Genomic DNA, 284,692 nt, shown 5'->3' with positions numbered 1-284,692 from the left:
AAAATTTTATATTAAGTACCTCAATACCTAACGGCTTCCCAGCAGGAATGGGGAAAAGGCAGTTACAGAGGCTGAGGAAAAGGCTGAGGTTCTCAGTGCCTTCTTTGCCTCAGCTGTTCATGGCCAGTTGCTCTGCAGACACTCAGCCCCTTGCACTGGACAGCAGGAATGGGGAGCAGAACGAAGCCCCCATAAACCAGGGCACAATTTCCACTGTCCCAGTTTGCTCCAAGCCCCCTCCAACCTGGCCTTGGACACTTCCAGGCATCCAGGGGCAGCCACAACTTCTCTGGGCACCCTGTACCAGGGCCTCACCATCCTCACAGCCCGGAATTTCTCCCCAGTATCCCATCCAGCCCTGCCCTCTGGCAGTGGGAAGCCATTCCCCCTATCCTGTGCCTCCATGGCTTGTCTGGCTTGTCCCTCTCAGCTCTCCTGGAGCCCCTTTAGCCACTGGCAGGGGCTCTGAGCTCTCCCTGGAGCCTTCTCTTCTCCAGGTGAGCACCCCCAGCTCTCCCAGCCTGGCTCCAGAGCAGAGGGGTTCCAGCCCATGGAGCATCTCCATGGCCTCTCCTGGACTCACTCCAATAAATCCCCATCCCACCTATGTTGGGGCCCCCAGAGCTGTGCCAGGTGGCCTCTCACCAGAGCAGAGAGAGCAGAAGAATCACCTCCCTTGACCTGCTGATCACATGTCCTTTGATGCAGCCCAGGACATGGCTGGATGTCTGTCCTACAGTACATTTATTTGTTGTTCTGCTTCTCTCACTCACTCACCAGACCCTGTGCCCTGTCCATGCTAACCCTGACCTCTACTTGCACGTCTGCTGCCTCAGTAAGTCCTTTCTCTGTCACCCCGATGTGCTCCAGCCCTCTGCAACACTCACACAATCATCTGACAGGAGAAGTAAACAGAGCTTTGATGTGGGCTGGAAACTCACTCACTTTGCAACAAGGGCTTGGACTGTGTACTGGTGCTTCTACATTATTTCCCCAAATCCTTGCCGTATGAAAGGATTTCTTTTTATTGCTGAGCGTTTCTCCTGTCAAAACGTCTAAATATTCCTTACATTTCAAGATTATCAGGTCTGCACAGCACAGAGGCACTTCACTGTTCCATCTTGGGCTCCAGAAGTTAATAATATCAGCAATATGGAGCACATTCTTCCCAAAGTACTCTACAAATATGAAATAATTACTCACTGTGAGTCTGCTCATGGCAGAGAAATATTACTACTGTCTTTCAGCTGGGAAACTAGAGCAGAGGTTAAGACCCAAATCCTTCAGTATCTGAATCCCCATGAATTCAAATATAAGGATCTGTGAAGTCCAAATGTAAGAATCTGAAGTCCAGTGCCCCCCAAAATCAATAGAGAGGTGGGATAAACATGAATTTCTGGAGTTTAACTATGATTTTGGTCCAGCAAAAACTGCCTTGTGCTTGACCAAGTCCACGAAGTCTAAAGCAGGACTAACAGTCCAGTAGCAAACTCTCTTGTTTCCTTCCATGACTCAAATTTACCCTCTGTCATAACTACCAAGCACAGTGTGATGGAACTTATTTTAGGATGGTGCAGTGATGCCTTCAGATAACAGAAACAGCTTCTCCTTCTGAGCGGAGAAGGCTGACAGCAGGATTTTATCAGTTGTCTCAATTTGAAATAAATGAAAACTACATCTCTTCAGACAAAAAACACAATTTCCTCATTCTTTGCCCAAATTCCCCAGACTTTCTGATCGGTTCCAGCCATGCCATGGTCACAGTCCCTGCTTCCAAGAGAGGGAACTCACCCCAGCTGCCTCGGGTGACAGCGCTGAGCTGTCACCATCTGCTCTCAGGAAACACTGCCATGAGAGCTGGCCATGCCATAGCAGCCTCCTCACAAATCTGATGGAGAGACACAAATGTCCACAAATGGTGCAGCAGCTAATGGTGGCAGCCCTTGGAACCAAGATGGAAAATATTAGTGTAACAGCATGACGGGAATGGAAAACAAAAGAGAGCAAGCAGGATAAAACAGAGGCACAAAATTGCAATATGAACCTCAGTAAACGTGGGGATATTTTAGCCAATGATGCTATTATTAGCAATACACAGGCTTGTGATTGCCCAGGAGTTAACCCAGGCAGGCTCCCATGAAAAGCGTTATTATGAATTCCATGAGAAGTGGGGCAGAGCTGTGCCTACAGTTCAGCTTCTCTGACACTCCCCATTGTGTAAATCTGCCTTCAGTTGCCCAAATCTTTGCCAGCCTTAACCTCTTTTAGATGAAATGTCCCATGATGACTGTCTGCCTCAAGCTGGATTCTCTTGCTGCATTTCAGAAGAAAAAAAAAAAAAAAAAAGAGAGGATTCACATCTTTCTCAGAACAAAGAAAAGGCAAAATATTTTCTTTTGCCCACATAAAAAAGGATCTCACAACAATCTCATTGAGGAGATCTCACTTCAGTATGGTTTGTGCTTAAAATTTGACTGGGAGACTTCCACTGCTTTTGGGAATGAACTCTTGACTCTGTCTGGATTTGGTGAAGTTTTTTTAAAAATAGAGGGTTTAGAGTTTGTCCACAGCATCCTCTGAAAACTCTGTCTTCTGCACATAGCACACAGCTCCTCCCAGCTCCCATCAAGCAGGCAACCATGATCCCATCAGAACAAGCCAGGATAGAGCAGCCCCAGCTTTGGCCCTGGAGCAGCGCTTCCCAGGCTCCCAGCTCTTCCTCACAACATCCCAGCAGCACAGACCATGGAAACACAACCCTCTCTCTGGCAGAGATCAGCCAGAGCTGGCAGTAAGGAGCCAAAGGCAGGATTTTGGATCAGCGAGGCAGATGTTGGGGAATTGGGCTGGAAAAGAAGGAATTTTCAAGTGGAAGGAAAGGGAGAACTGTTAAGAAGACAGAGAGGAGCTTGGACACTCAGAAATTATCAGAATGTGCACATACATTCAGAGGCAGGCACGCACTCTTTGCCTCAGTGTGCACTGCACAGAGGGCTTGTTTTCTTTGAGTTTGTACTTTTTTGTGGCAGCAGCTGGAATCATGCAGTTGGAGACTGACTCTCTATTCAGGAGTACGACAGAGACAAATTAAAGTGACCAGAATAGCCCTAAATCAGGCTTTTTCTAACTTTGGCATACTTGGATTGGCACTTCCCTCAAGTAATTTTTGGGTGCATTCATCTACCCTGTAAAGGCAGCTCAGTGCATGTCCAGGCTCAGATCATCAGGAGGCCTCACTCAGCAGAGCCCACGTCCCCCAGGGATGGTGGGAGGGATGGGGTTTAGGCAGGAGAAAATGCCAGCAATGTTCACAAAGACACTGAAGTTAAAAGGCATTGCTGAAACGGAAAGAGCTTTGGGGTGAGGGGGTCACACAACAAATCCCCATTTGCTGTTCCCCAATTTCCAGCTAGAAATACCTGGCTCAGTGTTTGCCAGCTCAGAGCAAAACTTGCCATGGGATGCTGTTCCTTAAGGGTCACCCCTCAAACCTGGCACCATTTGCTGTATCACATGAGCAGGTGCTTTTGTGTCACCTACTGTAGGGCTCAGAGCTGTGCCACATCTGGATGAAAGTCCTTGCACCCTGGGGGGACCCCCAAGACCAGCTGTGATGAGGGAGAACATCTGGGTGCACATCACAGCTTCCCAATAAATAATATTCCCGTGTTTCCTTTCGTGGTCTGGCCCAGCATGGCTTTTACAGTACTATCAGGTTGCTTTTATGAGATTCACTCCTTACAATGGGAAGGTTTTTATTAGAAACACGCCTTCCTCTCTGTCATTTATGATAAATAATGTTTATTGATGTTCACTTCCTTCAGTGAAATAAAGTGTCAAACAGCACGTTGGTATTTGCCAATTTTCTTTTCACATTTCATGTTATCTGCTTTTTATGTTACATGCCTGATTAAAAATTTAAACATTGTCACCGTCAGTGCTAAAATACGTTGCCAGAGCATCTCTAATTATGCTTCCTTGTCTGCTCTGAGCGGGGACTGACATTTCTGGGTCAAGATCTGGTTGTTGATATGCAGCACGGGAAGTATCCGATAGCCACTTGCTGAAAAATAGCTCCTTCTCTCACACGGTGATGGTGCACAGTGCAGAGCAGGTACCAGGGGCAGGCTGCTCAGCCGTGCCAATTCCTGGCTCAGGAGGTGTTGTCTGCTCTCTGCACATCGTTTGGGATGGCAGCTGATTAACCCAGGACACAAAGTGCTAGAGGAGGAACTCTTCTCGTGGAGCTGTCCTGGCTGGAAAGGTGGGTGGGGGGCCCATCCTCCTTCTGCAACTCGTTGAATCCCAAACCTTTTTATCCTCCTGGACATGTTGGCTATGTGCTCCAGCAGCACGACATGCCAGGAATACCTGCTTTAGTGAGGTCTTGGGAAGCATTGTCCCCTTGCTGTTTGTTCACCTTTCTCCAGCAGATCTTTATTTTTCCAAGAGAAAGTGAAAATATAAAGTCGCCCTCAATTTTTTCTCCCTCTATAGACACATCCAAGCCAGCAGACACACTTCTATAAGGTTAGGAAACACTTTGGAATGAGCTTTTCAGCAAGAATTTTTTTAACCGTGCTGCATGTGTTTGTATTTTTAGCAGTTTGTTTTCTGAGTAGGTTTTGTGGCACAGCAGGAACCAAGGCTGGTCTGCAAAAACCCACCTGAGTGAGGAGCAGGGCATCTGACAACACAACTGACCTCCAGGAGGAGCCTTTGCACATCTGAAAATGCCACTGGTGCTATGCACTGGTGGAAATACGACTCTTAAATAAAAAAATCAAACGTTACAATGTTTGCTGCATTTGTTTGCAATGATAGCACGTTTCACATAGTTAAAACCAGACAGGTTTTCCAAGAGGTTCCATATTCAGGAAACTCAGCTTTTCTCCTTGGGAGTTGATGGTTGATGAACAGTTATGAAATGCAGCCATAATTTACTGTGGATGTTCAAATTAGTTAAAGGGTGGTGTTATATATGGCTCAATGTTTCATCAAGAGTGTCCTTATTTGACCCATTAAATGCACATTGAATGAAGACTGATATGTTCCGTGATATTGTAAAAATCCTTCCCTGTTTTTGCCAGAATTTTCTCGCATTGTTATTTGCTCTCAGAAATTACTGACATTTTCTCTTTGGAAAGAGGAAGAAAGCAAGAAAAACCTGAAATGAGGCTCCAAATTCGAAAGTAGCCATTGAAATTCTAGAGGCTTTCCTCAACTTCCCATCATTTTCTGAAAATGAATGAATTATTTTTGAATATCATTTTACATATAACACCCTTAATTTGTAACCAGCATTGATGTGTGCCTGACTGGCACAGAGGCATTAAAGGAAAAAAAGATATCTGGCTAAATGGAATTTGAAGAGTTTCAGGATTTAGCTCTAATGCACCTGGCTTTAAGTGCATAAAGCAAATCCCAATATCAGCAATACAGAGTCAAATCTGTGGCCTTAAGAGTAAAGAAATCCAAATATACAACGGGTTTCAGCAACAGGAGTGTAACACAGGTTGCATGGCATGGCTGGAGATGGAGCTGGGCACTGGCTGCCTTTGCAGCATCAAGCTCAAGGCATTTCTGGGAATCACATCCAAGACCCTGAGATCCGGCTCTGAACTCAAACCTGTTATCACTAATGAGGATGGGAGTCATTTTGCAAGAGCTGTAATAAACATTACAATAAACACAAAAAGAAAAGTGAGATTAGAAAACATGCAGTCTGTCACTGCATTAACAGAAAACCTATTTGTGCCATCTATTTGGGAAAAATTATTGAAGAACAGTTCATCCATGTGAAAATATTAGCACTGTAATTCTGTCAAGGTCAGTGAGACCTAGAGGTTTGCTGAGAAATCACCTTCATTTCACCAGGTAAATAAAGAACTCGTTTTTCAGAGGAGCCTATTGAAGAAGGCACTCCATAGCAACAGTTAAATTATGAATACAGCACATATGTTCCATATCATATCATTTACAGCACACTTTAGCATAGACATAATGCTTAGTAACAAACTACAATACCATTCACAAAATGCATTTAAATAGCATAATTTAGTTCATTAAATTCAGTCATTTACAGTAAATCAAAATTATCACAGGAATTGAAGAGAGTACACAGTTGTTTGTTTGAATAGTTAAGCTAGGGAAGTCAATTCCTTTTTGAAGGTCAAGGACACAGTTGTTTCCATTTTCTGTTGTAAAAAAGATACAGCCTGTGTCATAAGATAATTTAGTATCATCTGAATGTGATCAAGTCCTTTCCCCCTGCTTGCTCTGTATTATATAACTGGCATGCCTAAAATATATCTAAGTCAAGAAAATGCTTTATGTATAATGTTATCAAATTAGACTTCTTTTTCTTTTACGGACTGAATGGATGTGATTCTGGGCTTTGAAAAGGATTTAGTCTTGAAAATCTGCAGCCTACTACTTGGAAGCAAAGACGTGTGTTTTCCCCTAGTCCAGCCATCAATTGCTTGGCCTGTGGAAATATTATTATAAAAGAAAAGGGGATTTTTTGGAGCCTTTTTAAGCAATACTTTCTATTTTGCCATCAGAGGTGCAGCGTGTGTGTGTGTGTGTGGTGCTGGCAGGGCAGTGGGTACAGAAATGACTTTGCAGTACACACCAACTGCACAGGCAGCTCAGGAGGAGTCACCAAATCCCCCTGGGAATTCCTGAGGTTTAAACCCTCCTACAATTTCTTGGGCATCAAAGAGAGGAAGGTGAATTGAATTAGTCCCCACACTTAAAAAGCATGCTCCGTTTTTCACTCTGAATTTGCCAAACACCTTCTTGCACCTCCCTGATTGATACAGGTTGAAAAGGCCACGACAGAAGTTCTCTTGTCCTTGTAGAAACTTTTGGATTGTCATCAAGCCTTCCTACCCTGCTCTGGTTTTTGCTCAATAGAGTCCTTTACCCAGGAGCATGCTTTTCTCTTCCTTTAAGTAATTGCTGCCATCAGAACCACTTCCAGGAAGTGAGAGCCCTCTTCTAGGTCTTCTCTCCCTTGCAAAATTTGGTATGCAATGAAGACGGCTCTGTTGCATCCACGAGAATGAAATGCCGACTCTTTCCTGACCACCTGGAGGGGAAAATGAATAAGTTATGATTTCCCACCAATGGACTATCCAAGCACCTGAAAGTGCTAATTAATTAAGTCTCGTCACCCTGGTGAAAGAAGGGAGGGTTTGGATTGGGTGTTTTATTCACGATTGCACAGTCTGTGTGCATGAGTTTAGCTTTAACTGAGCTTTTCTGGGTGCCGGTTGCTGCCTGGCTGGAGCAGCACAGAGGATGCTCTCCACTTCCAACCCCTCGTCTTTTCAGAGCTGCCCTTTTCCCAGCCAAGCTCCACGGCAGGGCCGGGAATTGGGAAGTAGCAGCTGTCCTGGAGGGAGCAACACCTTCACCTGCCCCAAAGTGTTCGCTTGGAGCTTTCCCTCTCGCATGGAATACCTCGGGATGCCCTGGGAGCAGCAGCCGAGGGCTGCCCCTGTCTCGGTGGAGCTCTGGGAAACTCCGGGGAGAGGCTGGGAATAGCGAGGCAAGCAGCCAGCTCCGGACGGGGAGAGACAATTAAGGCCCAAACAAGAATGAATTATGGTGCAAATTGCTTGTTGACACTGGCGCAAAACAAAAGAGAGAGAGAAGGAGAAAATGTTCTTAAGACAAATAACCTTCTCCATCTTGCCGGGCACGGGGAGGAAATGCTCTGAGCAGGCACAAAGGACACAGATGGCAGCGTAAATCCTTTGTATCCCACACTGCCAGCACAGCTGTCCCGGGACTACCAGGGAACCGACCTCTTGCTGATCACCCTGGGCACTGAGGAGGCACTGAGAGGGCTCAGAGTAAAACTCCCAAAATTTGCAAAGGACAGAGCTGTGAGCCAAAGGCCAGTGCTGCAAAAATGTGTCTGGACACAGCTGGAACCTCCTCTCCTTGCCAGAGTCCCAGAGTCCAAACCTCCCAACCTTGTCTGGAGCCTCCAGGGAGGAGGGATGGACTGTGGAGTCACTGAGGATATTTCCCTCAGATCTTTTCAGCCAACATCTGGAAGGCCAGGCTGTTATCAGATTCTTACAGGCTGGAAAACTAAGCTTCAGACCTCTGCAGAGGAGGATGTCCCACCCCTGGAAGTGTCCAAGGCCAGGCTGGATGGGGATTGGAACATCATAGGACAGTGGCAGGTGTCCCTGACCATGGCAGAGGGTGGAACAAGATGGGATTTAAGGTCCTTTCCAACCCAAACCATCCTGGGATTCTGGAATTCTTTGAAACAAACTCAGTGGAGTCAGGGAAGGAAATTAAGCCAGTGCAGGGATTTGAGGAGTTGATGTTTGTCGGTGGCTTTCACCACAGCAGAGCAGAGCTCACCTGGAAAGGTGTGAGACTTTTTCACACACACAAAATCCATGCACACAACCACAGGCTCCGGCTAGGAACAAGCACATACAAAAGGAGTCTCCAATTGTTCCCATCTCCATCTGCACAGATATCAGACACTAAAGTCCCTGGAAAAGAAAGACACATTCCTTGTCTTACTCTGTGCACCTCCTTCAGGAAAACGTGGGATGTAACAGTTCAGGAAAAACAAAACTGTTGACCCAGAACTAATTTTAACCCTGATTTTAGTGCAAGAAAATTTGAGTTGATTACAACCCCTTCTTCCTCCTCTGGAATATTTCCTATATGGAAATATATGGAATATGTCCTATGTAGCATTCTTCTGAAATAGATTTAAATCATTTCACAGAAAAGGTGGGATGTTCTTTTATAGAAGTGGAAACTGAGGCACAAGGAGAAAACAGTTACTTGTTCCTGGTGAGCTGCAGCCCAGGGAAACTCCAGCTTGCAGCTTCAGCTAACTGGTCTGGAAATTGCACAAAATCATTAACTCATCCTTGAAAATTTTTCATGATAGATTGTAACTATTCAGTCTGTCATCTCCAGAGCCTGCCTCTCACAGGAATTATGACTATGTACCTGAGGGCTGCCACTATGGAATAGCAGAGGGATACATCACATCTGCTGCCAGGCAATCCTTAATGTGGCTGTGTTTGAGTGCTGCCGGCTGTTGTTGGGACTGGTACTTCCACTGCTCTTAACTCGAACACTTCAGTGTTAATTTGGCACCAAAACTGCATTTAAGGCTTCACAGTGGGCCTGGAAAGCAGCGAGCTCAGGAGGAAAAATTCCAGCCTCACTTTGAGGTAATTATAAATCTTTTCTCTCCCAGAATTTTGTCTTTCATTTCCACTTTGCATCTTTGGATGGGCTTCAGCCAGGCTTTGAGAGGAGGGGGGTCAGAGCTGAGCACTGACAAAGAGCCTCATTCACAGACCCCCAGCAGCCCCACTGGCGACTTCCCCCAGCACCCCGGAAGCAGCTACGCCGTGACAGGAGAAACTTGGACATCAGACACACTCCAGATCTCCCCCTGCAGCGATTATTTCCTGCTCACTCCATGTCTGCACTTCCAGGCACTGCACTGCCTCTGACACGGACTTGCAGACTCCTCTTGTCAAGCTTGGAGTCCTCAGGCAGAAGCCATCATGAGCCATCTGCCAGCACCACGCTGGCTAAGGTGTTATTATTTATTAAAAAGGCTTTGCTGCCTTCCAAAAAACTGTCTCTGATGAAGTTAAAGGACTCTGAGCCAACCTCAGCAGTGTTTCTTGGTGTGTATCAGCAGGGATGGTGAGCTCTGCTTGGGAGCTGAACACAAGGACTGCTTGCCTGTGCCTGGCACACTGGAATATTACATCCCAGAGGGTGAGGAGGGTTTGGGAGCAAAGAGCAGCTGGTGGGTGCCCTTGTCCCTGTAGAAGATCACCTATACATGCCCCTGTAGAGTCCCTGTCAGTGCCCCCATTATTGGGGACAGCCCAATCCCAGCCTTCTGCAAGTCTTTCGTGGGAAGGACCACTGTGGCAGCAGTGCTGGTGTGTGTTTGTAAAGCTGACAACAATTTGTCACATCTCACGAGGCCAAAGGAGCTCCAGCACAGGGGTGGTCCTCAGCAGGTGGCAGAGAGATTCCAGACCCCTAAAGTGAGGTGGCAACAGTGATGATGAAATATTTCCAACACTGAGATCTACAGCAGAATGAGAAGTGGTCTCCTGGCCAAAGCAAGACCCAAATCCCAGCCTGCTGCAAACACCACTACCTGCTCCTTGGAAAAGCAGGGACACCCACCCAGGGTGGGGCATGGACACTTCAGAGCTCTCAGCAAACGGCTCAAGCTCCCCAAATCCTTACAGTGAGAGGAAACCTCGCCCTCATGGTGATTCAAGACATCAAAGTCAGGTTCCCACTCTTAATTTCTCTCTGGTGGTGTTTCTCTTCCTCCCCATTGCTCGGATGGAAATGATGGAGCAGCTGCAGAGGAGAGCCAGATGGGAAGTGAGGAGCCAAAGCACCACCGTGGTGATGTCCCCACCAAACCGTGGGGACAAGGTGGCCATGGGTGACACGGGCAGCCCTGCTTGGGCAGGCACAGAGCTCTCTGCTCTCAGCCTGCCACAAATCAGCACCCAAACAAACGTTTCACGCAGCAATGAACCTGTTGAAGGCATAAATTAACTGCACAGCAAGGTTGTGCTTTGGGAATGTCTCCACCACGGCAAAAGGATCCACTGTAGGCAGCGATTAGGTTTATATTACAATGTGGCTTTTAAGGCTCACTGTGCTGAATAAAAATTTAGGCAATTAGCGCTCTTATTTCTTAGGAAGAACTGCTTGCTATCGTATATTAATACAGCTTTTGCTCAATTAAAATTGTTCCCAGTCAGCAAAAACAATTTCTGCACTGTAATGAAATAATGAAATAATTATATGCAAGGGAGGACTTCTGATCTTTTTAATTATTCTATTCTTCATTTTTAAAAGGGCTATTTCAAAACGCACTCTTATAATTGATTGCTATAAATCAGTCAGGAGCATTCTAAGGATCATAAATATTCTAACTTTTAAAAGACAAAGAAATGCTAAATATTCAATGAAATCCTTCAATATTCAGAAAATTTAATCTAGGGTAAAAGGATAGACTGCTCTTTTGAAAATAAAAAGTAAATTTGTTGTCCTGTGAAAAATGAAATATCTTGAATGTCAGTAACAGAAATGGAATTAACAAGAGATCTTTTTATTGTTTTTTAAGGTCATTAGGCTGTGAATTCTATAATTATGGAAATTGTCAGTCCAGTTCTGTGGAGTGTTTGCTCCCATCCATAAGGTATTGGAATGTTCAATCAGTCTCTCTCGTGGGAAAGTTAGGTCATAACTGTAAGTGTACCAGCAAAATTGAATTAAGCAAAGAGATTTCATTAGTATTTATAGCCAGAAGGCATCTGTAAAAGTACAGGGCAAAGAAGTTATGTGGAAGTCAAAGGAGGAAAAAAAAATGGGTTTCTGGTGACAAAGGCGAATCTGAAAGAGATATAAGTGTATAATGAATAAGAGCTATTGAGCGCTGCTCCAAGGAGGGAGTTGCAAAGATGTCAAATATTGATTTTCTTGTGTATGCCTTTGGACTACATATGTAATTGTTTGGATTTGCTGTCTTCATGATACAACAATATTTGTTGTTGAAGGTTAAAAAGCAGAGTGTGAAACAACCCAAAAAAAAGTCTGAAACGTGCTGGAGAATTACAATAATTCCAGCAGCGGGGTTGCAGGAGCAGAATCTGCACTTCTGAGCAAATAAACGCTTTTATGACAGGCAGTTTTGTGTTGGAAGTATCGCTCCTGGAGCTGCAGAAACACACACTGGGTGCAGGGCCATGGAACCATATTGCATTTATTGATTAGAAATATACAGTTTGCTTCTAATGGGTCTCTCCAAGTTTTCATACCGTGAAAATATTCTGAGGTCGGGTTTATACGTGCACAGTGTGGGGTGTGCTTTTGTACAGACAAATATAATCCTCATCTGTGAGTTGTTTACTGAGCGATGTCAGTGCCTCTCTGGGTCTTACTGCAGAACTGAGGATGGGTTTCCTGATGCTGATTAACATCTTAATGCAATAAACCTCTTGAAATGTTTTCATCCTGAAGAAACAAGTGCACAAATCACCTTCAGAATTATTCTCCTTTTTAATAGTGCTGCCATGGAAATTCTTGGTATTTCTACACAAGAGGGATTTGTGACTGTTTGGAGTGACATTTTCCACATGCAATCCTTGTGTTGACATCCAAGCAATCGAATCTTTGCTGGTAACTTTGTCCCTGATTCCAGAGGGATGTGGATTTCAACAGGAGAGAGGTCCTGGAGAACTAAAAGCAAAGGGTGTCCCTGAAAGTTGGAGGCAACCCAAATGTCAGAGCCCACCTAAATTATTCAGTCTCGTTTTAGGAGCTCAGGTTGGGAGGTAGGGTCTTTATTTTCAGAACCTGAGAGAGTCAGACAATCAGCTTATAAAACAAAGAATTGCCAGTGAGGAGCAGTTTGGAAAAAGCCCAAAACCCAGCCGTAAACAAGAACAGGAATGGAATCAAACTGCCTGCGAGCCACGGCTGTGATGAATGTGGTATCAGAGCTCCCTTTGCTCTCCATGGGGCTGCAAGTCCATCCTCATGTGTACAGAGAAAATCCTCAAGGACCCAGGGAAATTTGCAGTTCTCCTTAGCTTATTTAAACATAAAGGTCTCTCAGGGATGAAAATCACATCTTTCCCTAGTCCAGGGGTGTGACTCTCTGGTTCCTTCCTCGTTCTGTCCTGCTCAGGTACCGAGGCACCTCATCTTTCATCCAAGTCCCTGCTGCAGAGCCTTCCTCAGTCACCTCCTCCTCCTCAGCAGCACCTCTGTGTGCTGGAATTATGGGAGGGTCAGGAATTCAACTTCCTCCTGTGCAGTCAGGAAAGAAATCTGGAATATTTTGGCCTAACTCTCCCTCATCTGGAGCAGTTTTACTCTGCCCCTCGTGTGGTGTAATTCTATTTATTCCATTACCCACGACCATCACAGAGATAGGATTACAGCACAGAGAGATCAGGTGATTTTCCCAGGATTTTCCTAAGAAAACCAGGAATTGAAGTCAACAGCTCTGGTATCCAAACCTATACAAACTTCTCCAGGCTATGCTATAGTGTATTTCCCTAAATTGAACAGATAAGCCATAAGAACTCCTCTTGAGAACATCCCTTTCCTCCCTAGGAAACACTAACCAAAATTAAATGTGGATTTGTTAATCTTTGGTGAAAACACTTTCTAATAAGGCAACTTCATTCCGACGGAAAATAACATTTCCAAACCTGCTAAACTGGGAAACTGCTTGATTTTACAAACACCCCTAAGAGTTGAGGGCAGGACATGCCATCCCTTCTCCAGCCCCAAATCCTGCTGCCTGTTCTGCCCAGGAGGGAAGGGGCTGGAAGTTTTTGGAGCCCTGCTGTCAGAGTACAATGTTGCCTAAGCAAGCATTAAGAGATTATGGTAATAATAGGTGTGCTTACTGCAAATAAAAGGTTTCATTAATCAAGCCATACCGAGATAAACCTGTCAGTGGACAGAGGAAACTAGAAATCAAACGCTGTGAAAGTCCTGACAGATTGTTAAATAGAAACCCTTTAAAACTGAATTTAATTTACTGTGATATTACAGATATTTATGCATCAATAGGCAAGTGCAGATTGAGTTCGGAGGTCAGCTCTGGTGCTCGAAAAATAAACGCGCAGAATGAAACAGAAGGTGACAGTTACCTTTGTCAGAAATTACAGTTTATTAAACTAAATATGAAGCTCTCTCATCTGGTTCCTGTTAAGCACCCAGGCACAGGGGCTGGGGGGTAATTTACTGCAGTAGATTGGTGAGGGGATAATTATGGGATCACTCCCTCCCTTTTTTTTTTAGAGTTGGCTTTATAAACTTCAGCAGAAGAGACCAGGAGCAAACATTGCAGCACAGAAGCAGTCAGGTACCAAAGGGCAGTGAGCACAAAGACCTTTCAGCAGGATTATTCACGAGTTATGCCATTAAAACGCTGCTCTCCTGTCAGGCAGTGGGGTTTTTTTACTTCTACATTAGCATTTGTTGAATTAATTAATTTCTCCTCTTTTTTTTTTTTTTTTATGTTCTCCATTTTCAAATTCGTACCTTCCTCAGAATCGGGACACTCCTCTTCCTTCCCCTTCTTCCTCAGCTTCAGGAAATCAGATGAGAAATGTGAAAAAAACCCATGAATTTAAGGAGATTCCCGTCCAGGTAATTCTGGCAGCAAGTTGCACTGAGTTGTTTTTAAAAGGAGTTTCCATTCACTTGGGCAGGAGCCGCAGCTCAGCCTGTTTCACGTCGTTCTTTGCAGGAATAAAATCCCGTAGGTCGGTCACTGAAGTGTCATGGGCAGACAGAAAATAAAACATCATTCCTGTTCCCAGCAATTAGCAAATCCCACACAGACAGGCATCAATCTTTCCACCGCTGGATCCGTATCTGACGTTAACATTTGACTTAAACACAATGGTTACGTCGCCTGCGTGGTTTTATTTCAGATGACTGGAATTGGAAGGGAAAATTTGGACCTAATAATGAACCAGCTGAGCCAACAACAAGGCTGCTTGACCCTAGCAAGCACAGAGAGGAGTCCTTGAATAAAAGCAGTCCTAAGTGAAAATAAGTATGTCAGTGCCATACGAGATGAACATATTTATCTGCCAGACTTACGTGAGATCATATCTAAATACATGACTCCAAAACATATAAGTATATTACATTTCACACACATAAGAAACATGTAAATCATGCAGGACATGTTAGCCATAGCTATGCTGGACATATGTCCTTCCCAGAATGACAGCCTGAAAAACTCCTCTACCAACTCAGGGAAAAAGCCCTGTAAATAATCACTGCAATGGAAGCAATGCCATGAGTGAAGTTGTTCAGGATCCAGCACAACTTTAGGAGAAAATTGCCTTTTTTTGCATGCAAGAAGGAGTGCAGGACTGGGCTGTTAGTTATTAGAAGCCTAATTAATTAATGAATAAAAGCCAAAGCAGCAGGATAGTGTGACAAAGTCTCAGCCACGAGCCTCCTGTGGTCATCCTCTTTCCATGAGCAGCATTTGTCAAACATCCACCAGCCCCATTTTCCAGCCTGAAGCCACTCAGGAGCTGCCTTTGCTGCAGTACAGGAATGACCATTGCTCCAGGTCGAGGTTCACTAAGAAATGAAAATAAAAGAGCAAAATCTATCAGGAGAAAGGCAGGAAGGAAGATATTTCATATATATGAAGATGAGAATTTACCTTACAAATTTGAACACGACCTATGTGGAAAATGAAGCTCTAGTTCAGCGTTAGAATATTGTTAACCTGAAGCACATATTTAAGTCTCATTAATTTAGATGGTTTAAATGCTATGCACCTTTAGGCACCTGCAAGGGGCTCTGAGCTCTCCCTGGAGCTTTCCCTTCTCTTGGTGAGCGCCTCCAGCTCTTCCAGCCTGGCTCCAGCCCTGGAGCAGCTCCGGGGATCCCTCTGGACTTTATCCTGCAGCTCCACATCTGATGAAGATGGGGTCTCGCCATAAAGGAGTAGAGGGGGACAATCATCTTTGTCACAAGAACCACTAGAATGTGCCCTGAGCAATGATCTCAGCCAGGTTTTGAGGAGGAAAGCCACAAATTGGAAAGTTTTAAATAAAACCAAGGAGCCAGAAGGGGGCCTCTCATAGCCCTGGTGTGCAAGCCCTCGAAGTGGATGATTTGTGAGTATCACAGGGCCGTTTTCACCAGGAAAAATACAAGGAGCAGTAAAAAAACAAGAGCCACAATGGGTGTGAGTTTCCAGCAGAGCTACAAGACAGCCAAGTGTCGCCTTGTCCCCTTTCCATGGCCAAGGGCTGAGGCAGGGATCACTCCCCACCCCCAGGACCTGCCCCAAGCCCTGTGACACCATCCTGACCTCCTGCACCAGGAGCAAACTGGGAACACACCCAGCCCTGAGCAGGATTCAAACTCTTATCCCCAGGCAACACTTGCTGCTCCTTAGCAGAGAGCCGAGACAGCCCTCCACGTTTTATTTATTTAGATGAGTTTACAAAGCAATTAAGACATTTTGGCAAATGCTGAGGTGCAGATTTCCTCCCTTATGATAGATCATTCCTGGCTTTTTTTTTTTTTTCCCGTCTCCTTCTGGACAGATAAATGTTTCATGGTCCCACAGACATATTTTCTCTCTGCCCAGTTGCTCAGAATCCATTTTAAAAATGCCTGTTGAACTCTTCTGTCATGGAATATTTGAACAAAAGTCCCTAAATAAGCTTTATTTACAGGCTGCAAATGCTGCCTGACCAGCTCAACATGTTTCATCACCTCCTTAGCTGGAATTCCTCTTGGAATTTTTTCTTACCTGGGAAAAAGCAGGAAATCCAACAACAAGAAAAAAATAATAATACTGATGTGTTTTAGGGAATAAATACTTATTCTTCACATCCTTGGCTCTCAGTTGGAAATACCATCATTTAATGATTTTGGTCGAAGTTAAAACCCTCAGTGGTTTTATCTGTCCTGTCCTAGACAGGGGCTAAGTTGCCAACATGTGCTCCCAACATGGAAGTGCTGGAAAAGCTCATCCAGAAGCTTCTGAAATCAGTAGGGTTTTACAATGTGCCCTGGAAGGCATTAAAAGGCTTTCATAAAATGTTTAATAAAATACCACTAATAGGGTGAAGGATCTAAATGGAATTCACAGAAATGCCCTGATGAATGAAGCTGATGAAGCTTTGCAGGAGAAGGAAGCTGCAGCTCTCCTGGAAGTGTGTTGCCCCCCAACAAATTAAAAATAGATATTTTTTGGTCTTCAAAAGTAGATTTGGAAGGGGAAAAAAAAAAAAAAAGCAGGATTTTTTTTTTTTTTTTTCTTTCTGCAGCTGACGCTTCTGTTTCCAAGAAGTTTGTGGAGGTCACCAAGAGTTTTCATAGAAAAATTGTGATCATTTAATTCTGTGTTCGAAGGTGGAGGAGGAAAATGTTGGCCTGGCAGGTCAGGATGGCCCTTTGGTGACTGCCCATGCTCTTCCCTGAGGCAGGACTTGGAGGGGCTCGGCAAAGCGTATTTTCTTTAGCAAAAACAAGCAAGAAGTCCCCCAGAATGTGTTACAGCACTCCCCAGCCAAGGAGCTACCTGGTTTAGCAGGTGAAGAGGTGCTTGGGGAGTTTTTGATAGAGAGATTATGGACCTGATTACATTAATACCTAACGTGGGTTTTAACCTGCATTTTGGGTAAAATTCACCGCTCTGCAGAAGGCCCATAAAAGGCCTGTGCACCACTTAAGCTCCACCAAGGCCCCATTTTGGATGGAGCACGAGGAGCTGGGGTGATGCATGGGCCCCGTGCCTCGGGGTGGGCCCCATCCCTGATCCATCAATAATATTCCACGTGTTGGGGAAAAAATATTAGCGGAGTAATTTTATTAACAACGGCCATAACTCACCCGCTTGTCTTGGCGTGCTCAGTAAAGGGAATCCCGGGTGCTGTACACCAGCCAGAGGAGAGGCTCACGAAACTATCCTGCTGAAAACAAACAAAACAAGCCCTGGGAAAACTGGAGAGCGCTGCGCAGAGGGAGCTGGCTCCCATCGGTGTGCTGAGGAATAAAAGGAGATCGTGGATCAGCTCGTGGATCTCACGCCGTGGGGAATCTCACGGGAGAGTCCGGGAGTTAAGAGAGGGATTGCTTCAAGCTGAGAGGAGGGTTTGGGCCAACCCATGGAGAGCTCCCAGTTTTTCAGCAAAGGGATTTCCTCACAGCCCTGGAAATCCTCTTAGCGTCTTCGTTTGCATCTCGCTGGCCAAGGGAATAACTGAGAAAACAACCCTGCTGTGTCCTGCTCCCACCTCCTGCCTACCTGAGAAGTCGGTGTAAAAACACACAGGGACAGCGGTGTGAAAGGAGCTGCCGCTGCTGCCTCTCTGTGGATCCTCATTTTGAGTCGCGTCCCTTCTTTTTGTGTTGCATCCTCCCTTTTGAAGGCATGTCCCCACATTTGCTGCCAAACCGGCACCACTTGCACCATCCCTTTGGGCCCACATGAAGACATGAAGGAAAATCTACTCTGTTGATTTATTCAGACAAATAGGGGCATTTCCACATGAAATTCCCTCATTTCCACATAAAATCTTCTCTCCTGAGCCTATCCAGAGTGCTCTCTCCTTCCATAAAGGGAGGGTCTGAAGGAGCAAGGGTGGCCTAAGCACATCCCTTGCCAGAGCAGCCATTCCCGGGGGGATGAGCTGGGGGTGTCCGTGTGTCACCCCGATATTGCTGCTGTGCATGGAGCAGGGCTGGGGGCTCCCTGTGCCACCCTCCACAGCACCCTGGCCAGGGTCACCCCTTCCCACCCATCCCTGCCCTCCACCGATTCAAATCAACCCAATTCAAAAGATCTTTTTCTTTTTGCTCCAGTGTATTTATTACTCCTCACAGTACAGGAGCCTCCTCCAGGGGCAGGGTTGTGACAGAGCGTTTAGGGGATGAGTTTGAGGCCTTTTTGGAGATGGCTGGGGACATGAGCAGAGCCCTTCCAGGAATCAGCGCTGCTGGGTGCCAGGGCTGCGTGGGACTGCAGAGTGGGTGCAGGTGCTGGCAGCCAAAATTGGGGATAAATATCCATTTGTTCAGAGTGGGGATTTGCAAAATGAGAATCTGAAGAACAAACGAATTTTTGATTGAACGGCTGCCAAATGTTCGGGTGCTTTTAGCTTTTTGTTTTTCAAACCAGGTCTCAGCTAACTTTGCATCCCTCTTCCCCAAAAGGCAGCAGAGCTCCTCTGCTCACATAGCCTCCTTTCCCTAATAATAATTCTGTATTTTAACTCATTTGATTCATTTTGCTCTCTCCTTGCTTTGTAAAGCACCCAAATCTCCAACATGCACCAGGCTCCACTCTTGTGACCCTTTTGATTTTATTTTGTGGATCCCAAGAGGATACCCCGGGACACCTGAGCGCTGCTGCCTCAGGGATGTTTTCCTGCCTGTGTCGAGTCGGGGATGTCTCCGTGCGAGCCGAGCTGAGCCAGCACCTCTGGGTGCCCTCCCAATTGCACCCTGCCAGCACCTCTGGGTGCCCCTCCACCTGCACCCTGCCACTCCCAGGGGAGGGGACACACAGAGGAGCGACGACCAGCTCCAGGACGCGCCTTCAGGAAAACGAACCCCAAACTCACGGCGACTCGCGGTTTTGCACAAACGCGGCGTTGAGCTGCTGTTTAGATCGGGAGCAGGGAGAAGGAGCTCCGCAGGGGCGGTGGGAGGATGGACACGGTGCGGGGCTGAGCCGCTCCCCGGCCCCGACGGCGGGGGCTGCCCGGGGGAGCGTGTGCGGGCAGAGAAATGAATGAATAAACCGCACATACACCCGCATCCCTCCGAGGGGCCTCCGGGGGGGTCCGTACCTTTCCCCGCGGTCCCCCGGGACCAGGCAGGGCACCCCGGTACCTCTGCCCCGCTCGGAGGGGCGCTGAGGTGGGTGTATCGGGGGTATCTCCCAAAGGGCAAAAGGCTGCAGAACGTGGGAAAGCTGCGCCTGCTGAAAGCCAAGCTCAGAGGGAAAGGCAGCGCGCAAAGAGCGCGGGGACACGCGGGCCAGCCGGGGGAGGCGCAGGATCCGCGGGGCGCGGCTCCCCGTCCCTCGGGCAGCGCCGAGGCTGGCCAAGGGAGGGGATCCCCAAAGTTGCCTTCCCTGCGCGGCCGCGCACCTCGCACGGGGGAAAGTCCCGCGGCCGCGGAGCGCCGGCCGCCCCCAGCTTGGGTTTCCCTAAAGGCGAACTGGGGCTAAATAATGGATCGATCTAAAATTAACCGGAGGAATGGAAATGCTCTAAAAATAAGCCAGCAGCTGCCGTGGTCGCAGCCCCCCGCTCCCGTGGGGAAGGGGGAGCGGGGCCGGCCGGAGAAGGGGGCGCGGGCAGAGGCGGGCTGGCTGCGCGGGGCTGCGCCGAGCCATGGCCGCGGTATCCGCGGGCGCGGGGCCGCTCCGCACCTGGGCGCGGCCGGAGCCCCCACCCCCCCCAAAAAAAAACCTCCTCGCTGCTGGAACCCCGAGCGGGTTTTAATTTTTCTTTGTTATTTCTCTACGTTGAATTCTTTCTCCTTTTTTTGGGAAGCGGCGGGTCGCCTCCCCCGGCAGCAGCGGCCCCGGCTGGGGGCGGCCCCGGGGGCTGCGGGAACCGCGGGCGCGGAGCTGCGGGGCAGAGCCGGGCACGGAGCCGGCCCCGCGCCCGCGGAGAGCCCCACCGAGCACACACACACACTCACTCACACTCGCACACACCTCCTCCTCTTTCCTCCTTTTTGATCCACGCAGCGATCCCATATCCTCCCGGCTTGTCTCTTTTATTCTTTTGTACTGAGGCGCGTTGTCCTGGCCGGCAGTGTGAACGGGGGCTTTGTAAAACGGGACAGATAAAAATGAGCGACATCATATTGTTTGACAGAATGATCCAAAATGATAAAATGCCTTCTCCGGAGGGGGTGAAAATGGTGAATTCCTAAAAAACAAGAGCGTCGCTTCTCTCCTCAGCCTCCCTGCGCTGCTCGCCGTAGCCTAAAGGGATCTGCCGCCTGCACCAGCCCGGATCACGTCCAGCCACTCTTTTCATTGGGAAGTCTCTTTTTAAAAGCCTTCATTTATTTATTTTTAAATAAATAAAGAAGGGGGGAAGCGGCTTCGGGCTCGGGACCCCCCGTTCTCCTCGCGCCGAATGAAAAGCACAGTTTTCGAGAGAAAGGCTCGTTTTGATTAAATCTGACATGCTGCTGATAACTCCATGCTAATGTGAAATAATTAACATAATAGCCATAATTAAAAGCACGCTAACAATGCCATAAATTTATCACACAATTTTACTAGCTTTCTGCCCCTAACTGCTCTCTCATCGTTAATTAAACGTGTTGCCTTTTACAGAATGGATGTTTATACATTTCCAATACAAATAAATCCGAAACCGTTTTGGAAACATGACCAATTTCGTTTTACACTGAGGTCTGCCGGGTTTACTGGCGATTCATTACAATTAAAAAAAAGAAAAAAAAGAAAAAAAAAAAAGAAAAAAAAGAAAGAAAGAAAGAAAGAAAGAAAAATGAGAAAGAAAGAAAAGAAACCAAACACGTGCAAATAGAGGCCTAAAAATAGAGGGGAAAATTATACATATTTAATAATCTACATCTTCGGCGAAAAGCCCGGCTGAAGGGGGGTTCAGGCCCCGTTTCACCCCGTTTCGGCCCCGACCCCGGTCCTAGCGGTCGAGGGATGTCTGTGTGTCCCTGTCGTGTCCCCTCGCTTGGATGTGTTTATTTTACCGGGATTTCTCACCCGCAGCCCCTTTTCCTGCGAGCCCCTTTACCCCAGCACGTTTGTACCGAACGACAATGCTGGTTTAATCCAGGTCAGGGCAACGATTTATATAACTCATTAGTGAAAGTAATAGGCTTAAGGAGCTGAAAGGGGACACCTTTGGTTTCTCCTTCCTTTAAAACGATTACAGAAGCAGAAATTGCCCCAGCCCTGTCTTTCCTCCACAATCCCCCCCACCCCCGAGGCTCAGCCTCCGGATTTATTTTTAACTCGCTTCGCAGCCAGGATCTTGCTTTCCCATATTAGAATCAAATTGAGTTGTAATTAATTTCTCCCTCTCTATCATAACTTATTCCATCCTCCCTTTCCCCGTTGCTCTGCCGTGTCTCTATTTGACTCCGTATCGATCCGGACGATACAGTTTGTTTTTCTCCTGTTGCTAAATCTATCTGTCTATATGGGCGCCCACTTTCTATTTCTGGCCGTGTCATTATCGTGGGTTTCCACCTCCACGGGAGCCTCTTTAACTGTTTTATCTCTTCGCAGGACGCAGCTCCTGCTGCCCGCTCACCTTCAGCCCTTGAACTTCCATGGGTTATTCGGGGGAAACTTTCCTGATTTTTTTAGAAAAGCTTTTCTTCCGCTCTTAAGGGTAGGCTCCTTAATACTTTCCGAGGGGATGGGCTTCGAAGCGCTGCCCTGAACTTGAGCAGGTGAAGGCCCGCGGAGGGGCGCGGAGAGGCGCGGAGCGGGGCGGCCCCGCTCAGCCGGCAGCCGTGATTGAACACGGGCTCAGCACAATAGAGCCCTAATCGAGGGGAAACGTTTCTTTTCACGCTAAGCACCGTAATTAATAGTACGAATCAATTAATTTGACTTTTATTGTGCCGAAGAAAAGCGCAACAAATGGAACAGGGGGCTGAGGAGTTGGGGTTGTTCCTTTTTTTTTTTTTTTTTTTTTTTACCTGGGACAGCCTTTGCGGTGCGCCGGGTGACGGACAAGGCGGGTGCGTGTGTGTGGCTCTGTGACACCGTGTGACAGCGGGCGGTGCGCGGGTGCGGAGGTCACGGGCCGCGGACATCATGTGGGACACGCGGAAAAACGGGGGGACAGCGGCTCCGCGCCCTGCGGGAAGGTTCCCCCCGTGTTCCCCCCATCCTCATCGCGGGGCAGGGCCCGGCAGAGGCTCTGAGAGAGGCCGGGACAGCGATCATTCGGAGCCCCGCTGGATTTGGGGGAAAAGAATGGAATTGCTTTCCCTAAACCAGCGCCGCTCATAGGAAATCGTTAGCTCCTGGAGCGTTTTCCTAATTTAACTATATTTACCGAAAAGCGGACAACACGTGCGGGGAGTATAGGAGCAAAAGGGCTTCTGCGGGACGGATTAAAAAGCCAAAGGCCGAGAGCCACCGAGGGCCCGGGCGGGGGGTTCCGCAGCGGGGCAGGGCCGGGCCCCCTCCCGCCCCGCCGGGCGCCTTTCCCCGGGCCGGGGCTTACCTGGGGCCGCGGCAATACGGTCCTCACATTCACACACACTCCCTCATTTCCTACTTTTTCATATGCTAAGGCCCGCAATGATTAAGTCGTTAACACCTCTGGAAAGGAGAAAAAAAAAAAAAAAAAAAAAAAAAAAAAAAAAAAAAAAAAAAAAAAAAAAAAAAGAGATAGAGAAAAAAAGAAAAAAGGCAAAGAAAAAAAAATTAACCGGCTAAAAGGTTCTTTATTTATAGTTTCCCTTTGTTATTTTACTTCTTTTTTTATTTCTCCCCGCAACTAACCTAATAGATTAATCAATAGCTATTCTCTGATCTTCCGTTCCCAGCTGGTGCTGCTGCCGCCAGAAAAAAAAAATTAAAAGAAAAAAAAATATAGAAACCCACAGAAAAGTGGTTTCAAAGCCCAAACTCGGTGCTTTTAAGCGCTCTCGCGGCGGCGCATCCGCTGAGCCTGCGCTGCCGAGCTCCCCGTGAGCGGCGGCTCCGGGCCCGGCGCACCGGGAGCGGCAGCGGCGAGTCCCGGCCGCGGCGACATCCCCGCGGGGAGCGGAGGCTGCCGGTGCCGTCGGGGCCCGTCGGGGCGGGCGGAGCGGAGCCGCCGCCGCTCTTTGTTGACAGTCCATGAAACAACTCGAGTTTTGCATGACTTCACAGCGGGGCGCCTGACGTCAGGCGGTCACGTGGAGCCGCCTCCGAGTATATCTTTAACGGGAAAGTAATCTATCAGGCAGTCGGGACCGCCGCGCTGCCAAAGTGGCGAGCGAGGCCCCGCGACCCCCGGCCTCCTGCCCCCGCCCCGCCCGGCCGCCGGCAGCTCCGTCCCCTCCCTCTGCCGAGGGGGGGAAAAACAGAGGCCAAAAAAAAAAAAGCCGGACCGGAGGAGGAAAGAAGGAAGAGGAGAAAAAAAAAAAAAAAAAAACCAAAACCAAAAAAAAAGCAACGCAAAAAAGCCACCTAAGCCGGCGCGGAGGGCGGCGGAGCGGTGCGCGGCGCGGCCGCGGAGCGGAGCGGTGGAGCGGCGGCGGCCCGCGGAGCGGCCCCATGCGCGGCGCCCTCGGGCGCGCATCGCGGCGAGCGGGATCCGGCGGCGCCGCCTGAGCCCCGATGCCCGGCGGCGGGAGGTGACCGGGCGGCCAGCGCAGCCCCGCGGACGGGAGAGCAGCGGGCGCGGCCGCCCCATGCCCCGCGGGGACGGCGCCGCGGGGCGCAGCCGGGCCGCTCGGGTGTAGCCCCCGGGGCCGGTCGGAGGAGCGGCGGGAGCGGGGCGCGGGGGGAGCCCGGTGCGGGCGGGAGGCCCCTCCGCCGCCGCCGCCGCCGCGCCCCGTCCGCAGAGCGGGGATGACCCTGTCGGGCGGCGGCAGCGCCAGCGACATGTCCGGCCCCGCCGTCCCGGCGGCCGAGGATGTGGATATCGACGTGGTGGGAGAGGGAGACGACGGGCCGGGCAAGGACAGCGAGGGCGAGGCCGGCAGCCCCGCCGCCCTGCCGCGCCTGCCGCTGGACGAGGCGGCGGAGCTGGCGCTGCCCGCGGAGGCGGGAGCGGAGAGCGGCAGCAGCGGCAGCGGGAGCCCGGCCGGGGCGGCCCCCGGCGGCGCGGCCGAGGGCGGCAAGGGGGGCGGCGAGGAGGGGGCCAGCGGCGGCGGCGGCGGCGGCGGGGCGGCGGGGCAGAGCAAGCCCAAGAGCAGCCTGGTGAAGCCGCCCTACTCGTACATCGCCCTCATCACCATGGCCATCCTGCAGAGCCCGCAGAAGAAGCTGACGCTCAGCGGCATCTGCGAGTTCATCAGCAACCGCTTCCCCTACTACCGGGAGAAGTTCCCCGCCTGGCAGAACAGCATCCGCCACAACCTCTCCCTCAACGACTGCTTCGTCAAGATCCCCCGGGAGCCCGGCAACCCGGGCAAGGGCAACTACTGGACGCTGGACCCGCAGTCCGAGGACATGTTCGACAACGGCAGCTTCCTCCGCCGCAGGAAGCGCTTCAAGCGGCACCAGCAGGAGCACCTGCGGGACCAGACGGCGCTGATGATGCAGGGCTTCGGCGCTTACGGCCTGGCCGGACCCTACGGCCGCCCCTACGGGCTGCACCCGGGCGCCTACACGCACCCCGCGGCGGCCGCGGCCGCGCTGCAGTACCCCTACATCCCCCCGGTGGGGCCCATGCTGCCGCCCGCCGTGCCGCTGCTGCCGTCCAGCGAGCTCAGCCGCAAAGCCTTCAACTCGCAGCTCAGCCCCAGCCTCCAGCTGCAGCTCAACAGCCTGGGCGCCGCCGGCTCCATCGTCAAATCGGAGCCCAGCAGCCGCCCGTCCTTCAGCATCGAGAACATCATCGGCGTCCCCGCCGCCAGCTCGGCCGCCAGCGCACAGACTTTCCTGCGGCCGCCGGTCACCGTGCAGTCGGCGCTCATGGCCCACCAGCCGCTGGCGCTGGCCAGGACCACGGCGGCCATCGCGCCCATCCTCAGCGTGCCTACCAACATCATCGCGGGGCAGTTCCTGCAGCCCGCGGCCCCCGCCGCAGCCGTGCAGGCCAAGTGGCCGGCGCAGTAGCCCCGGGAGATAACCCCGGGCACAGCCCCGGGGAGCTCCGGCCGCCCCCTCGGGGCTCCCGGGCTCGGAGCAGCGGCGGGTACCGGCCGCTTGTACATATTTGTATCAAAAATCACTGACGTTGCTTTCGGGGTTTTTATTTTTCTAAAGAGGCGAAAATGACGGTCGCGATTAGGAGCTTGCGAACTTTCACTTTTTTTGAAGGTTCCGGCGCTCCCGAGCGGTTTTATCCGAAATAAACGAACAAACGAGGGAAAAAAAATTGTAATAATTTAAAAAAAAAAAGCGGGGGAAATTTTAAATATTAAACGAACGAACAGGGAAAAAAAAAAGACAGAATTTTGGAGAGAGAGAGAGAAAAAAAGGAGGAAAAACGCTGTCATTCTATTATAGAAGTCTGTTTATATATGAATGAATATATGTATTCTAAATGTTATCCCTTCGTGTTGTACACAACTTTGTAAATAAATTTTTAAAATGCTCTGCCCGTCTCGGTGTGAGGGGTGTTTTTGTGATCCCCCCCGGCCGCAGGACGGGGCTGCGCGGCCGCGGAGGTCGGAGAGGCGCTCGGGGCTCGGCCGCGGAGCTCTCCGGTTCTCCGCGGAGTTTTGGGTTCGGCCGGTGCCGGTTCGGGCGGGTTTCCCTCGGTCCCTCCCGCCGGTTCGGGATGCGCGGCCGCGCAGCGACAGCGCCCGGCCCCGCTCGTTCGCGGAGCGGCCGCCGCGGCGGGGCCGGTATCATCCTGATTTCTTCCAAATCCGACCTTCCCCGGCAGATCCGAGACTCCCGCTAGCGCGCCGTGATGTTTCCCTAAATATATTAATTTTTCTCGGCCTGATTTGGACGCTACAGCCCGGCGCTGCGGCAATCCCGGCCGGAATAGGTACGCTTTGGGTCTGCGGTCGGGGCTAATTATAAGGGAAATTATTTTAAATAAAACACCATGAGTCGATTTAATCAATGTTTACTATTTATTTTAGAAGGGGAAAAAATGAATATATATATATATATTGAGGCCGTGGCCGTGCGGTGTCCGAACTCGGCCCTTTCGTTTAGATCAGGGGAATAATCAGGGTTAAAGCAGCGGTTCTTCCCGCAGGAAGAGATCGGCCTTTCCCACTTAATTCCCAATAACTCAGCTTTAACGGCAGCTGCGAAAATTAAAAATAATATACATACACCTAATTATATATATGTGTTTTCGGAGCTAAAAAAAGGGGACAGTCAAAATAAAAAAAAAAAAAAAAGAATTAATATATAGCGTTATAATATTTAAAGCGGAGCATCGGGGGGTTGAGCCTGGTGAGATCTCGGTGTCTCCCGTGCACTTGACAGTATTGGGTGCTTTATTATCTCCCTCTTACAAAGTCGAATTTTTGTCACCTTGGAAAACCGTCGCGGATATTTTTTTTTTCTTTTTTCTTTTTTTTTCCTTTTCCGCTCAAATCATTCGTTGTCTTTGTTAGGAAAATCGGCGGCGTAAAACGCAGGCGGGATGCGGGATGCAGCAGGCTCGGCTGCGGGAGGAGCTGAACCAGTCGCTTATTCCCCCTCCAACAACCCCTCCGGGCAGCCGCGGATTTAAATTAAATATATAAATAAAAGTGTCCTTGCTTTCCTGGTAAGCAGTAAATATTATTTCTTCCTAAGTAAATATTTATACCTCGGCATACATAGACTAAAATAAACCGAGCAGCCCCGGTGATGAGATCGTTTGAACTTTATAAATAAGGACTCGCTAATCATGTGCCGGGGACAGGGAGAACCTGGAGGGAGCGGGGACACGCGGGGCCCCGCACGGGCACCCACGGCCCCGCGGAACCCCGCGGAGCGGAATGCGGCGGTGTCAGAGGGACGGGCCGCTTCACAGTTGTGTCTGGCTAATCGGTTTTACACAAACAGCAAATGGTGGGCGATTCGTGCGATCGAGGGGGGTTCTATATTTAGCCGATCCCCTGGGAAAAAAAGAAAGGAGCTTCTGCCCGGAGTCGCTGCGAGGCTCAAGAAGCTGCTGATCCAGGGCTTCCAGAGGACACCGGATAACAGGGGCTCATTCCATTCCCCAGCCTTTGTTACTTATAAAATTACTCGCTCATATTTCCCCACATAGCAGCGATGCCTCGGCTCGGCATCTGCGCGCCGGCGGCGGCGGCACCGGCAACTTTCCTGCCCGCTGCCTCCCTCCGGGAACCGCTTCTCCCTTCCGTAACCTCGGGCCTCTCTTTCCTCTGCCCCGCTTTCCCCTCCGCGGCCGAGGGCAGCGGCCCGCGGGACAAGCCTTTCCCGGGGAACGGGCGGCGTCGGCGGCTCCCGGGGCCGGGCAGCACCGGGAAGGCGCGGGGCTCGGGAAGAACCCCGCGATGAGCCCCTCATCCGGTCGCTACCTCCCCGAGGAGCCGCTGCCCGCAGCCGCGGGGCCGTGAGCAGCCGCGGGGCCGTGAGCGGCGGCGGGGCCGGGCGGGCAGGTGGAGGCTCCGGTGGCGGCGTGGCTGCAGTGGCGTACCGGGGCCTGCGGGGGGCGCGGCAGCTCCCGCTGAGCCCGCGGGGAACGGGCGCGCCCCCCCGGGGCCGGGAGCACCCCCGGGACCAGGAGCATCCCCCCCATCACCTGGATCTGGGAACACTCCCCGGAGCATCTGCGGGGACCGGGAGCGTCTCCGGGACCTCTCCCGGGGCCAGGAGCACCCTCGGAGCCGGGAACACCCCCGGGGCTGGAAGCAGCTCTGGAACCAGGAGTCTCCCGGGAATCCGGGAGTAATTCGAGGGATCGAGAGCACCCCCGGGGGTCGGGACGACACCGACCCGGGCGCGCTCTTGCAGCGGGCGGCACGACGGGGCGTTCCGGCGGGTCCCGCACAGCTACCGGGCCGGGATCGGGGGTCCAGAGGGTGTCAAAAGTCGGTCCCCAAATAGGGGAGGGTTTGCAGCCGGGACAGGAGCGGCTTTCCCGCAGCCGGACGGGGAGCGGCGGGCCGGGGACAGCCGGGAGCAGCACATCCCGGCCGAGTTCCCTCAGCCACGGGCCACAGGCAGACGGCACAAACTCTTTCCCTTGTTCTTTCCCTTCTTTTCCCTTCCACAAACTTGTCCGCCGCATATGGCAAAACTTGACACGGCCGGTGACAGATGCCCATTAGTATAAGTCGTGTCACGTCGGTCCCTGGGGTGTGTTGGAAGTAACTAGATCCGAAACACCGGGAAAATGACCCTCCCGCAGCCCCGAGAGTTCACCCAGAACCACCACCCGCCGCACCCTCCCCGACCCCGCTCCTTATTTATTCCAGTTAGGGCCCCGCCGCTCTCTCCGCCGGGGAAAGGATTTATACTAGGATCTGGAGACAGGATCTAGCCCTAATCCTGTAAACCACCACGCTGGTTGGAAAAGGGACGAGATGAGGCTCGTCAGGGCCATTCCCTCGGCCGGTGCGGGGCTCCCGGGGATCTCTCTGGTTTTTGCTGCGCGGCCGCGGGAGCTGCGCCCCCCTTTCCCCCCTCTCCCAAGGCCGCCTATTTATAGCATCCCTGCTCTCTCCCGGGCACAGAGCGGGCCTGAGAGTTTCGGGATAATGGGTGTTGAAAGGCTGCGGCGAGCGTTGGAAAGGCAGGAAAAGACCTTTCACGGTTATTTATAAACGTTGTATTTATCGCGCTTGTGGTTTTTATGTCAGTAACAGCCCCAGAGTTCGGGGTTTCCCCCCGCCTGCCCCCAGCAGTGTCCCCGGAGCGGGGTACCGATGGGACACTGCGGGAGGGCAGAACTGAGGCCGGGTTTGGCGGAGGGGACAGCGCCGGCAGCGCTCCGGGGGGCCCGGGGAGCGGCGTCCATCGGAGACCTTTCCTTCTCGGTCCGTCGCACCGGGAGGTGGCCGAGAGCAGGAAATCATCCACCGGCCACATCAGCCCCCTTGGGGACACGGGCAGCGCTTGGGGACGGCTCCGCTTTCCTCCGGGGTCACGGCTCGGGTCGGCGCCCGCGGTACCGGGGGATTTAACCCGCACCTCCGGCACTGCCCGGGCCCGGCACAAAGGGGGCAGCGCAGACATTTCTCTGTGGCATGAGCCACCCCTCACCTTTCCCGGGGCCCTCGGGGGTCTCCCACTCCGGGAGACACCGCGAGGATTTCTTTAGGGGAAGTGGGGATTTTCCCTCACCAGCGCGGGTGCGGGTCTGGGGGCAGTTCGCGGGGGAAGGGGGAATTCGATGGGATTTTATCTCTCGGGGCACCTCTCTGGTCTCTCCCTCGTGTCCGAGATGCTCTCGGGGCCTTTCCCCGCCTGCTCCGGGGAGACAGAAAACCAGCCAGGCCATTGCCGGGGGCACTTTATCGGTGTTAAAAAGAAGCGAGTGAGGAATCACAGCGAGCTCCACGCTCGGATTCCGCTGCCCATCCCCGCGGACAACCCTCGGAGCTCGGGCTTCCCTCGGGGCGGCGACTGATGCGCTCCATCCTCCGCCCGCAGCCGGGAGCAGCCGTGTCATCCACCCATCCCCGAGCCGGGGATCGCCGCCACCGGGCAAACACCCGCCAGCCAGTCTCCTGGAGAGGCAACACTTTCATTCCGGGGGCTTTTATGGAATACCGTGTCACCAGTCCTAAAACATTAAGCGTTATGTACTTAGAAGATACAGAGCAATAGGTATTACATCCACAGGAAGTATTTTAGTCAGTGAATGTTCAATGTAGCAGGTAGAGATGAACTTAGCACGTCTTCCAGACTGAACTGGGAACAGACTCTTCAGCCATAAAATGCACTTAACAGTCTATTTAATAGTGGCGAGGTCCTTGAAAATGCAATATCCATGCTAATCTTGCCTTTTTCTAAATCAGAAATGAAAAATAGGTCAGGAAGGTAGAACCTTCCCCTTCCATTTAAAATGTGACATTTAATCTATTTAAATAACTAAGTAAACTTTATTAATCCGGGATTTGGTAAGCAAGCTGATGAAGCAGGAACGGCGCGACTTTATTAAGACGGCGAAATGTGAGAGGGAGCGCCCTTGAACTCCAGGTGCGATAAAATCCCGCTTTTCACGAGGTTCAGCGAAATGGGAAAAGCCGGGACACACGAAACCCGCCCAACCTCTCCTCTCCAGGAAAGGATGGAATGTTCACCGAGGACTCGGAGCATCCCCCGGGCTGGGATCCACGAGGGAAACTCCGTGTCCCACAGCGCCCAGAGAACCGCAGGGATTCAAGAGAAAACCCCAAACCCTCAATCATTTATTATCACTTTATTAAGTGCCAATATTTCATGGGGGAAAAATAAAAATAAATCCATCTCCCTGCGGGCTCAGGTAGTGGTTTGTGACAGGTTTACTCCTGGTTTTGCTCACCAAAGGAGGATGAGATAGAGCCGAGGCTCCTGAGAGCTCAGAGCGGGGCTCGCAGCGCCCGGCTCTGTGCCCGCTAAATCCCGGGCGATATCCCGGGCTCGGGATAGTTCGGGAATCTGCACATTGGGAATCCGCAAACGCCTCCAGAGTTTGTTTCCCTGCTCGTTCCGGCACCGCGGCTCCGCTCAGAAACGAAATCCTGGAGGAGCTGGAACTTTTTATGGCCGCAAGCTCTTCCCCTTCCCGCCCGCTCTAGGAAACACTTTCTCATTATTCTGGCCGCATTTCACTCCGAATTTATGGAATACCCGCGGGATTTTTGCCTTGCCATCAAGCCGGGGTGGAGGAGAGGAGGCAGCGGAGCTCCGAAGCCTGCCGAGAACGCCAAGGGTTAAGAAAAGCAGTTTATCTGCTCATTATCGGCTTCTCTTTACTCCTGAGCACCGAAGCCGGCTCGTCTCCTACCCCGCGGTATCAATGCGTCCTGGATGCCTTTTCCAGTCATTGATCTGCTCAAAGTCACCGCGGAAACACAAGTGACAGAGACTCAATTCCAGGCGACCGCGCGCCCGACGCGGGTATTTAGAAAGCATTCAATAAAAAAGCTTTTTTCGCCGGGAGTGAATGATTTCACCTTGCAACAAAGAGCGCTGGGCTAATTGAAATAATGCACTTGGATGTGCGGCCCTGGGCTCCTGCTCCCCCGTCCCAGATAATAATCTCCGGGGGAAAATCCAAAAACTCCATTTTTTATTATTATTATTATTATTTTTTTTCTTTTTTGCGATAGGAGCCCACAGGCAACACGCAGAGGGATTTGGGGTTGGCTGAATTATCAGCGTTCCCCGGGAAATTCCGGGCATGGAGAATCTTAGAGGGGAGAGTAGAAGGAGAGGAGAGAGGTGATTGTTCCCCGGGGTTTTAGGCTGGGAATTCACTTTGCATCGCCGTGTTTCAGTGCCATAAAGCAGCTTCAGCAGGTGTAACTCTAAGGTAGTTTGTCTTTGAGGAATCTGTAGGGTTAGCCTTATTTTACACACTTGTCATTTCCAGACATCCTGTCAAAATCCTGGAATGGACACTCTTTACCTAACAGGAATAAAAATTATTGAGTATATCAGATTAGGCAAACTGTGTAAAATTTGATGGTCATCATTTGCCATTTTCCACAGGATTATGGCTGCAAACACCTTGGCAAGCCAGCAGAGAGGTGTGATTTTACCTTTATCTGTTTAAGACAGCTTTCAGTCTCTTCACACCATCCCACATGAGGCAACACCACAAGTGGCTGAAATCATGGCAGGTGTAAGAGAGACCAGGATGTCAAAAAAATTTGCACTCAGAAATGGTTGGGATAGTGGAAATCAGCATCCTGGACTGCAAAAACATTGAGGAAGAAAAGCCATCTCTAGTGTTACACAATAGTATATTCATAATGCTTATATACTTTAAAAATAATCTGCAGAGCTGGAAAAAAAATACAAATCACTTTGTTTTCCAATAATCTCTGTTTACTTGAGCGTTTCTATTGTAAGTGATCAGACATTTGTTTGTTGTAGCAGCTGTGTTTAAACCCATCCCAACTTTCAGCCCTAGGGTTCCAGTCCAAGCAGAGCACTGCTGCCAGCTCACCTGGCAGGTGTGAAACCCTCGGTACGTGGTGTTTGTTTTAATAATAATCAGTTTTCTCTTCAGTTTCATGTCCTGACCTCAGTCAGACACACAATCAGAAGAGAAGACCAGGTTGGATGGGGTTTGGAGCAGCCTGGGGGAGCGGAAGTTGGGAATGAGATGATCTTTGAGGTCTCTTTCAACCCAGACCATCCTGTGATTCTCTGATTTTTGTTATGCCCTGTGCTTTGTCAAGATCTCCAAGAGAATGAAAAGCTGTAAGACTGAAAGGTTTAAAAGTGAGGCCTGTGGTGCATCACAGAGAGATTCCAGAGTCTCCCTCGCTGAGGAGACTCAAGGCTGTCTGAACACAGCCCTGTGCCTGAGCAGGGAGGTGACACCAGATGATCCCACCCTGGTCCCTTCCAGCCTGACCCACCCTGGGATTCTGTGCTATTAGAATTATTATATTATTCTATGTTCTATATTATTATTATTATGAGCTTTACATACCCGTTGGTTCCTAGATATCGTCTCCAAGCTGTAAAGGCTGAGGAGCTGCTCCCCAGCTAACCGGCATGGTCAGAAAATGTGAATCCCAGACTGGTTTAAGATTGGAAGGGACCTTAAAGTCCATCCAGAGCACCCCTGCCATGAGCAGGGTCGCCGTCCACTATCCCAGGTTGCTCCAAGCCCTGTCCAGCCTGACCTGGGACACTTTTAAGGACCCAGGGGCAGCCACAGCTTCTGTGGGCACCCTGTGCCAGGGCCTGCCCACCCTCACAGCCAAGAATTCCTTCCCAACATCCTACCCAACCCTGCCCTCTAGCAGCGGGAACCGTTCCCCCTTTCCCCTGTCACTTATCCAGAGTCCCTCTCCAGCTCTCCCGGAGCCCCGTTGGGCACCGGACGGGGCTCGGAGACGCCCGTGGAGCGTTCCCCTCTCCCGGAGCTGAGGGCCGCGCTCCCCATCCCGGCCGCGGCCATGGCGGCGCCTCCCCGCGCCGCTCCCGCCTCCCGCCCCGCGCATGCGCACAGCGCACAGCGCGCCCGGAAGGCGCCGCGCGGGCGGAAGCGCGCGAGCCCGGCCCGAGAGAGAGCGCGGGCGGCGGGAGCCGGGACACCGGGATACCGGGATACCGAGCCGGGCTGAGGGAGCCGGGACACCGGGACACCGAGCGGGACACCGAGCCGGGCTGAGGGAGAGAGCGGCAGCGGCGGCTGAGCGGCTCCGGGCGGTGAGCGGGGTGTGTGGTGACCGGGAGGAGGGCGGTCAGGGGGCTGTGGGGTGAGCCGGCTGAGGGCGCTGAGGGCTTAAGGGGGGTGAGAGGCTGAGGGAGAACGGGCTGAGGGTGCTGGAAGGCTGAGGAGGAGTGGCCTAAGGGAGCTGAAAGGTTGAAGGAGAACGGGCTGAGGGTGAGTGGGATAAGGGGGCTGAAGGGCTGAGGAAGAGCGACCTGAGGGGCTGAGGGGGAGTGGGATAAGGGGGCCCAAAGGCTGAAGGAGAACGGGCTGAGGGGGCTGAAAGGCTGAAGGAGAACGGGCTGAGGGGGCTGAAAGGCTGAAGGAGAACGGGCTGAGGGGGCTGAAAGGCTGAAGGAGAACGGGCTGAGGAGGCTGAAAGGCTGAAGGAGAACAAGTGAGGGGGCTGAAAGGCTGAAGGAGAACGAGTGAGGGGGCTGGAAGGCTGACGGGGAGCCGGTCGAGGAGACCCAGCGGGCTGAGGGCAGCAGGGTCCGCCCGGGTGGGCTGGCAGCTCGGCCCCGGTGCTGGGGGCTCTGGGGGCTCTGAGGAGGCCGGGGCAGAGCGAGGTGTGAGAATAGAGCGTGATGTGAGGGATAAAGGCGCCTCCTGACCGGGGTTAGGGAAACAGCAGGGTTGTAGACAGGTATTGCTGCAACAAATTCAACTCTTCATTGGGTGTGTGCGTTCTCCAGCTGCTGAAATGTGTGCTGACATCTCGTATAAAGCAAGTTCCATTCAGGGCCGTGCGTCTATGGCTGAGCTCTGTCGGTTCCTTGGGCCGGGGGTGGATGTTTGTATTGATGTTACTTATCTGTTATATGTTATTTATCTGTTATTTATTCATCGTAGGCAGTGTGGAAGAATAGCACTTTTGGGGGCGTTTTTTTAGCTGTGATTTTCACCTCATGCTTACAGGTGGGATCTTGAGAGACCCTCAGGTGTTGCACATCCAGAGGAAGGTGGAAAGTTTGGGATTGGCCAAACTGGCTTTATCATCCCCTAAAAATGATTCCTTGTCTAACACTGTTACTAATAGGATACCAAGAATTAGGAGTTCTATGCTTTAGAATCTAATGAAAGTGTGGCTTTTTGTTATAGATAGTATAGGATAATTGTTAAAGGTGAAAAATAAATAAGACTATTTTAAGAGCCACTTTTAAGAGCAGAGAAAGAAACTCAATATCCCAGAAAACAATTGTTATTCCAAACGCGAGGAATGGCAAAAGTAAACAGAGCTGTGGGATTCTGTAGGTGAGGCTGGTGCTATGTAATAATTAAGAAGGTATAATTAATTAATGTTGTGGCGAGGTAGAAAAGAAGGACAGATGTATGTTTTATTTAGGTGAAAGTGCCTCCCCTGTGGCTTAGGCACAGGTGAAAACATGCAAATCTCAGTGTTCACCTTTCTACCTATAGATGGAGATCTGCTGCCACAGATTTATATTATTAATGAACTTCTTTTTTCCCCTTGGTGGTGGGTCACACCTTTCTGTGAAATATAAGTAAATATGGGTGGAGTTGGAGAAGAATAACCTAACCATGCCTGAGATGTTGCTTGTCTGTTACTAAAACAGCAGCTCTGTGCTTCTGCTGTGTGTGGGATTTTTGGTTTTGGTCAGTAACAAGTGTATAAAACTCACTTAGGTCAAATGGGGCCTTTTTCTGCAAGGGGAAGTCTGTGGCAGTTGTACCCTTCAGGACTGGAGCAGTTTTTTCCTCACTTTTTTCCTAGTTCTAAATTATTTTTTTTTTTGCTTCTGTAGGTTGAAGTTTGCATATTCTATGGTTAGTGGTTTGATTTTTAGGTGTTTTTTTTTTGCACAGGGCGACATAATAATTTTCCTGTTTCTTGATTCCTGAGTCTAATGCTCACAGCCTTCAACTTGACAGACCTGGCAATATTTCTGACATCTACTGCATCCTTAGTGTGGTGAAATAACTTTGCTGGGACACCAGCCCTGTTGCTTTTTGGAGGTAGAAAGATGTAGACTAGTATCTCCTGACACTGATTCACTTCTAAATAACTTTTATTTTGTCGAAACCAGCAGTGGGGTGCCTGTACCAGACTGAGGAGAGAAATAAGACTGGGACATTGAGTCACTTGTCAATGACCCAGTGAGTTATTCATGCAGGGATTGCTCAGGAGCCTGGCTGGGGCTGTGACAACGCTGCTGCTGTGTCCCCAGGTGGCTGCAGTGTCCCCAACGGCAGCCATGGAGAAGTGGAGCCTGATGACAATCTCGGTGCTGCTGGCGCTCACCGTGCGCTGGGCCGTGTCCCTGGGCTCCTACTCAGGTGAGGACAGGCCAGGGGGGAATCAAAATCCGTGCTATTTGTTGCTCATTTGTTTGATTGTTGGTTTTATAAAGTCACAAATAGGAAGCAGTGTGTTATGTCAACTGTTATGTTTTAGTTCCTCTTGATTTTCTTGAGAATTCCTTATTTTTTATTTAATTTTTTTTTTAAGTGTGCCATGATTAACATCACAGTTTGGAGGCAAATACTGGAAAAAACCACCAAAACTGGTTGTGGGTGGGATTTTTTTTTCTTTTTTGAGAGGTTTTTTTTTGTTTTGGGGTTTTTTTTTTTGTGTGGTGCTGATGATCATTAATATTTTAGGATCAATATCTGCCTGTTTTCCCCGGAGCCTTTATTTGCAGAATATTGCAGTCCACTTGTAACTTGGCCTCATGCTGTCTTTGAAATTCTGTAGCAGACATAACCTTATTATTTATGTTTTTTATTTAGTTTGTATTTGGCTAATCCTGGTGCTAATAAAGACAGTGCAGAGGTGACATGTAGTGAACAATGACTCTGTACCTCCTTGAGCTTGTTTACAGCAGGAGCCAGAGCTGCATTCTGGTAATGGATGAGTTTTTCTCCTCCCTGTGTCAGAAGGCTTGCAAAGAATTAGCAAGTTCCATTCCCACGCTTGGAATAAACTTGCACAAGGCTTACTCTCTGCAAATTTCAAAAAAAGATAAAAAAATGAACCAGTACTTTCAATCCTCATCAGCCCAAAGAATCACAAGTTAAATTCTACTCTGGTTTATTTGGGTAAGGGGGAGCCTCATCCCCTGAGTACTGGAGCTGCTCAGGAGCATTCTGCTGATCTTCAGCTGCCAATTCTGGGGTTTATTTACTTGAAGAATTTGCTTGAAGCTGAACTGCATTTCCAATTGTTTTGGTTTGAGTTTGCTTTTTCAAAATATCATTTCTGAGAGATCTGTAGGTGACTGAGGTTTTTACCCATCTCTAGGCATGAAACAGCCTGCCTGCAGGGATACACACTGAATTTCTCTTGCAGTGTAAGAGGATTTATTTAGAATTCCATTGCTAACTAGATTTTTCTGAGTTGATTTAATTTCAGACCAATCAAGATTGTGGAAGAGAGTCTAAAATAAAGCCTGAGCTAAAGTAACGATTTAAAAATCCTATTTCCTCCACAGTGCTGATATAACTGCTTTTGGAAAACCTGAATCTGATCCAGTCCAGCAAATTATTAAAGCTTAACTCTGAGCATTGGCTGGCTGTAAAAAGAGCTGTCAAACACATAAATCCACTGGGATTGTTTTTTTCTCTTTGACTTCCTGCAGTTGTGATAAACTTTTAATTCCACCCTCATTTACTCTGCACCCTTGGATCTCTGTCTCATTCCCACCCCGTTCCTTGCCATCAGCTTGCTTTTGGATCTGCCTCTGGAATGAAATGAAAAAACAGACTAATACCTGGTTTTGAAAAGCTATTATTAGTGATAACTTGAAGAATTATTGAGGAAAAAAATTGGTTTCTTAGGTTAATTCATAATTTTTAATGCATTGCCAACCCCTGCTAAATATAGGTATTGAGAGACAGCTTCAAACCCTTAAAAAGTCTGTTCCCAGGCTAACAATAAAACTGAATAAGATCACCACTTTTAAGGTATTTGTGAGCCTTTTAAAAGAAAATATTCCAATTCTATTAATTTTTAAATCAGTTTGTCTGTGTACTTGGTGCTTTCTGGAGATGGAAGCTGAATGTGCATTATCAAACTGACTGATCAGTAGTTGGCTTTTAATAATTCAACTTTTGGATTAAGATCTTTTGGTCATTCTGAAGCAAATAATTTTTTTTTTCATCCCTTTTTTTTCCCCCTAGGGATTGAGAAATTGATACACACACAAACACTCTAAAATCTGGGTAAATATCTATTTTGCATTTCAGTAATCCAATGGCAGATCTTTTGTTCCACTGGACTTACAGCTACAGAATTGACACTGATGAAACCCCAGTGACTTATTTGAGAAACTTGAAGCTGGATGTGTGAGAGTGGAGATAATCTTCCACCACCCAGGAAGAAATTAGCAGAGATAAGAGCTCCTTTCCACTTTGTGGGAATAAATTGCACATTGCTGAGCTGGTGGGATTCCCACAAACATAGATCATGGGTAAAACCAGAGATGGCTCTCCTAGATTTTAAAGAACCTCTTAAATCTCTGTCTGCCTCATGTCAATATTTCACTGGGAGCACAATCAGTCCAGTTTCTGTTCTCAATGATCAGGTTAATAAAGTAAATAAACTCTGGGAAGGTGCTTTGCAGGCTGCCATTATCACAGTTAGGCTTCCATTGAGGGGAATATTGGCATTGATAAAGCTTTTTTCCCCATGAAAATGACAAATAATAATATGATAGTGGTATTAATAATAAGGTACCATGACATGGCTGAAACACAAGTGAGAATATTGACAATTACCACATACCAAAGGAGTGCAGAATCTCTGTAACATGTCCATTAGGTGCATTTTCCTACTTCAGGGAAAGTACCACATTTTTCATCTACACTTGGAAATGATTTTTTTTGTCAGATGAGGAAGCAGTTCTTCACAGCAGAGTATCTTGATAAATGCTCATTGCAGAAATCTCCAGAAAGCCAAAAGAACACATAACTTCTTTTTTTTCCTCTCTCTCTTAGACTGCATGATGAGATCTCTATTTGCTCTCAATATAGAGGAATGGAGAATAAAACCAGTAATTAATATGCAACACATAACTGGAGGAAAGCAATCTATAAACCAAATAACATCCTGAATGCTGTGTCCTCTCTTTTTAGGAGCAGGAAAACCACCCATGTATGGAGACTACGAGGCTCAGAGGCACTGGCAAGAAATCACCTACAACTTACCTGTCAGGCAGTGGTAGGTGCTGCTTCCAAGGGAGACTGGGAGGAAATCCTGCTTTATTTGACACCTCTGAGTTCATTGTTGGCTCCCATGATCCATGGGATTGTTAAATCTGGGAATTCTGGATTCCACATTTATGGGTGAATGAAATCATTAAGTTGTTCGTACAGATCATGTAAAACAGGAGGAGAGTTATTCTAATTATTTTATTTATTTTTTGCATTATTCCTAATATTCTTTAGAGTAAAAATTTAGTCCATATAGGTGCTACAACTCAAACTGGAATATCCTGGAATTTCAGCAAGGCCAGGGGTGCTGTGTGTGTGTGGTGTAATTTTCCCCTGGCTGTCTGTTGGGGAACAGACTAATCTGACAAAATAGAAAATTAATTCCCTTGTGTTGTGTAAATACCTGTGAACTCTGCAGGTGGCTCTGTGCAGTGACCTCAGATCATCCTGTTGTTCCCAAATTATCATTTTTGTCCTTTTTTTTTTTTTTAATTCTGGGCTATCCAAACCCTGGCTGTGGCAGAGCTGGGGTAAGAGGTGTTGCACAATAATGGAATTGGCAGCTCTGCTCCACTGAACTCCTTAAAATCAGGAGTTACAGCAGCCAATATTCCCAGGCATTCCCAGGGGCCACATCAGCCTCTGCTGCAGGCTGGGTTTAGCTGAGGGGCTGCCAGGTGGGCACCCTGGGCTTGTGTTTGCTCTCTGCTTTTATACTTACTGTCATTTTATAGTTATAGTCGAAGGGGTTTTAGGGTTGGGTGTGCTCTGGGAATTAAATCTCTAATGCAGCAAAGTGGGTGTTTGGAAAAACACATCTTGGCTGATGTGTAAGAGACTGCATTCTAGAATTTAAATATTTGTAGTTTATATAATTCCTTCAAGTCTTGACAGCATTTACTAAAGGCTGCTTTAGGAACATCCTTTCTTATTCTACTGCTAATTAAAACTCTAAGAGCTTCCTTACTAAATATTACTGGCTATATGAGGGTTGTTTTTCTTTTTTTTTTTTAATTGAATACTTTATGGAAGGTAAGATGAAAAAATAAACCCCCCAAACTGGCAAGTTCCTGAAAGTCACAAACTGTGACATTCTGCGTGAAGAATCTGCTCTGCCCTGGCAGGAGCAATCTTGCACTGTAGGATGAGAGACAGAGATGCAACTCAAAGAAATATGATTTATCATGAGTTCAGAAGACACTTCAGGCAGCTCATAAAGAATTCAAGAAATATCATTTACTATAATAAATGTCAAAGATGGGCTGCATTTGAAGAGAGGAAGTGGAGAAGCCCCGTGGCAGTGGGGCAGGCAGGGAGATGTTTCACTGGGGGATGGAAAGGGGCTGCTCCTCATTCCTGCAGCTTTTCCTTGCACAAACCCCTCTGATCTCATTTTGAGGAGGTGACTTCAGTTTTACTGCTGCCACAGAAATCCTGACACAACATGATCCCCAATGGGAAAACCCTTTTCCTTCCTTTCACCTGGTCCACCTGGGTTTGCAGGTAGAACCAAGAGTTTCCCTCTCCACTGAAGTGACCTTTAGCAGCTTTTTTTTTTTTACAATCACAAGTGTGAGAACTCTGCAGCACTTCTTCTGTTATTTTCTTGCTGGAGACTTATTTAATGTGAAGCAAAATGAAGCAGATGTAGACGTTGCCACCTTCTATTTTTTATTTGGAATGCATTTAATATTCAGCCTTTTCTTGAGTCAAAACCAAGCTGGAAATGCAGTCTTATAATTGAATTTTATCCTGTTTTTTAGGTACTTCAATACAAGTGACAACAACCTGCTGTACTGGGGCCTTGATTACCCACCTCTCACTGCCTATCACAGTTTTGTGTGTGCCTACATGTAAGTTCAGGGGTTTAAATCCTGTGTTACATTTTTCTTTCTGGATATTCGGCTTTCCATACAAGCCACTGCTGTGTCTGGGATGCTCAGGGAAAAGTGCTGTAAGAACAGGAGGCATTGCCTGGGAAAACTCCTGTGTGTGCAGAGCCCAAGTGACATTTGATGAGTGGATATCATGTAAATAGAATTCTGTTATTGGAATACTTTTTCCACCAGGGCTTTGCTGCTGTTGGAATGAGACTTATGGAATAAGAATGTAGGTTAAAGTGCACAGGCACAGCTATGTGGGGCATCTATGTGAACTGTAAATGGTTTATATTTAATACTTGAGCATGAGAAGTATTTACAATTGTTTTTTTTAAAGTCCCTGGACCCAGACTGGAGGTGGTTATCTTGTCCTAATAAATATTGTATTCCATTTTTACTGTTTCCAAAGGTTTGGGGTTTTTTAATTGTGAACCAGTCTATAGTGTAAACTGATCCAGTGGTGAGGAAAAGCTTTCATTGATCACTATTGCTCTCTGAAATATTCCTTCTCATTCATCTTAATTCTTGGAATCTGCTCCTATGTGTGTCATCTTTATTGCTGCAAGGAGCGCAAAGGGAAATGAGAAGTGTCTGCATTTTGATGTGTCTGTACTTTGTTTTACAGTGCAAAGTTCATAAATCCTGATTGGGTTGCTCTGCACACGTCTCGGGGCTATGAGAGTCAGCCCCATAAGTTATTTATGCGTACAACAGGTAGGAAGATTGTATTTCCTTGGGATCATCCTGAACATTTGTCTTGCTTACTAATTCAGCATGTTTCATATGCAGCTTCTCTGTCTTTACTGCTTTATCCTCAGGTTTTAATTTGTGTGGCTTTGCAGGTCTGTTTCTGAGCCAAATTCCTGCATTGTTTTCTCTTCTGCCATCATTTGTGAAGCTGGTAAATATAAAATGTAGAAACAAGTTTTCAACCCAATTAATTCATTAGAAGCTCTAAAATACAACTACTCTTTGTAACCTACTTTTAGACCCCTAAAGACCTACTTCTTAATTTTGATAATATTCTTATTTTCCCTTCTATTCTGATAAACAGTCTTTTTATTTTTAGCTCAACTTGTTTCTTATTGTAAAATTATTTTACATGTAACCCGGCATTTACTGACTTTACTTCTGGAGGTATCAGAGATTTTCATTAGGAGCTGATCTCAAAGGCAGAGATATTTGGTATTATTACTGTGAGCAAAAAAGTAAAAACTTATTTTGCTGCTTGTATTCTAAATTTGTCTCACACCATTTGATTATTTTGAACTGCAAACAAAAGCAAGAGGAGATTTGTACCATAATTCAGCAGCTGCAGCAGTAGGACAGCAAACAATGAACCAATGAACTCCTGTTTCTTACTGTTTTCTTTCATTTGAAAAGTCCTTTGCTTTTTCTAACACAAAATGCTTTCTCATGGCAACAGCAGAATTTCTTGCTCATCAATAACTTTTCTGTACTTCACAAACCTCTCAGTCTGCTCTCTGGTAATTGATTGAATTGAAAAAAAAATAAAAATCACTAGTATTTAATTACCCTTGAAATGGTCTTTATTAATTTTGAAATCAACTCACTTGACACAACACTGATGGATCTGGAGAGCTGATAAACACTTTTTAACAGGGGCCATTAGAGTGCATTAAAATAATTCAGGGTGGTCAATGGCAGCTTTATTTTAAGCATCAGTGTATTTGTTTTGCTAACACCTTGGGTATATTTGTTTAGTTGTGGCTTAAGCTGGCAAAACAATTCATCCCTGGATAACTGAAGTATTTCAACATCTTCTTTCCCTCTTGGGGCCGCTGCACATTTGCTGAAAATGTGGTGGAAATCAAGGAAATCTGAGGTTTTCCTTGAGTTTTTAAGGCAACTCAGGATGAATTCACCTGCTGGACATACCCTGGGCAGGGAAACCTGCTGCCTCTGTTTTCTCCTTTCCTCTGACAAATCCCTGCTGGAGGCAGGTGATCAAAGCCAACTGTCTCCTTTCAGCCTCCTTCTCCCCATCCCTGGGAATTCACACAGAGATTGGGATCATCTGGAATTTCTTCTCTGTCCCCCAACCTGGCTGCAGGCAGGGCTGGTTTCTTTGGGGCATTCCCAAATGCCTGCCCTGCCTGTGGCATGTGAGGAACTAGAGAGTGACTGAGGCTGTGCCAGCAGCCAGGACAGCTGAACACGTGCAAGCAGCAGCTTTGAGACATCAGAAATGAGCCTCAGAAACATTAACAAGATCAAATTCTGTATATCTGCTTCTTTTTTGTCCTTTGAAGTGGAACTGCCCAGTTTATTTCTGATATTTTCATGTTTATTTGCCTGTGGGTTGTTTTTTTTTTCCTTGCCTCTTCCTTGTGGCAGGAGTCTAATGGAAAGTTAATCTTTATTTTTCAGTGTTCGTTGCTGATTTGCTGGTTTATATCCCTGCAGTTATTTTATATTGCTCCTCTTTGAAAGAAACATCTGCTAAAAAAAAGGCAAGTACCTGGTGTGTGTAAATTAAACAAAGAAAACACTGTTAGAAGAGACTAGAAATGTAACACTGAGTTAATTAACACCCAGAACACCCTGATGGCTTCCATGTAAAACTGATGGCAACCACTATAGCTCATCTTATAGGCTTTTCACTGAAAAACATCAAAAAAGACTGTATTTTATCTTACAGCAATTATTTTAATAACAAGATTTGCCATGATTTTATTACTTAAGTAGTAAAGCAAAAAAAAAAAATTGTGATGTGGCGTGGGGGGATTTAGGAATTGCTTTGTCTTGAACATTCCTTACAGTAGATTTTGGAATAAAAATGTGATTTTTGGAGTGGTTTAAGATGGGTGTAGGTGATCTTTGAGCTGTTGTTAAGGGCAGGCAATATTTGATATTTTCTCAAATCCTTATCCTCTTTTATACCTCAAAATACTCCTGACAGATGATTACTTGTAGAGAATAAGACTCCTATGTACAGGGTGCATCATGGAGGGGCACATTTTTGTACTGGAGAAGAAGTTCCTCTGTCTAATGTCTCATTTTAGACTCATTATTTTTCCCCTCTCTTTTTTCATGCTTTTTGACAGGTCTCCAGTGCTCTCTGCATCCTGCTTTACCCAGGCCTCATCCTTATTGACCACGGGCACTTCCAGTATCCTTATTCTGCATGGAAATGAATTCCTGTCCATGGAATAACTGTTCCTTGGTAGCTGAGCACAGGGTGACTTTTGTGTACAAACTCATCTTGGGGGCTCTGCCCACCCCAAACAGAGATATCAAAGGAAACTGGAAGTCTGAACCATATTGGAGATAAAAATTATTGATATTGGCACAAATCAATCCCACCATGAATATCATTCTTCCCGTGCCTCCAGCTCATCTCCCTGACAGTCAGTTCAGTGCAGGCAGCACCAGTGGGGCTGTGACAGGGAGGAGAGTGATGGGCTGTGCTCCTGTGATTTGTGTGTGCAGAGGGAATCCCCTTGCATCTCGCTGGGATGGCAGAGCAGTGGCAGGTGGGGCTGTGGGAAATGTTCAGCTCTGTAAAACCTCCCCTCCTGCCTTGGCTGCACAGCTCAGGGCTGGCTGCTCCACAGTGCTGCTGGACACCTTCACAGGGGCTTTTTGTTAATAACAACCCTGGGGTTGTACTGGTTTTGTACAGGAACAGGCAATGCTGTCAGTTCACCCCGTGCTGGAGGTGCAGCAGCTGCTGTGAGGGATTTCCAGATTGCAGGTTTCTGTGCCAGCCCTGCCACCCTCTGAGCTGCTCCAGCCAGGCAGGGATTTGTTTCCCTGAGCTGCTGCACCTCTGCACCATCAGGGCCTCTCTCAGCGTGAGTTTGCTGATGTGAAATCAATGAGGTGTCAAATACACCTGCTGATGTGGAGTGGGAAATGTGAGTGGGCTGAGGGCTCCGTGGGCAAGCTGGATGTGTTGTCACAGCTGCTTAGGCTGACAGAGGGAAAACAAAATATTGTGACATTTCTGACAATACAAGAAATTACAAGGGACTGTTTACAAGGGATGGAGTGATGGGACAGGAGGGAATGGCTTCCCACTGCCAGAGGGTGGGTTTGGATTGGATATTAGGGAGAAATTCCTCCTGGGAGCGTAGGCAAAGGTGCCCAGAGAAACTGGCTGCCTCTGGACCCCTGGAAGTGTCCAAGGCTGGGTTGGAGCAGCCTGGGACAGTGGAAAGTGTCCCTGCCATGGCAGGGGTGGCGCTGATGGGCTTTGAGGTCCCTTCCAATGCAAGTCATTCTGGGATTCTGCGTCTACTGGTTTATCCAAGTTAAAAAAACCAAACCAAAACAAAAACCACCATAAAACAAGTAAAAACCAAAGCTAATAAATACTTTGTTTCAGCTTAATAGTAAGTGTAGCTTAGTCTTCAAAAATCTCCTGAGCCTGGGAAGCTCCTAACAAAGTCACAATGCAGTAACATTGTTTTTAGCAACTATTACTCATTGTTTGAGGAGTAGCCGCTCAGGGAGCCGGTCATGGATGCGGGTGCCTTGTGTGTGGAACAGAATCACAAACCCCTCAGGAAGTCCTTGAACCAAATTATACATAATTTAAAGACTGACATATTTGAGTATTCTGCAGGTGTCTTGTGGGAGCTGGAAGGGGAAGTTTGTGAGAGTTTTATCATTACTCACATAAATACCAAGGAGAAAATGTTGCTTGTTGCAGAGAACTGTCACTGCCATCAAAAGCTGGATTGGCTGAGTACATGTCACATGTGTAATTAACACACAGAATTTGCCCTCAGATTTGCCTGGGCAAGCTCTGACTCAAACTTTGGAAATATAAAAATGACACTTTCAATGGAAGTAATTTTTTTTTTTATCTCTGAGGGCAACATGGTCACGACTGACATTGTGTTCTTGAAACTAACTTGACAAAACTCATTTTACAAGCTGCTTCTGCTTTCCCTCAGGGCATTAATTGCTGCCTTCCAGAAGTGAGATGTGTATCTTGTCCTTGACATAAAAAACCATATACAACTCAGTGAGCCTTGGCCTGGCCTTGTGGGCTGTCCTTTGTTTGTCCCATGACTGGGACCTCCTGGGCTCCGTGGCCTTCTGCTTGGCCTTAAATTACAAACAAATGGAGCTCTACCATTCCCTGCCCTTCTTTTGCTATTTACTTGGAAAGTGCTTCAAGAAGGGACTGAAAGGAAAGGGGTGAGTGGGTTTAAATTGTTTTATCTTCCTCAGGAATCAGCCTGGCACGGGGCATGGCATTGTCCTTGCGTGCAGGTGGGCATGGCTGGGTTCATTTCGGTGGGATGAGCAGTGTGGTGTGTTGCAGTGCTGCAGGTTTCTGCCCTGCACTGCTGTGCTGATGTGCTGTCCTGTTGCAGGTTGGTGCTCTTGGCCAAACTGGCAGGGACAGTGCTGTTGTCCTTCGCTGCCTGCTGGCTCCCGTTTGTCACCGACGTGGAACAAATCATGCAAGTACTCAGAAGACTCTTTCCCATTGACAGAGGCTTGTTTGAGGCATGCATGTTTTCTTCTCCCACCCACTGCCCTGTCCTGTATTCTTAGATCCCTGGAGAAACCTTCAGCCTGACCTTTAGGATTTCATGGGGGAGACACAGCGCGGGGCGAGTAACTCGAGACGGCTTCTTCAGCAGTCCTTTCTTGCCAGTTATTTAATCCAGTGTTTAACCCCAGCTCAGCTGGCATCTTCCAGGATATTATACCAGGAGACAACACTTATCCCATCATCAAACCCATGCTTCAATCCATACATTTTTCCATTGAAATAGATTCCGTGGTAATTGACAGTCAGAAGATGTAACCTTGAAAGTCAATGGCTTCAGACTCTTGGGTTCTGCTCCCCTCTTTTCAATGGGATTAATTATTTTTTAAAATAATTTTTAAATGATGTTTTAGATACAGCCTAGAACTTCCTTTTTGACTCACATTGGGCAGCTTCCATAATATTTTCCAGAAGTTTTTCACCACTTCTGCTTTTGGTTTTGCTCAGGCTGTGGACACGCCAATGCTGAAGGTGCTGAGCCTTAATCCAGTCACTCAGTTCCTCATTTACCCAATGGCAGTGCCACAGGAATTTGGGATGAAGGAAAGGGTTCTCATGTCCCAGGTCACAGGGAGTTGCTACTGTTTTAACTGGGGCACAAGTCAATATTTCACTTTATACAGCAGAGTCTCAATTTCAGGTTTAACCCAGAAAATGAAGCTTTGAATTTCCAGGTTTTCACAGGGATTAAAGCAAATTCTCACATAGTTTGATTAGTCTTAATTATTATTTTAATCCTTTTTAGATGTAGATACTATCAAAACTGGCACTTTTTGTCCCCCAAATGTAGGTGCTGACGTACCAAAGGCAGTGGAGGTGTTCTTAGTGTATTCTCTGCTAGCTTATTTAAAAAGCCCCAACAAACACCAAACAACCTCTCCAAAGCAGACACTCCCCAAAAAAACCACCAGTGACCCTTTTCCTTGAGAATTATTTGGAATTCGTAAAGGAATCATTTTTGCTCACCACACCTTTTATTCAGCACCAAGCTTTAAATGACAATAACCAACGAGTCTGAAAGAGCTGGAGGATTTTAGTCTAATATTAGCCCAAATATTTTCTGAGCTGCTCAGGGCAGTAACTTGCTGGATGCTGATGGAGATAAAACGAGAATTTGGCCACGTAAGCAACGCTCAGTAACTTGGCCTGGGGTGTGACAGGTTGTGTGCAGCTCCCATTTGTGTGCCAGTTCCCATTTGCAGCCTGGGAACACTTGCTGGTGGCTGGAAAATCAGCCTGGCTGGGAGGAGGAGGAGGTGGCTGCTGCTGCCAGGGCCGTGTTCCCCGGAATCTCCGGCAGATTCCCGGCTCAGTTGCTGCTGGGAGTTGTGTCTACACAGCTGTGCCTCCAGCAGCTGCCTGGGGATGAGTTTCACCAGCAGGAGAGCTGCAGTTACAAATTTAATTTTGAAAGTGATCCTAGCACAAGTGCTAATGTCTTTAGACTTCTTGATTTATTGGGGGTTAACTCTGTCAGTGCTAGCGAGCAGCGAGCAGGTACAGGAGGACATGTGCAGCACAGAGAAAGGATTCACATGGAGCAGGGTTTGCTCAGGGACACCTTCACAGCCTCCACAAAACGTCTGCTCTCATGGGTTCAGTTGTCATCTCTTGTGCTGAAGAGCTCCTTCTCACTTCCTTTGGAGCATGTTTTAATTTGGTCTCTTGAAACTTTCTGTTTTTGAAGAGCAGCGTCATCCCCAGTACATCTGAGAATGTGATGTACACCTGCAAGTGCTATTGGCACTCTCATGGTAGAAACCCAACAATCCCCACCTCCCAAGCCCCATTGTTCCCACAAACATGAGTGGAATTATTTATAATTATCACTGATTACCTTTTTATTTCCTTCCAGGATAAAGTAGCCAATATTTGGTGCAGTCTAAGTGTCCTTATAAAGATAAAGAATGTAATATCTCCTCGAACTCAGCTAAAACTCAGGTAAGACATAACTGCAGTGCCTTAGGTAGTTTTTTATCTGCAATATTTTTGCCAGAGGAGTAAATTGTGTTCTTTCCTATACTGTGTTTTTCTGCCAAGTCAGGAGGGAGAAATATTGGGAATATTTATGACTGGAAAATTCCCTATACTTGTTTATATAGTGATTTAAGCAGCTCGGTTAAAACCGAGTTAAAATTTGCAAATTCAAAGAATTCAAATCTCTTTCAACACTCTCAGAAGTCAGAGCTCCCAGTTCTCCTTGACTCAGTGAAGAATTCAGCTCTGGCTCTACAGAGTGGGGTGTTAATGGCTGCAGTCACTCGTGTATTAAAACTGTTTTTCTTCCCCAATCCTTTAGTTTTGCTGTAACATTCCTGAGCCTGCTCCCTGCCTGTATCAAGCTCACTGTCCAGCCTTCCCTGCGAGGGTTTAAATTTGCCTTGGTGAGTGTTTGCTTTTCACTGCTCCTTGTTTGGGATCCACCACAAGCACTGCAGGGCACAGAGGGTGGGAGCCATCAAAAGCTGAAGGAATTGCTTAAAAAGTGATTTACTTCCTCAAATCCAGGGCTCTGGCCTGTCCTTTAAACCCAGACTTGTTCCTTAAGCTCAGTTTTGTTTATTTAACTCGGTGTTTTTATTATCTTCCTCTGAAGAGCTTTTGGAAGATTCCACACACATTCAAACCTCATATAGAATTGGGATTTCTCTTTTTGTTTGGCTTCCAAAGTGCCAGTGTTTCTTCCTTCACTGGCTGCAAAATTCCATTAAAAATTCCCCAAATGGACATTGTGAGCTCATGAGTGGTTTGAAAATAAAATTATCCTATTTTCCAAAATGTTTGTCTTCTCTTAGTCACATCACTGAATTGAAGCACAGTGCCATGACTCCTGTGCAAAAACTGAGTTCTCCTTGAAATCCCAATTAGATGGAGCTGGGTCCTAAGTTTCAGGGTTACAGGATAATTTTTCTTTTTAATTTTATCACAACTAAAACCAATATTTATCCTAGGAACTGGTTGGTTTTACACGTTTTTATTTGGTGAGGGAATAAAAAGACAATTTGTTTACTTTTTCTCTTGGCTAGTCACGATGAGGAGCAAAATTTTATGTCCAAACTGGGGGTGATTCTTACCAGGAGTGGGATTTATCAGTCCCTGTGTGGGGGAATATTTGGATTCCTTGCTCTTGTCAGGGAAACTGAGCAAGAGTGAGGCTCTACCTGAAGGACTTTGTGACAAATTCTGGGTAAACTTCCAATCAAGGTGGTTTTGGTAGGCGAGGGTGGTCCCAGGAGCTGCTCTGGGTGTCTAGGGTTTGCACTGCAGGAAATGCAGCAGGGAATGAGGAATGCAGGAGGAAATGCAGCAGGGAATGAGAAAACTCAGCTGGTTTGGTGCTGCACACACCAAAGCACAGCTTTGCTCTGCAGTCACAGGCTGCCACATCTCTGCTCTCTCTCCCCTAAGGTCAGCTGTGCCTTGTCATTCTTCCTGTTCTCCTTCCAAGTCCATGAGAAGTCTATTCTTCTCGTGTCAGTGTAAGTAAATCATTTTTCTGTGGGTAAAATCTGATCTTTTCCTCGTCTCCTTATTGCATGCTGCTTTCACTTACCAATATATCAGATTTTAACAACTCTGCACATTTGCTTTTCTAAACCTCTTGTGAATGAAGGTGTGCAAGTACAGCCAGGCTGCTCTGCCCTTTCAGTGCTGGCTCTGGGGACAGTCACCAGCTGTTCCATGGGGATACCCTACATAGACTGGGAGTGCTGGTTGATTAGGGAATAGTTGATATCTCTTTTTATTCTTATTATTCTAGCCCAGTCTGCTTAGTCATAAATGAAATCCCCTTTATGGCCACGTGGTTTCTACTCGTGTCAACTTTCAGGTGAGTTGGAAACTGTTAATAAAGCTGGAGGAGGGACTGGGGACAAGGGGGCAGGGACAGGACCCAGGGAACGGTTCCCACTGCCAGAGGGAGGGATGGATGGGATACTGGGCGGGAACTGTTCCCTGAGAGGGTTCCCAGAGGAGCTGTGGCTGCCCGTGGATCCCTGGCGGTGCCGAAGGCCAGGCTGGAGCAGCCTGGGACAGTGAAAAGTGTCAGGGTTGGGACAGGGGGAGCTTTAAGATCTCTTCCAAGCCAGACCCGTCTGTGATTCCATGAGCGCTCTGTTGTGGCCGGTGTGGGTAAGGATTAACAGCTGTCCTGCCTTTCCCTCCCGCCCTGGGTGCCCCGGCCCCGCCCCAGCCTGCTGCCGCTGCTGCTCAAGGACGGGCTGCTGCTGCCCTACGCCGTGACCACGCCCGCCTTCCTGGCCGTGTGCCTGGCCTCCTTCTCCATCCTGGAGAAGACTTCAGCAGAGGACCTGCAGCTCAAGGCCTTTTCCCTTTCCCTCAAGGCTTATGTGTCCTGGTTTAAGTCCTTTCCCAGGATTGTCAGGAGCCTGGTAAGCAAATTTTGTTCCTTCACCTCTTACTTGCAGCTTGTCCCAGCACTGAAGTCACTGAAGCACTGAGGGGGTGCTGTGACTTTTTTGTGCCACACAGAAGAGCCCAGAGCAGCCAGCAGTGCAGTGGCAGCTGAGCTGTCTGAGGTGTTGCTCGTTCCTTGCCTTGCAGTTCCTGCTGTCCCTGTCCCTGATGGGAGCCCTGTCAGTGCTCAGTGCTGCAGCCCCTCCTCCACAGCGCCTCCCTGACCTCTTCCCCGTGGCCGTGGCCGTGCTTTCCTGCCTGCACTTCCTGCTCTTCCTGCTCTACTTTAACGTGCTGATACTCTGGGACTCCAAGAATAGAGGGCAGAAGAAAATCAGTTAATGAAGTTGAAGCTGCAGGACTGAGAGTGCTCAGTGAGAGGTGCCAGCACTGCCTGTGTGTGATGGACACACCTCGAGGAAAGCCAGGAAAAACCTTCTGTTTATTTAAACACAAAACAATCAAAGACTGTTTTAAAGGAGAAATATTTTGAAGAGCATTGGGAATGGGATTTGATTTGTTTTCTTTGGAAGTGTCATACTTTTGTTACCATTTGTAAACCTAAAATGCCTAATAAAGGACCAAATTTTGAATTAATGCTAAAATACTGAATTAGCAAAAGCAGCATGAAGTTTTCTCCTTTCCCAGCATAAAAAGCACAAGGAAGTAGTGCAGGTAAAGTTTAAACTCGTGCCTGGCAGCACTGAAGTTGTGCTGGATTGCCTCAGGACACAAACCTGGTTTGTGGCATCAGTCAGTGTCCCCCTTTGCTGGGGCTCAGCAGCTCTAAAACTGCTACAGCTCTCTTCAGCAGGACTGAAAAGCCAAAACTTTTGGTTCTACTGCAATAAAAGCTGAGGTGCTGCAGTGCAGTTTGAAAATGCCCAAACCCCTTATTAAATTGCACAGCAATTTGCAGATGTAAACTGAACTCAACTCTGCAATTTCTCCCTGGGCACAGCTCAGCCTCCAAAACCAATAATTCAGAGAATACAAATTGATTGAGTAATTATAAACATAACAAAGCATGGAGGAAGAAAATAAATCATAAAACAATTTAGGGTCATATAGTTTAATTAGGAGTCAGTCTTAGCCTTTTTTTTCCTGTATCTATATATAAATATAAAAGCAGGACCCCCTTGTTTAAAGGCTTCCCCTGTCACATTCCAGGCTGTCACTGCCCTCAGCCTCAGTGTGTGAATCAGCTGTTCTGGGAACTTCCAGCTGGGCCACTTCAGAGTCCTGGCCCTGCACTGTCCCACAAGCTCAGGGTGTATTTGTGCACTTTTTTCCAGGCTTATTTGTTGTGGAACAAATACCCCCCAGGCACCACTGCCCCCCTGGCAGCTCCGAGAGGATGGAAAAGGGGCTCTGGGGTAGGGACCAGAAGGATATTGGGGCTGAGCACAGCTCAGTTTCCCTACATTGTTCCCTGTAAACCAACAAAACTTCCACCTTTTCACAAGGATTTAGGATTTTCTGCCAGAGCTCTGCCCACAGCTCGGCCTTCCTGCAGGTGTGGCCTGAGGGGACTGAGGGTGTTGGGACACACAGTAGGAATCTTTGTCTCCAAGGCTGTGAAACCTCAAACCCACCGTGTTCCCCAAGGGAGGGCTGTAATGGGGCAGAAAATGGAGGTGGATGGAAGCAGGGGGAGCCCAGGGTGTCAGCAGGTCCAGGCCCACGCTGCCCCATACCCAAACATTAGTTTTGGGTGTTTCCTTTGTCCTTGAGGTGGCCTCGGGGGGTGATAAAGTGACAGTCACCCGATCCACCTTGTGTGGAACTGGAATTGGTTCTTAACGGCCCCAGCTGCTTCAGAGGCAAAAGCCCGGTACAGCGGGAGGTCAGACACAGAGAGTGCTGCAAGGCTGCGGCTGTGCAGCAGGAGCTCGCTGTGCAACTCCCTGTCCCTAAAAATGCCCAATTTAATAACTGCCAAGGGGGGAGCTCTGCCGTGCCTCCCTGCTGCCCATCATCACCTTTGCTGTTGGCTCCTGGACAAGTTCAGTGCTGCTCTTCCAGAACTGCTCGTTTAAACCAGCACAGTCAGTTCCAGGCTGTTCTCAGATCAGTAATTATTTCACTTCCAGCTCCAGAGGTTACAGGTTATGGAAACTGGCTGGTTCAGGTGCCCTCAGCCTACAAAGCTGGGGCACCTTACACACACAGCAACCCCCAGCTGAGAGCCTGACAGAGCAGGGAAATGGGAACAACTGACACAATCCCCTCCAACACTTCCCAACCTTCTCCCCAGTCTGACTGCACAGGCAGGGAAGGGAAAAAACATTTTTATTAACTGAAACCTCCCAAAGCTTGAGGGTGTGTGTGTGTTCAGCCACACCCTGAACACATTTATCGTGATGGTGTTCAGAATTTTAGTTGTAAAAATCAGTTTATTTGAGGACAGGACTTTGCAGTGCTAGAAAGGACATTCAAGAGTTTGTGTTTATGCTGGACTTTGAGAAGAACAAATCATTTTACTGCATTTTTTTCAGCCTAATTGCAAAGATTTGAGATGCAGGGGATTAACTCAGCCAGAGGGGTGAGGCTGAGGAGAAGGAAAGAGAAAAGCAGCTGGTTGGTTTATATAAAACAACTCTGCTCCTGCAGCATTAAATGCCAAAACTAAACTCAAATGTTGACCTAAGCAAAATGTTACCAGAGCCCTGTGTGTTAATGCTGGGTTAGAGGTTGAGGCTGGGGTTGACTTTAGAGGAACCCTCATGTGGATGACAAACCTGTCCCCAACCCTGGCAGCACCACCAGGGAAAGTGTTTGCAAACAACTAAAACACATCCAGGCCTGGAATAATGAATGCCTGGCACTGCAGAGCTCCCTCCAGCCTTGGAGCCCAGGCAGTGCTGCAGAATCCCTCCAGAAGCCACAGTTATTTCCCCACAGCACCAACCCCACGGGCACAGGGCTGCCCAGCACCCAGGGTGGATTATTGACATTGAGATTATCTGCTTGTGCACATTGTGAAGTTGAAATAGATGCCAGAAATGTTATCTGGACGTGCACCTGCCCGGCACAGCGAGCCCTCCCCAGCTGGGATTTGCTGGGGAGATTGGTTTACACTCAATTCTTCGCTCCTTTTAAGTCCAGTCCAGCAGATGGAGAAGTTTGGGTTGATGTGGAATGCATTTTTCACATAATGCCTGTGGGGAGATGAGGAATGACTAAAATAAATAGCAATTAGACGGCAGCAGCAGCATCGTTCATGGGATCTGGCTGGAGTTATGGATGTGGTGTCCAGTCAAACACACACAGAGCTCAGGGCAGGGCAGCAGCCCTCTGCCCAGAGCTGCAGGAACATTTTGGGATGTTTGAAGGAACAAGGACAAGCAACCAAAGGAGGAACAAACTGTTGAGGGGAAATGCTGCAACAAGGACAAGATGCCAAAGCAGCAAGGAGATGAGGAGAAAGAGCACAGGATGTTTTAGTGGGGGAGCAGAGTTCCTTGAGTTTCTTTGCCATGGTGCTCGATAAACCAGGAGCAAATCCCATGTGCAGAGAAAGAGCTGATTGCTCTCAGGCCCCTGCAGGACATCCCAGAGCTCTGTGCACATGCTTTACCCAGGGCCTGGTCACTGTGGCTGTGCCTCAGTGCTGGGCAAGGCTGGGAGCAGCTCCAGGGGCTCCTTCCTCCCGCCCAGGAGTGAGGCCAGGAATGCAGCCTGGATGTGCCCTGTGGACAAGGAAAACACAGAAACGTGGTATGTGATAAACAGGAGTGGTGTGGTGACAGAACTTGTGCAAATCCTGCCTCAAACATGAGTTCAATAAGTTGCTGTAGTGGTTAAAGCAGCCAACTCCCCTTTTCCTTCACACACAATCTCAGCAGGGATTTCAGAGCTGGTCCTGCACCTGTGGCTGCACCTGTGTTACATCATTGGCAGTGATGGCAAAGCACAACTGAATGTGCTACCAGAATGAGAAGCTGCTGCTGCTTTTTGCTATCAATAATGAAAGGATAAATAAGAATCCCCAGGGCTGTGCCAGCAGAGCCCAGTCAGGGATTGCAGCAGAGGAACAGCCATGCCTGGATCACCCACAGCCACCCTAGAGTCACCCAGAGCCATTCCTGGATCACCCACAGCCACCCAAGAGTCACCCAGAGCCATTCCTGGATTATCCACACCCATCCCAGAGTCACCCAGAGCCATTCCTGGATCACCCACAGCCATCTCTGGATCACCCACAGCCACCCCAGAGTCCCCCAGAGTCCCCCACACCTGAGCCCACAGCCAGGCAGGGTGAGCAGGTGGCTGGGCCAAGCCAAGGCAAAGTGTGCAAGGGCAGAAAGGAACTCAGGGAATGGGAACGTGTGGGGAAGGCTCTGGGAGCAGGTGCCTGTGAGTGCCAAGGCTGCCAAATGTCCCTGCAGCATGTGAGCAGCTCTGCTGGAGCAGCCCCAGGCCTGGTGGCTCTGGGGACTTTGATTCCCCCACCACGCAGGGCTGAAGGGAGAATTCACAATGATCTTGGGGATTTCCAGCAGCTGGAGCCTCTCAGCTGCACACAAACCCAGCTGGGAGGGCTCCAAAGCCCAGGGGCTACTGAGGCAGGGCCTCCTCAGCTCTCCCCAGCTGGCACACAGTGATCCCACAGGGATCTCACTCTGCCAGGGAGTGACTCCACACCAGCACCTGTCCCTGGGCTGACACTGTCACCTGGAGCTGGCCCTGACCAACCCCAGGCTCTGTCCTAAGCCAGGACACATAAAACAGAATCCAACCCACCTTGGCCTCAGGTACCACTTTCTAGCTTTATCCCTAATAAACATCATTTGTTTACACAAATTAACAACAAAAAACCCCACAACTGCTCACAACAGGAAACTGTCCAATCTTGTATGGCAAGTAACAGGAAAAAGATTCAATTAAAGCTGGTTTACTTGTGCTAAATGCAATTCCACAAAGGAAAGGGCTGATTTCCCTTTAACCACAGAGTGCAGCATTGGACTGTAAGGTGAGTAAAGAGCCAAACGTGCCCAGACCACAGTGCTGAGTTCTGCCCAGCACTCTGAGCTCTCCTGAAAAACAGAAGCTGCCCAGATTCTCAAAAAATGCCACAGACTCAGCTTTGTTTCCCAAACAAAGAATCCTGGAATGGTTTGGGTTGGAGGGGACCTTAAAGTCCACCCAATCCCACCTCTGTCATGGCAGGGACAACTTCCAGTGTCTCAGGGTGCTCCAGCCTGGCCTTGGACCCTTCCAGGGATCCAGGGGCAGCCACAGCTCCTCTGGGCACCTGTGCCAGGGCCTGCCCACCCTGCCAGGGAACAATTCCTGCCCAATGTCCCATCCAGCCCTGCCTCACCTCTGAGTGAGCTGTTCTTAACAGCCCCAACAACCCTCTCCTGTCCCTCAGGATTTTTCCATGCAGAGCTCCTGGGTAAGTTCAGCTCCACCAAACCAAAGGGAACACTGAGGAACTCCTGGGTGAGGCTGGCAGTGAACAGAGCAGCTGGAAAAGGGCTCAGGGGAGGGGCCCAGGAGGTGCAGAAGGGGTGGCTGCTGCAGACCCAGCCTTTTTTCTCCTCCGCTCCAATTTTCAGGTTCCCAGGGTCAGCAGAGGCTGGAGTCCCCCAGCCCTGCCCCAGAGCATTGGCAGAGCCATCCCTGCCCTTGGACACGGCCTCTCCCAGCCCTGCCCCACACAGGCACTAAAAGGGCTCAATCTTCCCAAGTTTCCTTTCCCCTCCAAGTTCCCCCATCATCCTCTCCCAACTTTGGCTGCTCTAAAACATTTACAGATCTAAAAAGCAGAGAGGAAAAAAAAAATGTTCACCTGTCGGGTGATATAAAACCAATCTTCTACTAAATGTGCCAGAATAATTTTTCTCCACCTCAACCACAGTTAAAACCTTCAGTCTATTCATTACTGTCTTTTTATAGTATTTTTATTTAATAAAACCTATTAAGACTACCATACAAATCTCTTTACTTATGCTTTTATCTTTTAACTGATCAATTTTTATATTGCTGACATCCCTTCTTCACCATTTGCTCATTTAAAAATTCATAGTATATGAGCTATGTCTCTGGAGAAAACGTCTATAAAATTTGTTACAGCTGGCAAATGTGTATGAGTCAGTGATAGCACATGACTAAATGCTTCACAGAAAATAAAATTTGTTTCTGTAGTAAGCAGAACTGTTTAAATGTTATTTATTTTTATGTTTCAAAGAAAATATATTGTGAAGTGCTGCATTGATTTAATACGCAGCAATGTCTGTGTACACGCTGTACCGGGGAAATTTATGAAACCTTTGCACAACTCCTTTAATTGAATTTTCCAAATCTCTCACCACACACAAATAATCAATATCTTCTGCAGAGAAAACCAGTCAGAATTATTACAGTCTTTCTTTTCAATTTTGTTGTCATCAGCACATACAGAGCACCTGGATATTTGTAATGTCTGGATAGCAAGTTATTTACACCCCTTAAACATATAATTGCTACTAAGTGAGTCCAAACTAATGTTTCTTTTCTTTTTTATTTAAAATAATTATATTCATGGGAGAAAGAAGTATTTATTCTCATGTAGGAGTTGCTACATGTTGGAAGAACTACAATTCTTTTGAATTTTTCATCAAGCTTAATACTCTAAACTAGATCCAGCAGAATTAAAAATTCATAGCTGTTGCATCTCTAAAAAGGCACATAGGAAAATAGAGTGTAAAAACAAGGGTGAAACCTGGGAATAAATAGGGCTGACACCTAAATCTAAAATGCAGGGTGACAGTTCTCTGTGTACTTGTCTGGGCCCTCCAGTCATATGTCTCATGTGCATTTCTGTATCTGCCACTGCAGTTAATGGCTTAATATTTCATCTGCATAGCCCAGGGTGTTCCATCACTGCAGAGCCTTGGAGCTGCCCCTTCTCCTTCCTTCCTTCCTTCCATCCCAAAACTCCTGGTGCTGCTGCAGCCACACCCCGGGCTCCTCCAGCCTGAGGCTGTTTGGAGAATTCAGGTGTGGGTACAAGGCAACAGCCCAAATCCTCCGGGGAAGGAGCAGTGGGGATGGAGCAGCGGGGAAGGAGCAGTGGGGAAGGAGCAGTGGGGATGGAGCAGTGGGGAAGGAGCAGAGGGGAAGGAGCAGTGGGGATGGAGCAGTGGGGATGGAGCAGTGGGGATGGAGCAGAGGGGAAGGAGCAGTGGGGAAGGAGCAGAGGGGAAGGAGCAGTGGGGATGGAGCAGAGGGGATGGAGCAGTGGGGATGGAGCAGAGGGGAAGGAGCAGTGGGGATGGAGCAGTGGGGAAGGAGCAGTGGGGATGGAGCAGTGGGGAAGGAGCAGTGGGGATGGAGCAGTGGGGATGGAGCAGTGGGGAAGGAGCAGTGGGGATGGAGCAGAGGGGAAGGAGCAGCGGGGATGGAGCAGTGGGGATGGAGCAGTGGGGATGGAGCAGAGGGGAAGGAGCAGTGGGGATGGAGCAGTGGGGATGGAGCAGAGGGGATGGAGCAGTGGGGATGGAGCAGTGGGGAAGGAGCAGAGGGGAAGGAGCAGTGGGGATGGAGCAGTGGGGAAGGAGCAGTGGGGATGGAGCAGTGGGGATGGAGCAGTGGGGATGGAGCAGAGGGGATGGAGCAGTGGGGATGGAGCAGAGGGGAAGGAGCAGTGGGGATGGAGCAGTGGGGAAGGAGCAGTGGGGATGGAGCAGTGGGGATGGAGCAGTGGGGATGGAGCAGAGGGGAAGGAGCAGTGGGGATGGAGCAGAGGGGAAGGAGCAGTGGGGATGGAGCAGTGGGGATGGAGCAGTGGGGATGGAGCAGTGGGGATGGAGCAGAGGGGAAGGAGCAGTGGGGATGGAGCAGTGGGGAAGGAGCAGAGGGGAAGGAGCAGCGGGGATGGAGCAGTGGGGATGGAGCAGTGGGGATGGAGCAGAGGGGAAGGAGCAGTGGGGATGGAGCAGTGGGGATGGAGCAGAGGGGATGGAGCAGTGGGGATGGAGCAGAGGGGAAGGAGCAGTGGGGATGGAGCAGTGGGGAAGGAGCAGTGGGGATGGAGCAGTGGGGATGGAGCAGTGGGGATGGAGCAGAGGGGAAGGAGCAGTGGGGATGGAGCAGTGGGGATGGAGCAGTGGGGATGGAGCAGTGGGGAAGGAGCAGTGGGGATGGAGCAGTGGGGAAGGAGCAGAGGGGAAGGAGCAGTGGGGAAGGAGCAGTGGGGATGGAGCAGTGGGGATGGAGCAGTGGGGATGGAGCAGTGGGGATGGAGCAGTGGGGAAGGAGCAGTGGGGATGGAGCAGAGGGGATGGAGCAGTGGGGAAGGAGCAGTGGGGAAGGAGCAGTGGGGAAGGAGCAGTGGGGATGGAGCAGTGGGGAGCCCCCCAGGTGCTGGGGCTGGCAGGAGAGAGGATTCCTCACTGTGCTGGGAAGGGCTCAGTGGGATCTGTTCCCTCTCCTCCACCGGCAGGGACTGCCATGGTCACAAACTCAAACCAACCATGAGGAGACAGGAATTCAAGTTCAGCCTGAGCAGCTTTTCATGCCAGGACACAAACTGGGGCAATGCCCACTCAGTGGGGAGCTGAGATCAGCCCTGGCCCAGGTGTGAGGCAGGAAAGCCTCGGGAGCACAGTCAGGGATATTCCTCCACAGGGAAGGGCAGATGAACAAGCTCAGATCCCTCCAGCATTACAATTTGTGCTCAGCCAGTTCCCAGCCTTGCTTTTCCCAGCAAAGGGATAATGGAATTTCTTCCCTGTGAGTAAATACAAAATCGGGCTGAGGAAAAGAAATGTGGTTTTTAGGTTAGGGTTTTACAGCCGGAAAAATCCACTGCTGTATTCCCCTTTTCCTCAGAAGAGCCCCAAGGAGGAGGAAGGAAAGGTGGGGCAGACACCCAAGTACATCTAAAGCTCAACAAACTTGTTACACTTTATTTGAGAATGATGTGAAAATAAACCCCCAGCAACCACCAGGGCCAGGTGGTTCAGTCTTAGGACACCCAAATTCCGAACTCAGACTGACACAAAAAGGGACAGATGATGGAATTCTGTATTTTTTACCTTTTTATCTGGTTTGAAGAGGAGCTCTGATTATTAAGGAGGTGTTTGTGTTTTGCAGTGGGTGTGAAATGGGATTTATATTTTACCACAAATGCAGTTTTCAAAACTGGACTGGCAGGTGAAAACTCGGAGGAGTTTTGGTTCCTGATCTCTCCAGCTTTGCTTTCCTCAGTGATTTCCAGTGGGGTGGGATAAAATCCATCCAGTTAACCCTGATCCAGTCTCTTGGAACGCCACCACTGCTGTCCCAAGAGCACAAACCTCAGGCACTTGTATTCACCCCACCATGAAAGCTGGGAATGCTCAGAACTCAGATGGGATCAGATTTGCCTCTGGGCTTGGCAGGATGGACAGCCCCACAGGAAAAAAAAAGTGGTTTTTGTTTCATCACAGCCTGGAAAGGGTTTTCCTCACCCCTGCAAGTATTTGATCTCTGAGACACTCATGGGCAGCAGCCATGGTTTGTGTTCAGGGTTTTGGGGAAGCAAAATGTCCCTGTCTTTTGTCACAACCAGCTGGAGCAGCTTCCCCTTTTAGAACCTTCACTCCTGGAATCTCCAAACCTAGGAAATCTTCCTTTAAAATGTGCACATCCCAACCCACACCTCCATTCTCAGCACATTCGGGACTCCCAGACACTGACTCGATTCATCTCTTGGCAGTTGTTTTACCATTTGCTTACTTTCTATTCAAAAACATTTTGTTTACTGCAAATTCAAGTCATGGGCAAACAACGATGCCCTTTTTCCATGCTGGTCACCCAAAATGATAAACTGAGCTCTGCACAACGCTGCCCATTGAGGCAGGAATGTTTTCTATGAAGTTGTTTTAAGAGGAGCTTGTTTGTGTAAAGTAAATAAATTTCATGCCTCACCATGTGACGATAATGTGACATTCCATCTGGGCCAAGGCACAGAACAGTCATAAGTTTTAAGCCTTGCCATAACTAATTAAAAATAATTATGAAAACCCACATCTGAAACTAAAAGGCAAAGGAAAACGTCTCCAGATGTTTCTCTTTGATCACAAACTTCTCTCCCTCTCCTGCTACCGCATTTTCAAGGCTGCAAAAATCGAATTTATTCTTTGTGAAAGCAAAGCTGACACTGGAACTTCATCAAAATCGGTCAGCTTCAACTCAGAATTGTCTTTCCCACTCTACCTTCACTGAACACCTCCCACCTAAGCGGCCTGGGCGTGGGTTTGGGGCTGGGGGAGCAGAGATGGGACTCTCAGGGTGTGTGTTTCAGCAGTGAGGGTTTCCCTGTGCCAGCCCAGCCCTGCCAGGCAGGAGCTGCAGCAGGAGGACACAGGGAGCTGTAAATCACCACCTGCACACTGCACAAATCAGCCCAATTCCTCCCCAAGTGCTGTCAACTCCTTTCCATTTGCAGCTAATCTGCTGCAGCCCAGCAAATCTCAGCTTGATCAATTTTCTGTCCTTTTAGAGAATTCCCCACAGCAGAGATGCCACCGCTGCTCCTGATTTTGGGGTTTGCTCTGCTTTCAGCCAGAAAGGGTGAAGATAGAAATATCAGAACATCCCTGGGGGATGCTTGTTGATTTTAACTGAGTGTGAGGGAATTAAACTGTCCTCTGTGTGTGTGTCCCCTTCCTTCCTGCCAAGGCACTGAAGTAGCTGGGGATGAAACCAGCTTCAAATATTTTCACAGCCCTGGTTATGAACAACCTCAGAGCCGGGATTTCACAGCCCCCTGGAGGAAGTGAAATACCCCACAAAATACACAGAGTGGAAAAGGTTTTGCTGTGAGATTGTGATACTGAAAACACACTGGGAGGGAGGAGGATGAGGAAGGACAAGGATTACTGGGATATACAAAAAGGTTTCTGGACCATGCCACAAGTGCAAGGCCAGGAATGATTCCTTCTCCTTGCACAGTCTCATGGAAAAATGCCAAATGCAATGAAAACAGCAGCAAATATTCAATTTACATCTGCAGACTATTCAGAAGAAACACATTTGATTATCACGGTTTTCATATCCTAAAGGTTACCCAACTTATTTCAAGTGAAAAGAACTGAAAAGAAACCAAGCAAAAGGAATCAAAACATCTGTTACCCAGGAGTTATGAAGAGTTTCTTACCTCGGGCAGGGACTTTGCCATGGTTTGCTTTCAACAGCTGCAGTTTTTCTGCTTGACTCACTAGTGAAGAAATAAATCCAAAATCAACAAATGTTGCCCCAGAGCTTTCAAAGAAAATAATACCTCTGCTGCCTCCTTCACTTCCAAAGCATTTCAAAGGAAAAAAACCCTCTTGCCTATGTAACTGTGCTCAAAAAAAAATTAACAAGAATTTTCCAAAATTAGAGAATTCTGTCAAGTTGTGCTTGCAAGCCTCATCCCACATTTTGTTCCCATTTTTCTTTCTTCTAGTGCTGAGGTGGTTCCTAATTCAGAAATGGGGGAAAGATGGTTTTTTTCCCCAAGGAGCTGCTGAAGGAAAGAGTGGACACAGGAGTGGCAGCAAGAGGTCTGAGCTGTCCTTTGGGCTGTCTGTCTGTCTGTCTGTCTGTCTGTCCCATGGAAACCCAGGCTGTCCCCAGGTAACTCCATCCTGCCCCAGAAAGGATCTGCAATTCCAGAGGGAACAGAGCACTGCATGCCCGTGCAGAAGGGAAATGAGATGAGTTTTGGAATACAAGTCAGAGAGGAAATGATAATTTAAACACCATTTAGCTTGTGAGGCATCAATTCTACTGTTTGGGAAGAAAAATTCTCTGGTACCTGTGGCTTTGCTGTCCACCTGTTCCCAGCTGCCAAAAGCAGCAGTCCAGGCACTCCAGGTTTGGTTTTGGGCTCCTTTGGAAAAGTATTCCAGCTGTGCCAGCTGTGAAGTGCCCTTAGCCCAACACAAGAAGCATCTGGAATGGCCATCATTCCAAGACACATGAATAGCGATTTTTAAAGCCTGGAAGTTTATATTCAGCCTAATCCTGCTGCCAGGCAAACAAACAAACAAACCAACTTCCTCGGAAGGGGAGAAGAAAGGCCAAGCAATCCAAGTGCAAACGTTTCTCCTAATCCCCACCTAAGTACCCACTAAGCATCTAACTATTTACTGACCATTTCCATAAGAAAAGGTGTTGCTTTTCCAGGTTTTCCCTCCCTAGCCTGCCTGGCTTTTATGTCCCTGCTTGGATGCACTGGAGGTGAATTTTTCCTGAGTCCTGGGGAGCCCCAGAGGGAACATCTGCAGCGATCCCTGGTAAATAAGATGAATAAATGTGCTGAACCCTCTCCTCACCCAGCTCCTGGGTTTTCTGCAGTTCAGCACTCAGGACACAGGACGAGTGTGAGACTCCCAGGATATTTTCCAGCTCTCTGCTGCCCTCCAAAGCCTGGAAAATAACAATTAAAATCGTTCTTCAATCCCATTCCAAATATCTACTCCATGTCTGCAACATACCAAAACCCATTTGGAAATTGTTCATAAGCTCTAAATTCTTCCTTTTCTAAATAAACATTGCAATTAAAATATTTTCAATTAGTATAATTATTTTTTTTAATAAAACCTCGTCCACATGAAATAAATCAACACAGTCCTCTGAGTACACTGAATTATTTCTCAGCTATTGATGTACAGCAATGAACCTCGTGCTAAATTTAGTCAGGAGACAAAACGAGGATAAAAGAGAGCAGTGATTTGCATTTTAACATGTATTGGACTATTAAATAATGATATTTTAGTGGTAAATTAAATGGTACAATCACTTCAACACAAAAGGATCTTTAATCTTCAAAGACATAAAAATCTATGCAGTTAATTCATATTTCGAGTTGTAAATAATAATTGAGAACTACTTCATATTGGTTTTATTTGTGTACAAATTAAAAACGGAGGACATGGAAATACAACTCTTCCAGTTTAAAAAATCCAACAAGTTTTGAGGTTTTTTGCATTTTCTGGATTTCCAAGTCCAACTTGCCTGGTTTCAAGTCTTTGATTTATTTCCCTACCCCTTCAAACTCAAACGTTGCATATAAAAATCCTAATTTTGCTTTCAAATCCTATATTAGAAGCAGTTTAAAAGACAAGTCAGTGTAAACCAGACCTTCAGGCTTGTCAGATTTTCTCTTAATTTCAGAATCCTGGGCAAGGAATTTCTCACTTGGGAATGCAGTTGCACGAACCTGTGTAAAAAAAAGATAAATCAATTCCAATTATCCCCATCCCCACTCACTGAAAATCCATTTTTGCAATGTTTCCCAGAGTTTTTTTCCTCATTGGAATGGGGGTGGACCCAGTTCAGCTGTGAGGATTTATATCAGTGTACTGGACAAGGTATTTTCCACCAGTAAAACTCAGTGTATGGAAGTTCACATGAATATTAAGTGTAGGTGTTGGTTTAGACACGTTTTTATTTGAATGGCACTGCTGGTCTCCTGCAAACCTTTTAAAAACATTCTGAATTATTGAATGCAAACATTTCCATGTCAATGAGGCCTCGAAGTACTCCAATTGTTGTATAATTCTGGGTTCCTGTCACTAAGAAATGAGGCTGGATGTGTTGACCAAGGGATTGACTGAATCACACAAAAAAGCCCTACTCCAATTAATCATTTTACAGTTTTTACACCGGTATAATGTTCATATTTTATTTTCCACTGTTTAAATGTCATCCAAACAATTCTGGGCAGCTCCATCACTTGGAAGAGACTATCCTACACTGTAGGAATTTCAGCCTAAGGATGAGGGAAAACATCCAGCAAAGGCCAAAAACCCCAGGAAACAAATCGTGAGTTCAAATGCAAGAACGAAAAGGAAGAACGACTTCAAACATAATATTTAGGTGAATAAACATCAGTTAAATTATTGTCTGCTGGTGAAAAAGAGAGGCAATCACAGCCCTGCACTCCTAAGAAAGTTGAAAGTGAAGCCACTTACACGTCGTGCTCTGTTTGAGGCTGCCCTCTCCTGGATAATCCGCTCTTGGGATCGCTCTGCTTGTTCCCGTCTCCTCCGAGGGGCACAGGGAAAAAGAGACACAAGAAAGATAAAAATCAGATGTGGAGTAGTTGAAACACCCGAAGAAGGTGTTGATGTGAACCCGGAGTGCTGAAACATCTTTTGGGAGGGGGAGAAAACCTCAAAGCTCACTTGGAAAGCAGGACTTGGAATAAACAACATTAAATTATTTATAATTTACACTTTTGGAATTGACCCCTGCCCAGTTTCTGGAAGACTTGGATTAAAGCATTAATATCTGGAAGAATATAATTAATATCTTAGAGTCATCCTGGCAGATATTTACTGTGTTTTTCCAGGAGCTTTTCATCCTATTAACTGCAGATTAACACAAGAGCATTATCCTGCAAATATTGCAGGGACTGAGCTGTGAAATTCCCATTTCCCTGTATAAAAACTGCCTGGCCCCAAGTCCATTTTCTGAACAACCACAAAGATACTGGGAATTGCTTCCAAAGGCTCCAAATGTGCTCTGCTGACAATATAATATTCCAGTCTGGCATATGATGGATGGGGCAGGATAAATGTGACCTCTGACCACAAAAGACTTCCTGAATTTCCATGACTTATCCAATTCCCACAGGAATCAGATCAGAACAAAAGCAGATTAAAATTTCAGCCTGTCTATCAATACTTGTGCCAGTAATAAAAAAGTCACATCTGACTATCAGAAATGATTTAATTGTGGCTGGAGTTGAAGACATCACTGAAACGTGGGGATTTAGTAAATTCACCTTTAAGTGAAAGATTTGGAATTTACCATGGGCTTAACAAATGTACAGATCCCAGACAGACCCTGTGGAATGAGGAGCTTTCCACATTTCACTGTAACAAATCTCCTTCCTGCCATCAGACTGGAAAAAAAGAGACCACACTCAGCATTAAACACTTTGATTTCTTCTTTTTAGATCTAAATTATTACATCCAAGTCTCAGCACTCAAGGGTAAATTAACTTTTAATTTTAATATTTTGTAAAACATTTAGAAACACTTCAGAATGACAAAGTGCTATAGAAGTTTAAGCTTTAATACAGTAGCTAAAAGTTAAGACCCTTGAAGATTTCATTTTAAATCTAAGTAGTCAACAGAACTTGGACTTAAATCAGTCATCAATTATCAAACAGGTCACGCTTTTAGACCAGTAGTGTGGATTTTTAGAAGGAAAGCAGGAATTGTGGTTTTAAATGGGCAACCTGGGATTTAATAATTACACACCACCATTTTGTTGCTCTATGAACACAGGAAATAAAATAGACTGACAGCAGGATAAAGAATTGGGATAAAATATAAAATCCTGGAGAGAAGCTCCATTTTTGCAGATCCATCAGGAGAGGACATGGTGCAATAGCTAAAATCTGCACCCAGAGAAATTTCCACCAGTGTTTGTTCCACTTTGCTTGGATTATTTTTACTCATCACAACTCATGAACATTGGTGAGCCCTCAATTATTGTACATAAATTCCAAAACCTCGGGGGCATCAAAAAGTCTTTTACCCAGCAAGAACCAGTGGCTGAAAATTAAAGCCAAATTCAAAATCAGAGAGGGGATTTTCTTCTTAATAATAACCAAACAAGGAATTCGCTAACAAGAGAAGTGATGCATTTATTACTATTATTATTATTGAGACCTAACCATCTTTTCTAGAGTTGTACTGCAAGGAAATCAAAGCTCCATAGGGAAAGATGACAAAAGGTTCCTCTGTGTTCTTCTTTTTAAAATAAAAAAGTTACACCAGGTGACCTGAGGGCTCCTCAACACTTCAAGAGGCCACAACCACAATATTTTTTATACAGCCATAAAAGGAGTTCAGTCATTGAAAATCTGCTTTTTGAGCCGCCAGAGTTAAAAGCTGTGACTGTGTAACTAAGTGAACGTTCATCCTAAAGTGAACTGGAAATAATACAATTATAATCTTACCAAGGTGTATTTTCTGAGAGCTGATGACACTCAGCCTTAATGTTAATTAAAAATTGCTTCACTCAGTTGTTTCACAAACAAGATTTAACGCTGAAAAAAATTCAAGCTTTAAGCCCCATCACCGGCTTTTGCAGAGATTCTTTGAGAGGAAAAAGAAATGAAATATAGATAGAAGTCCCTAAATCCAGGCAAAACACAGGGAAATGTTGCAGTAAGGAAGAAGGGATGCTCAGCTCACCCTGTGCTGGGGCTTTGCTGGGTTTTTCTGTCCTGCTGGGAGAGGAGAAGGGGCTGATCTGGCGAGTGCCTGTGGTGGGGGAGTACGAGCTCAGATTGTTCCTCTTGGCCTTCTGGGAGGTTCCACTAGGTGCCTGAAATGGAGAAAAACACACCCCCCAAAAAATAATCCAGAGGAATGTTGATAAAACCTCTCTGGATTTAACTACCTAATGTTTTTACCTAAGGAATTCTTGGGTTTATGTATTGCCATTGTGGAAGGCCCATGTTGAATGTTGTGGTGGGGTGATTTTGTGCTCATTGTCATTTGTCACTCCCTCTCCTCAATAAGATTAATTTGGCTTTAAAAGATAAAAAAAAATCCTTTCAAACACTTTGTCTCCCAGGTTCCATAAAGAAAAAAATATGTGTTTTCCAGGGATTTAGGTATTCTGGCATGATCACCTTGATGGTTAGTTTGGTTTTTTTTTAAAGCAGTCAAACCAAGTTATTATTTTTCTTCAGCAATGAGAATTTAAGGCACAAATAGTTTTAGATTTTAGTTGTATCAAAAGTTATTTCCTGTAATTTTTTTTAAATTGAAAAAATCCAAAGTGAGTCCCTTCAATCCAAAATTTCGTCTGTGGTTCAGGGTTTCAATATGTCTGATGATGGAAAAGGAACTATTTAATGATACTAAAAGAGAAGTTTTCAGAAGAACAAGTCTGCAGTGCTGAAATACAAACTGGGATTATCTGGGACATGCTGTAACATGGATGCTGAATTGGAAGGATTAGAAACTGGGATTTTCTGCACATTTCATGGACAGAAATAAAACAAAACATAACAAAACAAAAACAACCCAAACTTTTTTTACTTTACAACCCACAAGTGCTGGTCATCAGCAGTGGGATTTGCAGGAGATTTTAAAAGATTTAATTTGCTGTCCACTTGCCTCTGCCTAGTTTTAGTCTCAAATTCCTTAAATAATTTCACATCTCTCATTTATACTCTCATTGCAGCCCAGCAGCATTTAAACATCATCCCACCTGATGGGAATCCTCACTCTGTCTTGTCGCATTTGAGCAGGTTAAAGAAATGTTTTCAATCATCTTTAAATGCAATGTTAATTGAAGTATTAATGCAAATTTAGGGATTAACATGTTCTCAAATCTCCTTTTCAACAGGGAGAATTTCCACACATTTCCAAGTATTTTTTCTGCAGCTCACCCATTTCTAGATGTGGATAAGGTTATTCTTAAACAAAATTCCTTCAGCATTTAAAAGGACAGTTTTTATTTGTCAGTAAACTTTCTCTTCCAGGAAGAAGAATTTTACTCCAGTTATGCATTTTTTTAACAATATCATGCTAAGATTCCAAAAATCTAAAAACACTCATCCCTGATTTGGTTAGTTCATGAATATTTTGATCCATAGAATGAGGAACTCTTGATAAAACCAGGGAAGGAATGACAGAAACAGCAAAGATTAAACATCTATTTCACCCAAACCATGAGTTTAATACTTTCTGTTCCTTCCTTCTTTCTGTAAAGTTATTTATTTCATTTAAATCTTCGGCCTGCATCTGTTAGAGACACGATGTGAACTAAAAATCAGTGTAAAGCCACATCACTGCAAAGTTTCTATCACTCAGATGACAGAAAGAAAATTTCTTCAGCTTTTTTTGCTGCACAAGAACCTGACTGCAGGTAAGCCTGAAGTAATTATTTTTTATCTCATGGGAAGGGATGGCTTTGGGGCAGGAAAAGCATTCCATGGAATTTCAGCTGGACCACTCTGTTACTTCAGCCCAAGAAAGAGATGCAAAATCACAGTCACAGCTGCATTCTGGGCAGAGCAAGTTGGGTAATTGTACACTAAGCTGCTAATTAAATTGCTAATGACTTTTTTTTTTTTTTTTTTCAGTGCCACTGAGGTATTCTGCCACCTCTGTTGAAATTTTTTAAAAAAAAGTATTTAGAAATTTCTTTTAAATGGCCAATTTTTACCTTGCTCAATACCAGTGAGGCCTCCAGGAATGAGTGTTTTCAGAATTTTTTTTTTTTTTTGAGATTTATTGGGGGCTCGTTTGCTGACCAGCTCTTTCTCTCTGTACTTATCCAAAAATTCTCCTTCCTTTCCACCCTGCCATCCTCCTCCCCAGCTCCTGTGCACTGCTGGCTGCAGCAGGAGCCACTGTGGGAGAGAATAAAGTGACATATGTCACGACATGCTGGTGGCTGGGAGGAGGCTGGAGCTGCCTTCCCAACCAATAACAGCACCAGGACAATTTTATTTTTTATTGTGATAACTGTGGTGGAATTGATGGCAGCGTTAGGAGTTTATTGTTTCATTATGCCAGATTAGCTGAGGGAGGTAATTACAGCCCCTGCCACGAAAATGCCTTTAAATGTTTTCATTTCAATTTTTGCAGTTTCTAATATGCAGATGACGGCGTTATCATAATTCCATATTGTCACATGTACAATTACATGGCAGAAACGTTTGCTTCCCAGGATAATGGAGCTAATTTCTAATAAATGATTTCACCAAGGATCTTAACTCATTCAGCTCTTGGGTAAATAGTGATGGCAATAACAATATGCCCATTTTTCAAGTGATTCATGCAGATGTACATTACTTAACGCCAGGCAGTTCTGTGACAAATGAAATACAATCAATTTTACACTAATATTTGCAGCAGTAATTTTGTGCTTTAAGATTTGCCCAGGCAACATCCAATCTGTAACAACATAAAGGCAGCTAAAATGAAATGGATTGTTTATATCCACATTTATTTTTGCACACAGATATATATATATATACACACATATATATTTATACAGCCCAGATGGCTCCAGACACCAAAAAATACTTACATCTTTTCTAACAGGGTCCAAATTTAATGCTCTCTTAACCCTGCAAGAGAAAAATATGGACAGGTTTTATGGTCATGTAGACACAAAGACTTCTGTTAGTAACTGATAATATTAAAGACAGTTTCCTTTTCTGGCTTCACATTTACAGATGGCATCCAAGGCAAATCCATTCCCTGTACCACCAAGAATATTGCTTGTTTAGAAGGATAAAGTGTTTGCCTAAGAAAATCTGATTCTCCATTTTATACCAGAGATAAAATCAAGGCACTGAAGTGAAATCATGCTGAGTATTTATCTTTTCTCCAAGGCTATAAACACCAAACCCCCCTCCCCAGCAAAGCATTTCCATTCACATACCTTCCGAAATTCCAGAATTATTTTGCCACGAGGCGAAAAAATGTTAAAGACATTTAAGACACAGGTACAGGCAAGGTGAAAAAAGTACTTTTTTTTCCCATCATTTTAGCTCTTAACATGATTCAGTGCTACCAGACTATGACTTAACTGGGGAACAGATGCTCTATGTCTTTACAGGTCCCCAAACCATAAGAAAACGTTTGCTTCCCTTCTTCCCTCTCCTGATTCAGGAACATGCCAAAGCTCTCTCTGCAAAATCTGCTCCTCTGAACTGGATGCCCAGCTGTTAATGGCAACACTGGAAGAGGAAAGCTGAATATTTATAATACTTTATATGGTACAGCTGTCTGCTAAAGAGCAGTCATCAAAATTTTATTGAATGCAGGCGAAATGCTCCAAGGAAAGAAAGGTCAACATAAATTAAGACTATTTTTCCCAGAGACAACTGAAACTTTTTAAGCACGTTCTTAAATCTTAACAATAGTTTAAAGCCTGATGTAAAATGAGGAGAAAAAAAAAATCTTTGTAAGAACAGTTCCCAAGAAAGGTATATATTACATTGAATTAAACAAGGTTTGGAATATACATCATATTTCAAGAACTTGGTTCAGTTTTCATCTTGGCAAAAGAATGTTTTTGCCTTGTAAGGAATTTAGATGACCTCATTCCAAACATATCCTTTTCAAATTTATGTTGCTATTCCAAACCTGTAAATTAAAGGATTGGGAAAATAGAATGGAAGCACATCTTTGAGATGGAACTCAGGCAAGGGTCTTACATGAAAACTGTTTTACAGCTCTCTCTATTACAAAAAATGGGGAAAGAAATAACCTACCTTAAAAAAGCCAAGTAAACAGGTAACATTTAAATTAAAAAAAACCCTCTGAAATTCTGGCCAAAGGGCAGCCCAAGGTGTAACAGTTTGATGGAATTCTTTACAATGTATTTCTTTTTTAAAGAGAAGCCCATATAGCTCAAGGAATCCCGACTCCATTACAGATTCCAGCTCGTGGCAGCAGAGAAATATTCCATTTATTAATGCATCCACACTGCAAGGATGCTCTGGGGGCCAATGCATTTGCATGTCCCACTAAGGCATGTTCTGATGGAAGTTTTTATGACAGATGTCAAAAGAAGCTGAAAGCCAAAGGAAATCAGGAGCAGGATCACAGCTGGAGGATGAAATAAATGAGAAACTACATGAAAATCCTGCTAAGTTATAAACACTGAGAACATTTCTTAGGGGGAAAGTTGTGCACTGATCAAAGCCACGTTCTTTGAAGTCTGTCAAATATTGTGGACAGCACAGAGCCCAGATTTCTCTCTGCAAGCACCCTGAATTATGGGAGCAGAGATGGAGCCTCATTCCAAGCTCCTCAATGCTGGAAAGAACTGGAATATTGTATTAGAAAACAGAATTTTAGCTTTAGGAGGTCCACCTTGCCTTGTGTCACCCAACAGCCTGCCTTGCTTGGGGGCTTGTTTTTACTGTTTGTCTTTTCAACACCATAATGTGAGAAGTTAAATCAGAATTATCGGAAATTTATGCCCCAACTCTACACACAGACCCCTGGAACCAAATTCATCCCCACATCTCACATGAAAACCCTGATGGCTGAGCTGTCCTCTCTCAGATCTTCCAAAATAAGAACGTGGTGAAAAAACCAATATGTGCAAAGAAAAGTATTTTAGGAAACAACATGAAGAGCATCACTCTTAGTTTGGTTTATTTTTTTTTTATATGGCTCACTTTGACCATGGTGTAAAACCAAATGTCAGGGTGGAACAAGAAAAGGAGACAGAAAGATGAGGCACATGTGGTGAGAGTATTTCACATGAGTTTCCTGCCCCTCAATTAGCCTGACAAGGCTTAATTTATTTTCTTAACCATGCAGAGTATGATGGCACATATTTACAGTCACCTCTACAACCTGCAGTGATTATTTTGTGCCTAATATTTAACAGCTGAAAGAACTTTCTTTATTGATCTCCAGAAGCCCACGATGAGCAGCACTTACACGACTTGATTAATTACTTACTGCTTGATAAATTGCAAAATACAGGAGAAAAAAAACCGAGCAGGATTTATTCCCATTGGAGACAAAATGAAGAGAATACAGCTTGATGGAAAATGGGCATGAGGGGGTGTCATGCCCTGATCTCCACAGGCCTGCAATTCCTCCTCACATCTCTGCACCTCAGTGTGTGCAAATCTATAATTCAGTCACTGCTGGAATTGTAGTAAATCCTGTTCAATCACTTTATAAATATTAATTCAGTCAGTGATTAAGTGCTGCTAAACTCTTTTGCACCTGTATCTTTTTGTATCCATATCCTTGTCCCCGTGACCCTTTTTGCATGCCTGGTCTCTGTGTAAATCATTCTAAATTGATTCTAATCCCATTTTCCTGTGTGTGCTCTATCTGTGTATCCAGCAGCAGAGTGAACCTTGTGCTCAAACCCTGCTGAAGCCATAATTTCAGAAATTCATACCAAAACCTGTGGCTTTTTTGGCCAATCCCTTTAGTGGTGGCCAAGGGAGGGGTCAGAGGATGGAGCAGGCTTTGCCTGGTGGTGCCCATGATGTGATTGACGAGATGCAATGGGCAGAAAATGAGGAGGTTCCACCTGGACATGAGGAAGAACTTCTTTTCTCTACAGTGACTGAGAACAGATTGTCCAGAGAGTGTGGAGTGTCTCTCACTGGGATATTCCAGAGCTGCCTGGATTCCAGCCTGAGCCATGTGCAGGGGATGGCTCTCCTTGAGAATGCTGGACTGTGGTCCCTGAACCATCTTCTGATCCTTCTTTTTTCCCCCATCTCCCACACAACACCATGGGTGTTATCCACGGAATGTAGAGAAATACAGAATTAGAATCACTGGGACTGGAAGGGATTTCTGGAGATCAGCCACTCCAAACCCCCTTGCAGGCTCACCTGGAGCAGGAATGTCCCCAGAGAGGGAGAGAGGAAATGCTGCTTAAAGTTTGAGCTTTCATGCCTTTCAGGATCTGGAAAGGGGGAGCAGTTCTGAGCTCACATTCAGTGTCACTCAGCTCTGCATACAGTACGTAGGCAAAAAAAAAAAATCCTTTTCCTGCTGAAGATTAAGGACAATTTGAAAAGGTCCAAAAGCACAAACAAGGGTGGCTGAAGGGAGAAACAAGAAGGATGGGACTTCATAATCCGAAGATGTAATTGGACAATTAAACTCCAATAGGCAAATGGACCAAAACTTATAAAAGCATGAGGCCTCGTGACCGTTTGTCTATTTTGTGACCATTTAAAATTCATCTTGGGCACAGCCCTGGCCAGGCTCTTAGGACACACTGCCCAAAGCGTATCCTTTTAGGCCTTTTATTAAATATCTACTTTATTCTCTAGCTCTGCCCAGTCTCTGTGCCAGGTCAGCCTTCCCAAGGCCTCCATCACCGGGGCAGCTGTTCCAGAGCTCTGCCGCCCTCAATGTGCAGGAATTGTATATTGTATATATAATCTTGATGTTGAGGTGGAACTCGGTGTATTTTAATTTTACGGCCATTGCTCCTCGTCCTGTCGCTGGCACCTCTGACCAGGAGCCGCCCCCGACGCCTCAGAAAAGCCGAACACAGCGACTATCACCCACAGCATCACCGCGCACCCCGCCCGCAGCGCTGCCCCAGGGACCGGGGAACCACCACCGCCAGCACTTCCCGGCCTCTGTTTTCGTTCGGAAACAAATCCCGCCCCTCGGCAGCCGCTCCTCCTCTCCCCGGGCCCGCTCGGAGCGAGCTTTTCCCCTCACGGAACGCTCCCGGCAGCCGCAGCCCGCCGGGAGAAGCGCTGCCCTCACGGGAACCGACCCGCTGCCGGGGGGGGGACGGAGAGGAGAGAGGGAAGAGAACAGGGAAGGCAGAGGAGGGAGAAGAGGAGAGAGGGAGAAGAGGAAGTGGGAAGAGAGCGGACGGAGAGGGAGAAGAAAGGAGACGGAGAGCAAAGGATACGGAGAGCAAAGGAGAGGGAGAGCAGCGCTGTCCCGCTCCACAGACACCTACGACATCGCGGAGCCGCTCCCGCCGCCGGCCCTTCGGAGATCCCGCCGTGCTCCCGCCAAACGGCGCCGGCTGGAAACGGCGCTGAGGGCGGGCAGGGCCGGGCCCGGGCGGGGCCGGGGAGCCCGGCACGGCTGTGGGGCCGAGAGCGGAGCCCCGGGAACAAAGCCGAGATCACCGAGACCGAGAGCCCCAGGACCGAGACCGAGACCCTCGGGACCGAGAGAGGGCCCCGAGACGGAGGTCTTCGAGGTCGAGACCGAGAGTCCCGGGGCCGCGACCGAGATCACCGAGACCGAGAGCCCTGAGACCGAGAGGCCCGAGACCGAGAGCCCCGAGACCGAGAGCCCCGAGCCCGAGAGCCCCGAGACTGAGGCGGAGCCCGATCCCGGTGTGGGTGTGGGCCCGCCGGGTCCCGCTGTGCGCGGTAGGAGCCGGGGCCGGGGATGTTGGGGTGGCGGGTTCGGGTCGGCCAAAGGCGCCTCAGGAGTCCCTCAAGGGATGGCCGAGCAGGGCTGGTTCCCCTCAGGGCTGGAGAAAGGGCATTGTAATCTATCTATCTATCTGTCTATCTATCTATCTATCTATCTATCTATCTATCTATCTATCTATCTATCTATCTATCTATGTCTTTATCTATCTATCTATCTATCTGTCTATCTCTTTATTACGGTGGGTGGCGAATTTAGCCCTTGAAGCCCCCTGTGCCCACTGGGGAGGGAGGTGAGGCAGATCCATGCGGGAAAAGTTTCCTCCTTTCAGGTGGACGAGGCCGGAGCAGGGCAGAGCCTTCCCTGTGCCAGTGTGGGTTCTGTGTGGACACATGAAGGTCAGTGTCACCATGGAGGGTCAGCTTTGGCCATCAGGAGGAATTTCTTCACAAAAAGGGTGGTTAAATGTTGGCAGGGGCTGCCTGGGGGGGGTGGAGTGCCCGTCCCTGCAGGTGTCCAGAGAAGGACTGGACATGGCACGCAGTGCTCTGGGCTGAGAAAACAACACTGGGTTGGGTTGGAAGGGACCTTAAAACTCATCCAGTTCCACCCGTGGGCAAGGACACCTTCCACTGTGCCAGCTTGTCCTGTTCAGCCTGGCCTTGGACACTTCTAGGGATCCAGGGGCATCCACAGCTCCTCTGGGCACCCTGTGCCAGGGCCTGCCCACCCTCACAGGGAGGAATTTCCTCCCAGTCTCTAACCTAAACCTACTCTCTCTCTGTTTGGAAGCCTGGGCTGGATTGCTCCCCTCTGTCTATTTTTCTGAGATGTCATTTACCCAGTAACAATGTCCCAGCCTAAGCCATGGGGCTGCTGGCAGTGCTGTCACTAAAGCCATTGCTCACTGGATTTCCCAGCCATGGATTGGCAGCACTTCCCAGTCCACACAAGAAATATCTCAGTAATGGGAAGCCCAAAGAGCACGAACAAGAGTTCACATTTTCTAAACTGGTTATTGGAAAATTAACATTTATTCTTCTTCTCCTCCTTGCCTTTCCCCTCCACCAGTTCCATTCTGTGAGTGTAACACTGGTGCTTAATTATAGTGACACCAGTTTGCAGGAGCCAGGCTGTGCCAGGGGATCCCTGTGGGGTTCTGCTGGTGCCTGTGTAATATGAAAGTGTCAGGGTGTTACAAATTGGGTACTTCATCCTTGATAAGCGATGATTATCTGCCTTTCCCAAGTGTAAAAGACCTTTATAACTCAACAAGGTGCCAGTGATTGAGGCCTCCTGAGTAAAAATCCAATGACTCCTGAAGGGGACCCTGGGATGGTGTTGTCTTGTTGCTGAACTTGAGATATTCCATTTATTGTGCTGGAATATATTTCCTGGAGTCAACGTTGGGTAAAATAATACAAGAGGCTGTTAAAGCAACAGCACAACAGGATTTAGTGCCCCTCTGTGATGGCCTTCTAAAAACCTTAATCACCTCTGGTGGAAGCAGAAAGCTGCTGTCAGAGTCTGCTGATCATTGCTGAGCAAACAGCATTAGTTACTGCTTTGAGTTGTTTTAATAATTGAGAAAAAAAAATGTGTTTCTGGGTTTTTTTTCCATTCGTTTATAATTATATGGGCTTTGGACTTAAAAGGCCTGAGTTGCTCAAAGTTTTATGCACACTTATTTTTAAAGTTTATGCACGTTTATTTCTATTATTTATGTTTAGGTAACTCTAAGAAATGGAATTCTGGGCTTAACCTGGCTTATTTTTTTTTGAGATTAAGGATTCCAATTGTGAGCAATTTTATTATTATCCATATGTTTTCTTGAGTTATAAGAGTAAAAAGAGAAAACATGGATGGCAAAGCCTTGCTTCACAGGTGACACAAAAATGTGTTTTTGTGCTTTCAAAAATCAGGATTACATAGTATTTATGTAACACTTGTAATATGAAATGCCTGAAACTATGTAAAATACAATGAAATTAAACTTTTTACTGCCAGTGAAGGATAAACTGTGAATAATAAGTAGAGCTCAAACTCTTTCTGCTTGTGGATCTCATGGTGCTTACCTCTAATTGTAGATAATTATTCCCATCCCAGATTTAGAGAAATGAAAGGATATGACCTGGATGTTTGGATAATTGGGGCTTGTCAATGTTTCAGAGGACAGCCAGAGGCATTATTAACAAGTTACAAATTCTAACTGGAATTTCATCCCTCACAGGATGGCCAGCACTCCTGGGAATCAGAAAGCCACACACTCAGAAGATCCCCATGGGAAGAAATCCCAGCATGCAGAAGAAGCCATTTTTTACATGAACTGCAGAGCAGCTTATCTGACTGTCTTAAAAAGCAGCTTAGAAAATATTAAATCAAAAGAACAGCTCAGTTTAGGTAATGATTGGATCTTTTCCCCCTCTAACTCTTACATTGGTGATTGCAGTGGGCATAAAGTCAGTAACTGGTTTAAGGAATTTAAGGTTTGGATGCCTGGTGGAAGTGGGAATGCCAAACAGAGGCATTTTATTGTAGATTATTTTATTATGGATTTTATTTGTAAATCACCAGGAAGAAAAGTCTCAGTTCAGTTTAGAGTGGGGCATTGTCCTGGCACAGAAAACCACCATAACTGGTGTTCCATAAGAATTCTTACTCCTTATCTCAATTCCTCCTGAATTATATTTTCATAGACTGGAATCTCAAGGTCTCTCTTTTTTTTTTTTAATCCAGACTATATTTGTGAATAAGTGGTGGTGGAATTTTCAACAGAAAAAACCCCCAAATCTCTGCTTCAGCTGCATTAAATAAGGCTGTTGGTAGAAACTGAAAGCTGTGGGGCTTTGTTTTGAAAACTTCAGGAATTTCAAAGGGAAGTGAGAAAAATTTACCTGAAAAATGGAATTTGGTTTCTTAATAATATATTTTAGTGAGCAGGTGATGTAAGGACAGAGTAAGGTAAGACTGAGTAATAAATTAACTCAGTTTTGTAGCAGGTTTCACTACCAGATAAAATTTCTCAAGCAAATATACAATCCCAACTTTGCAACTTTGGAGTTGTAGGATTGTGTGCTCTGTTTGGGTGGTGATTTTTTTCTTTTAGAGCATTTTTGTTCTTTTTTACAAGGTTTTTCGTGGAAACCACCTCTGTAAAAGCTGAGTGCACTGATTGTAGCTTCTTTCAGAACATGAAATTCCACATATTAACAAGCCCATTCCTACAGCTTGTGACTTGGTGCTCTCCAGGCTTTCCCAGCTGCAATAAAAGGGCCTTTATGACATCCTAATGATAGTTTGGGATAATCTGGGTTTGAACAGAGGGGTGGTGTGAACAAATGTCATCTCACTAATAAATGCTTTGGCTTTCAGCTCTATCCATATGCCACTTGGCCACAGAGCAAGTGTTTGGGCATTTTGCTTTCAAGGTCAGCTTAGAGAGAGCAGTTAGCTGTTTTCACTCTCAATCCTTTCAGAGATATTTAAGACTTTATTTTAAAATTTGTAAGCATTGAGAGTTAAAGACTTATATTTCATCTTAAGTCAATTTTGGCATTTCTCAAGCGAGTGGTGCCAGTGTTTAAGCATCTTTTGCTTCATGAGGTTTGGCTGATATTCCAAACTCAAGTGCTCACTGAGAGATTGGCCCTGTGAAATTTTATTTGTAGGAGTTTTGCTTATCCCCAGATAGTAGCTTCATTTCTTGTCTGTTGTAATCTTACTGGAGTGATTTAGACCATAAAGAAATAGAAATAAAAGGTGCAGTCTGATTGAACTGGGTTGGGAGGTAGGTAAGGAATGGCAAGTGCTGATCTCCCTGTAGATATAAAATGAAGGGTTGTATATTTTAGGTCTATCTGTCAAATACAATCATGTGCTGCACTGACATTACAGGGCACTCTCCTATCCATGGAAACAAACCCACAGGGTCACTGCCCTTCCTTCCTGGCTGCCCTTGACACTGAAATCCCCAAACCAGTGCTCTGTGGCTGGGTGAAGATGTGAGCCCTGTGAGTTCTGCCTCCTCCAGCAGAGGTGGCAGGGCACAAATCTTTGTTTAGTGCTTGGCACAGAGGCAGGGATTAACAGCAGAGGTGCCTGGTTTGGGGTTTTTTTTGTTTATTTATTTGTTTGTTGGTTGGTTTGGTTTGCTGGGGACACAAGTCCCACTGAGCATTGTCACCGTGCCACCACCTCATTTCACAGCTGCTCCTCAGCAGTTCCCAGCACAGGCTGGGCACTGCTCAGCTGGCTCAAAACCAAATCCCAGCCCAGGTAGAGATGGAGGATCTCCTGTGCTTCCCTCCAAGATTATTTGGGAAGGTATAAAAACATCCCTCTCATCACAGATAGACTATGCATTTAAATTGAATTTCCTTTTAACCTAATACCTTCATCACGCCGAAAACTGAAAGGATGTTTTCACTAAAGACCTTGGAGAGGCAAAACAGGTCCAGCAGATTCATTTTGGGGAATGCCAGGTGTGACACCCATGGCACTGGTTAATGTGCTGTCATTTTTCCTGTCAAAGTCATGTTGTGTCATTTGAATTGATACATTCAAATATTGCAGGCACGACACAAAATATTCTCTCAGATAAATCCTACTCTAGATCTCAGTTCTGGGCAAAGGAAGTGCAAAGGTGATGTTGGTCTTAGTAAAAAACAATATATATATATATATAAGCAGACTAAAAATACATTTATATATTTATATATTTATTTATATAGTTATATATTTATATATTTAGATATAAATATATATTGTATATAAATATATAAAATGTATACTAGATAAAATATACAAACATATATTTATATATAATATATATTTATATATTATATAATTATACATTGTATATAAATATACAAAATATAATATAAACGATAGAAAACATGTTATATATTATATAATGTATATTATATAATATATGGAATTTATATATTATAGATAATATATAAATATATTTATATACAATATAAAGTATATACAAATTTTTATATTTATAAATTTTTATATATGCGTATATATATATAAAAATATTTATGCAGACTTAAAAATAATTTATTCTTGATATTAAGACACAACATATAGGCTGAATTTTACACTTGAGACTGCCTTTGAGTTCATGGATATTTTGATTAAGATCATAACCAAAACTGTCCTTCAGACCCACTTTTCTCCTTGGGGTGGTTTGGCTTTAAAAAATTCTGAGCATGGAAAGTGACTCAAGGATGTTTGGAGAAATCTCCTTTTCTCACAGCAGGGATATATATTTAATATTGTGGTTTATTGTTCAGTGCTTCAACAGGCTGGAAGAAATCCTTCTCAGAAGACCATGAACAAATACTGGACTTCACAAACAACTTCCCTGAATTTTGATGATTTTTGTGCTATTTTAAAAGTAGAAAAGCCAGCTACAAAAAATGAATTGCTCGAAGCATTTGGGAAAATGGACACAGATAAAGATGGATATATTTTACATGATGAACTTTGTAAAATTCTTACAACAGTGAGTATCACTAGAAACTTCATTATCCATCTTTAATTAGTAGAGATTTTGGAAATTAGATGGTACTGAGAGCTGGGATTCCCCATTTTATGGAAGATTTTCATGGTGTGTTTCCAGAAGACACCACAGAATTTCATAAACTGATAGAATTGATCTCTTTGATATTTAGTAGCATTGTAAAGACATAATTTTTAATGATTTTTGACCTCTGTTTCCATGATTCAAATCAAAAACTGTTGAAATCTATGGCAGGATAAGATTCTGAAAGAATATGAAAAGACTCTTCCTTTGCTTATAAAATTTGTGCTGTAGGTGAACAGGATTCTTGATTAGGAACCCAAACTGAGCTGGTTTTTCATTGCAGAGGGGTGATAAAATGACCTGGGAGGAAGTGAGCAGCATTACTAAACAAGCTGATTTTAACTGCAATGGCAAACTTGACTACAACAAGGTATGGCCAAGAGGGATTTTTGTTCTTGTGTTATATGAGCTTTAGTGATGACCTTACCCCAGGAGTCTGAATTTTGGGCTGAACAAACAACCCACAAAGATTTGTATATAAATATGGTTTCATGGGAGGAAAAACTGGGAAGAATCCTGTGTTAAAAATCAGTCTTCCAATGTCTAGAAAGGAAGAGTTGAAAGTCACAATTTTTGTTCAGTATTTGCACTTCCTTGTTGAATCATGGCTGCATTTTACTGTGACTTGAGTACAACCATCTCTTGAGGGGTTGTTTTGATTAATAAAAATGAAAATTATTTTGGGCTTAAAGGGGAAATGCATTCCATCTGCCGAGCTGTGCTTTCCTGTGCTAATGCTACACTTTACTCCACAAAACCTTTTGAGAAATGTAACTTGGGAAGTGAAATATTCTTTTTTGTTTTCGCCTCTGCAGTTCTGTGAGCTGTACCTGAGCACCAGTGAGCAATGCTGCAGAGCTGCCAGGGCCAGGCTGGACACTGACCCTCGACTGAGGCAGCAGCACTTTGGGAACCAAACTGCAAATTCCTCTGAAGGGATCACACTGCCAGTGTCCAAACCATCCCCCAGGCTCTCCAGGAAAACTGATCACAAACTGGCTAAAGGTAGTTCTGTTTCTTATATATTAGGTTTTCTTTCTGTTGGAGATGAAGCTCTGGCTCAATGAGCAGTTGAGTTTTTGTTTAATTTTTTTTCACAGATTAGTAAAGATTTTATTGATGAATAGAATTTCTACTGTGTCAGTAAAATCTCTTCAGATGGCTGCATCTGTGAAACTCTCAAATTCCTAAGGGTGGGTTTTGTTGACTTTCATGGACACAGTCCAGAGGGAAGAGAGAATATGAATGCTCAGGTGTTGCAATATAGGCAAATTATTTATTTCCTTTCTAGATCAGAGATGAAACCCTGAACATTTCTCAATAAGCTGTGTGCTTGTTTCAATTATTGAGGCAGCTTTTCAAGCACAACTAATGAGTTGTGGACAGTTTAATGTCCTTCCTGAAGTTACAAAGATACTTCAAAACCTTCCCAAACTGCAAAAACCCCACAGGGAACAGACTGCACATGCACCAAGTATGAAATTTTGGGATGTACTTGCTGCTGTTCCAAGTTGCTTCAAATCAAAGAGGTGCAAAAATGACCCAACAATGATGGAGGGAACTTCTCTGATGGACTTCTTGTCATCCAGTTTCCTTTGTGCTCCTAAATGCAAGGTTTAGGCTAAACAGCAATAATGTGATTGTGATTAAATATCTCTGTTTCTAGGTGACAGCAGAGCTCCTTCAAGGCCCTCATCAGCTCAGAGCAGCAAAGCTTCCACCTCCACCACTGTCACTGTGGCTGCCAGCAGCAGCAGGAGCACAAGGCTAATTATTGAGCCTGACACAATGAAGGTATCACATTGAAATGATGGTGTTTTTCCTCTAGGCACCTGTGTTATTGCATTGTAAAGAAGCTCAAAATCAGAGAAAAATGGTGTCTTATGTTTTATTAACACTTTGTCAAGGGCAGCTATAAACTACTGAGAGCTTTCTTGATGTGTATTATTATGAACATTTTTATATACTGTTGGTTTTGCTGACAACAAGTTATTGCAAATAATTTTTCAGGCGTGAAGGTTTAATAGAACAAAATGTGGGGTTTTTTTAATAAATGAAACCATTGTTGGAGAAAACAGTTAATGACTTCTTGAGAAATTTCAAATTGAATAATTTATTAGGTTGGTGAGAACTTTAAATGCTTAAGTAGTCTGAAAGATTGTGTATCATAAACCTTTGCATGAAAGGTAATTGGAAATAAATAACAGATCTGTGAGCATATTCAGTTTCTTGGGTATTGCTTGGTAAATAGATGCTGTAACCTGAAAATATTGATTTTTAGTTAGACTAATATGTCCTATCAGTATTTTCTTTTAAATAAATCACTCATTCAATATAAATTCCTGAGGGAGAGAGACAACAAAGTCACTTTGCTAAGTCAATATTTGTAGAGTGTTAATATTGATCTTTTTCCCTTTGTTTTCCCTTTCTTGACTGAACCTTTACTAGTTTCCTTTCAACTAGAAAATAATAGCTGTAAAAACATAAAACATTAACTGGGAACTGCTGGGATACATTAAAAATGTGCACCTGGAGAGTTCTGTATAAAAGGGAAAATATGGTTCTGACCACACAGTGTAACTGCTGCTGGAAAAGGGAACTGATTGTCCTCAGGAGCTGCATTTTTGTTTCAAATAACAACTCTGGATTTGTTATTGAACTCTGAAGTGCTTTCTGTCTTCCCCACTGACGTTTGTTCTATATTAAAATTTCAAAACATCATCTCCCAGGGGTTTTGTGCAGTCTGTTTAGGTAGCTGGGCCTCCATGCAATTTAACCTGCAATCTCACCTTGTTCAGACAAGTGATGTGGGCTGGAGAAAACCAGCACACACTTCCCCAAGACTGGATTCTTTTTTTTTATTATTTCTACAAGCCAGGAAAAAACTGACTGGGAAAAAAAAAAAGAAGTTGATTATTATTACTTGGCATCCTCCAAAAACTGAAATCAATCAGTAATATGGAAAGGTGGAAGTAGGTAGAACTTTTAATTTTTTTAAACTTCACTTTGCACAATGCAAGCTCTGCCAGAGTCAATGAGTAGATACCCAGGGATTTATTTGTGGTGTGAATCAGAATCCACCAGGCAAAAATTCCTTTTACTCATCTTCCATCCAAGAATTGTATTTTTTCTTTTTGCTGTTCACCTGTCTTTTTGTGTAAGTAAGACAATATTGCCCTCAGGATGTTGGAGCAACACCAACTTTCCATTTCTGACAGAGGAAAACAGTGAAAGTCAGAACTTGCTGAAATGCCTAAAATTAAAAAAATTCCTCTCAATCATTGTTTTTTATTAGGAATTATGCATCAATATGTGGATATTTTCAACATTAACTTAAATTTCAGTAACAGTGGCCAGCAGCAGGTAGTGCCTAACATTTCCTTCCAATTGACATTTCTAACACAAACATTTTCCACTTCAGCTCTTATTTACTTAACAACTTCTGTTCTGCTTTGAAGTGCCAGAGGAAAATCCAGTCAGAAAAATCCTCTTTTAGCTTCCCAGTTTTCCATCCCTGTTTGGAATTCGATAATTAAGGACTTCTAGCACCACCTCATGCTCTCTGCCAGAATAACAGCGTTTGATTTCCTAAAAGGAAAGGATAAGTTTTTTTTTGTCTAGCAGTTTTGGCAGGTATCAAGCTTGGAGCAAACAAGATGTTTTATTTCAGATGTGTCAAGTTTTAAGAAAAAAAAAATCCATCTTTAAAATTTCCTTTTAGATGAAGTCAGGAGTCATGGAAGTGTTGGAATAAACAGTTTAGGAACAGCAGTGGAAATGATCCAAGAGGCTGAACTCCAGGTTGGAATTCTGTCACTGATTTATGTTAATCCCAGCTCCCATTCTCCACTTTTTGACTGACACAACCCCAGCTGTTGCTCCATATTCAATTACAGCAACATTAAATCCATTAAATCCCAAGAATATTTTGTCTCTGATCACATTTTTTCCTAATTATTTTTTATGATTGGTCCCCTTTTTCCTTGTCCTGTCACTACAAATCCAGTTTCGTGGATGAAGGTGAGTAAAAAATTATTAGATGGATTTGTTAATTAGGTTTATTCTGCTCCAGAAAAGCTGGCCAGGGGTTGATCTCTGGGTCCATGGTCCAGAAATAGCTGCACTTCCATAGGGATTATCCCTAAAAACTTCTCCAGCCACAATGAAAAGATTATGGGAAATTATAGGAGGGGAGGGATATGGATAGCAATGCCTGCCAGGGATTGAACATCCCACTTCATTATTTTAAATAACTTAATTAACCTTTGTCTTTTCCACAGCCAATTTACTTTCAAAGTCTTTTAGAACTTCTTTAGCAAAACCTTAATTTTTTAAAAAAACTTCCAAACAACAACAGAAAAGGAGTTGCCAAATGGATAATATTTGTATTTCAGTTACTCCACCCTGTCAGCTGTTTGCAAATATAATTAGCAGAATCTTCGTGGCAATTTGAATTTAATTTTTAACTGTAGGAGCACTGGGGTAACCTCTGTGCTTTTCACAAGTGAAGTGAAGCAATCTTACTTTGCAAAAATTATCCACAAAAAGGACTATTTGAGATTATTTTTTAAAAAATAAAAATATATTGATGTTGTATCTTGTCTATTTTATACAGGGTTTATTAAATAATAATTTTAATCAATATTTTAGGGAAGGCACTTTTATCTTCATCCAAAAATGAAGAAAACATTTAATATTTTAATATTTTCTTGGTTTTCAGGAATGGCAATGGGCACAATCCAAAGGCTGCTTCTACCTGGAGGAAGATGGGGAAATCATCAGCCACAAGTACAGGCTGCACTTACCCCAAAGATCTGCAGTTTGTGTCACCATCAAACCCCTCAATATTCCCCAGGCAGGAGGTGAGTGTGCTTAAATTTCATTTTCTTCTTAAAAAGAGGTGATGGCTTGGAGATTTATCACAGGCCTTCATCCAGTTGCTGCATTGGAATTATTTTTTTTTTTCCCCAAGTAGAATATTCTCTTTTTAATCCCATAAACCAGGAGCTTTTAAATTGTTTTCAAGTCACTTGAGCTGGCTTTTTTTAAACAGATTTGTGTGGTGTGTAACCATTCCTTGATATTCTTGACCCTTAATAATAGAACTATTTAACACTAATTCTTAATGAGACAATTATTAATTATCTGTAAGATAATCACAAGGCTTGGAGCAATTTATCTGCTGGGCTTAAACAGGAAGAAAATCCCAATAGCATAGGATAGATTTTTTTTTCCATTTTTCATCAGCAGGGATCAATAAATCCCAGGGGAATATCTATTTTGAGATGCAAGGAAAGATAATTTGGGGCCTTTATTAAGCATTTTTTGGGGGGGATATTTTTCTTTTTAGGGAAATCTTGTCCCTGGTTGTCAGTGGATACAGCTTTGTTTATTCTGAAGGAAAGTGAAACCCAAGAGAATCTACAGCTTGTGAGCTTCACTGAACTCCAGAATGAAGAGGTTAGAGATTTTTGGTGTATTCCTATTTTAATAGTTATTTTTTAGTGGGTGTGTTAATGCTGGAGGGGGGAATTCCATGTGTTTGGAAGGAATTCCAGCTGTACCCTGAACTGTGAGTTGCTGGGTGTATTTACAGCTGCTCTGTCAAAACTCAGTTGAATTTCTGCACCTTCAAACGCAAAATTTGCAAGGCAAAATTTGTTTAAATTTGAACTTCATAATGCCCAGAATATTCTTTCTCTGTGGCAGAAATAAGAGAGCATTAACTTCTTCTCCCTTTTCTTCCCTCATCTCTCTCCTGTCCATTTTTCTAACTTTTATTTGAAGAGATTCACTGTTTTTTTATCTTTAAATAGACATCACACAACCAATTTATTTTTTTTAAGGAGAGAACCCCCCATTCCTAGTGTTTTCAAGTAATCAATAATCACTTTTGTCTGAATATTACTGGGCAACAAAGAAAAGCATCATTTGAGAAGCTCTCACCAACTCTTCTGTCTTCCTTTAAGAGCAGATGTTTGGCTGGAGAGGGGAGCTTGCAGCTGGGCTTTACTGGCTGCTCCCTTTCACAACTGGCTGCAGGCTCAGGAAGGTCAAAACCCAAATTTCTGGAGAAGCCAAACTTCTGTGGAGGGATGAAGATGGACAGCTGGCTCTCACTAAGGAATTCCGGTGAGTTTTAATCCAAATCATAGGAATAAAAATCTCTTTTTCCACCTAAAACGTGGCTTTTTAAAACCTGGATATTCCCAAAGTACTTTTTGCACAGAATAACCTCAGACTGAACAGTTCTTGGCAAGAAAGTAAACTTTATTTTTAAGAAAAAATAAAATAAAATCAGCCAGTCAAATGAAATGGAAGCCTTTGGAAACAGATTGGCCTTTTTCATCCCTCAGAGCTGCTTTGTTGGATATATTTGAAACAATTGATTTGGATGGGAATGGCCTCCTGAGTCTGGAGGAATACAACTTCTTTGAGCTGAGGACCAGTGGGGAGAAGTGTGATCAGGAAGCCTGGGCTGTGTGTAAGGGTAAGTTCATTACTGTACAGCTAATTAGGGCTATCAATTAACTCCCAAGCTAGATAGAACTGGGTATTCTGCACTAAGATATTGTTCTCTTCCTCCTTTCCTTTTTTTTTTTCCAGTCTCCTGTCCTTTGCTTTGCTTCATTCTGCTGTGTGTGCCACTGACCTTCTGCTGAGAACATTCTTCCCCTTCCTAATTGTTTTGTAGCTGCCCAAAACCTACAGGGTTTGTAATCCTGGATCATATGGGGAAGGAAAACTCACAGGTATTTGTTTAATCCATCTCCTTTGTGCACATTGGGCTGGTGCTGCTTTTTTATCTCACAAGGGGTGTAGAGGGACATTTAATTAGTGTGGATCTGAGGCTATAAATTGGTATCCAGAGTTTTTGTGGGTTGCCAGTGTCTCTTTTTAAAATATCCCTGTCATGTTTGACAGAGTTCCTTTGGAAACTGTGGCACATTGGCCAAAATACTTTAAATGTGGCAAGCCCTATTAATTATCTCTTCCCAAAACACTCTGAGGTATCAGAATTTTTCCCTAACTGATGGAAAGCTCCTACAAAAACACATTTCTAGAGCTGGATTTCTCCTCTGTGTTCATCCCTGGATGTGCTTTTCCACACTTGATGGCTTTGTCAGGGTGATACAAGCAAGGAGGGGTGGAAATGTGTGAATAAATAAGAGAGGAAAGAGGAGAAGCTGGGGAATGTTTCACCAGGTCATCAATCAGTGGAAGGGTTCACACAAATATCATCAATCTTGACACCAAAGTTCAAGCCATCCATTACAGCATCTGTAGCCCTGGATAGATTTATTAAATTGGTAATCTCTTTTTAATAATAGATAGTAAAGATTTAGCATTGTTATGAAGATGAGAAAACCATTTTTAAAAGTCCCTGCCACTAGGACATTTCAATTTTGTGTTTGCTGACATTAGAGTGGTGGATCTATGATATTCTCTCTAGATGGGGGGGTGTTAGGATTACTGGAATTTTACTGCTTTTTAGGAACTAAGTAAATCATTTCTGTATCAAGGACCTGAAGCATTTCAAGGTGCTGGCTCCAGCAGGCTTTCATTTCCCGTTCCTAAAATACCCCATTCTGCAAAGCTCAACCACAAACCTTCAGGGAAAAAAACAATCAATATGAACTCATTTTTTGTTTGGGAATCTCCCCTTTTTTTAGGGTTATTCAAGGAACCAGCTGTTTGTAGGCATTATCCCAAATCCACAGGGGAGCTCTGCAAACAGCACCTGCCTGGTCAAAGACATCCCTCCCCAAATAATCCTGGAAATCCTGAGGCTCTAAATTGGCTTTGACATCTTTTCAACCTTGTTAACAGGAGAGGGGTTTTGACTTTGGAAGGATGAAGGTGTTTGCAGACAGAGCAGATTTTTAAATGCTGTTTTTATTCCTTTCAAACAGAAAATTTTGAGATGAAGAAGAACGAACTAACGAGACAAGGATTTCTGGATTTGAATCTCATGGAAGCCAACGACAGGGACGGGGATCCTTGGGACCTTTGGGTCACTTTGTTGTCCCTGGGCTACAACAAAGCCTTAGAAATGACAGAGGTAGGAGAGAAAAATCACTGACACAGGGCAGAAATCACTGCCCATGGCACTGCTGCAACCTTTGTGTCTGCCACAAAGTGATTGCAGGAGGGCAGAGACCCTCTGCCACCCTCCAGAGCTTCCCCTGCCACTGGCATTGTCCTCATTCTTAGGGTGGCACTTGGATCTTTGGAAAAAGAACTTTTCCTTTGCTTTAGAGAAAGCCAGGGTGTTATGGGGTTATAGAGGAAGGAATTTTGGATTGTCTCTGTTAAAAGAATCCATGCAGCATGTTGGTGGGGAGTGATAGGAAAATTAGGATGGTAAACTGTGACCTGTCAGCAAATTTTGAGAAAACAAGACTTTTTCTCCTCAAAAATGTCAATTTTGTGGCCCAAACCACAATAGATTTTTTTTCCCCCACATGATTCAGAATTCCTCATTTCCAGACATAACTATTGCTGCTGTTGTTGCCTGTCACAACAGTGTCTGAAGAGGTTCAACATAAAATTTTAATGCTTCATTGAAATGTTTGGGTCCCACATTGTTTACTCTGCAGGGATTATTTCTGTGATGTTTCTGTGCACTTACAGATTTTATGATTTATTAATTTTTATATTCTGAAATACATATTGCATAGGTCTGATGTTAACAATTCTTTCTAAAGAAAAAGGATGAGAAAAAAATGAAAAATCAAAGCATTAAATATACAGATAATTAAATCATTTAATTCCCAGGAAAAGCAGATTTTTTAGGATCACAGACTGATAATATTATTTAACTCTGTTAAACAGGTCTTTGTAGTCAGTATATTAAATATATGAAGGCCTAAAAATAGTCAGTATGGGATTTATCAGTTGAAAATTTTGGGATGGTGCTGAGGGAATTAAAGATCAGCAGCTCCCTTTCCTCTGACTTGTGGTTGGCAGAGCTCCTGCAAGGCTGGTTTTCTGCATTTCAGCCACAAGAGAGAGCCCTCCTCCAAGAAAGAGCATTTTGGGGAGGTTTTTCTCCAGCCAGGAATTTCAGGAAGGTGTTTTGTGCCTCGTTCCAGCTGTGATTTCTGGCTCCAGCTTTTGCTTTCCACAGGACAGCACAGCTCTCAAACGCTTCAGTAATTATTCTAAAAATCTCCAGATGTAAACGCTTGTCTCTCACTTAACTCTTCAATTCCTTGATTTCAAACAATTGAAGATTGATGTTTGGGGAGCACTGAGGCAGAACTTGAGAAATCCTGGTGGATTCCAGCAGCCTTTAGAAAGGAATTGAGGTGCTGTCACCCAGTCTAAGGAAATACAAAGCCCTGGTTTGTTACACCAGGAGTAAAATGTAGCCAAGATGCTCCCAGAGCGTTCAATGCAACATTGCAGAGGTGTTAAATCCCTCTGGAGTGGCACAAACAGCAACAGTGTGACAGGTTTATTTCGGGCACTGGAATACATTCAGATTTCATCTTCATTCCTGGACATTTTGCTGTCCAAGGAAAGGTTTGCTGTGTTGAACTATGTCAGGTAAACTGGGAATGGCATCAAAAAAGCCAGTTGTCCTGGGTTTTTATTTGGTGTAAAAAATTGCTACAGATCAGAATTTATAATATTTAATATTATGGGAAATATTTCTATCTGGGTCATTCGAGTTCAAATATGAAAATACTTTGGAGCTGCGGGTGAAAATCTGAGGGGCAAAACTACAGCTTGAGTGTTGCTAAAACTCATCATCTTCACTGCAGGCCTGCCCCTTTGTCGTTGCCATGTGTGCAGAGAGGTGCAAACCCAGGATTAAAGCCATTTCTCTGGAGGCAGGGGGCCCCCAGCTCAGCAGGGCTGTCTGCAGGTCTGTGCTTAATAAAGGAGAGGCCAAAGTGCTGGATGGCTCTGAGAACATCTTCATCTACACCTACAGATCAGGCAGCAGGGTCACCTCTGTCATTGAAAATAAGGTATGGCCCAAAAAATCCATTTTAGACTTCGTGTTAATGTCTGGTGTTGTTCCTCCTCCTCCCTTGGGTCAGATTCGGGAATTGTTTGTCCTGAAATCAGGTTTTTGTGTCTGTTTCATTAAAAAACACTGCCTGATGTGCTCTTTGTGACTTCAGAAGAGCCTTAGTCAGTGTTCATGGAAGGGGCAGATTGTTATAATGAGACAAGCAGTTCTAACTGCCATACAGAAACTGAATATTTTTGTGTTCACAGCCCAATTTTTCAATATTTTGACACAATCTCATCACCATATGAGGAAACAAACACTAACAGCAGGAAATGCAATTAGAGCAGGAGCAAAGATCACGGCATTTACACCACTGAATATTTTCAGTGTCCATAAGAAAGTCAAAGAGCAGTGATTTTTAGGAGTGTGTTATGGCTGAGTTTTTACCTGATTATTCTTCCAGGTGTGCTTTATTAGTAATTCGAGCTGAAAGTTGTAAATCCAAGTAGAAGTGGCTGGTGAGATTTTAAACCTTTTTCCATAGATCACAATGAATGTTCTCTGTTCCCTTCATACCAGGAACTGTGAGTAAATAAACACAGCACAGTAAGATACTGAACTTCAGATGCTTTAAATCTGAAAAGATCACAGCAAGAAATATATTTTTAAATGCCCAGCCATGCAAAAGGGGGTGGCTTGGGGGGGACTAATATTAGGACTGGATGCTGAGGCTCCTGGAACTCTGGATTTGGCTTTGCACTTCGCCCTTTAGGGTGGATATTTTAGAGTTATTTATATGTTTGGGGATATGTCAGAGAAGGAGATCAGGGCTGCACTGAGACAACTGGATGTTCTCTGCTCCAGTTTATCTCTGCCCACTCTGTTTATACCACTTGGCTTTTGGTTTGCACATCTCCCCAGGCTGGGTGGGAATGCTGGAAGCTCCACGGGGGAATCTGGACAAGCTGAGGCCAGTGCTGTGAGCTCCAGCAAGGCCACCTTGTATCTTCACGAGCTTTTGTGTTGTTACAACGAGTCTTCCATGACTTTTGACCAGGGCTGTGGTGCTAAGGTAGATCTGAAACTGTTGCTCTTCAAAGAGTATCTGTTACTCTTCAAAGAGTATCTTCAGAGTATCCATAAAGTATTTCTATCCCTAAAACATTAAAGTCAAAGTCCAAGGAGTTGTGCAGTTGTTACGCAAAGAACAGACCTTAACCAGTAAAATCTAATGGTTCCTTCAATGTTTTTTCACCTGCAGTCTGAAAACAAAGTGATCATTCATGTCAACAATGAGCAGAGTAAGAACTGCCTAAACAACAGGGGACTGAAGGTTTTTGCTGTGGAAGTGGCTCCAAAATCCGTGATGGTAAGGGTTTTTTTTAATTGCTTAGTCTACTCTAGGGAAAAATCAGGTGACATCTTTATAGTTTCTTTTTGTAGGGCTTTTATCATGATAATGAACATGTGGACAGTGGCATCTTCTGACAAGAACAGATCAGATGCACTTTTTGATATTTCAGAGCTGATCATGCACTTGATGCATCCCTGTTTTCCTGTGCAGTTTGCTATAAAAATCTATAATCCAGTTGTTCATACCTGGGCCTGTTTCACTTGTCTATTCTATACATGCACCATTCACTAATGTTTTTAATACTCTTTTTCTAAGGCTGTATTTTGGGGTTTTTCACTTAGCAATTTTTAGTCCCACAAATTGATGCCTGTGAGAACAGCCCAAGCATGCAGTAATCAGAAAGAGAAACAAATGTATTGCAGCCCTTGTGCACACTGTGATTTGCTGGTGGTTAACTTCTGTTAAACTTGATTTAGGGATCATGTTTAACCATGACACAATCTGATTGCTGAGCCCTGCTGCAGAATTTGGTGACAATTCCAAATGAGGCTTCTGAGGGGTGGAATGTGATGGAAAATGCACTACAAACGCAGATCATGTTTGTCTTCGTTTATTTCTGAATAACCCTCTGGGTTTATTTTTCTAAAAGTCCACCCTCTTTGTTTAAAAGCAGAGACATCCAAGCTATTTTTATATTTCCCAGCTTCCCAGGGTGGTTTCATTCAACAGAGCAGTCCCATGACACAGGCAGGGCTGGGGCCTATTTCAATTGCTGCTGACACTTTAGATATCCATTGCCTCACTCTGTAAGGTGATTTTAAATTTGAATTTAGGCTTCATTCAGTATAAACTCTAGGCTCAGTCCTTATGGATATTTTGCTGTCAAATTCAAGAGTGATTTTGCTGTTAAATCCAGGAGGAATATTTGAATATCTGTCAGTGTAGATGATGAGTGTTCATCATTTAGTGACACAAGTACTGAGCATTTTGCTCACACAGCACATGAGGGGACAGCTCTGCAATACAGAGAACTCTCTTTCACCTCTGCTTTCTCTTGTGCCAGGTCTCCCAGCACGTGATGGCCCTGAATGAGCAGGAAGAGTGGATTTACAGCTGTGTGCACTCCCTTGTGTGTTAAACCTGCCAGTGCCAGGGCTGGGAGCAGCCACACTCAACCATCATTAGCTTTGGGCAGCTTTGAGACTATTTATATTGTCCTTCTCAAACAACTACAATGCATTTGTATGTCTTGATGATTTGGGGTGTGAAAACACTGAGGCACAATAAAAATTAGGGCTGTCCAGTAATCCAGCTGCCAGTTGTAATATAACTGTGCTTTATAAAGGATTGTTTCCCTGAAAATGTTCTTATTTTCCATACCATGGATTTTGTAATTCCATCACAGGCTGGAACTGCTTCACTGAGGAAAAACTTGGTGTAATGGGTTCCTAATTAAACATTCCTGTGGTTTTGATGTGAGAAGTATAAAGGGATGAGGCTCATTTTATTTTGTCACTTGATAAAGGGTTTGTTTCTTTACCTTTTTTTGATTTGGTTTTTTGTTTTGTTTTGTGTTTTGTGGGTTTTTTGTTTTTGTTTCTGTTTTTTTCATTTGCTGATCATCTTCATCTTACCCTTGTTCTGTAATTCTGCCTGATTTTATACTCTTTTATATAAAATAAAACTGCCTTTCCATATGCAATAAGGAAATAACATTATTTGAGAAAAATGAAGATTTGTCTTGGGCTCTTGACTGTTGACAGCAATTAATTATTCCCAGGGCAGCTGAAATAAAAAGAATGAAGTGCACTAAGTTTAGGTTGCAAATAAAAACCAGCTTTGAGGTACTAAAACCATTCAGCTTATTCTATTTTTCTGGCTCCTCTAAATATCTGTTAATGTGGAAAAAAAAATAAATAAGATGACCCCGGCCACTGGATGCTTAAAAAGTGTCGGAGTTTAAAATAGCCATTAAATGTTTGTGACCTCATGTGTGAGGGCAGCAAGCAGTGTGGCAAAGTTATTTTTATCTGCCCCAACTCCTGCTCTCTGCTGTTACTCATCTTACACTGGGCAAGTAAATGTCAATGACAAAATGAGAGCTGGGCTCTGATTTACACACCCAGGCAGGATTCCTGGTGAACTTTGAGTTTTCCATGTTTTTTTTTTTTCCTTAGCAAGTACCACGGGTATCGTTTCCATTTTCAGAACTGTCTAAAAGAAGTGGAGACCTCAAAAATATTTGGTGATTTTTAGCTCTGGCTGAGCTCTGCAAATGCTGCCTCAGGCAAGGTGTGGGTAAAGCAGAAATTCCCAGCTCCTTGTCTAAAAAGGAGTTGGGAAATAATGAGACACTGTGTGGAATAGACATTACAAAGTGAGTCCATTATTTACATTCTTTTTGTTTGTAAAATCAGCCGTTTTAGATGTGGCAGGAATTCATATGCAACTCTCTCTGCATTTTAGGAAAGGAAAGGTTAAAGCTGAAAGAAGGGCTTAGCTGAGAAATCACTGCACGTGAAGAGAGTTGGGTTTGCTGCAGGTAAAAAACATGGCACTGCACAGGGAACCTCATTTATTTTCTGATCCTCCTGCTGCTAGGAAGGGTTTAATTATCCAGTTTTTAAAGTGGGGACATTGTTAAATTCTCTGTGGCCCTGGAGGAGGTGAGATTAGAGATCTTGGTTGTATCTGCAGAGCCTTTTTCAGTTTGCTCCAAATCCAGGTACCACCAAGACAGAAAAATTCCAGCTTCTCTTTTTAAAGTTGAACACACGTACCAGCTAGAGAAAAAAAAAAATCTCTGTGAGATGAATTTGGGTTTCTCAAAAGAAAGATAGCACTCTGGAATGTTATCTTTCTTTAGAGAACTAGAGCTATAACAAAAATCAGCTTCTTCAAGGTTTTGCTAATGCTGACCTTCCCTGCCACTGTGGGGCTCCTGCTTCTGTCACTTGGGGTGGTCACTTGAGGCCAGGGCTTGTCTGTAAGGTCTGTGGGGACATCCTGCTGGTGGCCACAGGGACAGGAAGGGTCACCTGGGACATCTGCGGGGGCTCACCTGGAGAAAAGAAGCTCAGGGGGGACCTTGTGGCTCTGCACAACTCCCTGCCAGGAGGGGACAGCCGGGGGGATTTGGGATCTGCTCCCAGGGAACAGGGACAGGAGAAGAAAAAATGGCTTCAGGTCGTGCCAGGGAAGGTTTAGGTTGGACCTCAGGGAAAATTTCTTGATGGAAAGTGTCTGCTCCTGGCATAGTTGCCCAGGGCTGTGGTGGAATCCCCATCCCTGCATGGATTTAAAACCCGTGTGGATGTGGCACTTGGGGACACGGGTTAAGCAGTGACCTGGGCACTGCTGGGGAACGGCTGGACTTGAAAATCTTTAAAGCTCTTTCCTCAACCTAAACCATTCCCTGATTCCATGACAGCGCCTCGGATGGAGCAGAGCACTGGGACACGGAGGCGCTCGGCAGGACAAGAGAGGACAGGACTGGGCAGGAGAGGACAGAACAGGACAGGAGACAACAGGAAATGACAGAACAGGACGGGACAAGGGAGGACAGGACTGGGCAGGAGAGGACAGAAGAGGACAGGAGAGAACAGGAGGTGACAGAACAGGACGGGACAAGGGAGGACAGGCCAGCACACGGATGCTGTCGCCCGTGGGCCGGTACGTGCCTGCCGGGGAAGCGGGCGGTGCCTTTAAGGGGCGGTCGCGGGGCGGTGGCGGCGGCGGGGCCGGGGCCCCGCGGTCCCCTCCCGGCTCCCGGAACTCTCCCGCAGCCGGCCATGGTGCGGATCGTGACCGTGCAGACCAAGCCCTACGGCGACCAGAAGCCGGGCACCAGCGGGCTCCGCAAACGGGTCACTGTATTCCAGAGCAATGCCAACTACACGGAGAACTTCATCCAGAGCATTCTGGCCACCGTGCCGCCAGCCGAGCGCCAGGACGCCACGCTGGTGGTGGGAGGTGACGGCCGCTTCTACATGAGAGACGCCATCCAGCTGATCGTCCGCATCGCCGCCGCTAACGGGGTAAGCACCGAGCGCTGCGCGGCTCCGCGGTGCGCTCCCGGCCCGCTCCCAGCGCGGCCCCGGCCGAAATCGCTGCCGCAAATCGCTGGCGCTCGGCGTGTCCGAGGCGTGGAAGTAACGCGGGGAGTGACACGAGCTGACGGGGCTGCCGTGGGACAACTCGCGGTCCTGGCAGAAAAACCCCCCCGGCAGCCTCTCCCTCTGCCTGCCGGAGCGGGCGGACATTGGCCAGGGCGGAGGTATGGGAGCAAACACGACTTTGCTCTAATTCCTCCTTCTTCTTTCTGGCTGTGGTTGGGTTTTCCAGCTAAAACACGAGCCAGCGGCACGGTGAGGGAGCAGCGTTCCCTTCCACTGCGCTGGAATGTGCCTGGGGATTCCTCCGTGGGTTCGTCCTGCTCCTGTCACTCGGCGGCCCAAGGGAATCCCAGCGGGGAATGTGATGTTGGTGGGGAGAGGTGCTGAAGTCAAGCAAAGGGAAGCTTTTCCCTACATTTACTCCTTTCCAAAGGAAAAGGATTCTTCTGGGACACCAACACAAGCAGAAAACTTTCTTCCTCATGGGCCACAAAGGAGCGAGGGCTGAGGGTGTTGGTGCTTAGGGAAGAACCTCAGAGTTACCTGTTTCAAATTCCCAGGTGCCTCAATGTTTGTAAATATCTGACTTCTTAGGGGAAAAAATAGTAATTTGGGATTGCTGCCTTCTTAGGGCACAAAGAAGCAAATAACGGGCTTGGATTCTTTTTAAGCCATGTAGAAATCTGTCTTTTGTGATGTGTGGCAGCTGTTCAACTTCGATTCCATAGCCCAGCATCCCTGGCTGCTGTGTGCACCTCTGGAAGTGATGGGCAGAGCAGCCTTCCCTGATGGAAAAGCAGCAGTTCATTTATTTCTTCTGGCAGGAGGTTGGAGCTGGAATATGCAGCATTCCTGCCTGAGTGCACACACAGACAGGATCCCTGGGCATCACTGGCAATCAGCAGAGTGGGAAACTTGTTCCCTGGGATGAAACGTGACTTCGTGCAGGTTTTTGGATGTGCACCCGGGGCCTGGTGGGATGTGGGCAGCATTCCAAGCACCGACTTCTCCATGGTTTACACTCCAGCTCCATCCCAGAAGCAGAGGCCTGGGGTAGAGCCCTGCTGGGGTCTGAGGAGGTGTTTTGGGAAGCGTGGAGGGCCGGGAATGTCTGGGATCCTCCCCTGCATCGTGCAGTCACTCACGTAGGTGCAGAGCTGCCAGAACTGCAGCAGAGGCTCCCCAAGGGCTGCCCTTGCCGGCAGCAATTTGCCTCGAAGCACTTTGGCCACGTGAATTCCAAGTGCTTGGGACAGAATTGGCCCTAAAGTCAGAAAATGTTCCGGGAAAGGCGGGAAAAACGGGAGGTGGAGGAAGGAAACGTGTGGAAGAATATGTGGGTTAATAAATGAACAGCAGGTAAAGCCTGGATAAGTAACCAGAGGTACAGTGGGGTGAGCTGCAGGGGGCAGAGCCACTGGAAAGCTAATTACAGATATTTGCTACTTTTTAGCAGCTCTGGCCTAAATAAAGGCAGTGCAGGAACTCCATTGCCAAACTGGAGAGTAGCAAAACTCTCTGGTCCCAAGAAATGAGATGACTAAAACCAGAGGGTTCCTTTAGCATATGCAAAACATTAGTTTTAAATAAATTTTGATGTGTTTGCCTTGTTTTGGAGTGCTTGAGGGATGCTTGGTCTGTGGGGTTTCTCTGTAATTGCAAATATCAGTTCCCTGGTGGTTACCACAGAGTAGTTAAGTAACAGTCTCTGAAAATCCTCTTTCTTCATAGTAAATATGAAGTGACTGGAAGTTCCCTGCCCTTCAAAGAGAAGGATGGACAACCTCATTCATGGTAAGAAAGTGCCCTGCAGAACAGGGAGCAGCACATGGAAACTTGTTCCTGCAGCTGTGGATTTGTCCAAGTGCTGGGACTCGAACATCTCTTGATTCCAGCAGCCAGCTCTGGGGGGAAAACTCAGTGGCCTCATGCTGAGAAAAGCTGAGTAATACTAAACAAACTGCTGGAAAAGTGAATTTCTGGATGAAGAGGTGGTTGATGAATGCTTTAAAATCACGTGGTGTTAAGATCTGGTTGAATGGTGCTCTCCAGGCACAGGACAGACCTGAAGATCACAACTGATGATCTTTAGTTTTACAACATGAAAGGAAAGGATGCTAAAATTAGCTTGAATTTTGTCTCCACCTGGAATGGTTAATATGGAACTAAGTGTTTATTTTTAAGTAGCAACTACTCAGTTTGTAGTCATGAGATTAAGGGGTGTTTATCTTATTTTAAAGTTTGCATTTCTGTAAGTAAACTGAAATTGGGATTGTTTGCCACTCCCAGTTGGCATCCAGTGTAGCCTACCAGCTTTGTTTTGTCTGTGGGCCAGTTTTCCGTGATCTTATTCCCACACGGTGAGTCTGACTCTTTAATCACACAAATCAGATCTTCACAGGTCCTGTTGGAGCATCACTAGTCAGCAGAACTGTGGCTGTGCAATAATTTTTTTGTCAAAAATGACAGAAACTGTAAATCCAGGTGTGATGGTAGAAGCAGCACCAGGCTGATCCAGTGACATTGTCACCTGCTGTTCCCCAAATTTACTGTGCCCTTGGCTCCTTCCTAACTGGACACTTTTCCAAGTTGCCACACTCAGGCACGTTGCTGGAAGGTGTTTGGAGTGCCAGGCTGTGCCTTGCATGTTAAATAGTGCCTGCTTTTGTTTTATAGCTGCAGGACAAACAGGGCTTTTATTAAAAATGCTGTTCTCTCCCCCAGGAAGTTTGGGTTCCTGCCTTGGCTGCTTTAACCTTTTCCCCCCACTGAGTTACCCAAGGAAACCAAGTGTTCAAACCTGTTGCATTTATTTGTCACTGCTCTCCTTTTAGCTCCTTTTTAATTTGTGCTGCTCTGTCACAGCTCCCAGAGCAGTTCCCACTGAGCTCTTCCCTTTGAGTAAAAGCTCCTGGGATTAAAATCATCAAAATAAAGTGCTCATAAAGAAAGATCTTCCAAAAAAAGCAACCCCTGTGTACCAGGGTTAAATGTGGTGATCCTCCAGGCCAGTAGGAAAAACCTCAATTTCTGACTTCCTTATGTTACTGTTTTTCTCAGAGGCAGAAGGGGAAATTGAGATGTGATATCTAAAGTGAGGAAATCAATACCACTTGTAGCTATTTCCTGGCTGCAGATGATGTGGATTTTAGAAGACAGCAGCTGCAGCAGCTCTCACAGCCTCTTTTTACACCAGCTCAGGCTCTTTTTTTGCCTGTAAAGTTAATTGGCTTATGTCAGTTTACAGTGGAAGGTGATTAAGTGGTCAGGTTGTCCAGTTTCAGTGCCCCTTTGGAATTTTAAACTCTGCACTCCTGAAACTCCAGCTCAGAGCAAGAGCTAAGGTGCTTTGCAGTTAATCTCTGCAAATCCAGCAGGCAGAGTTGAAATTCATCCTACCAGGGGTTTAGCTGTAATCTCCTGGGACAATGACTCTGCATGAGCAGACACCTCAGCTGGGGCTGGGCTGGCAGGGCAGAAATGTCCCCTGCCCTTTGTCAGGGCAAAGTTTGGGGTAGGGAGCTGGGCTGCAGAGCTGCTCTCCACGTGCTATTCCAAATGTGAGCTCACCAGGATTGAGAAATGCATCCTGAAATGGGCAAAATATTGATTAATGCTTCAGATGAGGAGCTGAAATGTATTTTAGAAAAGAACAGAGATAGCTTAGACATCAATAAGAAGTTCAAAGAATTCTGAAGTCATGGAAGTGTAAGGTGTACACTTACAGTACATATTGATAGTACAAGTTACAGAGTAACAAAATAAACAGCAGATGGATGGGTAGAATACATCCAGTTATCCAGAAATAGGATAAATACATCCAGTTATCCAGAAAAACATAATTTCTGGATTTTAAAATACGTTTGTTGTAAGTGAAAATCAGGAAATTAAGCCTGAGCTGGGGCACCAGCCCTCAGAGAGGATCTGGTCTGAGTGTGGGAGATTCCAGTGGGAATGGGTGAGGTCTTTCTGTAGGGAAGGAATTCCTCCCTGTGAGGCTGCTGAGACCCTGGGACAGGTTTTCCAGGAAAGCTGTGGCTGTCCCTGGATCCCTGGAAATGTCTAAGGCCAGGCTGGACAGAGCTTGGAGCACCCTGGGATAGTGGAAGGTGGTTTTTGGGTTCAGATTTCCAAGAGCACCAAGAGCCAGGAGCTCTGTCTCAGCAGGCTGGGGCCAGAAATCCTGGAGCACTGAGGAAATCTGGAATCCCTCCCCTTTTCCCTGGTGCAAGGGCAGGAGAGCAGAGATAAAATACAGATTTGCTTTGAGGGGCTGACTCTAGAACAGAAAGTTTCCCGATCCTGGTGGATGGTGTGAGCTTCCCTGGGAAGGAAGGCTCAGCCCCTGCCAGTGGGACAAGCCTGGAGATGGGGATTCATTCCCAGCCCTGCCAGCCTGTTTCTGCCACCCAACTTTTCTCTTCAGCCGTGGTAGGAACAGAGCAGTCCCTTCATTCTGGAGTGATTCATATGTGACTGCACTTGTGCTGCTGAGATGGTGCCAAATATATCTTTCTTTCCCTCTGCAATCTCTACAGCAACTTCCAAACTCGGATTTTTAATCAATTCTCAATAGAAACAAAGCGTTTTGCAGTGGGAGCAGCACTCCTTGTATGCCCAACACTTGGAGTCTGTTTATTTTTCTTGGACTCCCTTTGTCCTGGCATTACCAAATGTCACTCCCAGCAGTGGCTGCCTGCGCCGGAGTCATCCCCGGCAGAAAGTGTCAGATTTTGGCAGCTGCTCCGTGGGGTTTTCCAGGGCTTTTGGCACCCTCTGATGGCCGATGTGCGGGGACAGAACCGGCCCTGGAGCTTTCCTGAGGGCAGGAGCTAAGGGAATGGTTTTCTGCCTTATAAAGGAGAGTCACAGATGAAATGTAAAGTGGTTTTACTCCATTTGTTGCCCGGGATTTCAGGCTGAGTGTCTTCCTGACTGAGCACAGAAAAGGAGCAGAAGGAGATGCATGTCACCGGCTGCTGGCTGTCAGAAATTCCTGCAAAGCTGGAAAAGGAATCTTTGCAGCTAAACACAGCCCCACAGAGGGGACATTGGCTTTATCTGCTCTCTGAACAGGGACAAAGACCTGGGAGAGGAATGGGAAGGGAAGGAGAGGAGGAGGGAGGAGAGGACACCTGGACCTTGGAGAAGCCTGACCCAAGGGTGGAGCAGGGGATGGGAACAGGGAATTACTGTTCAGTTTGGCCTTTCCATGGTGGGTTTTCCCCTACAATTATTTTTCTTGCCTGAATGCCTAAATATAAAATTGCAGCTTGGAGGAAGGCTGGTTTGTGTCAGAGTGAGGATGTGGGAGAGTCTGGCTCTAACCCTACCCCTTGTCCCAGGCCTGGGGAAGACTCCAGGTGAAGAAGGCTCCATCTCCCAAAAAAGATGGCACAGCTCACTCAGGGAGAGGGAATTAAGGGGATCACTCAGGGACCATGGAATTAAGCTAAAGGGAGGAGCTGTGGCTCTGCAATGTTTAATGAATTTAAGCCCTCTCAGAGCAGTCTTGTTTGTCCTTCTATCAACAGTTAATTAATAGTTTTACCTCTGTTCTTATGTGTGTGAAGTGCAGGACCATAAAAGGAGATCTGGGGCAGGAAATATCCCTGTCTGTGCCAGGCTGGCTGCTGGGAGAGGGAGATACCCTCACCAGCCTCCCCCTGCCATGGGAATCCAGGAAACAGAAGGAAAAGCTCAGAGCATTGGGGTGTTTCTGTAGCAAAGAGGGCACTCCAAACCGAATGCCAAAGGATTTTTTAGTGAGGAGTTGCCAGGAAGAGGACGATGATCTCTTTGTTTGCTGTGCCAGTGAGGCACATATCCAGCAGATTGTAGGGAAGCACTTCCAGCTGCAAGGCTGATTATGCACTGGCAGGGCTTACCTGGAGAGAAAGCTTCCAAAAACCAGTTCAGTCACCTTCCTCCAAACTCAGTAAAAACTGTTTGGGGTTTTTACCTTCCAGGAGGAGACCTGGGTGTTGTTATCCAGCTGTGGGGAGGGAGCAGATGGCCTGAGGGATCTGTAATGATCAATCACCCCAGCAAAGCCTCCCTTATCAAATGACCTTTCCCCAGTCCCTGCCCCAGTCCAAAGGTGCTCAGCACCCACCTTCAGTGATATTTTGCACCTCTGAATCCTCTGGCAGCAAACCCCTGCTGATCCTGGCTGGGGTGATCCCCAAGGCCTGAGCAGTCCTGGCTGGCCAGTAACTGGTGATTGAGTTTGTCCCAGACAGTGGGGAAGGTGTTACAGGAAAGCCCTGGAACTTTCCCAGGTGAGCATCCCAAGAGTGGGCTTGGTGTGGCCATCCTTGTCCCTGTGCCTTTTATACATTATTTTATATTTCATTTAATAGAGTGTGCTTCACTTTATGTGCATGAACATTGTTTATGCACATAAAGTGAAAAACCATCAGGTCATGAATGACCCTCCTCCCCTCCTGCTTAATTCAATTTAATTCCTCTGTCTACTCCACATGCACTGAATTACACACAAATTCCAACCCTCCACAGGCTTTTCCCTGACGGTAAATCCAAGTTCCTCCCGTGTGCAGTCAGAGGAGCTGCTGGGTGTCCTGTGCCCTCCTCCTGTCACTTAATGCCACGGCATTTCCCAGGGCAGCAAGAAGGGAAAGAGCTTGCTTAGGCCTTTTCCTGCCAGGTGAAATTTTGGGAGCTGGATTTTGGCTTCTGTGCCACTAGAGGGAAACCTGGGCCTTTGCATGGGAATAAAGAGCTGCAAGGTGCTGGAATAGTGTGGGTGGATAAAACACAACGCAGCTTTGCTGTATCCCAGGCAGTGTCACTGATGGAGTGAAAGATGTGTTGGTTCACACAAATTATCCAACTCCGTTTTAATGTGCTGATGGATAAATCAGGATCTTGGGGACGTGGGCAGTGGTGGCCTTGGCAGGGTTAGGGGTTTGTCTGGATTATCTCAGAGGGCTTTTCCAAACTTTATGGTCCTGTGATCGCCTTTGGAAGGAAATATATCAATAATTTGAGCAATGATAGGATCAACACCACAGGAAAGAGTCCCTGAGCACCTTCAGACCTGTCACAATTCAGCTGTGTGTACACATCTCCTTCTTCCTGCTTTTAATAGTGGGACAAACAGAGTCATGGCCAAGTGTCTGTTCTTTAATTGCTCCAGTAATATCTATAATATCTATCTATCTATGCAGCAGCTTGGGCAGAGGACTCCAAGTGTTGTTAAAGAGGCTTGGAGGAAAGGCTGATTTTAGAATCATGGAATGGTTTGGGTGGGAAGGGACCCTAAAGCCCATCCTGTTCCACCCCATGGGCAGGGACACCTCCCACTATCCCAGGCTGCTCCAAGCCCTGTCCAGCCTGGCCTTGGACACTTCCAGGGATGGGGAGTCCTCAGCCTTCCCTTCCTTCACTGACCTTCCCCATGCTTGGGAAGATGAGGCTTCACAGCAGTTTCCCGATATCTGAGTCTCTTCTGTTTGTGTTTTGGCTGTCCCACAATGAATAATGTTACAGGATGCAGTTTTCTCAAACATTTACTAGTTTTTTGTGGTTTTGTTCTGGGTGAGACTTGCTGGGGGTGTTCAGCTGAGGCTCCTGAGGTTTTCCAGCCAGAGGCTGACCGGCTGTTCCTGCTGGAAGCTCTCCCTGAGTTTGAGGGAGCCGTGGGAAGTCAGGTTGTCAGGGCAGGAGTCGCATGAGCAAACGGGAGGTAACAGATCTGTTCCCTTCCATTTTAAGAGTGACCTTTAACTCACCACACTTTGCAAAATAGCTCCAGCAGGATCCTGCTGGAAATTTGCCTCCAGAGCCCCAGTGTGTGGCCAGACCTGGCAGTGCCCTGCAGATCTGGGAAAACCCCAGAGCAGCCCAGCCCAGCCCAGCGTGCTCCCACCTCCCTGCCCCAGGGAGATCCACCCGGATTGACACTGCCGGGCTCCTTGGCATGGCTGGGAGCAGTGCCTGTGGCAACCAGGAGGTGACAGAGAGGACAGGGATCCTTTGCCAGCCTCGCAGGGAGGGAGAGCAACGTGGGACTGTGCGTTCTCCCTGACATTGATCCCCCACCGCAAGTGTGAGGACACGGCTTCGGTTACAGAAGGTGCAGGGAGCTATTTCTGGGTGTTCAACAGCTCCCCTGAACTCCTGCCTCGTAGGTGGGCCATTGCTGTGTCAAGGCTGGGGGTTTAATTTTTGGCATATTTGGCTTTTTTAAATGCATCTGTGTGAGGGAAGGACATGGAAGACGCTCCCCTGCCTCTGCTGACGGTGCCAACAGCTCCTTACAGCGACCAGAAACCGGGCACCAGCGGCCTGCGGAGGAAGACTTTTTACTTTGAATCCAAGCTGAACTATTTGCAGAATTTTATCCAGAGCATTTTTTTTTCCATAGACCTGAGGGATCGCCAAGGAGCCTCTCTGGTGGTTGGAGGTGATGGGAGGTACCTCAATAAGTCTGCAGTGGAACTGATTGTCCAAATGGCTGCTGCCAATGGGGTCGGTAAATGTTAAAACGGCTCAATTCCTGTGGGGTGTGGCTGAGAAATGCAGAAATCCATCAGAAATTAATTTAATTTCCCCAAAGGCTTTGTCCAACTGCTAACAGTGACGTTTTTAATGGCAGATCAGTTGGGGGGTGCAGGAATTACTGTTTTTTTGCTCTAAGTGTTGCAGTTGGGCAGAGAATACACGTGGAGAAAGGAGAATAAATTCTGCCTGGGGTTTGTGTGTTCTTGTTTGGTGCTTTGGCATGCCCCAAGCTCTTTGCACCTTGTAGATTTTTCAGTCTTTGTATGAGAATATAGACCCCTGGTACTCTTCAGAAATGAAGTAACAGGGACAGCCACCAGAGTGGCAAAGGAAAAGGAACAACCAGGTGTAAACTGTGGCTGTGGGATAAATACTCAGGGAGCCTTTGAAAATTGATCTGAGAGTCAGCAAGTGAGTGACAGCCTTTATAGGGAGCTCAGTTGTGCTGGAATTCTGTGTTTTGGAAGCAGAGCAAGAGGCTTGTGTGTTTGTGGTAGATCATGGTTCATGCAATGGGCTTTTACCTTTGTTTCCTTCTGCTTTTTAAGAAGATAAAGTTCTGTTCTCTCTCCTGGATCTCTATGGGCAGAGCAAACTTTGTGCAAAGGGACCTGACTTTAGGAATTTGTTTGACAAGAAGCCTAACTTGGACAATGTAATCAATAATGAGTGGGAAAATAGGAGGAGAGAATTTTATTCATTTAATTTTAAGATTCACCTATTTTCCATCTTGGTGGGGGGGACAAAATCTTCAGGCGTTGCAAATTAATGTCTTCCTTTGAAATCAGTGTATGGGCTGAGCAGAAGAGCTGGAAAATGTGCACAGAGCCAGGCTTGGAGTGCCTGACACCAGGACAGATCTGCTGGTGAGGGGGAGATAAGGCTCATCTTCACCAGCTCAGACTTTTCTCTCCAGCACTGGGCCCAGGTCTGCCTAAATAATGGGATTTAGGGGTTTTTGGGGGTATTTTCCATGGATTTTTCTCCTCTGTGGTGCTCAGGGTGTGGGACTGGAGCCTTGGGCTGCATCTCCTGCACAGAAAGGGCTGTAAGGGTGGGCTGAGGACACCATGGAGCTGCAGCCACCGACTTCCACAGCCTGGAAAAGCTGTTCCCAGTGTTCCTGAGGGGAGGAGGGGCTGCAGGAAGTCCGTGTGTGCATCCTAATGGGGCTTTCAGTAAAACCAGGCTGGAATTATTACCTGGATGGTTTTGAAGTGCTGTAACCCAAAGTTTCTGCACAAAGTGGGTCTGTCTGTTTCTAGAATTCCATGAAAGGTGTTTCTCCATCATTGCTGCCCGAGGTTTTCCTCATAAGAAATTCCATAGACTCTAAAAGGATTAAGTGTAAATCGTTGAGCACATTGTTACACTGAGCACCCTTCCCCAGTGCTTACCACAAAGGATTTAGCACTGGATGGGTGGCAGCTGAAAAATTCTGGAAGCCAAGGAGGACCCAAATCACAGAGCAGCACACGTGGGGATGAGTGTTTCTTCCTTTCCTTCCTTGCTGCAGTTCAGGTGTGCAGGGAGGGCAAGGACAGGGGATTTGGTGTGTTTATCCAGCTCTCCTGCAGCTGCTGCCTGCTTTGGCAGGGGAAATCCCTTGTTCTCCCTTCCTCTGCAGCATTCCTGGGCCACTGATGCTGCAGAATGTGACCTTCAAAGGGAAACTGGGGAGCAGGAGGGGAAGTTTGGAGAGGAGCTTCCTGGAGGTGAATTCTCAGGGAAACTGAAAAGGAGCAAGGTTTGGAGGCTGGAATAAAGCACAGGATAAAGTGTGTTTGAGAATGGGGAAAAAGCAAACCCTGTGGAGGTTGGGCTGCTTCAAATGAAACGTGAGGTGCAATAAATGAGTGATCAGTGTGTGCAGAGTCAGAGCTCCAATATGAACTGGTGTGGGCAGCTGGAGACAGAGACACTTTGGGTTTGTAAAGTGCTTTTTCCCATTTCTGCTGTTCTGTGCTGGAGGTGCAGCTCTGCCAGCAGCTGGGCTGTGACAGCTGGAGCAGGCAATAAGTGATGGGCAGCGAGGCTGGGGCTTAGCACCTGGCAGTGCCAGGGGACAGGAATCACAGCCATCCCATGCCCTTGGCTCAGCACCCACCACAGCTTGGGAATGCTCCTCTCCATTCCTCAGCTTGTGACTGAATGAAATCCCTCCTCCTTTCCCAGTCTGCTCTGGGTCTGACCCCTCGGTTGGTGGCAGAGGAGTCTGGTGTGGTTTAAATCCTGTCACCTCATTTGGGGGCTGTGGGAAGGAGTGTGCTCTTCCAGGGAATTCTGCGCCTCCTGCTTTATTGCCTGCATTCTAATGCTGGTATATTGCTCAGCACATTGCTCTGGATCCAATCTCAGTGATATCCCTGAATTTATGGGAAGGAGGTGTGCTGCCTGCTGCGAGGAACAATCTGCAGCTGCTCCCAGGATGTTCAAGTTCTGTGTTCTTTTGGCTTCTCTCTGCCCCATGGTGTGTTTGAAGACCACAGCCAGAGGGAATGCTGTTTTCTTATGGTGTTTAATGCCTGTGGAGAACTCAGCCCTTCAGTACATCCATGTGCAGCATTGTCATGGGTCTGGCTTTTTTTCTTGTGGAGGATTCCATGGCAAACTAAAAGAGACTTTTTTCTCTAAATGAACTGATGAAAGACAATTTTATAGGTGGTAATCTGACTAAGAGTTCCAAGTTTTGTCTTTATACATTGTCTCTGAGAAGGGAAAATAAGCTGTTGGGGGAGAGGGAAGTGTTTTGTAGGTTTTATTCTGATTCTGATTAATTTTTTTCTTTCTTGTAGTTTTGTTCATAAACCTGTCTTTATACCTTTTAAAGTTTGGAGCCTGCTTTGCTTCTCTCTTAGTCCTATCTCACAGCAGGAAAAGAGTAAATAGGGGTAAGAAAGAGTAAAGTAGGAGGCACTCAAACCACGACACTAATTTTGGGAATCAGGAATTGGCCAAGGTGAAGCCACTACAAGCATTCCTGGAGGAAAATGCCACAGCAGAGCGGGGTGGATGCACTGCAGGGCGCTCTGGCAGGAACAGGGCTGTGCTTTACCCATTGGCAGAGTTTTGGGTTTTAGGCTGGGGGCTGGGATTTGCCCTGACAGAGCTTTGCTGTGCTCCTGCCCTCCCAGATCGGGCGCCTGGTGATCGGGCAGAACGGGATCCTGTCCACGCCGGCCGTGTCCTGCATCATCCGCAAGATCAAAGCCATCGGCGGCATCATCCTGACGGCCAGCCACAACCCCGGCGGCCCCAACGGCGACTTCGGCATCAAATTCAACATCTCCAACGGAGGTCAGGCCTCCTAACCCCCTGCTTACAGTCCTCTTTGCTCCCCTGTGCCTGAGGTCAGCAGGAAAGGCACGGGAGACCAAAACTCCAGTTTGGTTTTGGTTGTTATGTCTCACACAGCGTGAGCTCGAACTTGCCAGTTAGAGAAAGGAGACAAAACAGAGTGCTTTTAACTTTTACTGAGGCTGTTTAAGAGATAATTACTCGATACTAAAGTGATACACTTATATTATTTACTTTTTTGATTTAATAATGACTACTCGAGGTTCCCAAGGCAGACCTCTTTCATTTAACTAGAGAAAACTTGCTGTAGGACACGAAAGAAAGGCTCCAAGTGTTTCAGAAGGCAAAGAGCATAGAAAAAAGGCTTTATTTTCTAATTCTTATTACCTTTAATAAGGTGTTCTGGTACAGATTTAGCATGATTGGTGAGTAGGAAAGACACCTCTCTAATGCCCCTGGTTAAACCAGAGAAACAGCAAAACGCCACCTGGAGAAAATTGTTTTGAGATAGGAGAGTTGTTTGCCAGGATTGTTTTCAGAAGAAACCTGTTTTCTTCTGTTTTTCAGAAGAAAAAGTGAGCAGCTGCTAGCAGGCTAAAATCTCTCAGACCCACAGAAAACTATTTACCTTCATGAAGAAGAAGGAAAAAGAAGGTGAAGAGGAGGAACTTAGACAACACTCTGAATTTTCTATCTTGGCCCACACACATTACTCTATACCAAAACTCCAAATCTAAGTTTTTCCACCCTGTGAGATCACACACCACCACTCAAACTACACCCATACAACTTCTGTGCTATTACACAATTTTGGAAGCCTGCTCTAAGGTCTCAAGTTAAATGCAGTGTTTGCCTGAGGGTCAGCACCTCTCAGCTCAGAAAACTTGAAATTTTCAGCCTCCAGGGTTCCGACACTCCCTGCTTTATTCTTGTGTAGGAATGGGTTAAAAAGCTGGCCTGTCATTTCTTATAAGTTCTTCTAAGAATTTGTAAGTTCCCATATGAAGCTGTTTTGAGAATGAGAAGTTCCTTTAACACAACAGTCTCTTCTGAGGGTGAAAAATAAGCACACTTGTAATAACAAGGGATTTGTCCCATAAAAATCAGTAAAGAAAATATGTAAACCATCTGAGAATAGATAGATTTAATAAGCAAGTAAAATACCTTTTACTAACCTTTTACTAATAACTTTTACTAATAAAATAATAAACAAGAAAACTATTAACCAATTAAAATTTACTCTCAAGTAAAAACTGTATAGAAAACAGCATGAGGCCATGATAAAAAGGTTTTTACCATGTCATTCTGTATGTCATAACTGTCTTTAAAACAACATTCTTATTATTACTACTACTATTATTATTATTAATTTTTTTAATTTTTTTTTTTTTTATTTATTTCTTGTGTCCACCCAAGAATCTAAATTTCTGTTCATAGCCCTGGAATCAGTGCCCTGAGCTGTGGTTTCCCTGATGGACCTGATCCCTTCAGTTTTCTCTGTGCTGTGTCTCAGGTTCTGTGGTGCCCAGGGGACAGCTCTGAGCTCACAGTCAGTGTCACTCAGCTCTGCACACAGCAGGGACACAAAACAAATCCTTCTCCTGCTGCACACCAAGGACAACTTTCAGCCCCAAAGCACAAACAAGGGTGGGCTGGAGGGAGGAACAAGGATGGGACCTCACAGCCTGGGGCTGGAATGGGACAATTCAACCCCAAGATGCAAATGGACCAAAACTGATCAAAGTGTGAGACCTTGTGACCAGTCAGGCATTTTTGTGCCCATTTTGATCCATTTTGGTCCATTTTGGGTCCACCTTGGGTGTAGCCCTGGTCAGGCTCTTGACCTTCTCAAGGTGTACCTTAAAGGCCTTTTAATAAATCTCCCCTTTATTCTCCCAGCTCTGTGCAGTCTCTGCTCCAGGCCAGCCTTCCCAAGGCATCATCCCCTCATTCCTCCTCTCCCAGCAGGGTATTCCCAGCCCAGGTCTTTGCTGTATTCCTGAAGTTCACTCCTCTTGCAGTTGGATCCTTTAACACCTTCCCCTTTGCCCATTTCATTTTGCAGGTCCTGCTCCTGAAGCCATCACGGATAAAATTTTCCAAATCAGCAAGAAAATTGAGGAATATGCAATCTGCCCAGATCTCCAGGTGGATTTGGGCACCATTGGGAAGCAGCAGTTTGACTTGGAGAACAAATTTAAACCATTTACAGGTAAAGAAATGTTCTCCCTCTTGGCAAGGGTGAGGAATTGTGGTGTTTCTGTGGCCATTCTGACCTCTCCTTCTCATCTGTTGCATAATCCCAGTGAGGACATTGCTCCTGGTGTTTGTTTATTTGCTGGTTTTGATTTATATAATTTTCTGTCCTGCAGAAGTTTTCTACTTCAGTATCAAAATCTTGATCCCTCAAACTTCCCTAAAATCAAAGTTTTTTTCTGCAAGGCAAACATGTACTTGAGAACAGAAAAATGCAGTTAAAGTGCATTTTCCTAATTAAAAATTACAGAGTTTAATCTTTCAAGTGATTTTTTCCACAGTTTCACATATAAAAGTTGTCCCTGTGAGTGGGAAAGTTGTTACATTTCACACGTGACTTTTTCAGTCAGCAGTGAAATATGAAAATAAATTTTAAAAATACTTTTGAAAAATACTGCAAGTATATTTTTTACCATCTCCTGGTGCTTATATTTAACAAAGAAATAAGTGAAAAGATAATAAAAGTTGGTATTTCTCTCAGCCCCCATTTCTTTGTAGTGGGAATTTTATGCTGTATTTTGGTTTTATGTTGGCTGCAAAGGTGAAACATTTTGAACTATTAAGTTCACACTTCCCATTGGCTTAGGTGGAGATTAAAGATCTGATTTTATATACATATTTTTAAATTTAAGCAAAGTGGGATTGAGCCCTCTTGAAGGAAGTCCAGGGAGCCTTAACTGGGAGCAGAGCTTGCCTTAAGGATTTTGTTGGTCCCTTTGTGACCTGATTAGCAGTGAGAGCCTGTAATTAAATCCCTAATTTAGCCCCACTATTCCTGTCCCTATTCTGATTCTCTGGGATGGTCAAGGGCTTTGTGCTGAGCCCTGTCCCTTGGCTCTGAGGACCCTCAGCACAGCAGCAGGACTTGGCCATCACAATTCCAGGCTGTGAGGGTTGATCCCTGTCTCCTTGTCTTTCCCAGTGGAAATTGTGGACTCTGTGGAGGCCTATGCCAGCATGCTGAGGAATATCTTTGACTTCAATGCCTTGAAGGAGCTGCTCTCAGGGAAGAACCAGCTCAAGATCCGCATCGATGCCATGCATGGGGGTAAGAAGGGCTGGCCTTGGGGCACCCCAAATGTCCTTGGGGATTTGTCACAGGAAGATTTTCTCTGGAATTTATATTGCAAGTTGGGGGGTTGGTTTGTGGCACACTGGATTTTTCTTTTTGGGAGCAAACTTCTCATGTCTTGTGTTATCTTGTTTTGTCAAGTGTTGTGTTTTGGGGGCTGGAATGAGCTGATCTTTAAGGTTGCTTCCAACCCAAACCATTCTAGGATTCAGTGAAATGTTCCATGCAATCCTGAAATGGTTTGGGTTGGGAGGGACCACAAACCTCATCCAGTTCCACCCCTGGCATGGATGGAGCTAGCCACCCAACCTTCCACCAGCCCAGTTTACCCCAAGCCTTGTCCAGCTTGGCCAGGGACACTTGCAGGGATGGGGTGGATTTTGTTGGGAGCTCCTAAACCACAAAGCACCTGAAGTGACCCAAAGTGAGCAGCCTGAGGTGGGTGGTGCCGTGGCTGGGCCAAACCTTCCTCTCTGTGTTTGCTGACACAGTTGTGGGCCCTTACGTGAAGAAGATCCTGTGTGAGGAGCTGGGAGCCCCAGCAAATTCAGCTGTGAACTGCACCCCCCTGGAGGACTTTGGGGGCCACCACCCTGACCCCAACCTGACCTATGCTGCCGACCTGGTGCAGACCATGAAGACGGGAGAGTACGACTTTGGAGCTGCCTTTGATGGAGATGGGGTAAAGGAGCTGCTCAGAATTCCCCTTCTTTCCCTCTAACCAGCCCTGGACACTGAGGTGCACCTTTTCCTTTTCTTCCCTCTGGAATCATGAATGAAGGGAACCACTCCCTGTTGTTTCCCACCACAGAAATTGGGTACTGTATTCAGTAACAACAAACTGCATTTAAATATCTTTAAAGCTGTGAAAAATCAGCAGGAAGGTGAAACACTCTAGAGCTGCTGCTGAGTAACTTCTTCCAAGCTCCGTGTTTATTTCAGAAAACCTCTGGGGGGAATTGCTGGCTCGATGGGCTGGGCAGGGAGCTGAGCTGTGCCTGTGCTGTCTCCCCCAGGACCGTAACATGATTTTGGGCAAGCACGGCTTCTTCGTCAACCCCTCGGACTCGGTGGCCGTCATCGCCGCCAACATCTTCAGCATCCCGTACTTCCAGCAGACTGGGGTGCGTGGGCTGGCCCGCAGCATGCCCACCAGCGGGGCCCTGGACAGGTAACACAACCCCTGGGGACAGGGGGCCCTGCCATGCCCCTTGAGCACAGTCACCAGGTTGGGAGAGACCTCCGAGATTATCAAACACAGCCCCGACACCTCAACTAGACCACAGCACTGAGTGCCACACCCAGGCTTTGTTTAAACACACCCAGGATGGCGACTGCACCACCTCCCCGGGCAGAACGTTCCAGTATTTCATCACCTGTTCCATAAAAACCTTTTTGCTAATATCCAACTTATATTTCCCTTGGCACAGCCTGAGGCTGTGTCCTCTCATTCTGCCTGGAGAAAGAGCCCAACCCCAGCTGAGCACAGCCACCTCTCAGGGAGTTGTAGAGTGATAAGGTCACCTCTGAGTCTCCTTTTCTCCAGCTAAACAACCCCAGCTCCCTCAGTCATTTTTCACAGGGTTTGTGCTCCCAGCCCCTCACCAGCCTCGTGGCCTCCTCGGGATGTGCTCAAGGGTACCAATGTCCTTCCTAAACTGAGATCCCAGAGCTGGACACAGCACTCAGTGTCCTTCCTTAACTGGGGGGCAAATCCTTTTCCTGGGATTTCACCTGGATCTGTCCTGTGTGTTTGGTCTGGTGAGAAGTGCAGCAATGAGGTTTAATGGATTAAAACCTGCCTTGGGACATGGCAGAGTTCGTCTCTTTCTCTTCTCTACAGATAAACCCAAACAAATGAGTCTCCCCACCCTTCTTTTCCTTAAATTTGGTAGTGACAAATATCAAATATCAGTGATAAATTAGATAGCTTTCTTGGTGAGATGCTTTGAGATCTGCAACTTAAAGTTGCTTTGAAGAGCTGTGTGTTTGTACCTGTGTAAATGCACATCCCACTCATCTCCCAGATTCACACTGGGGTGAAATAGAGGGATTGTACCAAGGCAGTGCCATGCCCTGCCTTCAGTGGGACCCCAGGAGAGCTGCTGATCCCATTTCCTCTGGGAGCACCAAGGGATGTGACTTAGCCTTCTTACCTTGGCAGGGTGGCCCAGGCTACAAAGATTGCTTTGTATGAGACTCCAACAGGCTGGAAGTTCTTTGGAAACTTGATGGATGCAAACAAACTGTCTCTGTGTGGAGAGGAAAGTTTTGGGACTGGTAAGTCAGCATTCCCAATATCACCCATGGTGGTGTTGTTCCTCCTCTTAGTTGTTTATTCTTTAGAGCTTGGGATTTATCTTTCATCTGCAGTTGTTAATACTTGTAAAATATCAAAAATACTTGGAGGAATTAGTGTGGAAATGAGCACAAAGGTTTTGTGAGGTAGGAGCTCCTTCTCCTCCAGTTCTCCAGGAAGGCACGTGGAGATAGGCAGGAAGTTTGGGGGCCTCTTTAGGAGCCTGGTCACTGAGTCTGTGGGGATTAAATGCAATGCTTAATGTATTTTTCAACTCTTGGTGGCCAGGAAAACCTTCTCAATGTTTTCATTGCTGGAAAGAAATACGGTTTGGAGCATGGAGTTTTATTAGGGAAGGTTTCAGGTCACTATTAAATCTCTGAGCTTAATAGGGCCCTCATTTTCCTGTTCTGAAAACAAGGTATGATTTATAAAGTTTAAATTAACACTTGCCTTTGAACAGTCTAAGTGAGTTACAGAGAGACAAAGTGAACATCACAAGGAATTTACTGGGGGTGTGCAGGGAAGTTGACAGGAGCAGGATTTGCTGCAGGTCAGAGCAGGGTGCTCAGGACAGGCAGGATTCCCAGGAGGTCTCTGCATTCCCTGAGCTCTCCCTGGCATCTCCCTGTGGTTTTGTGTCCTGCCTGTGGAAGTGGGACCTTTCCTGGGCCCTGAATCAGCACCTGGTTCCTGCACAAAGGTTGAGTTTATTCTGGTCTGAATTCTCCCTGAAATGTTGGTTTTTTCCTGTTCTGTAAGGATCTCTGGTGGGAAATGCAAGGCACAAGGTCCTGAAGGAATTTAGCTTGTGTGTGGGTGCCTTAAGTCCCCAAACACCTGGGGTGAAGTGCTTTGTGGAGCTGGGATGCACAGCTTGACAGGAAAGGACTACCCAGCTTTGCTGTGGCTGAGGAAATGGGATCTGGGGGAGAGCTGGTTGCTGTGGGGCTGAGCAGCCTCCAGGGGCAATATTTTTGCAGTCAGATTTTACTCTGACATGTGGGACTGGGATTTGGCTGTGGGTTGGAAGGAAAGGTGAATTTCAGAGAACCTGGTATCTCTGTAAGGAAATCTTGAAGTAAATAACGAGTAAAGAAAGATTCTGGAGTTTTGCCCTGAATGATTTCAGCATGTGCTGAGTTTATATCCTGGACCTTGGCTAATGAGAGCACACTGGTGCTTCAGGAGATAAATAAAACCAAATTCCTGGAGCTGCTGATGGGAGATGATCTCAAAGGAGCAGCTCCCCAAAACTGTTTCCACCTTTGTATGAGCAACAAGCTCAGTTTCTCTCCATCCCCCAGCAGGTAAGGGGCTGCCTCCCAAATCAAAGTGATTCCAGTGGCAGCAGGGGCTGAGACAGAGGTTTGGGATTTTGGCCAGGCAGCAGCACATCCAAGTGGGGGGAGCTGAAGCAGTCTGGGGGAACAGATTGGGAAAGGCTCCAGGAGAGTTGGACTCCCCTACAATGCAAAGGGGTTTGTGCACGTGGCAAATGCACTTAGGAAGGTAAAGGGAATGACAAGGGGTGAGGAGGCCTGATTGATAGGAAATTAATGAGTTGTTTGGAGCTGGACAGAGTGGGAGTGTTGAAGAGGAGAGAGGTGAAGGAGCAGCCAAAGGACCCAGTAAAAATTGAAACAAACTGTCAGGCAGTGGGACTGGAGTCCAGCAGCAATTAGAGTAATGGGACATGACAGAATTCCTGCTTGCTTCCTTGGGTATTTTATTCCAGCAATAAGCTGATACATCACATGGGACTGGTGTTTATTTAGCATTCCTCTCCATCACCTCTGCCCAGCTCTCTCTGCTGTGAGGGACTGTGGGGATAATTTATGGCCACATCCACAACAGTGGGTTTTGTGTAAAGTGACCCCTGCCCTGCCCCCAGCCCTTTCCCAGAGGATTCCCACTCTGGCACTCCTTCAGAGGGTGCCATGGCAGCTCTGCAGCGCTCCTGGGATTTCTTTAATACCTGTTTGGAGGTTTTCCAGACTGAGAAGGAGAAAACTTTGCAGCTGTGGGGCACAGGGTCAAACTGGCACACCAGAGGCACCAAGTGTGGGCTGGATGTGTTCTGGGCCACCTGATCCCATTTCATTTGGGGGCTGTGTAAGGTCCAGCACCTCTCAGGTTTCCAAGGGGTCAGTGCTGTGTGATCCCACTGTGCTTCCAGGGCAAGGCTGGGCTGCCTGCTCTCCTTGCAGTGCCAGCTTTGGGGGAATCCACAATGGGCACAAACTGAGGCCCAGGAAATTCCACCTCAGCATGAGAAAAAACTTCCTTAAAGATTGTCCAGAGAGGTGTGGAGTCTCCCTCAGGCAGTCAAAAATCTGGATGCAATCCTGGGCCCAGGGATGGCCCTGCTGGAGCAGGGAGGTTGGACCAAATGCCCCACTCTGGTCCCTTCCAACCTGACCCATTCTGGGATTCTGTGAATGCTCCTTTAGCCAAGAGAGGAGCTTTTCCAGCCCCCAGTGGGAGCAGGCTGAGGGTTCTCCTGCTCTCTGCAGCTGGATGGAGCCTCTCCTTGCCCCGCTGTTGCCAGCCCCATGGCTGCTGCTCCCTGCCCTGCTGCTCCTCTCCCCATCCTGGGGTGATTTTGGGGTTGTTTGGGTTCTGTTCCTCAGGAGGGCTGACATTCCCCTTGGTGCTGGGTCAGGAGATGATCCCAGGGTGCTCCTTGGCAGACAGGACACGACAGCTGCTGAGGAGTTGATGTTCTCCTTGTTGATGTTCTCCTTGTTGATGTTCTCCTTCCCAAGCTGCTCCTTTGCATTTGCTTTTTGTTTTTGATTTGATGTCTTTTTTACTGCACATTCCCCATTACTTCCTTGGGAACAGAGTTAAGGATGGGTGAACAGCCTGTATGTGTGTGTTAAAAGATGCTGAGTGTTTTATTTTGGGCTGGAGCTGATGAGATCCTGACCCATTTTAACGACGCCGCAGGGATGGAGCTCTGGAAATACTTCCCATTTGTGAGCTGTGCAGCTGCCAGGGGGCTGGGGGACAGGAGACGGGGTGGGGACTGTGGTGTGGGAGGAGTGGGAGCTGTGTCAGTGCTGTGGCTCCCCACAGGCTCCGACCACATCCGAGAGAAGGACGGGCTGTGGGCAGTGCTGGCCTGGCTCTCCATCCTGGCCGCCCGCAAGCAGAGCGTGGAGGACATCATGAAGGACCACTGGCAGAAGTATGGCAGGAACTTCTTCACCAGGTGGGGAGAGTGCTCCTGACCCCTCCCATTCCCTGTGCTGTGTCAGAGCAGAGCCCTGAGGCCACCGTGGGGCTGTTCCTGTGTCACTCCATTGCTGTTTGTCCTGCAGGAATTTAAAACTCCCCAAGCATTTCTGCCACGAAATGGGGATTCACCATAACCCTTCATGGTGTCCAGCTTTGGGTTATTTCTCCAGACACAAATCTGGTACCAAAGTCTGGACATATTCTATGTGCAAAACACCTTTTTTAAAATTCTTTTAATTGAGATTTTTTTTCCTTCAAGAGTCATTTTTGCCATGGGATCAATATTCTTGAGAGCCCACATCACAAATTAATTTGTGATAATATCTTCAGTGACAGCAGCATCTCATAGAATAGATGCCCAGCTCCATGGCTGTTATTTACCTGGTTGAGGTCCTGTCCAGTCCCCAAATACTCAGATTTAAGCTGCAGTAGACATGGAAGATGGCAAAGGAAGGAATGAGAACCAGCCTGCACACAAGCAGAGGTGGGAACACTGTGAAAGCATTAGGCAGAAATCTTTTAGCTTGGAAGATCTACGTGAAAATTCCATCTCAAATTGCCAAGTGAAAGAATTTGCCTTTCCTTTGTTGTTTTTTTTCTTTCCTCTCCCCACTCATCACAAAGCCAGCACACATCTGAGGCGTGGAAACCTGGGGAAAAATGCCAAAGTCTAGGATAAAAAAGCAGCCTTTTAGCACTGGAGGTATGTGTGCAGAGCACGCTGAGCATGGGGTAGGCAGGGAAAACAGAGCGGCACAAATCCCACAGGCAGCAGGAACACGGAGTCTGGGTCCTGGAGAGGGCTCCAGCCATCCTCTGCTGCCTCTCCTACCCGGGCAGGGACATCAAAGCTGGCACTGGATGTTTTCCTGGTGCAGTCACAGCTGCAGTTTGCTGTGGGGATGCACTGAGGGTGTTTGCAGTAACCATGAGGAGGCTGGTGGGCTGCTGTGGGCAGAACTGCAGGAAATTCTTGGCAATCAGTTGGATCTTGGCCCTGGCCCTCAGTCTGTGATACTTGATGTGAGACAGCACTTTGTGCTTTCATCTCCTGGCACCAAATGCCTGTGAAATGCTGTATCCCAAGGATCTATGTGGATGTAGGGCTGCACATGGATCCTTCTCTCTTTTCATAGAATCTCACACAGAGTTAGGTTGGGAGGGGCCTTAAAACTCATCCAGTGCCACCCCTGCCATGGGCAGAGACACTTTCCACTGCCCCAGGCTGCTCCAAGCCCTGTCCAACCTGGCCTTGGCCACTTCCAGGGATCCAGGACAGCTTCTCTGGACAATATGTTCTGGTGCTTTTATGTGCTTTTCCCACCTATCCTCCCCTCCACGACGAGAGCAGAAAACGCCCACAAGAGCTTGAGAAACACATCCCAAGCCCACCAAACCCCCTGCATCCTCCCCTCCCTAACCGCTGCGTGTGGTGCTGGCTGCAGGTACGACTACGAGGAGGTGGACGCAGATGCTGCCAACAAGATGATGAAGGATTTGGAGGCGCTGATGTTTGACCGTTCCTTCGTGGGGAAGCAGCTGTCAGCTGGGGACAAAGTGTACACAGTGGAGAAGGCTGACAACTTCGAGTACAACGACCCCGTGGATGGCAGCGTCTCCAGGAACCAGGTGGGCACAGGGCGTCCTCCATGCCCTGTCTCCATGGAGAGCAGAGGGGGAAATGGGTTACTGAGTAACTGAATCAATATGATGCCAACAGAAGCTGTTCATCGTTTACATCACATGGCAGATAGAGATTCTAGGTCTGCTGTCCACATGGGCATCTCTGGTTTGGCCAAGCTGCTTCTTCATGAGGCAGGCACACGTCCTTCAGGACATCCAATTGGCCAAGCATCCATCCTCACACTGTGCTTCCTCTGTTTAGGGTTTATATTTTTTGCAGACATTTTCTCAAGCTCTCTTCTTATTTTTGATCCTGTGGTTTTCTCAGTAACCTCGATCAATTCCTGAGAGCTCTAACAGCCAAACTGCCAAGTACTTTGATAATATCACTCACAACCAAATTAGCTGGTGCATCAGAATAGCCTGTTACACAGACACAGTGCTACAGTTGGGAATGCAGTGTCTTGTTCCAAGTTCTCCAGTGTGGGTTATCATGGACATGAATCCCTATGGGAGCGGGGAGAGGGTAACACAGCAGCCTTCTGTGGCTCCCTGAAGAGAAGGGACGGTGCAGATCAGGCTGGAAAACAGCTTGGCTAGCCACGAGCGCTGAGAGGAGGCTTTTCCCTGCCGTGTCCCCGAGCAGGGTTTGCGGCTCATCTTCTCCGACGGCTCCCGCATCATCTTCCGGCTGAGCGGCACGGGCAGCGCGGGCGCCACCGTGCGCCTCTACATCGACAGCTACGAGAAGGACGCTCAGAAGATCAACCAAGACCCGCAGGTGGGTGCTGCCCCTCTGCCCTGCCTTAGCCCTGCTTTGCTTGGAGCCGAGTGGATGTGCCAGGGATTTGGGGAGCCGGAGGTTGGGTGTCTTTCATGCCAGTATTAATAGGATTATTAAAAAAAAAAATTAAAAAAAATGTTCGGTGTGGAGCAAGTATTAATGGGAATCCCCTCACAGCTGCCTCTGCCACAGCATAGTTTTCCTGTCTGTGTTACCCCTGTGCCTGCTTAAAAAAAAAAATCAGTGAGATCACAAGATGCAGCTGTACATAAGGTGAGGCTGCCCAGTTCTGTACTGAGTGCAGTAAATGTTCTGCCATGTCATTTACAAATGCTGCTGAGCTCTTGCAGGCACTGGAGGAGGAAAAGAATCCTCCTCTTGTATTTAGGCTTAGCCTGGATATCAGGAAAGAGTTTTTCACCCAGAAGATGGCTGGACACTGAACGGGCTCCCCAGGGAATGGGCACAGCCCCAAGCCAGAGCTCCAGGACACTCCCAGGGACAGGGGAGGATTGTTGGGGTGTCTGTGCAGGGCCAGAGGTTGAACTCCATAATCCTCTGGGGATCCTTCCAACGCAGGATATTTTCTGATTCTGTATTCCCCAGCAAACCCTCTGTGGGCTCTTTGTGCCTAACTTACTGTGCCATAATTGACAAAAAGACTGAAAATCCCTCATTCTGGCAAGGGGCAAACTTAGGATTTACCTAAATCCTGTGCTGATGTGGAGTTTGGGATACAGCATAGGGAGATGGCAGCAGCCCCACTGGAACTTGGGATTTTCTCTGAGTAGTTCTGAGCCCTCTCTTTCCTCCCTGCAGGTGATGTTGGCACCTCTGATTTCCATTGCACTGAAACTTTCCCAGCTGCACGAGAGGACCGGCCGCTCGGGGCCCACCGTCATCACATAGAGCTGGAGTGTGCCCTGGGGCAGCCCAGCCCCTTCCCCTCTCAAATTGGCACTAAAAGAGGAATACTGATTTTTCTCCCTGTATTTAAGAACACTGTTTTGCTGCTAAGGATAGCCAATAAACCCCAGCCCTCAGCACCCCTCTGTCCCCTTTGCTGCCTCTCTTTGTCCCCAGCGCTGCCCTCGGGTTGGGTGTGTGGTGCTCCTTTACACAACTTTTGGGGCAGCACGTGGACTCCTGGCTTTTCCTTAAACAAAAGGCTCTAGAAATAACAGATACACTTAATTCTTCAATAATTCACAGGCTCTTTTTTACTGTCTTGGAAACTTTCCTGGGGAAGAAGCACAGATACTTTATCTCAGTTTGGATGAACTTGTTTGGTTGGATGTGAACACTAAGAGCCTTGAAATAATCAGATTTGCAGGCATTAAAGTGCAATATCTTATCCAAGGGCACAGAGAGGGTCACTTTGGAGACAGCTGTAGGTTGGTTTGATGTTAGGGCTGTATAGCTGCACCTTCCTGCCCTTTTCCTGGAAAAATTCACATTAGTGGGATGAGTTTAGGTCCTGTCCCCTCTTGGTTTGCTTGTCTTTGACACCCAAATCCTGCAATCCCCATGCCCCATCTCACCTTCTGCTCAGGGCAGAAACTTAGGCTGTGTCCCTGGGCAGGCCTGAGAGAGCATCTCTATTATCCAGGAATGTGGAACATTCCATCCTCCTCCAGACCTGCCAGCACCACTTCCAAGGGAGACTGGATGTGCTCACAAAAGGTCTTTTTATCTCACCTGTGCACAGGTGAGGGGTCTCTGCTGCTCCATCTGCACTGACAATTCTGCTGGGGGAGCCGCTCTGCTGTGGGGTGGATAAACCCCCTCAAAATGCAGACGCAAATAATCAAAAAGCTGAGGTAGGACCCAGGAAGAGCCTGAGGCTGGCAGAGCTGTGTTCTCCTGTGATTCTGTGCCTGCCCAGTGCTTCCCTTGGCAGGATTGTTCCAGAGGTTTCCCTCACTGCTGGCTGCAGGAGCTGGGATCAGTGGTGGGGGAAAAACAATCTGGCTGCTCTAATTTGCCTTTCAAGCATTGTGTGAACAAGAGACCCCGGAGTTTATGGTTGGCCTCTTGTTAAAGCAAGTCAGTCCTGGGTTCCTCCTAATGGATCTGGGAGTGTTTTTCAGTCAAACTGTGCTAAAAGCTGCTCTCTGCCCATTCTGGTGCTGTCTGGTGCTAACAGCTCGCTGGTGACATACAGCTTCCCCTTCCTGGGGCTCCCAACTTCTTTCAGCACCTTCAGAATGAGAGGCAAAGTTTCCTGTGCTCTCATGGCTTTATCTGAGCTCAGTTCCTCCAGCTGCTCCTTCCCACCACACTTAGGAGCTGCAAAGCAGAGCCCAAACTGTTCTCCCTGTGACAATTTGTGCTTGTGCAGCCCCTGCCTCTCTGGCTATTGGCATTTGGAGCTTTGTGCCATTTGTGCCATGGGGAAATGTTCTCACGACTCCCTGACAGGACCCTGGAACCAGGTGGGGATTGGACTCCTTTCCAACACCGGCAGCTCAGCCAGAGGAATTGGCACCATGGGAGGTTTAGGTTGGATATTCGGGAAGATTTCTTCCCGCAGAGGGCTGTCCAGCTTTGGCACAGCTGCCCAGGTCAGTGGTGAGTCCCCATCCCTGGAAGGGTTTCAAAGCCATGTGGATGTGGCACTTGGGGACGTGGTTTAGTGGTGGGATTTGCAGTGCTGGGGAACAGTCAGACTCCGTGGTCTGAGAAGGCTTTTCCGGCCTAAAGATTGTGTGATGCTGTGGCTGCTGGCCAGAGATCCCTCTGGGTGGATTTGCCTGGGTCACTGAGCAGGATGCAGCTCTTGGCAGCAGCCCTGACTGCACAGCACAGGCAGGGAAAGTGGCTGTGCTTCAGGACAGCTGCTGCAGCTCCAGGTATGGGAGACTCCCGAGGTTCTGACAGTCCTGATTTTCTCAGCAAATCCACTTTTACCCCGGGCTGGATCCTGGTGGATCCCTTCCAGGTCAGGGACAGTGCAGGACCAGGGGAGCACAGTCAGTCCATGCAGCACTGGATGAGCTGCCTTTGCCAAAGCTGTGGCCACAGAGGGGTTTGCAGAGACTCAGCCCCTCTGCAGATGGAGATTTGCATGAAAAATGACTCCTGCTCTTTCTCTGCCTCTCTCCAGGCCAAAGCTCAGGACTCCTGTCCCAGAGGAGCCCGATGAGATCCAGATGTCTCAGCTGTAACCTTTACGTAAGGCAGGATCTCATTTCTGGGCGCAGTTTGCACAGAGATGGAAACACATCCCAAGAGCTTCCAGGGAAGAACAGCCACAGCCCAGCCCAGAGCAGAGCCCAGCCCAGCCCCAAATTGTGCTCAGGAATCCCTTGTCCCAGCCTGGCTGGCTGTGCAGAGGTGCCATGGCCAGGAGTTGAGCTGGGTGAGTCCAGGGTGACTCCCAGCACAAGGGGGATGGTTGAATCCCTGTGCCTGAGGCACAAAAGCTCTGAAATCCTGGTTTTCTGGAGGATTTCCCACTCTGGAGATGGAGTGTGTCTCTCTAGATGGCAGCACTGGTTAAGAGTCTCTGGATCACCTCCGAGGCAGGGTCTTGCCACACCTCACTATGTTGTGACTCCATCAATAATCCTGGGATTCAGTCACAATTCCTGTGTTCCTGAAGCCTTGGTGAGTGCACAGGCTGCCAGCTGGTCCCTGAGGATGGGCTCCCATGCAGAAATATTGCCACAAACCACAGGTTTGAGACTACCTAAAACAGTTCAGGAAAACACTGCAAGTGCTGTTATTGATGGGGTAATTCCATGTGATAAAATCCAAAATCTAATCCCCAGATTTCCAGCATGTAGAGTTTTGGGCAAAACTTCCAGGTACCACTGAAAAAGAAGAGTTCTTTGGCATGTTCCCATCACAGCACTGACAGCTGAGCCCAGGTTCCAGTGGAGAAAGTGGCAGCAGGTGAACTAGAACAATTATTAAATGAAATCAAATCCCATTTGTTCCCCCAGTTTTCAGACACTGAACAGGGGTGTGGGACCATCAGCACATTCCAGTGTCTCTGCTTTTTCACCACCACCAGAAGAGTTTGTGTCATCCCTCCGTATTCCCTCACACTCCCCAGCTGTGAGAGGCTCTGGGAAGATCCCAGAAATTCTGGGACCAGAAAAAAGTAGGGCCAGGCTGAGGGCAAAGGCTGCAGGTGAAGGACCAGGTCAGGGAGGAGTGGTAAGAATGGCACAGGATCAGGATGTGAAGCAGTGGGGTGGAATATATGGAGAGTGGAAAGGATAAAAGCTCCAAAACAGAAAAAGGATTTGGTTTTACTGCCTTTGTTTGCACAGGCTGTGATTATGAGCCAGAATCCACAGGGATAAGAGCTCTATTCCCCATTGTGGGAAGTGGAAACAGGTCAGTGCTGACCCTGCTGCTCCCGGCACCCCACCTGCACTTCAGCTCTGTGAACTCTTCTCTGGGCTCAACGCTCAGCTCCACACGTACAGCTTGATTGCAGGGAACTAATTAAGTTTTAATTAGGATGAGGAATCCTGGTGAGGAGCAACAGCCCAGGTCTGAAATGCATCCAGACTCCTGGTGTGACAGAGTGTGAGAGCAGCCAAGGCCGCAGCTGTTGGGATGGATCTGAATGATGATGGGGATCAGATGCTCCCAGGGCTGCAGCCCCTCTGCCCTGACAGAGCTGGGAATGTTCACCTGGACAAGGGAAGGCTCCAGGGAGAGCTCTGAGCCCCTGGCAGGGCCTGAAAGGGGCTCCAGGAGAGCTGCAGAGGGACTGGGGACAGGGAATGGAGGGACAGGACACAGGGAATGGATCCCAGTGCCAGAGGGCAGGGCTGGATGGGAGATTGGGCAGGAATTGTTCCCTAGAAGGGTGGGTAGGCCCTGGCACAGGGTGCCCAGAGTAGCTGTGGCTGTCCCTGGATCCCTGGAAATATCCAAGGCCAGGCTGGATGAGGCTTGGAGCAGCCTGGGACAGTGGAAAGAGTCCCTGCCCATGGAACTGGATGAGCTTCAAGTGCCTTTTACCACAGCAAGGCAAAGGCTGGTGTAAAAATCCTGCCTGTGGCACATTCAATTTGCCGTAATTTTGACCTTTGTGGAAGCAGCCAGGACGAGCTGAACACTGGAGGAGTTATGGCTGCACTTCATGGCTATATTTGATATCATGGCATGGCTTAGAAAGACTTTGCACCAATTCAGGTCGATTGAGCTCCCTGCCCTCCTCTCTGAAAGGCACCTGGAAGGACTTTCCATGCCCTGCTGCCTCCAGGTGCCCCAGGGTGACTCTCAGAGGAGCTGCAGATCCCCTCGTTGGGGGATCCCCACAGTCCCTCCTCCGCTATTTCTCCCCCCTCCTCGCACCCAGAGCACAAAGGAAGGGGGGAAAAGGTGAGTTTCGGAAGGAATTAAAGGCCAAGCAAGCCCCATGTCAGAGCGAGCGAGTGTGCAAAGCTGTGAATCGCCTGACTCCGTGTTTATCCAGCGCTCCTGGGAGACTCCGGGGGGGGCTGCAGGGAAGTGGAGGAGTCGAGGGAGTTCCCAAGCGGAGCGCTGGGGTTGTTTCTGGCCCAAAATCCCCAGTCGTGTGTGTCCCCCCACCATGAAGCTCTCCGTGCTGGGAGAGCCCCGGGAATGCTCCAGCAGAGAGCACCGGGATGGTTGTTCCAAGGCAGCACCGAGGCTCAGCGCTGGCCACAGGGGGCTTTGCCTACTCCTGTCTGCAAAGAGCTTCTCTGGGTAAAAAACATGACACTGACACTTCAGATCCATCCTGCGCCAGTGCAGCCCAGAGATTAAAAGTGTTTTAATACTCTGTAATTACACTCAGCCTCAAAGGAGACGCTTTATGAGGCCATTAATCGGCTGCTCAGCTCCTACAAAAGGAAATAATGTGATTTTTAAACAGTGCTGGGGGTTAATTTGACTCAGTGGCAGTTTAGAGGTGTTTCTCTCTCTGCAAGAAGTTGCTGTGTCTCTGTTTGAGACTTTGATCACTTGGATGACAGAGGAGAAAAATACATAAATATGAATTTCAATGATGGTCCTGCTTAGTTTCAGATACCCATGACATTCAGGGTGAAGCACAGCCTTTTCCAAAGCAAAATGACAGCCTCAGCCATGTGCAGCTTAGGCTGAAGAAGTTAATTAGTACGTAGGTGTTATTTAAATAGCTAAATGGGACTTTATTGAAGTGCTAAAATGCATTTGGCCTAGTTCAGTGTCTTTTTCAGGAGTACCTGAGCTGCCTCCAGTTTCAAGAGGTCACTGGTTTTTAGCTTTCAGTGTCCTGATTAAATTGTTGCTATTGTATAAGTTGAATATTTAGGTTGCATGGAGAATAGAGAAATTGAATGTAAAATGAAGCCATTCATTTTTTTAATTTATTGCCAAGCAAAAATGTGCAACATGTGCAGGGCTGTTAATTAGTGTCTCCCTCCCAGCAGCAGGTGGGACAGGGCAGCTCCTGGCAGCATTTCAGGCATTCACTGTTGAGAATATTTATGGCAGAATGAACAAGGTAAGGCATTTTATTTTGCTGCTTTCTCAAAAAAAAAAAAAAAAAAAAAAAAAAAAAAAAAAAAAAAAAAAGGAAAAAGAGAGAGAGATGGGATAGATCAATTCAAATGAAACAGCAGCAAAAGGGAAATTAGCCATTTGTGGTTTCAGCTCCCTGGCTGCACTGGTGAGCCCTCCATCAAGGGAATCAAAGGCAGATTTTAAGCAGCTCTTGTATGTTATTGTATGTTTGAAGTGACTGTGAGAGATGTCTAGATGTCTTATAAAAAGCAGCTGAGCTGCATTGGTCAATTTTAGATAGAAGGATTGAAAAGCCACCGAGTAACTGAATGTCCTCAAGGATGTCTGTGAAGTTTATTGTGTGTAGGAGGAGGTTCAGAACTCACCTCAGCTCCTACTGATTGACAACTGGGCTGATGGAAACAGCAAACACCACTGGGGCTTCACAGGAATTGCTTTTTACATCCAGGGAAGTGCAGCAGATCCCTGTCACTGTGCACTAATTCCCCACAGTTGTGCACAGTGGTTTTAACTCAGTGCTTACACACTGGATTTTTATCCTACATTCACAAGTTTCTCCTCCTCTCCTTTTCCCCTTCTTTGTTTCCAGCCTCTCCTCCTTTTTGGCCTCCTTCACCATTTTCCACACTGCCACCTTCTCCATACACAGTATTTTTCTTCTCTAGATTTAATTTCTTTTCTGCAGTTCTGTGTGGGAACACAAAACATCCACAAGCTCCAGGATGGATGTCTGAGGAGTTACTGAATGATCAGGTGAAAAAGAAACCAGAGCTGGTAAAGGCAACTCAGAAATGAAATGTGTTGAGAAATGCAGGGAAAGAGGCTCCATCCTGAGTTAAACGATTAAACCTCAGCTTGTCCAGTTCCATGGCACAGCCACAACCCCGTGCACACCCTAAAGATCTTCTTAAAAGTTACTCCCTCAAAACAATATTTCAAATGTCTTTCAAAACCAAGCTGTCTTTGTTTTGACACCATTCTTTCTCCCTCCCCCCCCCCCAATAAAGATTCTTGTTATTTTAAATCTCTATAGAGTGGTGGCCAAACACAGAAGGCACAGATGCCAAATCCAGGGAGATGGAGATGATACAGGGAGGCTCAGGCTGCATTTCCTGAGAATTTTCTTAACAGCAAAGAGGCTTTGCTAGGAGTTATTTGATGGAATTTGCGCTGGGACGCTCTGGAAAAACTTCTTTAATTTTTATGCATTCAAAGCTCTGTAGATTTTTCACTTCAATTTGCTCCACAGCAACTGATCTAAACCTAAAGAACGTTTCAATCAACATCTTTTAGCACAAATGATCCACTGGAAACATTACAAAACACCAAGTATTCAGTTACATCCCGGGGTCCCATGGCTTTTATCCCACACACAATGAGATGGAGGAGGCCTGGAGCGGGCTGAGAGGTAAAGGTTAAATTATGGATATGTATTCAGACTTTTGAGGAGTCTGAGAAGCTGTCAGGCCCTGCAGCCCCTCTGCCATGAAAGGCTTGTCAGCACGTGTGTCCCCGAGCAGTGGGAGAGCCCGAGGAGCCGAGCACAGTGGCAGCAGCTGAAAGGCTGCAGAAGAATAGAACGAGCAGAGCTCTATAAACCCACTACAGCTCCTGTTTGTTCCTTTGGCACTGCAAAACCCACGCCAAAACAGAGGCCAACTGTTAACAGAGGCAAAGCCAACTTCATCTTTTGCGGGCTGACAAATGGTCATGTAAGTTACCAAATAACCCAAGACCTCGGGATTAAACTTCTCCAATTGTTTGCACATGATGCAACTTTAAATCTTTCTTTTGAACAGTATTAGATTTCCTTTCATTCCCATAAACTTCAGAAAAAGTTGACTGCTCTCACATTTCAGACTGTGACCCAGCTAACTTGCACTTTTCCCCTCTGCTAGTCTGGAGAACAGAATAATGAAATTCAGACAACAGTGACCAAATGTTGTTCCGTAGAACTTTCCTTTTACAAAACAGATGAATACTCCTGGGCTCCAAAACACTGCAGGGAACAAAACTTTCAAACCTTATGGAAATAAAATAGTGAGCCTGTGCAGTGACTTCATCTCCTTTATCAGATCAGAGCCATTTTCACTGGAATTGAAATGGATTTTTTAAAAAAACAACTCTAAATAGAGGAAAAAGAATTAAAAATCCCACTGAAGCCATTATTGAAATACTACTTTATTTAAAACCCCCACACCCATGTGAGGGAAAGGTAAATTTCACAGAGCTTTAGAGGCAGAAAATGTCTTCACCATCCTCATAATTGACATAATTCTTTCTTGCAGATAGAAGTGAGCTTTCATAACACAGGAAAATAAACATTTTAGCGTTTGTGATTCCCAAGGAGATAAGCAGCTGCACTGTGTGTGCTGTGACTGGGACAAAGGGCCACAGAGAGGGACCACAGCCACTCTTGGGGCTGGAATTTCTCCCTGGAGGTGCTGAACCCTCCGGGATCTCACTGAAACCCCACCAGGTCGGTGCCCTCAGCATCCTGCCAGACAAACCCCTGTATTTACACAGGGAGAAATCCCCACTGTGCTGCAGCTCTGCTGGGACTGCAGTCACTTCAGCCCACGGCAAATTCAGGCACCAGAGTCAAAATAAAAGGAGCCAAAATATATAAATCCAGCAGACGAGGTTTATGGGGGAACTAAACCAAACATTGGCCAGGAAGATTTAGAGCAGCCAAATGGTTCCAAGTGAACGGGGCACCTCAGCTCATGTTGGGGCACATCTCTGGGTTAGTGCTGGGCTAAACTCCTGCTGATAGCAATAAAAGTTTTACATGCAAAACGAGTGGAAAATACGAGATGTTAGATAGGACAGTACAAGCCTATAAAGCTGATAGATAAACCTGCTATCAGGCCTTTGCCAATCCCCCTCCAACTTCCAGGCAAATTCCACCTGTGGATCCCCGGTGTTTGTCTTAATTGGAGGTCTTAAAGGTGAATTGAAATGTTGTTGGAATAAAAACTTGTCTAAGATGCCAAATCCCTGTGTAGACTTGCAAGTAAATAAATTGTAAAGGCTGACTAGGAACCTTCTTATTAACCTGTCAAACCACCATCCCCGGAATCTCTTTTTCTCCTGCAAAAATTGTGATGTTCTCCTTCCTCTTATGATTGTTTTACTGCCTCACGTGCCTGGCCACAAAGATGGGAATGTTTAGGAAGGTGATGAAATCTCCTTGTTCATCCTAAAGATGCCGTGGTCCTTCCTGGCAGGAAGGGCTGGGGGGTGGTGGGAAGTGATGGATTGTGACATTTGGGTGTAATATTGGTTCAGGTCTCCAAACTATTTCCTTAGAAACCTTCTCTCTGAATCAGATTTTTTAAGGACTGGGTTGGTTGTTTCCTTTTGGAAGAAGCAAACAAACTCTGTGTGAGGAACTTGGAAGTTACGGAGCAATTTCGCCTGAAATTACCTGACATATTTTGCAAAAGGACAACTTGGTCCTGTCCAAACTGAGCTGCAAATCCACGTCCTTTTTTCCAGGCTCCTTTCTGGAGCCAATGAGAAAGATATTAAAATAATTGTAGTTTCCTTTGAGGATAACTACAAAGCTCAGCACCTGAAGTGTGAATGCTCAGCTTGGGTGAGGGTTTGGAATTGTTGCTGTCACAAACTTCTCTCACTGACTGCACCTTCAGTGAACAATTCCAAAGTGCCCAGCACAATGGATGTCAACTGTCATGAAAGGCTGGGGTGCCAGTTCAAAAAATAAAGTCACAACAACCACAAAACTAATGTGTAATAAGCGTGCCAACGTTTGCATATGTTATTAAATAGTTGCTGGTGTTTGCGTCCCATTGTCACCCTTCTTTTTACCAGAAGGATGACATTATGTGTGAGAGATCCCTATGGAATTCAGGGATGTAAAGAACAGAGTCCTGAGATATAAATATATGTATATTTATTTATATATATAAAATTCCAGTGTAATCCACACATGAAAGAATTGTGGTCTATTTCAAGGCTTTCCCTTTCATCTTTTCTGTAGTTTTCTGCCAATTTTCAAAGCGCTCCCAGAGCATGGACTGAACGAAATGATCTGAGCAAGGCTGGCCTGCAGCTCCTGATGCTCCCTGTGCCATTCCCCTGTCCCCACAGTGTTCCCTGACCCCACAGTTCTCCCTGTTCCCTGTCCCCACAGTGTTCCCTGTCCTCACAATGTTCCCTGTCCCCTGACCCCACAGTGTTCCTGTTCCCTGTCCCCACAGTGTTCCCTGTCCCCTGACCCCACAGTGTTCCCTGTCCCCACAGTGTTCCCTGTCCCCTGACCCCACAGTGCTCCTTGTCTGTGACCCCACAGTTCTCCCTGTTCCCTGTCCCCACAGTGTTCCCTGTCCCCACAGTGTTCCCTGTCCCCTGACCCCACAGTTCTCCCTGTCCCCTGACCCCACAGTGTTCCCTGTCCCCACAGTGTCCCCTGACCCCACAGTGCTCCTGTGGCTGCTGAGCCTTTGCTTTCCTCTCAAAGGAAAGGAAAATTCCCACCTGAGGAGACAGAGCTGTTCCAAAGACTGGCACAAACACACCTCTTGACCTGCTGCCTTCAGGATAAAACGATTTATTCTCATCTCTCCTGTCCCTTTTAAAGAAACACTTTATTTGTGCTGTACTTGCTTCTGGAACTCCACTGGGAAATAAAGCTGGCACCAAGTGGACAATGTTTTCACCTGAGTTAGAATTCCTTTCCTAAAGAACTCAGTGTAAGTTTTGTCTAAATCTTCCACCTTTAAATGTAGCAGCAATTGTTGTTTTCTACCTTATGATTTTAAAATGTGTGGTGAAATCAGATTTACACTGGGTCTTTCCATGGATGAACAGATTCTGGGAATCCAGGGGAGTTCTACCCTCACTGCCAGCTTCCACTCTGGAAGTCTGAACACGCTGGTGTAATTCCAGTTGAATTTCAAGGGGGCAAAGGATGATTGATGTGGCCTCAAATGGTGGAATCAAAAAATCTGGTATAGATTAATAGGAATATTAGTGAAAGCTGGAAAGGAAAACAAGGATTCTTTTCTAATGTGACATGATACTCAAGAACACACATTGTCAGTAACTACAAGTGTGTAATGTTTCTCTTTTATTTTGCTGTACTTCTGACACGATTCTCTGACAATGCTTTGCTTATCATCCTCTTGTGAGGTTTATTGTACTTACAAATCACTCCCAGACAGCTTCTTTGCTATCTTTTCATTAAAAAAAAAAAAAAAAAGAATAAAAAAGTTTTGCAAATAATACATTTTCCCTGCGGGACCTAATTCCACAAAGATATTGACTACAAGCCTGTCGTTGTTTTAAAATATATGGCCACGTATCAAATGGTTGATTCTTCTCCCCAGAGTCACCTTCTGAAACTTTATGTGTGCACTTAATCTCCCAAATATCCCGACACCAGGGAGGAGAAACTCAGTTTGTCCTCCCAAGCCAGTGCTTGTCCCAACCTGGAATTCTTTTTGCCATCAGATCACTGTGGATACTCATTTTGGGGTCTTTAGGGCTGTGTCCACTCCAGTTCCTTTGTTTAATATATTTTTAGCCCTTCCACTGTGGGATGACAGACTGCAGCATGTTAAAGCAGGGAGAATATTTGTATTGATTTCCAAATGCTGCAGATTGAGAGCAGATGTACCACGTATTCCCCAAACGTATGTTTTAACTTTCATTTATGTGCTGTGCTGAGCAGCCTGCGAGCCAGGAAGTGATTTATATCTGCTAATTGCATGCACTTTGGTAGATTTGCAGCTAAAAATAAGTGGTTTGTTTTTTAATTATAAATGATTTATCCTCTCACGCTGCATGGAGCTAAAACTTCGAAGCTAAATGAGAACTCGGAGAATCTGCATTTAGTTTTCTGCATCTGCCACGGGCTTTTTTTTTTCTCTTTAGTGGGTTATCCCTGTGCCCAGCTCAGAGGAATCTGGATCTCATGGACATCTTACTTCAGAGAGATGAAGGAAACCCTTTTGTGTTGCAGCTGAAGAGGTGTAGCAGCAGCTGCTGCCAAGAGCAATGGTTCAGTGCAGACCCTGCAGAAGGGTTCCCCTCACCTTTGCTGGATCCAACACTCCGCCAGCTGCGGGGAATCGGCGCCAGCCGCTGCTCCGGGGGAACATCGCTCCCATTCCCTCTCACCAGAGGGTTCATTGAATGGAATTGCCTGCGGGGACACAAGGAAACACAAGAGGTGTTTTCTCGCGGGCAGCTCGCTGTTAGATCAGTCAGAAGTAACCTGGAATGTCACTTCAGAGGTCAGGGCAGGCAAGCCCGGGCTGGTGCGGCAGCCCCGCAATCCCAGCTGCACGGCCTGGCCTTCCCGCTGCCACAGCCCCGGTATTCCCGGTATTCCCTGTCTCCAGGAGAAGCGTCAGGCCCCTGAGGGCACTCAGCGCTCTCAGTGAGTCCACCCAACCTGCCTGGGGCTCTCTAGGCTCGGCTCTGGCCCCTCGGAGTCTGTCCCTGCAGCGCCCCTGTGCCTGGGTATAGAGCCTGCTAGTGCACGGACTGACTTCCCTGCTTGCCCTCAGACCTGCCCCATTCCCTGCTTCCCCCCACTCCTGTCCCATTCCCTGCTTCCCCTCAGACCTGCCCCATTCCCTGCTTCCCCTCAGACCTGCCCCATTCCCTGCTTCCCCTCACTCCTGTCCCATTCCCTGCTTCCCCTCAGACCTGTCCCATTCCCTGCTTCCCCTCAGACCTGCCCCATTCCCTGCTTCACCTCAGACCTGTCCCATTCCCTGCTTCCCCTCAGACCTGTCCCATTCCCTGCTTGCCCTCAGACCTGTCCCATTCCCTGCTTACCCTCAGACCTGCCCCATTCCCTGCTTCCCCTCAGACCTGCCCCATTCCCTGCTTCCCCTCAGACCTGTCCCATTCTCTGCTTCCCCTCAGACCTGCCCCATTCCCTGCTTCCCCTCAGACCTGCCCCATTCTCTGCTTCCCCTCAGACCTGCCCCATTCCCTGCTTGCCCTCAGACCTGCCCCATTCCCTGCTTCACCTCACTCCTGCCCCATTCCCTGCTTGCCCTCAGGCCTGCCCCATTCTCTGCTTCCCCTCAGACCTGCCCCATTCCCTGCTTGCCCTCAGGCCTGCCCCATTCCCTGCTTCACCTCCCTCCTGTCTCATCCCTGTGGACCTGTCTCACCCCTGTGGGCCTGCCGGCAGCCACTGTCCTGTGTCCCAGAGCCAGAATGTCCCATATTGCTGGAGTGGCTCCTGAGGAACGGCCCCTGAGCTGTTGTTGATTCTCAGCCTGATCTCAGACCTGCCTCACCACCATGAACTCACCTGATGGTCCTGGCTGGAGCTGAGCCTGTTCACCTGCATTAGAGATGGTGCTTCAGGCACCTAAAGTGGCAGAAACTCGAGCACTCAGGTCCCAGCAGCGGACAGTCCCTTCATGTGTCACACCAGATCCTAAACCACATCAAGCTTGGCTCGCTTTGTCCATTCCATCCACGTTTGTTTATTGGTCAGTTTTCCCGAGAAGTGGATAATCTCTTGTCCTTTTGCAGGCTGGTGAGAGGAGGTACATGTGCGTGTTTGTATGTGTCAGGAGAAGGTGGTTCCAGACCTCAAACTCCTTCCCTAACACACTGCCAGATGTTTATCTGGGTTTCTTCCTCCTCTTGAAAGTCTATTAGTGTCTGACAAGAAATACAAGATTCATATGGCAGAAGAAAAGCCTAAGGGATCTGATCTAGCAGGAAGCGAGGAGGAAACTCCTTTAATCTTGTCCTTGTTTCCACTCTGCTTATGAGCTTTTTATTAAACAGTTGCTGACTTTTGAAATCCTAAACCTAATCTAAGCATCCCAGGAATGTGATCGCTCTTCTGGATGGAAAGTAGTTATCACTCCTAGGAGCTTCAACCAGCTTTGGCAGTGTCCTCCAACTCCAGCAAAAAGGGAACTCCAACCCTCCTGTCCAAAATCTCACTTTCCAATCACCAGAGAGAGGGAAAAGCATATTTGGGGTCTGGGCTGGTCGACAAGGTGGGGATTGATCACGGGTTGGACTTGATGGTCTTGGAGGTATTTTCCAAACTCAACACTTCTGTGATTCTGTGAAAAGTGTGTCCCGCCAAGTGCAGTAATCCCAGACTGCGGCCACTGGATGTGGAGCAGCCCCTCAGGAAGGGATGGAAACCTTTCCAGTGTGATGACCATGCACCGGAATGGATCGTTCAGAGAAGAGGCAGAGTCTGCCTGACTAGAGCTTTTCCAGAACCCTCCGGACACAATCCCGTGCCATGTGCAGGGGCTGTTGGAGAAGGGAAGGCTGGACCACATCTCCCGCAGCGCTCCCTTCCAACTCCATTCTGTGACTCCGTGTCCGCTCACTCGATAATCCCGCAGGGCGATTCTGCGGAAAGCAGGACAATCCCGCAGGGACCGACCCTCGGGAGGAGAAGCGATCCCCCCGTAGGGACTGACCCCGAGGAACGGAAGGCGATTCCCCTCACAGGGACCGACCCTCGGGAGGAGAAGGTGAATCCCCTCACAGGGACCGACCCTCGGGAGGAGAAGGCGATTCCCAGCAGGGACTGATACTCGGGAAGAGAAGGCGAATCCCCCCGTAGTGACTGACCCTCGGAAAGAGAAGCAATCCCCTCACAGGGACCGACCCTCGGGAGGAGAAGGCGAATCCCCTCACAGGGACCGACCCTCGGGAGGAGAAGGCGATTGCCCCCGCAGGGCCCGACCCCGAGGAAGGGAAGGCAATTCCCCTCACAGGGCCCGACCCGAGGAAGGGAAGCGCTCCCCCCTCAGCGCCCCCTCAGCGCCGCGCCAGGCCCGCCCCGGGCCGGCTCTGTGAGGGCGGGCGGCTCCTCGGCGCGGGGACAAAATGGCGGCTATGGCGGCGCGCTGCCCGCGCGGGGGCGCTGCGGGCCCGGGCAGCGCTGACAGCGGGCAGGGCTCGGGGCTCGGGGCTCGGGGCTGAGGGCGGCGGTGCCCGGCCCCGCTCCCTTCCCCGCCCGCGCCGCCTTCCCCGCCCGCCCGCCCGCCGGCACAGCGCGGGACGGAGCAGCGGCGGCCCCGCGGTGGATGCGGGAGCAGCGCCGGCTCAGGAATGCAGCAGCCGGGCGGCGCGGACGGGAGCCTCCCGCTGCTGCTGCCGCTGCTGCTGCTGCTGCGGACGGGCAGCCGAGCCGAGCCCGGGGACGCCACGCAAGGTAAGGGGGACGGTCCCGGGGTGAGAGGAGCCGGGCCGCCACCGAGGGGAGCCTCCCGGGAACTAGCTCGGGGTCTTATGCTCGGTCTGTTCTTTAATTGCTTCGTCAGGAAAAAAAAAAAAAAAAAAAAAAGAGAAAAAAGAAAAGCTCTTTCTAAGTGTTGGGCCAAGTGAGCGTTCCCCATTGCCAGGCGGTCCCGCTTTGCGGTCCGTGGCTGATGGTGCCCGCGGTGTGTTATCGCACACGGGACTGGTCCCTTGGAGCCGGCTCTCGGGGCTTTGCCATCTCACCCCCCGTGTGTCCCTCAAAAGCGTTTGTTGATTGATTTATTTATCTGTTCATTTCTTAAAACCGAAAGAATCTCCGTTCTGCTTTCAGCGAGTGGTATTTCTCCCCCGATCATTCTGCTTTATCAAGGGTTCTGATTCTCTCATTCCAGCTTTTTTTTTTTTTTTTTTTTTTTTTTTTTTTTTTTTTTTTTGCGAGGGATTTATGTGTGAAACTTCGCGCAGCTCAGGCATAAAGGGACCTTGGGGTTGGGATGGCTGGAATTGGGCAAGGACTGATTCCTTCAGGCCGAGTCAGTAAAAAGTGAGCAGTGTTTTTTGGACGCCTGCATGAGAATTTCGCTGAGAGTCGGACGTACGTGAGCTCCGGCTCCTCCAAAGCGTTCTGTGGTGGGTTCTTCAATCACAACCCACCTCTGAGAACTGCTGGTTGATCGCATGCCTGTCTTTAACGTTTTATAAGTTATTTAATAATATTATAATTTAAAATATTAGTATAAAAAGTGGGGGGAAAAAGTGGACGCGAAAGAGAGAAAGTTGATGAAAAAGCCAAATTTTAACCCAAATTCTAAATGTCGTGGGATAACTGCCTTTAAAAATGTGCTGGTAGCGAACAGATGTAACTCTCTTGTCATATCCCTGTGCCTGGATTTGTGCCGGTGTTCCAGCGTGTCCCTAAGGATGCCGTTCCTGTGTGTGAGGCAGTGGATCTGTTGGAATGACTTCCCCAGGTCCCAGGAGTCTCGTGGTGCAGATTCAATGGCTGGATGAGTTCTAGCTCGGGGTCGGAATTCTTCATGACATCTCAATGGGAAAATTTTCAGAAGTTGTTTTCTAAGGTCTCAAGGGAATGCTGTGTATGCTTAACAAATAGCTGCATTTTAAAAGGGGGAAAAAAGGCTATTTATCCCCTGTTTTTTTAGATAATTTCAAAGCTTTAGGGCAAGACGAGGATTTTTGTGCATGTTTCAAAGAGCCTAGAAGGGAAAAATAAAACTTCATTAGCATAAAGCAACTGATCACTTTGGGTCTGAAAGCATTTCTTATTTCCTGTGCATTCTGCTGGGAAGTACCTATCCGAGCATGGATTCATCTATATGTGAATATATTAATAGAGTCATTATTAGTCATTATATATTAACGCAGTCATTACACTACAGGCCATTAGTACAAGTTACACCAAGAGGGGTTTCAGGTCAGTAGAAGAAAGCAGGGTTTTTTTAATAGTGAGAACAGTAATTCACCAGAATTACCACCCCAGGGATGTGGTGGAATCCCAGTGACTGGAGGTTTCCAAGATGAGGCTGGATAATCTCAGCCCTTTCCCACAAAAGGCTGGACCAGGTGATGTTCCAGCCTGGACTGTGATCAGTGATCATGCACAGTTACTTTTCACAATAAAGTATTTCCTGTATTTTAAATAATATTATTGGCAAATGCTTACAGCATGGATTTATGGGCAGGTCAAGTGATTTATTTATTTTTTATGGATAGGCATCTGTCCCATGTCCAACCACCTACTAGGTTTTCCCCCAAACTAGGTCTTGTGGAAGAATAAGGGAACCTGAACATCCCAACACCAATTAAAAAGACACCAAACAAAGAAAAATCCTGTTCTAAAAAGTTGTACAGATTTCTTTAAGGTGACAGTCGTGGTTGGGTAAATAGAGTTTGCTCTATCAGAAACCCAGCCCAGACAGAACCTTCAGTCCTACCCTTTAACCCTGCCATTTTCAGAAAGAGAATGTGGACCACTGTCTCCTGCTGCTGCCTTTTTGTCCATGACCTTTCCTTGCAGGGAGCAAAACAACCCCAAAAAGCTTTCTACATTCACTGCCTTTAACCTGTGCTCTTCCCAAGGGCGCTCATGGGCTGGCCCGACTGTTCCAAATAAAAACACAAAGTTAATGTCAATTTAAGGAGCAGCTTCTCTCCAGCTTGGAGATATATATATATATATATATATTTTTTTTTTTTTTTCAATGTGTGGCTCTGGATATTCCCAGCTCAGCTCAATTATTGTTCTTCCAGACCACGGAACTTGGTGTTGAGTCACAGTGGAAGAAGTGTGAATGATAAAAAAAACCCCCATTTTAGAAGCATGGAGTAAACCCACAGATCTCTAGGTTGTGTTTTAGATTGTAGGGGTGCTGCTGGTTTCCTTGGAAGTTGTCAGATAAAGTTCCCCAGCTCTCGATTAGTCCCTGTGGTTAATTGTTTCATCCCTGGGTCACAGGCTGCTGCTTCAGCCCCAGTCCGGGAATGAGTTTAAAAACAAACAAAATGCTTTTGTTGCCTTAAGCCTCTAAGAGGATGAGGGTAGATGTCACTGTTTGAGGTTATAGCCTTGTATTTCTAGACAAAAGTGGCTTGAAGTAGCAGCAAATTATCTTCAGGACATCGTTTCTTTGTTTCTATAATGAACTTCTACTGAAACTGCTGTGTTAATTACGTCCTCGCAGGGATTTAAAGTGTTGCAAATGAGAGTTAGGCAGGAGAGTATTTTAAAGCTTGTGTGTATGGATTTAAACAGGCAAAGAGAAGGGGGGAAGAAAAGAGTTTCCCTGAGGTGTGACACTGGATCCCGCTCTTTGGAAACAGATGTAGAAATCCAGCAGTCTGCTGGGACTCCAAAGAGCACCACGGAGTTGAAAACTCTTTTTAAAAAATCTCTAACTAAATGCAGCTGCTTTACACACAGCGATTGTCTTGCGAGCCGGAAACGTGCAGAAAGTTAACTCAGACAAAAGAAAAAGTGTAAACCTTTCCTTCCCCGAGCCCTGGAGAAAACCAAACCAAACCAAACCAAGAGAACCAACAAACCCTTCAGTCCTCCTGAGCTGCAAATCCGATGTTGGCGCGGTTGTTGTGTGAAGTGTTGTGTCTCAAGGAGCAGTTTGGAGGTGTTTTTTGTCACCGGGGTGTTTTGTGCTGTGCTCTCCCCTTTGCCCGGGGTGTCCTGGTGATGGTTCTGCTCCTTCCCGGGGGAAATGGTTCCCTGGCACAGCTGGAGAGTCTCACACCCGGCCGGGCAGAGGTGGAGGTGTGATGCTGATCGCCCAGACAGGCTCCTCCGTATCCAAACAAGTAGCAAATCCAGTTATTTGACTGTTAAGATGCCGTCTTTGATCCAGGTTTCTGCTTTTAAAAATTAGCAAACCCCGTGCTGTGTCTTGAAATCAGCTCCCTAAAGCTGAGCTCAAAGAAATTGTGGGTGGTTTGGGGTTGGGGCAGCACCAAACAGCTGAATAATGAAGTGACTTTGTAGGGCTTTTCTTGTTTCTTTTTCATTGTAATCAAGGAGATATTGAAAGTCAATGAATCTGCACATTTATGAATGGACCAGCAGTGAAATGAATAAATGAGGGCTGTTGTCAGTGATTCCTTGTAAATAAAAGCAAAATACTGGTGTTAGCTGAAGGATACTTCTGCGGGTGTGTGTGTGTGTGTCTGTGTGTGTGTATGATTGCACTTTTACATCCTTTATGATGAAGTGCTTTAAAATTCCTGAAATTCTACATTTGGTGTAAAGTTTCATTTGGTCAGGTGCTGCAGAGGAAGTTACAATTTAATTATTTTTTTTGTCTGTTTACAAGCAAGGTCACTGCTGTCCTTGCCAGGAGAGTGGCATGTGAGAGGCTTGGAGATGTTTAATGTCATTTAATTGGGCTGGAACGACAGGATAGTCAGGGGGGGCTGTGAAGTTTGCCAAGGTGGAAAAACTGAATAATTTCAGCTTAAATATATGTATCACTAGCGTGTGATGTAATGACAAAGCTCTAAATATTACCCTGATTTAATAGTAAAATTCTTCGGAGTCCCCCAGGGAATATAATGTAAAATAAAAGAACTTGCCTATATTTGGACTCTAATGCACTGTGATATTGAAAATGGTGCTCTGCCAAAGTCAGGCAGCTTGGGGAAAAGAAGTAGCTGGAGAAAGGAACCCTTGAGTGAGGAAAGCAATAACCCAGGCTCCTCAGCCTGCTTCCATGCCAGCACCCTGGTGTGAGGAAGATTGCTTTCCAGCATCTCCTCCTGCAGTGGAGGCTCTGGAGTGCCACTGTTCCCAAGTCAATGTGCAGGGCAGTGATGGAAGTGAGTGCCTCATGGAGGGAATGCCATGGCTGGTGTCGCTGGCATGGACACGGGTTTGGAGGGTGATTATCAGGCAGGATTCCTGACAAAGTCCTGCCGAGTGCTCCAAGAGGAGCAGAAGGCCCAGCAGTGCCTGGAGGAGGCACTGACACGGATAAATGGGCTGTGGGGCCGGGGCTGTGTGTACAGAGCCGCCCTTTCTCTGCCGTTTCTCAACAAGTCATTAGTGGAGTCCACACCCAAGGCAGGAGCAGGAGAAAGCTCAGGTCAAGGCTGCTCTGTTGCTTCACTAATTTCTGTGGGGTTTTTGTGCTTCATGCCCTGTTCTAACCCCTTTGGAGAGCTGTGTGGACTCTGGTTTATCACAGAGGGTAAAGGACAGCAAGAAATGGTCTTGCAGGACAGATCTTGGATCACTGGTGTTGCTGGATGATGCTGTGTTCCTGTGGGCTGGAATGTGCCAATTTGGAGGTGCTGGTCCAGGCCTGGCTTCACCCACCTGGGCCCTGCTGAGATTTTCTGATCTGTTTGTCTTGTTACCAGTGACTCTGGGAAATGGCTGAGGCTGAGTCAGGGGAGGTTTAGGCTGGATATCAGGAAAAAGATTCTTCCCCCAGAGGGTGTTTGGGCACTGCCCAGCCTCCCCAGGGAATGGTCACAGCTCCAAGGCTGCCAGAGCTCCAGGAACATCTGGACAACGTTCTCAGGGACAGAGTGGGATTGGTGGGGTGTCCGTGCAGGGCCAGGAGCTGGACTGGATGATCCTTTGGGGTCCCTTCCAGCTCAGGCTTCTCTGATTCTATGATGTCACACTGGAGACAGGAATCCTGAGCTTATTTATTGTGCCCTGGGAATGTTTGAAGGCAAAGAAAATCTGTCTGCTTTTTGTGTCAGGGAAAGCTAAAAAAAATAGCAAATAAGGCAAGTCCCTGTGTGTACAGGCAGCCAGTGTCCCAAAGAGCTGGAGCAGAAGTGCTGGGAATTTTGTGCAGATGTTCCATGGTCTCTACAAGCCCTGCTGATGCTCTGGGCTGTGCAGAGATGTGCTTTCACTCACTCACAGATATTTGGGACTAGCTTTAAGTCAGGACTTCGCCATCCCAATGTGCACTGGGAAAGTTTCATCACTGGGTGAGTTCTTGAGAAAAGTTCGCGCAGGCTCTGGGGGAAGCCTGGATTTCATTAAAAGCTTTTTTTTCAAGCTGCTCAGGTCATATGCTGAAACTGATACGGCACAAGGGCTTCCTGTGACCTTCTGCTCCTTCCCTCCCAGGGCTGTCCCTGGTGTGTCTCCCTGTCCCGTTCCCAGATGCTCTGTCTGTCTGCACAGCCCTGAACATCATCTGCTCCAGGCAGATCCAGGAAGGAGCTGGAATGGTGGAGCTGGGAGCCAGAGCACAGCAGCAGGCCATGGGAAATGGAGAGATCAGAGATAAGCGAGGGAAAAATGCTTGACAGCTTTGTAACCTCCTCACACATTCCCTCCAGAGACAGGGAATGGAGCTGGGGATGCTTTTCCTGCCCTGGGAACTGGAGACTGGCTCTGGAAGGATATGCACTTTCCCTCCAGAGACTGGGAATGGAGCTGGGGATGCTTTTCTTACCCTGGGAACTGGAGATTGGCCCTGGAAGGATGTGCACTTCCACAGTCACAGTGTGAACACACCTCTGCAAAGCTGCTCTGGTGGCCCAATCCCCCCTGAAGGTGCTGAGCTGAGCTTTAAAGGATGGAGGCTGTAAAGGTGATGAGCTGCCTGAGGCTGTCCATGGTGTGGCTGGTCCATACAGAACACCATGGCTACTCCTGCAGAGTGAGAACATGTGCTGGAGAAGGAGGGATTGGGATCTGAGTGGCCTTAATTTCAAAATTCTTGAGGGCCTTTAGCTCTTCCCACGTTGACATCCACTCCTGTGGAACATTTAACGTGTAGAGGGGGTTTGTTCTCTCTCTGGATTCAGTTTCAGCCATTCTGTCCTCAAAGGTAAGTGTGACTGTGAACACACAGAGGTCTCTAGAAGACAGAAGCTTGGTCAGATGATAAAATAATAAAATCAATGTTAGAACTAAGATTAGATCTGGTTTTCCTCAAGTGAGTTCCTCTTTGCAAAACCTCTGTCATTTTTTCTCCTCATGGAGAGGAACCATCCTGGTTGTACAGGGAACGTCTCACCTGTGACACCTTTATGGAGTTAATGTACATCTGAGCCCTGTGCAGTCTGCACTGCATTTACAACAGCTCTTGCCTCTCCCAGTTTTTCCTGTAAGGGGTCAGTTATCATGGGTGAGCATCTCTTCTCCAAAATTAACTTGGCCTCAAATGAAAGGAAGTGTCTTTATAATTGTTTTGTTTACTCCGAAGTACTTGATGTGCTGTATAAGTAACAAGCGTTCTGTGCGTTTTCATTTGGAATTCTTTTTTGTGTATGTTAATTATTCCTTCCATATGTTTGGATTTCTCTTTATAAAAACACATTATCTCTCTGTGAATTGAATGAAACTCTGTAGCACGATGGAGACATCTCTTTTTCTCCAGAACGTGCTGAGTGGAGAGAGCAGCACGTTGAGCTCTGCTTTCAGTGAGTTTCACCTACAGTGACAAGAGGTCATTGAATTCCCAGCTGATTGTCAGGAAGATGGATTTATATCATTAAATGCTTTCAGGAGGCCAAGGAAGAGCTCGTGGTGGACCTTTGCTTCTGCCTGCTGGCATCTCTGAGGAGGCTGAAACACTTCATGCTCACCAGAGGATGTTTCTGAACCGAGGGCCCCTGACTTTTACATTCACTTTTCTTGGCAGCCTGACAGAGCCCAAGTCTGGCAACCTTTGTAAGTGAGATGCAACAAGCCTCGCTTATTTCTGCTATTGCTCTGTCACTGTGTTTTTAATTTACTGTAATTCAAGAACTGACACAATGCTGCAGTAAATAAATGGGCTGTGAACATTCTCATAGACCTTGGGCATCCAGCTCAGGGCAGGATTTAGCTTTTAATTAACACTGTCCATGAGATTTATTGTTAACATTGCATCCTTTTAAATAAGTCAATCTGAAGTTGATTAAGAGATAAATAATTGAAACCTGCTGTGGGATAACATGATGAATTCTAGTGGATGCAGCAGTGGAGCACCATTGGAGCTCCAGACCCCTTTTCTCCTGAGTTTTGGGTCATTCTCATAAGCTGGAGTTTGTCATTATATTTTCTGTGCAGGATTTGTTGCTCTGTGTTGAAAAAAAAAAAAAAAAAAAAGTGTTCTTCAGTATATTAAGAACAGAAGCATTTTACCTGTGTATCAACTGCATTCTTAGTACAGCAAAGAGCTTTAGGAAGGCCTTGGGACACCCTGGTAAAAACCCTTACAGGGTTTTTGCTCCTTTCAGCCCCCTCTGCTACATAAATTCTCCAAAAAGAGGCCCAGGCAAGGGAAGAGGCTGTAAAGGCATCCTCTCACTGTAGGGGAATCTTATTAGCAAAATTATGTTTCATCAGGGATTAAGAGAATATACTGACCTGATTTTCTTGTGTTAGATAGGGAGAGATGATATCTGTTTTGCCCTTTTCCTTTTGAGAGCCTGCTTGTAGAGTGTGATTTATGTTCTTGCATTCTCTGTTTGTGATTGGTCTTTTTAAAAATCCTAATGAGTATTTCTGTCTATCCGCCCCTGAGCAGCAGTAAAATGTTCACAAACTTGAGAGTATTTTATGTGCAGGACTTAAGACAATTTTCTCTTAAATTCTGTGATCTCCTGCTTGTCCCAGCAGCAAAAATGGTCCTGATATGAGGAGCTGTGTGACCAACCCCTCTCATTTCAGGCTGAAAAGCTCCAGGGAATGTCAGTATCAATATTTTATTGGTTGAGTTGCTCAGGGTGAGACAGTTTAGGTTGGGCATTTAGTGGACTGGGCCATCCCTTCCTGAACTGAACTGATTTCGCTGGGGAGCCAAATTTGACACTGATCACACTTTTGGCTCTGCTTTCAACATTTCTGTAGGTCCTAATGGTTCTGGGGGAGTTCTTTGCTCTGTCTTGAAAACTTCAAAAGTTGAGAGGTGGTACTGGGGGAAAGAGAAAAAGGAGGTTGATAGGTGGTACAGTGAATTTTCAGGGAATTTGTGCAATAAAAAAGGAGAGACCACCTGCAAACTGACAGGATTTTTGGGGAGCTGAACATTTAATGTTGCTCTGTTGTCTTTTATGGGGTGTGTTCAGTTCTCTCATCCAAGAGAGAAGACTCAGTCCTGTCCAGTTCTCTCACGCAAGGCCATTCTGAAGTCTCTGGGCTTGGAGCTCTTTTTGGTCTCTTATATTTATCGTGGAGAACCTCTGGTACATCCAACTTCAAAAATCCGAGGGGTAGCTCTAAGAGCAATGCCCTTTTCCAGAAAGTTTTGACAGAATGCAGCACCCAAGTCTTAACTGGGCTTGTTGTCTGTGTCAGTAAATGAGTGAAGCTGTGGCCTCAGGCATCAGCCCATCCAGCGGGGTCACAGCAGGGACAGCAGTGCTGGCACTGCCTTTGCTTTGGGAAAATCAGAGTTCAGCCTTCTGCACAGGTCTGTCAGTGAGGTGCTGTTTATTTGGTTGTCAGCTCTACAGAAATCCCCTACCCAAACCCTGTAATTGTCGGATGTTCTGTTATCCTATTCCTCCTGCCAGTTATTATCTCCTGAGATTATCAAGGGTAACTTCACCTGGACTAATTGTAATAACTGACAAGGCCTGAGGGGAAGAATTCTGTCTCGGCAGTGCGAGGAGGGATTAGGTGTGTATATATTCCGTGTAATTTGCTGAGAGGTGTCTATGTACAGATCTGTCAGGAGAACTGTAAAATCATTTGAAATGTTGCAAGGGATAGAAGTGTGGTGATAGGAGGCTCAACTTTCTTCAGCTTTTGTTGCATTATCCCACTGAAGTGAATTTTATGGGCCTTTTTTTTCTGCCCTTGCCTGTATAAGCTGGTGTCAGGCTCCTTGAGAAGGCACTTATGTTCTTGAAGGATTATTGTGTTAATTTAGCTTTCATTTCATCAGGTATCAAGGCTTGATATTATCCTGCTGCTTGTTGCTCTGCTCTTACTGGGAATTACTGACACCAGAGATGTTGGGGATTACACTGAAGATGACAGAGGTGCAGCAAGGAAATAATTTTTGATCTTTGCTTGTTTTGCTGTCTTAAAGATCCTACAAGATCCTAAAGGTCCTGGTTATGGCTCAGTCATTCAGCAGTGCAGATTAAGACAGTCAATCTGAGCAGCAGAGCCTGACAGGTTTTCTGCCAGAATCCTTTAGAGGATGCATGTAATGAATCTTTTAGTAACTTTAGTGGGCAGTTGCTTTCAGCCAGCTGAAATATTTCCTGTGTAAAGGAAGACAGACTTTCCATGTGAAAGTCACGATGTGCTCACCCCTGGTGTGGGATATTATTGCCTGAAAAGAACTCCAAAGAATGAAACCCGGTCCGGCTAATGATGGTACTTGTTACCACAACACAAAGAAAGTGCACTGAAAATGTATTTTGATATATTTTCCTTATTTTTAGGCTCAAATCCTTTTTTTTTTTTTCCCTAGAAAATGCTTTTGCTGGCTTGTTTCTAGACAAGCTTCATCCAGCAGTGAACAAACGTAGAGTGTCCTGGAATATTTTATCCTGAAAACCAGGGAAGTGCAGTTCCCCTCATGGATTTTGTTGGATTCAAAGTTCATGTAGTGCTTAAAGAAATGGGAGAAACATTTTCTTTTGCTCCATTAAACTCCTGAGTGTTTCCCAACCTCTCTACTGTCCCAATGGACCCTGGTACCATTGAAATGGGGGTTTTTTGCCCTGTGTTTGTTTTTTTTTTTTTTTTTTTTTTTTTTTTTTTTTTTCTGTGGGGTTTTTTTTTGCTCCGTGGGTTTTTGGGTTTTTTTGCCCTGTGTGGGTTTTTTTTGTCCTGGTGTTTTGCTGGCGCCCCTTTCCCAGAGCTGGGAAATACCCACTGCAGAACGTGTGAAACTTGAATACTTGGGATTTTGTCTTGAAGCAGGATCCAGTGTTCCCTTTGCTTCCTGCACCAAATGCCAGGGGAGAAGGGAAGGTTTTGATGTGTGTGTGATGTGGGGCTGGCTCGGCCTGCAGGGATGAAAGACGAGTGTCACTTCCAGCTCTGGCTGCGGTAGCACAGGGGGCTGTTCTGCCATGGCTGGCCCAGGGAAAGGACAAAGCCAGGGCTTTGCAGACAGGAGAAAAAAAAGCAGCTCTGGGTGGGGGGATTGGATTTCTCCAAACAAAATATTGTCCAAAAATATTCACGGGCTTCAAATGAGCAGCCAAATGCAAATGGTTGCGCTTTTTGTTCCATATGTGTTCTCATGCTCTCTACCAACCTTAAGGATAATATCCCAATTTTTCCTCCAAAAACGTGCACAAAACCATCTCATCTGCCTACTAATAAATAATACAGAGTGCAGTTAAATCCTGATGAAAAGACACCATTTCTGTGAGGTATATTTCTCAGGCTGAACGTGGGACTTGAAATAATTTCCAAATTTTAACTCCATTTGTGTGTCAGGAAAACGTTTGCAGTACTTGGTGAAAGCTGTTGCAACTTGAGACAGTATTTGTTCTTGGAACCTATATTTAATAATTTCTTGTGCGGTTTAAGGAGAGCAATAGTTCTCAGAGCAAGACCTTTTCACATTTTGGAGGAATAGGGAGATAAAAAAGGAACTGTTTAATGCTGTGTGTTTAAATTTTGACTGGGAAGCAACCCCTGTCCCAGTCTCTTACGTGGCTTTTTTTGGCATTTATTACTTTCCTCATCACTGCATAGAGTTCTGAAATGAGTGATTTTTGTGTACGTAAAGAAAGGATTTTATAATCTTTGGGATTTTTCCGTTTTGCCTGAATCTATCAAACATTTGTTCAGATGAAGTGAAAGGGGGAGGCAGCTTCAAGTGTCTCTTTCCTGTTGCACAGAGCTTGATCCTTTCTGGAGTTCTGCAGAATTTCCCAGTTGGAGCCAAACTAGGAAACATTTTCGATACTTTGTGCTCATTCATCTTTGATGTTTGGGATTTGGGACTCGGGTGGTTTATTTTGGACATCAGCCCAGGTGAAAATGTGCTGGAAAAGGGGTGCACCTGGCAGGGGAGGCTCTGGCAGCCCTTTTCTGGCCGGCACCAACACCTTCTGCTCTGGACCAGTTTAAATCCAAGTTATTTCTGGGCTTTCCATCTCATCTCTGGATACTGGGATGTCTGAAGGTGCAGGAGGGTCAGCTCTGGAGAGCACAAGCACTAAATATTTGGATATTCACTTTCAGTGCCTGCTTGCCAGGGTGGAATTTTTGGGTAATTTTTTAGTGTTTTCCTGTGTTTTAAAGACAAAATTGCCCTCTGTGGGACTGAGTTGTTGGAGCTTTTGGAGGCACTGAACTTTGGGATTTGCTGTGCCTTGTTCAGCAGCGCTGGGAGGTTTGAAGGCACCATCCCACAGTGCAGCTGCTTTTTCACTCGCATTCCTTCGGGGGAACAGAGCACGCTCTGGACTGTGCCTTTGAGCTGCTCTGATGGATCATTTCTATTGGCAATTCACGGTCCTGGGGGGTTGTTTGGCTTTTCTGTGGATTCTTGTGTCAGCCAACAACTGCTCCCATGTTTTCTATTAACATCCCTTTCATTTGGGGAATGTGCTTTGCTTAATTGGATCTTTAAAGCCACAGGAGGATATTTTGACCAAACCTGTCCTTCCTTACACTCCAGTAAATTCAGATTTAAATGCATCCTGTACCTGATGCTGGTGATGAATCATTGAAGAGTCCGTGATAAATGCTACATCACGTACTTTGCACGCATTTTATTTTTAAAAAATTGTCTTTAAATGCATTTTTTTTGCACACATGGAGCAGTCAGAGGTTCACCTGAAGCCCCTGATGTGGTGTTAGAGATGTGCTGTAGTTCAGCCCTCCCGTGCACGTGATGAACAGCAGAGAAACACAAGCCATGAAGTCCTGCAGCAGTGCCAGCTCCTCAGTTGGTTTGTGTTTATAAACAGATGCTGCCTCTTTAATCTGCAGAGAGATTGGTGCATTCTCCACAGAGGGGCCGATTTACCAAGAGATGCAATCAATTTGTTTCCAAGCACAGACATGTCTGGGCTAATACAACACAGGCACACCAATAACAATGTACTTTTTAATGCTTTCTTCTTATTTTCCATTTTTTACTGACTGGGGTTATTAAAAAAAATATTAAAAAATCAGTCTGTACCACTTTAATTTTCAAGGGAGAAAGTACTGGGGAGCAGGATTACAGATGTTCACATGCCCAGACCCTGTTGGACTATTAACAGATGAAAAATCTGCAATATTATTTACCATGGCAGCTACAATGATTGACCTGTTATTTCTTTCAGAAACTTTGTTTATATTAGAAGCTTTATATCTCAAATAAAATTAGTTTTATGTGAAGGGGAACTACACTGGTGATGATTTAGTTTAGAAAATAATGTCAACACCCCAAAGGATTTCTGGTCTTTTGATTTTTCCAGCGTCCAATGGAAGCCTTGGGTAGGGGCTGAATAATGTCTGGTTCTGACTTCTGTGGCAGCACACAGAGAAGCGTCTTGACAGCTTCCAAAGCAATAATATCTTACTGATGTTCCAATATATGAATAACAGCCCGGGCTTTCTAGAGATTATCTTGCTGTAATGCAGTTCTGTAACATGCTGCAGCCAGATGAATGGAAACCCTTCAACATTTGGAAGAACAGGAATATATCTCTCTTAGAAATGTGTGTTGTAGCAGGGATGTGCAGGGACATTGTTTCGCTGAGCCACACTTGTGTTCTTTTAATTAAGAGGTGCAGTTAGCAGAGCACATGATACTCCTTCCTCCTCATGCTGTTTCTTTCCTCTTTTTCTAATCTCTGCTCTCCAGTGTGGTTTTTCTTCTTCACGGTCCTTGGGAGTCTTGTTTTTTCAAAGGGGTCCCCTGCTGACTATTCCGAGGTCTGTTTAAGCACTTTCTGCAGCTCTGATTGAAAAGAAGTTGTTCCCTTTGATTGCTGAAATCATTCCTCTGCTGTCTCTTGGTGTCTTTGTGGTGGCAGAGACAGGGAAGGGACCAAAGAGCTGCTGCTGCTTCTCTGTCCATGTGCTGTGGTGGTGCCTCATCCAGCACCTTGGGGTGAGATGTCCTTGGGATCCCGGGGCTGTGACAATGAGTCTTGGGCAAGGAATCACCGGTGAGAGGCTGTTCTGGGCAAACTGCTGCTGGAAAAGCTGGAAAAGGGCACTGCTGCTGCTGGCTCTGGTGCTTCCCAGCAGGCAAATCCTGCGGCAGGGTCTGGTGTTTTATCAGCCACAGCAAGAAGTGAGAACTCCTCCCGCTGGTCTCCATCCCCAGGCAGTGGCCGTGGGGAGAGAAAACACCTCAGCCTGTTGCCTCCTCCTCGGGGCTGGTTTGATTTCCCCTTTCCTCTCAGCTCTCTTTGCCCCACTGCCTGTGTTTGCCTTTTTTTCTTCCGTGTGCCAGCGAACGGTGCTAATTTATCCTCGTCCTGAGGAGATCTTTGAAAGAGGCAACAACTCCCCTCTGCGTTTAGGATCTGCTGGTTCCTCGGTGGCTGCGGTGGCAGAACCTCCAGCGCTCAAACTGAGGACATCTGTGTTTGTTCAAGGAGCAACAGGGGATGCAGCGGATGGGAAAGAGATGAAGTTTGCCGAGGCACCGCGAACTGGCAGGATAACCTAAAGAAAGTGTTAAATAACAATCACTGCTCAAGGCCCCAGTCCAGCAGAGCACTTAGCCCTAGGCTGGGAGTGTAAACAGCGCAGTTGATTGAAACGGGCCCAGTTTGGTGTTTAAGGTCCGAGCCCGCCTGAGTGCCTCCCTGGAGCTGCGCCTAAGTCACTGAGACTCGGGGTTGTTTTTCATTTACAGGAGTGAGGCTTGAAAATGCTGCTGCTTAGTGGTGTCCTGGGGCATCCCAGAGCTGGCGGAGGCTTATTGTTAGGGCTCTACCCCTGCTGCTGCTTTTCCTGCCGCTTGCACACGTGCTGCTTTGTCCTCGCTGGTTTTCCTGCTCCCAAGCCCAATGGCTTCTGCAGAATGGGGGTCTGGAAGATGCAAATCGTTCCTTCTGTGCCAGGGGAGTGGTGTCACTGGTCACCTTTTGCAACCCAGCTGGTGTGGTGGAAGAGCAGGAAGGGAAGGAGCAGTAAAAGCTGTGATGGGGAGGTGTCTTTCTGCTTTACTGGCATTAAATACATGCACAATTCTCAGTCTTGTGTACATACACTTAGAACTCGAGGTGAGGCTTGAAAATACAAATGTAGATAATCTCTTTTTGTGGCTCTTCAATCCATTTTAGAAGAGTTTCTTAAGGAAATGGGATTGTTTCAAGCAATTCTTTCCCTATGACTTTGATTAGTGGGTGGAACTTTCTTAATGGGTTGACCCCACAAACTCTTTTGCAAGTTGTCTTTACTCCAGAGGGCTGAGTGCTGGCTCCAGGGAAATCTGCCCTTCAGGGAATGGCTCTGCTGCAGGTTTGCCATGGACTTACAACAATCCAACTGAAGCTGGATAATAATGTTTACCCACCTGTGTAATACAAGTTCAGATCCTTGAATGAAAGGCCCCAGTGTGCAAAAATACAAGGTGGCACTATTGGGGGGAGGGGACCATTCTGTACCTGCAACTTTAGACTATTTACAGGGAATGGAGGGAAGGTTTCATTAATGAAAAGGTGAGGTGTAGCTGGTTTGCACTCACGCAGGGAGCAAAGAAATAATATTAAAGAACAACAAAGAAATAATATTATGAGGTCAACACTGCAGTTGTCACTGTCTTAGTATTGGGGGAATGTGAAGGAGGGTTTTCTAAGCCTTTAAGTGTGGAAATTCTACTGCTGCTGTTCCTGCTGAATATTCCTGTTATTGAATATAGGTATTAAATATTCTGCCTTTCTCCTCCTCTCCTGGATTGTGTGTCCGTGTGATTTCTGACTAAATGTCAACAGCAGGGAGGTGAAGGGCAGGTGGCAGAGGAAAAAGGTTTCAACAGCTGGATGATGAAGAGGAGTGAAGATGAGAGTCAAATTTGCTAATCAATAATGCTTCCAGAATCCAATATTTATTGTGTGTGGCGCCTGTGGGGCCTGGACGAGGTCTGTGGCACAGTCCAGGCTGCACAAACTCCTGGGAAGGGACAGGCTCCTTTCCCTGGAGCTCCCCAGTGCAGGTCTCGGTGGTGGTGATGGCAGTGCCCAAACTGCAGTGACTGAAACTGGCCTTGGCCTCTCCCTTCAGTGAATGTTCCAGAAAGATGGAGAGAAACTTCTTACAGGGACAGTCAGTGACAGGACAAGGGGGAAGGGCTTCAAACTGAAAGCCAGGAGCTTTGGGTTGGATATTAGGGATAAACTCTTGGCTGTGAGGGTGGGCAGGCCTGTAGCTGCCCCTGGATCCCTGGAGGTGTCCAAGGCCAGGTTGGAGCAGCCTGGGACAGTGAAAGGTGTCAGGGTTGAAACAGGATGAGCTCTCAACCCAAATCATTCCAGCATTCCATGATGCTGTGTGATGAAGTGTGTGAGGAGGAAGGATAGCCTGGAGCAGAGATTTGACCAAAAGTCACAAACCAAGTTTAAAATAAAGCCTAGACTCTCCCAAGCCTGCAGCAGCTCTTCATCTGTGCTCCCCAAAACAATTCTTGAGAAGTAAATGAAAGAATATAGAAAATGACGAAATAAGCAGGACCTCTGTTAATCTTCAGCCATGGGGGATGTGTGCATGCAGCCTTCACTAATAAAGGGCCCAGAATTGTTCCTCCAGAAGCCTCAGGGCAGGAAATACACCTGACAAAGCTCTAGTTTGGAGACCTGTGTAAAACACCTTTCCATAAGGCTTTGTTTCATATTCGCTTGGCTGAATCTTCTGACAAATTTTCCTCGAGCTTTACGTGCACAAACTGTATCGTTGTTTTGGAAAATGCAAGCCTGACCACTGTAAATGGGTTTATATTTCCAACAGGGCAGTTATTTAATTTCCTGTTGGAAGTCTGCAAATGTTGGCACTGTTCACTCTCTGGCAGGGAGCCAGGGGAGAGCACGGTATCATTAACAGCCTACAGCCCAGTGGAGATTTCTTTTGGTTTCATCCAAACTTTTAAGACTGGGCTATAACAAAATATAGTTTTTGATGGAACTTCATAAAGGCAGGCAGGGAGATCAGGGAGAAGGGGCTGACAGGATGTTCTCTGGGATGAGAACAGCTTTTTGTCCTTCCTTAGATACTCTTGGGCTGGACTAATCCTCGTTTTGCTGCAGATTTCATCTTGCTGTGTAGTTTTCCACTAAAGCACCGCAGAATGAAGGCTGAGGGCTCATCCTGGAGTTGGCTCTTCGGGTACAAACCCATTCCCTGTGCAGTTATCTTCCTTGGGGTCCCTGGCACAGCCTCTGGGGAAGGCTGGATGCTGAGGGTTGAGCCTCTGATGGTGACAGTGACACCACTCCAAGTCCTGAAGCCACCCAGGTACATTCCCAAAGGATGCCTCAGCATCCAGAGGCCTGAGCTGCCTGGAAAATGCCATCTTTAGAGACAACCATTTGGAGAGCAAAGTCTTGTAAACAAAAAAGGTATTTTTGTTCAGAGTTTGTTTTAAATACCCTGACTTAAGGCAGCAGAAATGAATCAGACTGGTTTGCTGTGAAGACACATCATTTATTTTGGGTGTCTGGCACAGGCTCTCTGTACTTGGTGATGCTTCAGGCGAGGCCCTTTCCCCATGTGGACCTTCTGGTGCCCCATTTCTGCTTCCCAGCTTTGCTCCTGGAATTCTCCATTTCAGTGCGGTTTGCAGCGGGGACAAACTCCTAAATCTCCAGCTTGAGCTCAAGGGAGCCAACTTCATTTATTCTTCCACGAGTTTTTTCACTTTGAAAGGAGCTATTTGTGGAAAACAAATGGTCAAATGATGTGGGAGGCTCTTCATCACTGGGGAGCCTTTAAATCAGGGCTGACTTGGGGAACAATGTGCTCACAGCCACAGTGGGATGTGTGCAGAACCACTGGATCTAGGGAATTGTGGCATGTGTCATCCAGGGGATCAGATTTAGGATTATTGTGGTCTCTCCTAAATCTCCCATAAAGCAGCACTTGAGTGTAATCTGTTTGGATTTCCCCTGCTCTGGGCTGGAGCAGCTGCTTTTTCTCAGGGATCTGGGCACAGAAAAGGAGCAGTGGAGAAACGTGCACAATTTCTGTATTGGAGTTAATATTTGCCCTCACTTTGCCTGGCTTAGAGAGAGCTGGAGTAGGAAGAGCTGGATGATGGAAAGCAGAAAAAGGATAAAAAGCAGGTTTTGACCACCTGCCATCCTTTGGTGGTGTTTCTTGAATGATATTCTTGGGGTTGATAATAGGCCATTGATATGTGTTGAATCAGAATGGGAAGTACCCAAATAAATTTGCGTGTCAGAATATTAAGTTTGGGGTTTTTTTTGTTTTTGTTTTTGTTTTTGTTTTTTTTTCTCCCCTGAGCTCTGAGAAACATGAAGTGCAGCAAAAGGAAAAGGCACATAAACCCCAAACACATAAAACATATAAAAAACGATGTGCCTGGACTGATGCACCACAAAGATGTACTTTCATATTTTTGTGATAACTTATTTAATAAGATCTGGAGGTTTTCTTTTCTTTTTATTCATTTTTTAAACAGATGAATGCACTTATCTGTATTTACATCATCTCCAGGCAACCCAGAGAGTGTTCTTTCCATATGCTCACATCAGTAATAAGTGCAGAGGGACAGGAGACCCTCTGGTCCTTTACAGTTTCTTCTGGGTGTTAAATTTCATGCAGCAAATATGGTTCTTATTGCAGCTTGGCAGGCCTCAGAAAAAAGCAAATCTTCTCAATGTTCCATCGAAAAGAAATCCTGTGCACTCAGTATTTATTTCTCTGGTGGGAGTACCCAGAAGTTACTGATTTTTTTTTTTTTATTTAACAGTAATTTTGATCAAGGATGCTCAGAACTGTTTACAAACAATTTTGAATTTTTCACTGTGGCTTGTTGTGGGTTATATTTTTTTTTCCTTGTAGAAGAGTACAGGTTAAATTTTGTATGAACTCCCCAAAAAACCCCATAGCAGGTCTGGGGATCTGCTCTTCCACGTGCCTCTTTTACCAAAATTCCAAGATCAAAGCATTTTTATTTATTTCTTTATTTGAAAATAGTGTGGGACCTATCTAGGTGTGTCATATGGAGCCATCTCACATACATTAATCTTTATTATTCCACTGCCTGCTATCCATGTCCTTCCCAATGCTGCAAAAGCCTCCTGCCATTCCCAGCTGCCCAGGCTGCTGGATTTGGGGAGGGGAGTGGGATGTTGACAGGGAGAAATCATTATCACTTTGCTTTATTTCAAGTTTTGTTATTTCAAAACTTGGCACCTTCATGAAATGAATGCATTTTGTGGCATTCCTTGAAATTGCCCAGTGTGGGGTTGAAATGCTCTTTTCTCAGTTCCGAAATGACAAAGTGCTCGTAAATTCACTGTTGTGGCTTTGGGAAGTATTTTAAGGAACAAATTTGAAGGATGGAGTTCAAATTCCTTAGGAAATAGGGATGATATAAAAATACTGTGATTTGTTAGACTAAAGTTCATATCTTATGGGAAGCAAATCTGAAGAGACAAAGTATTTAAGGGATTCTGTAGTTACCTTTGGAGACCATTATTCTACTTTTGATTTGGGAATGCTGGGTGGGAATTAAAGAGAGAGACAGGAAGGTATTTAAAATCTGTGAATGAAATTGCCAGAGATCAGTACAAAAACTTACGATAAACACACCAACAAAGTCAGCAAAGCTGAGGCACAGAAGGGGATTGAAGCTCCAAGTGATAATGAAGGGAGCAGGAAAAGAAAAAGCCAGGAGAAAATGCTGACTTGTGACTCTGTGCACAGGAAATGTTCTGGAGAGCAAAACCAAAGGCTGAAATCCTTAATGCTTTTTTTTTTTTTTTTTTTTTGCACTGCTTTTGACCCTGTCCTGAAAAACCCAGCAGACACGAGGAATGCAAAGACATCAGCACTGCAATCTCAGTCTAGAAGGAGAAAAAACCTGTTAGGGAATACTTGGATAAATTAAATGCTTTAGGATTTCTCCTGTCACTTCTTCAACCTCTGAGGAAGTTGCTGAGCCCGGGTCAGGCTGAGGAGTGAGAGACCCTCAGTGTGCTGATGGGGGGGAAGCCTAAAAAATTGGGAAAGAAGCAAAAAAATGAGTGTGAGGATTTCGACATCAATGTGCTCAACAGCAGATAAAGCATTTGCAAGCAGCTGGGAGATAACAAGGAGATAAACAGCGAGCTAAAATAATTTTGTCAGGGCCAAATGACGTGTCTGGAGTTGGTGCAAACTCCTGATGGCAGGGACAGACACGGGGGCTGAGTGAAACTCCGTAAAGGCAGGGCTGGGAAAAGAGAGAACCTCTAAATGTCTGGTTTGGTTCTTCTGGGAGCAACTGGGAATGGGAGCAGCTTTCCCAGTTTGTGGGAAACTGCTGGAAGACACTGGGTGGGAGAGCTGGGAGACAAGCTCCAAACGATCTCACGGAACTGCAGAGATAGAAGAAATACGGTGATGGAATAAGTGCAAGACGTTAAAGTCCTGGAGGAGAAGCCACCTGTGTAAATGACAGAACAGGAGCTGGCTGGGTTGCAGCTCTTGGGGAAGGATTTGGGAGCCGCCGTGGCAAAGGGAAGGGAGCCAAGGCAACAGAGCTGCAGTGTGAGGGGAAGGCAAACGTTGTGTTTGGCTGTGCAGGCAGCAGCACAAGCAGCAGGGCACAAGAAATCTCTGTCCCTCTGCTCAGCATGGGACAGACCTCACTCAGCAGCAGGAAAACTGGCCTTGGGAGAGCTGGAGAAAGGCAGGGACCAGCTGGAGAGCTGCAAAAATGGAAAAACTCGCTGATAAGGGTGGGGGAGCTTTGATTGCATCACCAAAAAGGAGGGAAAAGGGAAAAAAAAAAAAGGATATATTGTGAGTTGGTACTACATCAGCTCTTACAAGGAAGAAGAGGACAGCCTATTCCCAATGGCAGTGATTGCTAAGACAAAAGGTATTTGACTTAATTTAAAGCAGAATAGGCTTGATTTAGATATGAGAGAGAAAACTTGCCGGGGTGAGGAGAATAAAGCCTTTCATGGTCTTGGGAGACTGTGAGGGCTGTGTTTTAACAAGAAGTTAGATTTACATCTGTTAGGAGACAGTTTGGGCATGGCCAGAGGACTGTGCCCCATCTCTTTTACCCTGGTTATCTTGGTGACTCCAAAGGGATCCTAGAGAAACCAAAGCTTCCAGTTAGTAAATATTTCCCTCACCTGTTTGTTCAGACCTTCACAAGTACCCTCCTTAATTAAAGCAAGAACGGCATCGTACCTAAGTTTTTTCTCCTGTCAGACCGGATGGAGTACAAAATACTTTTTGATATGAACACTCAGAGAAAACAAACATGATTCAGAACTAAACTGTATTCCACGATCTTAAAAACCTCCTCCTGTCCTTGCTCCTGGGATTTCCCATAAAAAAGGGAGTTCCTGCAGTGCACATCCCCGCTGCTGTGGGTGGGATTCCTTCACCTGTGGCGTTTCTCTCAAAGCCACTTGTTTTTGCTCTTAACAAAGTACATTTCTAGTTCTGGCCAAGGAGATGACAAATATATCTCCTTTATTAATCACACGAGTCGCTTGAGTACAGCAGAACATCAAACATTCTGAAAGGATTGAGCATGTCAGAACCTCTCTGATGTTTTTGCTGTATCTGGGTAATGGTCTTTGATTCACTTCTGCCTTCCCAAGTAGTTCCAGTCTGCCAAGAAGCCTCATCACTCGACAGCAGCCCACAAAACTGAATAGACTTGGGCTCACTGTCGATTTGAGTTAATGCATCAGTGATGAGTCCAGTCCAAGAGCAGAAAAAAAAAAATCTGTTTTGCAGGGTTGTGTGAGCCATTAAGAGGGGTAGCTCTGCTGGGACTAGTTTACATCTAAGTTAAATACCAGATAGGAGGGGTTGTCTGTACTGAAAAATAAGTAGTCTGTTGTTCTACAGAAAACAGAGGCCCGTTTCTCTCTGGACATGTGTCTAACTCACAATTCAGGCCCCAAAGGATGTGTCTGTTGAAAAGAGAAGGGAGAGATTGCCAAGAAAAAAAGGCATGCCCTGCTCAAATAACGAGTATTACTTTCCCCTTTCTCCTTCCTCCTTCCCCCCAAAATACGTGGAGACAAATACAGCCCACCCCTTTTTTAATACTCAATTTTTTATTCAAATGGGCTGACCTGTAATCTCAGGAGTCTGAGGCTGTGTTTAGCTTTTCCTCCTTCCATTACAAACCCCAGCAGGTTTTTTTGTTGGTTTTTTTTTTTTTTTTTTTTTTTTTTTTGTCCCAGTAATCTCCATCTGACATCACCCTGTTTATGAAGTCTGCTGCTGTTCTGGAGAAATCAAACTCAGCCTTTTAATATTTATTAATCAGACTTTAGGTAAGGAGGTTTGTGTCCTGTGTAATGGTGCCAGAATCCTGCTGTTTTCCAGGATGCAGAATGCCTGAATTTTATAAATTGTGGAATCCTTGTAATGCTGCTCCAGGGAACTTGGGGTCACCTATTCCAACCTCTGCCTGTTTTCCCTTCTCTATGGTTCTGTCACAAAGGAAGGAAAAGGGATCGAGGCAGCAATAAATAGATGTTTGTTCATTAAAACATCCCCCAAACCTGATTTCTGCTGTTTGGCTGAAAGGAACATGAAGATGAAGGGACACAGGGGCAGCAAGGTCAGGGGCTGTCACTGCCCTGCCCTGGGAGCACACCTCTAATATCCTACAAAAGTTTTCAACAAATTGGACTGAAGCCCTGGAGGAAAAAAAGTAGAAAATCAATTCTGTGGTTTTATTTTGGGGAAAAGAAGACCTGTTACAGGGAAGGGGCTGATGTTTCGTGCACATCTTGGTGCTACCAGCAGGGACAGGGCTGTTATTTAGAGCAAGGTTGTAAAAAGGAGGGAGCCAATGCAGACAAGGAAACCTCAGCTAAATTCCAGAGTTTCCTACGAGTAAAATCTCAGGGAGCGAGTAATCGTGCAAGGGAGGTTATTGAAGCTGCAGTGCTGGAGATGTTGAAATTGGACAGGGCAGAGCTAGGGGCATTATATTCCTGGCAGCAGCTCCTGCTTGGCACTGGCTTGGAGGCACAGGTTGGTCCAGCTCTTGGGAAGTCAATGGGAGGCTTTGAGCTCGCCCTGGATCAGCCTTTGCTGACTGAAGATGTCTCTGCTGATTCTGGGATCCCAGTCAGGTTTAAAGGTCAGTGCAGATTTCCAGGTTTCCTCAGCTGGAAGAGGAGATGAGTGATAGGACCAAATTTGCTGTCACTGTATCATGATCTGAGTCTGCTGCATTAGTATTTTTTAATATGTAGATAATAGCCATTCCCCTTTTGAGATCAGAATGGGTTTTTTCCCCCCACTGAATTTTCATAAACATATTCTTAACCTGCATTTATTTCTTTAATACTGAAGTGACAAGATTTTTCTGAGGCTTTTTTTTGTTTCTCTGCTTAGTGCAAAGTCCCCGTAAGGAGAGCCTTGGTGGTCTGGAAAGAACCCCAAATATAGATTTGGTCGATAATGTGCAATGTAAATAAAATTAGTAGCATGTGCTCGCCTGTTTGTTTGTTTGCTTTACTAAGGGGAAAAGGTCTGCAGTAACATAATGCACACCAAATCCAGGGGCCGGGGAGGAACTGGGGGACATCCTTACGTTTGTTACCTCAGATGGTGGAACTGCTTTTAGCCTTCACATTCCAGAGCAATAAAGAGCTGTATTTTTAGTCTCTCAGATTTAAATAACACAGTGTGAACCCCCGATACTGCTCCGTCTCTGTGGGAAAGAGCCGTGGCATATTGTGTTTTTCCTCCCTCGTTTCCCTGCCATCTGTAGTTAATAGAGTAAGAGTGGGTGGGATGCCTGGGCCTGGATGCAGCCACCACACTGGAGGGAACTTTCAGGCCCTTTGGCTTTTCCACTGCCCATATCTTAGCAAATCAGTTGCTTAAACAATGGAGCAAGTTCCTCCTGGATCCATGAATTCCTTCTGCCACTTGGCTTCTTGGCATAAAATTCTGGTCCTTTGGTAGTTAAAGCTTTCCTCTTAATAACCAGCTTTTGTTGGAGCTTATATAACTTTTTGGTATTACAGCTCTCTCTCTCTCTCTTTTTTTTCCATTAAGAAAATAATTACTTAAATCTATAAAACCATATTTGTGTTCCTAGAATTGTTTGAGGAAAATAGCAACTGATTTTTTTTTTCTTCTTCTTCTTCTTTTGGTTTTGTTGGTTTCTTTGTCATCCTCTGAGCTTTGGCAACGCTGACACTTTCCTACTTCTTTCTGTGGTAGAGTGGGAAGAGATTTTTTCAGTCCTTGCACAGCACGGGGCAGCTGCACAGAAAAGGAGACAGCCTGGACCCTTCTTCTTTCTGCCTCGCCCAAAATCCACAGGGCACATTTGTGGCCACCCTTTTGGATCCTCTCCTGAACATGAATTCTTTCCCACAGCCATTTCTAAGCATTTCTAAATGTGAGGTTTGGTGGGGTTTTTTTCCTGTTGGAAAGACACATTTGGATATTAAACATGTGCTTGGAGTGTCATCTTCACTGAGGAGAAAGGAGAAGGAGAAAGGATTTTAGCTGGGCACAGCAGACTCATTTCACCTTTTCCTGAGGTTCTCTGTGCATCCCTCTGCCTGGCACTTGGGAAGCCCAAAGCTCTGCATCTCTGAGCACTGGGCTGCCATAATTTTACTCAAATTGAGCCAAATGAGGGCTTGTTCAGAGTTTCAGCCCAGAAAGGGAGCAGTGTTCAGGGGCAGGTCTCTCTGTGTGCAGATATTTGATTGCTGACGCCACAAGGAGAGATGAAGTTGGTTTAGCATCCATCCTATTTATTAAATATTGCTGCTGAGCTGAACTTCAAAGCACTGTGGAGTGGTTTCCAGACTGATTTTTGGCTAAACCACCATTTTCTCCTATTTTCTGCTCCTCACAGTTCTCATCACCCCAAAACCTCATGATCCTTGACATCATTTTCCTTGTTATGTTCCTCCTTAGGCAGGCAAAAAGTGCTGTTCCCATTGCACAGCTGGGAAATGGATCCCTGGACAGGTGAAATAACTCTGTGTGTGCTGACACCTTAAACTCACCAATGAGCTGAGGTTTTCCAGCCTGGGGGATGGTGGATGCAGAGCAGGAGGATGAAAGGAATTTTCCCTCCTGGTGAAACTTCTTTCTCCTGATCTCATCTTACTCCAAACCCTGCAAGGTACAAGGAGCTCGACCCCACTCCCTTCCAGGATGACTTCAAACCCTTGATAGGAAATCCCCATTCATTTGCTTAGTTATTGCCTTATTTTTTTTTTTCCCCTTAATAAGTCTGATTTTAGTTGCAAACCTTGAATTTTCAGTATTTTCAGCAGGTACTTGCCTTGTTTAATTAAAGTACCAGGTTTGTGATTCAGCTTTTAAATCCGACATGGCAAAAAAAATGTTATGTTACACCTGAGTTGGTGTTTATGAAATAATTTTCCATGGGGTGTGCTCGAACCAGTATTTTGAGTTAACTGTTCCTGTTTTGAGCACTTTGAGCACATTGAGCACTTTGAGCACTCAACGTGCTTCATTCTGCAATGAATTTTTCTAAAGAGTTTTCAGCTGCTCTGCCAGCACAGAGTGGAACTCCAGCTTGTGTTTTTATGATGAAAGTCCCACACTTTGTCCCTGCACTGATAATGGCCGGATTTCAGGGCCCGAGAAGCTGCAGATTAGCCCAGATTTTGGAATCATTGGCCTGTCCATATTGCAGAGTTTGGAATTTAGTTTTGGGAAGCCACGTTGCTTCCTGGCAGTGCTGCTTGGGGACTTTCTGAGCAGCATGAACAGGGTTAATTCCAACCCTGCTGGAAGAGTCTCCGGGCTGGTGGTGAGGGAATTGACCTGCCCTGGCTGGAACAGCAGGGAATTAATAGAAGTTTTCTGCTCTATTCAGAGCAGGGTAGTGAAGCAGCTGAACTTCCCACCAAACTCTGTTTTCTATTGTACTTTTGATGCCAGATTTCTGTAGTGCTGGGCTCCGAAAGACAAATATCCTCCCAATTCCAACTATCCCGCATTTAGGCTTAAAAAATTCAAATAATCTGTAACAATACCAGTTTTATTTAAACAAGGCTGAGGGGAAGGAGCTTTGCTGCTTGCAGCTAAGGACATTTAATAAGTTTCAGAATAAAGTGTGTAAATAAATAGGGCACACTTACACTTGTGTGCTGAGATAATGCTGCTGAGATAAGATTATCTTCGTCAGAAGGGAACTTTTGATTGGAGTGAATGTCATTTTTATCTCTCTTTAAAGCACCTCTTGTGGTGCTCTGTGCAAACAGCAATGGCAGAGAATCTGATTTTTTAAAAAAATACTTCAAGTATTTTACATGAACCTCCCAATAAAACACAAAATATTTGACTTTTGTAGTAATGAAGCCCCACACTCATTTTCCTTTGTGGTGTTTCCCCGGTTTTTTTCTTCTCAGTAAACTCTTTGCTTTTGAACACCTTTTTTGAAACAAAAATACCCAAAGAAATCTGCTGTAAATTTTACATACACACAGAGATGAGGACAAATTGTATGAATCTTGGTAATACACTTGATATATATATTGCAGGAATTCTGCACATCTGTGCCTGGATACAGAGCAGTGTGTGGAGCACGGAGGCTCAGGAGCAGGACAGGGAGAGTCACTGCAAAAACCTGGATTGCATCTGGAGCTGGGAATAACTCCTGAGCCAGCCCAGACAAGTGATTGACACGAGGAACAGGGGGGATCTGAGCTCAAATACTTGGCAGGAACAAAACTGCCTTGTCCTGACTTTCTGTGATCCCTCAGTTGGAGTCTTTTGGGAAACCATAAGGATGGAGACCCCGTGTTGAAAGACTGTCTGGTAAGATATTGTTGAAAAGAGGCAGGGGGAAGACAGTTTCTGAAGAATTTAGAGCCCTGTTGATCTACTCAGCCCATTGAAAAAAGCAGCTGAAGCAGAAAGTCCCCAAAGGGTTAAGTGGAGGCAGGTGTTCAGTGGACATGATAAACTCTATCCCTTTCAACCCTGCAGAAATATCCCATTTCTGCTGGGCAATGGAGAGAGCACTGACTCTGTGCACCTTTTATACCTAAATACTTTCCAAGGGCTGATTAAGTTTCCCTATTACCTGTTGTAAATATTCCCATTTAGGAAGAAAAAGAAGAAAGAAAAGAAAAAGCTTTCTTCTGAGAGCTGAGTGCTTACAGATTAGAGGGTGGGGGATACGGTTTTTAGTGTGAGGAGAAGTTAATTTGTTGGCTAGCAGTGACCTTACATCCAGGACAAGCCTGTGTCCCTTCCACATGACACCATCAGAACATTGATTTATATGTGTTTCGATGAACTTCAACAGCGCTTATTTTAGGCTGCAGAAAGTTTATCTTGAAGGGAGCATGATAAAAGAATATCCCGGTTTTTTTTTTTAAATCTTTCCTTTCCCCTCTAGACAAGCTCTGAGTCCTGAGCTTTTCTCCTGGAATAAAAACCTGCAGGATCTGTTCTACCTCACCCATCTGGGCTGCATTCACTCTTTCTGTCTTCATTTTACATCCAACCTGGTTTTCTTTGTCTCCTTGTTCTCCTGCCTCTCATCCAGGCATGGAAAACCGAAGGAGCTGAATTCAGGCTTCTCCCTTGTCCTCCTCTGCCCACGTGTGTCTGAGTTTTATGACAAGTTTGCCACATGGCATGTGTGGAAAGCTTGGTGAGGTTAATGGGACGTCAGGAGGAATATTAAAAATCCTGATTTATATCGGGACATCTGGCAAATCTTATTTCCACAGCCTCTTTTGGTCTGTAGGTGAATCCTGAAAAGGCTTTGAAAACTTCCTAGGATCTGCTCTGTTCCCCTGCTCCCAGCAGATATTTGGTGCTGTGTACCCCGATTTTGGGCAGGGCTTGTTCAGACTTTATCTGCCATGACATATTATTTCTATTATTTTCCTCTCCAGCACTTCGAGGGCTGGTTGCATTTAGTTTTCCTTTCTTATAGCAGGTCTGGTAAAAGGAAATAGAACATTTTAAACTTTAAAAAAACAAAAAAAGAAAAGAAAGAGGAAAGAACTGCCTCATTTTTTTAACTCTTTTGTATGTGTGTGTGTGTAATTTATACAAATTTGAAATATTACTGCACATGTTAACATGAAGGAAAGATCCCAGGAATTTTTCATTTACCGGGATGAATTTGAATTTATCAAAGAAGCTCCTGACATCTCGAGGCAAGCACGATGCCTCCTTTGTGTCTCAGCCTCCTGCTGGCTCCCGGCCACGGGGCTGTGAAGGATCGTTTTCACCCGAGGCCTCTTGTACTTGGAGGAAATCAATCTTTGTGCGATACAGAACCTCCGAGGCTTGTCCATCCTCAAAACTTCCACCTCATTCTCTTCCTTTCAGGGCTTTGCCTTGGAGGCAAAGGCTGAGCTCTCCTCTCCTCCAAGAAAAATGAACAAGCCTTGTTAAAGATGCTTTCTCCTCTCGCCGGCTGTCTATTGAGCTGGAAGATTCTGACTTCTCCCTGGAGTGGGGAAGATGTGGGTGGCCCTGGGCAGAGAGGAGGCTGCAGAACAATGGCACCATTGTTGGGGCTGCTCGGGGAGGGAGCAGAGCGTGGCTTGAACGTGGTGGTTCTCTTGCTGGTGGGCTTTTTTTGTCTTGTAATTCGAACAGTTGGAGCTGCAGCTTTGCCCCTGGCTGCTGCTGATGGCTGATGGCCACGGGATGGTGTCGAGGTCACTGTCCCTTCACGTGCTGGGGGAGGAATTGGGAAGGGAGGACGCAGGAACAGCAAATGTGTTTGCCAGGGAACGGGTTGGAGGTGGCAGCTTTTGTGCCCGGCTCTCTGGGTTGTGATTGAAAAGTGTTATAAATGCCTATTATAAAGCTGGCTTTTCTCAAGGTGTGTGCTATATGATTAATACCTTTGTGGGAAGGATATAAGTTCTTATTTCTGCTGTTAGTAAAGGAAATTAGGCACAGTGGTAGTAGTGATACAGTAATTGCTTAAATTGTCTGTTTGGCTGGGATAACATCCAGTGAACATGTAAAGAAGACTCTGCTGTTGATACACCAACTATCAGCGTCTCCCATCTGAAGAAAGCACAGACCAAGGCCCAAGCTGGGGGTGATGATGAAGACACAGCCCAGAAACACTCAGCTCTGAAAGGGCAGACCCAAGGAGGGGCCATGCAAAACAGTCCCTGGAATATGGAAACTAGTTCATGGAAAAATATGAATATTCAACAGATTGATCCAAGAGAAAGGGTATTGAAAGAAAGTCTCTGAAATAGCAGGGTGTGGACTCGGCTGAGAGCCATACTTTGCTTTCTTTATCTCCTAATTGTCTTATTTTCTATTAAACCTATTTCTTAAAGTTTCCATAAAAAGTGAACCTTGTTTTTCACAAAAGAAACAACAAAAATCAAACTTCTGGAGTGTTGTGTGGCTGAGTGCTCACTGTACTGGTGTCCCAGTGACACCCTTTTACCTCAGGGACTGGACACAGATTCCAGTGGCCTCTGCAGAGTGGCTTGGCTCAGCCCTCTGTGGTGATTCCCTTCCCTCCCTTTTTTTTTAACTATTACATGTTTAATTTGGGCAATGCTTTAATGCAGGCTGAGGATTTCTGGTTGTGATTTCTCTGTGTTGTTATTTGGTGTGTTCTCTGCTCAGGGTGGGATTCTTGGAGCCAGGAGCTGGACTCTGATGCTGGTGGGTCCCTTCCAGGTCCCTTCAACCTGTTCTCTGATAAAACACCTCACCTCCACCCATGGTGGAAACCTTTGGGTTTTTTAGTGAGAAAATCTGCACTTTGTTCTGTTTCCCCCCAGCTGCTTTCTGTAAAAACTGCAATTCCTTCGAGCTGGTGTTAAAAAGAGCAAATAAGAAGCTGTTTTCTTTTTTGCTGGCTTACATGGCATTTTACCTTCTAAATGTGTTTGAAACATGTGGAATCTGGCCTGGTATCCACACACTGCACAGCTGTAAGTCCATGAGAGGGGAGAGCTGCATGCCTCTGAATGTGCACAGTGCCCAGGTATCCAGCAGCTCTGAGATTTCACACTTCCTCTCCCAAGATCTGCTGGATGAACTGCTCAGTGCTGAGGGTTTGGGGTCTTGGAGCGAGCTGCTTTTAGTTTGAATTTAATATTTTTAAATAATTGCAGTTTGATTGAGAAAAACACATGTAGTTTGATTCAGGTGGGTAGCAAAAAGATAAGGGTTCTCTTCTCCATGCTTGTCCTGCTCAGTTTTTGTGGATCTGCTGTTTGAGTCCATATCTGAGGGATAACTGTGGTTTTTCTCTGCTTGGCGTGGGAAATCACTCAGCTGCAGACTCTTTTCTCTGCCTGCTCACTGAAGAGTTCCTCCAAATTGTGCAGCAGAGTTTGTGTCATAACATCTGCCCACCACAGCTTTCCCCTCTGCTGTTTGCTTTCCAGAAGAAGGCAGTGGGTATTCTGGGTGACCCAACACGAACATGACCATCAGCACTGATTTTTACTTTTTTTTTACAATTGATTTTCTTTGCTGTGCCTTTGTCAGGGAAGTTGGACAAAATGTCATAGCCCTGGAATGTGTTTTCTTCTGCCATTGCCTGACTGCAGCGCTGCTGTCAGAGCAATAAATCCAAGGGCTTGCCTGGTGAGGCTGCAGTTTTTAAAGCCTCTTGCAAACAGAAATCGAAGCCACTCCACCTCTGAATGGTGGCTGAGAATTGGCCTCTTCTCTCCCCAGCAGAAGCTGAGCAAGGACTTGGCCAAACAACAAAATCTGGACGAGAAAAGAAATTCTTGTGAGCAGCAGCTGCAGCAAGTGGAGGCTCCTGGCTGCAGGGGCAGTGCCCAGACTCAGGCACAGGATTTCACAACAAAGCCCGTTTTGGCACTGCCAGTGTCAGGCATAGATCATCATTAGTCTCACTCCAGCAGCCTATGGATTTGCTTTCCTTTATTTGCTGCCTGAAAGCTGCGAGTGGCGCTGGTAATTGCTGAGAATAAATCTGATTTTATCCAAGTGAGTGCCCAGGCCAAAGCCCTGTTTGCCTGTGCTGCTCTGCCTGGGCTTTATTAATTCATATCAGCTCTGGATTGGGTTCTGCTTATTGACACAGCCTCCAAGCAAACCAGAGGTAAGGGTTAGTTATTAAATACAAGCATCTGGAACAACAAATTGATAGGACAAAATCATTAATTCATTAACGATTAGTCCATTAATTAATTCCAATGAAAGGAATGGCATTGTTTTGAACCTTTCACCCTAATATTGCTACAAATAGTACTAAAGAGAGTAGTAAGGTTACTGCCTGTGCTTTTCCTAGGGTGTTTTTTTACAATTAAATAAATTTAAGAATGATGAAATCCCCAGGGTGACTCGCAGGGAGCCAGGAGGGGCTGCACTGCCCAGCTCTGGGATGAGCCACATTCCAGGCATTATTTTGCAGTGATAAAATCTGTGGAGCACCGGGGACAGTGGTTGTTTGTCACTTGATCCATAACTCGATTCATTCCCCAGGAGCTCACTGAGCTGATCTGTTCTGTCAGAGGAGCACAGGGCTCTGCAAAGAACTCAGAATTCAAATGGCTCTCCAGAAAAACTCTAACCAAGCGCCTCTTCAGGGATTCTCCCAGTACTTTTCCCAAAGGACTTGAACTGGGAATTTCTAAGGCATAGAAATCTGTAGTTCCCAGCTTGTCTATACGAAGATGTAGATAAATTATATTAAATTAAGTTATATTAAATGAAATGATATTAAATGTCACACACTCTGGCTTTTGCTGACGTTGTGGCAATGGGAAAAAATAACCTGAAAGTTTTTAAAGACAGCATTTTAAAACGGTGCTTCCAATGAAAGAAATGGCATTGTTTTGAACCTTTCACCCTAATATTGCTACAAATAGTACTGAAGGTGGTGGTAAGGTTACTACCTGTGCTTTTCCTATTTTGTTTTTTCAATTAAGTAAATTTAAGAATGATGAGATCCACAGAATGACGTGGACATGCCTCTCTTTCTTAGCATAAATTCATTTCATGCTTTCAGATATAGAATTTTTCCTTGCACTATTCAAATTGAGTTTTCAATGTATAATGATGTGATTTTTGTCCTATCAATTTGTTGTTCCAGATGCTTGTATTTAATTATTGACCATTACCTCTGGTTTGCTGGGAGGCTGTTTGTGTCAATAAACATAACCCAATCCAGAGTTATTAATTACAATCCAGATATTAATTACAGATAAGGACTGTGTGAAACACACAGAGCTTTGTGTGCGCCAGCAGTCACAAAATGTGAATTTGTAATGTTCAGCTGCACGGGCTTTTCCTCACTCAGATGTTCTTTCTTTACATTTATTTACAGAGAAATGAAGGTGGCTGAAGTCAGTTAATGCCAACTTTTATGTTCAGGTTGAGTGACTCGCTGGAGATATTTTAAAGGGAATGTTAAATACTGAGGGGTTTTTTGATGCCAGGAAAGTACCTCTTTATTGCAAAATAAGACACAATGGGAAGGAACGCTACTGGATTTTTTCATCATTTGCACAATGGTGCAGAAATCATTGTTTAGGTTTCCTTTGAGGTCAGACAGTGGCGAGATCTTATTACTGATGGCCAAGAAGCATTTTCCTAAAAATAAACGAGATGAATCCCCGCTTTTGTGGTGCCTTTTAAAAGAGCACTGCAATGGAAATGTCAAGGTCATGGTTTCCATTAATGTAATTTAGAGGTGTGGAGAGGATAAACTCAAATGTTGTGTTGCTTGTGTGCTTGTCTTTGCCTTGCAGGAGACATTTCAGCTCAGCTGGAAGTTTCTGTCTAGAAATTTCTTTTTCTTTCTCTCTGATGTTTTGTAAGAGTGTTGATGTTCATTGTCTTGAACTGGGTGATCATTTCCTGCCCTGATCCCTCTTTCAGAGCCAGGAATCTCACAGCCATCAGCTTGTTTGTTTTTTGTTTTTTTTTTTTTTTTTTAAGGTACAGGAGAGAAAAATTTGGAGATGGTGGAGGATTTTTTAAAAAAAATATTTCTGCTTTTTGTTGTTGGGATTTTTCTTTTAATTGTCTTTCAAATATTTCTGGGTTTAAAGCAAGAGTTAATAATTTTACACGACTCTCAGTGCACAGCTGGCAGCTCAGGACCTTGTAGCACAAATTTCCTTCAGGAAGGATTGGCAGAACTCACCTTTTCACCGTGAGCAGCAGAGTGTTGGAAGAACTCAAGGCTGAGCTCCTGGATGGACTCATCCTGAATTTCCCTGCCGCTGAATCCCAGCAGGAGCCTCTCAGGAATGTGCAATCCCGAGCTCAGTCTGAGTGAAACATTTAAATGGTTTTTCCTGAGTTTGTGGTAATCTCTTGGGCACAACAATTGAATAAATAATTGACCTACCCTGGGGGGGTTTATTGTAGCTTAGACTGTCTTAACTCTGGGGTTCAGGAGAAGCCAATCCCGCGAGCTGATGATATTTTTAATTGAACCTTTTGAATTTTTACCGACGTGCTGAATGAACCCACCCCGAGCGGCTGCCTGCCTCCTGCCTGGGCAGATCCCTTAATTGGGGTCAGTTCTGGATAGTTACAATTTATGACCTGCTGCTTGTGTTCATGAACGCTTTGGGAATGTGCTCTTTTCCTCGCCCTGAGTTTGTCCAGATGTATCAATATTTTGGTTTGGATGATAGAAAATAAATGGTGGAGATTAACTGCCTGCGACGTTGTCTTTTAACAATGAAGTGCTGCCATTTTTCACCTCGGGTGATGCCTTTCAAACAAATATTGAGGTTTGCAGGATGGTTCCAGGGATTCCCAGTGCCCTTTGCCGCATCCCTTTGGGACTGTGAGAATTCCATAGGGAATCTGCTCCCGTAAAGGCTTCAGGTGTGGAAAAACGGGAAGGATCTCCCCAGCTCTTGTGCAGGGAAGATGAGCCGGCAGCCGCTTTGAGGAATTTCGTGCTGAAATCAGAAATGTCATTTTAATTCCTTAGCTGTGACCCAGGGAACGGGTCAGGGCTCCAAAGGCCGACGTTTCCCGGAGCTCCTCGTGCCGTGGCTTTGGGAATTCCCGGGTGCTCCCATGACAAAGGCGGGAGGTGTTAATGGGAATGAAGAGCCCATTTCCCCTTAGTGCCCCGCTCCTTTGCGGAGGTGCGAGCAGCACGACGGGGGGTGGGAAAGGGCTGAGAACCGCTCTGGATAACCCCGGGACAGTGACAGACAGCCGGATCCACATCAGTGAATGCCAAAGCCCGTTCCCTGTGGATTGGGAGGGTGTGGAAGAGGCAAACCCCCAGAGGGTCACTGCCCAGGTGACCAGGACACCCCACTCGGGACACAGGATCCTCCCAGCTTCAAACTGAACTCCTGGAGCTGCAACAATCCAGTTATTCATTTTAAGGGTTTGATGTTAGAGATCCTTACAGAGATACAACGAGCCCATTGTAGAGTTGGGGTGAAAGGGGGAAATGGGTTCACTGGGGGGCTGCAGGAGCCCTGGGCTCCCCGATCCATGAATTTAAAATGATCCCGAGCAGGAGGGAAGGGTTTTCTGCACCAGGCGTTCAGTGTGTCGGGCCGGATTCCAAAGGAGATGTTTGACAGAGCCCGACTGGGGATGTTGGGAACGAGGTGATGTAAGTGTGAGTCAGCCTGACCCCAGCGGGGCCTTACAAATGTACCCTAAATTGGCCACTTCAGGGCTGGAAACACTTGTGTTTTTCAAAGACAGAGCTGTTTCCACAGGATTAGGCCTTTGATATTTGTCAGTTGTTCTGTTTTTCTAAGCTGCAGAGCTTTGAGCTGTAATACCTGCAGAGCTGTGTTCTGGCAGAGCCAAGGTGAGAGCAATAAAGCAGGAAATGCTGCACAGGGAACGCTTCTCTTCCTTCTGCAAGGATGGAATATTTCATATTGTGCACTCCCAGGAGCATGGAGCGAGTTCAAGATCAAACTCTCGCCCTGTCTCTTCTCTAATAATCGACACTGAGAAATAAACTCCTGAGCTGGAGGGCAAAAAGGAGTTTTGGTCAGAAATGTCCGTATCTTGCTTGAACTCTGAGCTCGAGAAGGAATTTCCTCCTCAAGTTCAGTTTTATCTCTTTTATTACCAACACCCTCGGTGTTTTGCAATCTCTTGGTGGCAATGCCGTGTCTAAATCGGGAATATTTTATTACTTATTTAAAAAAGTGTTGCTTGAGTTACTAAAGGTATGGCTGCAGTGAGAAGCCGTGTATTTCATTTGAATCTGGTTACTTTAACTTTAAAAATATTTGTCTAAGCTTTCATTTGGCTTCTCGCTTATTTTATAGAAGTGACAGTAGTTTAATTGGAAACCCCAGTTTGTATTTATGGAAAGTTTTCACATGCTGTCTTTTCTGAAAGCTGAGGAATCCAAGAAGGAACACAATGTTTCCCACAAACTATACATCTCCACAAATTTCACAGGCTCTCAGCAGCTGGATTAAAAAGGTTTTTAATCCCAGTTATGTGTTTAATTAGGGAAGGGAGCCTTGGCAGATCTTCTGACTTACGGTTCATTTTAAAGTCTCCCAAAAAAAAAAAAAAAAAAAAAAAAAAAAAAAAAAAAAAAAAGGAAAAATAGAAGAAGAAATCAATGCAATTTGGTTTAATTGTCATATATAAATTAAGAACTTGTTTTTTTCCACTTCACAAAGCTGTCTGCTGTGGCCCCTCCTGATGGATTGCACGGGGCAATTGCTTCCAAATGAGGAGCGCAGGGCTGGAATTTGGGGCTGGAATTTTCGGCTGGAATCTGGTGTTGTGGTTCTCACCAGCTCCCCAACCCCAAACTTGTGTCTTTTCAAATCCTCCCACAAGGCACTGCCCATCTCACAGAGTGTGAGATCTTTCCTCCAAAATGTCCATCCCCTCTGCAGAGTGGGGAAGGAAAAACCCATCAGGAGATTCCTGCTTGGAGCATCCGTGCTGTGCCTTCAGCACGAGGCGAGGCCAGGCTCCCACTGGGGCATCTTCCACCACCCTCTCTGCCCTTCCCCAATAATTTTGGGGCGTAGAAATAATTCCCTTTGTGTGTGGGAGAAGGATCAGTGTGACAAGATCAAACCGAGTGGGTTTAAACCGCAATAATTTAATGCAAGAGTACAAATTGCCTGCCAGCTCCTTCTGTTGAGTTTGAGCTCTTGGTAACAAATCTGAGACAAATGGGGAGGAGAGGAGAGGAATTGCTTCAAGCTGACTGAAATGTTTGAGTGTCTGCACGAGGAAACGCAGAGGATTTGAGCTCCAGGTTTATGACATGGCAAACTGGACTTAAAAATACCTGTATTTCTGCATCTCTCTCCTAGCAGCCTTCATTCCCAGGATATAGGGCTGGAAACAGCTAAGGATGGACGATTCTTGTTTTTTGAAATTAAAAGAAGACACTCCCAGGACTTGGGGAAGTTTGTAGCCATAATGATTAACTTTTAAGCTGCCTCACTGACTCCTCCTCGGCCTCAAGAAACCAAAATGTGAAACTGGTGGAACTGAGTGGATCTGCAGAGAAATCCTTCATGTCTGGCCTGGATGTCTGACTAAATTTGGTGTGGATCTTGTGGGCAGGGGCAAGTGCTGGAAGTGATTAAAGGGCTGAACAAAAAGCTCCATTCAAGGCCTATCGCCTTCCTGCTGGGGTAATCCAAGTCTCCAAAATTCAAAAATATGGCCTACGAGGCTGTGGCTGCCACGGAGCACAACTTCTAAAGGTGTCCAGAACATCCACTCACTTGAAAATGTTGCTTCAGTGGTGAAGGATTAATTTGAAAAATGCAACAAAGCGGCCCAATATAACATATCCATATATATCCAATTAAATCAAATTGAGCACTTTTAATAAAGTGGAGTTGCAAGCTGGGAAAAATTTTCTCTTGTCACTCAAAGTTAGGCCAGGAAAACATTTTTCTTTTGCCTTGAAATAGCTGTATTTATTATATCTGACCTGCCCAACATTGCTGGTTTTACTTAAGAACTAGAAAGAAACAAATGCTTTTCATCGCTCAATGCCCTTTTTTTTTTTTTTTTTTTTTTTAGCATGAAATTGTTTTCTCAAGAAAAACAAGGTAGAAATGGTTTCCAAAACACAACCCAGAATAATCAAACAGTCTTTTTAAAAATAAGAATAAGACCCAAGCTGGTTAATCCTAATTGTTTGAATCTATTCTAAATTATTTACTTTCTGAGCGGCAGCTTGTTCTCATTTTTCAGCTTTGAAAGAGCTCAGTTTGGTGTTTAGTTTTCAGTAGTTCCTTCCTCCAAGGTGAAAATGCAGAGGGGATTCTGGAGGGCTCAGAAAACCCCAGAAAATATAAACTGATTCAACTTCCACTGGGGTTTATCCTGGATTTTAGTTGCTTCCTAATGGAAAATATCTGGAGAGCAGGTGAACACCTGAAGTGCAGCCCTGGCCATGTTTTAGTTAAATACAGAATTTTTGGGGGGTTGTGCTGTAATGGATTTGCTGCTCCACTCACAATGGGCTGAACATCTCCAGCCATTCCCTGGCATTATTTATATTATTTATTCTTTCTTACTTATTAGTATTTTTATTTATTTTATTATATGTTTAGATTATTTATTATTGGTTGTATTAGCATTCTTTATTATTTGTTATTTGTTACTTATTATCTTTTATTAATATCATTTATCTTTCTTTTTGCTTTAACTGCCTCACATTGGCCTCTGGACTGTGCAGTTGAGGTGGGTGGGAAGCAGATTTTTCTCTCCTGCTTAAATGTGGGAATTTTTTTTAGGGTTTTTTTTGTACTTTTTAGCTCCCATGTGGTCACTGTGAGAAGCTGCTGGGCTTGAGAGGGGATTCCCATATTATTAAATCTGTGCATGAAACTTTCATTTTGTCAAAGCTTTTATTTGCTGCTTCTGTGACAGCAGCCTAAGCGGGAAGATTGAAATTCTAATTTGATCCCAGGGATTTTTAAGTTGAAAATTGTCAGGGTTGATTTGCAAAGTATAGGCTAAAATTAATTGAAAATTGTAATGAATGAGCGATGTAATAATTGTGATAATTCAGTGTGTGACTGCTGGGCTCGTAGCTGGAGGGATTCCTTTTTCCCATGGGATGAGCAGCATGATTTCTAGGGATGTGACCCAGTCACTGGGTACTTTGTATGTGAACAGAGGTAATTGATTTAAATTGATTTTCTTCTTGTAATTCTGGGTTTTGCCCTTGTTTGCTTTGGTAGGGCCACATTTGCTGTAGGTGTTAATTAGGGAATCTTTATGGCCTCCAGTAATCAGCACCTGGCTCCTCTATTCCTGTACAAGACACGGAATATTTTGGCAATTTTCATTATTTTCAGGGTAGTGCTGAGGCAGCAGTGGGTTTGTGTCACTTTTTACTTCCATCTTTTGCAGAAAAAAAAAAAAGAAAGAAAAAATAGGCACAGAAAGCCCCATCCTGCTTAAGAGAAAGGTGGTTTTAATTTCTCACCAAGTTAATCATTCATTGCTTTGTTGGTGGCTGCAGGACTGGCAGTGAAATGTGCTGTAAAGATGCACCTGAGTGCCCAGAGAGAGCTGAGCTCTGTCACCCTGCCTGGAGCCCTGCCTGGCTTTAAACTCAGCAAAAATGAGTTTAAAGTGGAGCTTTGGGAGCTGCTGATAATCCAGGGCTCAAGCAAATTTCCAGATTTTGCTTCTCGTGGCAGTGGTATTCCAGGATTGCTCCATGCTTTTTTCCATCTGGAAAACAGTGTGTTTTCCTTGCTGGTTGTGGTCTCAGCTTTGCTCACTTATAAATTTTAAATCCATAAAGTGACTGGAAATCACAGAATCGTGGAATGGTTTGGACTGGAAAGGATTATAAAGCTCATCCTGTCCCACCCTCTGCCATGGGCAGGGACAACTTCCACTGTCCCAGGCTGCTCCAAACCCAGTCCAGCCTGGCCTTGGGCACTGCCAGGGATCCAGGGGCAGCCACAGCAAATCTGGGAATTCTATTCAGGGCCTCTCCACCCTCCCAGGCAGAAATTCCTTCCCAATATCCATCTAAATCCTTCCTTTTCCACCCTGAAGCCATTCCCTGTGTCCTGTCCCTCCATCCCTTGTCCCCAGTCCCTCTGCAGCTCTCCTGGAGCCCCTTTTGGCCCTGGAAGGGCTCTGAGCTCTCCCTGGAGCTTCTCCTCTCCAGGTGGACATTCCCAGCTCTGTCAGCCTGAGCCAGAGATTCCAGCAAACATCAGAAATTTGGTATTTTCCTGTTGAAAATGCAGGCAACTCCAAATTCCAGCCCTGGAATTAAGTGTGGGTTTACAAGCTGAGCTTGACCCAAAGTCTGTTGGGTCACCATGAGACTGGCATTGAATTTCAGTGGGGTTTGATCAGTAACACTCAACTGATCAAGTGGTTTCCATGTTTGTCTCTTTCTCCCAGAGGAGCTCCAGACTGGAATCCTGTGCCAAAGTCACGTGCAGGGGTAGGTTTTGGGGCAAAAACAGGGGAAAGAACTCCTGTCCCTTCACTTCCAGAGCTGCCTGTGCCTCTGCTGTGTTGTGCTTTCCTTGAGACACCATTCCTGTGCTTCCCCTTCAAAACTCTTCTTCTCAAAATGTCTTACTGCAAAATAAAAAAGAAACGCTTGAGCTGTTGGTTGGGAAGTGTGGAAACTCTTATTAATGCCTGGCAAATCCACATGGATTTTGTGGCTTGTTTCAGGGTAATTTCCTCTAACTTCATTGAAACTTGAAAAAAAAAACCAAACTAAATCCCTTCAAATCTATTTATTCCTGAAAATAATAATAACATCATCTTCTTTTGGGGTGTTCAGGGGAGAGCTGCAGCGTGGAGGTGTCATAGAGGGCAGTGTGGGCTGGATGTCCATTTATACCAGGATCACATAGTATGTACATAGATTCTAATTTTATATATATAAATTTGTGTGTGTTTAAGTGACTCTGAGCCTGCAGAGCTCCTCACGAGAAGGGATCCACAGGAGCTGTGCTGGCACACAAGGAAAAGTCTTTTTTCCTCTTTCCAAGCTGGCAGCCTTTAGTTGCTCACTTCAAAGGGAAAACCAAGTCTTTATTCCTGCATCCCAGTGCCTTTCATCCCTCTGCTAATCCATAGGTTTGGGGAGACTTATCCCATGGCTAAACCACAGAAACTGGGATATCATATAGAAAAATGTAACGGGTGGGGCGGTGAGAAACCCTTGAAGAGCACGGTGCTTTAGGAGGGTACGATTTTATTTCTGCCCTGACAAAGCTTTTCCTCGTTTGGATTGAAGAATGGAGATGGAAAACATCAGGGAAACTTCCTTTGCTGCAGATAACAGAGCCTTTGATCCAAGCTGTGCCTAGAGTTCAGCCCAGAGAGATGAGGTACAAGGGAATTCATTCCTCATCATTTTGGGGGGATGAGAATGTGGGCAGGAGCAGTTCCTGACAGGGAGCCACCCCCTCCTCACTCACCTTGTGACTCATTTTTGTCCAGACCCTGACAAGGTTTTCCTCCTTTCTGCTCCTTCCCCGGAGGGGTTTTCCCGAGGTTTTCTCAGATTTTGAGGTTTTTTTGTTTGTTCTGCTTCTCTGTTTTTAGCTCCGGGTCTTTTTTGTGAATGAAAGGCTCCGTTTCCCTGAGTTCAGAACTCCCTCCTCGCTTTGGGAATAACCAGGAGTTCTTGAGCCCTGTGTCGTCTGCAGAACCACCCAAGTCACTCACTCTGCTGTTGATTTGTTTTTTTTCCATGGAGCCCTGAACCTCCCCAGCTGCTCCCAGAGCTGTGGCACCTTCAGGGAATCTCCTGCAGGATTCCCGGGGGCATTCTGAGTTCTCCTGGAGGTCTCTGCCCTGGTCTGACCTCTGTCACCTCCTGTGGCCTGAACACATCACAGCCTCAGGTGTTACTGCAGCAACACCTGGGCCATGCTTTTGGTTTTCCTACTGGAAAAAAACCACAAAAAAACCACCTGGCTTCTTTTTTTCCACACTAATTCCATCTAAGCACCGTATTTTCATCATTTCAGAGGTAATAATTGGAAATTACTTCATTTTGCTTCCAAGGATAGCAATCAGGATGTAATAAAGATTCACTCGACAAAATTTATTGCCTCACCTTCCAGTATTTTTGGGATATTTTTGTGAGTCCCTGGGTACTCAGAGAGGCACAAGACTTGTGCCTGTGTAAGGTCATGGCATGTTTTATCCTTGTTCCAACTCACTGGGAAACTCAGGATTTTAAAGCCTCATTGGAAGTTATTCTTATTGTTCTTGCCTCTGGATGTTTGCTGGCCAGTGGGAGATCATTATACCTAATATAATATATTTTATATACATATATATATGGATGCAAGGCATAATTGCAAGGCATTATTAACTTAGACACCTTATTTATAGTTCCACTACAATGTATTAAACCAAGCTAAACCGATGAGCAATATTTGGAAAATTTATTATTAAAGGCCTGTGATTTGCATCTCTCATATATTCAATGTCTTTAAAGATTTTTGATGAACAAACAGAAAATCACAGGGCAGCTGAGGCTGAATCCCAGACTGGTTTGGATTGCAAGGGACCTTAAACTCATCCAACTCCACCTCCCACTATCCCAGACTGCTCCAAGCCCTGACCTTGGACACTGCCAGGGATGAGGATCCACTTTTGGATGCTCCGAGGCTGAACACTTTCCATCTCTGAGCTAAAATCCATTTACTAGGTGACAAGAGTTGAGGTTAATGATATTTCCTGAACCCTTGGTACCCTGGAGCAAACCTTCTGGCTGTGTCCCATGTTCCAGTTGGAGTCCATATTGTCCCTAATCAGCTTTCCATAATGCAGCTTTTTCTGCTGACAATGGAGCAGGGAGAAAAGGCAGCTCTCCAGTGATGAAATGTCACTTATTCTGTGCTCTGTATTCAGCTCTTCCCCAGCTGCTGACAAAAGGTGCTTTCTCTGACTACAGAGCAGCAAGCTGAGCTGGTAAAATACTGTAAATTCCTCATGCCTGGCAGATAAACTTGCCTAAAGCATTACATTCAGGGGAAACATCTACTTCTTTATTAAAAACAAAGTTTTGTAGGAAATGATATATTTTAAAGTGGGGTTTTGGCCATTTTCCCTTTCAAGTTTATAATTTTGATTCTAAGTTTTAATGAAGTACTGAAAACTACTTGGAAATATTTCCATTTTTGCAGATTCTACATGGGAAGAAAAGCATTTCCTGCCCAGTTATGATTTAAACCTGCATTTCCCTGATTCGTGTTCCAGGGTAGTCCCTGTTCCCTGAGGATTTCCCCAAAGGACTAATGTATTAACGAGGCATTTGCAAGCAGAGGGATGCATTTTATCCTCTTGGAGCAGGGATTTTGGTGTGTTTCAGGTGTATTTGGAAGCTCTGCTCATTCCAAAGCTGCTGCTGTGATTTCCTTAGGGAGCTGCGCCCGAGCACCGGGACAATGATTGTGGTTGGAGATAATATCAACATCTTTAATTAAAGACTTACTGGAGAGCAATGAGCACCCCAGAAATCACATCTCAGGCACAACTGGGCTGTGCTTTCCCACCCTCTGCCTCCAGGTATGGATTTATCTCCTCAGGACCCGTGTTCACAAAGGATGTGGCAAGTTTTCCCCTCTCTTCAGCCCTCATGTGGTTTTCATTCCGCCGTTCTCATTGTGTCCCGGGATTTTGAGCAGGGAGAATTGATGCTTTAGTTTCCAATGCTCTGTCAGCCTTGTGACCATAAATAACCCACAGTGGAGCAGGGAATTGCATTTTCCTGGGAGCTCTGACTGCCTTTGCACTGGACATCCACCCACGGCGTTGCCTTTGCCATGTGAGCAATTCCTATTTCCAGTTTAATTTGAAGAAGTTGCAAACGGACAACTCCTCCAATGGTTTGTTATTGTTACTTAAGTCGCTCCAGTATTTAGGCTTTAGCATTTGTGCTTTCAAGGGACTGCAAATTAAAACCAGTTTGAGTCAGGAATGTGTGTTCGCTGCAGCTTTGGAACATGTATGGAATCCCAAGTTTATGGCTTTGAAAGCACTTGCCCTCTTTCAAATGTTTCTAATAAGATAGAGGGTGGTGATTTACACCTCTGGAGATACTGAGCTGCTCTCCAAGAATGTTGTTTGGCTCCTAAAGAAAGCAAGCATTGGTGGGCCTGATTTTGGGGAAAAAAAAAGAAAAAAAAAAGCTGTTGTGGTTTCATTGAGATTTAAGCACTAAGAGAATTCTTTATTTAACGCTTTCCCTGCACTCCACGGTGCATTTGGGATCTGGGAGTGTCTGGAGAGGACACAGGAGGCAGAGCCCTTGCATGACCCCTTCTCCTGCTGCTCCAAAGCTTCTCCCCCTGTTCCAAAAGGCGTTGCTGCAGCAGGAAAAGCAGACCTGACTCAGCTCCCTGAGGATGCTCCCTGGCTCTCCATGGCTTTCCCAGCAGCTCTGAGCTCCAGACCTGGGGGGCTGAGGCAGTGCTTGGTTGTCCCAGCTTGGAGCAATCCCCAGCAGCTCCCAGTCAGGCGAGAAGACTTCTGCAAACAGTGAGCTGGGATTTTTTTCAAGTCGTTTCTCTCTTTTGATACAAGCCAGGGTGTGGAGCTCTGAAGTGCTCAAGGGTGTGTTTCAGCCTCGCTGCAGAAAATGAAGCCTGGGTAGGGAAAGGGAAGGGAGAGAAGCAGAGCAGGATGAAATCTCACTCACTGGAAGAGAAGGGACTTTGAAAAGGATATTTTGGAAGAGCTTCTAGGGATAAGAAACAGTGTCTTGGGCACCTGGGTGATGTTTTAATGTTATAATTAAGGTGGTTTTTTTCCTGGCATGAAATGGAGAGTTGTGATTGTTGTAGATGCCCTACTCTCAGCCCATCCCTCTGGGGCAGCCCTGCTGCTGCCCAGCTCTCCCTGTCTCTCATTAGAGCTGATTGAATTCCATGTGCAGACCCTGAGCTGAGCTGCAAATGGTGTGTTCCCATTTTCCTGTCCATCACACCGGGAGAGCCGGGGAGGGGAGGCCTGAGGAGGCTCAGCTCTGTCCTGGTGTGAGTGTGGTTCAAGTTTTAATCAGCCTGGTATTTCCTCTTCCTGGGGCCACAGGAACACCTGTGTTTTTCTTTTAGTATTCCAAGGGACAGTCGATGGGTCCTGTCCTTTTGAAGGGAATCTTGTTAAAGCCCATCTGCCTCCATTGGCTTCAAAGGATGTGCACAGGGCTCTGGCTGATAATTTAAACCAAAATCAGGCTGAGATCTCTTGATGGAGCTGTAGGGCTCCAGTTAAACTGCTTTAAAGGAGCATCCATCTGGAGAGGAGACCTCAGGGTTGCTCTGAAAGTTTTGTGACATGAAGTTTTAAAGCTACTTCAGGGCCACTTTCTTGTTTTGAAACTTTGTTTCTTTTCAAAGGACATGCTATTCTTAATTTCATTCTTTTCTTCATACAGACCTGTGTGTTATAAATGAGGAGGCATGCTCCTTTACCCCATTTTCAAATTCAGCAATTTATTAATTTTGTGTTTGGCAAAAAGCAGGCAGGACAGCGCTGGGTGTGGGGGATCCTGTGTTTGACCAACACACACCAACTGTTAATTTTGCAGGTATTTATCCAGGTTCATGTTAGTAGTAGTTCTCCCAGGGTTTCTTTTCTTGATATGAGGCTTAGTTTCTAGTTTTTGTTGTGGTCTTTAGTTTCCATTCCTCGTTGTGATGTCTAGTTCCTATTCTTTATTGTTTCTGGTGGTCGCTGAGAGGGTCGGGGTCTTTATTCTCCACCCTCTGCTGACCTCTGGCTCCTTTTTTGTGGCAGTTTTGTTTTGCTTGCATTATTATACATATTTTTATCTGACACAAATCACACCTTAATTTCTTACACCGTGTTAGCTGTAAAATGACATCTGCTGTTTTCTCTCCTGGATCTTTTTCCACTTCTGAGAGCTCCAGTGGGAATTGCTGCTCCCAGGGCAGCCCTGGGACTAATGTATTAATGAGGCATTTGCAAGCACAAGGATGCATTTTATCCTCTTGGAGCAGGGATTTTGGTGTGTCTCAGGTGTATTTGGACATTGCTGGAGTGTCCCACTGCCCCTTGGATGCTGTATCCACATCCTGGGAGCAGCTCCAGGAAATCTGCAGGGGCACAAACGCAAGCAGGGCATCACTGTCATCCCCAAAAGTGGGAACTGCTGCCTCCTGCTTTCCCCGTGGATGAACTTGTTTGTGTTTTTAAAGCATTAAAGTGTGAGTTGTGCAGGGAATGATGGTTTCCACTGAGGGAGGGCTCGAGCCTTGTGGAGCTGTGGGGTTGTTGGGGGTGGCAGGGGAAGCCAAACCTGTGCAGTTCCCTGGAAAGGGAACAGGGCCCTCACTCGGGGCTCCCTCTGACACTCACAGTCCTGGGAACCAGCCTTCCGAGCTCTGGGCTGCCCTTTAATCTGCCAGGTGGGCTGAGGGGAAGCCAGGAGAGTGGGAATCTCAGGAGCCACGGCTCCAAAGTGTCTGTCTGAGCCAGGGCTGCAGGCTCTGGCTGTGCTCTGGCTCCGGATGGGGAGCCTGAGCCCTGGAATCCCAACAGCCCTGGAATCAGCTCTGGAGGGGCCATCTGAAAACTACAGGCTCTGAGCAATAGAAGGGCCAAATCCCAGTTACCTCCAATCCCAGTTACTCCACATCCCAGTTACCCTAAATCCCAGTTTCCCCCAATCCCAGTTACTCCATATCCCAGTTTCCCCAAATCCCAGTTACCCCAAATCCCAGCTTCCCCAAATCCCAGTTACCCTAAATCCCAGTTACCCCCAATCCCAGTATCCCAGTTACCCCAAATGCCAGTTTCTTCAAATCCCAGTTTACCCCAAATCCCAGTTTCCCCAAATCCCAATTCCCCCCAATCCCAGTTCCCCCCAATCCCAGTTCTCCCCAATCCCAGTTCCCCCCAGTCCCAGTTCCCCCCTGTCCCAGTTCCCCCAGTCCCAGTTCCTCAATCCCAGTTCCCCCCACAGTGCTGTTGGGGCATGCAGTCAGCAGGGAGGGTCTGCAGCAAATGTGTCAGTGCTGAACCCTCTCCAGGTAATGTTTGGATTGTGCAGCTTTGGCATTCTCCAGTGGAAACTCGCTCTCTGAAAGAATTTCTGCTCAGCGTTTCTAAAATCCGGGGATTTTTTTTTCCTTTTCAAACAAATTCATTCTGTTGATTAAAGCCTTGCTTTGGTAGCAGTTCAATCACCTGGTATTTTTCTTCCTTTGTGCTGTTGTTGCTGTTTGTTTTTCAGGATTTCTGGTTAGTTTTCTATAGCAAATGTCCAGGAGGGTGTTAAATACATTTTTCTACAACAGAGAATAAATTCAGTCATCTACAACGTGGGGAAAACCTGCTTCCCACAACAGTCAGGACAAATTTCAGAGAAATTAACTTCACTGTAGCACACCAGGAATATAAATTAGGCCCTAATTTCACGTCATCAAATTCCATGTAATGGAATTCAGTCCTTTAAAATGTGATAGAGAAGATGCATCCTGACTTGGAAGGTGTGTTGGCAGCACTGCTTGTCCCCCCACCTGCCATGAGATCAAGGAATTGCACCTGAAGTGGGACGAGCAAAACAAAACCAACCCCAAAACCAAAAAACCCCCAAGGATCCAGGGCAAACCACTACCTTTGCAAACCTCTGTAAACTCCTATTCCAAGACCTCCTGATTGTTTGCAGTTGTTGGATAAACACATTGCACAACAGCTGCACTGTTAGCAAACCACACAGACACGTCCTTGCAATATTTCTTGGAGCAGCTGATACCACAGGGATGCTCACATCTCCCCAGGGACTTTGCTGGCTCTGCAGCCAGTGCAGGAGTTGGGAAACTCCTAACACAGAATGTGTGTGTGCTCGTTTTTTGGGACGGACAGACTTCCCAAGGCTGCAGAGTTTCTTGCCCAGTGCCAACATTATGATCCTGGCTATTTTTCTTCGTGTGTGGCTGCTGTGCCCTGTCCAGCCCATCTCACACGTCCTCCTTTAGCAATGGGATCCCTCTCTTCCTTTCCTGCTCTTCTAGTCCCCATCCTGATTTTTCTCTCCTCATGACGAAGCTCTAATTCCCACTTGTGCCCACCATGGAAGTTGGTGATTCTTGACGGAAATTTTTGGTCCAGTCTCAGTTCTGGCCCTCTGAAAGAAGCTTTTTATTCCTCACAGTTCCTAAGAAAACTTTTCCTTTGCCTGCTTTTTACCCCAAGTGGGCAGGAACGTTTGCTGGATTTCTCTAAGGTCAGATTGTGTCTCCTCTGTGCGTTTTCCATTTTGGCACTCATGGAGAACTCCTTGGAAAAAGGAAAGGAAATGGGAGTGTAGCAACCAAGCAACTGGGAATCATCCCCGTGAGCAGGCAGATGAAGAGGAAAATGATGTCCTGGGGTGTATCAGGGAATTGATGTTAAAACAGTGGAGCAAGGGAAGTGAAAAGTTCTGGAAAGAGCTCTGGAATTCTCCGCACAGCTGTGCTTTGTGATTCTGGAGACCACCACTGATCTGGCCAGGCTCCTTGGTGAGGCTGCAGGTTGGGCTTGTTCAGTCAGGCCAAGGGAATGTTCCTGCTCTGTCTTTATCCTCAGAAACACCAGGAAGGCAGGGAATGCAACCGAGGCACACAGTAATGCTGATGCAAAGTGAAATTTGTCTAAACTGGCCATCAGCAGCTTCGAGTTGCTGTTTTCCAAGTGGAAGAGCTGTGAGGCACTGGGGTAGCTTTCCAGCAGGAGAAGTTCGGGCAAGAACCTTAATTAGCTCGACGATGGCGCCCGTTCAGTTCATCAGCAGTGCCTGCAATAAAGGAGGCTGTGCTGAGCCACCCGACATCCTCCTTCCCTCCTCCAGAGCTTCTCCTGGCACATTCCAGCCATCCGCAGCATCCTGTCCATCCCTGCTGCCAGCAGCCCACCCATTCCCCGTGCTCCTTAGTGAAAGGACATTCTGTGGGCTGATTCACGGCTGTGTTTTCCCTCGTTGCTCCTTTGTGTAATCCGTGCTCATCCGAGCCAGCAGCTTCCCGTCAGAAGGTTTGCCAACAGCAATTGTGATCTTAATATTTCATGCCAGCTTCATCTCGCTGTCCTTGCAGGATAAATGAGGCTTGTGTGCACTCCAGAGTGCAGCTTGCCTTTTTTTTTGGTGAGGCCACAGTTAATTGCAATTAAACAGTCAGCCTTTGTAAAATTAATATTATTGTTGCTCTGCTCTGCGTGTGCTGACACTTGGGGAATGGCTGACAAATGTCAGGCGAATGCAAGTGTGGCCCTTTGCTCACTGGGATTTTGAATGTATTTTAATCACCTGTTTGCCTTGGCAAAAAAAGGTATATTTTAGATATTCAAATCAGTGGGAAAATAAAGAAAATAAACTGGTAACTTTGTTTAAGGATAATCTGACATCTGTTCCTTTCTTCTTTTCTGTTCAGCTTCCTTCATTATGCTTTTCCAGAGCTCTCTTTGTTCTCAAATATGGTAATTCTTGGGTTCTTTACACAATACACCTAAAATGTAGATGGTAAAGAGTTTTTGTAGCATTTAAAGTTGCTCTTATTATTCCCAGTCTCAGTTCTACTACCACTTGCACATGTACAAACAGAGTTTATGGGCACATCTGATGTGACAGGGTGACCATCTGAGGGGACTTCCAGCAGCAGCTGGTTCTCCCCAGGCACCTTTCCCAGCTCTCTTTTCCCAGCATCTGTTGTTGCTGCTGTGTGGAGCCAACTGATCCTGGTACTGGGATAAAATCACAGAATCCTGGAATGGTTTGGGTTGGAAGGGACCTTAAAGTTACTCCAGTCTCACCCCAGGGACACTCCTGTCCAACCTGGCCTTGGATGCTTCCAGGGATGGGGGACTCCACAAGTCTTGGTCCTAAAAGGGCTTTCATATCCCTCTGAATTCCCCTCATAGAATTCCCAAAAGTGCTTGGAAATCACAGAATTCACAGAATGACTGGGTTGGGAGAGACCTCCAAGATCACGGAGGCCAACCCAGCCCCGACACCTCAACTAAACCTGGCACCGAGTGCCACATCCAGTCCTTTATTTAATCCCACCCAGGATGGTGACTGCACCACCTCCCCGGGCAGACCATTCCAGTCCTTTATCACCCTGTCCATAAAAACCTTTTCCTAATATCCAGCCTAGATTTCCCTTGGCACAGCCTGAGGCTGTGTCCTCTCATTCTGCCTGGAGAAAGAGCCCAACCCCAGCTGAGCACAGCCACCTCTCAGGGAGCTGTGGAGAGTGACAAGGTCACCTCTGAGTCTCCTTTTCTCCAGGATAAACACACCCAGCTCCCTCAGCCCTTCCTCACAGGGTTTGTGTTCCCAACCCCTCACAAATCATCCTTCCTTGGGAAGGAAACCCCAGGAACACCGAGTGCAGCTCTCCCAGCTGGGCCGGCCCCGTGGCCGGGCCGGGGTCACGGATGTGTGCCCGAGGAGCAGGGAGGGCTCTTTGCCCAGGCTGGAGGTAGAAAGGATTTCAGTTCCCTAATGTTCCACAAGCACACGTTTCTTTCAGAATTTCAGAGAAGAAAAACTGTGTTTGGAGTAAGGAATGCAATTCCCTCTCCCCGCAAAGAGATATTTATTCAGAAGCTGGAGCGGGTCCAGTTCAAATGTTGAGCACTGAGCCAGCACAGAGCAGTCCAGCACATGTTCCTCACCCTGCAGGTGCAGAGGGAGAGCGACTTTGGGCCTGAGCCCTTGTGAAATATGACTTTTACCTCCATGTTTGACATTTTCTTGCTCTTTTATAAGGAGTGATGGAAATGTGCGTTTTTCCTCCTTTCACAACCCCAACTCCTTGCTCGTTAAAGGCTCTGGATTGACAAGCCTGGAGCCTGGAGTCCTGTGTTTACCCCCAGGATAAGCACGGCCTGGGAAAGCTCCAGTGCAGCCTGGAAAAGCTTCCTTGGGGTGCTGCCTAAGCTCAGCCTTGCCCTGGGCAGGAATTCATCCATTCCCATCCCCTCTCCAGCTTTTGCGTCCTGGCTCAGCCGGGAGGAGTCAGTGCTGGTGCCGCTGTTGCTCCTTTAAGAAATTTCTTGGATCTAAACAGACCACCCCAAAGCTGCCTCCGGAGCAGGAGGCAGAGTAACCTCATCATCTTCCCTCTCTGCCTTTGTACACACAGAACTGAGCACAGCTTTGATGGAGCCCAGGTGAAAATTCCGAGCTTGCCATGAAAAATAAGGAGCGGGAAAAGATGACTAAACGAGCACATCCAGGGAGAAAAAGCTCAAAACTGATGCCTCGTTTTCCTCCTCTGCTCTTAATCACTGGTGGATTTGTCCTCCACCATTAGGGAATGTCTGAAGTTTAGGGTAATAATATATAGGGGATTTGCATTAAGTGAGCTCTGGGCTACACATCCCGGTAAAAGTGAAGGGTTAAGCACAAAGATCTTTGTGCTTCTCTCATTTTTTTTCCAGCTAGGAAAAAAAAATCAGACAATTTAACTTTGGAGAAATATATGACATAAAACCTACTAGGTTGTCTCCAAATCCAGTTTTGTAATGGTTGTCCAACTTCCAAGAGGAGAGGTAGACAAACACCCCAATCCAACAAATCACTGAAGGATATAAATTCACATGTAACAGTGATACTGCCGACCTCAAAAATGGAACTTGCCAGCTAATCTTGCTGTAGACAACATTTTCATTACTGCCCTATCCTATATCCCTTTTTAAAAAAAATATTACTATTTCTTGTGGAGAAATAAACTTCAAGTAAAGTCTCTTGTGATGAAACTGGCAGCAGTAAGGTCTTAGCATGATAAATAGCAGATTCCTTGAGCACGGATTTAGATAAAGTAATGCTAGAAATGATTAATTTTGGAGGTTTGCAATAAACAGTGGGATGGCTGTGTGCTTTTCTCACTGGAAAGCACTCTTTTTTTTGGGGGGGGGAACACACTCCCACCGTGCTGTGGGTCTCAGTGAAACCTTTCCCTACAATCCTCCTGGGAAAGGGAAAACTGGGCTGGAAAAAGAACTCTTTCTCACATTATCTTGGCCATTAAATGCTCTTGGGTGGGGGGAAAAGGATTTCCCCAAGAAATTGTGCCATTTCTTTTCATTTGTGCCAATGGGATCCTGAAGGACAAGAGTCCAGTTGAAGAGGGATCAGGGAGGATAATTTGCTTTTGGGAAAGGGTTAAAACATCAAAACTTCTACTTGAAGATGTAGAAAATGGTGAAATGTGGAGATGGTCTTCAGAATGTTTGGCTCAGGCTTTTAGTGCTGGGGCACAGCGTTGTGTTATTGGGGCAGGAATTCTCAGATAAGACTTCCAGACATGAGTCCTGCTTTAAGGCTTGGCCAGAACCAACATTAAACAACCTTAAGTACACATTTGGGTTGGATTTTTTTTTTTTAATATCATCTTGATAGGTGGTGTTATTAATGTAGCTTTTAATTTCATGTCAGAGTAGAGATAAAACCCCTTTGGATAAGGATCACTGTGGAAGTGCTGAGCTGGTGGATTTTGGCTGTGTCACTCTGGGCAAGGGGAAAAGCAATCAAGTGGGAGAGGGCTGGAACACTTCAGGGTTGTTACAAGTCCCATCTGGTGAAAAACCACTTTTTTTTGGCAATTTCCAAGAGATAGTGCTGTGATTTCACTCCTCCACGTCTGTCACCACATCATCCAGCGTGGAGACCAGCACAGAGGAAGGTGAGATGTGAATTTAAACTCTGAATTTAACATGCTGGTGCAAACTAGCTTTCATAAACTCCCACTGAAATATGTTTTTATTTGTTTGAAAGTAAATATTACACGTTTTCAAAAGGCCTTTTGGTGACCACATGGGAAAAATGTATTTCTTGGTCTGTTTTTTCTGAAGTTTATCTTTCATTGCTGGTTCATTCCCATCAGAGCTCCCGTGGAATAATGAAATAATGACCCAGGCATCTTTTCTGTCACACCTGCTTGGTTTGGCTTTTTCTTCCCCAAATCTCTCCAATTCACCAAAAAACCATTCACCACAGAAACTGCTCATGCTGCTGCTTATCCAGGAAGAAGGAGGGGTGTCCTTTTAATTAGAAGCCATAAGAATTTCTGCTCTAACCCTCCCATATTTTGGTAGAGCACTGGAAATCCTCCTCAATGCCTGGGCTGGTGAGCTCCAGGGAGAGCATCCAGCAGTGTGGGATGGGGATGGCACCAGTGCTGCTTTCAGGGATTAATTAATTAGTACGTGTGAGGTTTAATTCTGGGAACAACTGTATCACCAATTAAAGAAATCCCAATTGGGAGGAATTTTCAGTGTTGCCCGCAAACCTCCATTCAATCCCAGTGGTAAAATTCCTTTGTCTGTTTGTCTTTACCCACCTCCTTTTACTCTGTTAGAATATTTACCTTTATATTATTATAATTTTACGCTATAACAGATGCTATTTTAAATATACTATATGCAATTACATGCTATTTTATTTAGCTTTATATTATTATTTCATGCTATAATATTAAAGGTCAAAAAAGAAAAAAAAAGCAAGAATGTGAATTTGAAGTCACAAAAATGGGATTTTTCATTTCTCAATCTGTATGGAAGCAGAACATCTACAATTTCTGCTCTTTGTTTTGTATCAGCCAGGGAGAAAAATCAGTGGTTCCAGCTAAATATCAATAAATTCTGAGCCAGTTTGACACCAGTTCCCCCAGTGGGGCTGGGTCTGTGGTGGGGCTTGGTCCTGCCACTTCCTAGAGATCCTCAGGGTCAGACTTTGGGCAAAAATGTCCAAAAAAAGATCATTTTATTTGATGTGGGAAAGGAGGGGTCTTTATACCTTCTCCTACTTGTCTGGTCACTTCATTCACATTTATTTTCTGGAGGTTTTTAACTCCACTTTTATGCTTTATCACTGAGAGCTTCTTTCTTGTTCCTTCCTGTTCTTCCCAGTACATCTTTGGAGAGAATGAATGGGAATTCTGCACTTGGGAGGAGCTCACTTGGGAGGAAAGGAATACTTTGGAGCACTGAGCAGTCTGGGTCTTTGCATATTGATAATTCCTGCTCTGATTGCATTTTGGATACCCTTTCCTTCATCATTATTCAATGAAAAGATGTTAGAAACCAATGGTAAAATGAGAATATTTGGCTGATTTTTCTGCTTGTAAACCAGTAACTGCCCAGTCCTTTGCTGGTAGATGAATCCTTTTAATTTCTGGAACTGGCTGTGGGAAATCTTTGCTCCCTGGAGCAGCAGGGTCTGTTTTAGGCCACGTTTTAGGGACATTCTCCCTTCCAGTGACCTTTCCAAGAATTCCACACACGCTCTGGGCACTCAGGTTTGCCCTGAAGTGCAAATCCATATGTTTTAGGTGAGGGAAAGCAATCAACAGGTTGTACCCTTAACCCTTAAATCCCATCTCTGGGCCCAGACATTTTTATTGCATTGCTTCACTCTGTGTGTTCCTCTCCTACCAAGTGAGAATTTAAAAGCTTGATAGAAATGCCTCTTGAATAAGTTTAAAAAAAAAAAAAAAAAAAAGCTTGTTGATTGATATTTATTCCAGATGTAGGTTGGGCTTTATTTATTTATTTCATACCTTTCATGACTGAGATTCAGGACCCATTTGGGGGGGCTCGAACATATTTCAGGCGGTAAATGACAAGTGGAAACGCCTGGGAGGTGCCATTTCATGGCACAGATGCTCCCCAGCTTTTATTTACCAAAATTGTCCTGCTGGTTACTTTCTGTTCTGCCAGCTGCTGCACTCGGGGAGCTATTTAGTGTCTAAAGAAAATATAGAATTTTCTACAGCCAGGGATTTGGCTGTCTCTGAGGGAGAAGTGCCCTCTCTGTCCCTGCTCAGAGTATTAGATCTTACAACTGATGGAAAGCAGTGGCATAAGCTGATTAATGGCAGGGCTCACCAGAGTTGACATTTGGGGTTACATTTTTTGAAAGACACTTCTGAAATTGAGCCTCTAATGTTATTTTACAGCCCTTTTTTTAATGCTTTGAAATTCCTCTAGCAATACAGAATGTTATTTTTCCTTTTTATCAAATTTTAAGGGTATTCCAGCAATTAAACTCGGTGTGCTCCAGCCAAAAAACATAAGTGCAGTCAGCTTCTTTGGCTTGTTGGATAACAATGCTTCCTGTGTTAGCAACAGAGTAAATATTGCTTTGTTTGGCACCTTGTGAAAAGAAAATTTCAGAAGAAGATGGGAAAAATCGGCAAGATTGGGACAACATTCGACATGGAAGCGGGTGGCGAACATAAATTGTCGTGGTGCTGCTAAATTTAGCAGAGCAGTTGGTGAGGATCTGTCGTGTGCTTCCAAATGCATCCTGGAAGAGAAGCTCCACAGCTCCCAGATTAATTGTTCACCCTGGACTTGCAGGTTTGTTGTTTATGAAAAAAAAGGAAAGATGGGAATGGAAAATGCTGCCAACGGCGGCCCCAGAACCATCCTGTGCATGAGGAGCACCAAAAATTTGGGGTTATTTTCAGGGAAGGTTTTCCAGGCAGTTACCTCCCTGTGAATTGGATCATTTGGACAGGGAAAACAACACGAGGCTGAGATGCTGTCTTGCTCCCTCGTGGAGCCACAAGGCATTCCTGCTTTTCAGCAAACATTTAATCAGGATTTGGGACTCCTGCGAGTCCCAACAGCCAGAGAGATGCTGGATTGAAGACTCCCAAAACACTCATCACTGTCACAGGCTGCAACCAGTTGCCTTTAGGAGAATCCCTAAAGCAGGTTTGCAGTTCAGAATTCTGAATGTCCTCTGGCTAAATACAACCTGTGAGGAGATCCCTGCTCCTCCAGCTGGGCCAGGAGGGATTTTCCAGGTCGGGGCTGAATTCCTGCTGAGCTGTTCCTGCTGTCCCTGAGGAGCAGCCTTGGGAAGGAGCCCGAGGGGTCACGGGTCACTGCCTGACCCTGTCTGCCTCACACTGAGGGGGAACAGCCCAGGAAAACTCTGCCTCCTCTCTCTGGACAGCCAGCTCACCCTTTTTATCCTCATCACAATTTTTCCGTGCAGAAGAAGCAATAAAACTTCTTTGAAGCCCAGCTGAGCTCAGCAGCTTTTTGCCTGGATCCAGATAATACAAGGGCACAGCTGATTCGTGTCCAACGAGGCAGAAACACTTCTCTACCTGTTCCTCTTCCAGCATTCCTCCCCATGAGCAGGTTTGGGATCACATTCACTTCATCATGTTTTAAAATTTAGAGGCAAGAGAAAGGTTGAGCTCGTTTGAGCTCAACAAAACCACTGCAGACTGGAAAAAGGACCTGGATTTTTTCACGGCTCCCCTGCTTGTTCACAGGGCTGCAAAATCAATTCCAGCTGCAGCATCACCTCTGTAATTCCATGGCTTTCAGGTGATGCCCTGTGCTGCATCCTCAGGGGCAGGGAGAGGTTTGCTGTCACAGGGATGGAGGCCAGGTCAGTGCTGGGGGACAGGCAGGAAGCAAAGGTAAAGCACATTCCTGGGGAATTCATGGCACAGAGCTCTGGAATTCTCTGGCTGGTGCAGCTCCTTGGAGTCCTGCAGCAGTGCTCTAACCCTGTATTAAATGTGGATTCAGCACTGAATTTCCACGTCCTGGCCTGTGCTCGTTATCATGGTGCTTAGCTGTAAATTCTGACTCCTTTCAAAGGCTCCAGTTTCTGTGGAGTCCTTAAAAAGCCCCTAAATTGTCTTTAAAAAGCTGGCTTGACTTATAATTTTTAATAATCATGTTCCCATGCTATGCTCTGTAGGAATTATTGAGGAATTCCAACAAGGCAAGGACTTCACTCTGTCTTTACACCTGTGTTTAGAAGTGTTGTTAAAGGAAGTGTCCAGGTGAGCTTTCCCTGAGGAATTACACCTTGGAGAAGCTGCCATGGGATTTTGGGAAGCGGCTGTTGAGTGGCCAGTGAATCCCAGTTCCTGGGGATGGCTGATGTCACATCTACAGTGACTTTGGGCTTTTCTTAATTCCATATTCCACGTGGCACTGAGCATTTCCTTTGGGAAAAGGCCTGGAAATGGAGCTCCCTTTCATCTCCCAGCCTTCCTGAGGGAAACTGAGGATGTTAATGGACTGGTACTTAACAAAGCTGAACTGCTGCAACTTGTGCTTTTAATCTATCGTGGATAAAAATGGACTGAATGGTTTTCCCAGAATCAAACTTCATTAAAAAAATAGTTCAGCTGTCTAGAAAATAACATGTGTACGTTGTTATTCAAATATATATATATAGACTGTTATACAGAACATAAAAACATGGGACTTCAGTGCTTCATTGAATACATGAACATTTATATTGCTGCTTTAATACGACTTCAGCTGAAGGAATCAGGAGTTCTACCTAAAAATCCCACAAACAGAAGGTTTTAAGGGGGAATTTTATATGTCCTGATGTATTTGGTGCTATAATGTCAAATTGAAAGATGTCACACGTGGCATTTCAGGTAGAAATTCTGATGACTTGCCGGTGAGTCACCAGAGAACGGCTTCCAGCCTTGTCCACAAATTAAACAGTTTGCTCTTGTGAGTTTGTTTTACTTATTTATTTTTCATTTTGGTGTTATTTGTAAGGTCAGGGCACAGTGAGAGCTTCCCCGAGGTTCTGTCCCCAGCACTCTGAGGGTAGGCAGAGCTCTCCATAAACAAGCTGTCAGGGCTGTTTGGATAAGAGCTGGGGAAGGACAATAATGAACCAAATGTACAAGACAGTTTGAAAAGCCAAGTTTTCCCAGACTGTTTATTTTTAACAGGATTCCACCACTAGAAGGTGCTTTTATTTGTGATGCAAATAAACACCGTGAGTGTGCAGGTCTTCAGCCACTGCTGAGCCTTGGGGGTTGAGTTATTTGCAAAATAGCACAAAATATTGGATATTCCTTCAGAAAAAAAAATCCTGTCTGGCACAGGAGAAAATTATTTGTCCGGTGTCTGATTTAAAAGGTAAAGAAAGCCTGGAATTCTTTGGGATTTCTTTGGAAAGTGCAGGTAAATCCAAGGCTGTGCAGGTGAAAAGGGGATGTGGCATCACAAGGACTGCCCCTTTTCCAAGGAGGTAAAGTGCCCTCCTAGATCACAGGTTGCCAGGTCTGGTTTTTATCATTTTCCTGCCCAGACTAAATAGAAAGAAATCCCAGATTAATGCCAAGCTCATCAAATGAGGCAGGGAGGAGTTTGCTGGGTTGTTAAAGCCAGGTTTTCCCTTGGGACAAATCTCCCAAATCCTGCTGCTCTCAGGAGTGTCCAAGGGCAGATCCTGGTGGGGCTGGGAATGCCCAGGGGGCCCTGAGCAGATTTGGGCTGCCCTGGGGACCATCTCCAGAAGATCTCTTGGATCTCCACCCCTTGCTCATGACCCTGTGGGGTCCAGGTTGGTCCTGGAGCTGTCACCTGCTCTCTGCATTCCTTGAATCTCTGTTCTCTTCTTTCAGTTTATTTTTAAAATTACACTAAGTAAAATAATAATAATAATAAATGTAATCACAGAATTGTTGAGGTTGGAGAAGACCTCTAAGATCATCATTCCCAACCATGGTCATCATCAAACTGTGGCCCCAAGTGCCACATCCACAGGGATTTTAAATCCCTACAGGGATGTGACTCCATCACTGCCCTGGGCAGCTGTGCCAGGGCTGGACAGTCCAATTTTCAGATTGGAAAAGACCTCCAAGATCATGGAGTCCAACCAGCACCCAGCACTACCACCATGTTCACCACTAAACCATGTCCCAAGTGCCACATCCATGGTTTTTGAACAGTTTGTAGGGATGGTCACTCCACCACTGCCTTGGGCAGACTTTTCATACAGTTTTGGACGAGAAATTTTCCCAAATATCCAATCTAAACCTCCCCTGGCCCAGCCTGGGGCTGTTCCCTCTCCTCCTGTCGCTGTTCCCTGGGAGCAGATCCCAAATCCCCCCGGCTGTCCCCTCCTGGCAGGGAGTTGAGCAGAACCACAAGGTCCCTCCTGAGCTCCTTTTCTCCTTCTGAGCCCCTTTCCAGCTCCCTCAGCCTCTCCTGGGGCTCCAGACCCTTCCCAGCTCCGTTCCCTTCTCTGGACGTGCTCCAGAGTGAGCATGAGGGCAAACTCCAGGGTTTGGAGCGGATGTGGCTCAGGGGTCATCCCACAAAACCATCTCATGAACCCGAATGTTCCTGGAGTGCTGAAGTTTCTTTCCCAGTCTGCTCCATGATGGGGCATTTTTATATGGGCAGACTGGGCCAGGACAAGGGGCAATGGAAGAGAACAGGGCTGGATGGGAAACTGGGAAGGAATTCCCGGCTGGGAGGGTGGCGAGGCCCTGGAATAGAATTCCCAGATTTGCTGTGGCTGCCCCTGGATCCCTGGGAGTGTCCAAGGTCAGGCTGGACAGGGCTTGGAGCAGCCTGGGACAGTGGGAGGTGTCCCTGAGGTGGCAGGAGTGGGATGGATAAGCTTTAAGGTCTCTTCCAAACCATTCTGTGATCCCATGACTCTCTCCCTGTTCCCTCGATCCCTGTTTGTTCCCATCAGCCCAAGGATGCTGTGCTGGGATGCAGCTACAATAACAAATCACTTGTGGAGTTTGAGGTTTGGATCTCAACTTGGGTCCCTCGTCTTGTCCTTTGAGCAGAGCACACAGCTGAGAGCTGGCATCTGGTAGCTTCTTTTTCAGATGTAAAACTCTGAGCGTGGAACCAATGGAAAATGTAAAAATAATTGTTAAAACACTGGAAAAAAAGATTCACTTTGACTCAGAGTGTTTTATTAGAGAAAACCAAACCATCCTGCCGGGTTCTGACTGTTTTAAGTTTTCAATTGTGTTCAACAATTTGAAATGAAAGGTCATCTCAGCTGAAATAATGACTCTTCCCCTGAAGCCATCTAAAAAGGATTCACAATGGTATGAAGCTTTTGTTTTTACATAAACAATTCATTAAGATCAGCATGAACCTGCAAAAAAAAAAAAAAAAAAAAGTGCCATCAATCAACATGTGTTTTTGCTTTAAAAAAAAAAAAAAGAAAAAAAAACCCCCTCAATCCTGTTCAAACCAAGAGATGTGGGTTGATTATTTTGCACCAACCCAGATTTATGGGTGGCTGTAAATCAGCTTCCCCCTCCCAAGTTGTAAAGGAGTGATAATGCTGCTCTTGTTCCAACTCTGGGTTTAAGAGAGCAGAGCTGCTGGAGAGAGGGAATCCTGCAGGAGGTGAGGGGCCAGGCTGGATCCTGCTCGGGATCTGCTTGTGTCTCCCGTGGAGAACAGCAGGAAATCCTGGAGTCTCTTCCCTTTGGAGATGGCAACTCCCTGACACAGCCCAAAGAGGCTTTTTTTTTTTTTTTCAGCCTTTTAGCTCCATTTAATGAAAACCAGTACAAATGGTGAGAAATGTGGGCTCTTCTGATTCACTGCCTGCGCTGCCTTCAGCTGGGAATTAATTAATAACTCTTGGAGGTTATTTTTGCAAGCCTGAAGTAGCAGGATATTATCTGCTCTGTCCCGAGGCTGCACCTCCTCGGAGCAGTAGCCAGGATGTCTGAGAGGGCTTGGAGGGCTTTTTCCCCCCCTCTCAGCCCCATCTGCTCCTTGGATGAGCTGCTCGGAGAGTGGGCTGCTCTTTGAAGTTTGTTTGGAGTCCTGTCTAGACTCCCAAAAAATTCCTTCCTCCCCAGCTTTGCTTTTCTATTAAGCAAAACGAAAAAAAAAAAAAAAAAGTTTTTAAAAGTTTTGCCTTTTGAGAAAGGTCATTTCTCATGCCAGTCCCGACTAAACTTCTGTGAGAGACAAAAGCTTTAGAAATTCATGTGGTGGCCCCTGAGCTGCTTTTTCCCCTCCTGGTTTAATAAACCCACCCTGACTTTCTCTGCAGGCACAATTAAAATCCCGGTACCTGTTCTGTACCAAGGCAGCAATATGTAAAGAAAAAAACCCACCAAATTTGAGGCTTTGGCTTGGGTTTGTTTCAGATAATCCTCATGGTAAATCTCACCCACAGACCCTGGAGGAAGAGAAGTTTTATTGCTTTAAAATGGGCAAAACCACTCTCTGTGTTATTTCTCATTGTTCAATTTCTTAATATTTGTTCACATAGCCATGGATTTTTTTTTTTTTAATCATAATGAACTGGAGAATTCAGAGCGAAGTGCAGTATTTTTTTATAGATGTCTCCCATTGATTTTCCTTTGAATGCTTTTAAGCTTTTATGTGCAGTCATTATTTCCTGGAGGTTGATGCTTCTAGTGTTAATTGAGATTTATGTTTAATCTTGGTGTCAAAGAATCCTAAAAATTATGAAGACTTTTCTTTCAACCCAGTGCTCATTCCTAGGAAAAATCTGTGCTGTTTGGAGCTTCTCTCCAGCCCCACACTCCTGGCAGTGCCCATCTTCTTTTAAAAGAGGTTTTGTTAACAACATCTGCAGGTTCTGCACTGAAAGAATCTCAGGAACCATGGGAACTGTGCTGGAGCTTTTTTATCAGGCTGATTCAGATATTCCCAGAAGCTTTTCTTGGAGCAGAAATTATAGTAAAATTTTGAAGTTAATTCTGGTTTATATCTATGAAAAAAAAAAGAAAAAAAAAAAAGAAAAAAAAAAGCTGTGAACTTTTCCTGACCCTTCACACGGACTGTGCTTGAAGCTGGCACAAATTTCATCTCATAACTCTCAGAAGGGACTAAAATGTCTTTACTTTTTTCCCCCCTTTCCCTTCTTCTCCCCAGTCCAAACTTGTCACGGGTCCAAGGACAATGTTGCTCCAGTGGAACAGAGGTTTAGAATAGAGGATCCTGGAAGCCTAAAGCACGAGCAAGAGCAGTAGATCAGGGGGATTTTTAGGTCTAAAAGGCAGCAAAGGAACTGGTTTTCATCATGATTGTGTGGTCACCTCTGGGCCTGAATTATTTGGAGACAAGCAGGGCTGTGGAAATCTGAGCACAGAACCCCAGAATTATTTAAAGGTAGAAAAGCCCTCCAAAGTCATTGAATCCAAGATCCCCACCTTGTCCCCAGCCCAGAGCACTGAGTGTCCCTTGGACACCTCCAGGGATGGGGACTCCACCCCTGGGTGCTCCTGTCCTGCCTGAAAGGGAAGGAGAAGAGTTCACACAGCGCAGAGTGGGGAACCTCTCCCAAATATTTCACACCTGACCCATCTCCCCTTCCCGGGAATGTAATCCTGCCTGGGGATAAATCCTTACTTCAGCGTTTTCCAAACTTCCCTCTCAATTAAACTCATTTTATTTTCCCCACTTGGCTTCTTATCTTTCCTCCAGCTCGCAGAGACTTCCCAGGCGGCCAAATCCGACTTTCCTTTGGATCTGTGAGGCCAGACGAAAACCAAGGCGACTTTTCCTTCTGGTGGCTGCCTCAGTAACTGGGGAGGTTTGCAGCTGGGGCTGGATTTGCCAAGGAAAAGCAGCAGCACTTCGTTCCCTTTGGGAAGGCGTTTGCAGGGCCGGGTGGGGCCCGCGGAGCTCTGGCCAAGTGGGGAAGGAGTTTGGCTGCAGGGAAATTGGGATGTGCTCCCAAACTGGAGCTCAGGCAGCTCCTCTCACCTGGGCAGGTCAGGGAGAGGCAGCTCAGGGCAGGAGTGTCACCCTGAGAGTTCCAATTCCCATTCCTGCCTCCCCCGTTTCCAGGGATTTCCTCTGCTGGAACCCACTGGACACTCTGGCTGTGCAGAGGGAAGGCACCTGGAGCATCTTCCATGGCAAAAATCTGAGAGTCCTCAAAGACCAGCAGGGCTGGGCTGCCCCTGCTTAAAAAACTCCTTTTAGTGCTGAAAGATGTGTGGAAAAAGGGAACCTGGCAAAACCTCAACAGAGCAATCCGAGGGGAAAGAAAGGGTAGGGAAAAATCACCACACCTAAGGATAAATAATCAAACTTTATTTTGACAAATAGGACCGTTTAAATGAGCGTGTCTCCATCTTGAAAAAAAAATTCAAAATGTGGATTTTTGAGGGGAAAAAATGATGTGTTTTAGGTTATTTTTGTAAGTGATAGAGGTTTGTAGTTTGGCTTTTAAAACCAGTCTGGCTGGTTTAAACTTGTAAAAAATTAAATTTACTACTAGGACAGGTTTGTAGTTAAAACAACTGACTTCTATCTTGCTTTTGGGTGAAATATTTTATTGGACCTGTTGTATTCCTGTCTGTTTGTTGTTGGGAAGTTGAAGGCAGAGAATTGTACTTTTGGGTGCATACAGAGCACGATTTTCCTCAGGACTTTCCCACACGAGTTCTCAGGCGGTGCTGGAGGTAAAACCAAGGCTCCAGCTTTATCCTGGATTTTCCAGGGTGGAATTTTCCTCCTGCTCCCCTGCCCTGCACTTCGGTGTCTGAGTGGGGAAGGGGAACATCCTCCAGCTGCTGATTCAGGGAATGTGGCCGGGTGAGCGCTTTGTGCCGAGCTGGTGCCGCAGGGATTGCACACAAAGGATTCGGGAGAGCAAACAGAGCTGCCGTCGGAGTGTCAGAGGCCATCTGTGTGACAGCTGATGTCACAGCCTGGTGACATGAGCCGCTGTGACAGCCAGGGAGGGAGGCACAAGGCACAGGGAGGAGCTGCACGGATCCTTTTCCCTTCCCCTGGAAAGTTTTGGCCGGCTGCTGCTGTTGAAAGCTGGGTGGGATGTCAGCCCTGCAGCTCTCTGGAAGTTGATATTCCCAGACACTGCCAGAGCAAGTGGCCTCACTGAAAGGGATTTCTGGAGATCCTTTCAGCTGAAAAAGCTTTTTTTTTTCCTTGAGAGGAGATCCGTGGGATGGGGATAAAACCTCCTTGCACGACCACACATCCCAAATCTGTGGCTGTGCCAGGACTGGGCATTCTGCTGCTTTGGGAGAATGATTAACAAGTGACAACAAAAGTGTCACATTGCTCAGGGACCTGTCTGTCACCCCAGCCTGGATCCTGTCTAACCTGGGCACCTTTTTCCTGGAGAAAAGGAGCTCAGGAGGGACCTGGTGGCTCTGCACAACTCCCTGCCAGGAGGGGACAGCCGGGGGGATTTGGGATCTGCTCCCAGGGAACAGCGACAGGAGGAGAGGGAACGGCCTCAGGCTGGGCCAGGGGAGGCTCAGGGTGGGCAGCAGCAGGAATTTCCCCATGGAAAGGGAGCTCAGGCACTGGAACTGCTCAGGGAGGTTTGGATCCCCATCCCTGGAGGAGTCCAAGGAACTCCTGGGCACTCGAGGGTCTGGGGACAAGGTGGGCACCAGGCACAGCTGGGACTGGATGGTCCTGGAGGGCTTTTCCAACCTCAGTCATTTCCTGATTCTGTGATGAAATGACGCAGACAAGGCAGAAATCATGGGAATATGTCAGTGGGAGAGAGGCACGGGAGGTCACCTCCCCTGACCTCCTGTCAGGGCTGACTCCAGAGTGGTCTCACCTGGCCCAGGGTGTAAAAACTGCAAAGGTGGAGGTGCTCCAGCCTCTCTGAGCCCCAGTTCCATGCTCAGCCATCCCCCCGTTCAGCTGCTGAAGGCAAAAATGACCTTTTGGCTGAACTGCTGACCACAGGGGCTGCTCTCATTCCTGCTGCGAGCGCTGCGTGACCTGGGCAAGGGTCTCGATTCCCCTGCGCCCCTTCGGTGCATCTGCAAACCTCCTAATGACCCTTCATTCCTTCCTTTGGACCGTCCATTAAGCCGCGAGCTTGGGAATTGTCTGTTAATGTGTTCCGACAGTGGCCGGGGCTTCAGCAGCGATCCTCAGGTACAGACTGATCCGAAGTGACAGCCACAAAGGCAAAAAAAAGTTGTGCAAATATTTCGGAGATGAGCTGAAAACGCCCTGAGTTGTTCAGTGTCAAATACTTTAACACAGTTCAGAGTGTCAAATACTTTACTCTAACTTCTGAACAGACCAAGTTCAGAAATATTTTCTTTTTTGTTGTGGTTGTTGTTGTTAACGTGGCAGATTTATGAAGTTTCATCTCATCAGTGGTTGTTAGGAGTGTTAATCCTACTTACTTCCCCTTTTCTAAGGAAAATGCGTTGGAAGCTGGTGTTGAGGCAAGAGGGGGAAAAGATGCAGTGAGCCTCAGGTTATTGGGAATACAATGGTATGGAAGTGGTTTTCCTTTATATAGGGAACTGCTAATTGGGTGTTAGGGGCTGCTAACTTTATAGTCTTGTAAAACTGCACTGGCTGGGGCTGACACTTGTGTAAAGTCTCCAGGGGGAAAAGCCAATTTTTGCTGTCACTCCACGGAATAGGTTAAGAAACGAAGGGAAAGAGAGCAGTTGTTGTGCTGTTTGTGCTTCAGGGATTCGCCGTTCTGTAATTTAAAAGATTTCAGACATCCTCGTGGTGTTTGCAAACTAATTGTAAACGTTCTCTCTGAAAACAGCAATTTTTAAAATGGCCTAAACTTAATTTGCACTTAATTTGGGTGGCCAGACCCAACTCAAATTCCCATCCCATGGTTTTCCAAGAGCCAGCAAGTGGAAATACATCTCCTGTGAGTTGGTGCCAGCAGAACCCAGGCTGGGGAGCAGCCCAGAATTTGTATCTTGGGCACACAAATGGGGAAATACACTTTGGTCTGTATTTTCTCCATGCAGAGGTGGAAAGAACCAGACCACTCAGTTTGTACCTCTTTTCTCGCCTAAATAACAGGAATGACATTGAACGGGTTTTGAGGAGTTTTAGAAATCAAATCTTTCTGAGTAAAAAAAAAAAAAAAAAAAAAAGAAAGCATAATTTCCTTAACTTTTAAGATGTGTTAAGAGTGTATAAATCTGAGCATTGGGCCTTGAGGGACTGCAGTGCTGGGCTTGTGCAGGTGCACACAGTAGTAAAGGCAATAAAACACCCAAAGTGCTCGGTGATCTTGATTTATTCAGATCAATCCCTGAGTTCTCCTGTATGGAAACTACAGCTCCTGGGAAATGATGGGATGGGACATGGTGTTCCTGCACGCACAAAACTCAGGGTGCTGAGGTTCGGGATGAACCAGCTCTGGGGTTGTTTATTTCTGAGCTAGATCAGGGAAATGTGGGTTTTATAATGAAGTGTTGCTGTCAGAGGTGTGGAGTGCTTCCCTTCCACTCTGCTCCCTGGGACACCGTGGAAGGGGCATGGTCAGCAGTGGTTTGGGATGGTGATTTATGGCCTTGGGCTGCCACAGCCAAGAGTCTGAGCTCAGAAAGAGAGAAAACACCGGCAGAAAGTGGGTGAGAGGTGACAAGTGTCCTCCAGGTGACAAATCTCTGTGTGTCCCTTTGCGTTTGAGAAATTGGTAATGACTAAATGATGGTAGAAAAAAAGTTTTGTGCATTTTGGGGGAAAACCCCAAAGCTGTGATGCTTCTGGGCACTGCAAATCCTTGATCCTGTGTCAGTGATAACTCCCCACTTCTGGAGCTTTGGAGAAATCATGAGATTATATTTAAATACCTTATCAGTGATAAGATATTAACACAGATAATGTATTTATCAGGGTGAGTCCTTCCAGCACCTCACATCTGTCTGGCACAGCAGCTGGCCGGATGTGCATCCCTGCCTGGAACAGAGAGCCAGGGCCAGCCTGGGCACCAAGACATGGCACTGACATCCTTGTTCCCAGCAAAATTCCCTCTGGCAGGGCAAAGAGGGGCGAGGCTTCCTTGCCAAGCTGGAGGTGAGAATGTGCTTTTCCTCTGATTATCCCAGCTCTGCAAGGATCCAGAGAGACTGAGAATTAGGCCCTGCATGACTTAGATGAACAAAGCCAGAGCCTTGGCTGGCTCTGCAGGGCCAACATCCCTGGACATGCAGAATTCCCAGAGCCTCCCCAGCTCCAAAATCCCTCCCGAGCTGGAGGGAGCTGTCTCTCCATCACTCTGTGCAGGGAGCAATCGTGTTCCCACCAGCCTTCCCCACTCGTCTGAGGTCCTGCAGCAGTGGCACTCCCTGGCTGTGTGCCAGGTGTCTGGGAGGAAGGAGGGGAAAATCCCGGGATTATTCTTAGTCAGGGGAGGAAATGAGTGATTAAGTGTACATGGGACTCACGAGTGTCCAGCTTATTATCAGTGCTGGTATTCCAGCTATGCACAGCACATGGAGCAGGGAGAGGGAAAGTATTTCCTGATAGCTGCCTCTGCCTTTCTTCTTCTGCCTGATGCAGAGATAAGGCCCTGCCCTGATGGATCTGTGCTGGGAGATACTGAGATTGATTAGGTCTATTACTGAGGGAATAGGTCAGCTCCTCGCAGTACAAAGCTCAACCTCAACTTTGATAGCTCTCAGGCTGTGCTTTTATGTTTTCCCTCCCCTCAAAAAGAGCTTTTATATCTACAAAGAGATGCTGAACTCCTCGAGAAAAATCTGTTTGTGGAATCAAGATGGGGGAAAATAAATCAGGGCTGATGCTTTCCCTACAAATCTTCGTGGCTTTTGGAGTGGCATTTAGTCTGTGCTTGAATGTCAGCTAAACCACCAAGGTGATGAGCACCTCACACAGACACCCTGTGTAATGCTGGAGTGACATTTTCCCTCTCTATTTTCATTTATTTCAAACATTAAACAGACTTTCAATGATTAAAGTACATCTGCAGCCGTATTTTAAAAGCTGTTTCTTAGAGGGCTGCTCACTTTTTGAACTGATTTCAGTGGAGTTTGTGCCACACACCAGCTGAATTCACAGCTCCCCAGGTTTGAAGAAATTGTTAAAAATTATCAATTTGGCAGTGCAAAACCCCTTCCAGGGTTTTTTTGGACAATTTTTAACAATGCAGCCCCTGTCCAGGTGTCTGGCCATGCTTTTATAGGTTTTCCCAATCCAGAATCAAAGTGTTTGTGGTTCCTCAGGACACAGCCTGTGGTGCCAACAGGAACAGCTGTCCCTGGTGCAACTCTCTGACTTTATCTCCTAAAACCTGAAACCACTGTCAGGACTGACAGGAACCTTTACTTGGATTTTTAAATGGATCATTTCTAACAGCCCATCAGCAAAACCCTACTTGTGGTACTGAGGGAGGCTGTGAGGAATCAGGAATTCAGCAGTCCCATTGCTCTCACATCTGCCCACCTAAAAGTTTGATGGAGAAGCTCCAAGGAAGTAGCAGCAAGGTTTGGAATCCACAGCTTTAAAAGCATGGATTGAGGGATGAGGAATGTCCTCTGTGGACCAGCATGGCTGGAAACGAGAAAAATTACTTTTTTTCCCACCGAGAATAATTTATTGCTGTGCTCTTATACTGTGGAATATGAGGGAAAGCCTCTGCTGTCCCTGAAGGGTCCCAGGTGATTTGGGACATTTCTGTGTGAGTGGGGTTTGCAGTGCTTTGGAGCAGTTACATCATGGATTACCCTTAACTGGCTTTCCCTTTGGAATACCTGCTCTGGCAGCCCTGGGAATGCCTTCAGAGCTGCCTTTGGCACCCTTTGGTCTTTTGTGGTTTGGTTTGCTTTGCATCTCACTCGCCTGTTTGTTTCCCAGAGACGTGGAGTTGTTTATCTGGATCATCAGGGAATATCCAATCTGTTGACACATAAATACAGCGGCTGTTATTTGTAGCGCTTTTGTGGTCACTGATCTACAAATTATTCCCAAGTTGTTATCTTTGCCATTGTATTGCACTGCTCGCTATTGTAAAGTACATTTATGTGCTTTTAATGGGTCCTGGATAGTAAAAAAAAAACAAAACAAAACAAACAGGAGGGAATTGTTATCAAATGATTCCTGGGATAGTGAAAGGAGATGATCTTTAAAGTCCCTTCCAAGTCAAAGCATTTTGGGATTCTGTGACACACATGAACCCCAGGTGATGACATCTCTGGTCTGATGCTGTCACAGCTCCCCTCACACAAGGGAAGGTGATTTCTGGGAATGTGTTCACCCTTTGCTGTGCAGGAGTGGTTGGAGTGGAAGTGTTTGGGGAGCTGACCCCAAATCCTCAACCCCAACTCATGGAATCCTCTGGAGTGGTGGCTTTGGCTCTACCTGCCTTCTGCAGGGAGAGAAGAGGAAATGTCTCTGGCAGGATTTACCAACAGAACAGACCCTTTTTGGTGTCCTGCAGCAATCTCTGAGAACATGGAAGCATTTGGAGCCCCGGAGTGGCAGCTGAGGTCGGGCATCGCTTTTCGCCGCCGCACGGCAAAGCCCCGAGTGCTGAATTGCACTGCTGGAGCCAAGTTTTGTAAGCAGCCTCTCAGTTTTTCCTCTCCATCCCTTATCTTGACCTCGGGGAGATGAGTCACAAGGCGAAGGTTGCTGATGTGGAGCAGGTTTGTGGGCCCACGGCCCCGGCGTTTCCAGGCTGCCGCATCCCGGCGTGGCTTCACGGAGCAGCCTTGGAGCACCACGTTGTTGCAACATGTTCAATTGCTTTAAACACAATCAAGCTCCCCATCAGGCTTGGGGTTGATCATTGCCATATTTGTAAGAGGAAAGCTGAAGACATTTTCTTGGCACGGCCCAGGGCTCCACCACACAACCCCGTAACGTGATCCGGGGCTGGAGGAGCTGGAGGACTTGTAGGGAAACGAGCCCTGGGAGCCTCAGTGTGGGGATGCTGCCCTGCAGGAGCCTGAAATCCTCAAGGATGTAAAGATTTTTAAAGCACTTATTTCACTTTGTTGAATCAGCTTCAGGCAGTTTTACTTCTAAGACCTTCCAGGTTCATTCTGATTATTTCAGAGCTCAGTGTGACACCCTCCCAGATAACAGAAGTGGCTGTAGTTTACTTTTGCTCTTAAACTCTGCATTTAAAGAGAGTCTGGAGGTGTGCATTTGTTTTTATTAACACTTGGCATAGCCCAAAATGCACAGTCTTGATAAAGACAGGGCGGCTGTTAACTCCAGAGAGGTTTCTGCATTTGTTTTCCATCCATCCCTCACAGATCCTGCAAAAGGGAGAGCTCCAGCTGGCTGGAGAAGCTGTAAAAGAAAAGCTCTGAGGTGAATACACCAGATTATTGTACTCAAAACCCTCAAATCTCATTTGTCAGCTAAACACAGCATTAGAATTAAAATCCAAAAAAAAAATCGTGGAAGATAAATATTTCAACAATATCGCTCCACTGAGGAGCCTTTTCAAACCTCAGCGTTACTGAACACCACCACCAGTTATTTATAATAAAGTGTCCCGTGGATTTAAACAATGCATTCAGTCATTCAGTGAGGAGCTTCTGGAATACCATTGTTCCCAGCCACGACTTTATTTTGGAGGTAACTCTCAAGTTTCAAAGCTATTAAATGTTATTATTCAGCCACCTCTCCTCTCTCCCTGCCATTCTCTCTCAGCAAGCCTGTGCCACTCCACAGTCCCTCTTGATTAGACTCTGTTGAGAAATGAGCAGCTGAATGAGCTTTTTGTGCTCTTGGCCACTGGGGTTTGGGAAGGCAGGAATGAAGGTTTCTATTGCCCCCAGTGGGTTTTTAACTCTTTGAATTCCTGGCTTAGGACACCGTGGGCTCAGCACATCCTTTTGTGTTTGCTTCTCTACGGAATGTTGTGATGGAGCCTCTTCTCTTCCCGGGAGTTCTGGAGAAATCCTTATGGCCACTTGAGCAGGAGAGTTTTGGGTTCCAACCTTGTAATATTTTTCTTCCTCTCTTGAAACGCTGCATTTTAACCTCCTGTAGTTCTGCTGTGTTTTGGTGGGGTGCCAGGCCTTGATTTGGGAATTGGATTGGCAGGTAGGTGATCAGCACAGAAGAACACCAAAACTTCCAAGGTAAACTCTGGAGGAAGGAAGGAAAAAGGAGATTATACTGCAGTCTTACTAATGCCTGTAGACATGCTCACAAGTGGGACATTTGAACTATAAATAAACATGAGCTAATGGGTTTGGGGTGATATGATCATATGCTTTGGGGTGATGCTGTACTATAAATAAATGTAGCCTATAAATAAAGTGATAGATATAAACAATAAACAAACCCAAAGGAATGGCTGGAGCTGTGCCAGGGGAGGTTTAGGTTGGATTTTGGGAAAGGTTCTTCCCTCACAGGGTGCTGGGCACTGCCCAGGCTCCCCAGGGAATGGTCCCAGCCCTGAGGCAGCCACAGCTCCAGGAGGGTTTGGACACCACTCCCAGGGATGGAATTTTGGGGTGTCCTGGGCAGGGCAGGAGTTGGACTGGGTGCTCCTTGTGGATCCCTTCCAACTCAGGATATTCCCTGATTCTGGATATAAAATATCCTGAAATTTACTGCAGAAAGCATCTTTTTTCTCTTAAAATCACTTGAAAGACTCCCCAAATCTGTGTTGAAGCTCTGAGAAACTCCTTTGAATGAAAGAAATGAATAAGACAAACCTCCCCAAAACCAACACCTGTCCCCCAGCCTCAAGGCCACTCAGTTTTCCAGCACTCCAAGGACTTGGAGAGCAGGAAGGGATGGTACAGGGATGTGTTACCTCCAAGAATATTTATAATTATTATGATTCAGCCTTTGCTAATGGTTACCACATGGTGTCATTTCAGATGCCACATTCCCCCTCCAAGCTCAGCTCTGTGGGAAGTGCTGATTCCCTTGAAGTGGGCGGTGTTGGAAAAAAAGGAAAAAGCCAAGGGAAGAGAGGAGCTGTTTTAACATAATCCAAGGCAGCGCTGGGTGAAACTGAGAAATGGAAAACGCAGAGCAAGAGTCAGGAGTGAAAAATCCTCCTTGCAGGATTTAGTAGCCTCGAGGATTAACTATTAAAGTGAGGTGGTGGGAACTCTCTGCTTGGTTTAGCTGCAGCAACACGGAATAAACTTTCCAGGGTGCAGGAGGGAATAATTTTGCACAAGGAAGAGGCAGGAGTAGGTGGCAATGTTGCTGATTTCCCAACAGAAGAGGGGAAAAGCGAGACACTCAGCCTGGCTCATTGAAGTTTCAACATGATTTCACTCCACGCTTGTTGCCAGGTTAACCAGCAATTGTTGATTAAACAAACTGGAAAGCATTCTTCTGGCCAGGTCTGACCATGTCACCATTTTGGGGCTTTTTATAAGGTGTTAAATGAGATTCTGACATCCTTGGATGGGCTGATGTGAGCCTCAGAGACCCCGAGGGTCTGACCTGCGTCACTGGGGCTGTCAGGACAGCAAGCTCATGCATTTTGGAAGCTTTTTGACTATTTAAAAAGCACTCAGCCCAAATAGTTAATCTGTCTCTCTCTCTCTCTCTCTGTCTCCCCCCTCCTCAAGATTCAAAGAGAAGGGAGCCAAGAAAAAATTTATTAGAGCACAGCATGCCCGTTCCTTTTTCTAATGTTAACTAGGAGCGTTGGATTCAGTTAAAATCCCGTGTTCAAATGGAGAGGGATTTAACCTCTTACTCCCCAGCACTGAAGAACCAACACAACCCAACCCTGATCTGTTGGTTTTAGCTTCAAAACCACACACTGGCACCTGGAGGTGGAGCTGCCTCAGCCAGAAGAACCATTCAAAAGCAGATGAGCTCTTCAGGCAGCAAACCCCAATCTTCAAAGAGGCTGGAGTCAAACTGTGGAGATCCAAACCCGGCTGGGGCTGCAGAGCCCCTGACCTGCAGATCAAAGGCTGGTTGGAAGCCTTGCTCCAAACCCCGTTGGGACGTGACAAGTCAGCACTTCCAGGCCAGCTCCTCCAAGGGCAGCACTCAGGGAATGTGACAGGGGCTCCTTCCCTCCCCCAGCTCCCTCTGCAACAGCGTGTCCATTGTGGGGACATGAAACCAGCATCCACCTTCCCCCTGCTTTGATCCCAGGGTTTGATCATTGCATCTCTGATCATCTCCAGGCCCAGATGACACCCAGAGGGACTTTTTCCAGCATTCCTCTCTTTGCTGTTAGACAGGACGAGGGTTTAAGCATCTATTACCTGTAAAAATCTAGAAATATAGGAACAGAAGAGTTGTCACGTGGAGGTTTGTGCTCCTCCTCATCTGCACAGGCTGACAGACAACACTGGAGGTAATGGGGTTTGGAGGAACAACCCCAATATCCCAAAGCCCTCCATCCCCTGCTGTGCTCCCGCTCTCGAGGAATCCTTGGCAGCAGCAGGGATCAGTGATAAGGACACCGGGGTGGCCTCCTTTGGAGCCAGCATCCCCCAGCCCTCGCTGGGTTTCAGCTGGAGCCAGGGAATCACCACAGCTCACTGCTCTTCCCTTCTGGCCAGGCTGAACCATTCCTTCCCCCAGGAATTGTCCAGCATGAGCAACGGGAAATGGAACCCAGTGTGAGCCATGAGCTGGCTTTCCTAGGGATTTATTCCTTGTGGCATCCACTGCAGCCTCAAATGGAAAGCCCTTTTCACCTCTGGAGCTTTTAAAAAGCACTTTTTGCCTTTTTGTGGAGTCTCTGGGGTGGTTGTCAGGGCTGAGCTCACGGTTCTGTCACAGCACAGGGAGGATTTCTCTCCTTTATCCACCCATTTATATCAGCGGGCAGGAATTTCCTCAGAAAGCCCTTCTGCTCCTTGGGGAGTACAGCCAGCCCAGAAGGGGTTAAACAGGGCTGGGATGCTGCAGTGGGGCAAAAATTAATTGTTCAGCCTCGATTTGCCCTGCTCCATCCTCTGCATGTGCTTTCCTCAGCTGCATTCGAGACAAGTCTCTCCTCTCCTCTCCTCTCCTCTCCTCTCCTCTCCTCTCCTCTCCTCTCCTCTCCTCTCCTCTCCTCTCCTCTCCTCTCCTCTCCTCTCCTCTCCTCTCCTCTCCTCTCCTCTCCTCTCCTCTCCTCTCCTCTCCTCTCCTCTCCTCTCCTCTCCTCTCCTCTCCTCTCCTCTCCTCTCCTCTCCTCTCCTCTCCTCTCCTCTCCTCTCCTCTCCTCTCCTCTCCTCTCCTCTCCTCTCCTCTCCTCTCCTCTCCTCTCCTCTCCTCTCCTCCTCCTCTCCTCTCCTCTCCTCTCCTCTCCTCTCCTCTCCTCTCCTCTCCTCTCCTCTCCTCTCCTCTCCTCTCCTCTCCTCTTTCCCCTCCCCTTTTTTCCCTTTTCCCCTTTGCCCTTTCCTCACTCCTTTCTTTCCCCCCTTTACCCTTCTTTTCCTTTTCCCCCCTTCTCCCTCTCAGATTTCCTGGGCTGAGCCGGGGGCGATGCCCTGCCTTTGCCGGCTCAGCCTTCATCATCTCCTCATTAACTTCCCGAACAAACGACTTCGTGTGCTCCCGCCGCTCTCCCCTCATGCGTGGAAGGAGCTGCCCGTGGCTATCCCAGAAATCCTCTTTTCCATCCCTGCCCTGCCGGGATCCCGACAAACGCAGCTTTGTTATCAGTGGGGTGGGGACAGCGCTGAGCCCCGGGCTGGTCACAGTGACCCCACTGTTCCCACAGGCTCCAGAGGGGCACGGAGGCTCCCCAATTCCTGCTGGATTGAGCAGGGATTTAGGGTGCTGAACGCTGTCCGCAGCCTGATAAAGCAGAGCTGCAGGGGATGGGGTGGATTAGCAGAGCCCTGGAGAGCGGGGAGGACAAGGGATGGGTGGGATGGGTCCTACCAGTCGGGATAAAAAAGGATTTAAATCAGGTGATAAAGGAGAATTCAGTGTTCAAGGAGCGGATCCAATCCTGCAATCACGGCGAGAAACAGCTGAGTTTTCTCAGCTCTGGTTGACTCAACAAGATAATTCTTCCGATTAACTTTTAACTGGTTGAAGCAACAAGATATTTAAAGAATCACCTTTTAAAATTATATAAAAATATTTTAAAAACTATCCAGGAGTATGAACATCCAGCCAGACAAGTGGCATTTAAGCCTGACTTCTCCAAACCCGAATCAAAACTTTTTGTGATGCAAACGGTGTGAATTGTTATCAATTGTTCTGATTTGTCCTTCTTGTTGGCTTGACTCAAATCCAGCATCTTGGAGCAGCCAGAGGAAGCAGCTGCAGGAGAATTTTCACAATCCAGGAAACAAGTTCAAATAGTCCCAATATTTATCAGTCAATGTCAGGATAAATTTATTGGCGAGTTGAACTTAAATTATGATAGATCCATTCTCTACCTGTTGTTTCTCTTCCTGTGCTGTGTGCTCTTTCTTTCCTGGAGGTATTAAATAGCTACATAAATCCTGGTAATCCTTCATTCATGGGATTTAAGGGGGAAAAAATCCAGGAAGAGGGCTGTCAGGAGAATGGACAGTTATTTCCAGAGCGTGTGCTGCCAAAAAGCTCATTGTTGGCGTGTTAGAATGGCTTCTGTCACAGAAAGGAATTAGCTTGAGGAGGTGGTTTCTTGTCACAACTTTTGCTAAACTATTTGACCACTTGATTTAGTCTCACAGCAATGTTTTAAAAAAAAAATTAAGATGGAAAAATAAGCATCTTCCTTAGTTCAGGAGGATTTTTTTTCCCCCCTAAATATGAATTTTTGTGCTGCTGGTGTGGGCAGCCTGGAAATCTCTTTTAGGGTGGGGATGATGAGTTGCCTCACAAAATTATTTGTGATTGTTGACTGTTAGGAAAATGGTGCTGCTCCTTTTTCTGCAAGTGGTGCACGTGGCTGGGGTTAATGGTGCGACTGTGCAAAAATCTGGGAAGAACCTGGAATAAGGAGCAGTCACTGTGGGAGTGGAATTCCTAAGGATGCCGTGGGTCAACGGGGCAATTATACAAATCAGACTAATTACAGAAAGCCCATCACGCACTTCATGAGCTGTTTGAAAATCTCAGACTGATTTGGGTCTGGCCCAGGCTGCTCCAAGCCCAGTCCAGCCTGGCCGTGGTTTCTCTGGGAATTCCATCCCAGCCCCTCCCCACCTTCACAGGGAACAATTCCTTCTCCATATCCCCTTGAACCCTCATACTCCATACTCTCATATTGCAGCCTAATCCAAGCTTCATTAAAAATGTGATTTTTAGTTTAATCTGATTTTTTTTTTACTTTTACAATATCCCAAATTTACAAATCCCAAATTTGTATCCTAAATTTCAGTGATTTAATAGCAAGTCTTTTATTTTCTGTAATTATTCTTAAAGAGTGGAGGGGGCCAGATTGGAGCCTGGTATTTAATTTTATTTTAAAAACTCTCAGACAGTGCTTGAAAAGCCTGACCTATTATCTAAAGCTAGAGCTGAGCTGTCCTTTCCCCTCCCTGAGACAACCTCAGTTCAAATAGATGCTATAAATAAAATTATAGCTCGAGGCACTATGAAGTGTTAAATAATTCTTCTCATCTCCATCCTCTGCTCTGCACGTTTAAGGATAAGATTTATTCTTACACAGGTTTTTTTCTGTGAATAGATCTTCATTTCCTAGGATGCTTGTTGGGTGTAATTCTTTAAAGCTCACGGGTGAAATGTGAAGGAAACCATGAATATAACCCCCAAAGCAGCTGAGTGGAGGAGCTCTGGGCTGCAGCAATCCTGACCCAAAGCCAATCCATGGAAAAGCCTTCAATGGATTTTGGATCTTGGCTCACGGTTCTGGCTCCCCACCTTGTTCCCAGCTGCTGAAGTGCCTTAAAAGAGGCTAAAAATACATCAAATACTTCTGGAACATTATTTTTTTGCATGTAAGAGAGTGTTTTAGTTGCCCTGTTGGGCTGTGGGTGGTCCATGGCTTGTCCCTGCTGGTCCCATGGGCTGTGCTTAGGGAAACTGGGAGCATCTGCAGTGGACAATTCCCAGTTGGTCAGCAGAGCTGGGAGACAGAGGAACTGGAGAGGAAAAACAGTGACTCTTGTGCTGCTGGGGATGTCTAAGGGATGGTGTGGGAAAGAAACAAAAGCGTGTTTTATCCTTAAAAAGGGCATTTTCTTTCCCTTGCACCTTCAGGAGATGGGAATGTAGTGAAGAGTGATGGGTTGAACACATCTGGGTGTGGGATGTCCCTGAGCTCTCTCATCCCCCATCCTTCCCTCCGGGGTATTTCTCTTTCTGAGTGATGAGTCAGGGAGAGACACAAGGACTTTATTTCTCCCTGTCCAAACAAAAGGTGTCAACAGAGGCACCAGTTTGAAAAAAAAAAAGGGATTTCAAGTTCAAGGAATCTATTTAAACTGTTGTCTTGAGGAGCTGTGGCTGCCCCTGGATCCCTGGCAGTGTCCAAGGCCAGGTTGGAAGAGGTTTGGAGCAGCCTGGGGCAGTGGAAAGTGTCCCTGCCATGGCAGGGGTGGGACAGGATGACCTTTTAAGGTCTCTCTCAACCCAAATCAGTCTGGAATTCTCTAATTCAGTTAAATCAGCAGGGAATTCTCTGAATTCAGCAGAACTTGGATAATACTTCAAATTTTCTCCTGATTTTGGGAAAGGTGCTCTTGGAGGGCTCCGCTCAGGAGGACTAAAGGGTGGGCACTGCTTTTAAGGCCATGATTTTGCCTGTGCTCCTTCCATTCCCCTTCCTGTGGTTTATCCATTCAGATCCTGTATTCTTTTAGGCAGGGATCAATCCCATTGTCTCTCAGCATGTTCTCTCACAGGTAATTCTGGTGGCAGCAGCACCAGGGATATTTTCTGGAGCCTTGTCTCAGGAAATGCTTGACAAAAGGCAGCTGCAGCAGTTCCCAGCTCACAGCGTTTCTGAATCACTTCAGCCACGTATCAGAACAAAACCCAAGGATTTGGGATAACTGAGCTTTGGGAAAAGTTTGATTCTGCTCTAAACTTGAGCACTGGTGCTTTACTCTCTGGAATAAAAGCCGTGCCCGTGAGCATCTGTGAACTCTGCACAAGTTCAAAAACCAGAACCAGACCCACACTTTGTGGCTTCAGCCCATCTTTCATTCATTAATTTCTAAAGTATTTTATGGCCTTGGTTATCTGGCTGCTTCCTGATGCCTTTAACAGCTTCCTCAGAGCAAGTGAAGGTAATAAATTTACAATCCCCATTCTTAGGGAAGCCTTAAGCAGAGTCACTTTCTTTAAAATAAAATAAAAAAAGGAAGGGGGGGCGGGTTTCATCGTTTGATCTCTGGATGTCTGGCAGCTGGTAGGGAAACAATGCAAATAATGACTGTGTCTGATGAAACAGAGAGGAAGAAAATCTGAGAATTGGGCATGCAGGGAAATGTATTTAGTGGAAGGTGCTGGATCAATCGCTGGAGCTGGGCTTAGGAAGGGTATTCCCAGCAGAATTCCCAGCTCGGGGCCCTGGTGGCAGCACAACTTGTTAATCATCACACCATCAGCCTGGCCAGAGTGCAGCTCCATAACTCAGCCTTTTGTGTTGCCAGTGGATGCTATCGAAGCATTCCTGGAACAGTCATTTCCTTCTCGACCTCCATGGAAACAGCCATAAAACAATTCTGAAAATGTCAGGAGAAACTGCATCTAATGGTGCAGCTTCGGCCAAAGAAAACACACTTCGGTTTTTGAAGCCTTCCCACCAAAACACTGAAACCTTAAAGCTACTAATAGGCTGTGCCTCAGTGCCTGAGCACTTCAGCGTGACATTTAATAAAATGTAATTCATATCCCAGCCCTGCTGAAGTCACCAAGGGACACTGGAAACTTTCCAGAAGGGATCACACAGAGAGGGAAGGGCACTGGTGACGGCCGAGGTGGAGGCAGAGAGGGAGCAGCTGGCTGGAGAGTGCCACCAACATCACAGCAGGAAGGGTGGTGAAGGCTTCAAACCATCCCACACCCCACAAACACCCTGGCAAAGAGCAGTTGGTGCCGTTGGTGGATCTGTCACACAGCACATTTTGCAGTAAGGAACATGTGACATCTCAGGAGCAAGTCTGTGCTGACACCACACTCCTGCGTTTTATTCCTAGAATTTGGATTTTTTTTTTTTTTTTTTTTTTTATGCTACTTTTTGGCAGCAGGGAAAAGGAGAAGATTCTTCATGATTGAAGTTGTCTCTTGAAAAGCAGGCCTCTGGATGGGACAATCCAGGGCTCCAGGTGAACAGGAGAAGCTCATTCTTATTTTTTGGCACCGGACAGTTCTGTGCCATGGAGTGTCCACAGCTCCTGACTCCCCGTGAAAGGAAGGGTTTGACAACCACTGGGAATGCTCCATGTGCCTCAGAATTCCCATTGAGAGTAAGATCATGGAATCATGGAATGGTTTGAGTGGAAGAGACCTTCAAAATCATCCCATTCCACCCCCTGCCATGGGCAGGGACACCTTCCACTGTCCAAGGCTGCTCCAAACCCCATCCAGCCTGGCCCTGGACACTTCCAGGGATGGAATAACTTCCCTGAGGCACAGAAGAAGCAGAAGATCTTCCAGATCTCTCCTTTCCCTTCTCCACTGGGAGGCATCCACCATAAAGAACCTTCCCAGGGCCTTTTTTCCATCACCAAAATCCCTTTTGATGCTCTTTCTCCCTCAAAGCAAACTCTGAGGGACACTCGGATCAATACAACACATTTCACTGTGGAAGGAGCAACTTGGAATGGTTTTAATGGTTTATCCATCCTTGTAACTCCTGAGAAATGCTCTGGAGGGTCAAAGGTTGAAGGCAGTCCTTTGAAGAATCCCATATTGCTGAACTTTGCAGGGAATCTTAGCAGGAATGTTAATTAGGAGGAGTCGCACATGGAACACACTTAATGTGTTGTGCACCCAGTAAACCTTTAACAAAAAACCTCAAACCCATTTTTCTGAACCTATTCCGGGGTCCAGTCCCACAGAGATTTTAAGTAACTTTAGTAAAGTTAAATTTAGTTGAGTTGAGACTTAGGTTTGTGTTTAAATCCTCAGCTGTAAGAAGGTCCCTATCAAAAAGGGACTAGAACCATAAAAAACCCAGCCTGAATGCCAAGGATGATTCCAAGTTCCTGAGCTTGAAGGGAAGAATTCTTGTGATATATTTCTGTCCATATTTCCGTGTTTTATGAGTTTCTCACAGTGTATTTGTAAGGTAAATGGACCATGTTAACTGAAAATCCGTGGATCTTCTCTGCTGTGACACACACAGTCCATGCCTCTCTTCCAAAATGCTTCATATTTATAAATATGAGTTATTTCTAGGTCCTTGTTTATGTGAAAAAATATTGATTATAGGAGAACTGCAGACAGTTTGTCCCAGAAGTTCCTGTTTAAATTCCTTTTCCATTAACAACACAAATACTGCTTTTATTCCTTTTTTTTTTTTTTCTTTTTTTGGGGGGGAGGAGAAAGAAACCATGAATAACTAAAGATTTTCACCATGTAATTAATACATCAGCACCTTGAAAAGGCTCAAACTTTCCTCAAGGTGCATCAGCAAAAGCAGACAAAACATCCTGGAGTTGTTTTTTTCCAGAGGATGGTCGGGATTGGCGTTGCAGTAAATCCCAAATGCCAGTGCAGCCGTGCTTATCCTCCTTCTCAAGCGAAGCCAGCTCGGAAACTTGGAAGCCCTTTTTGCTGGCCAGCCCTTGCTCCAGCTGCTCTCCCTTCCCAAGCTTTGAAGGGAGGGATTATCAGAATGTGGGCAGTGGATTCATGGAATGATGGCACCGGCAAAAACAGCGTCTCCAGCTGGAAAACAACTCGGAGAAACTGAAGGGAATTCCACATCCAGGGAAATGTTTGCCCTAGGAAAGCCTTGGTGTGGGCTGGGAATAAGATCCCCGCTCTGTTCCAGAGCTTTAGGTTGCAAATATTGCTGGTGGGGTGTTCGGTTCCCTGTGAGCACCAGGTGAAGGTGGAAAATTGGGATTTCCTCCCAGATGAGGAGGAAAAAGCAGGAGCCTCATCCAGGAGCACAGAGCAGAAACCTCTTCTGGACTAAAAAGAGGTTCCAAATAGAGCCACAACTCTTAAAAAGGGAAAAAGTGGGAGCAGCTTGATGTGGGGCCCCTCATGACATTGCTTTGGCTCATCCTTAGTAATTCTCCACAGGTCCTCTGGGATTTGTTCCACAAATTCTGCAGTTCTCTTGCTTTTCCTGCTCCTATCCCTTCATCAAGATGTTCAAATTCACAGGCTCATCAATTTTCCAATATGATTCCATCAGTCCTGTTTCTGCCACCCCTGCAAACAATCAGTGAAGTCCTTGGAATTGCACCACTCTCAAATTTATAATTAGAAATGTTTTAATTTCTGTCTCTCGTGGAGAGGAAGATAACTTATCTCTCCTAAAAATAAACAAATCCAAATGGAAAGAATTCATTCATAATTAAATCATTCTCTCCAGAAAACCTACAAGCAAGATGGATGATACAGGGGTGAGATAAGAGGATTAGAAATATAATTTTAAAATTGTCTTAAGGGGAAAAGTTTACACCCACAGGAGTTAAATGATACCCAGATCAGTTACAGAGAATTAGCTCAGCTCAGCCCAAATTAAACAAATATATTAGCAAAATACAACCAGAAAAATAAAATGATAGACAGCTTCTTTCAAAGCTGTGATGTGTTTTAAAGAGCAGAAAGGAGAAATGAAATATTTGAGAAATTCAGAAGGTTTTTAAGTGGAGTTTAAATATTGTCTGAATAGGGTCACACAGAACTTTTTAATCCTTCCCACACATTGAGGAATAGGGTATAAAACTGTAATAAAATTAAATACTCCACGTTGAAAAGCTGAAGACAATCTGGAGCTGAAGGAACCTGGGATTAATGCAGGAATCCACAGAACAGCCACTGGAAAACTGGGATGTGGGAACCCACTTTGGCTTTCATCAAAACCTTGAAACTCGCCCGAGCCATGCCCAAACTGATGAAATTAAGTTCAGTCTCTGTCCTCTCATCTCTCAGCACAACTTGATTTCAATAATCTTTAGGATGCCACTCCAACCTCCAAAAGTGCCAAAGGGGAGCACTTCCAACCTCAGTCTTCCCAAAGAGAGGCACTTCCAGGCCATCAGATGGACTCAAACACATCCAGAGCAGCAGGGTGCAATTCTGCTCTTTGGATAATCCTCCAGCCCTGGCACAATATAATATTTTGTTTGAGATGGCTGAATTTTTTCTTTTTTTTTTTTTTTTTTGTTCCCTTTTCTCTAGGGCTTTCTTAAATATTGACATTAATCTGCTCAGTTGGAAGCAACCCAAGCTTCTGTATTTCTTATCCTCCCCGATCGTCTGCACTTCAGATCTGTTTACCAAAGGGCCTGGATTGCATTCCCATAAATCCTGGGATTGGGCTTTGCTGTGATATTAATTTATTGGTGCATTTTCAACATCAATTACTCTCTATCTCAACAGACATAATTCTCTCTTCAAAGCACAGAGAAAACTCTTGGTTTTCCTCATCCCCTCCCCTCCCTCTGCTCTGGGAATGTGGATCTGAACAGCAGCAAAGACATCAGTGAGAAGGGTCCCAGCTCCAGGGGTATTTTGGGTTTCCTGATATTTATTTTTTGCTGGAATTCTGCTCCAGAAGTTGACAGCAAAGCCACGTTGGTGTTTGTAGGAAGGAGCCTGGAATTGTGGTGGCAGCTCAAACATCCAAATGGGAGAGCAGGAGAGGGCAAAGGCTTTCAAAATGCCAAGACTTTAAACCAGGTTTAAGATTTTAAGTTGAAGGGAGACCATCAACCCTTTATTTTTTTTTAAACCTGCCCAGCAGGAATAAACACCTACAGATGTGCACATCAGCATTCCGACCCAGAGCTTCCCACTCCACCAGGCTTTGCCCATTAGGGGAAAAAACCATTCCAAGTCTTGACTTCTTCACATGAAAAATAGCAAAAGACAATTCTTTGGAAAAGATTTTCATCGCAGAAATATTCCCCGTGTCCTGATATTGCAGGAAAAAGTACTGGGAGGGGAAAACTGCTTTAGAGAAAAAGAGTTAAGTGCCTCCAATTTCTTCCTTCCGCTGGAATGTAAGTGGGGCCTTGGAAATGAAAAATAACTTCTCTTTTAGTGACCTGTTTGAGACTGGAAATGCTGTTGCAGTTTAAGAAAACGCCTGTCAGCCCGTCCCTGGTGCAGAGGGGGGGAAAATGAGAAGCACATGGGGCTTTGATCCCAACTGTGACACAGTTTTCCCCTCATCCCCTGCCCTTGGAGGTGCTCAGGGTCAGAGCCTTGCAGCCTGTGCTCTCCCATCTGCTGGAAAAGCGGGAGCATTTCCTACTGCATTTCCTTCCTGCTGCTTTTGGGCCAGAATTAATTACCACTGAAGAAGAATTATAAATTATTGCCCCTTGGTTTTTTTAATCAACATCTCACAAGTTTTCAGTCCTTGGTAGTGCAAGGAGAAAGTCCCAATTTTCCATTTTTTTTTCCCTAAAAACCCAAATCCTTTCCTCACATGGGGAGTGAGATCTGCAAGTGTTGTGAAGGGATCCCAAAGGCAGAAAAGCCTTAAAATTTTTCTCACTATTTTTTTTTCCCCCTCCAGTTGCCCAATCAGCCCAACCAGAGCTGGAACCCATGAAACGATGGAAAATTCTTATTTTCAGCCCACCACCCCTTTGAGATTTATTCCTGTGCAGCTGCCACAGGAATTCCAGCCTCTCTTTAAGTCTAATTTTCCCCTAATTTCCCTCCTGTTCCTATATCTATTTTCTCCCTAGTTCTGTACATTTTATTCCTATATCTATTTCTCTACCATTCATTTAAATCCCCCTCTTTTGTCCAACAGTTATTCTTCAGTAGGTTATTAATTCCAGTGGAAAGGGAGTGATTTTTCTGCAGTCCCTTTCCATTGGGATACCTTTCCATCTTGCCCCACTGAAGTGCAGCACAGATGTTAAGCACATTTCACTGTGCAGTCGGCATGTGCATATTTTTAACATAACTTGTCTTGAAAATATTTATTCAAGCCAAGACAACAGAAAATTAGAGTAATTTGATTGCTCAGGCTTAAGGAATAGATTACTACTGTTCCAGATGTAAGGAACAACAGACTACTTGCTCTCTCCAGGCTGCATAAAAAAAAAAAAAACAAAAAACCCCTTTGGCTCCTGATTCCAACCATATTTGCTATTATGTTCCCAGTAAATCTTTTAAAAATTGAACACTCTTAAAGATTTTCACTTCCAGCTTTTGCCAGGGAGTGTTAGGAGAATTCCAGCCCCAAATCAGCTCGTTAGGAAAGGCTTCAAAATGGGCCCTGCTCCAAGGGGGCAATTACAAAGTGAGGTTATAAATCATCCTTGCTGGGGATTCGGGGTGCCAGATCCCTCTGGAGCTCACTCGGGCCTTGGACCGTGCAGGGTTTTCAGCAGTCAGTGCTGGTTTCATTCCAAAATGAGGCATTTGGCACAAAAGTGCCATAATCTGGTTTGCAGGTTGGGTTTGGTTTTTTTGTTTTTTTTTTTCTTCCACATCTTCAACTAATTTTTTTTTTTTTTTGGTTTGTTTGTTTAGATCTGCAGTTATCACTCCAATTTTTGGACCTGTTTTAATTGGGGTTTTTTCCCCTCTCTTTGGGTGACTTAGCAGCAGTTCCCGTTTTAATGCAGATTCTTTGTATCGCTCGCCCTGTTTCCGAATGTGTAGAAATGTGCAATAGGAAAAGCAAGATGAAAACACTGATTTGCCTTCCCAGGATTTAAAATACACATTCCCAACGGCTTGTGTTGGTAAGGGGTTGTACAATCAGATAGCAGAAGACTGTGGGGCTGTGGAAGGTTATTTTAAGGTGAGCTTCTCCTCATGTGAGAGCTGCTGAAACAAAACCAGGGTCACAACTCCTCAGCACAGATGAAGGGCAGATATTTTGCTAAAATGACCATTTTGCTGTGGGTCTCATCTCCATTTTCCTTTATTTCTGGGGGTATTTGCCATTTTTATCACTCTCAAAGAGGAAAAATCGATGATTAATAAAGAAAGAATTAAGGTAGAAGGTCACAAGTTGCTGAAGAAGAGATCATTCTCGGGCTGTCTCTGGTGTTCCCTCCAAACTCTGTGCTGATCCCTTCTCTGTTTATTTGGAAGATTATTTTTCAAGGATTAGCTTTCTCCCTCTCCCTTTTTTTTTTTTTTTCCCTTTCCCCTGACCTTTTTCAACAACAAAAAGAGTCGGTGTAGGGTTTTCCAGAGCCTGCACCATGCCACTTTGAGCATTCCTCATTACAGATGCCCCCTCTCTGTGCCACCAGCTGACTCTGCTCCAGCAGTGCATGGAAAAGAGACAGAAAACCTTTGCTCCAGTGTCTGCTTCTGCTTAAGGAATTTTCTCCTTGAGGGTGAAGATGAGCACGAGCAAAAGCCAGTAATTGCTCTTGTACAACAATAATTGTTCTTGTGCAGCAGCTCCCTGGGTTTAAAATGATTTCCTTAAATCCAGCCTTCTTTTCTGTACTCTGGACAGCAAAGAATGTCAGATATTTCTGCAGCAATGCCAGATTTTTCTTCTGTCAGAGCTGAGTGAAGGAATCAATGAAATAAATGACCAATTCTGCTCTTTTTTGGACAAACCCTGGGCATACCTTAGCCTGGGTATAACCATGGGCATCCTTAAAGCTAGGTTTAGTGAAGAGCAGCCCTTTGAATCGCACCTCCCTCCATCTCAGGCAATGAAAGCAACATCTTTAAATGGATTAATGAATTTGGGCTGCTGCTCAAATACTCTGGCAGCTGCAAGTCTGGTTGAGTTGTCCAAAGGGAGAGCTCCTTCCACATTCACCTTTTGGGGAATACAAATGTTTGTGAATAAAAGAGGTGGTTAGGGGCTGAGTTACTGCTGAAATCCCAGCACCTTGTGTCATTTTTCACATAATAACTGAGCAAGGGAACTCGAGCCCCGCTGCTAAATGTGAACTGACAGCCCAGTGAAAACAAAAGTCCTCATTTTCCTCATTTATCTGCTTTGTACCCGGCCAGAAACTGCGCTGAGTGCTCTTATTAGATCTGCAGGAGAAATCCTGGGATTCTAAAATCGCTGAGTACACACAAGCGGTGCCACGGCGTCCCCGCCCCGTGCCAAAGCAAATCCTGCAGTTGAGCAATTCTTGTGCTCCATGTTTGGTGGGGCTGAGCTGCTCGCAGGAGCTCACAATCTCTGCAGTTTATCAAGGTGCCACCAGCAAACTCCGTGGCCTCGGATTTCATTTCATTCTGTTTCATTTGATTCCATTTCATCGCGTTTAATTCCATTTCGTTTCGCTCCGCACGAACTCCGCGGTGGGATCAGCCCCTCTGGCGCTGTGGGTGCTGCTGGGTTTGGTTCTCATGGTTCTTTCGTGTCTCTTCAGTGACAGCAGGAGGTTCTCCACGTGCCAGAAAATTCCCAACCAAGAGTCAGTCAAAGCTGTGCTGCTTTACCCACCCCACCGGCCCAGATTGCTCCAAATCCCGTCAATCCCGGCCTCATTTTCTGTCACAGTCTGCAGAACTCCCTCAGTGCTCAGTGAGGTGGCTCTGGTGGCTGCCCAGCCCCTCTCCTGAGCTGTGTAAATAAACCCTCCATTTAATGACATCCTGGAGCCTGCTGAAGTGGCCTGCAGCAGGATGAAAGGGGCTGCAGGCTGTCAGCCTTGTGATGGTTTGCAAGGGGCTTTCAAACATTTCTGTGCCTTTGCTTTGCTTTCACTTGGCTGCCTTTATTTTCCTTGCTTGTAGCTTGTAGAGCAGTTGTGAGCTAATAGCTTTGTAAGGCACTTCTCCTGCACTTGTGCAGCTCTCAGAAGTGCTCAGCATTTCCTAATTCAGTGGCAGCTTTTTCTGGAGGCTTCAATGGGAGCAGCAGCGAGCCCAAGTGCCTCTTGAAAAACCACCCTGGAGCTCTGTTGGACTCTGCACAGAATAAAGGCAGCAGCACCACAAGTGACAATTGAAACAGTCACAATTCCAGCACATTCCTCGATGTCTGTTTGGTCCCAGTGCCACCAGACACTCCTTTGCATGGGGCTGCAGTCAGGGCAGGGGGCACGCAAAGATTAATTTGTTGTTAAGAGTTAATTGCTAAGGAGAAATCCCTGCTCAAATGAAACATGTCCCTGGGAAAATTCCTCTTTTTCTCTTGCTGTCTGTTGGTTTTGCTCCAAGTTTAATCACTCAGGGCAGGGAATCTCCTGGCCTCTCTCCAGCCTGGCTCTTTCCCATCACAGTGACACTGGGGACCGCTGGGACTTTGTTCTTTTGAACTCAGCACATGAGAAGCCAACCCCACCACGCTGCTCTCTGCTGACTTCCAAGGGTTCTGAAGTGGTTTGGTATTTATTTATTTGAAATGTAAACCCACCTGCACTGCTTTCCATAAATACACGCTGAGTTTGCTGAGATCCTGCCTGCAGCTCGGTGTTTATCCACTGGAGCTGCATCAGGGTCTCAGGGACTGGCATAAAATCAGTGATAGTGGCACTCAGGATAATGGCACCCAGGGATGGTGGCACTCAGGGATGGTGGCACCCGGGGATGGTGGCACCCGGGGATAATGGCACCCAGGGATGGTGGCACCCCAGGGATAGTGGCACCCCAGGGATGGTGACACTCAGGGATGGTGGCACCCGGGAATAATGGCACCCAGGGATGGTGGCACTCAGGGATAACGACACTCAGGGATGGTGGCACTCAGGGATGGTGGCACTCAGAGATAATGGTACTCAGGGATAGTGGCACTCAGGATAATGGCACTCAGGGATGGTGGCACTCAGGGGTGGTGGCACTCAGGATAATGGCACTCAGGGATGGTGGCACTCAGAGATAATGGTACTCAGGGATGGTGGCACTCAGGGAGCCAAATCTGAAAGCTCAGGGCACTCCTGGATTTGTGCCTGTTGGTCAGAACTCCCTCAACCACAGTGGGAACCTTCCCGGAACTGGGAAGCAGCACATGGATATGGACAGGAGCTCCAGGGGGACAGCTGGTGGCACCCAGAACTGGTGGCACTGCACCCAGAGCTGGTGAGGTGGCTCTGGCCCCAGGAGGTTGAAAAGAAATCAGAAGAAGAAATACACAGATACACAGGGAGAGCCTTGCAAGGAGCAAATTGAAGCTGGAAATTTTACAGGTCCCAATTTAGAGGTGCCTCCTCCCATTCCCCACTTCCATCCCGTCCTGTTCCTGGGAAGTGAGAGTTCATCACTGGGCTGATACAAAGTGGACAGGATATCTCTGATTCCGTTTCTTAGAGTTTGTTTAAGCACAGTAAAATGTTCAGAGGAGTTTGGGTCCTTTCTTGGAAGGTCAGACTGGGAAGGGCAATGTCCAGGGGTCACAGGAGACTGGTTTTGCTGGCACAGACAGCAGCTCTGTCAGCTCATGTCACTTATTTTCAGATTGGACTCTTGGATTCACACACTCCACTGCAAAAATTACTCCTCATTTACATCATTGTGCTCAGCTTTGCATTAGTGTAGAACTGCCCAAATACATTTAATAATTAATTCCGTCCTGGAATAACAGAGGTTCTGTTCATTGCTGACAATCAATAACAATGACACTTATTTCTTTGGATATGACACTGCAGATGACTAAAACTCCAGGCTGACAATGTCTTTGGAGGCTCAGGTAGATCTGGATAAAGACGGTGCAATAACTTCTTTTTTTTAAAATGAATTTTAGCTTGGGGGAGCTGCAGCAAAGCTGCTTTTTTCCTTCCTTCCTTCCTTCCTTCCTTTCTTCCTTCCTTCCTTCCTTCCTTCCTTCCCTCCTCTTCCTTTCTTCCTTCCTTTCCTTCTTTTCTTCTTTCCTTCTTTCTTTCTGTGGAGTAAAAATCTCCCCACTCTCTGCATCACTCACATAATTAAACTAAATTAACTGACTTTCTCAGCAGTCAGAGGTTCTGGGCACATGAAATGCTTCTCATGGACACTGGGAATGCTCACAGGCGAGGAGTTTGTGTTGTGCTGCCCGGGATGTGACAGGCTCCCAGATTGTGTATCCCAGCCCCAAAGCTGTGTGTGCACTGTGTCTGTGGGAGTGTGTTTGGGCAGGGATCAAATGCTCCCAAAGCTCCAAGGCAGTAATGCAAGGAAACCAAAATCACAGGGCACGATTTGCTCCGTGGTTTGGAGGGAACCACATCTCCCGAGGATTCCCACCTCCAGCATGCCCAGCCCAGGCATTCCAAACAAGAGCCAATCTGCTAGAAACGGGGTGAAAAAAGACACTTGTGCATGATTTGCAGTTTGTCTGTGTTTGCACTGAGAGATGGGACGTGCTTTGGACCATCCCAGTGGCCCTGGATGTGGCAGGAATAATTCGATCCCTTTATCCAGGAGATTCCTCCCTGTGGAATCCAGTCCTGGTTCAAACGCATCTTTTCATGACCGTGGTTCCTACTGCAAGTATTTTTCACTGAGAATATTTCTGGCAGGTTGTGAATTCCTCATCCCAGGACATGTCCAAAGCCAAGTTTTATGGGGTTTGGAGCAACCTGGGATAGTGGAAGGTATCCCTGCCCATAACAAGAGGTGAAAAAATCAGAGAATCTCAGACAGATTTGGGCTGGAAGAGTCCTTAAAGTTCATCCTGTTCCACCCCCTGCCATGGGCAGGGACACCTTCCACTATCCCCTATTCCACTTCCACTATCCCAGGTTGCTCCAACCTGGCCTTGGACATTTCCAAGGATGGAGCAGCCACAGCTCCTCTGGGAAAACCATGTCAGGGCCTCACCACCCTCACAGGTAACAACTTCTCCCTGATTTTTCATCTAAACCTGCTCTCTTTTGGTTTAAATCTCTCCTCTTATGCCCCTCCTGAGTCTCTAATAGCTATTTTTTAAAAAAATTATTGTAATGCTCTAATCTGCTATCCCTGGCCTTACATAAACACTATGGGTAACAGCAGCACACAAACCCCTTGTCAGAGTTAATTAATTGGGGAATTTGGGTGAGAAAATACACAGCTTGGCAGTGCTGTGCTTCAGGAGGATTAAAGACAGGCACAAACCTGAAACAGCATCCAAAATCATTAACTGATGCTGGATTTTCTAAGTATCTCCGTAAAATCTGGATTAGGTTCAAATATTCCTCGAACGTCCCTGTGTTAAACAGTGGAAAGATTTTAGTCTTTTAATGCCACAGGGAAAAGTGTTTGGTTACTTCAGCACTTTTACTTAAATTAAACAGGTGTTAGATTGTGATATTTGACCAGAATCCTGAACATGATAAGGGAATTGCCAGAATAAATTAAAAAAAAAAAAAAAAGCATATTTCCACATATTTCTCCTATCACTATGGAGTGTTTAGACTTTTTGCAATCGGTGCTCTGTATCTCTCTGGCAGGAATCCTCCCAAAAATCCTCCCTCAAAAGATCAGAACTGCACTTGGGAAAGGTCTCTCTCCATCTGGATTTTCTGTTTTGGTGAAACAAGGTTTTGCACACGATGGTGAGCGGGGCAAAGCAGAGGCTGAAGCTCCTGGCAGTGTGGGGAAAGGACCTGGGAATGAACTTTGGGAAACTTGAAAAGCCAAACAGCACAAAAATCTGCCTTGACCACAAGGAGTGGTTTAGGAACTCGTTACAGATGAGTGGAGAAAAGCTGGAGGAGCAGGCTGGAAATATTCCCTAGGAAATGAGGGAGAATTCTCCGGGCCATTCCACCATCTCCATTTCCTGGTGTCATGTTTGCTTCAAGGAGAAGCTTGGAGTGTTTTCCTTGCCCTCTAAATAGTCCGTGCAAAATCTTCCTGGATGCTGCCAGAGCTGAGGGGAGGGAATGAAGCAGCAGTGAAATGGAGCCCTGAGATGAGTGTGTGTGTGTGTGAACATTTGAGCTCAGCACCATCCCTGGGCCTGGCTGGCTTTGGCAGCCGCTCGCTCTCATCACCTGCTGAGCAAGAGATTGCCTGGAGAACAAGGATTGGGAGCAGCCACGGGAATCCCTGGCACTGCTGTGGGCTTTGCTCCTGGAGGAGAGAGCAGGGGGTCCTCTGGAAGTTCCTAAACCCTGGTTACTCCTCTGGGGTTTGTAGCTCCTGGGAGAAAGAGCAGGGGGTCCCCTGGAAGATCCTAAACCCCGGCACTGCTGTGGGCTTTGCTCCTGGGAGAGAGAACAGGGGGTCTCCTGGAAGTTCATCTGAATGTGCTGCTCTGGGCTTTTCTCCTGGGGGAAAAACAGGAGGTCCCCTGGAAGTTCCTGAACCCTGGTACTGCTCCTGGGAGAGAGAACAGGGGCTCCTCTGGAACCTCACAAACCCTGGCACTGCTCTGGGCTTTTCTCCTGAGGAGGGAACAGGGGGTCCCTTGGAAGTTCCTAAACCTTGGTACTGCTGTGGGATTTGCTCCTGGGAGAGAGAGCAGGGGGTCCCCTGGAAGATCCTAAACCCTGGCACTGCATTTATCAGTTCCTTAAATCCGGCTTCTGTTAACAAAGGGAATTTTACCTCAACAATATCTAGTTAGCAAAGGGAAATCTACCTCAGCAATATCTAGTTTAACTAAAGACCTTAATTCTTCAAAATTAATATCTCACTCTGGGATTTTCAGCTCCTGGAGGAGAGAACAGGGGGTCCTCTGGAAGTTCATCTGAATGTGCTCCTCTGGGCTTTTCTCCTGGGGGAAAGAACAGGAGGTCCCCTGGAAGTCCCTAAACCCTGGTACTGCTCCTGGGAGAGAGAACAGGGGTTTTCCTGGAACCTCACAAACCCTGGCACTGCTCTGGGCTTTTCTCCTGGGGGAAAGAACAGGAGGTCCCTTGGAAGTCCCTAAACCCTGGTACTGCTGTGGGATTTGCTCCTGGGAGAGAGAACAGGGGCTCCTCTGGAACCTCACAAACCCTGGCACTGCTGTGGGCTTTGCTCCTGAGGAGGGAACAGGGGGTCCCCTGGAAGTCCATCTGGATGTGCCGCCGTGCTCCGCGTGTTTATTTGGATTGCCTTGCCTTCCAGAGGGAGCCGATATCCATTTCCAGCCTAACGAGTTCCTTAAAGCATGGCAGTTGCCACGGCTTTGAAACCTAATCCCTGTGGCTCTGCAGTAGCACTACACCAAATGCTGAGCTTCTTGTTTGTTGAGCTAATAAAAAAATCATCAGTGGTTTATCCTTCCGTGAGGCTTCCGCGGCTGCTAAAGCAGTTAGGGCTGAACAAGCCGACTCTGCCCTGCTCCTGTTGATTTTCCATTGTACAGGCTATTAACTTTTAGAGACTCTGGGTTGGGTTTTTTGTTTTTTTTTTTTTTTTTTTTGTGGCAAAGCCATTACGGGGTCACGAAGCCCACAGACGTTTGTGCGGCTGGGTGCAATTAAGGTGAATGCTCTTAATTGCGTGTTTTTTAGAAGTGGCTCTTTTGCACCGACAAAAACTGCCCTGGCTGAGCTTTTAGGAAGTGCAGGAGGAATGCTGCATAACGTAAGGGTTGAGGAGATTGATTTTGTCAAGCCTTTGGGTTTGGTGGCTGTTGTTAAGCTGCCAGCATGAGGCTCCCAGTGCTGAGCTCTGCGTGCCCAGGGTGGGATGGGATTCCCTGGAATATCCCTGGAAATCATGGGGAATGCAGTGCAAGACCAGGCTTCAGCCACTGATGAAACTTAAGATCCTCCCCAAAAGCAGCAGTGAAAATAAATCTGGTAAAGTATGGATTTAATTTTTCTTGATGTTCGTGAGAACCTGAATCCAGAAGATCCTGCTGAACCTTGGATTTAGGAAACTTTCTGACAGTAAATAAGTCGTGACTGTGGCTAAATCAATTAACACCTTCCATCAACGAAGGGATTAAAAAGAAACCTCTGAAGCATTGCTGTAAACCTTTTGTGCAGACTAATTACCTGCATAATTGCTTTTGTTGGCTGCAGTGAGGACAGCCTGGATCAGAAGTGCCACGAGGGCAGGACAAGGGACAGGACAAGGGACAGGACAAGGAGCAGGACAAGGACAGCCCATGCTGTGATTGAAACCAAACCCAGAGCTGTGAAGGTTCTGGCTTCTTTTCTTCTCTACTGAGGTTGGGATTAATACACAGGAAACATGGGTTCGTGTTGGGACTTGGATGTTTATTATTTCTTATCTATTTACAGACTCATGAGCCTTGAGCTCTAACCAGCAAGTTAGAAAATGAAGGTAAAATGGAGAGCTTCTAACTCTTTCTAAGGTTATTTAAGCATTAATCACCCAATAACGAGGTGACGCCTCTATTATTTATACTTTTGATTCAGTAATGACCCCCCAAGGCCTGCAATGGGGACCTTTTTCACCCAGTTACAAAAAACCAACCAAACCCATGAAGAAGAAGAAGGTGAAGAAGAAGGACCCAGACAATGCCCAAAGTCCTCCATTTTGACTCACAAGTATTACTGTATGCCAAAACCTTAAATCTAAGTTTGTCACCCTGTGAGATCACACAATACCATTCAAACCACAACCCCAATGCTGTCACTCAATTTTGGGAGCCTGTTCCATGGCCTCAGGTCAAATCTGGTGTTGGCTTGAGGGTCAGCACCTTTTAACACAGAAATGCTGACATTTTCAGCCTCCAGGGTTCCAACACAGAGCCATGAGAAGGGAGTTCAGTCTTCACCTCCCAGAGCCCCTGCCCTCTCTGGAGGCTGCTAATAAACACAAATCAGCTGGAGGGCCTTGGTTTGGTGTTGGTCTCTGGGGTTTGTTGGGTCAAGATCCCTCCTGCCGCTGCTTCCCTCTGTGCTCCTGAGGAGAGCTGGGACCAGCTCTCCACACACACATGAAGCAGCTCTTACCAGCGGCATCTGCTCCATTTGAAGCAAAATTTTAAGAAAACAGCCTTTTAGCAGAAGAAATAAAGTTTTGAGTCCACCTTCCGAGCCTGTCTGAGATCAGGCCTGTGTGGGTTTTAGGACGTAAGTTCCTCCTGAACAATCAATGTAGCTCAGTCCCAGCTTGGCCAAAGCATCCAGCTCTGGCATCGGTTAAATATTTACATTCCCCCCCTTTTTTTATATATATAAATTGTGCTCTATTAGCATAGGTTTCACAGTGTGGCCTTGTGTTTCAGCCTCTGGCTGCAGTTGGCAGTTTGTGCATTAATCACCATCGAGCCATGTAAAATCCGAGGCATGAGGCTGCAGCCATCAAACAGGCAGCATTTACTGCTCCATCATGGGCAGCCAATAAGTCATGGGGCAACGTCTGCCTCGTACCACGAGGATCTGCAAGAAAAGGGAGCGTGTTTACACTGGGGAGACTTCTGTGTATTTAAGGAGTAATTGTTTCGGGCCCTCCCATTAATTCATCAGCTGACACGGGCCCCGTTTTTCGTCGCCGCAACGAAAATAATTATCGGGCTCGAAAAAAATACTCGTGGATTTGCACGTGGCAGCCTTCTGCTGTAGTTTTCTTCACAAGTTATAAGGGTTTAATTGTGGCTCGCTGGTCTCCTTCTCCTCTGCAGTCAGCTGTGGGCCCCGAGCGCTGAGGTGCGAGGAGTTACGGCGTGCCGCGATTTATGGGGGACGTAAATGATTTCTTGTTTGCCCTCCCTGGGCTTGGCTGCCTTCGCCTTCCTTCGAGCCTTTGTGGGTGGATTTAGTGCAGTGGCACTGATGGAAGCCAGGGACAAGGCAGCAGGTGCAGCGCAGAGCCCTGTCCAGCCACTTCATCCTTCGTCTCCGAACACGTCTGTGCCGAGCCCGTGCTGCTGGTGCGGAGGGAAATGAGCAGGAACCTGTGCCAGGAGAGGGGCAGGAGGAAACAGAGACTGGGCAGAGCTGGAGAATAAAGTAGGGATTTATTGAAAGGCCTCCAGGATCCACCTTGGGCAGGACAAGAGCCTGACCAGGGGTGCACTCAGGGTTGACTATGAACAATCACAAAAATGGATGACTGGCCACAAGATCTTACATTTTTTTTAATAACTTTTGGTCCATTTGCACCTTGGGGTTGAATTGTCCCATTCCAGCTCCAGGCTGTGAGGTCCCATCCTTGTCCCTCCCTCCAGCCCACCCTTGTTTGTGCTTTGGGGCTGAAAGTTGTCCTTGGTGTGCAGCAGGAGAAGGATTTGTTTTGTGTCCCTGCTGTGTGCAGAGCTGAGTGACACTGACTGTGAGCTCAGAGCTGTCCCCTGGGCACCACAGAATATGAAAATATGAAAGCTAAAGCTGAAGGCATCAGGCAGGCCCCCAGAACGCTTGTGCATGGCACTGGTGCCTTCAGGATAGTGAATTCCATGAGTAAATGTTGCCCGTGGATTACTTGGAGTCACAGAGAGGCTTTGGAAGAGAGGCTCTGGAGGCATCTCAGCACTTTTCAGACTCCAAAACTTTTGTGAGGGAAATGTTCATCCCTGACAACCCAGGTGCTGCAGTGTTGCCTCCCAGTGCTCCTTCCATCCCTCCCTGGACTCTTCCTCACCATTCCTGCATCTGGAGAATCTTCACTTAAACACTGCCCCAGGAAATCCTTCTCCTTCTCCATTCCCTCGTGATATTCCAACGGGTTTTTGTGACTGCTCTGGGTTTTGTCACATCCACTTCTGGATGAACCCCATCCAGTGATTTCTCCCTGCTTTTGCCAGCTTTTTGCTTCCTTGTCCTGCAGTCATCCAGTTTTCTTTGGGTGCTTCCCATTTCCACTTGATCTTCTCTCTTTCCGCCAGTCTGAGGGGCCCAGAAGAGCTCAGAGCATGGAAAAAAAAAATCCAGGGAGGTTTGGAAAGATGCGAAATTTGCATTTATCATGCAAATTCCCAACTTTTGGAAATTTTCTCGACAAGCAGCTCTGCTCTGCCTTCTTCCAAGTGTCACACCTCCCAAGCATCCACCGGACTCTGGATCCATATCCATTAAAACCTCATTTTTACGGGCAGGAAACTCCCCGTGTTCCTCCAATATCTTCCTTCCACATCCCTGGTATTTCAGACTGAGCAGAGTACGAATAATAACTCCTAGAAAAACTGGGAGATCCCGTGAGTTTGTGGCAGCGCAGGATCACACCTGAGCGATGCCATCCAAGGAATGTGGTGCTCCAGGTGTGCCTGAAGTGCCTTGAAGAGCCACCGCGGCCACATTTCTCCAGCTCAGGAGCACAAAGGCTCCACTGTGAGCTGTGAAATGCTGGCCCTCGGCCAAGTGGCCGTTTCTTTTCTTCATTCCCTGTCATTAAAGCTGTGGCTTGCTCCAGGGCGCCGTGTTTTGCTCTTCTTAAGTGGAACTGTTAACGACCCAATTTGGAGTAATGTAAAGTGCACCCAGATTCCACAGTGACTTCTAAATCCAGCTAACATTAATGATAATCTGTAATTAATAGCTGCAATCAAAAGGAATTGTAGGGCGGTAATTAGAAATTTAGGATTAAGGTATTAGCATATAAAATGGGCCTCTTTAAAAACCTCTTCTTCCGAGAGATGGCTCCGATCCGGCGGAAGAAAACAATTTTTAACTGATATGACCTTAGCTGAAGACCAAGTTACTAAAAATACTCACTTGAGGAAGGCACTAGGCTGCTGCCAAAACATCTAAAGGTATTTGAAGAGTTTGCAGAGGCTCACATGTAACATTCACATCATTTTCGGATTACTTCGAGATTCCAGAGCAAATCTTAAGAATCACGTTTGTGAGAAGGAGTTATAAATCTTGGGGTGGGTTTTATTGGAACCCCCAGGGACTGCTCCCCTCTGGGCCAAAAGCTGGTGTATCCTCATGGGAGAGAGCAGATCTGCAGGAAAAGGGAAGCAGAGGGGTCAGGTGCATGAAGCACTTTTGCCCTGAAACCATAAATACGGCACCGGGATTCCTCCTGATGGCACATCCTAAACGGGTTAATCCTCACCTTTGTCTCCAGCCCTGGAGAGCCTGAAGATTTTGGAGGATTCCCAGGCAGAGAGGTCCTGCCGATCAAAGTACCAGCAGCAGTGGTGAGGTGCTGTGATAGATGGAAGAGATGGGATATAAATGAAGTTCCTAACAATTTCCAGTCCTGCACTAAATGAAATCATCCCTCTGCACGTCTCCCTTTTGAAGCTGGAAATTAATGTCTCGTGTATTTGAAACCCACAGAGCCTGAATTGTTCACTGGTGTTGAAAATTTCCTTATCTAATGCCAATTATGAACCTCCCCAGGGCTATCAATAATGATAACAGTGCAGATAAAGAACAGGTAGATGTGCAGGAGCTTTACATTTTAACAGCTGGAACAAAATTAACCATTTGAGGGTTATTAGCATCCCACAACTTCATCTCTGCCCCAGCTTCATGGAGCAGCCTGGGGAGCTCCAGAGCGTCCTTTGCCAGCAGAAAATGCGTTTTGGACACTGTGGTAGCAGTTTGGAACTCTGGAGGAATCATTTAAATCCTGTGAGGGAGCTGGGAAGGGGCTCAGCCTAGAGAAAAGGAGCTCAGGAGGGACCTTGTGTCTCTGCACAATTCCCTGACAGGAGGGGACAGCCAGGGAACAGGGACAGGATGGGGAATAGCCTCAAGGAGGGTCAGGTTGGATATTGCAAAGGATTTCTCCATAGAAATGATGGCCGGGATTGGAAGGGGCTGCCCAGGGAAGTTTGGAGTCCCCATCCCTGGAGGTGACCAAGGAATTCCTGGATGTGGCACTCAGAGCTCTGGGCTGGGGACAAGGTGGGCACTGGGATGATCCTCCAAGTCTTTTCCAACCTCTGGGATTCTGTGATCTGGTAAAGTTTTATCCTCTGCATCTGCCCAGGAAAGGTTTTGGCTTTCCCTTTGCTTTTTCAGCCATGGAATAACCAGGTGGAGTACAGCTAACTGGGGAAATGCCATCATGCAGCATTTCACCCTCCTCACCAGGGACACCTTTGTAAGGTTTTATTGTGGGGCAGATTTTATTGTGTAGAATTATAGGCTCTTGTCTTCCAAAATATTCCAAATAGCAGCTTCACCTGAGCATGGAAAGGGGAGGCATCTTGCAGGAGTATATTTTTAACATGGACTGGTTTTGAAAATAATCCATGGAAGGTTTGTCCTGTGGGATGAGGAGTAGTATCCATAGGGTCTGACTTGTGGTGTCACGTACTATTAAAGGCAGTACATTCTCCTTGAGACACATCTGCCTTACTCAAAGAGCAGAAATGCTCAAAAATTCCCCATTTTATTGCACTTTTCCCTCATTTAACTGATTGAAGTGTTCACAATCCCCCTCTCCTTTGGAAAGAGAACTCTAATGCAGACAGAGAGGTACTGATGTCCTGAAAATCCTCCCACCTATTAAAGGTATAAGCAAAATTTGAGATACATGATAGAAATGTCAGGATGGTGCCAGCTTTTAAACAGACAAGAAAATCAGTAAATAATGGGTTGTATCCATTACAGTCTGTCTAAATTTCCATCAGCAGCTCCGGGGTGGGCTGTGGAGAGAGGCTGAGAAGTGGCTGATTGCAAAATGGAATATCTGAGGAGATCAGATGGAAACCTGTGGGGAGCTCACAAAGGAGCAGTGGAACAGAGAATGCAAAAGGCAGAAAAGGAAGATGAGGGAGATAGGACTGAGAGGAAAAACAGCCAGCAGGCAGATCTGTGGGAAGATCCTGGAAGGGATCAGTCAGGTAGGAACCAGACAGAGGGAAAGATGAAGTGTTGGTCTGGAATGTGCAGAAAAGCAAAAAAAAAAAAAAAAAAAAAAAAAACAAAAAAACCCGAGCACTTAGGATAATTAGCTTTTCTCTAAGCCTGTATAACTTCATCTGCCATTCCAGTTTTCCTGAAGTTCTCTCCAAGTGGGAGAGCTGAGGAGTTTGTTTGCTGGAGATTTTACTCCCCTCTTTAAGGGGGAGTTGGTGTTTCTGGTAGATGTGCAGCTATAAAATGTTCGTGGGTGATTTGGCCAAAAAGAGCTGTGCCTAACCCCCCTGTGAAGTTTGTCCTGCCCTGACCCTGCTGCCAGCGTGGGATAACTCCCCGTTGGTGTCTGCAGTCGTGTCTTGCCCAATCTTGTTTTTAATGTCTCGGGAAATTGGGCTTTTATCACTTCCTTAGGCAAATTCCTTCACGGGATAACAAAGCTCAACTGGGGAAGGCTTCTCGCTCAGATTCAGAGAGAGGCTTGCAAATGGAGAACTTTTTCTTGTGTTAAACGCGAATTCTGGATAGTTTATCTTATTATTCAGACTTTTAACTCCTTGTCCAAACACCTCCTTGTTCTTTTTTGCTGTTTTGGGTATCCCGCAGCGAGATCCGAATTGCAATCACATTCATTTTTCTATCAGAAAAAAGAAATTACTCCTGGTTATGTAAATAATTGTATGGGTTTGGTATAGCACTGGGGTATGGAATGAGTCTCTGACGTGGTACAAAGGATGCCCATGAGGAAGACACTTTGAAGTTTTTGTTTGCAGGTTTTAACGGGACTAATTTTCCACCCTAAAAGGGGTGGGATTTCCCTCTCTGCCCCAAAAGAAGCTCCATCCCAGGTCATGCTTGCACTGGATGTGTTCATTCCTCCACTCAGCATCCGTACATTCCTCATGCTCTGAAGTCTGCCAAGGAGAATATTCTCATTTCTAGACTTACTTTACTCTCTCCTTTTTTCCCTGTACAACAGATTTACTCCCCATTGAAATCTTCAATCATTTCTGGCCCTGATGTCATCTCAGTTATCTTCTTTCTCTGACTTACAGTCTCTAGTTCATCTTAGAAATGCAGGTACAGCTTTTTGTAAACCTCACTGAAGTTTATTTAATCACAAAGGCTTTACAAGGCCTGACTCCACACTTGTGCAATAGGGTGATAAAATCAGATCTTGGCCAACTTCGTGGGAAGTGTGTTTGAATACACTTTACTTGGCTTTTCACAGCCTGCTGTGACTTCTCATTTACTTAAACCCAACGTTTCTTAATAGGTTGGAACAGATAATTATCTTGCCAGTGTTAAGAAGAGTCATCATTCATCTGGAATGATTCCATGGATAACTACAACCTTAACGGGATAATGGCTCTGTCTGCTGATCACATTTCTCAGGCTAATCTAATTCCATACAAATCTAATTGTTCAAGTTAAAACTGGGCATTAGGGAAGTTTTAAGACGTAAGAATTGGGTTTTTAACTCCACATGCAAAATTCAGTTGCAATTTTGCCAGGGCAAGAAGAAACCTTGGCACTTGCACAACTCCACAGCTGTGCCAGGGAAGGCTCAGGTTGGACTCAGGAGGAATTTCCTCATGGAAAGGGTGCTCAGGCACTGGAAGGGGCTGGAGTCCCCATCCCTGCAGGTGTCCAAGGAACGAGGGGCTGGTGACAAGGTCGGGATCAGGCACAGTCTGGAACTGATGACCTTGGAGAGGGCTTTTCCAACCTCAATAATCTTGTCATTCTGTCACCTAATATTAGGCAGATTTTTTTTCCCCCCCTCTATTTTGAAGTGGTGACAGCAAATGGGCAAGTCTGTTCCAGTGCCCCAAAATGCTGTGAGCAAATCCCTGACTCATCCCTTCCCAGGGCTGGCTGGGAACTCCCCTGGAATTATGCCAGAGCTTTTCCAAGGGGAGGTGGCACCGCTCTCACTTTCATGCCCAGCAATCCTGAGTCATCACAGGTAGAAATGGAATTCAGGGATGTCTCCTGAACCTTTTTTCTGGGATGTTTTCTCTTCCTGCATTGAGGTGGTTTGTTCCTACACGCTGTAGCTGCTCTGTGAGTTCCACTCAATCCAATAAAGTGTTTACCATGGGCACGGTGATGCTTTGCTCTTCTTTGGGACTTTAATTGAGGAATATCAGAAAATCACCACTCAGCAGCCTGCAGAACTTCCACAAATAGCAAAGTTTGGTCTTCTGATGTGGTTTCTCCTGCAGATGAGCTGATGGGGGCCTGCTCTGTGAGATTCATGGTCGTGTTTTCAAAGCCTGGTTAAGAAAACATCCGTATGAACACTCTGGAGTTTAAAAAAACCCAAAATACTGCGTGTGGTCATTGTGTTGTCAGTTCTGGAGTTTCAAATAACGAATGCTGCATGTGGTCACTGTGTTGTTAGTACTTTCTGTTTAATTTTGGTTAATGTGTGTTACCTGTTGGCAGAATACAGTTGTTTTGTGGGCTCTTCATACTAAAATATTTCCAGGGGAGCCAAAGTAGCTACAGAAAACCCATTGTGTGAGTGCCAAACGCGAGTGTGTGACTGAGGTGTAACCCATTGTGGGTTTGAGCTGGGCCTGTGCACACAGAGATGGACCAGTTTGGTCCCAGGAGGAGGAACAGCACCTCACATCCCACTCTTGGAGGGCTTTTTCCACAGGAGTTGTCCCGTTTCTTGGCTGGGAGAGCTGGAGGGGTGAGGAGGGGTAGGGAACCAAGCATCCCAACCCCTGGTACAGCCTGACACCCACCAGCTCCTGGGCAGTGAAATGAATGCAGATTCCTGTTGTCTCACTCACAGCATCCCCACTCTGCCTTCCCTGTGCGCTCTGAGATCACCCAGCACTGGGGGTCCCTCCAGGGTGCAGGACTGAGCTGTGGCATATTCATTTTCGGTGCATTTCTCCAGGACTGGCACCCTGAGCACTGCTTGGTTTGATTTCACATTCCCTCTCCCACACTCATCTCTCTCCTCCTTCTCCAGGTCAGGTTTCTCAGGGTGGGTGGACACAGGGAATGAGGAGGTGCTCTGCTTTCCCATGCCACGGAATGTCTGTGCAAACCCCTTCTTCCCATCCTCCCATCACTCCCTAAAGCTCATATCCAATCTATTTATCCCTGGGGGATGGCTCCACAAGCCTTCCCTGCTGCCTGAGCAGCCTCACAGGCTGCATGGGGCTCTGCTGGTATGGGGAGACAGCAAATCCTGAGTGCTGGATGAAGTTTGGGTACAGGGGATGTTCTACTCTGACCTAGAGCTGAGGCAGGACGTGCTGGCTTAACACCGCCCTCCCTGTGACCTGCTGTTTAAAATAAAAGGGCAGACTCCAATCTCCATTCCGCTTTTTCCTGGAGAGTAAAGAATTCTCCCAGCAAGGAGCAGGGGCTGCTGGGGTTCAGGTCAGCCCTTTCCCCAGGAGTTTTCATACCAGAATCCCTCTTAACTTCAGTGTATAAACCACATCCCTTCTCGTGCACATCAGGATCCAAATATCTTATAAATATTACCAGACAACACCTTCAGCAGCCTCCCAGCACCCTCAGCTCCAGCACTGCAGAGCCATTCCACCTCTCTAAAACCCGTGGAGAGGTTTTAGGGTGGGTCAAGTCCATCCCAAAGATGCTTCATTAGCACGAGGCCTGGCAGTGAAGAGCATTGCAAAACAACAAATTCCAGCCCTGGCCCGCTGCCTTTTCCCCCTTGGCTGCTTCTGCTGCCCAGATGGCTCAGCCTGCCAGCACAGAGCACCAAATCATTTTATTCCTACCACAGCAGCTTGATTCCTGATGATAGAGAATCCATACATTAACAGCATCTCATGGTTTTTCTCTTTTCCTCTTCCAGGAGTGAATTCCTCGGTCGTTGCTGATTTCATGCCCACATCCTCATGGAACATCTCGAGTGAATTAGATAAAGGTAAGCAGGCAGGAAAAAAAAAACCAAACAGCCCCAAAAACACCTGAAATCAGATTTTAAAAATCTCCATTTTTTTTTACTTGACCAAATCAGCAAAGGGGGTCAGGGGATATTCAAGATAAACCTAAATTGGCTGTGGGACATTTAATTCCGTGTGGTTCTGTGATTGCTGGAGATCGCTGTGTTCATTTCTTGTACCAGGAAATTCTTCCACGTAGCAAAAATGTTTCAAGATGTTCTGTCACACTTTTTTTTCTGGTGAATCTGGTAGGATTTGAATTCAACATTCACAAGCATCAGGCACTCAGTTTGCCCTGATGTTTTTATTAAAAAATTTTGAGGCTTTAATAATACAAGATACATTTGCAGGTGGTAATTGGGTGTAATTTAGAGCTCTCCAAGGGGTATATATTGTAAAAAAAAGGAGAGATTTATCATTCTCCTTCATTTTGTGAATGAGGCGCTGCTAATTTCAGACAAATTGCTGAGATTCCATCATTGCAAGGCAGTGCCTGCAGCTCCTGAGCCAAACCTGTGCATTTTGAGGGTGCCTTTAGCCACCCTCACTGTTCAATTTGTCAACCCCTTTTCATTTGCCAACCATTTGCTGTTGAGATGGAAATTTCCCACACTGGAATTCTGCCTCAGATGGTTTTCCCAACTCTTTTTGTCTGTGTTTTGTTAATGTGGGGTTTTTTTCTGAACATGTGTTCATAATGTTTGATGTTTATGCATAAATATGTTTTCTGTGCTTAAGGATAAGGAGAATATGTAATTCTGGGTACTTTAGGTTGATCCTTTCACATCTGCCTTCCCAGCAGGGAAGGAGCAGGACTTGCTGGTGATCCGGGACACAGTGGAGGAGATGAAAGTCCAAGGGCTGGTGCTTGCTGCTGGGAAAGGGAGAGAAGCTTGTGGTCATTCAGCAGAGAATTCCCAAATCCCAGCAAATTGCTGAGGGAAGGTGCAGACAGAATGAATTTCTTATCCCACTGCAGGGATTCATCCACGTGCTTGTGGCAGGTCTGGGCTGTGCTCAGGAAACGTCCCAAAGCTGGGGAGAAGTGAAGGTGGTGTTTCCCCCAGGCAGGATCATGGAATTCCAGAATGGTTTGGGTTGGGAGGGACCTTAAAGCCCATCCAGGGCCACCTCAGGGACACCTCCCACTGTCCCAGGGTGCTCCAGCCTGGCCTTGGACACCTCCAGGGATCCAGGGGCAGCCACAGCTCCTCTGGGCACCTGTGCCAGGGCCTGCCCACCCTCACAGCCAAGAATTTATCCCTAACATCCAACCCAAAGCTCCTGGCTTTCAGTTTGAAGCCATTCCCCCTTGTCCTGTCACTGACTGTCCCTGTAAGAAGTTTCTCTCCATCTTTCTGGAACATTCACTGAAGGGAGAGGCCAAGGCCAGTTTCAGCCACTGCAGTTTGGGCACTGCCATCACCACCACCGAGACCTGCACTGGGGAGCTCCAGGGAAAGGAGCCTGTCCCTTCCCAGGAGTTTGTGCAGCCTGGACTGTGCCACAGACCTCGTCCAGGCCCCACAGGCGCCACACACAATAAATATTGGATTCTGGAAGCATTATTGATTAGCAAATTTGACTCTCATCTTCACTCCTCTTCATCATCCAGCTGTTGAAACCTTTTTCCTCTGCCACCTGCCCTTCACCTCCCTGCTGTTGACATTTAGTCAGAAATCACACGGACACAATCCAGGAGAGGAATTTTTCCCCATTTCCCATCCAAACCTGCTCTCTTTCCATGTTTCTTCATCGTTTGGCAGCTTTCTTTGGCTTTCGAGAAAGCAGGAAATAATCAAACAGCCTAGAAAATAAAAGTAAAAGCCACAAATCCACTCAAAACTTCAGAAATGCCAGAGAAACGAAAACTTTGACTTTAGAGAATCCAAGCAGATCTGCCTTCTCTGTGACTGAACCATCTCCCACGTTACCTCCATGGCACCTGCTCCTGAGGTGGAGATATTGTCAGAAACAGGTCAAATGAACTTCCCGGCTCCTAATCCACCTGGAATGCGGCAATCAGCGGCTCTTGGGCTGGATGCCGCATTCCTGGGGGATTACCGGCCCCTTTTTGCCCGAGCTGATTAGCATTTAGAATGCTGGCAGCTCCCACACCTAAACACGGGCATTTACATACGGGATTAAAAGGCGTTTGTGCCCCGAAAAAAAGCTTCGTCAGAGGGGCGGCTCCTGGCAGGAAAATCCCGCAGGTTTTGGCTTGTCTCAGGCACCAAACAGGGGCTTTCATGTGGGAGCTCCCGCTTCTCCTCAAAGCCTTGGAAACTCCTGCTTGGATCAAGCCAAGCGCACGCTGAGCTGGGCACTGGAAACCTCAGAGGAGAAAATGAGGTTCTCGTTTCCCATTTCTTTTGCATCTCTCAAGGAGCCGGCAGCCACTTGTCTTCCAGCAGGTCCCGGTAAAAGTCAATTTTTAAAGGCTGTTAAAAAGTTCGCCACATGAAAGCGGTTTCTAACCAGATTTCCCAATTAAATCCCCGCCCGCTCTAAGTGGCTCCGACTCGACCTGCTGCCTTTTGGAAATGAGCATCTCCTCCTCCAGCGTGCTGGGGAAGGAGGAACAGCTTGTTAATAATATTCTGCATTTTCGAAATAATGACTTAATCTGGTGCTTTCCCTCGCCGGGTGAGTTCTGCAGTGATTATCTTACAACTGAGCCCTATTCAGGTTTCAATTTCTATTAAATAAGCTAAATCGACAGCATTAAACAGTTGCCTGTTTATTCTTTTTAGCAGGAAATGAATTTAAAAGAGACGCAGCCACCCGTGAAGAGCTGTTGAAAGCAACGATTGATGGGAGGGAGGAGGTGGTTTCTCACCAAAACCTTAAAAAAACAAACAAACTGAGCATAAAAAATAAAAAATAATCACTTTTAAAACGGGGGAGATTTAGCTAGGAGCGTTGCTCTCTCTTTCCCTACTAGTAAACCATGGTGTGCAGAGGGAATGGCACGAGAGAGAAAGAGAAATGAAAATATGATCCCGTAAATATTTAATTCTATAAGGAGAAATAAGTGAAATTAGGGAGGAAAGGGAGTTAGTGGCAGCATCTGAAGCATTTCACTGCCAGATTTTTTTGTTGAGGTTCCCTTTGGCTGGGGGAGAGATCTCCCATGGGGACTGTGGTTCACTGCTCTGAGAGGCTGGAAAAAGCCTCATCCCCGAGTGCTCCTGTGGCACAGGGATTTCTCCTTGGATTTCTCCTTCCCTGTCTGTCCCCTCACACCACCAGCTCCTGCTCCAGCTCTTTGGGAAAGCTCCCAGCTCCCCATCTTTAGACAGGTGAAGAGCCCTCCATTCAGCTGCTGCTATCCCACAGATCATGGAAGGAGAGGCTTTTCCTTCTTCCTTCCATCCCATGTCAGATTATTTCCAAAGAAATAGCTCTGAATTGGAATGAGAGCCTATTTACATCTGCTACACTGGAGGAATTGTTTGGGATCTCGTCATCCTCAGGCAAAGATAACATCGGAGTCTTTGCCAGGAGAGAGTCAGCTTTGGAATATTTCTGTAACCCTGAGCAGGATTCAGCTTCAGTGGCCGTTCATTCTGCAGGGCTGAGAGGAGAATGATGCTGTCACTGCAGCTTCCCTGGGATGGGTCCTCCCAGAGCCCCCATTCCACCTGCAGCCTCCTGCAGAGGCACAGGGATGTGTCCTGGCTGTGGCTGAGCTGGCCTGAGGGCACTGGGGCAGGGCTACAGCTCATTTCTTTTGCTGGTTCCTCCTCCCAGGATCTCTTCCCATGTTCCTTCATCTTCCAAAGGAAACCTTTACTGTGAGTTTTTGCCTATTTTCCTTTTCCTTTCACGGCCTATCAGCCCTGGCAAACAAATGTAAAGCCTTGGAGCTTGGAAACCTTTTCCATTTCCAGACATCCCCGATCCCAAGCCCAGGCTTTGAGGTCCCCACAGCCTCTGTGGGGCACAGCACCTCCCAGCCCCACGGTGCTCCCTGGAACAAACATTCCCTGAACAGTTTGGAAGCAGGGGTCAGGATTTCACAGCTGAAAATTCAGCTGGGATTTATCCTTAACATCCAAAGGCACATCGAGGATCACCTCCAGCATCCCTCCCCTGGGATGATCTGGGGATGCACAGCACAAAATGATTGTGGAGGGTCCAAACAAGTTGGGAGGGTGCAGACTCTCCAAGAGTTGGGAGAGGTGCAAAGTTTGGGACTGCGTGTCCTGAACTTCCTGGAGATCCTGGTGTGGGCAGAACATTCCCTGGAAGGGCTGGACAGCAGCTCCAGCACAGGAAGAGGAAAATGCAGACAGTGGAAGGTCTGCAGGACATTGAGAGATGCTGATAGAGCCTTTGGCTCACCCTCACTGACAAATCCACCTTGAAGATGCCACCTTGGCGTGTCCTTCCAGGCAGGGAAAACACCTGGCTGTGAGTCCTTAGAGGGAAAATCTCAGTGATCTCCCGGGGAGGATTTGACTCTTAGGCAAACTACATCCCAAACAACACAAACACAACCCAAACGTGGGGAAAACCGGGTGGATTGAGGCCTCCTGCCTTTGGACCCCGGTCCTTCAGAGATCCCAGATTCTCCTTGGAGATCGCTGGATGCGAATTCGATACGTGTGCTGAAAGGGGAAGAATTACAGCTTTCACATCCACGCACAATTTACCTTTCTATTTTCCTTTATTATCTGGGGGATATGGGCTAAATCAAGCTCCCCTGCTGGGGCTCAGGGTTCTGATTCGATTTGTGGGGTCCCGTTAGTAGCAGGGCAGTAAATTACTGCGACTTTGTTTGAAAATTTTTTTAGCCACAGTACATTAGCTCCTTTTGTTTGCTTTTCCACTGACGGAGTGCACGTTTTTATTTGAGAATTTGTGTTTCATGAATGTCTCATTTATAAATAATACAGGGTGTGAAATTCGAAGGTCACAGAACGCGGCCTGAAAACGAAACCACCCTGAGTAACTTTGGGCTTTCACGGCAAAAATCTTTCACAAAAAGCTTCACTTACATCAGATTTTTTTATATAATCTGAGTGTGTGTGCAGTGAATATTGACTATTATACATAAGGTAACTATATATAATAACCTTTTCCTGGCTCATCCAGCTATCTTTGTTTATTTGAAAGATTGATAGATCAGAGGGTCAAGGGACGTGTTTTATTGTACGTTTCTGTTCCAAATTTCCTGACATTTTTGGTTGAAAAAAAAAAAATAGGCCTTTAAAAGGCACAGAAAGGGCTAATAAGAACCAGATCCTAAAGTGATGCTATGTCAAAATGTCAGAAATAACAGCTTTTCTTTGACTCTGCAGCATTAATCTTGAGGCACATACCTTTCCATACACCCTCCCTTTAATGCTTGAGTTTTTCTTTGTGGCTCTTTACTGCAGAGCAGCTTCTAAAGTGACAACAAAATCCCTTGATGGTTTTCAGTAGTTGGCTTTATAGCTGGATGTGGACATTTGTTTACCTATTCCAAATCACTTTTTTTTTTTGGTGATAAAGTTTAGAGGTTTCCTACTTGGGCTATAAAACTGGTTCCTGAGTAAAGAAAAACTTCATTTCCCCTCAAAGTGACCTCTGAGACATGTGTCCTTAAACCTCAGAGCTGTCTGATGAAAGGAGGAGCAGAAGCAACTCCCAAATGCCTTCAGGAGTTCATGGGAGGCAGTGAGTTGTCCAGTTCCCACCCAAATGCAGTGGGATTCAGGTTCCAGATAATTTTTGGGAAGTCCAGTTTCCCTCCACAACCCAGCACCATGTCTAAGCTGCCATTTTATCAGAATATAAAAATTAATCCTGAGAACCCCAGTGACAGTCAGATGTGGAGATCTGAAAAGCCATCAGGCCTGGAGCTGGTTGAGGTCACTGAATTATCCTGGGTGGCACTGAACCCTCTGGATGGAGTCTGGGAAGGGAAAGTCCGGGACAGAATTTCCACGTGCATCCCAAATTGACCCCTCTGAGGAAACCCACTGGAAGTAAAGCTGGGCAAGCTAAGGCAGCAGAGGGTTTCCTTTTGTCCCAGGACTGTGGACGTTGGCTATTTCCACGTGATTATCTGGATTTCTTTAACCCTGATAGTGTTCAAGAGTTGCCAGATAATGACTTGAGTGCAGTACTGTCATTCCTCTTGGTAATTCGTTTAAAATAAGTGAAATTCCAAGTGGGAGTTTTCCTTTCATCCCTTTCAATAACAAGGTCTGGTGATGAGGCCCACGGGCTGTTGTCTTCCTTTGTGAGTTGTGGGCAGATCCAGCAATCCATGGTGGATCCTTTTCCCAAGGGATGTGTATGGCCACTCTTCCATCAGAAATCCTGCTGCTTCCTTCCTTTCCATGGAGCAGCCAGCAAACCCCTCCAGCATCTTCAGTCTGGGTGGGGTCTGTGCTGTTGACCTTCTCCAAAGACAACTTTTCCATATGGGAAATTCCCAGTGGAGTGAGCTGGGTGGCAGTGCTGATATTTGTGAGTATGGAGCACATCCGGGTGTGGAACCACATTGGCCTCGTGGATGATCCAAGGCTCTGAATTAATGAAAATTCAGCTTTCCCCTAGACACTTTAGGGCATTTTTCCAATGTGTGCAATGATGAAGAACCAGGGAGCTGCCAAACCTTTCAGTTCACAAATTAATTTCAAGGCTGGGTTGGATGTGGTGTGATCAGCCTGGGACAGTGGAAGGGTCTCTGCCCATGGCAGGGTTTGGAACGAGCTGATCCTTGAGGTCTTTCCCAGCCCAAACCATTCCAGGATTCCATAAATGAAATGGAATTTGCATTTATGGAATTCTGGAATATCAGTGTCCCAGTCCAGCCTTACTCCAGCCAGGTCAGGTTCTGCTTTCCGTTCAGCTCCTTCAGGTTGGAATCTTCAAATCCAGAATTAAGCAACTTCTCCAGGCCAGCAGCTGGAAATGGTGTCCCCACAGCTGCTTGAGGAAAGGTCTGGAGATGTTTGCAGAGAACTGTGTTGCTCCCCATCTGTAATGGAAGGGACTTGGCTCTCCAGCCTCTCTCGTGCACCTGGATTAAAGCTGGTTTAGGCTTGAGCAGAGACTTTAATTTTAGCTTCTCTTTGAATATTCCGAAAGATCAGAAGGGCAGAAAGAGCAGGATAAATGAAACAACAACTCCTCTCATAAAATGACCCTTCCAGGGTCTAATCCTGCATCCCCATCGTGCTTTAAACACCTTGTGAAATCAGAAACATGCAGCCCACACGGTGCTGGGGGGAGAAAGGTCTCGCTGTGGCCAGCAAAATCCTCCTGCAAGCCAAGAGGGTGTTACTGCTCTAAGATGTGTCTTTGGTAATTTAAGATGGAGCAACCATGTGGTCACAGAGCAGATTAACATTCCTTGGCCGGCCAGGACGAGCTTTTATTTTGAAAGCCACCTGGGTTCTACTTAAAAGCAGTAGAGAATAGTGGAGGATTTATTAGGACTGGGCAGGCTCCTATTTAACAATGTCAAGGCAGAGCTGTGGATAAATGCAGACACTTTTCTTCTTTGGAGACACACAACGCTCTACAGCTCGTCCTTGCACAGCTGTTGCTGTTCTGTAACATCAAACCAGCCCAGAGTTTGGCCATGAAGGATACCTAATATTTGGGTTTTATATGCAGTGTCTCCAATTTATGCGCTCAGAATCATGAGGATGACTTATGATGTGTTGTGTTTGCCTTGGCAACGGCTCAAACCCAGAAATATATTTCAGGCTTGGCTTTCCAGATATTATCTCAAGTCATTTAAAAGTTCATTATAGGGCACCCGCTAGTGCTGCTCTAGTAAAGGGGCTGTCAGCATTTTTCAAGGGTTTATAACTCAGCCATTAAAAAAAAAACCTCTCTGTGGGCTGAAACTTGGCATTCAGGGTCTAGGCCCAGCAGTAAATTGTTTTTACAAATTAAAAAAAAATCAGTTTGACTATTATTAAATTATAGGTGGGCTAAATTTTATTTAGGGCTCTTTCAGGCTATTCTCCCGTACTTCTGTAAATTAAAACGTTTCCCCAATGTTTTTATAGAGTGCTACTCTAAAATATGGACAGGCTTTTGTTCCGTGCTCGAAACCCTGAGATTTAACTCAAAATATAATAACAGTGCTTATCCCAGCATAGCACTTTTCACCTTCAAAGTGCTTTTATGAGCATTATCTCATTAATGTACATAGCAGCCTCCCCATGATGTAAGAGGGATTATTATCCTCACTTTATGGCTGGAGACATCGAGCCAAAAGGTTTAAGGCTGTTTTTAAAAGGCCTTAGTTGCACAAATCCCATGTGAGCTTTGATTGGCTTTGGGTGTCTACTTCCCTTTGGCTCTTCTAAAAATCACAACTGAGCTGATTCACCCAGGGCTGCTCCCAGCCAGGATTCAGCTCAGACTTTCCAAAGGCCGGTGCCACCAGACTGGAGCACTCCCAGTTCACACAAAACATCCTTTTTCCTAAGAAATTCTTTAGGTCAGAGGGAGTCAACTCCATCAGGAGAGCCCCTGGATGGCCGGAGAGGGTCAGATGAATTATGGGGAAATGGTTTGGATTGGAAGGGCCCTTAAAGCTCATCCCATTCCACCCTGCCATGGGACATTTCACTATCCCAGGTTGCTCCAGCCTGGCCTTGGACACTTCCAGGGATCCAGGGGCAGCCACAGCTTCTCTGGCAGGGCCTCAGCACTCTCACAGGGAAGAATTTCTCCTCTGATGGGCTTTGGAGAGTGAAAGACACAATAAAAATACTACTGGGCTTCTCTTCAACCCCTCCACACCAGGCAAGGGCAGCAACGGATGGGTTTGGTGCACGCCAGGGAAGGGATGCTCTCCATGTTGTGTGCCTCAGTAACAATCCAAGGTTTTGAGGGATTTCATTTTCAGTTCCAAAACTGTTTTATCTACGAGAAACTTCTCCCAGAGCTCCCAATGGCTTCAAAGCTGGCCTGTTTAAATCTCATCTCAGGTGAGCTGCTTGATCTGATTTATGACTTAGGTGCTAAATTTATGGATTTGAGGACTAATCTAGGATGACTTTAGCACATGAACTTGTTTTAGTGATTCTGCAGTAGCTCATGGAGGAAGGTGGAGAGCAATTAGAGGAGTCAGCAGCTCCTGAGGCCACTTGTGTTGGCACTTAGAGAGAAGTTGCAGCCACACTTTTTCACTGCTTTATGATTTCTACTGATACTTCAAAATCCATTTCCATCCTTTGGAAACGTGGCCTACATCCTCACGCCTTTATTTGCCCCTCCTGTATTCCTCAGGCCCTCTAAAACCTCCTGTTCACTGTGCTGAGTGTCAGCCAGCCCATCCCAGGGCTGTTTCTCTCCCTGTTAGGCTGGAGATGTCTGAAGCAGTCTCGGGAACATTATCAGGAATTATATAAATGGCTGTGGTACAGGAACATTAGGTCGGGTAATTAACTGCGGTTCTCCGCTCCCAGGCTGTTCGTGGGCCTTTATTAAACCCAGATTGTGCAAAGAGCCCAGGAGTCCATGAGCTGGCTGCAGCTCTGCTTCCCAGGGAAGGTGTTGGGATGGCAGGGCAGAAACATTCCTTGGGATGGAGCTTGGAGAAATGGTCCTGGGGAGCTGAGGAGCCATTGGACACCCCTGGGAGAGACTTTGGACCTCATTGTCTGTCCTCCAGGGCTGGGATCTCTGCCCTTTTAACCCCATCCACAGGTTTCCTAAACAATTGGATCCATGGGAGTGTAGGAACAGCTGTATTTTCACAGAATCACAGAATGTTCAGGTTGGAAAAGGCCTTTATGATGACCAAGTCCAACCACCACCATGGTCACCACTAAACCACGTCCCCAGGTGCCACTTCCATGTTTTTTTTTAACATTTCCAGGTGTGGTGATTCCACCACTGCCCTGGGCAGCCTGTTTCAATGCTTTACAACTCTTCCCACTGAATTTTTTCCCCTGATAGCCAATCTAAGCCTCCCCTGGTGCAACTTGAGGCCATTCCCTCTCATCCTGTCCCTTGTTCCCCGAGAGAAGCACAGTTTCACACCTGCAGGTTAGAACTTAATTGAAAAAATACACGTGGAAAAAAAAAAAAAAAAAAGAAAATACCTGTGGGCAGGTCCCAGGTGCCAAATGTTTGTCCCAAATGTCTCCTGGGACCAGGTGAGGACAAGGACACCTTGTTCAAAGTGCTGTGCAAACACGGGGTAAGTTGTGTGCTAAACAGATTAAAAACAAAGGCAAGAGATAGTGCTCTCCACAAACCATAATGAAGGGAGGAGTTGGGCAAGCCAAGATTACAGGCAATAATTAGGGAAGTGGCTTACTTAGGCAGGTTGGGTGGCTGAGCTGGTTTGGAACGTGCTGGAGGGTTTTTTTTCACACTTTTAGAAAAAGTTTCTTGCTGGAGTTAATTGCAGATGGACTTGAGAGTGCTGGAGCACAAGCAGCACAGGAGCAGTTTTGGGATTTCTCATCCCTGGAAGTGTCCAAGGCCAGGTTGGACAGGGCTTGGAGGAACCTGGGATGGTGGAAGGTGTCCCTGCCCGTGGCAGGGGTTGGAACTAAGTGAACTCCAAGTTCTCTTCCAATCCAAATTATTCCAGTGATTCCAAGTTCACTGACTGATTCTGGCTTTGGCTCTGAGAGTTCAGGAGGCAGACACAGTCAGAATTTCTCATTCCTTGGCCACTCTGCTGGGACAGCCAGCAGCTGATGATGGCTCTGGGCACTAATGGCCACCTGGAGATGAAAGCCTGAGGATTCCATTCTCCATCCTCAATCCATCTCCTCCCTGCCTTTAAAGCATTTAATGGAATGGTGAATACAATGAACTAGGAATGGGACTCTTCCTGAGGGATGCCCAGTGAAATAGCCCCTGAGAGAAGGCAGAGCTCAGGAATGGATTAGGAGAGATTCACCTTCATCATTTTGATTTAATTTGGTTTTTCAATCATGAGCCCTATTTCAGATTGGAGGTAATCTTCAGTAGTTCCAGCCATGGGAACACTGAGTGAGGATAAAGTCTCCTTTCGCAGATATGATCCTGATTCCTCATCTCTGCAGTTGATGCTTACAAAATCATGGATAACACACTATCAGTTCCTCATTCCTCGTCTCTGCAGCTGGTGCTTACAAAATCATGGATAACACACTGTCTGCTCTGTCTGTGAGTCACTAAAAATGGCTTGGAGACAGGATTACAGAATTCTGAAATGGTTTGGGTTGGAAGAACCCTTAAATTTCATCTCATCTCATCCCACCCCCTGCCACGGGCAAGGACACTTCCACTATCCCAGGCTGCTCCAAGCCCTGTCCAGCCTGGCCTGGGACACTTCCAGGGATCCAGGGGCAGCCACAGCTTCTCTGGGTAACAGGATTTTCACTTCTGTGTGATTCCTTTCATATATTCCTGTATTTGGTGGATTGTGGCATGAGCAGAGGCAGGTCAGCATCAAAATGAACAACTGGAGCGCTGAGATGTTTTTCATGTTTGTTGATTAGGGAAAGGAAATGAAAAAAAGAGCAGTAGTGGTTTTTCTGAGCAAAATGAAGCCAAACAGGAGATGTTGAAACAACAAATGTCCAACTTCCTGGTGTCTGTTCCAAAGATGAGCAGGACCTTCTCCACAATGACATTCCCTGCTCCAGACTCCTTCATCCCCTTCCTTTAGATTTTAATGTTTATTGGCTAGGAAAAGGAAAAACAAAGAAGAGCAGCAGTGTTTTTTCTGAGCAAAATTAAGCCAAACATGCGATGTTGAAACAGCAAATACCCACCTCCTTGGTGTCTGTTCCAAAGACAAGCAGGACCTTCCCCACAGTGACATTCCCCGCTCCAGACTCCTTCATCCCCCTCTTTCCCTCTCCCACCCCCAGATTATTTCCTGACGCTGGACGAGCCCATGAACAACATCACCACCACGCTGGGGCAGACGGCGGAGCTGCACTGCAAGGTGTCTGGGAACCCTCCTCCCACGGTGAGGTGGCTGAAGAACGACGCTCCCGTGGTGCAGGAGCCGCGCAGGATCTCCTTCCGAGCCACCCCCTACGGCTCCCGCCTGCGCATCCGCAACCTGGACACCACCGACACCGGCTACTTCCAGTGCGTGGCCACCAACGGCAGGAGGACCGTGTCCACCACCGGCGTGCTCTTCGTCAAGTTTGGTGAGTTCTCTGTCCTCCTCTGCTCTTCCAGCTCTCACTGAGGAGGAGGTGTTAGTCCAGGGAGGAAGGGTGGTGTGCCGGTGTAGCGGCGTCGTGGAAGTGCTCAGGTTGGAAGAGGCAAATTTGTTAGATTTGTTAGAGGGATGTTAAACTCGGGTTATGCAGCAAGCCCAGGAATCCATGGGTTGGCTGAAAACGGGCTTCCCAGAGACAGTGTTGGGATGGCAGGGCAGAAACATTCCTTGGGATGGAGAAACGGTCCTGGGGAGCTGAGGAGCCATTGGACACGGCTGGGAGAGACTTTGGACCTCATTATCTGTCTTACAGAGCTGGGATCTCTGCCCTTCTAGCCCCATGCACAGATTTCCCAACTGGATCCATGGGAGTGTAGGAACAGCTGTATTTTCATAGAATCGTGGAATTGTTCAGGTTGGAAAAGCCATATTTGTTAAACTTGTTAAACCCAGAGTGTGCAGAGAGCCCAGGAGTCCATGAGCTGGCTGAAAATGGGCTTTCCATGGAGGGTGTTAAGAGGGCAGGGTAGAAGTATTCCTTGAGATGGAGCTTAGAGAAACGGTCCTGGGGAGCCATTTGGACACCCCTGGGAGAGACTTTGGACCTCATTGTCTGTCCTCCAGGGCTGGGATTTCTGCCCTTTTAACCCCATCCAGAGATTTCCCAAACAGATCCATGGGAGTGTAGGAAAAGATGCATTTTCATAGAATCACGGAATGTTCAGGTTGGAAAAGGCCTCCAAGATCATCAAACCCAATCAGCACCCAGCACTACCATGTTCTCAACTAAACCACGTCCCCAGGTGCCACTTCCACATGCTTTTTGAACATTTCCAGGGGTGGTCACTCCACCACTGCCTTGGGCAGACTGTTCCAACAGTTTTGGAGGAGAAACTTTCCTAATATCCAATCTAAACTTCCGCTAGAACAGCTTGGGGCCGTTCCCTCTCCCCCTGTCCCTGTTCCCTGGGAGCAGATCCCAAATCCCCCCGGCTGTCCCCTCCTGTGAGGGAGTTGTGCAGAGACACAAGATTCCCCCTGAGCCTCCTTTTCCCCAGGCTGAGCCCCCATTAATGTGGTACCTGGGTAGACTCAGACCAGAGGAGAAAAACTCCTTTATTCTTAGCGACCTCTGTGTCTGGTGAGTGAGAAATTTCAGCTGGCACTGCAGGCTGAGGGCCTGAGATGAGACACATTTATACCTATCAGGGAAAATGAGCACTCATTCTTCCAAGTTTATATTGAGATAACTGCCTTCAAAGCTGAGCTTACCACTCAGGAGATTCCAAACAAGAAACAGGTTTTGTGTGTCTTCTCCTCCTCCACTGTCAGGGGGAAATAACTCACTGAGATGAAGATATTTGCACACAGCCCTGGTTAATCCTCTTTGGAGCTGGACAAATAACACAAGGAATGATGGATGCGATGAGTTTCATCGTCTTTTTTTTTTCCATAAATCTCCTACATTTTGAGATTTCTGATAAGAAATTAATCATGAGATGTTCTCCTAAGGCGGTGTCAAGAGGAGGGTGAGTTGCTCACCTGTTTATTGTCCTCCTGTCGTGTTCTGCAGCCAACACAGGCTTGTCTTTGGTGCTGAGGGGCTGCCACTCCTCTGTTCAACTCCATAAACCACATCCAGCACCACAGACCGGTGCTTTTATCTTTTAAAAGGTTTTCAAAAGCTTCCTGCTTGCTACCTCGCCGTAACTCATCCTGCTGTTTTTCTTCTGTCATTTTTCCAGGTCCCCCGCCAACAGCAAGCCCAGGATCCTCGTAAGTCCTTTCATGTCTCTTCTGTGGGTTCATTAATCTCTTGCATTTCAGCAGTCAGAAGTTCATTTGTCATTCACTGTGACAGTAGCACTTTTACATTCTGCTTTTTAAGTCAGATGGGATGGTAATTTATGATGACTGAGTTATCTGTCTCGCACTTATAATTTCATGTTATCGTGTCAACTCCTATTTCTTACCCCAGACTTCTTAATTTCCAATATTATTACCTTTAGATCCTCTGGTGCCTTGGGTCTGTGAAGTGATTTCAGTGCACCTACAGGTCCTTCATCCATGTCACAGCCCAATCTGGAAAATATTTATCACTACAAGCAGATTTTACTACCCCAGGGCCTTCTTGCTGATTTTAAGGGCCGTAAACTGTGTCTGTCTCTCTGAACCTGCATTAATAAACTGGCTGAAACCCGAGGTTTTAAAGATTGAGTGGGTGGGTGGGAGCAGAGGCTGTGTCCTGGAGCTCAGGTTTGGCTCCTGCTGCAGAGTCTGAGCATTTCCCACCTGGTATTTTGGCTTATAGTGGAGCTTCTGTCTTGGGCAGTTTTTGAGAATATTCACTTTTATGCCTCATTTTGAAGTCTCTGGTCAAACCTGCTCAGTGCCTTATTGTTCCCAAGTGTGATCTCCAGCTGTCCTGAGGTTTGAAATCAGATTTGTGGTGCTGTGTCCAGCTCATTCACTTCTCACATTGTGGAAATAGATTGAAAATCCAACTCTCCTGGTGAAGAGAGAGAAACACAGAACCAACTAAATGGGAAAATTATTTTATTAATGCGATTAATCCAATTAAAGGGGATGTAAACCCCGGGGAATGTGAATTTTCCTGGCTCCTTATGGAAGATCTCCCATGAATTATTGCAGGGGATATAAAAGAGGAGAAGCATCTGACCACAAAAGGATGTTGTAGGATGCCCTCTAATGGAACAGTCTAAAATGTGGTTTTATCTTCCCTTGTGAAGGTGCCCGGTGTGGAATCCTGGAGTTTGTGTTGGAAGGGGAGCTCTTTGCTGGGGTTTCAGCTCTGTTTGGTGACTGTGGGGCTCTGGGGAAGGAGGTTTCCTGGTGCTGTGGGATCTGGGGGCTGTTGGGCTCTCAAATAATAAAGACTTAATGAATGAGGTGAGAAAATGGGGATTTTGTGCTGCTCCCACTTAGTTTGGGGTTTCTGAAATTTGTGGGGTTAAACGACACGTCCTTGGTGTCAGAACCCGCGTGAGAGCACAGAAAGCAGAGGGCTGGAATTTCACTGTCTAGGCCACTCAGGATTTTAAAAAATGTATTTTTAAAACAAAATACATTTGGGAACCCTTTTTACGCTTTTTTTTTTTTTTCTGGCAGGGGTTTGGTGTTTTTTTGCTCCCCTTCCAAAAGAAAAAAGACCACTATTTAATCAGCTAAAATACTCACAAAGTATGTGAAAAGGTGAAAAGAAAGGGAGATGTCTTCTTTAATAGTTGATTTTGTAGTTGTGCCTTATAATTTTGTAACCAAAAAAGAAAGTTAATCACACTTCAGTTGCATGTTGTGAAATGCAGGAGGGAAATTACCTCAAATTCTGCCTCTTTGTGTTTGCTGTTCTTCAATGCAAAGAACATCCTGGGGATTGGATTGTGTGACTCACTCACACACTTTTTACCTGTACAAGCTGAAAAATTCATTTGTAGCAATTAAATTAATTTCTCAGCTTTCTTTTCTGTGAAAACCAAACCCATCTCTGCCAGTCTTCAAGCTCCAGGGTGAGAGATGAAGGACCTGGTTGACCTCCCTCATCATCCTCCCTCTGGAGAAACATTTTCCTTGGGAATAGTCTGGAAGCCAGGTCATAAAATTCAGGACAAAACTGATGGCAAATCCCTGGACCTGCTTTTCCCATGTCTTTATCAGTGAGTGGAAAGTTCTGTTCATTTACAGATTTCATTGGAGGATCGTGTTTTTAAGGATATCCACACACTCAGCGCTTCCCCTTCCAGAATTTCTGGGTGCAGAGCTCTGCCCCGATGGGATGGCAGAAAAACAGATGGGCCAGGTGTGAAATGCTGATTCCTCTAAAAGGAGACAGGCAGGGATAGGTAACACAGTCATTCATGGGTGTTATTTTTGCTGCTTTCCCTGAGCTGTCTCAGAGCCAAAAGTCTGATTCAGAAATCAATCCGAAGCAAAGGCAGCAGTGCTGTCCCTATGGACACCAGGAGCCCAAAGGTCCTGAACATCCATCCTTGAACTCTGCCCTCTTGGACAAGCTGTGAAACCCTTGGACCCACCTTCCATCATCCTGCTCTGCTGCTCTGAGAGAGAAGCTTGGGAGAGGCTTCTTTTGTTAAAAAAAAAAAAAAAAACAAACAAAAAACAACCCAAAAAACAAAACCACCCAACAAGCCCAACTTGTGCCAGCTCAGGGGATGTGAGGAGGGCTTGAATGCCCAAACCCTTCATCCTTCCTGCCTGCTGGACAAGCTCTCAAACCCCTGGAATCACCTTCCATGATCCTGCTCTGCTGCTCTGACTCAGCTGGGAGAAGCTTCTTTTGTTAAAAACACCAAAAAAACCCAACAAAACAACAAGCCCTACTCGTGCTTTATAAATAAATTATTTTTTCTCTTTGGGTGCTGCTCCAGGCCCAGCTCCAGGCTGCTCAGGGGATGTGAGGAGGGCGTGAATGCCCAAATCCTTCATCCTTCCTGCCTGTTGCACAAGCTGTCAAACCCCTGGAACCACCTTCCATGACCCTGCTCTGAATTAGCTGGGAGAAGCTTCTTTTGTTAAAAAAAAAAAAACCAAACAAACAACAAAACAAAACCCAACAAGCCCTACTTGTGCTTTATAAATAAATCAGTCTTTTATAAATAAATCATTATTTTATCTTTGAGTGCTGCTCCAGGCCCAGCTCCAGGCTGCTCAGGGGATGTGGGGAGGCTGTGAATGCCCATGTCCCACACCTGGATGTGTCCCCGGGAAGCAGCTCCAGGATCTCCAGCTGCTGGAAGAGTTTCCAACACGTGGATGGTGTCAAGGGCACCCTTGGGAAGGCTGACCTGAAACAGAGACTGCACAGAGCTGGAGAATAAAGTAGATATTCATTAAAAGGCCTTTAGGATACACCTTGGGTAGGACAAGAGCCTGGGCAGGGCTACACCCAAGGTGGGCACAAAATGGGCACAAAATGGAACAAAATGGGCACAAAATGGACATTAAATGGTCACAAAATACCTGACTGGTCACAAGGTCTCACACTTTTCTAGGTTTTGGTCCATTTGCACCTTGGGGTTGAATTGTCCCATTCCAGCTTCAGATTATGGAGTCCCATCCTTGTCCCTCCCTCCAGCCCACCCTTGTTTGTGCTTTGGGGCTGAAAGTTGTCCTTGGTGTGCAGCAGGAGAAGGATTTGTTTTGTGTCCCTGCTGTGTGCAGAGCTGAGTGACACTGACTGTGAGCTCAGAGCTCACCCCTGGGCACCACAGAACATGAAAATGTGAAAGATAAAACTGAAGGCATCATCTGCACAGCAGCTGGGAGGGCCAGAGAGGTCAGGGAGCTCTGACCACCCTCAGCTAGAGAGTCTCCTTTTTTAATCCATGAATTCCTCAATTCACACCCAAATTGGGGTGAGGAAATAATTCTGTGGAGGTCGAAGGCAGCATTGGGGTGGTTCACTCAGCTATTTGTGCACACAAACATGTCACAGAATCCCAGAAGAGATTTTTGGTTGGAAGGGACCTCAAAGATCATCTCATTCCAACCCCCTGCCTTGGACACCTCCCACTAAAGCAGGAATTTGCACTGTAGCCATTGCTTCTCAAAATTTCCCCAAACCCCAGATTTGGAACATTATTTTTGAAGTTCCTGTGCTCCACATCCCTTTGAAACTCCCTTTTTATCCATCATCCATGGCCAGGTTGGTCCCTTAAGTACGTAGGAATGTGTCTTCTCCTCAGGTGTGGCTACAGAGATCAGAGCCAGAACAGAACGAGCTCAGAGCACAGCAGAATCCTGGAGATGAGAGAGTTGGATGTATCAACAGAGATTCTTTGGCCTGAGAAATGCTTCTGTGCCCAACCTTTTGTGCTTTTTGTCTCATTCCTCATTGTTCCCGTTGCCTGGAGCCTTGGCTTTGTGCTTATCCCAAACTTCACCCACTGTAGGAGAAATCCTGGGCACGAATCACTGAAATTAGAGGTGCTGGAGCAAGAACTTCCACAAGAGCTGTAGTGGGAAAGAAAAGGAAAATGAGCTCAAAAAACCCTGCTGGAGTGGAATCCACTGGGAAGAGTGCAGGAAAATTCTCTGTGTTTATTATTTATTGTGTTGTGAGCGTGTTCTGAAGGGGTTTAACCTGGGTGTGTATGGCAGGGATAAATTCCCAAGTGGAATATGCACATCCTGGTGCCAATATTCCTCTGGAACAGTCCTTTTGTTCCTCATGGAGCTTCTTCTATATATAAATACCCTAAATATGGCATTGTTTTGTTCTTTATTTAACCACTGGGAACGAGGAGGGGGGGAAAAGAGACGAGAGGGCTGTAATTTTAAGGAGCATCTGATTCATAAAATGAAATAGGGTTTGTGATTCCCAGAAATAGCTTGCAAGGCCTGTGAAACCGCAACCCCCCCTGGATTTTTCCATCTTTTTCATTGTTTTAGATTTTTTTTTCTATTTTTTTTTCTTTTTTTTTTTTTTTTTTTTACTTTCAGCTAAACACATCTGGGTTTTTTAGTCAAACAGATCTTTTGTACAGTGGCTTTGTGTGCCAGCACGGTTCCTGCAACAAGAAAATGTGTAAGCACTGGCCAGCATCCAGGTGAGGCTTGGCCAACTGTGATTGTGGATTTCAAAGAGGAGCACAGAGACTTTCCTCTTTTGGCCACAGGAGGTAAAATTTAGAGAAGAAAAAAAAAATAAAAAGCCAATCAAGAGGCCAGAAGCATCCTGAGAGTGCTCTGGCTGCCAGGTTTGACTCCTGGAATCTTGGAATTCCAGCCTGCCCCACGTTTTGTGGCTGGCACAGAAACTCCCTCCTGCTGTTCAACGATGGAAATTCTGAATGAGGACTGGACACAATTCCCAGGTGTTTTGGTGTGGGATCTTTTACAGTCCCACTGTGTGCTGGTGCTACAACTCATTCCTACATCCTGTGGGAGCTGAGACACAAACCTGAAGTGGGATATTCCATGCAAAGGCCAATATAAATATATTTTTTAGGGGGGCAAAAAAAGAAAAAAAAAAAGCCCCACGTGGCGTGAGGTTGGAGCCTGAGTGGCTGCTGCTGACACAAACCATGGTACATCCTGCTGCATGACTTCATCCCGGGGAAAATCATCCCCCCTGGGTTTGCCAGGGGCTCTCAGGCAGGTTATCTGCAGGGAATGTTCCCAGGGACAGCTGGCCTTGTCCTCTCCACGGGCTCTTTGATCTGCTGCACACTTATCTCTGGTGCCACTGGCTCACCTTTCCCCTGCATTGTTCTGCTCTGGCAGGACTGGGGACAGTGAAGTGTCTGCTGAGGGTGCACAGGGTTTGGGGAGTCACGAATGGATTTTCCTGAGCGAGCAAAGAAGAACTGGAAACCTCTGGGAAAATGTGAGACAGAATTTAGGGAGCCAGAGTTGGGTTTTTTCTGAGGTGAACTGGCTGCAGAGCCTATTCCAGGGTGTTTTATCGACCTCAGGGTACTTAGGTAGCTAAATATACACCTTATCTGGGAATCCCAGGCTCCTTTGCCTCTTTACCTCCCCTTATCTCCCAGACATGAGGGAGGCTGAGCCAAAGTAAGATTCAAGGTGTGGCTGAGGGGCCTGAGCTGGAGCTGGTGCAGCTGAAGGCCACAGGTCTGGGGGGATCAGCCTAAATGATTGCAGGAGTGGCCTGAGACAGAAAAGAGGATGGAATCACAGGATGGAGTGGGGTGGAAAGGACCTTACATCCCATCCCACCCCTGCCACGGCAGGGACACTTCCACCATCCCAGGCTGCTCCAAACCCTGTCCAGCCTGGCCTTGGCCTCTTCCAGAGATCCAGGAGCTGCCACAGTTTCTCTGGGAATTCTATTCCAGGTCCTTCTCACCCTCCCAGCCAGCAATTCCTTCCCAGTTTCCAGCTGTCCCTGTGTGCTGTGGCCCTGCATCCCCACTGGTTTCCTGTGAGCAGCACTGCCAACAGCCACGTCCTTTGCCATCAGGTGGCTCAAACTGTATTTTGTTACGCTGTGACAAGCCTACAGAAAAGAAATCGGGCTGGAGCTTGGTGAAAGGTTGACCTTAGAAAGTGCTTTTGACTTTTGAAAGGGTCTCTGATAACTGCTCCTGCAGATTTCGGCTGGAGTGGTCCCTTATCTGCGGGCAGTGCAAACAGAACCCCTCCTGCCCACACGTGGCTCGGGGAGAAGACCCAGCCCAGCCTGGAGACAGGGCTGGATTATCTGAGAACAAATTAATTACAGAGGTGTCAATATTGTTTCAGGCAGGGAGGGAGAAGGGAGTGAAGCGCAGTAGAACTTGGGCACGGGGAGCATAAAGGAAAGACAATTGAGCTGTTGAGGAGCTGGTTTGGTTTTCCTCCTGTGCAACTCCATAGCAGCTACAGAGAGATGGGAATAAAGGTTTGGGGTGGAAGTGGCCCTTGAGGAACGCTCCAGTCAGGATTTGAGGAGTTTGGGGCCTGATGTTTCCATCAGACTTTCCCAGCTGCACAGCCAGTGTTCCCTGGCCTGGCAGGAGTGTGGGATTTGTGGCCAGCTCCTGGAGGCTGTGGGAGTTGAGAGTGAGGATAACACTGAAAGAGGCATTTATGCTGTCATTCTATCTTTATTGCCTTTATTTATGTATCAATGACTTTATTTATAGTCATATATATATATATATATATATATATATATCAAGACCTTATTGCCTTTTTTAACTCTGGATCCAGGAAATTCTCAAATCCCTCACAAGGTCCTGCTTATTCATTGGACTCCATGATTTTTCCCAATCTTTTATAAATCTATGATTCCAAGGGGATTGATAAGTAAAGTACAGATATAGGATAAATTTTCCTTTCTCTAATTGAATATCTCAGTTATCAATCTTTCCACAGCACTAAAGAAATCCTGTGATGACATAATTTGACCCTGAGTTACAGTCTCTTTGCCTCTTTTCCTGATTTATTTAAAAAGGAGCAAAGTGAGGAGAATTTTTAAGTTTTTGAACAACAGAAAGGCAAAAAAAAAAAATCAGGAAAGGCCAGAAAGTTGCATTATTTCTGCTGATCGCTTCCTCCAGACGTTTGTGTTCATGGAGATATTCTTCGACTGCTGTAAAAAATAATAAATATCATTAAGCCCAGTTGGCAGCCTGGGTCTGACTAATAATAAACCCAGTCTCCTGAGTTCAACCAAACAATCAAACCTGCCAAATATTGTTCCCATGGATGCCTTAATGTCACCCAGAGGCTTTTTCCCCACTGCTCTCCCTGCAGAAATTATCTGGGCTGGAGTTCATCCCCCCAGGACAGGGGACCTGTGTTCCTCAGCTCGACATTAAATCTGCTCCGAAACAAAACTCTTGGATTTATTAAACTTTCAGAGCTTCCAACCTTTGCTGTTGAAATGAAGCTGAGGCCATCAGGCATTTGTCTCAGAAAATCAAACTTGCACAGCCCCTAACCCAGCGGAGAGGAGGGAGATGCTGGCTGTGCTTCAGAGCAGAGGCATAATCTGCTTTTCCCATATTTCATGTGGTCATTCCAGGTAACAGCTCCTTTGAAGCCAACCCCAAAATCCCTGCTGGAGCTGCTAAAAGCTTGCAGCAGCACTTTGGGCCAAACCACTGGGATTTTTTTGTGAAGCATTCCAGCGTTCAGGAGGCCGTGGTTGCTCTTTAAGACAGTTCTAATTAAAAATAAAAATTCTTATTTAGCTCTAATCAGAAGGACATTTTAAGTGGCTGTTGTGTGCTCAAAGGGGACAAATAAAAAATGACGTTTTAGAGAGTATCTGATTCATGTGAGATCAAACCTGATTTTTTTTTTTTTTTAATGCTTGAGACAACACAGGAAAATGACTGATCTGTTTTATTTGTGTGTAAATCCAACCCAGTGCCCTCTTCTGCGGTCTTTCAGTGCAGAGTTGCTAAAACAGAGGTGGGAAATGTTGTTTTGGGGAACAAAGATTGTATTTTACAATGGGAAGTACACCTCAGTCTCAGGCTCTGGGAGCTTTCTATTCCGTTTTGAGGGTCTGCTGGTCTACCTTCAGCAGTTAAAAAAGAAAATACAACAAAAAGTTAAACTATTTGATACTGAGGTCCTTGATTTCCCTCCCCACCAGCCTGTGGTGGGTTCAGAGTCATTCCAAGGATTCAGTGCTGCAGGAGAACACATCACTTGAGCTTCTCTCATAACTACAATAACACATAATACATAATTTGAGTTTCTCTGGTCCCCACTGCCTCTATTGCCCAATGTTTTACTCCTGGGGAAGGCTGGAAAGGGCTGTAGGTGGAGGAGGGACAAGGGAAATAATTCAATGTGGTGGCTCGTGGTGTAAAATTGTCTCTGGCTGTCGTGAGTTCAGTGAAACTGAGTCACAAAACTGACAGATGAAATTGTCACCTACTAATGACTTTCTGAAAGAGAAAATGGAGCATCCCTCACGTGGAACAAGTGGGTTCCAAAGTCCTTGTTTTCCTTCAAACCCTGCAGCAGTTGAATGCTGCTCTAGGACTTTTTTGGGCTTTGGGACAGGCTGGGTGGAATAAAGAACTTCTCCCCCATTTCAGAACCCAATTACAACATCTGAGGTCATCTCCGAGGCGCACGAGGCTCTGCTGTGCCACAAGGCCTTTAATGATGAGGGAAATCCTGTTTAAAGGTCTGTCATGTTCCTGTGGTCGCAGTAAAATCTCTCACACAAAGCCAGCAGGGAAATCTCAGCGGGCAGATCTCCATCTCTGCCTCATTTTGTTCTTTTCCTTCAGTGCCCAGCTGTCTCTGATATTCCTCCGACAAATCCTCTTCTGCTCTTTTTGGTTTGTGTTGATGGGGAATTGAGGAAAGAGGGAGCACTGAGGGATGTGCTGGAGCTTCAGCAGATCCAGAGCTCAGCTCTGGGCACAGCTTCAAGCAAGTTTTTTTGCTTTATCTGCCAGCCTTGTTCCCAGTGGGCTGGAAAATGAATGAAGATGAAACATTTCCAGCATTGCAGCAGTGAAAGCTCCGGTTGCTTGTGGTAGGAATTATTATTCAGGAGAAGAAAAAGTTGGAATAATAATAATAATAATAATAATAATAATAATAATAATAATTACAGCCTGCAAGCACAGGGCAGTGGCAGGGGGAGAGGCAGAGTCTGTGGCTCTGTGGGATGGATTTGTTTCCTGTCCTTTCTTTCAGCCACATGAATAGTCACCTCTGCCTGCAAAGGTGTAAATCCTTTCTTTCCGTGGGCACTTTGGGATTCTCCTCCCCCCTCAGACAGACTCGGTGGTGCTGAGCCTTTGCTTTTTGCCTGGTGAGACACCCCAGGCTAGGATCCAGAGCTGGCTGCTGGACCTTGGCGTGTCCCTGGGGATCTCTGTCCCAGCTGGGAGCTTCCCTCCCTCCCAGAGCCATGCAATGGTTTGGCTTGGCTTGGGAGGGACCCTAAAGCTCATCCCATGGGCACAGACACCTTCCACTGTCCCAGGGTGCTCCAGCCTGGCCTTGGGCACTGCCAGGGGTCCAGGGGCAGCCACAGCAAATCTGGGAATTCCAGCCCAGCCCTTCCCCACCCTCCCAGGGAAGAATTCCTTCCCAATATCCCATCAAAACCTATTCTTTTCTCAATTTGAACTCATCCCAAGCTCGATTTGAGATTTCACTCCAGGCTTGTGCAGCCTCCAGGAGAACCAGTGTTGGGGCAAGTGTTTATCCAGCCTAGTGAAACCATTAAAAGTGGGAATAATTCTGTAGTGACCCAAGGGGCTTCCATGACTTCAGCAGGGTGTAAAACCTTGGGAATGAGTTTTCCTACCAGGACAACATCACTGCTCAGCCTGTGTGCAGTTACCACTCGCTCCCAGCCTGTGTAGCTCCATCCCAAAGTGCAAGGGAGAAGATTATAAGGTGTTACATTATTTATCCTGATAATTAAAACCATTCCTGACGTTCCAGCTCTGGCTGTTCAAAGCAATAACCCCGGGCCACCTCAAATACTGTAAAAAGGAGTTAATCATCCATTTCTGAGTGTGTCAAGTTTATTGATCTTGTTAACAGGAAAACATGCCTGGTTACCTGGGTGAGGAAGGAAAGCACTTATCATCTGAGCTGGGATTTGGATGCTGTTATTGGTGCCTGAGCCAGCCAGGATCAGTGCTCAGCAGAAATGAATCACAAATGTTACCCTGCCGTAGTTCTCCAGCCAAATTTCTTGCGTCGGTGAATTCACTTTAAACAAATCAATTTTCTTTCCCTCCTGATTTTGCTGCAGATGAATAGACACACATTCTTTTGCCACAGTTCTGCCCAGCAATTAGCACCAAGAACAATTTGCAGGGCAGTTTCTCTTTCAAGTTCACAGCTGGTTTAGAGATTTGGAGATTTAAAAGTGAGGAGGGACCATTGCAGTCCCCAGTGCTGCAGAACTTCTCTCTCTGGGTATGGCTCAGTTCTGGTGATTTTCAATTTACTGGGGCACATCTTTGGGGGGGAAAAACCCCACCCTGTCATGTTGATTTTGTCTGCTTTAACCTGTGAACGTGCTCGTGCATGGGGTCAGGTGCCCCTTTAGGGTCCTAAATGTAAAATCACTCTCCCCTTGACAACCCAGCTCTTGACTCTGCCAAAGTGACCCTTAGAGGTCTCTTCTCCATATCTCCTGGGCACTGCCCCCAGCTCTGTCCCCACCTCAGACCCTGGGTTCTTTGGGCCTCATTCCAGCGGCTCCAGGGGTTTGTCAGGGTGCTGTGAGGCCAACAGCCCTGGTGTGATTTTGTTTCCCCAGGATGTGTGTGAGCACAGACAGCACTCGGTGTCCTGCAGAGATCATGGAGAGGTTTCTTCTGCAGTTCTGGGATGGAGATTGCCTCAGGCTGCCTGTGTTTAAAAGATTTGCCTTTAGCAATTCCTCTCTAATGTCTTCTTTAGCTACTTTTGGAACAGAAACTATTTTAAATGATAAACAAATGCCTTTAACTCTGCATTTCTTGGTGACAGTTCCACCATTTCCATAAGAAACAAATATGAATTACAGCAGGAGCTCTTCATCTTGGACTTGAAAGCATCATAAAGCTCTGATAGTTTTGGAAATCTCCTTGCATTTTGCTCCTCGTGGTAATTTTTCAGCATTTATTTAAAATTTGGTGGTGTCAGTTTTTCCTCCTCAACGGGCACCAATTAGCCCAGGAGTGTCAGATGAGGATTTGCCCTTCCAGGAACATTCCCATCTTTTGGAGGCTGGGAAGGAACAAGAGATAATGGGAGAAAATATTATTCCAACAATGCTAAAGGTGAGGGAAGGGAAGAAGAACACTCTGGGGAGTGTTTGCTTTGCACTGGGAGCTGTTTGGGGCGTCAGGAGCTGTTTCAGGAGCTCCATGAGCTCCAGCTCTGGATTTTTCCATGAATAACACGGATTGTTCCTCCATCCTTGGCATTGCAGACCAAACAGGCAATCGTGATCTTGCCAAAATAAAGCCCCTTGGCTGCATCAAAGCAGCAGCAGGGCAGGAATTTCAGGGTTTCCTTTGATTTCCAACTCTCAGTGGCTCTGTGCAGGATGAGGGGCTGTGCCTGACCTTTAAATGATGTTGGTTTAATCCTCCAATTTTTTTATGCAGTCGCAAAATCCGTGTTTTACGTTACGAGGCCACGATAAGAGTGAGTATTGATCTGAGAGTTCCACCTACTCTGAGATAAAACCCAGCTTTTTAAATTTGATCCAGTGCAACTCCTCCAGTGTGCCACGGCACATGTTATTAAAACAAGGTTCTAGAAACGAGCCTGTTATCTTAAATAATATTTTTCCAGTGGGAGAATGCATTCATGGCAGCCATATCGTGCATTTGAGCTTATCAATAGCAATTAATTTCAGATTTGCAGCTGAAATGTTGGTGGCACGGGTAGGAAGTCTGGCAGACATGCTTTAATGTGCCTTTTTTTTTTTTTTTTCTTTTTTAAATAATCATGTGTAAAATGCCTTTAAAAAAAAGGGTGATCCATTAACATAATTCCTTGTAATGCAAACCTCGAGGGGATTCGTGTTCTCAATTGCTGGCTCACTGGAATAATCAAATAAAACCAAATAAAGCAATTGGGATAGTTTTATACGGTGGGAAATATCACTAAATTTCATATCCTAAAAGTCCAAATAAAAAAGTGCATTTTCAGCCACATGAATTTTAAAATGTGCTTGTTGTGGGGTGTGAAAAGTGGGGGTTTTTTTCACCTTGAATACAAATTATTGGCTGTAAAAAGGCTGTGAAGGCACAGCATATGAGATGTTTTCTACAGACTGGGCTTTTTTTGAATTGCTCAGACAAACAATTTAAACTTGTAAAGTTTCAAACTGGTTGGAATTGAAAAATTAGATGTTTCCAACAAAAAAAAATTTAAAAAGGTTTAAAAATTAATTAATAATTCTTTTAATGCTGCTGCCAGAAAACAGGCAGGAAGGTGTGTTGGAACATATTCACTTTTTTCGGCTCACATGAGGCAGAGGCAGTGACTGGCTGGAGTTTTTTCCTAGAAACTGAAGTTTTGGGAGGGATTTGTCCCATTTTTGAGTAGAAAGCTGCCATTTTTTCCACAATTCTTTCCTGGATTTTCAGAATTTAGGGCCAGGCATCTTTCTCTAACCAAAATATGAATAGTAGGGCTCTAAATTCTGAATATTCCACCCTACCTCATGAAATAAGAGTGGTTTGTTCCCAGGGTGGTTCCTGGAGCGTGGTTACTTCGCTCAGGTCTGTGCAGGAGAGAGGGGAAATGTTTTGAAGGAAAACAAACAGGTTTTCTCTCCGTGCCTTATCCCATTTCCATGAGGGCACGGAGGGCCAGCTCCTCATTTCCACTGGAGCCAGTTTTCACCGGGGTTTGTTGTCTTTTAGAAGGAGTTTCTTATCTCCAGAAGGATCTTTTCCACTTTTGGCCATTCCCAGTGCTGGTATCGATGCCTTTTCTGGCAATTCCCAGCTGAGGAATTGCTGTGGCAGGGGCTGGATTTATGATGGAGCTGCAGGTTTTTTTGTCGACTTCCAGTGTTTTCACAGTTGTGAGGCTCGAACAAGGAATTCAGTGAGACCAACTGCTTAAGATGGGTTTGGATTTACCCCCAGCTCAAGTTTGTGTTGCTCCTAAACCCATGAATCCCAAGGTTTCTGAGGAAAGCTCCGTGTTCACACTCAAACTTAACTCCCAGGAAGGTTCCTGAGGAAAATCAGCTGCATTTCCTGAAAAGAATCTGGAATTTTACAGAGCCATAGGATTGTTTAGCTTGGAAAAAAAGCCCTCTGAGATCAAATCCAACCACCCTCAGCACTGCCAAGGCCACCACTGCCCCACGTCCCCAAGTGCCACATCCACAGGGGTTTTGGATCCCTGCAGGGATGGGGACTCACCACTGCCCCACTTCCAATGCCTGATCCATGAAAAAATACCCTTTCCATGAAAAAATTCTCCCAATATCCAACCTAAACCTGTCCTGGCACAACTTGAGGCTGTTCCCTCTCCTTCTGTTCCCTGGGAGCAGAATCTGACCCACCCTCTGCCTGCCCCCTGCTATCAGGAAGATCTTTTTATCTGTGAAATAGAAAAAAATAAAATAAACCAGTCGTTTTGGTGACTTCGAGCTCGCTGTTATTTTTGCAGCAATTGTGGACTCCATTTATTGATGGGTGCAAATTTCTGGTCAAATAATGGCTTAAACAAGCTAACATTATAGGTATTATTTTTAATTAACTTGTGCTGAGGCATGTGTTTCACTTTTAATTCAAGTGTCAGGTTTGTGAAGTCTGTTTCTCATCATGCTTAGGGTTAAAATATTAGGTCACCAGAAGAAAGAACCATTTGAGGCACAGAAGACAAATTAAATGTTAGGAGGAAGGAGAGGGGAGGGAGGAGCAGAAATAAAGCTGTGACTCCAGAAAATAAGGGGAAAGCAGGAAAGAGTTAGGGAGAGATAAAATGGGCTGAAAGTTATTTTGTGGGGTTCAGTCTTACAGGTTTTTCTGTTAGTTTGGAAGAGTTCAAAGCTGTGTCCTTTGGTACCCAGGAAGGGGTTGGGATGTTGCTGTCTAGAACATCAGAATCTGGATTTTCAGAATTTAGGGCTGGGCAACCTTCTCAAGTGTAACCAAAATGTGCATAATTGGGGCCTAAATTCTGAACATTTCCTTCCAGCTAGGAGGGATTTGGACCAAAAAAAAAAAAACTAAAATAAAGAAAGAAGGATATGGCCAAGCTCTTCAAGGAATTCTCTTTCCTTTGGGAATCCAGCAGAAAGGAGGGGATTTTTCTGGGGGTTTTCTCCTCTGAGAAAGGAGGCAACATTCAGCATGTGTAACCTTATCCCTCTTGACTGATCTTCAAAACACATTCCATGGGGTTTTTTTTCTCCCCTCTCTGCGTTTCGAAACTTGGACGAGCCAAACCTCCAAACGTAACCATAAAATAACTCTGTCAAACAAAACACCGGTGCCAGGAGTTTCCTGCCATCCCCATAACTCCCAGCACATGATTTGAAGTTCATCCTGGATAATGATGTCAGGGATCTGCCAGGAAAGATCCAAACCCTGCTCCCAAGGTTGTTCCCTAAGCAGCTGCAGCTGCTGGGCCTTGGGCTCTGCAGGAGTTGTGTTGGTAAAGGGACATTTCAAGTGTTTAGGAGGGGAAAAAAATAATCTGTGAAGCTGAATCTCAGGGCTGATTTATTGATTTTTGATCAATATTTAGCTGATTGAATTTTGGGCTGAATCTTGGCTGATTTTGGAGCTGATTTTGTGGTAATTTTTGGGCTATTTTGGGAGAAATTTGGATCATTTGGGGCTGAATTTTGGGCTGATTTGGGGAGCATTTGGAGCAGATTTTTGGGTGAGTTTTGGGCTGATTTTTGAGGTTATTTTATCTGATTTTTGGGTTCAATTTGGGACAATTTGGCCATAATTCATGTGGCCTCAGTTCTGGCCTGGGCTCCCTGTGCCATCCCACTGCAAGTCTATTCAACCAGCATCCCAAACCCGCAGGAATTTTGGATTATTTCTCCATATCTGGATTGGAGGCATCATTCAAAGCAACCATCAGTCTGAACAGTGAGGTACCAACCAAGTAAATGAATTCCTTAGGCAGATCTTATTTAATTATTGGCATTTTTTTAATCACAGAGTCCTAGAATGGTTTGTGTTGGGGAGGACATTAAAGATCATCTTATTCCAACCCCTGCCAGAAGCAGGGTCATCTTCCACTATCCCAGACTGAACTATTATTATTAATAATAATAATTTTTATTATTCAGAGGTTTTATGAGACTCTATAATGATGTCAAAGCACAGCGTAATGAAATTTTTTTTACTTTCTGCCTCTGCTTTCCCATTCCAAGCCTGACTGCCCTGGGCCTTTAAAAGGGTGTCAAACACCAACAGCTTTTATTCCCCAGAACTTTTCCCTAAATTACACAGTGACGTGGAAGTCTGGGCAGTTCTCTTCTTTTTGCAAAGCGAAATGCAGAAATTTGCTGAAATATTATCATGAAGCAGAGCCAAAGTGTTCCCATTTTCCAAGAGAGGCACAAGCAACTGGGTTTTGCTCTTTGGAAAGTATGAGAGAATTTTTATTCATCTGTTTGCTTTAAGGGAGATCTGCCAAGTCAAAACCTTTTCATTTCATCCTGTGCGAAGTTGGAACATGAGGAGGGGAACAAAAATATAATTTATTTAACAATGTGCAAATAATTTATACAGAGAGGGGGCACTGGGTGTACATAACCATAAAAATAATTTATTGATACGCCTCGTAATTAATGGCAAGACAAAATGTCTTTCACTTTGTCAGTGAGAAAAATGCCTTCAGTCTTCACCCAGAGCCAAAAGGTTTCCATCTCCACTTGGTAGATCTGGGAGATAATTTAACATTTATTTGCTTTTGCTCTTCAGATTGGTTCATTCCCATAAATTAACCTTCTGTGCATTTACACCTTAATTCATGCTGGCTTTTGGGACACTCAGAGCATTTGGGACTTTGTGTAGCCTTGTTCTCTTCTCTCCTTTGGCCATTTTTGCTCGAGACATCCAAATTAGTCCTGGATTTATGATTCTTTCTTGTGGGGTACTCATTTAAATCCTTCTTGAGGCAAAAAGGGGAAGAAATAAAGAAGGGAGGAAAAGGAAAGGAAAGGAAAGGAAAGGAAAGGAAAGGAAAGGAAAGGAAAGGAAAGGAAAGGAAAGGAAGGAAAGGAAAGGAAAGGAAAGGAAAGGAAAGGAAAGGAAAGGAAAGGAAAGGAAAGGAAAGGAAAGGAAAGGAAAGGAAAGGAAAGGAAAGGAAAGGAAAGGAAAGGAAAGGAAAGGAAAGGAAAGGAAAGGAAGAAAGGAAAGGAAAGGAAAGGAAAGGAAAGGAAAGGAAAGGAAAGGAAAGGAAAGGAAAGGAAAGGAAAGGAAAGGAAAGGAAAGGAAAGGAAAGGAAAGGAAAGGAAAGGAAAGGAGAAATAAATCCATGGGGTATGGTAGGAATGACCACACAATTACAGCGTCTCTGGAATATGCATTTTTAATATACTGGATTGTGAAAATAAATGCAACATGATCTCACAGGTTCAGGTTTTCTATCAATATATGAAATACTTCTGAACTGACTCCCGTTAAAGCCTGGTTACAAAGCTTTTGCTGAACTGAGTTCCTGGACTTGTTGTTGGCATTTGCTGGAAATGTTGTTTAAATTTGGGCAGTTTCTTGTCGTTTAGAAAAAGGCTGGAAGAGAAAATTCAGGGTGTTGGGAAGTGGAGTTTGACAGAGAACCTTGCAGAGATGGTTTGCGTTTAGGAACCAGTTGCAGAGCAGCTGGTACCACAAAGCCCCTCCAAGTTTAGTGTGAAGCAATAAAATAAATACTGCAATCTGATTTTTAATGTTTCTCTGCTCTGCCTGCTTTGTATGGGGATGCCCAAAAAGCTGCAGAGGTAGAAATTCTGCCCAGTTTCAGAAAGGAGCTGCTCTGGGAGAAGGATCAGCCTCTGAATTCACTGCAACCTCACACCAGGAGCAGCTGAGATACAGAGATGGAATCAGAGGATGGGCTGGGCTGGAAGGGATCTTACAGAGATTTTGGCTGTGGACACCTTCACAGCTCTTCCTTGGTTTTGTGTGGACTGTGAGCAATCAGATGCTCAGAGACACCTGAGCACGGTGTAAATTAATCCTCGGGGCTACTCTTACACCAAGGTGTTGTCACAGGGAGAAGTGCAGCGGGATCCAAAAGCAGTGGGCGAGCTCCAAGAGAAACATCCAGGCTGGAAATACTGACAGAGTGACACAGAAAACAGAGTGGAAAGCAGACCTGGAAAGAAAGACTCTTAAAGCCCTGCAGTGCTGCATCATCATTAAACCCCAGCACTTTGTCTTGTGCAGCCTTCACCCAGCTCTCCCCGGGGTTCTGGGGGGTGCAGGCAGTGCGAGAATCATTTATGGGGCGGCTCCCAGCCCCCAGATGCTGTGCTGGGGTTGGGATGGAATTGTCCCTGCAGGCTGCCATCCCTGTTCTCCACCTGCTGCCCGCTCTCCTCCCCGCTCCGGCCAGAATTTGCACGAGTGATTAAAGCCCATCCACAACCAGAAACGCCTCCAGGCTTGGATTGACTTCCAGTTCGTTAGGACTTAATCATGAGGATTTCAGCTGGTCTGTAAACGTTAACACGTTAATTGCTGGCTCAGGCCAGATTTCCATCTTGCTGGAGCCAAAGGGACCCTTCCTGGTGCAGGATCAGGATCAAGAAGCAGGGATGTGAGGATTCCTGACACGGAGCAGGTGAGGGATGCCAAACACGGAGTGTGGGAAAGGAATGAGGACTCAGCCTTGAGCCCGAGAAACCGAGAGCGGTGTTTAAAGCCAAAACCTGATAATAGCTGTGTTTAAAGCCAAAACCTGAGAGGTGTGTTTAAAACCAAAAACTGAGCTGGGTTTAAAGGCCAAAACCGAGTGCTGTGTTTCAACCCAAAACCGGAGCTGTGTTTAGAGCCAAACCTGCAAAGAGCTGTGTCTAAAGCCAAAGCGCTGCCAGGGGGCAGCAGGAGGTGGGGAATGTGTTTAAGCTGCAGGAGCCCTTCACGCTTTTGTGGCTTTCGTGTCGGGCTCCGGCTCTGGGTTTGGATTGGTTTGGGTGGAATGTCTGGAAAGCGGAGGGGGATCACCTCGGCAGCATCTGTTCAGTGGGGAAGGGTTTGGGAGAGCTGTGGCTGCTCCCCAAAACCTCTGTTCAGTAGAGCTGTTCAATAGAGGAACCTCCCAGCCCGTTTTTTATCCCCAAAACCCCCGGAGCAGAGTCCAGGAGACCACGAAGCCTCAGGGTTCCTCTCTCATACCCTGATGTCCTGTTCCTCTCTTGTTTCACCCATCTGCCCCGTTATGGAGCTGATTCCCAAAACAATCCTGAGTAGTTCCTGCTCCTCACCAGCTGCTAATCTGCAGTTTTCCCTGGATGAATTCCGCTGGATGCAGCCCCGGGGCAGAGCTGGTGGCATCCTGGTCCTTCCTCTGAACCAAAATCTTCCCCTCCTGAGGTTATCAGCAAAATCCCGCTGCTCAGGGCACTCCTAGCCAGGTGAGCTGGTGGCCCTGCTCGCTGCGTGTCCTTCCCTTCAAACGGGACCTTTGAGTGGTCCCTCAGTGAAATTCCAGGATAAATTCAGCCTGGAGAAAAGGAGCTCAGGGGGGACCTTGTGTCTCTGCACAACTCCCTGCCAGGAGGGGACAGCCGGGGGGATTTGGGATCTGCTCCCAGGGAACAGGGACAGGAGGAGAGGGAACGGCCCCAGGCTGGGCCAGGGGAGGCTCAGGGGTGGATATTTGGGAAATGTGCTTTACAGAAAGAGTGATCGGACATTGGCACAGTGCTGGAGTCTGGCTGGAGTTACCACTCAGGGTTTAGATTGGATCTCTGGGGGAAAAATTTCTTCCCAAAAAGGATTTTCCAGCCCTGGCACAGCTGCCCAGGGCAGAGGTGGAGTCTCCATCCTTGCAGGGATCCCACATCCCTGTGGATGTGGCACTTGGGGACGTGGTCAGTGCTGGCCTTGGCAGTGCTGGGGAATGGTTGGACTCGATCTTAGCGGCCTTTCCCAAACTTTAAGGATTCTATGATGATGTAATTCTATAAGAAATAATGAACGGCTAATTAATTCTATCCTATCTGGGCATTTAACAATGAGAAGATGAGCTCCACTCCAGAGCCTGCAGCCGCTCTTGGGGTTTTTCAGCTCAGGTTTCAATTTTTCTCTTCAAGAACAACAGAACAAAAATATTTTCACCTGCAGGAACCCGAGGATGTGATCGTGTGTCCATCCCTGTTTGCATCTCAAGTGTCTTTATTCCCTGAATCCCTGAGGCACTTCAACCTTCCCTCGGGCTATTAATGAAGAGTTCAATTGACAATTAAAGGTCGTGCTTTTGCAACCAAAGCGCTTGGGAATATCTTGGGGCCATCATCCAGTGAAAGCTGGACCCTTTCCCACCCATCTCCCGGCGGTGAGATGGCCATGGAGGAGTTTTCCATCTTTCCCACCCGCTCGCCTTCACACTCATAAATTACAGCACTTAATCCCCGAGGTTTGGCGTCTCCCTGTGAAGGCTGCAGGAGTCCCGGGACGCTGCTGTGTCAGGCCGGGAGATGTCTGGGATGTCCTGGATCCCAGCGCTTCTTCCCACTAATCCCCTTAGCCGGGGCTGGCCGCGGTGACAGGCACAAAGGATGGGCTACTTCAAAGAATTCCCCCTTGGAATTTGCATTTCCAAGCCGTCACAGCCAAGGTCTTCATGGAAAGGGATGAAAAGTGGCTTTTTGTTAAACTTAATGGCGGAGTTGATTTAAAAAAAAAAAAAAAAAAAAAAAAAAGGTTCTGATTTTTTCCTTTTTAAGGCGTAGTGTGATTCCAGTGTTGGGTTTTGGCATTTGAGGGAGGGAGAATTCTGCACACAAAGGATGTAACCTGTTCCCTACCCGGCTGTCATCATCCCTAGGGATATTCCGGTGTCATTTTATCTGAGTCTGAGAGCTGGAGAGGAGCTGGCTGGGCTGGGCAGGAATAATAAAGAAAATATCAGCAAATTTTCATTGAGCACCTCCTTTGGCTGGGACCTCCAGCACAGCCGAGGGCGTCCGTCCAGAAAATTCATCCCAAAAATTTCAGTGCCAAATATCTCCGAGTGGATCGTCAAAGGAAGGAATTGAAAGGGCAGAAATCGAACTGATTCACGCAGTTGGGATTTCAGGGATCATGTGCTAAAACCCCTCCTCAAAACCCCACCAAAAGTCCCAGCTCAGTGCTGATTATTCAAAATACCCAGTGCCTGCTTTTTTTTTTTTTTTTCTTTGTTTGAAGAGCATTGGCAAATAATATCCCATCTGGATTTCTGGATTAAATGTCTCCTGGATTGCCTAAAAGAAAGCACCTAATGAAAGAAATGTGTCTGTTGAACTCCTGTCTCAGTTTTGGGTTCTGTTTGAGCACTAAATGTTACCACACATGGAAGACTAAGCAAACATTTCCTATTTCCAGGGTTGGATTTTCTATATACATTTGAAATTCTGCTTGCATGACTCTTCCTGCTGTGTTTATCAATATTAAGCACGAGCTTGGTTCAAAAATAGAAAACTATGTGTTAGCTGCTTTAAATAAACATCAATCCTATTTTTCCAGGCAGTTTATATTTCTCTTCTAATCAAGGCTGGGTGTATTTCTGAGCAGAGCCTTAAAAGCACTCATTTCATACAACATTAATGTGTATTTTGGCTGAGCTGAAAGTGCCACTTTTTTTACCAGGCACGTGAAGGGGGCTTATTTAAACAAACCAATATTCCAGCTCTTTTTTTTTTTTTAACAGAAAGAAATCATCCTCAATTTGTTTTCAATGTTTTACAGTCACCATTTTGTTATCTCTGGCTGGTTTCAGGGATGAGTACGAGGAGGATGGGTTTTGCCAGCCTTACAGGGGCATCGCCTGCGCCCGCTTCATTGGGAACAGAACCATCTACATGGAGTCCTTGCACATGCAGGGGGAAATAGAAAACCAGATCACAGGTGAGTAAAAACTCCTTGGCTGCTTCCCCACCGAGCTGTCTGCTCCCAAAGAGCTGCTGGAGTTTTATAAACAGTGATGGTACTTTGCTTTGGTCTTTATTCCCTCTTGCCATGAGCTCGTCTGGGTGTCTCTGCTCCTCCCAAAATGCCTAAAAAAAAGATTTTTCAAGGAGAAGGGGCTGTGTGTTTACAGCTTCTGGGAGACTCAGTGCTGCTGTTACCCCTGCAGGTTTTGGAAAGCAAAGGGGAATAATAATAATAATAATAATAATAATAATAATAATAATAATAATAGTGCTGGAATAATTTCGGTGCTGGGAAAGGCTGCATAAATAATGCAGCAGGTAGTGGTTTTCCCTTGGATTTAGGGGAGAACCAGTTGCCATTATTTTTGTGGAATGTGCTGATGGGGTTGCTGAATTCACAGATACCATAGATATCTGAAATCATAGACATTGCTGAATTCACAGATATCATTATATTCTCTATTTTTCATATAAATTAACTCGGCCTGATCCTGATAATCCTGATTACCTGATCCTGGTAATCATCTCTGGATTCAGAGATTCAGAGATTCTCTTCTCCCTCTGTCTCCAAACACTGTCAGCACTGCAAAAAAAGGCTTCATTTCCTCAAGAAAGGCAATATGGAGCCTCCAGTTCGTAATCTTCCAGCATTTAGTTTGAAAAGTTATTTGGGATTGTATGAAATTGTCACCTTCCATGAAGGAACCGATGCAGGAATTTGGGGTTTACCTGTTGGGCTTCCAAATATGACACGAATTTGTAAATTATTCTAAGTTACTGCGGAGGAAAAATAGGAATAATTAAAGGAATAATTACACTTGGGGGTTGGGTAATGAACTTAGCATTAATCCCGTGTTGAAAACCTGACATATTTTTCCTTGTCAGTGAAATCAGCATCAGTAATAACTTCCCGTGTAATTAGTGCCGTGCATTCCTGTTCATCACCTGCACGGCTGTGTGGGAAGTGAGGCTTTTACTGGGAAGGCAAAACATCCCTGTCTTGGTTTAGAGAGAGGTGTCTGCCAGGGAAAGCTGGGGCTCCCTTTGGAATGGAGAATGTAAACCCCATCCCTCCAAATTATTATAATTTTGCAATTAAAGGGGCTTTCAGGCAAAGATATGGCAATAGGAATAACGTTTTTTTACTAGGAATGTTAAAAATACAAATGTAGTAGTACCAAAAAATAAAGCAACAAAACAAAACAAAACAAAATCCCAGAAACCCTGCCAGGGTCAGCACAGCCCTGAGCCCTGTTGGTGTCACCCAAACAAACCTCCTGCAGCACCAGCCGTGGTTCTGCTGGAGCACAGATGACCCTGGAGAAGGCCCAGTGGTGCTGAGCTGGGGCTGCTCTCCTCTGGGAATCCCGTGCAGAGGCTGTGCTGGGCTCTGAACCCCAGGGTGATCCAGGGGGAATGCTGGGCTCCTCCCCCTGGGCGGGGCCTCTCCCCGGGGGATGATGGGATTGGCTCCGCCCTGCACTGAGCCTGGATGGCCCCTGAACAGCAGATACCCCTGGGGGAGGATGGGTCCTGGAAGGGATAAAGAGCCCTGCCCCAGCTGGTTTAACAGCAGATATCCCCAGAGTGATGGGTCCTGGAAGGGATAAAGAACCCTGCCCCAGCTGGTTTAACAGCAGATATCCCCAGAGTGATGAGGGATGGGTCCTGGAAGGGATAAAGAGCCCTGCCCCAGCTGGTTTAACAGCAGATATCCCCAGAGTGATGAGGGATGGGTCCTGGAAGGGATAAAGAGCCCTGCCCCAGCTGGTTTAACAGCAGATGTCCCCCAGGATGGGTCCTGGAAGGGATAAAGAACTGCTTTTAACAGCTGGCCCATTAACAGGAGACACTCTCCCCCTGGAGTTGTGAGGAATGGGTCATACAAGGGATGATGAAAACACCTCCCCAGCCAGTTTCACACATTTTTGGTTACACCTTGCAACCCAAGGCAGCCCCCAGGTGAACCCCTGGTGTGTGTGTGTTTTCCAGCTGCCTTCACCATGATCGGCACCTCCAGCCACCTGTCGGACAAGTGCTCCCAGTTTGCCATCCCCTCCCTGTGCCACTACGCCTTCCCCTACTGTGACGAGACCTCCTCGGCTCCCAAACCTCGGGACCTGTGCCGGGACGAGTGTGAGATCCTGGAGAACGTCCTGTGCCAGACAGAGTACATTTTTGCCAGGTCCAACCCCATGATCCTGATGAGGCTGAAGCTGCCCAACTGCGAGGATCTGCCCCAGCCCGACAGCCCCGAGGCCGTCAACTGCATCCGCATCGGGATTCCCATGGCTGATCCCATCAATAAAAGTGAGTGGGAGATGTCTACTGTGCCGTGGGAAGGGCACTGCTGGGCCAAGGTTGGTTCCAGGGCTCCTGCGTCCCGCTTTGGGCTTCGACAGCCCACAGGTGGATGTCACAGCTGGTCCAGCAGGGTTAGGAATTGGGAAGGGGTTTTTCGGGAATTCGGAAGGATTTTTTCAGGAGTTCGGAAGGGTTTTTTTCAGGAGTCCTGAAGGATGTTTTCAGGAGTTCTGACTAGTTGTTTTCAGGAATTCTGAAGGATTTTTTTCAGGAGTTCTGAAGGATATTTTTCAGGAATTCTGAAGGGGTTTTTTTTCAGGAATTCTGAAGGGGTTTTTTCAGGAATTCTGAAGGATTTTTTCAGGAATTCTGAAGATTATTTTTTAGGAATTCTGAAGGGGTTTTTCAGGAATTCTGAAGGATTTTTTTTTTCAAGAATTCTGAAGGGCTTTTTTCAGGAATTCTGAAGAATTTTGTTTTAGGAATTCTGAAGGATTTTTTTTCAGGAATTCTGAAGGGGTTTTTTTTGTTGTTTTTTTTTTTGAGAATTCTGGTGGATCTTTTCAGGTCTCCTCTAAGTGATACGGGGTAGGAAACTATGGAGTGTAAGCCTTTGGATGCTTGCTGAGGAATTTGGGTGGCTTCATCCTCCCTGCTCCTTCATCCTCCTCCCACCTCAGCCTGACATGCTCCAGCAGCACCACAGGTGCAGTGGAGGGATCCTGGTCTTGAGGAACATTTGCAGGGCTGGATCCATGGCTGTCCTGCCTAATCCAGCCTAATTTGAGGCTCTGGCTGAGCCCACTCTTTGATCAGGCTGAGCTGCAGCCCGTTCACAACCCTTCCACATCCCAACAGTCCAATATCAAACACAGCTCCCAAAAATTGTCCACCTTCCTATGAAAACAAGGGCGGCAATTCCATTTCCCACTGCAGTCTTGCCTTCTTTTGTGTATCTTATATTAAAAACGCTTGGCAGAAGCTGTTTTCACTACAGGAGCATAAGCTTGAAATCCTCCCAGGAATGTGAATGCAAAGCAGGCCCTGCCTTGCAGCCACACCTATTGGGATGTTAAGAGAGACAGGACCACTGGGAGGTGTCTTAAAATCTGATTTATTGCTCTTCTACCATCTCATGAAGGGTGAGAACATCTTCAACCAGAAGTTCGTGGTCGGTGGTCGTCAGCGGTCACAAGACCACTGGGGTTTTAAACCTTTAAAACAAGGGGTTTTAAAGATTTAATATCCACTAATCTGCTGCCACACAGATTGTTTTATGGGTGGAATGTCCATAAAACAATATTGTTTTGGAATGTTTTTTCACTCTCACGCCAATGGCTAATTAATTATCACACGTCTTGCCGCAATGTGGGCTCTTTTAATCCAGTCACATAGTCACACACAAACTACTTGCTGCACCTTAAAACTTCTTATTACCTTTATAACTATTTCTGTATTTTAACTTTAAAACTTCCCACTACCTAGTTTAATATGTCTCTGTCTATATTACAAACCCACACTCTTGCTTATGGTCTCTAAATCTGGAAGAGGTCTCTGTATTTGGGTCCACAAGATTTTGAGGATTTTCTGTGCCTGGAATTCCCACACACACCAAACTGGGAGCCCATGCTCCCAAACCGGGCCATGCTGGGAGATACCATCTGTTGCATTTTATCTTCTTTTTGCCAAGGTCAGGATTAAATGCTCAAGAGGTATTTCTTGTCCAGACTCAGATATTAATTCTTATCTCACAGGCCATGAGTTCTACAGCACTTTGAGCTAACAGAGTAAAAATGAAGCCCTATCCCTCTCTCTACAAGACCTTCTAAACACAAACTGTCCAATTATGAAATGACACCTCAATGATTTTTACTTTTTACCCAATAACCAATAACCCCTGGCCCACAATTTGGATTTTTCTACCCAATTACAAAACACCACCCAGAGCCATGGAGGAGAAGGTGAAAAAGAAGGACTTGGCCTCTCCCTAAAACCTCTACCTTGCTTTATATCTATATTACTGTATTCTAAACCCTTAAACTCTGAGTTTCCCACCCTGTGCTATCACACACTTCTATTTAACCCCACACCCACAGTCCCAGGGCTGTCACTCAATTTTGGAGCCTTTTCCACGGGCTCAGGTCAGTGCAGTGTTTGCTGGGGGTCAGTGCCTGTGAGCACAGAAAGGATGGAATTCCCAGTGCCCAATTCACAGTCACCCCACAGCTGCTGCCCCCAGCACCCACCGTGGCTCTGGTTTTTGGTTGTCTTTGCAGATCACAGGTGCTACAACAGCACGGGCGTGGATTACCGCGGCACGGTGAGCGTGACGCGCTCGGGGCGCCAGTGCCAGCCCTGGAACTCGCAGTACCCCCACACACACACCTTCACTGCTGCCAGGTACCCCGAGCTCAACGGGGGCCACTCCTACTGCAGGAACCCCGGTAACCAGAAGGACGCCCCGTGGTGCTTCACCTTGGATGAGAACTTCAAGTCGGAGCTCTGCGACGTGCCGGCCTGTGGTAATGCCTGACGCGGCTTGGCTTGGAGCTGGGGGCCAAAAGGGGAAGGGTTTGCTGCACAAAGTGTCTTTTGGGAGTCCCTGGGAACAGAGGTGGCTGGGCCTGCTCTGAGGAGGCCTTTGAGCACTTGCTGCCCCTCGCAGTGATGAAAGGTGGCATGAGATTCATTTCATGTGTGCTGCCAGCTCAGGTCTGCCCGGGGAGGTGGTGCAGTCACCATCATGGATGGGTTTAAATAAAGGACTGGACGTGGCACTCGGTGCCATGGTTTAGTTGAGGTGTCGGGGCTGGGTTGGCCTTCATGATCCTGATGATCTTCCAGCCCAGTCCTTCTGTGAATTCTGTCAAAGTGCTCCTGACTTCCCAGGTTGTTGTTCCAATCAGTATAACTCCTTAGGCCAAATTAAATCATAGAGACATGGAATTGTTTAGGTTGGAAAAGCTCTCTGAGGTCGTCGAGTCCAACCATCCCCAGCACTGCCAAGGCCACCACTGTCCTACTTCCCCAAGTGCCACATCCATAGGGCTTTTAAATCCTTTTAAAGTCCCTTTTAAGACTCCACCACTGCCCCGGGCAGCTGTGCCAGGCATGGACAACCCTCTCAGTGCAGAAATTTTCCCTGATGTCCAATCTAAATGTCCTCTGGTGTAAGCTGAGGCCGTTCCCTCTCCTCCTGTCCTTGTTCCCTGGGAGCAGATCCCAAATCCCCCCGGCTGTCCCCTCCTGGCAGGGAGTTGTGCAGAGCCACAAGGTCCCCCCTGAGCTCCTTTTCTCCTTCTGAGCCCCTTTCCAGCTCCCTAAGGAATTCTCCAACCCCTTCCCACTCCATTCCCTTCCCTGGACACGCTCCAGCCCCTCCATGGCTTCCTTCTTATGAGGGGCCCAAAAACAGGGAGAGGGTTTGAGATGCACACGATAGAGCCCAGACTATCTGCCTTCCCCCTGATCTACCCTTTCAGTAAGAACATAATTTAGATCCCATTTTGGCATCGATTCCCATCTTTCCATTAATTGAAAAAGACTTTGGAGCAGACTCAGAACATGTCTCACTGCAGGAATGTTCATAACCATAACCAGAAAAAATTTCATTTGGTTCTGGCTATGGAGCAGGAACATCAAAGGTATCTCCTTTCCGAGGGGAAAGGTAAATGTTACTGTGACAACTTGTAGGCAACATCAAATTTTGTGTGAAACTTTGAATTTCCATAACATTTCTGGGTGCCTTTCTGGCATGTCCATGCAACTAGCTGTAATTTTTTCTTGGCCTGTTATCAATATTGTTATTTCTACATGCAGATAAAACGACTGGGACCCATTTGTTCAGGTCTTTCATTCACTTCCCCCCCGGCTCTCTGAAAAGCAGAATCAAATGAGAGCTGAATCTCCCTTTTTGTTCATTTTGCAAACCCAGAATGCAGCTAGAGCAGTTCTGTAAACACAACCTTCTAATCCATTTTAGAGGACCTGGCAACGTCACCTCTGGGTTTTAAACAAGGCCTGAGCTGTGCTGGCAGTGCTGGTTTAAGAGTTGGACTTGCTGATCTCTGAGGCCTTTTCCAACCTCAACAATTCTGTGGTTTTCCCCCCACTTTTCGGGTCCTGTATCTCTTCTGCTGTTATTTCAACAGAAATAACAAAAAACTCTGCTGAAGATCCTTGTGCCAGTCCCCTCTAGATGGGCTCTGAGATGCCAGGCCTGGCTCAGGCTTTTGATCTGGGATTCCAGGACTCTTTTGGAGCCAAATTCTCTGATTTTCAAGCTTTGCTTGATAATAACTGAGATAGGCTGGCTGGGCTGGAGAATTCCTGACAAAGGTTTTAATTGCCAAAACCTCTCACTGCTGCCTTAAATGGTGCTCGTTGTTCTGTGCCTTTATTATTCTAAATACAAACAGAGCCGGATCAGGTGAGCAGTAATTGAATTGTTAAGTGCCAATCTGCATATTAAAACCAGAATACCGTGTGGGACTTGCATTCTGCTGGTTTTGCACTGGCTGAAAGAGCCGTTTCAGGCCCATTTTAATCAGTATTGTGCATTCTGCCTCGCCAGGACATGCTTAGATGGGAAATGGATTTAATTAGGGTGGCTCCCAAGAAGCCCATTAACCTAATGAGGCTTCACGGCGGGGGGGCTGCTACTTAATAAGAATAATAATTGCCTTTGACTGGAATAGCTCAGGTGATGAACTGGTGCCCAGGTCTCTCTCTGCCTCGTGCTGCTGCTTTCTTCTCCTTTCTTCAACTGTATCTCACGAGCTGTGAGAGATTTGTTTCCTCCGAGTTTGTCAACCTGTTGGCGGGGAGATGTGAAACATGAGGTAATTCCAGCACGAGGCTTAGCAAAGCCAAGCTTTGGAGGTTGGGAAGGGCAGTGTGTGAATCCCTGCCTCTCTAGAGCAGGGAAAATGCCGTGGGGGTGGTGCTGGAGCCCTCTCCCGTTCCCCAAAGGCTGCAGGAATATTTGGGCTACCTCTCATCTCAGTGAAAAACCAGATGGCACGACTTAATCTGAGAGGAAAGATCAGAGAGGACCCTGAGCCAGGAGAGGGGCTATGCAAAGTGACATCCAGAACCATCTGAACTTTGCCTCTGTCACAATTTGAGTCGAGCCCAAGCTTCAGATCAAGTTCATGTTTAATGAAGTGCATAAAAGAGATCTGTGTGGGCTGCTGAGTGCTGGTACAAATCCAGCCTGGAAAACACGGACAAACAAACCGGAGTGACCCAGCAGGGATCAGAAAACATTCCTGTTCTCCCAGACTCCCCAAGGCATTCCCAATTCCCTTGGAAACAGCCAGGGCGGCCTCCAGTTCCCCTCGGTGAGTGCGTTAATCCGGGTGTAATTCCAGCCTAAACCTTGGGAATGCTCCTGGGAAATGGCACAGCTGGGCACGCTCCGTGTCCCTGTGCCCGGGGCTCCCGGGATGGAGGAACTGACCCTGTGCCTGTCCCTGGAGCACTCGGGATGGAGGATCTGTCCCCGTCACTGTCCCTGTCCTTGTGTCCTGGGCACTAGGGAAGGAGATCTGTCCCTGTCCCTGGAGCACTCAGGATGAAGGATCCGTCCCTGTCCCTGTCGCACTCGGGATGAAGGATCTGTCCCTGTCCCTGTGCCCAGAGCACTCAGGATGAAGGATCTGTTCCTGTCCCTGTCCCTGTTGCACTCGGGATGAAGGATCTGTCCCTGTCCCTGTCCCTGTGCCCGGGGCACTCGGGAAAGGGCTCTGTCCTTGTCACCCCAGCGGGGGCTGCCTGAGCTCCTCCCAAGTCCTCTCCCCTCTCCCGGTGCCTTTCCCTGGAGCAGCGTTTCCCGGGAAGCCGCAGCCAGCCGGGGGATGCAGCGCTGGATGTCCTGGGATCGTGTTTCCAAAATGCTCTGGAAGAGCCCTGAGAGGGAGCAGGGAGCCTTTGGACTGTGTTTCACCATCCTCCTTCCCAACCCTTCCCTTTTATCCCTGCTCCAGCTTTCCTGGCACTTCTTGCCTGGTTCTGCTTTTTTCACTTCCACCTGCTTGTATCTGCTCCTTTTTGGTGGAAAGGGACTGGTTGAACCTTTAAAGGAATGCAGCTCAATCCAAAGCATTCTCCCTTAAAATGTCTCAAACCAAGACACAAAATCAGGAGTCTGTATTCCCAGCAGAGCTTTTCTTGGAATCCCAGAATGGTCTGGCTTGGAAGGGACCTTAAAAATCATTAAATCGCAGGTCCCTGCCATGGGAAGGGGGCTCCTCCCACGAGCTTCTTCCATAAAGTGTTTTAGAAATTCCCTTTTCTGTGGATCAGTGTCAGGCCATGAGCTCACTGCAGCCCAAGCCAAGGCCACCTCACAGCATTCCTCTGTTTGGCCTTACAGGGATGGTTCCTTGTGTCCTCACAGAACTGTTACTCCACAAAATGAGTTTTCCTTTCAATATTAATTAAATAAAACAGCATTCAAGGTGGATTTCAGCAAGATAAACAGGATGTTTTACCCCTTTTAACACTTTTAGTTGACCCAGAGATGTGTTTGACTCCATGGGATGCTTCATTCCTTGTTTTTTTTTGTTTTTTTTTTTCCTTTCTGAACCAGATTACAAAGATTCCAAGGAAAAGAATAAGATGGAAATCCTGTACATCCTGGTGCCCAGTGTCACCATTCCCCTGGCCATAGCCCTGCTCTTCTTCTTCATCTGCATCTGTCGGAACAACCAGAAATCCTCTTCCCCCCCAGTGCAGAGGCAGCCCAAACACGTCCGGGGGCAGAACGTGGAGATGTCCATGCTCAACGCCTACAAACCAAAGGTAAACCAGATTCCTGCTTCCACGGGTCAGGTTACACCCTTTTCTGGCTTAGAGATGGAGCAAATGAGGAGAGTTTTACAAAATTTATTTTATTTTATTTTATTTTACTTAATTTAATCTAATTTCATTTAATTTCATGTTATCTTATTTTACTTTGTTTTGCTTCACTTTATTTTATTTTACTGTATTTTATTTCATTTTATTACATTTCATTTCATTTAATTTCATTTCATTATTTCATTTAATTTTATTTCATTTCATTTTATCTCATTTTGCTTTATTTTATTGTATTTTGCTTGACTTGATTTTTATTTTTACTTGATTTTATTTTATTTCATTTCATTTCATTTTACTTTATTTTACAGCTATCAAGCTTTAAAAATTCCCTACAAATCCATTTCCCAAATCCACTCTGGCTGTCTCCACAGGCAGGGAGGGAAATGCTTCCAACAGCCCAGCACTGAGATATTCAGGTGGTTTCCAGCTTGTGATTTGTGTGATTTTTTTGGTGAGGGTTTTCCCAGCAGCAGCATGTGCTGGACCAAGGGGGTAATTCCTGTGTGTTTGTGTCCCTGGAGAAATAGTGGAGTTTTTGTGTGATAAAGCAAGAAAAACCCTTCCTGAAGCATCTCTGAAACACCTCATTTGAGCGAGAGAGAAATGCAGGTAAAGACGTGATCCAGCATTTCCTCAGGAGAGCTTTCCATGGCTCAGCTCAGTTCATCTGTCACCTTTCACTCAGCTCAAATCACCCTCGGAAAGATTTCTTCCTTGAGGTTTTCCCATTCCCCCAGCTGAAAGCAGAAATGACAAAAAAACAGCCTCAAAAGCTCTGCCTGCATCAAAAGCTCCTGCTGCTGGTGCAAATTTGGCTTGACCACAGCCCCAGGTGCAGGGAGAATTTTAACAATCATTTTGATTTTAGTGTGATCAACCTGGTGCTCCTGATGTCCTGGCTGTGTCACCCAGGGCAGGGCTCTCCTGCCATCCACAGGCACAGGGATGCCCTGGAAGAGCATTTCCCTTTGATCCTGGAAAACAGCCCAGGATATTTTATGGTTCTTCAAGAACTTGGTGGGCTTTGTTCCTTTGGAATTTGGTGGGCTTTGTTCTTTTGAAGCATTTTTTTAGAGTGAAAATCTCTGTCTCAGTTCCCCTCACACACTGGCCTGGTGAATTTATCTTCATTTTCCTTGGAAGTTCCCAATTCCAGCTTTCCTCTACAGCTTGGAGTAGTTTTATCTCAAGACGTTGGCAGCAGTAAAATAAAATAAAAACATTTAATAAATTCAGTGTCCATACTGCATCTTGCACCCAACCTCCTGGAATATTTTGTTAAATTTGAGGTTGCTCCTTGCTCCCTGTTCTGCTGGGAATTTGTGGTTCAATTCTGGCTAAACTGATGGGAATGCTTTTACTGAGGATGCAATTCCCACCTTTCCTGCTGGCACACACAGCACAGGAAAGCCAGAAATTCCTGGAAATGTTTGGCAGATATTGACCATTCTCTCTCCTTTCGATTTGCAAGTCGTGTGCTGCGAGAATATTTTCCTTTTATTTATGCTAATTCAGGATTTTCCCAGCTCTCCCCGTCTCCAGTGTTTTGATTGCCTTTCAAACAATATTTTCAAGGGAAGGAAATGGGAACTTATTTTTAAAATTGATGTCAGCTTTGGGCGAAAACACATTTAAGCTTCAAGCTCCCACTGAGGCGGTTGTTTGCTTGGATAAATAGGAATGTTAGCATTTCCTCTGGTTTTAAAGGGATTTTTATTGCCTTCAAAAATACAATAAATTCAGGACATCTCGTCCTGGAGCTGAAGTAGAGGTGGAAGGGGTGGGTTTCCCTTCTCCCTTTCCCCTGACCTGCTGCCTCTTGTGTATTTTACACTTCCCCACATTTTGGACACCCGTGTGTGACAAATACTTGTCAAACAAAAGCTGAGCAGATTTACAACTGCTCCTCTCCAAACGAGCCCTTCCTGCCAAAACTTTATGACTTCATTTTCTTCCCCCTCAGTTTTCCACTCTGTTGGTTCAAACAGACGGACCCTGGCTCAGGTCAGACAGAGGTCATTTCACTTTCATTACTAAAATATAATTTACAATATGCCAGACCTAAACAAGTTTTAGCCTAAAGGATTTGGGTAATACAAACCATCTGTTTCTCAACAATATAGCTAATTTCCTGCCATCACTGTGCAGTCTACTGGGCTGCCTGCTTAAATGGCTTTATTATTATTATTATCGTTATTATCGTCATTATTGTGATTATTAATGCAGTGTTTGTCTAAAAGTCCTAAGTGATCAATACAATTAGAATTAATTCATGCTAAAACGGCTTTTTTTTCCACGTTTATTTGAAATGTCAGGTTTTTTCCCACATTGCCACTGGAAAGCTGGCCTTGCATGGTTTCAGGAATGCAAATGCCAATGTTTACACTAATTTACAGAACCTAGATCCCAAAGTCATTAACCTTAAATTACTACCTGTGGATTTACTGAGGGCCCTAAATGAGTGGGGTTGGGTGTTACAAGCGCAAGTGGAAGTTGGGAATAACACAGGCTCTTTATGGCACAGGAGTGAATATCTGCACACCAAAGGGCCATAAATGTTTAAAGGGTTTGCCCTCCTCCTTTGAGAAACTCGCTGTCAGAGTTTCAGCATGGAACAGACTCTGCTGTACCTGGAAGGGTTAACAGCAAAGTCAAGGGAGAATTGGCTACAAGGACATGGTTTGTAAAACAAAATCATTTTTTTTCCTGCTAAAACTCCAGGCTCTGGCCCAGAAAACACTTCAGCATGGACCTCTTAGAGCATGGGAATTGCCTCAATTCCTGAAATTAGTCACATTCAATTGGAAGTACAGAAATGCCCAAGGCCAAACGCTGAGATGTTGATGGCTCCTGCATGTGTTTGGATCCAATGCTTGTTGCATCTGACCTTGTGGAGAGGATGGAAAGGAATTATTTTCATTACCCTCTGGAGCATGGTGATCCTATTGGGATCCTGGTGTCCTGCTGGAGCCCTGGGCACTGAGAATTCCATCCTTTCTGTGCTCACAAGCACTGACCCCCAGCAAACACTGCACTGACCTGAGCCCGTGGAAAAGGCCCCAAAATTGAGTGACAGCCCTGGGACTGTGGGTGTGGGGTTAAATAGAAGTGTGTGACAGCACAGGGTGGGAAACTCAGAGTTTAAGGGTGTAGAATACAGAAATACAGATATAAAGCAAGGTGGAGGATTTAGGGCAGAGGCTGAGTCCTCTTTTTCCACCTTCTTCCTTCTTCTTCCTGGGTTTTTGGTAGTATTTTGTAATTGGGTAGAAGAGTCTGTATTGTGGGCCAGGGGTGGTTGGTTGTTGGGTTAAAAGTAAAAACAATTGAGGTGTCATTTCATAACTGGACAATTTGTGCTTAAAATACCTTGGAAAGCGTTAGAGACAGAGCCATTTTTCCCCTCGTTAGCCAGAACTCACAGCTTGTGAGACTGTACCATAGATAAGAACTAAGAAACATTTGAGTCCAAACACAAAACATCTCTCGTGCAATTCATCCTGGCTCCAACAAGGAAAAGAGGATAAAAACCCCACAGTGTCCCTCGGGCTGTGCCTGGCACCAGTGGGACCATTGCTCCCGTGTCCATCTCCTTGACTCCCCACACCAGGAGATTTCACTTCCAAAAGGCCGTTTTCAGTCCTGATGTGCTGTTGGCGTTTCTCCCGCAGAGCAAAGCCAAGGAGCTGCCCCTCTCCGCCGTTCGCTTCATGGAGGAGCTGGGGGAATGCGCTTTTGGCAAGATCTACAAGGGCCACCTCTACCTGCCGGGCATGGACCACGCCCAGCTGGTGGCCATCAAGACCCTCAAGGACTTCAACAACCCGCAGCAGTGGGCGGAATTCCAGCAGGAAGCGTCGCTGATGGCCGAGCTGCACCACCCCAACATCGTGTGCCTGCTGGGCGTGGTGACGCAGGAGCAGCCCGTGTGCCTCCTGTTCGAGTACACCAACCAGGGAGACCTGCACGAGTTCCTGGTGATGCGCTCGCCCCACTCTGACGTGGGCTGCAGCAGCGACGAGGACGGCACGGTGAAATCCAGCCTGGACCACGGGGATTTCCTGCACATCGCCGTGCAGATCGCCGCCGGCATGGAGTACCTGGCCGGGCACTTCTTCGTCCACAAGGACCTGGCAGCCCGCAACATCCTGATCGGGGAGCAGCTCCACGTGAAGATCTCCGACCTGGGGCTCTCCAGGGAGATCTACTCGGCCGATTATTACAGGGTGCAGAACAAGTCGCTGCTGCCCATCCGCTGGATGCCCCCCGAGGCCATCATGTACGGCAAGTTCTCCTCCGACTCCGACATTTGGTCCTTCGGGGTGGTTTTGTGGGAGATATTCAGCTTCGGCCTCCAGCCTTATTACGGCTTCAGCAACCAGGAGGTGATCGAGATGATCCGGAAGCGCCAGCTGCTGCCGTGCTCCGAGGACTGTCCCCCCAGGATGTACAGCCTGATGACGGAGTGCTGGCACGACCTGCCCTCCCGCAGGCCGCGCTTCAAGGAGATCCACGCCCGCCTGCGCTCCTGGGAGGGCCTCTCCAGCCACACCAGCTCCACCACCCCCTCGGGGGGCAATGCCACCACCCAGACCACCTCGCTGAGCGCCAGCCCCGTCAGCAACCTCAGCAACCCCAGGTACCCCAACTACATGTTCCCGGCGCAGGGGATCCCCCAGGGGCAGCTGGCGGGCTTCATGGGGCCTCCCCTGGCGCAGAACCAGCGCTACATCCCCATCAACGGGTACCCCATCCCTCCGGGCTACGCCGCCTTCCCCGCGCCCCACTACCCGCCCCAGGCTGCCCCCAGGGTGATCCCCCACTGCCCCCCGCCCAAGAGCCGCTCCCCCAGCAGCGCCAGCGGCTCCACCAGCACGGGCCACGTCACCAGCCTGCCCTCGTCGGGCTCCAACCAGGAGGCCAACATCCCCCTGCTGTCCCACATGGCCATTCCCAGCCACCCGGCGGGCATGGGGATGGCGGTGTTCGGCGGAAAAAACGCAAAAACCCTACAAAGTGGACTCCAAGCAGCCTTCCCTGCTGGGGGACTCCAGCGTGCACGGACCCAACGACTCCGTGATCTCGGCGGAATTGTAAATACAAGAGGCCTTTTTGTACATAGAGCTCTCGAGACTCGGAAAAGGGGGAGCAAAGATCCTTTTCTTTTTTTTTTTTTCTCTTATTCGAATATTTTATTAAAGGTCCTTTCTCTGGTTGTTGGACAGACGTTGCAGCAAAGTGTCTTCTGTGAAGTTTCACTTCTCGCCGGGATGGGCAGGCACAACCAGGCAGAGCCTCGTGGTGGGAATCCTCAGCCTCCAGTTTCTCCAACTGCCGCCAGCAATTCAAAGAGGGCAAGAGGGAATTTGAGGTTTTTTGGGATTGTTTTTTTTTTCCAATAAAAACATTTTATCCGACACTTTTTCACAGCTTTTTAAACCTCCGGCGTGGTTTGAATCACAGGGACTTCTTTTTAATACTAAAAACCATATTTTAATATTTGTCTCTTTTTTTAGGAGATGCAAAGGTTCGGAGATCTGGGTGTGCAATTTCAGTGCCAACAGGGAA

At 46.3% G+C, this 284,692-nt stretch overlaps 6 protein-coding genes across 7 annotated transcripts; 5 read left to right on the top strand and 1 right to left on the bottom strand.

The window, feature by feature from the left end:
- Positions 1-23,506: 23,506 nt before the first annotated feature.
- FOXD3 (forkhead box D3) lies at positions 23,507-25,701 on the top strand. The gene has a single exon (XM_066325355.1). The coding sequence runs from the start codon at positions 24,140-24,142 to the stop codon at positions 25,349-25,351; it is 1,212 nt and encodes a 403-aa protein (XP_066181452.1). The 5' UTR covers positions 23,507-24,139; the 3' UTR covers positions 25,352-25,701.
- A 9,570-nt stretch (positions 25,702-35,271) lies between these two features.
- Positions 35,272-51,145, top strand: ALG6 (ALG6 alpha-1,3-glucosyltransferase). The gene is made up of 14 exons (XM_066325354.1): positions 35,272-35,837; positions 38,634-38,718; positions 40,475-40,564; positions 41,217-41,305; positions 42,983-43,065; positions 43,660-43,724; positions 45,578-45,763; positions 45,943-46,078; positions 47,980-48,065; positions 48,424-48,508; positions 49,533-49,603; positions 49,885-49,953; positions 50,317-50,515; positions 50,688-51,145. The coding sequence occupies exons 1-14, from the start codon at positions 35,669-35,671 to the stop codon at positions 50,880-50,882; spliced, it is 1,608 nt and encodes a 535-aa protein (XP_066181451.1). The 5' UTR covers positions 35,272-35,668; the 3' UTR covers positions 50,883-51,145.
- Positions 51,146-52,815: 1,670 nt separating this feature from the next.
- Positions 52,816-67,771, bottom strand: ITGB3BP (integrin subunit beta 3 binding protein). The gene is made up of 7 exons (XM_066325523.1): positions 67,757-67,771; positions 66,713-66,920; positions 64,475-64,547; positions 63,642-63,720; positions 62,834-62,927; positions 61,672-61,731; positions 52,816-54,232 (listed from the first exon to the last, which is right to left on the bottom strand). The coding sequence occupies exons 1-7, from the start codon at positions 67,769-67,771 to the stop codon at positions 54,132-54,134; spliced, it is 630 nt and encodes a 209-aa protein (XP_066181620.1). The 3' UTR covers positions 52,816-54,131.
- Positions 67,772-76,620: 8,849 nt separating this feature from the next.
- Positions 76,621-92,862, top strand: EFCAB7 (EF-hand calcium binding domain 7). Its single transcript, XM_066325356.1, has 13 exons — positions 76,621-76,789; positions 79,690-79,901; positions 80,266-80,352; positions 80,798-80,987; positions 81,649-81,776; positions 84,703-84,844; positions 85,333-85,442; positions 85,957-86,114; positions 86,339-86,472; positions 87,896-88,044; positions 89,753-89,962; positions 91,211-91,318; positions 92,367-92,862. The coding sequence occupies exons 1-13, from the start codon at positions 76,621-76,623 to the stop codon at positions 92,439-92,441; spliced, it is 1,872 nt and encodes a 623-aa protein (XP_066181453.1). The 3' UTR covers positions 92,442-92,862.
- Positions 92,863-95,051: 2,189 nt separating this feature from the next.
- On the top strand, positions 95,052-119,564 carry PGM1 (phosphoglucomutase 1). Of its 2 annotated transcripts, none has more exons than XM_066325358.1 (11): positions 95,052-95,340; positions 107,079-107,241; positions 109,307-109,453; positions 110,420-110,545; positions 111,061-111,251; positions 111,586-111,740; positions 112,734-112,849; positions 115,950-116,085; positions 117,557-117,740; positions 118,381-118,515; positions 119,338-119,564. In XM_066325358.1, exons 1-11 carry the CDS (start codon positions 95,095-95,097, stop codon positions 119,425-119,427), a joined length of 1,689 nt encoding a protein of 562 aa, XP_066181455.1. In that variant the 5' UTR covers positions 95,052-95,094; the 3' UTR covers positions 119,428-119,564. The 2 variants fall into 2 exon arrangements, with proteins under 2 accessions (XP_066181455.1, XP_066181454.1); XM_066325357.1 differs by lacking the exon at positions 95,052-95,340 and adding an exon at positions 103,619-103,911.
- Positions 119,565-134,094: 14,530 nt separating this feature from the next.
- On the top strand, positions 134,095-284,242 carry ROR1 (receptor tyrosine kinase like orphan receptor 1). The gene is given in 10 exon segments (XM_066325353.1): positions 134,095-134,200; positions 234,686-234,757; positions 246,614-246,901; positions 248,661-248,691; positions 269,806-269,933; positions 271,952-272,269; positions 274,540-274,785; positions 278,856-279,067; positions 282,796-284,115; positions 284,117-284,242. Coding segments are annotated over 10 exon segments (2,823 nt in total). The 5' UTR covers positions 134,095-134,097; the 3' UTR covers positions 284,222-284,242.
- Positions 284,243-284,692: the final 450 nt, after the last annotated feature.

This window comes from Sylvia atricapilla, chromosome 9, assembly GCF_009819655.1.
Source record: "Sylvia atricapilla isolate bSylAtr1 chromosome 9, bSylAtr1.pri, whole genome shotgun sequence".
NCBI lineage: Eukaryota > Metazoa > Chordata > Aves > Passeriformes > Sylviidae > Sylvia > Sylvia atricapilla.
This window is presented reverse-complemented; position numbering and strand designations above follow the sequence as displayed.

Excerpts from the sequence above, each read along its gene's own strand:
- PGM1 (XM_066325357.1), top strand. The coding sequence starts at position 103,654 with ATGGAAGACGCTCCCCTGCCTCTGCTGACGGTGCCAACAGCTCCTTAC. Across the intron at positions 111,741-112,733 it reads ACCAGCGGGGCCCTGGACAG|GGTGGCCCAGGCTACAAAGA; the intron begins GTAACACAACCC and ends TTACCTTGGCAG. Across the intron at positions 117,741-118,380 it reads GCAGCGTCTCCAGGAACCAG|GGTTTGCGGCTCATCTTCTC; the intron begins GTGGGCACAGGG and ends GTCCCCGAGCAG.
- ALG6 (XM_066325354.1), top strand. The coding sequence starts at position 35,669 with ATGCAGGGATTGCTCAGGAGCCTGGCTGGGGCTGTGACAACGCTGCTG. Across the intron at positions 48,066-48,423 it reads CGAACTCAGCTAAAACTCAG|TTTTGCTGTAACATTCCTGA; the intron begins GTAAGACATAAC and ends CCAATCCTTTAG. Across the intron at positions 48,509-49,532 it reads GAGGGTTTAAATTTGCCTTG|GTCAGCTGTGCCTTGTCATT; the intron begins GTGAGTGTTTGC and ends CTCTCCCCTAAG.
- EFCAB7 (XM_066325356.1), top strand. The coding sequence starts at position 76,621 with ATGGCCAGCACTCCTGGGAATCAGAAAGCCACACACTCAGAAGATCCC. Across the intron at positions 84,845-85,332 it reads CAATATTCCCCAGGCAGGAG|GGAAATCTTGTCCCTGGTTG; the intron begins GTGAGTGTGCTT and ends TTTTCTTTTTAG. Across the intron at positions 85,443-85,956 it reads CTGAACTCCAGAATGAAGAG|ATGTTTGGCTGGAGAGGGGA; the intron begins GTTAGAGATTTT and ends CTTTAAGAGCAG.
- ITGB3BP (XM_066325523.1), bottom strand. Across the intron at positions 62,928-63,641 it reads AAAATCTGACAAGCCTGAAG|GCTTTGGAGGGCAGCAGAGA; the intron begins GTCTGGTTTACA and ends GTTATTTTCCAG. Across the intron at positions 54,233-61,671 it reads TGGCAAAGTCCCTGCCCGAG|GGCACATCCAGGCTGCATTC; the intron begins GTAAGAAACTCT and ends CCTTGTCCACAG.
- FOXD3 (XM_066325355.1), top strand. The coding sequence starts at position 24,140 with ATGACCCTGTCGGGCGGCGGCAGCGCCAGCGACATGTCCGGCCCCGCC.